Genomic DNA, 274385 nt, shown 5'->3' on the forward strand with positions numbered 1-274385 from the left:
CAAGAATAAAAGCAGGATGTTTCCTTTCTGTTCGTAATAAAGCGCTCGTGAATCGGTCCGGCGTCTCACCTGTCTTGGTTGAGGATGAGGAGCAGAGTGTCAGCCAGTAAAACCACCGGTGGGGTGGTCCTAATCCAGCCGAAATGTTTTTGGGTCAGCTGCGAGCTCCCTTCACCCCCATACGCCTTTCAACTCACTTCTGATAATCACAGGGCTAACGAGAATCCGCGCGTTTAATCTAACTTACACTTAATGTTTGATGATAAACAGGTTTTCAGAATTCAGATACTCCTTGGGAGCTCCTGGATGGTTCAGAGCAGAAATGGAGAAAACGCAGATGATGGCACAATTTCTATCTGAACGATGAAGCGTTATTTCAAAACGCAAACAGGGATGCGGGTGCCTCCGAGCCCTCCCGCTCCAAAATAACAAAAGCTGCTTCGGTGAATTAGAACCATTTTCTCCTTATGGCACTTCAAAAACGGGGAGCGCTGAATCTTAACATTGCGAAAGTGCTTCATCCCCGGAGCCTCTTTCTTTTATCAACGATGGGGTGATGCTGATATTATTATTTTTTTTCATTAGTAAGATCGCAAAGAAACAAAAAGTGCAAAATAAGCTCGTCCCGGAGCAGAGGCTCGGGATAGTGCTAGACACGATGATGCCAGGATGAGCTGGATTAAGACATTTTAATTTTTATATTAATATCGCCAACTTAAGTAGAACAATATCATAACTAAGTTGTCCGACTGCGCTTATATATTAAAAGAAACAGGAAGCTAAACAGCAAAAGTGAAATATTGGCAACTTTTACTAAAACTGGGCCTTATTTTCAGCTTAATTACGGCACCAGGGGAGAATTTACAAGCCCGGCCTCGGCAATACGAGGTAGTGGAGAAAATATGCAATTTTAACGCCTGAATTCTGGATCTAACCGAATTTTTCCAGGTGATTTTTCAAAATGAACCCGTGGCTCGTTCTTGACGAGCTGTGATGCGCCTGGCCGGTTAACGAGATTGCCCACGGGCTCGGGGGCCGGCGAGCCGCGTGCCGGGGACGGTGGGTTTCCTCACGGTGGTTTTTAACCATTTTCAAGGCTTGTTGCAATTTTGAACGTTCAGCTGGAAAGCGGCGGGTTCTGCTTCGCCCGGAGCGTTCGGGCGACAACCCCCAGCGGGTTTCTGCTCCCGTCCCGTCACGTTTGCTCGGCGGCTACTAAAAATTACTGGGATAATTCGAGGTTTTAGCGGGACGCGAGGTGTTTCAGGAGCCGCCTTTTCCCTCCGAAAGCGCTTTGGAGCCTTTGTTACAAATAACTCCTGGAAGTGCTGCAGGCGGAGGAGATTCGAAGCAGCGATTAATTCATCGCTAAGTTTAAGTTTAACTTCATCACCGAGCTTTCCGTGGATATTTGGCCCTTTTTAGAGCCACCTTTTCCCCTCTCACGGACGCGGTGGCCTTTTTCCAGGGCGGGAAGCAGCGGGAGGAACCGGGGCTGCGCTGAGGCGGGGTGCTGAGCCCCAGGCACGGCCCCGATGGCTTACCTGCCTCCTCAGCCCCGGCGGGGGCCCGCTCCCGCGGCGGGGCCAGTGACCGGAGCCCCCCCCCCCCCCCCCAAAGCCGCCGGCCCCGCCGAGGCCTGGCCGCCTCCGGGCGCTACTTCCGCCTAGCAACGGAACGCGGTTGCTAGGGCGAACCCGCCGCCGCGGCGTCCCGGAAGCGATTACGTGCAGCGCGGGCGCGCTGCTACCATAGGGCGGTGCTCGTCTAGGGGCGGGGCGAAGGGATGAGTGTTTCCGGGTTAGGGCCCTCCCCGTCGAGAGCGGCGGAGGGAGGAGCCGCGGCGGGGCGCGGGGAGAGCAGCGGCGGGGCTCGGCCCAGCCCAGCCCGGCTCAGCCCGGCCCAGCCCAGCCCGCCCGGGGAGCCCAGCGCCGCCGGAGCAAGGTACGGGTGCGGGGGGAGCGGCGGGGTCGCCGTCGCTGCGGAGTCTGGGCGGCGGCGGCGGTGGAGGCGGTCGCTTGGCTCCTCGGCGCGGCCCGGCCGCCTTCCCGGGGCCGCGCCTCCCGCGTTAGCGGAGGGGACTCGGCGGGGCTCGCCGCTTCAAGCCTTCCCCGGTGCGGGGAGGAGGAGAGGCCGCGGTTCTGTCGGTGGGAACGGGGGTTCCAGCAGGGCGGAGGAACCGTGTGCGGCCGGACCGGCCGTTCCCGGCGGCGGGGGAGGGCAGGGGCCGGGGGCCGCGGGGGTTTCTTTAAAATGGCCCGAGGGACCCCTGAGGGGGCCCGGCTGCCGGCCGAGCTGAGCTCCGGGAGGCGCCTGGGGATGGGGTGGGTGGGTGTGTGGGGGGGGGATCCCACCTCCCCCCGGGGCGGGGGTGAGGAGAACCGGCCCGGTGAGGGGTGCAGTGACCCCGCACCGCCTCCGTCACCGGCGGCTTTCTCGTGTGCGTGGCGTCCGTCCTTCCCTAATCGATCGCAAAGGTGGGATTTGGAAGGGGGCGGGTATCGACAAGCGTCTCTCGTGGGCTGCGGTTCTGTCCTGAGTGGGGAGCGCGGGGCAGGGCTCCTGCCGAGGGGCTCGCAGGTGGCTCGGGGGCTCCTTCTAAACCCCGTCGCGCTCCAGGGGAACAAAGCCGCGCGTAACCGTGAGCGTACGTACAACTTCTGCGCGTGAACAAGTTGTACGTTACCCCCCCGCATCTGGGAAACTCGTATATAGGCGCTGTCCGGCGCGGTACGGAACTCCGAGGGTTGGGGTTTGTTGTCTTGTCCGAATTGCTCGTGGGATTGTCGTCTTGCCAGTGCGTTTCGCTGCTGGCGACCGTCCTCTTCGGCCTTCCTCAGCAGTGACTGAAGCGTCCTGTCCCGAGTCCGAGCTCACGGACCTGTTAATACCTGCTGCCTGCTGTGTCCTGACTTCGCGTGAGGTTTTTCCACCTTCCCCCTCGCTCGTTATCGGGCTGACAGTGGCCTGGTTGGAGTCACACTGTCATGGGTGTGATCTCAGACTTGATTTTTTTTTTTTTTATCAGTGACCTAATGCATATGTGTAACCAGCTTACGCTGCCACTCCCCAAGTTCTTCAGGACTTGCCTTTTCCTTCTCTCCGCTCCCCAGCTCCTGGCTGTGATTTACCTAAATAAATCATCTTTTCTATGTCCCTGGTTTAACGCCACGTTGGTAACTTGGTCTCTGCCAACCTGCTGGGAGAGGACGATGAGTGAACTGAGAAGCGTGAGCTTTGTTCCCGTTGAGAAGCTCTTATCAAATATTACTAGCGCTTTCCCGCTGATGCATTCCAAAAAATACAAAGAGCGCCTTTGAGTTATGAGTTTGGAGAGAATGCTTTCTTCGGGCTGCAAAAGCCGCGAAGGATTCCTCGCTACCCGCCAGTTGTTGAAGTTTTGGAAGCATTGCCTATGTGGTGAAATGTCACTGACAGGAAAATTTGGGTTTTATTACGTTGCTGTTCTAGAGGGATGCACAGAGTGGTGTTTTCCACGTGAAGCTGGGCTGACACAAGAGCTCTTTGAGTCAGGGATGAGCTGGAGATGCTGCCAGTGATAAATATCAGCAAGAGTTCTTGTACGGGGAAGGTGACCACTGGCAAGGTGTGACCAGATAAGAAAGGAATTGAAATATCATGGTGTGTAGGGGAAAAAAAAAAATGCTTAGTGATAAAACCTGATGTAGTTAGAAAGCATGGAGGATCGTGGTGAGAAATGGTCAGGAAAATCTTTGTTTTCCATATTGAAGTTCCGGCTGCCAGTGTAGTGGTACCCCAGTACAGATGATATTGCGACCTTTTGGCAAAAATATTGCTGACTCCAATGAAACTTTAAACTATCCGCTTGATAAAATCGGTGCTTTACACTTACTCCTTGCATAAGTACCTAAACTTTGTTTAGATACAAGTATTTCTTCAAGCATTGCCTGTCCTGAAGTTGCTTTTTCTGGACTCAGCAAAGTGGCCGGCTGGTGCCTTTTTTATTTTTTAAGAGCTGTTGGGCTGCGAGGAAGAGGCGCAGCTCTCCGCTTTACTCTGCAAGTCTATTTTCAACTACCGGCCTAAAGTCCTTTCCAGTTTAGGCCAATTTGGGCTTCTTGCTGTGTTTTTCACGTGGAAAGCTCTTCTATTATCCTCTGGCCACGATGGTTGGAAACTTGCACCAGATTCTCACATTAAATTTCTTTGCGGCTGGTACGTACCTATCTGTGTTTGCGCCAGTGTCGCCTCTTGTGAAAACGGCTTCGGTGCTTTCAGAAAGCACTCAACTCTTGGCTTCTTATTTTCAAACCACGCACACCAACCTTGCGGTTGCTCTTTTCCAGGTTCTCTGTCGATCTCTTCTCTGCACGTGTTTGCTTAAAGCTAATCCCTGAACGTCCCTGACTGGAGCAGGGCACGGAATGGCAGGGGAGGTCTTTCTGGGATGCAGTGCGGTGCCGCAGGTAACTTCTTTGTGCCGCTGTCCTTCACGGCTGAATCAGTTTGGTGGCTCGTGGGTCGCAGTGACAAGCTAATACCTTGTGTGTGTCTCTTTTTTTCTTGGATTAAAGAGCTTTCCAGTTCATACTACCATGTCTTGCAATGTCTGAAGTGGTTCAGTCCATCTATGTTACTCTTCTGGGGGAGTTTTTATGCTGTTCCAAGTCTCTGTTCGACAACAAGATGACTTTGGATGTTGAAGTCGCTGATGGAAAATACTCAGGTGGGGTAGATCAAGCAGGCAGGTTCAGAGAGCTCAATTGTGAGAGGAGTTGCTACCTGGGTGAGACTGTAAGTGCAACGTAGTCCGCAGCCACTTGCTGCCTTCCTTACACCAAGGTTGCCTCCTTTTTTGTGTGGGTTTTTTTTTTTTTTAAACTAATTTTCAGTTCTTCTGAAGCAATTGGCTGCTGCTTGTATTCAGGTTAACAGATTAAATCCTCTATAATGCCTTAAAAAGTGCATTCCTGTTGAGACTGGATTCCTGGTGAGACCAGGAATCCATCTGGCCCAGTATCCTGCTCACTAGTAACCAGTAGGAGCTGCCTGGGGAGGGGAGCACACAAATACAGCAGATCTATTCTGGGGAAATTTTGCTTTATTTTTCTCTTTCCAGCAGTTTAGGATGGCCCTGAGCCAGGTTTTTGAATTTAATAACCTTCACACTTCTCTGCCACGGATTTGTCCTCTCGCTTTGAACCATCTTGATATTCACTACCTTACACAAAGCTGGACACTGTCTAGGCTACTTGTTACGTGTCTACGCATGAGGAAGAGACAGAAAACAAGAACTGGGGGTGTCCAAAAAACCCTGGCAAGAAACAAATTCAGAACAAATTACTTCTTCGCTTTCTCCGTGACATTCATGATTTTAGGAAACTACTTTTTCCGTTCCTGGTGGTCTTTTGGCTGGGCTGAATTGTCCTCGTCTGTTTAGACTTCCCTTTCCACGTCTCTTCTCCTTGCTGCTCGTGTTGTTGCCAGCTCTGCTCCAGCCTCTTTGAGACAGGGACGGCAGGAGGGGCGGCACAAGCGACCGGGGGGGGGGGGTTGGCAGAGGTGCTGAGCAGATCTGCAGGTGATATTTATGGTGCGGATGCCTCTTTAGAAAACACCGTGTTTTGTTCTACATTATTGTCTGTGTAATTGCAGACGTTCTGCTTGTTCGTTAGTGATCAAAAAACCACCGAGCTACATTTTTTGTGGAATACTCTGCTGTAGCCCTGGTGTCCTGTTCCCCAGTGTTGGCTTGAGTTCAGTCTGTCATATTTTTTTTTTTAAGCTGAAGTTAGGGTGGTTGTTCCTGATGTGCTGCGCTTTGAATTGTATCACCCACTCGTATCACGAGATTTTACTGCAATTCCTTGGAGTCATTGCTCTTATTTACTGATCATGTTGAATTATTCAGAGTAGCAAATGTTGTCATCTTAGTGCTGCCTCCTCTCACACGGCTTGATATAGTTGAGCAGAACAGAATCCTTTGGCGAGTCCCCTCCACTACAAAACTGGTGATGCCTTTCTTCCCCCTTATCTTTTTTTTTTTTTTAACCAGTTATTTATGTATGTGAGGGATTTTCCCTTTTATCCTTTAGAGTTTTGCTCTCCAAAGAGCTTTGAAGGATCTTGTCAGATAGTATGCTTGGGGTTTTCGTTTTCAATGAAGTATATCGGCTGCCTTTTCCTTGTTCATGTGCTCTGTCTCCTGGAAAAGAAAAAAAGACAGACAACAACCTCCAACTGACTCCTGAGACATGACTTCATTTTATAAAATATAATTAGCCCTGCGTCCATTTAGTCCGTTCTTTAGGACAACTCTGATTTGCCCGACGTGGCTGCCTGGTTTGTGATCGCTCAGATGTCTCTGAATCGCTCTGTGAAAGCTGGTGCGAGTGTCTTTCAGGTGCCTTGGTGCAGCTTTAACCAAGAAATTACGCAGGGAACTTCCCCATCCTCCTCCTGGGTGACTTTGTATGTCAAGTGAGGTGGTTGTTGCTGTCGCCTCGTCTTCTGAGTAGTCCTTTGCTGCCTGAAGCCTTATTTGCTTGGCTTGCTTTACTGGGGTCAAGCAGGGAGAGCAGAGATTGCCAAGCTTAGCACGTTGGGTGTAAAACACAATTTTAACTTTTGGGAGACATTGTCTCATAATTATTAATTCAGTAGTAAATCATGGGACTTCTTTCCTGGGTTTTTTTGTTGTTGTTGGTTTTGTTTGTGTTTGTTTTGGTTTTTTTTTTTAAAATTATAAAACCTTGCTAATTTTTATTTAGTTTCCCTCTTGAACATTTAGCCTTGCTGTACTGGTCGGATTGGCTTCTGTTACTTCTACGGCATGGTCAGGACTTACACCAATACTGCAGCTGCTGTTCAAGGTGAAGGCAGGAATTACAGCTTCCCTCATCCGCTGCTGGAGAGAAGTCGCTTTATGCTATTTAAGAACTTAGTCTTGGCACTATATATTGACCAGACACTTGCACAGTTTACGCGGAGACATTTGAAGTCTCTACGTTATGCCGTGTTTCCTGCCTGTACAACCCTCTGGTGACAGCGTGACAGCTGCTATCGCTGCTTGGGTGGCTGAGACTATATTTTTTCAGTTTAAAGGTGGAATTTTGATTTACAGAGTGTTTCTTGCTGACGCAGTCAACTTTGATTGCTCAAATGGTGGTGGATGCTAAAAGCTGAGATCCTCTAAAAGCTTGCTTAGTCCTCGTATACTTTGAACGTCCCATTGACTCGTCTGCCCACCACTGTGTCTTGAATGAGACCGCTACATCCATATTATCACTTTAAAAACAGACTTTTGAGTTTGTCTATCTTCTAGACTTCCAGCACTTGTGTAGAAACGCACTTGTGCCTTGATTTTTTTTTTGTCTTTCCATCTTATTTTACTTGTATTGATTTTTCTTTTTTTTCTGGCTTCTGATTTTTACATGCCTAATTCTTGTTCCATCTGTAGGGGGTTTTGAGGAAGTGAAGTTCTTATGAATCAGTTTTTCCCCAAAGAAGATGTGTCATCCTCAGATACATGCTCTTCTGTATCTGCTGGCTTTCTCTGCTCTTCTTCTGAAGTGTCAGAGGAGTCTTCGATCTTGATTGCAAGTGCCAGTGTCCGGGTGCTATTTTGGCTAATTCAGTCCTTGTTCTTGTACAGGCTTCCAGTTGTCCAAAGATCTTCTAAATTCCTAATGAATCCAAGTCTGAGTGTGGGAGCAATTCTTTGAGATGCTGTCACGCAATTCTTGGTCATTGCCTTCCTATTCTCAGCCTGAATTTCGCCTCCAGAAACTTCCCTCCGTCATGTGCTAGCCGTAGCTTTGCAGACCACAGGCAGTGGCTCCTTCCCTGTGTTATTTCATGGCGTGTTCCTGCACAAACTGAAGTCACTGAAGATATACTTTTGGAGTCCTGCGAAGTTCCTGGTTTTGATGAAATTACGGCAGTGGTCACCGTGGCCTGCAGAGAGATAAGATGACTGAAGGCTTCGGTCTACAGTGGCTGAAATGCCAGCATGGAAAGCACGGTGTGCAGGATGCAAAGGAATCGCCTTGAAGGAGGTGATGCTCCCCCTCTACTCGCTCTGGTGAGACCCTACCTGGAGTACTGTGTCCAGCTCTGGGGTCCTCAGTGCAAGAAAGACATGGACCTGTTGGAGCAAGTCCAGAGGAGGCCACAAAGTGATCAGAGGGCTGGAGCACCTCTGCTATGAAGACAGGCTGAGAGAGTTGGGGCTGTTCAACCTGGACAAAAGAGAAGGCTCCAGGGAGAAGTTATTGTGGCCTTTCAATATACAAAGGGGGCTTATGAGAGAGAGAGAGAGAGAGGAGATGTTTTATCAGGGCCTGCAGTGACAGGAGAAGCAGCAATGGTTTCAAACTGAAAGACAGGAGTTTTAGATTGGAAATAAGAACTTTTTATGATGAGAATGGTGAGGCCCTGGCTCCCTGGCAGTGTTCAAGGCCAGGTTGGATGGGGCTTTGGGCAACCTGGGCTAGTGGAGGGTGTCCCATGGCAGGGGTTGGGACTAGATGGTCTTCAAGATCCCTTCCAATCCAAGCCAGCCTGTGATTCTACGGAGACTTGTTGTGCCTCCTTGATCACTGTATGCCATACTAAATCCCCCTAGACCTTTTTTTTTTTTTTTTTTTTTTCCCCCCCAGATAGAGAGTGGAGGTTTTTTAACTCCTTGCTAAAATACCTGTCTGATTTCTGGTTCATCAGGCACTACCTACCTTTTAAAAGAAGACCACTTGTTTCTAGAAGTTGGCAAAACCAACGAGACTCAATCGGTGTGAGATTACCACCATTTTCTCCTGGCTTTTCATACGTTATTCCTTCCCGTAAGATCTATTTAGAGCAGCTCATCTTCCAAAATGGATAGGTGTCTCTTACCTGTCTGAATCTTCTGTTTTGGTTTGCTCATCTGTGAGCAAATCTCTTCTGGATAATAACTTAATAGTCTGAAGGGTTGACAGCAACTTCTACCCTGAAGATTAGCCTGACAGTTTCTGCTGTGTGGAAGACAATTGAGTAGCTTGGATCTGCTACTCCTAGCATTTAACGCAGGAATTGGGGGTATTCGGTGGTGAGGTGGGAGAACTGTTTTCCTGTCTGCTATCCTCATCCTTTTTTTTTATTATTATTATGGTGATGATTATATTATGACATTCCTTTAGGCTGGGAAAATTGCGGCTGTTTACAAAGAAGTGAAAGGGGTTTTTTTGCAGACCTGCATCTGCCGTCGTTTTTTTTCTGAAGCTGTCGCGTTTCCGTAAATGAGCCGGCCATATTGCGCATGGTACGTTAGGGGAGGCCGCGTCATTTATTAAATATCCTGAGTAGCTGCTGTCCTATGTACATGTTTTAAAGTCTGTTGATAAAGCTTGGTGACTTCATGCAGTTTGTGATGATGCTAAGAAAACTCTGGAATACCTGCTTTCTATAGAGCTACCCCACAAGGAATCGCTGTACTTTAGCGCTGAAGCCGGGTTAGTTAAGTTGTAGGAGAAACCTGCTTGAGCTCTGTGAGGCCAATCAGGCTGAAGTATGTGTTTCTTGAAGCTATTTATTTGACGTTGCAAAATACGATCACTTCCATCTTAGCGATTTGCTATGCAGCTCAGTTCATAACTTATCTAATGTAGCAGAAAATCTTCTGTGCTTAGGAGGTTGACATCTGCATTTTAGGTTTTTTTTCTTAAATACCTATCTTTGTTACACCCGTAATTAGGGTAGCATCTTGTTTGTAGAAATAACAAAGCGAACTCGGTGTTGCTTTGCTAGCTGCTGCATGTTTGCTCCTGAGTTGTAAATCAGAGGGCAGATTCAGATGCGGTCGTTTTTCTTCCTCCACGTTAATGGGGAGCACGCTACAGGAAAAAATGACTTGAAGGAAATCTGTCTGCATCTGTCTAGTCTTCCTCATAGCAAGGAGGGGTGTATCAATTGAGTTGTTACTACTCTTGGATAAAATTCTTTAGGTGGGTTTCTGAAGTGTAGCAATCTCGAGCGTCTTGGAACGAAAGCTGGAAGACCCAGTAAGTCCTTGTGACTCAAAATTCCTTGTACACCTGACTTCTGCTTATTTAGATTTATTAAAACTAAATAAGAAGTCGTCCCCTAAAATACGGCTTATAATATTGTTCCATTGGCAGAGCCAATTCTGGCAAGTGTAATGAAACAAATTCAGCTTTTATGAAGTTTGGTACAAGTTTCTTATTTGTAAATGCTGTAGCAACCCTGGTTTTGGCTAGTCTTGTCTGTCCTTAGGTACATTGTAACTGTCTTCCTTTGTAACGTGCAAGGCTGGTTTCTACAGCTTGTTTTTATTTCCTGGATCTTAAAAGAACAAGTTTCAATGAACAAAAGAAACTTAAGAACCTGTACCATCTTATTTTAATGAAGCAGAGACCACGTACTTTGTAGTTATCTCTTCTCAAGTCCAAGTTAGACTTCAAAGGCTTCACCTTTATGAAGACTCACGAAGACTCGTTCTTGCTGTCGCTTTTTGGCAGGGCTGTAGTAGCAGGTAACGCCACGCTGGTTTGTACTGGGAGGGAGGGATTGGGGCGACATATGCGTTAAGTAACTTCTTAGATGGAAATAAACCCTTCCACAATACGTGCCATGTGTGCGTCCACCAGGTAGCGAGGTTTTTCCCCACCCTGACCGATGTTTGCTCCCTGGTTGCAGTCCTGCTTTGCTAGCCACGGACTACCTCAGCTGGCTTAGCATCGGTGCCAGGTTAGATGGTTTAGAGGTCCTCAGATTCTCTGGATGATCATCCTGCAGCTGAGATCAGGCCTGCAGCCACCTTGGCATCCGATACTGCTTCCCAGCTGTCCTCTGTTTGGAAAGGTTTTGACAGGTTTCTAATTCTGAAAAAGTTCTGTGCAGTGTTGGCAGCGCTCAGGCTTCAGTTTTACTGGTGATAGATGCAACACCAGTGGTGGTAAATCATACTTAGGCTGTGCTCCGCTTCTGCGGGAAGAATCTTTCTGCTGAAATTTATGTTATTTGGTGGTTAAGATCCAGAACTGGTATTAGGCTCCAAACCAATACGCAGTCCTTTGTTTTTGTCTAGATTTACTGGATACAGCACTGGTACTCGGTGTTTTTTATCATTTCTAAATGTTAGTAGTTACTGCGCGTGCCAGAGTGCCTTCACTCGTCAAGATCTATGATGGGGAGCGTGGTGTTTTGGAACCACTTGTTCTGTTCTTTCTGGTCGCCACAGAAAACTGAGCGTTTCGACATTAAGGAAACAACGTGATTGAAGACAGGGGTTTGGGGGTAACTTGTCGGCCGCTGTGGCGATGGCTCGGGGTTTTGGCTGGCAGCGTGTAGGCTGGGGGACTCGGAGGTCTCAGGGTCCTCCCGGCTGGGGATGCCGCAGGGGCAGGTTTGGGCATAAGAGCAGCTACGTGTGGGGTGACCGTCAGATGTTCAGGCCTGTTACCGTCTGTTCGCAGAGACTGGAGGGGATGGAGTGAGACTGTGGTGTCTGGCTGGGCCGTATATACTCAACATTTAGTGCAAGAAACCTTGTGCTCATTTGGACTTGGCGCAGTCATCTCGGTAATCCTAGTTTTGTTTGTGTGATTGAGTTAATACTCCTGTTTGGGTTTCTTGCACCAAAATAGGTTCTTCAGGGTCTCTGAAGCAGGGCTGAGGCAGATAATGTGGATATTCCTCAGTGCTGTCTTGAGACCAAATTAACTTTTCTTTTTTTCCCCCATGGGTAGCTTCTGTTGAATGCTTGCTGCAATCCTCGATGTCAAACCTCAGTTGAGCACTGTGTTCCTTCTGTGGGCTCGTGCCTGATACCAATCCTCAGACCCAACACAGCTGAAGAATCTGAGTCAGCATGTCTTTTTGGCTTGGAAAACTATTAAATGTTTGACAAAGCTGTTCTCTGTGACACCTTTTGGTAAACCGGGGCTTGTCTTCACAAACTGTTCAATCAGTCTCTAACATTTACAAAAGCTTGGAATAATCCCCGTGTTCTCGTTGATCCGCTCTTCTATAGCGTGTTAGAACTGTACCGCGAGGCGTGTCAGAGTAGGAAATGTGCTTGCTAAGGAGGTGTTCTAAAATACACTTGTGCTGAAACCCCATCTGTTAAGTCTTCCTGAGCTCCTCTCTTACCGACTCAAACGTTGAACGTAGTAATCGTTTACACCGCTTGAGCAAACCACCCTTAAAACAGGAGCGCGGTGTCCTGATGCTAGTTCTGTGTGGTATTCAAATACATCTCCTCTTTGATGAGTTGATATCGGGCTCCCCATTAATAGCTTTGAGATCATTTGCAATTAAATGGAGTCAAGTCTTCCAAGGGCTTTACCCTTGGACCGGTGCTCAACACCAGTATCCAAGCTTGCCCTAACTAATAGATTTGCCTGAGGCACAGGTGGCTAAATTTAGTCTTCTAGCAAGCTAGGTACGACCTTGTGCTACAAAGACTTCTTCTATTTGTGTCTATATCAAAACGTAAAGGCTGCTTTTCTATGGTGGGCAGAGCTTTGGGGCTCGGTGATGTCAAAGAACTTTTTGTGCTGGATCACCGGCTGATGCTTCCAGTATCGCTGTTGGCAGTGATTAACTCCGTACCTGAATGCAGTTCACAAGGTCTACAGGTGATCTACTGGTACAAAGCGATCCTCACTGGTGGGTAGTGAGGCTTCAAAGAAGACAGATGCGACTTGGTGGGTAGGGCAGATTACTTGGTAGTGAATGTTTCAAATTGACAGCTACGCTGAAGATTGAAAGCGGAAGTTGAATCAAAGTGACTTCATACAGATGCAATTTCCTAACTCTGTGAATGGTAATGTTTGCCCTTGAGGTAAGGTTCAGTTTATCCGTACGAAATAGCACTTCACCCCAGCTTTTTGGGGGAAGTTTTTAGAGCGTGTGAGATGGTGCACAGAGGTGGACGGTTCTGGCATCTGCTTTATTGTGTGGGTTTGCCTCCTCGTGTGAAGTGAGACTTATTCTCCATGTTCAACTTCAGCAGCTTTTCGTTAAGGCTGCTTCTAATTAAATACATAATTCATCCTATGAGTGTAACGAAGATGCCTTCAATGTGTAATTAGGTTTCTGGAGATCATCTGCCATCCTCGAAAAACACCAAACTTCTCTGAAGTTGGTAGCGCGCTGCCAGCTGAATGGGAAAAGTTGTCGCTGGGAAGTCAAACAGGAATTTCAAGTGTCTGCCACGCTTGCTGATGTTTAAGAGCGCAGTGAGTGGTGTGGGGTTTTTTTTGGCTTGTGAAAGAAACTCTTTGCAGGTGAGTGGGCAAAGCCCTTATTGTTTGGTATGGGCATGGCTTGGGACCGTCAGGATTTATCTCCCTGGCATTGACTCGGTTATTGTTGGCACACGGGTCTCTTGCTTATTACAGGTAGTACACATTGTTTTGTTTTTGTGGACGGCTGAAATATTAATCTGATTAATGACTAGGGTCGTTGAGTAATATGCTGAGTGAATTTCAATAGGCGAGCGTGTGACTACCTCTATTGCGTTGTGCGTTTCTGGTCATTGCGTCTTCAGCAGAGTTGGAAAACATACAGAGAAGGGCGGTTGAGTTGAAGGCAGTGGAGCAGCTGCCTGTCCTGGGGAGTCTAAAATGTCTGAGACTCTTAGGATTGGAAGCATTTCTGTAAAAAGCCGGCAACAAACTTCTGGATCTTGTTGTTCTAGGAGTTTGTGGAAGCTGATGGTTTAGATGCGTTCAAAAAGTGGTTAGACAAACCCGTGGTCAGCAGGTCCATAAAATGAATGCTGATAGGACTGGGCAGGTGTGCCCATGCTAACATCTGTAATCCAGCTGTTGTGGATGCTGGAGCAGACTGCAGAAGCTTACCGCTCCCTGTAACATCTGCCATCATCGCGGGTGAGACAGAATAGCAGGAGGGCATTTCTCATCTCAATTATTTCAACTTTATGACCCCCCCCCGCTTTTTCAGAGTATTGGGGCAGGCTGGGGAGGCAATATTTCTGAAGGGCTCTGGAAGGTGGCTTACAGATATTTACTGGAAGGAGCATCTCAGTGTTTCTCAGCATGCTGTACATACAGGTCTCCCAGGTTGTACATACTCAAAGGAGACTCGCTGTACAACGTACTGCGGCTTACGTGTAAAAGCCTTTCAGGGTGGGATAGGTAGAAACGGAAACTAGGCAGATAAAAAAAATTAGAAATAAAGGATGAAGAAAGTAATTGAACATGAAGTTCTTGGTCCCTTTAAAAGGGAAAAAAATTTTAAAATTCCACCTTTTTTATGCAGAAAGTTGGAGGAGGTGTTCATAATGCTTCTCTTCAGCTTTTCTAGCGTGGGATGGTGACCAGCAAGCAGCCGGGCGTTCCTTTGCAGGCGGCGATCGGCTGATAGCCCAGAACTGGGCAGGCACAATGACGAGTGAAGCAGGCACATATTAATGTCCTGCTCTGTGTCATACTAATTACATGAAGTGTATATAGTGATGATTGCAACACTTACCGGTGCTGTTTTGATTGTGTTCGTGTCATGGCTGACCAACTGCGGATTGCTTTTTTAGTTTCTTAGCTTGCTGATCCGTGCCTGCTAAAAATTGGAAACTGGACTACTAAGCCAGCAGTCTTTTTAGCACTGTTGAGGAGCTGTTCGTGTAGTTTTGTACCTAAACGTGAAACTTGGTGTTTCGATGCCTTGCTTAGTATTGAAACATCCTGTTGTGGAGTGTTAAAAGCTTGTAAGGCTGTGGTGGTAACTGCTGTGCCCAAAAGGGGAGGTTTTGGTCCTGCCTTTCCCATGTACTGCTGCTGGTGCTTGTCAAACCTGTTCCGGAGCTGGCCTGACTCTCTAACCTGGCACAAAGCTCTCCAGGTATTGTTGGGTTGGTTTTCTCCTGTTGCTATAATGAGTTAAACTTGTTCACGAGTGGGTCTGATAAGCACCGGCAGGAATTCCTGCTGGGGGTTACTGCAGCTCTTTGGTTGCTCTATCTTACAGAGAACACGCTTGGGTTTTCCTTCAAAGATCTTTTTCATCCTGGTGCAAGTTTCAGACTGCAAGCATCTTCCCAACTTTTGAGGCACACGTGGATTGTTGGTCTCCCCTAAATGGGGTTCACATGTGGAGGAGAACCACCAGGAGAGAGAGCTTCTTTGCAGATTCTGGTTAAAGCCTACAAAAACTCTTGAGGAGCAGCACAGGCCTCGATGAATGGAGATGAGAGGGGTTTTTTGGAAAATGCCACCTCTTCTCTTCAGAGGGCTGGTGGTGTCATCCGAGGATGTTGCAAGCTTTCTGACCCTGTCGGGTGGGGAAAAAGGTTCTTAAATACCTGCATTTGGGTTACTAACTTGTGCTTAAGCTTGAGGAGGAGTATCAGCTGAGCAGGCTAGTCTAAAGAGCATTAAATTAAGAGTCTGTTAATGATTTAGTAAACCGATGTAGCAAGTGGGGAATGTCGAGCAGATTATGTTTGCTGTGAAGGCCAGGAGACGTGAGTGCTCTCTAACAGAGCTTGGTTACCCTTTTCTTCAAAAGCCTATGAAGAACTGAAGAAACTGATCTTCAGATGTGAATCAAAGGGATCTTGCAAGAAAACTCCTTGGACTAGATGGGATTTTTAAAATTTTTTTTTAAAGTGTTATTGCGTGATCCAGGCTGGGATTGCAACCTGGGAGCGTGAATTTGACTGTCTCTAACAAGACAAATGCCATTTGGGGCTTCTTTTAGACTTGACTTAGGAGGGGTGTACCTCTCCTCCCAGAGGGACTGGGAGTGGAAATGTTCCTTGTGCAGATGCTAGAAGAATATCAGCTGTGACTCACGTAGCCCATAAACGGATCCTTGAAAAGGAAGAAAAAAATAATCCAAAATATGAGCAAAGTGCACCGTGATGATAGCAATATGCAGGCGTGATCCAGGTACTGTGTGTTTTGGAGTAAGGTGTAAGGTGAACGAGAGCTGTGTGGAGGCACTGAAGAGATGGCAATCAGTGTTCCTTAAAGCTTCTTTTTGGTAAGGTAGTGAGAGTTCAAAATCCCCCTTTTAAATATTTATCATAACTCAATGTTTAATCAAGGTGGATGCTCTGTTTCAGTCCTCTCTGAACTTGTGGCACCCAGACGGTTACCCGGTGCTGTTTCGTTGGTACCCTCTGCTCTCGTTTCGGGGGAAGCCAAAGGCGAAGCTCTCTTTCTTCGCTCTGCCGTACAAAAGAGTAAAAAGCAGCTGTTTCATGTTAAGATGTGTGCTTGTTTTTTCCCAGAGCCACACTCTATCTTTCTTCCAGGCTACTGTTCCTTGCACAGTATCTGCAGCTGTTGGGGGGTGCGGGAGGAAAGGTTAAATCATCTGGAAGTGAAAAGGAAAATACTCCTTGGGTGGGCTTTCCCAGTTTGAGTTTCAAGCTTTGGAGGCTGTATCAAACAGGTCAGGGTTTCAGGAGTGGAGGCTAGCATCGAAAGGATAATTTCTTTTTTTTTTTTTTTTTTTATGCTGAGGGTGGTGAGGCCCTGGCACAGGTTGCCCAGAGAAGCTGTGGCTGCCCCTGGCTCCCTGGCAGTGTTCAAGGCCAGGTTGGATGGGGCTTTGGGCAACCTGGGCCAGTGGAGGGTGTCCCTGCCCATGGCAGGGGGTGGGACTAGATGGGCTTTGAGGTCCCTTCCCACCCAAACCCTTCCATGAATATAGTTACCTTTTGTGAGCATCCTCGGCGGGACTGTAAATTTTCTCGTGCTCAGCCTGAGATGTCATTGAACCACGTCATAGCAAATGATTGCTCACTGCTGGAAACAGGTAGTCTAGCTTCATGTTGGTAATGTCTCACTAAGTATAGGCAGTGAAAACTTTTTATATAAAGAATTTTAGTTTAGAATAAGCAGGACTCTGTTCCAGATGAGTCAAAAGATTGAAAGAATTTCATTTCATGACATTCATGTGTTGCGAGTAGACCCTATCTGAAGTTGCCCACGTGTTTTCTCTAAATTTTGTAGTCTCCTTGTCTTACTTGAGGCACTATTCTGTTCCCTTTCATCACAAAGACCACTGTTATCAGTTTTGAAGTCTTCAATATTTTGCTGTTAACAAAACATAGGCTACCTGTTATGCATTAGAAGTACATGCAGCTTTCAGCGGCTTGCTGGGAATGTCAAACCTTCACACACACAGAGATTGCAGCTAGGCATGCTGCTAAATAACTCAGTTTTGTTTGCTGTTCTGCTTTTGTAAAGGCAAAATTGAGATCTAGACCTGCCTGCAGTATTCCCTTGCTACGTTTGAAATGTGTGGGCTACTCATGAGTTAAGGGAATTGAGAGATATCAAGTGGTTTTTGCAAGCAGCAGTATTTTTATTTTTTTTTTTACCTAGGTGTCAGACGATAAATACTGTTCTGAGCAGTGCCCAAGTACAGTGCCAGAATAAAAGCTGACTCTCTCTTTCTCCAGTTGAGCAGAATGAATGTAGATGTCAGCGTTGCGGTGTATTCAGGAAGGAATTTGCAAATTACTGAGTCCAAGCAGGAGCTTTGCTTCAAGTGCAATTGTTGAGGCATTCAGCTTTCTGCCCAGCTCTTTACCAGGTGCTGAACATATTTGGTTTTGGCAAAAAGACAGCAAAATCTACCCAACAAGGTATGGCTTTCCCCATTTAACGCTGCTACTTTCTATGTTTTGAGGGCAGGCAGCCCTGACGTGTAGTTTGGGTTCTGTCTGCTTCACTGCTGCTCTGCTGTCCACTAGACAAAGGTTTTAAAATTTACTGATAATTGACAGATAATACTGCTTATTTATTCACAGCTAGTTGGCACATAATGCTTATTTAGTCTATGCAATCAAAGTTAGTCTCTTACTCTTGGCCTTCTGACAAGAAGTGGTTATTTATGTCTAGCTAATATTAAAGGGTCAGCAGTGGGTTAGGTCAGGTCAACAAAATCAGTGGTGGATGTGGGAGGAGGATCGACTACTTCTGCTGTGAGACTTGGGGAGGATCAGATGGAGCTAACAGGAGGTGGGCTCAGAAGAAGCAGGAGGACGTTGTGAATAGTAGACTTGTTGAACTAGCCAAGGGCTGTTGTGGCTACGAAAAGTTTGGGCAAGTTTGGAGAGAAACTGGATGAGCTCATGAAGAGGCTGCAGAGAGTGTTCCTGAAGGCCTGGAAATAAAAACCAATGGAGGTGGAAGAGTGCATGGAGAAGTTATGTTTGCTTACCCTCTTCTTTCCCTCTCTCAGGCATCTGCTTATGGCTGCTGTTTCAAGCTGGAGGTGAAGCTAGGTGGGCTGTATTCTTTGGTTCACCTCTGGTTCAGCTGTTAGTGGTTTCTGGTGAGCAACCAGAGCAGTATATGGGTGGAGGTGCAGGTGATACGTTCTAGCTGCTCTTGTCTGACTGAAGCTGAAGACGGGGACTCACCCCCTCCTCTTACTTTCATGCAACGTGCAGCTTAAATTTGCTGGACTTTCTGAGTTGTCATCCTGATACTTTCATTATCCCCTGAAGAGCTGTTCCTTATGTGTTGGCAGAACAGGAGAGGGATGTTTTGTGCTACAAACTCATCTATTCACCGATTTTTTTTTTTTTTTTTTAACCATTAGGCAGACTTTTCTTTGGGAGTTTGTTTGAGGTGAGGATTTAATACATAAAAATGCTCTGCTGGGTTTCCTTTTTCTAGATGAGGCTTTTGAATGATAATATATTTGTCTTGGAACAGAAATACATTTAAAGGTTTATGCCAAAACTGTCTGACAGTGATGAGATCTCCTGAAAAGACTTTCCTGCACACGAGAAATGGTCCAGAGACACCTTATTTTTTCATATGGGTGTGGAACGCTTTGGTTGAAAATCTACTCACCCGAACGTTTGTTGATCCAGGTCTGATGGGTCCCTTCTTCAAATAAGGCACTTGTTTCTGGACAGCTACACATTCTGTTTGCTGCTAAGCAAAGTTCTCACTGTTGGAGCTCCATGCGAGTGCTGGAGCATTTTGTTTGCTCTTGAGGTTTTGTTTCATCATCTAATGCCATCAGGAGCTCTCTTACCTCTTTTGCCATGCTGGACAACGTGAAGACTTTGGAGTAGGACAGTGTCCATTAGGTTGGAATTTTAATATCGTTTCCATGCTTTAATTTGGTAACACTATAAATGCCTCAAGCTTAAAGATGACAAGTTTTTTTTAAGTATTACCCAGAGTTTTGTGCTGCTAACTGGTAATAAAATAATAATGAGCCGAAGTACAAAAGATCCAAAAACTGTCTGTGTACCAGCTTCCCAAGAGAGCTAATAAGGAATGGGTTTGTAGAGTCATCTTCCCTGCTGCGGCAGAAGCAATGTCCTCCTCCGGGAGCCAAAAAGTGTCTGTGGTATACCCCGAACTTTCAAGCGCTGTGCCTCGGAAATCTTGTGTCTCGGTTTAGGCTGGCACAGATTAGCCCGGCCTCCGGAGGAGATGAAAGACCTGGTTGTGTACTCTAAGGTAGCAAATATCATCTCTTCACAAGCTGCCCTCAGGGACGTTAGTTTTTGCTCTGAAACTGAAACAAGCTTCTCATCTGCTCCTTGCTTTGAAAAGTAGTGGGGAAAAACATCTAGTGAGGCTTAAAGCTTCTGGTGTAGTCTTGTTCTCTCTCTCTCTGACAGCTGGAAGAGGTTTTGGGCGTCTGTGGGGCTTCTCCAGCCAATGTGATGGTGTTTTTCTGAATATTGCAGCCGTCGAGGGCTGAACAGAAGCGCTGCTTGTTGGCAGTGTGCTGAGAAGAGGCGGCTTTGCCAAGGTTATGTCACGCGATGCAGAGGAGCGTGTCCGGAATACAGGTGCATGGGACCCAACCGTGCCCAGCTCCACGCCCCCAAATGCTTCGTATCCTTCTGGTTTTGGCATTCTGTAAAATACATAACTCTCCTTCCTGAAGCGAGTTGTCTGATAGGAAGCAGAGGATTCTTTAGAATCAAAGGATTCTGCGTTATGTCTGCATGGTCGTACAAAGCCGAGGTCTATTGAGTTCAAGCTGAGATACACATCTCCAAGCTAAAGGCCTAGCTAGCACCATCAAGATGTCACAGGAAATGGGTTTGGTGTCTGGAGGTATTAATTAAACACAAAAAAAAAAGTTTAATTATCTGTCAAAAGCTAGAAAGGGTCTTTCTTGCTATTTGTGGTTTTGGACTATCTCTTTCATTGTCATTCTTCCTTCCATGGCAGCTCTTGCAGCCTCCTTAGTCTTCCTTTCAAGAAGGGATGTGGTCCCCTGGACAAGGAGTAATGGCTGTAAGCTGAAGGAGGGGAGATTGAGATGAGATCTGAGGAAGAAATTCTTCCCTGTGAGGGTGCTGAGGCCCTGGCCAGGTTGCCCAGAGAAGCTGTGGCTGCCCCTGGCTCCCTGGCAGCGTTCAAGGCCAGGTTGGATGGGGCTTTGGGCAACCTGGGCTAGTGGAGGGTGTCCCTGCCCATGGCAGGGGGTTTGGAACTAGATGGGCTTTGAGGTCCCTTCCAACCCAAACCACTCAATGATCCTGCATAATGTTAGGCTTTGGGCAGTGAGGCCTTCTTGAAAAGGAAAGACTGGAGCTCGTTACCATGATCAACTAGTGCTCCAACTGGGTTGTCCACATATTCTTGCTTGTTAACCATTGCTTTTTCTTGCTGCAGGAGGTAGCTTTCATTATCATGCCACACTTGCAGCTAAACAAGGTTCCTGTCTTCTGGGCCGGGTTTAACATGTGCTGTAGTCACGAGCTGAATCCTCTCGTTACTCTGGGGTCCATCGTGCTGTGATTTGCTTGAGCCATCTTGCTACCGGGTGGGATTTCTGGGTGAGCCCAGCACCACCGGTGTACGGCCAGGGAAAGGATGGAAAATGAGCTCTGCCTTTTGAACCTCTGGTGCTCTCAGAATGCTGGAGTCCCATCCACGTGAACATGGGAAGAGTTGTGTTTGCTGTGCTGCAGGTCGAAAGATCTCTCCGTAAATGTTTTGTATGAGGTGAGGATGGGGTTTTTTTTCACCTGGCCTTGCCAGTAGGAAGTAGCAGAAGCTGACCAGCACGGCGGATTTTCTCACGCTACACTTTGACTCCTCCCTAACGCTCCTGTTGTCTCATTCCTCGAGCAGAACGTGAACAATACCTAACCCCTGGTTCAAACCTGAACCTTAGGATTGCATGAGATGATTTATTTACTTTTATTCCTGAAGTAAATCCTTGTACCATGGAGTGGGTTATAAACAGACTCTTCCATTTAGCTTCCTTGTTTGGAGATGCCACCTCTAGCCGGAGGTTGGTATTTATGTAAAGAAACTGAGGCGCTTTCTGGCCGATAAACCCAATTTTGGAATTTTTATGCACAACTTTTGTTTTTCCTTCTAAGTTTAACTGGGGTGCGTTCAACGCGGCAAAAGAGCAAGCTTCACCGGGTTAAAGGGTGTTCAGCATTTAAATATGTGGACAGCCATGTTAATGAGATACTCCTATTCCTTGCCCAAGAGTGCTTTCAGGGTTGCGATGTCAAGTAACTAAATAAAGCTGCAATCCTTCTTTGAGAATATAGGTGCTTGCATTTTCTTTTTCTTGTAGGGTTTTATTTGGTACAAGTTTGGCTGGTTCTTCCTTGCTGCAGCCTTTGACCCGGTCAAATAACTTGCAGCAACTTTAGTCTCAAGTAGAACAAAAGCTTGCCTTAAATGCTTTGCAATAAATTTAATATTTGGGGATACATTCAACTACCTCACACCTTTTCATTTTAGAGGAATGGGTGTCACTCCCCGCTTGTACACTGAAGCTGTGGAGCGGCGGTGTGTGTTCCTCACCCCGGTGGTTGGCTTCATTCAGGAGCTGGTGCTGGATAATTGTAGATGAGGATTAATTAAGACAGCTGTTGTGAGCTCGTGGAGGCTTTTGAAGTCTCTTACAATGCCATTGAGCAATCCTCGTAGCTTCTTGAGGACAGAAATCATGAACGACATTGGAAAAGCACGTATATGACTTGGGCTGGCCTGACAACAAGTTTATGAAAGTACAGGGCAGAGGTAGACCAAATTCCTGCGCACTTCAGTCAAAGCGGCGTCTCTTGGCAGCGCAGCGATGGTGACTTCAGTCTACCTTGGGCTTGATGTTGGAGAAAGCAAAAAAGTTCTCTGGTACAGGGTTTCCTTCTGCTGTGTGTGGTCAGGGCAGAGTGACCATTGTTTTCCCCTCGTGCGCCTACAGAACAAGCAGTTTGAGAGGTTAGCATGGACCCTTGAACTTCTACCACTGCTGTAATAGTTAAGAAAATAAGGATAAAAGTGTTAGCATAGGTGTAGGCTTTGAGTGCCCGTGAGGCACTGGGGAGCCTGGTTGCTTATACCCTGTATGGGAGTCTAACGTGGTATTTCAGTGTGTCGGAAGAACTTGTCTTCTAGATGATGCTCAAAGCTGCTCAGAACTTAAAGTTGCTTTTTTAAAAATTTTAATTTTTATTAGAAGAATCCATGTGTTTTCTTTGGAAGGAAGTTAAATGCCCAAGTCGTGAATGCGGAACAGTGCGTCTCTGGAAAACTCTACCCAGTGTGACCAGAAATGGTTTCATTTTGGTTTGACCTTCAGTTCCCTGTTACAGCGCGTTCCCTCTCAGAAATTGGTGTTTGGGCCCTGTTCTGCCCTATGGCTATATGCTCTGGAGGGTGTTATTTATGATGAAAAAGGCACAAACAAAAAAAAAAAGCCTCGTGCTTCGCTCTGACCAGAGAGCCTGGAGCATCGCAGGAGGTGGAGCCAGCCTAGGGATGCTGCGTCACAGGAGTCCAGGTTCGGGAACCTGTTTCCCAAGGTGGGGAAATGGAGTTTACCAAAAAACAAAACCCAAAATTACTGAAGAGCAAGAAACATCTATATTTTAAGAAAATGCTGTCATCTTCTGAACTAAAATTCATGTTACTGCACTGAAAGCTATTAGTTTGCCCTGACGTGGGGTAAGGAGAAATACTAGATTTTCCTGTAAGAAATGGTGTTTGGCTCTGTTTCATCCACGGTATTTTTTTTTTTTTTTCCCTTTTCTTCCTTAGCAGAATAAAGCAAGATTGGAAGTTGCTTGTATGAACTGTTGCATTAAGACTTTCTAAAAATGCCCTTTCTTCTTTTCCAGATTGACTACAGATATGACTGGCTGGCTGCTCTGCTGCTCCTGTGCCCCAGCACTTGCTACCCTGTGATTTCAGATAACAAACGTAAGAAGTGAGTTACCAAACGTGTGGTGAGTGTCATGTGGCTTGATATTCTGGAGCATCTTAGCATAGAATTCAAATATTCCTTCCTAAAAGAACCAAAAATAACCATATACAAGGGAAGACACTATAAAATCCAGTAACTTATAACCAGGGTATGTGAAATATCTGTCAAGCCTGTGGAAGGATGCTTAGAGACCCCAATGCAAGTTGTTCAATTCTTATTCCTTGTTTCCATTTTAATTTTTTTTTTTTCCCTCTCAATTTTGTCAGCATTTTTCACCTGAGGTAACTTCTCTGGGAACTTGCATCCCTGATTTACTCTCCCTGGCTTTATTTTTAGAAACGTATGCGTTGAGCTGAGAAGTAGGTAGCTGCAGTGCTCCTTGTCAGAGATGAATGTCTCCAACAAGGAAACTGGGTAGGATTAAAGTCAGGGAGAGTCCAAAGTCTTTAGTGGTGAACTGAAGCTTCTCCAGAAATGCTTTGTTACCAGGAGGAGAGTTGATGTGCCCTGTATTTAAGCATTTGTTCCAGTGTGACAAGTGAAATATGGGCTAGGTTGCCTGTTCTATTACAGCTGGCCTCTGAAACGAGCAGAAAACTCAAAACTGAAGGTGTTGGGGAAATTTTCCCCTCCAGAACAGAGAAATTGAAGGGAATAACGTTTGTAGGTGAGTGACTGACTCCGGTGTGGAGAGATACCTTAATTTCATGAAATGGGCAATAGTGATGAAAGTAAACAAAAAAGCAAGTGTTTTGATTTGATAAGTGATGACCAGTGAAAGCCTCTGCTTGGCAGGAGGGGGGTGTCTTGGGTGCAGGAGTGAAACTGGCACTAGATTTCCCTTTCTGGACTTGTGAAGAAACGTATCTATGGCCCCAAACTGCATTTCTGCTCAAACATAAGCCAGCGCAGGCTAAGTGATACTGATGAAGTAGTTGGGGCATTTAGTTTAGGAACAAAATTGTGTATCATCCTTTGGGAATACTGTTTCTACTTTTGGACAAAATGATGTGACAAAACAAATTCTTTCTGAATTGTAATTTCCTTTTTGCATTTTGTATGTAGAAAGCTTAATGAGCTCTTGCCTTTTGGTAATTTCAGCTGAGGGGGGGAGAGTAGATGGATGGACAACGGTTTCAAGCTTTCAGTAGTTTCCAGCCTGGAGGAAAAATCTGTTTTCAATTTTACTTGATATTGTATCTCAAATTAGTTTGCAGCTTCATCCCCTAAAACCGATTTATTTTTTTTTTGGTGCCAGTAGTAGGAGTGCCATTAATTGTTTGAGAAGTCTTTAGTTTGAGCAATTCCGACTGGTGCAGTACAGTGCTTTTAATATCTCCGCATGAGTCCAACAGAAATTGTAGTCATCTGACTGTGCTTCATTTTATATTGTTTCGTCTTAAAGATAAAGCCCCTGAAGTCTAAAGCTTTGTTGATGTGATGTGGTGGAGGGTTTCTTTTGTGACTTGAAGCCTTTGGCTTGTTTTTCTTCATCCTGCCCGTACGACATCTGGGATCTTGGGAATGTTTGGGTTTTTTTAATCAGATCAACCTGTTTCTGTGGGGTTTGGGATTGTAGCGTGTTTTTTCACTTGGGCAAAGCTTCTATCTGGCTCACTATGTCTAATTTGTTCCCCCTCTCATTTTCTGTTTGGCCACTTACACCCGAGGATGTGGATTCTTAGCAGACTCCTAGGCAGCATGAATGCTAAACGATACAACGAGGAGACCCATCCTGTCTTTTTTTTTTTTTTTGATACAGTAGCAGTTGATAATGCATTACTGAAATTCTTTACCAATTCCAAGACACTGAAAAGCGCCGCTGCCTCAGCCGTGGATCTTGCTCCCAAGCTGCCTATGCTGGTATCCCGTTCCTGCCTGCTTTTATCTTTATGTGTATTTAATATTTAAAGAAACTCTGTTTTTCCCATTTCGTGACTTCTGCTTGCCCATACTCCTCTAAGCTAGCACCCCGACTCACGTCATTACTTGTTCAAGGAACATTTGTGTCTTCATCAGTGTGTTCCCCGCGTCAGGATCCCCGAGCCAAAGTGCGCTGGCCTGATTTCTTCCCAGCTCCGGTGAAACCAGTGCCAGGTGCTTCTACTCCTGCCTTTGTGCTGCGGAATCAGGCGGTGTCCGTGCGAGTGAGGAGTTAGCTCTGGACTCTGCCATGTCGTTCTCCGGCGTGCTTGGTGAACCACATCCAGGTTGAAGAATCTGGCTTTAGGAGCAGATTTTTTTCCTGGGTAGCATAAATGAACAGTGGTTAAATGGTTAAATTCCTGTCTTACGCAGTTGCTCACGTGTTACATCTCCACTGCGCTCACTAAGTGGTGCATTGGAGTGGCTTTCTGCATAGTAGTAGATAGAGTACATAGCGGTATTGTGGTAGACCTGGGCCAATGGTGGCTTGCACAGGAGAACACTGTGCTAAGGGATTGGGGTTGACTGCAGAGTGGACTTCTCCAGGCAGTGCTGGAGGAAGCTAGCTGGAACCAAAGTCTCAGAACCTATGATGTCAAAAAGAGGGAGACAGCAGTGAAAGCTGTAGGTGCCTCCACTGTTCTTTGGCCACGTATTGAGAGCGGTCCTGATGATGTGTGGTAGCTAAAATATCCTTCTGTATGTGAAGCTTTCTGGTTGTATTAGTCATCCATCAGGCTTCTGGATTATTTAAGTGCTGAAGCTCTCCTCAAAGAACAGCAATATCTATTTGTAGAAAGGCACATAATGTGAAGTGCAATTCCAGTATATTAGAGCTATGCTGCTTGAGATGTTCTTAGGAATGCTGCTTCTCCTTTGTGGGACTTCGTGATCTCTAAAGCCTGTATCAAAAAATCTGTAATCTTATAAGGCTTCTAGTTGGGCTTAGGGACTCGAATGGTGATGCCACTAGAGCTCCTTCTCAACTTTCTCCACAAAATCGCTCCTCCTGTTCAGTGCAGCGTAGCTTCAGCTGTTGGGTGTTGGTCTCCAAACACTGATAAACCCGGAGGAAAAGAGGACAGTGTCTGAAAAGGCGCTCTGTAGCCTTTTCTGTAGGAAAATATTCTTTCCCTAGGCATGGGGAGCCCCTAACTCAAATAGTTAATGCCTGAAACCATCTTCTCTAACTCTTCAGCTTGTAGTGACTTGATGTAAGTCTGAAAACGCCTAGAGCTGAACTGGCCCACTTTTGAAGCTGTAAGTCATCTGTCTCTGCTGTTTACAGAAAATCTTCAGGACAGCTGCTAGCTAGAAGGTTAATTACACTACAGCATGATAATATTCTCGTAAACTTAGAGAAAACTCGAATCTTCATGACTTTTGTAACGCGTACGGCTTCACTCCATCGTATTCTAACCTGAGAATTAAACGTGGGGTTTCATGTAATGTTTGAAATTCATAGACTGGCAAAACACTTGTTCTTGCTTATGCAGTCTGGCTTTTATGTAACTCATTATTTTTGCTCAAATGTTGCAGATAGTCTGTTTCCTCTAGCAACAGCCACCAGATGTTTAGCTGAACAAGACTTAATTCTTTAACGTTGACCTGTAAGAAATGTGTGAAGGCGAACACGGGGGTGGAACAATTGTATGTCAGCACGATTTCCATTTCCTTGCTAAAAACCCAGTGTAAGCCTTGCGGTTTCATTCGAGCAACGATGGATCCTTATTTTTTGTGGTACGCTATGAGGCCTTTTCCATGGTTTTTTATGTTTCTATAAATGTCCTGTTGGGGGGGGGGGGGGGGATGGGATCAAGCTGTCTTACAAGAATTAGCGTTACTTGGGCAATTAGCACTGTATGGGCTAAGTCTATCTGGCGACTGTGCCACCGTGCCGATCCTGATGTGCATTCTGGTTGTCAGCTAGGCTTCTTACCTACCTGTAGGTCTTCTGCCATCAACTCTTGTGCTTTGCTCGATGGACTCTTATTCCATATTTCTGTGGGAAACCGACTCCTGTCTCGTTTTTTCAGCTGGATGAAAAGAGTGCGCTGATGTTTTACTGGGCGACACGGGGTGAGTAGTCCTGATGGTGACTGCTAGAAGGTCCACGCAGCTCTTGTCTCCAAAACATCCCCATTCTAGGGCTTCAAGTAGCACTGTCTTTCCAAGACCGCTCTGCGTGGAAGAAGACTGTACAGGGACTCTTCTGCTGGGGGTGAATGATCTGATACCTGGATTTTTGGGTCTGTTTTCTCCTCTGGGTCTGCAGAGACTAGATAAATCAAAGCAGAGCTGTGTTGTTTCCCTTCCCCACAAGGATATCTTGCTCCAGATCCCGTTGTGTTTCCCCTTGTTGTGCAGTTTGGAGAGGAAGGTGTGTGTACTGGACAGCCAAGCTGGCCATAACGGTGGTCTCCTGGCTGGACCTTCAGCCACTCCCTGAACAGTGTGGTTGGTGCAGGTACGATGCACCTCTTAAGAATCTAAATGCATGAAAAGCTGCATAGAAAACCTTCAAGGATAAATTTATTGGTTCTTAACTGGGGGGTACTGGTGACAGGTCCATACCTGAGAAGTATTGATTGGGTGGAGAAGTGTGACTCTGCGAATGGCTTCAAGATTTCAGGGGTTAAAGTATCTGCTGGTTTGGGTTAGAGATGCTTCTGCTAGAAATAGTACTTACCTGGTGCTTCAGGACACGGTGTGGACGCTCCAGTCTTCACCATTAGGGATTTTGGTACATGTTGGCCTTTGTTTTGGTGCTTTTCCAGAAGCTCTAGATGCCTTCCCACAAAACTTTGGCATTGCTTAAGCAGGAGGTAACTTGCATGTCCTTTCCTTCTAGTAAGATGTGAGATTGGTACTCGAAGTAGTACCTCAAACTCCTTTCCCTTGTGCTGCTTGCATTAGGCTTGTGTTTTCGGTAATTCTCAAAACTAGTGTGTGGGGATCCTTACAGGAAGACCTTGCTGATGTGAGCTCACGAGCCACGTGCTCGCTGGCCACTAGCTGAAGTTTTACTGCATTTACTGGCTGTTGTCATCCTTGCACAAATTGCATTTGTTTCTCCTTTAAGTACATGCTAGATAATTCCTTTTCAGAATGCTACCGAATTATTTTGCTTACTAAATATCTGCCAGTTTTGAAATTCAGCATTTGCTATCCTTTTTTCTCCTGGTGGGATGGGGGAGGGAGGCCGTGCTACATCCCAGTGTCACAAAAAACGTGTGAAGGTGGAAGATGTGGCTGCAGTTTCAGGGAAAGCTGCTGCTACTGCAGTTAACACAAATGAAAGCCTTTATGTTCTTGGCATTCTGCTCTTATACAGGATATGAAAAGAGCTACTGAAAATTACCACACAACAGGGGAAGCAGAACTCCTCGAGTACGTGCATTTATTTTTGAGATGTTAGAAGAATCAGAAATGTCCAATTGTCCGCAATTTCCTTAACTGTCTGTTTAATGGAACAACAGCATGTGACAACCTGCTGCTGCTGAAAAGGATGATACCATCTACCCGTACCTTTCCTTGGGCTGTCTCTGAGGCTTTTTTTTAACCTCTCGGTAGGGATTCAGCTCGGGAACCCGACGTGCAGTTCTGGAGTTGGCTTGCTGAGAGGTCAAATGAGTGCCGGAGCTAGTGAAATGGAGAGACTTGAGTGTGTTTGATGGACGGAGGAGCAGGAAGATACTCTTTAGGGTAGGTAGACGTTAAACAGGATAACCCATCTGATGTGTATGCACCAGGCATGGCTGTTCTGGTAACCTAGGGGCTACTTGACTCTTCTAACCAGCTCATCTCTGTCTCCTTCATTCCCCAGGAGACACCTAAAGCCAGGCTTTGATTCCCACTCCCTTGTACCTAGGACATGGGCATCGTAGAAAGCTGGGAAAGGGAAGGTCAGAATGAGGTGCATGGGCGTAGGGAGGTGGTGGTACGCTCGGGCACTGTTCTTCCTGACCCGTCTCTGGGGTTAAGAGGTATAAATGTCTCCTTCCTACCCAGCACCAGGCTTGGGAGTACTGGGATGCGGTGCCTCCCATTGCTTGTCTGTCCTGCAGCACCCCAGTGTGCTGCTGGTACCGTTCGTGAAGCCGTCTTGTACCTTACGGGCAGGGCGTTGCCCTGTAGTTGAAGAGCCGTGACCCTGACCCATGGCTGCCGACTCTGGGAAGCTCCTTTGGGCTGGAGTTGCCTCGTCTTAATGCTTAATTTCAGTTTTTAGCCTGTCTCAGCCTGGCCGCTAAGGCTGCTGTAGTCTAGACTAATCATGGTCTGTTAGATCCCTGGGGATGGGGTGGAGGAGTCTGAACCTCTCTGTGATGTGGAAGCAGCGTTTCAGGCTTGTGGGGTGCTGTAGAGGACTTGTGGAGCTGTTTGGGGATTCACCTGAAGGTTGCCACTAGGAAGAGCGTGGAAAGCGGATAGAAAATGTAACTGGGATAAACCGACGGCTGAGAAAGGTTTGCTTGCTGTTTACTTCCCTCGGGTCCTGAGAAATCTGGAGGTAAATGCTTAATTATTTCACTTCTAAGGTTTCAGAGGTTTTTCTCATCACCTTGAACCCTCTTTCTGTGCTTCAGCGCTTGCGGTTGATTGAATATTAAACGTGTCACCGTGTATCTGAGCCACTATAAGATCAAAACCAGAAGCAGAGTACATATGGAGCTTTGACTCGCACCCAAACTCTGTGGTTGTGCTGTCGTAAATAGATCTGTGAAAGCTGTTTTCGAGCGGTGCATGGATGCTTAGTCTCACTGATTTGCTTTCCTGGAAAAAAAAAAACCTACCAGCAGGAAAACTACAGCTTATTAATTGATACGATATGTATCCGATCACCACATAGATCAGGTATAAGCTGTTTGCTTATATGTGTACATGAATTGGAAAAATTGTCGTACAGTACAACTGACCTTTCCTTAAAACGACCAAAACCCCACTGCTAACGTGTACCTACTGCGGTAATCCAGGGAATAATTCCCGTAAAAGGCTGTAAAATCTTTTTTATTTTCTCAGCATGCGAGCGTGTAAGAGAGGTCAGAGGATGTGCAGGCATTGTCCCCTATATGTGGTGGCATTTCAGGGGAAACCAAGAGTCTGAGCAGTAATTAAGCTAACTCCGATGCGGTTGAATTGGTGATGAAGGGCCCCGCTAACGAGCACTGGTTTGCTGGCTGCGGTAACCAAGCTGTGCTCAGATAAACTGCTCCTGGAAGTGGCATCTTTTATTTCCTTTCAGAAATCCGTTGGTGTGAGAGGTCTCAGGTTGTATTCTGCTGCATTGGCATGTGTGCCCCGTGAAAGAAGAGCAGATAAGCTTTAGATAAGGGCGGCCAGCTTCCTAGCCAGCTGACAGGTAATGGTAAGCGATTTCTACAGGCAAATCCATGGTTGTTATCATCTCTTCCTCAAGCAGCAGCGGAGGTTTGCAGCGTTGTAGTAAATCACTTTAGAGAGTGCAGGGAATGCAGCGAGATCCCTGGGGAGGTTGTGGCGGCTGTTGGGCGTCTGACTGGTACTTTATAGACGTGGTCAAGCAATGGTCCATCACAAACAAGGGTTTGACTGTATTTAGGTAGGCTGTCCCTGTTCCCGTGTGCAGCTTCACCTTGTCCTGAGACACATCCTGCAGAGGGATAATGGCCAGACCACCATGGTTGAGAGTTTATTTTCCTTTTTAATGAGGAGTCTTCAGATGCTGGGAAGTCCAATTTTTAGCATTTCCTTTAAAAGGCAGGAGATGTCAGTCCTCAGTGTCCTTCTCTCCTAAACTTTCTTTAGCTGAATGAAAATCAAATCTGTACGGTTTCCATGACAAAACAATATTCAACAAGTTCTTGTTCTCTCTTATATCAATGGAAATGTCATTTAAAAAAGACCTTTCTGATGTAGATGTCTAAGTTGGAATGTGGAGTTTCACTTTTTCTGGGATGCTGGTTTTGGGGACATAGTGCTGGTCCTGTGAACAAGGACACTGGTTAACCTCAAACGAGCTCTGAAGGCTGCAGGTTCAAAGAGAAGATGAGACGCCTCCCTCGACGCAAGCTGGAGAGCACTGTTCTGCGAGCTGCGGGTACCAGAAGGCTACACAGATTCAAGAAGCAGGACAAGTTCATTCAAGTGGGGAAAATCAGTCCAGCATCATTGCATTGATATCACTGCAGGTTGTGAAATGGTCTTCAAGGCTTTACCTCCGATACAGAGCACTGATGAGTATTTCCCGTGCGCCTGTGGTCTTGGCTAGATGTTGCTACCGGCCACCTAAGATGGGATATTGTGCCAAATGCGCCCTTTGTGCGTCTCGGTGTGCTCCCTCATGTTCTGATTGCACCTGCGCTTTCATGGCATGAATTTCTTCTGAAAAATCTGAAATGTCCTTGTGCCACCTGCCGGTTTTCACAATCTGACTGAGAAAACTAAGCTGGAAATAGCATAAATTTTTCTTTCGCGTGTGGTGATTCAAAGGGATGTTTTGTAGCTGATTACAGAGCCATTTTCAGGTTCCAAACCACAAAAGGTGACTTTTGAAGAGTGCCTGATGTACAGGCCAATACCGGGCGTTGTATATTGATGCGACTGAGAGGTGCTGTCTTTCCTTGTGGGAGAACTGTCTTGTAGGCTGAGGAATTCAGCTTGGGTTTTTTCCGCTTTCTCAAGGTTATATTGTTTGCATGAAAGGGGAACAGGCACGGTAATGAACCAATTCATCTTGAAAAATATAGTTTTAAGATAGTACCTGTAGTTGAGGGAGGCAGGATTCCAGAATGTGTTCTTAGAGGCTCGGCTTCTATTGAAGTGAAGGTTTGGTGGTGGGGAAGGACTTGGATGGGAGGTTGGTGCCTTTCAGAGGACAGAAAGACGCTTGGGAGCCTAAGTACTCTGTGTTTTCCTGCCGTTAGGAGGTTAAGTCTCTGCACAGGACAAAAAAAAACCCCAAACTTGCTTCTTGTTTTAATCATGATATTAAAACTAATAGGGTGGATTAAGGTGTCGTGTCTCTGCTCAACAAGATTGGTGCTTGTGAAACAAATGTTAAAGCTCAACGTGAAGAAATCTGCCAGCCGTGACTAGTCCAAGGCCGTGTGTTGCAGGGCAAAGGGATGTTATCAGGATGTGCTTTCCTTGGCTACAAATTTCTGCGAGTACCTGTGGTGCATCTCTACTTCATTTTAAAAGATAAACTTAAGTCTTAATTCTAGATGAGTGTGAAAGGGTGGAACAAATAGCTTTTTCCTCCAACTTCAGGAACCGAAGACTTCCTCTGATCATCGCTCCTTGCTTACTGTATATTTCTTTGCTGGGCGTTGGCTTCAGTTTCTCCCCGTTGCTAATCCAGGGGAAGCCAAAAGGTGTCTTCTACTCTCTGTGCACCCAGCTCATCTGAGTTGCCTTAATCTTATCACAGGGATTTGGTTTGGTTCTTGAGAAATCTTTAGGCTTCTCTCTGCATTGTTGCTAATTTTTAAAGTCATTTTAGGATGGGAAATACAGTAACACGGAGCTTCTTCTGTTTCCCTGCTTCCTTAAACCTAAATTTATATACTTGCTAGCCAGCTTCAGTTTGAAATATCTGCCAAATGCTCACTCTCACTTACTTGTTGAATAGCAAGCAAGCTTATATGGTTACCAGTGTGTTTATTTTATATATGAAGAGGATGGTACTGTGTGCTTTGGGAGGGAGGTTGTACCCATCAGGACACCTCAGCTGAGACACGAACACGTGAGCTTTGCCCCAGTGCCTCTGAAATGCTGCTTCTGTAACGGAGGTGGTAAATGACTTTGAGAGCAGCTTAGGAAACGGGGTTTCAGTGTTTGGATAATCCGGTATCTAATAAGACCCAAGGTGTGAAGCTTTTGTTGTGGACAGGGATGAGCGACTCCTTTCCCGTGTGCATTCCTTTGTGCTACGCTGCATCACTGAGCTTGTGCTTTATTATTTTCCTCGGTGAGGGATCACATGTGGATCGCTCTCCTCTGGCTTTATCATAATAGCTGGAGAAATTTAAGGTCTTTGAATTCTTTGTCAAATAGGATTGAAACCCATGAATGGGTTAGCAGCTTGCAAAACAGGGATACCAGCAGTACTAAAGCCAACACGTTAAGTCAGATTCCTTGAGGAATGGAGCAAAATATTTCTTTTTGTTAACCGCAAGACCTTACTCTTGTTCATACTAGGTGGTATTTATAGTTTTAATGGTATGTGCCTTGCCTTTCCTTCCTAATAGATTGCCAGACCGCAAGTGGGTGGAAGACTTGTTTGTTTTGGCACAATATTCGCTTTACATAGGCATGTCTCAAGTTTACAGCAAACAGAGGAGCCAGGCCGTGAACTGCGCAAAGTTCTTAATCCGAGGGAAAGGAGAGAAGTAGGAAAAGTTATCGTGTAAAACTACCTCTCAGAAACCGAAACATCTCTTCAGCTTATTTCCCTTGCTAGCTTGCATACCGTTTCCTTAAGCTGACATTGCTCCATCAAATGTGACGTGAGTTTGAACGCTTGTGTCATTGCTGCTTGTTCCTGCCGCTTGCAGTCGTTGCTCGAAACCGATCGTGCCGTGGGTTGGACGCCCTCGTTTTGGGTGTTGAATAACTTCAGTGGTGAATCCTTTTCTGGCACTGGGGAGTTCAAATCTGAATGGAAGTAACCAAAATGGCAAGATGACCTGACAAAAAGGTGGCCAAGGTATTCACTTACTACCTAAGTACTGTTTCCTGACCTGAGAAATAAGCATCGGGTGGTGGGACGGTGCCGAGATGCAGATAAAGGGTTATCGGTAGCAGCGGCAGAGATTGGCATGAATTAAATCCACCGCCATGACCTTAGCACAGCGGCGTCACTGAACGCATCTGGCTTTGATAACGGAAATAAATGCGCTGCAGAAGTTGGATATCGCTTTGGAACTATTGTTTGCGGCTGAAAAATGGGGCCGCTTCATGTGCGCAGGGTCACCAAGTGGCCCCACTGCGGGTCTGAGCTCTTGGTGGTGGGATGCCAAGAACTGCGTTCAGGCTGCCTTTTTGTGGAGGCAGAGGACGATCTGGTTTTGCTTGGTACGCAGAATTTTGTGGATTGCCAGGTAGCAATTGTTGGCATTAACACCCCTTTGCATCTTGGGCACGTTCTCCATCCCGCGGCGCGAAGGCAGGGTGACGTCGGGCCACACGTGTTTGCGAACCTGCGTTCAGGGTAAAGAGTGTGAACGAGGAAAGGGCGGAGATGTCTCATAACCGGGCTGATCCTTTGCAAATTTAAATTTGCCCAATTACTGTGTACTTAAGGGGAGAAATTTGATGAGCTTGATGGTGTGTGAAGGCAGATGCTGTCGGCTGGATGGGTACAGCCAAAAGAAACCTCCAGAGCTTATCTCAAGACTGTCCCTGTGAGAAACCGGGGAGTATTTGTTGCCATCTCTTACGCTGCTCGTGCCACCCCGGCACGTCCCAGCGCGTTGGATGGTTTTACGTGGGATGCCAGCGTGGAGAGGCTACCTCTCCTGATGTTGCTCTACCCGACGTAGCGCATGGACTTCATCTCGGCAAGCAGCGCGGGTGATTTTTACAAAGAAGCTGCATCTTGTGAAGCACAGGTAGAAAAATGATGGGTGCGGGACAGTGCTTGCTAATAAATCTGGAAGAAGCTGAAACACCCATCCAGCACGTGAAGACTTTTGAGGTACTGTCAACTTGCTACCTTCGGATTTGAGAAACAAAACCGCACAAACCCAACCAACACCAAAAACCTTCAAGTATTACAATTTTTTAAAGCGACGTAGCTTGCTCTCTGGAGTATCGATGGCTTCCGCTTGGCTTTCCGCTGCAGGCTGGTGATACGGGCTACTTCCTCGCCATATTGAGGAAATAACTCGGCACAAACATTTACTTTCCGTGAACAAATGCAACTGGCTAGCTGTGTATCCTGGGATTATTATTGTGCCTAATTGCTCTGCCGAGGAAGTGCAGGTTTTTATGGAGCTCGCGCTGTTTGCGTGGGTGTAGCCTATCTCGCCACTTGCGGGCACAGAACGAAACCCGTAACCAAGCCTGTACCTTGCACCGGGGAGGAGGCAGTTCATAGCTGCCAGCAAAAGGAGCGACCTTTGCTTTGTTTAAAAATAAATAAATCAAATTAAATTAAAGGCAAGAGGCGGGATAATTTCACAAAACTCTCACAGAGCTCCTAAGCATCTTTCTGCCCTCCTGCAAGGGGGCTGAACTTCTCCAGCGGGTATTTTGCTTGGTCTGGATGTAATTCTTGGCATCTTTCAGTCGCATAGGCTATCCAGATCAATCTCTTCTGACAGCTGAACTGTTTCATAAGGATACGCAGTTCGGAGCTCTGAAAAAAAGGGAATCTTAAATCTCAGAGAGAAGGGAAAAGATTGATTTTTATGTGCCGTAAGGATGCTACACTGTAGGATAGGTGGGGTTTTTTGGGGCTGTAGCACGGCTGCAGTGCCGACTTCATGGAGTTTTTTTTAATCCCATAATGTGAAGGGAAGACAAATTGCTGCAGCAGGTTTCAGGCTTTGAGTGTAAGAGTGCCTTAAATATTAAGCTCTGTCAGTTTTTAGCTGAAGTGAGCTATACCGGTAAAACCCTTACCCTACTCAAAATAGAGGGGTAGGAGGGAGTGAGGCGACAGCAGGGAATTGGGGTGCTGGCAGCTGCTGCCCCTTCTTGGTAGCAGCTTTCATATTTGTTTGCTTAGGCTGAAGCAATGTGTTTATTAAGCCCAAACGAGCAGGATTTATTACTCAGGAGTCTTGGTTCTTACCTTTTCAACTACCTTTTCCTCTTTAACCTCTGCACGTGGTTGCAAGGTTTGTCACCCCTGCTTGACAGCAATTTGCCTCCAAGTAAGCAGCATGTTACAGCTGGGGGAGATTTCTCTCGGCGTATAGGTCTCAGGTACATAGTTTCCTCTTCGAGACATAGTTTAGTTGCAAGCAAAATATGTAGGTAATGTCAGTTGAATTCCTGCCAAACGTCTAATTATATGAAGTGACAGCATGGTCTGATCCTCTGTCCCGTGACTGCCAGAAAAGTCAGTATCTTCAAGGAAGGAGGAGGTGAAGTCCAGGCGATAAAATGGAAAGACCTATACGTTAAATCATTAAGTATCAAGTTTTCTGTGTTTCCACTTAATACGCTGCTTGTCTCTCCTTTTGGCATCACCATTACCATTTTATTTTTTTTAAGAGACGCTGATATTACAGCTCACTATCTCTTACACCGCTGTGTTTTTATTAGCCGGCTCTTATGAGGAGTTTCTGGTGATGAGCAACCTGGAGACAGGGGCCAAGTCAAGTCTGTTGGGCAATGGCGAGAGCCTGTGGGATGGAGTCACGCGGACTTGGCAGGGTTGTCCGCTTCCCTGTTTTCTATGGGGCTTTGTCTGCCAGTCCAGGTCTTAAAGTTTAGCTACACAGGCTGCACAGAGTATACTTCGGACTTTTACCCACCTAAATTGTCGTTTTGGGTCACATCCCCTTATAGGATTCTCTTTTCGTCCTCTTTTCGTACGAGGCCGTGCAGTGGTAAAAAATAACTTCTTCAGTTTGTGATGCTGAATGTTGCCCCACAGTAGGACGTGAAAGCACGTGGTCTCTCTAACAGCCAAGCTTGCTTTGGCTGATTGCTGGTATTCATCCCTGGAGGACATACCTAGGCTGGGATGAATCTTGCCTGATTTATGGTGTGTGTAGGTGCTCAGTGCGTAAATCCTTGCACTGAATTAGATGCTTGCGTGAAGCTCCCTTTCTGAAAGCACCTATTTTTGATGGACCTTCATAACTTCATTCCTTGCGTGTGGAAGTGGTATTTTCTCTGAGGCTTTGCTGCTTTATATAGTGGACACTTGGACACCGGGTGTGCCATTACAGTCCCTGGAGAGGGACCGTTTATCAGGGAGCGTAGTGATAGGACAAGGAGTAATGGGTTTAAACTAAAAGAGGGGAGATTGAGATGAGATCTGAGGAAGAAATTCTTCCCTGTGAGGGTGGTGAGGCACTGGCACAGATTGCCCAGAGAGGTTGTGGAGTGCCCATCCCTGGCAGTGTTCAAGGCCAGGTTGGATGGGGCTTTGGGCCACCTGGGCTAATGGAAGGTGACCATGGCACCCCCTATGGCAAGGGGTTTCGAACTAGAAGGACTTTGAGGTCACTTCCAACCCAAACCATTCTGTGATTTAGGGCTCAGTGCTGTGAGAGGTCAGACTAGTTTTTCTCTGTTTCTTGAGCCATCGTGCTCAGCAGCATCGACGTGATGTTTTGCACCGACAAGACACACACATGTTCTCTTCCCTTTCTAGCAGTCTTTTGATCTCTGCAGCTACGTACTGGACATTGTATTACCTGCGTGCTGATTAATGCCAAGCAGAGGGTGGACCGCTGCTTCAGACCGCTAGCAAGCATCATCCCACCTCTCTACTTAACCTGGTTTCAGAGGCTGAGATTCTGACTGAGGAGGGGTTTCAGAAACTCTTTTTAGGAGCTGATATGAGCCTTGGCAGAGGTTCGGTGTCCTCTGATCCGAGGTAACCAAGAAACAGTTCTGCTTGTTTGTCCTCAGCTTTTTGAGGCCCTCTGGGTATCGGTGGGACAGAGGAGAGGCAACCTGTTCCCACCAGGCAGTCCCAAGCTGACTCTGGGGACCTGCAGCTCCCCTCTCAAATTGGGGTACAGAGAGCCTACAGCTGAACCCCACTTCATTACTGTTTTGTAATGACACTGGTTTTATTGATACTGGGTGGCACTCGACACGAATGTGTTCTTCCACAGGGGAAACAGGAACCTGACGAGTACTTGTGTTCGTCTTGATGCACGGCCAATTCAACCCTTTGAATTAGTCAGGGCTGCCCGTCGGCTCGAGCTGGGTTGTGCTAACGTAGCTTCTACCCACCCCGTGCTATCAAGGGGTCTTCAGTTTTCTTTGACCCTGTCCGTTCAAGTTCACGAGGACTTTTATCTTCTAGCAAGAGGCTTTTCCCCCGCCCCACACACGTGCACCGTGGAAGCTGTGTTGGCTCTGAACTTGATACTTGCATTCCTTTCTGAAAGTATGGTTTGGATAGTGCAAAGGGTTTTTTTTTCTTTGTGTTTAACCGCCAGATTTGTCAGTCTTTTCAAGCTCTCCGAGCCTGTCTGCAATTCATCCTCCAGGTTTCTTTTCCTTGCCAGGCGGTGCGCGGATAAAACAGTCCTAGACTATTGAGGGGCATCTGTGTTAAATTATGCTATAAATCTGCAAAAGTGGATCACTGGCAGCAACATCAAGCCACGGTGGTGATCTTGTCGAGGACTTTGCTCATCGTTGTTACCAGTAACTGCACGCTACATCTATCAACCACCATGGGAGCACCTGAACCTGCCTGATGTGGGTTATTCCTTGAAGTTGCACGTGGCCGTGTAGTCGCACGTGGCCGTTCTTTGGTAGGCTTTGCCCCTTTCTTCTTCAAATCCATTGCCTGAAAGGAATGATGGTGGTAGGTATATTTGAGGCTCTCTTTTTGCTGTTAAGCAACCTGGTATTTTAAGGTGAAAAAAATACAGGTACGCATAATGCCTGCATGTCAGAGAAGAGAACGCCTGCAGGGTTCTCATCCTGCCCTGGGTCTGTTGCAGACCCTTTGCTACTGCCAGGATTTTTTTTTCTCATTTCCTTTGTAGCATCCTCATAAATATCTATTTCTGCTGGAACTTGATCTTACGTGGCCTTTACACAGCCTGTTTTGCAAGCAGAGATGATATCCTAAACCTCACGCTTTTTGCCAGTCTTTGAGAAGCCTTTCAAAGGCTGGATTTTAAAGTTGGGGTCAGTTCTTGTGATCTCAAGAGGTAGATCTCAAAAACTTTGTCGATGTGACGGTTCCCTCGCGGGGCGGGGGCCGCAGGACTCCCGGGGCCGCTGAGGATGCAGCGTTGGGGCTGGTGGTGTGCAGACAGCTGTGTGTGGGCCGAACACCTGCGTCGTTCGGAGGTGCTTGCTGCTGACAAACGGGGATTTGGCACTCTGTCAGGCTTTTGTGCGGAGGGAAGTCTGTCTGACTTCTGCAGCAAACCTCAGAAGACAGAGGGGAGTTGATCTGGCAGTTGCTTTTCAGTCTTTTCTTTTCTCTTCCCAGCATAAAAAAAAAATTAAAATATGCAGAGCTCAAGTTTCAGTAGGGGATTTTTTTTTTCCGTTTTATTTAAGCATTCAACTGCTTGTTTAGGTGTTCCAACATAATGCAACTCTTTGTAAAGAGCACTAACCCTCTTTTTCTGGCAGATTATGGTCTGTAGTGCCTTGTTAAACATAGAGGAATATGTATACATGGTGGCTGGCATATGTTTAGCTTGAACTCGAGTGGGGAAGAGAAGTCAATGAATCTAGCTTGCATTGCACAAACCACTTCCCTGAAAAATGGTCTGTTCTTTGTTTTGACTCTCTTGTGTGGAAGAACTAAATTACTAACTGAATTACTTTTTCTCTCCCTAGCATTCTTGGCTTTCATGCTGTGCTTGTGTAGAGGGTATTGAGAACAAAGTTCAGGAATGAACTTATGGAATGGGTGCTTGGATCGCTCCTGGTGAAACGAGCAACCGAGACTCATTTGGACAAGTAACTTGACAACGCATTTAGTGGAGGATTATACAATTAATGTGCTTTAGCACATTCACAAGGTCTTCGAGGAACAGACTTCGTGGAAGGTCACTTTGCTAGGGTGGAAAATCGTATGAATTCGTTTGGGTTCATCCCTTTCTGTAAAAACTGGGTAATTGTAGGATGTCAACTTGACGGTCCGGTGCATTCATGAGTAACAAATGAGTGTAGCGATCCGTAGTTGTCCATCCCTCTCCCAAGCAATTTAGACTTAAATACTGTTTGTGTGCCTCATCTCGTAAGGCATTTTTTCCGCCTGTGAAGCGCTGAACAAAACTAACTGCACAAGCAGAAGATTAAATTGTTGGGTCAAATGATTCAACCGAAGCAACTCGTAATGTTTAAAAGGCATCTGTAACCTTCAAGGTTGGAAAGAATCTCCCAAGTGTGGCACATCTGACGTGATGTCCACCTGCTTGCCGTAGTCTGCAGCCAGTTTTGTTGATGCTGCTACCAGCTTTAAACTGTGACAGCGAATTTTGACCTACTTTTTCAGTTTTTCTGTTGTTTTGCACAACATTGAGGACAACTGAAACCAGGGCAGTCTAGTGCTGTTTGGGAAAGCACAGGTAAATGCTGACCTCCTCTGTGTGGAGGTACTACTGGGATACAGGCTGGTAGTTGAAATACATTCCCATAATAGGAGGCTTATTGGGGGAGTATCTCCTAGGAGAAGACCCTCTAGGTAACCAGAAAGCTCTTGAGCGGGAGAGAAAAAGGCAAAATAAAAGTATATTTTTCATGACTGAGTGGAGATAGCCAAGCACCAGAGCAGGATCCTCTTCCAGGTCAGACCACGATGGGATATTTGGCTATCTGTTGATTTTTCCCCTTAGGAACAGGGCAGATCTCGTAACTCTTTTTTATTTTCTTGTTACTAGAACAGCGGCTTTGCCAGAAGTGAGTAATGGGGTGGCTTTGGGAAAAGAAATTGTTGTTGGGGCCGGTTGGAAGGTAGCATTGGGCAGAAGCAGGACAAGAAGGGGGAATGTCGTGGAAGGGAAGAGATGAGGCGGTGGGATGAGAAGGCATGAAGGGACCTGAAGCCAGCGAAGACGGGTGTCCATGTAGAAGAGAGCAAAGCTGTAAGTGATAAGTTTACTAATCCTGTTTTAATACAGGAAGAGCATTGACGCCTAGGAAGCTGTTAATATATGCAGTGAAGCAGAGGACACAAAGCCAGCTTGTTCCTCTAAACTTAAGGGTGTAAACTAATAAAATGAGTTGACAGATGCTGAGAACGTGAGCGAACACATCATATAAGTCCTCATTTCAAAATATTCCTCGTTACCTGCATCCTGGCTGCTATACCTTTTCCAGAGGGTGAATCATCTGTCCCAGTCTGCGGCAAAGTGAGCAAAGTTTTCTACTCCTGAAGGCTCTATTTTTTACACAGAATGAGGGTGGAAGCTGGTGATCTCATATCTGTATGTTTAACATGTCAGTTGAGAGCCCTGGAGGATTTTATAGTCTTTGAAATCATGTGGGAAGTAGCAGATTTTGTGTGGAGAGCACTTCCCAGATCAAGAGACTTACCAAAAATATTACACGGTTGGGTGGGGTGGTGTGGTGGGCATTGGAAAACCCAGTGAGAAGGCACATGCCTTGCCCTAAAGCAGCGATCTTGGAGTTGCTTTGAGAAATTGAGTTCCTGTTTCTGGAGAGAGCGGGATGAGATCACCCATCCCAACAGAAAATGGGCCTTTCTTGAAGGTCTCCTCTTAGAAGGAGGGAAAAAGCTGTAGGGCTGAACTACTTCTGCTTGTTAAGGTGGCTGTCCGCACAACAGGCAGTTGCAGTTTGATTTCTAGCACGTTTTGACTCGTTCGTGAATCAAACACACGCACAGACCTGGGTCAGGGCTGCTTGATTTGATTTGAAGAAGGGGGGGGATTCATTTGCCACTTCAGTTTGGACAGATTTTCTGAAATTGTGCCACAAAACAAGACTTTGACAGCTCTTGTTCTTATCTTGGAAGGGTCTCCAGAGTATCTCAAGTAGGTCAAAGACATTTTCAGTGCAAGGGAAGCGAGCTTTTCCTTTGAAGGGTAGGAATAAGGATTGCTTTGGCTTCTTCACACCCGTCTCTTGTGTGCGTTGTCCTTTGCTGCTGCTGCTTTCAAACTTAAGGACTTCACCGAGAAAACTGGACGTCTGTGAGCAACGTCTCTGTGCCGTAACGAGTGTTCAGCAAGCGATAAACCTTCTTTCATGCTAAACTGTGCTACGGATCACAACGCCAACGGTGGCTGCCTTCAGCACGGCCTGGAAGCTGGTTTTGTAGCTCTAACACTGCGGTTTTATTGATGGAGGTGAGGTCGAGGTTCAGATCTCAGGTCCTAAGTGTTTTGAAGTGTGTAGGGTACAAGGTTGGTTGGGTTTTTTTTATTTAGCTAACTGTGCTTTAAGTAATTTCCTTTCAAGCCATGTATCTTTCATTAAATAACTGTTCCCGTGTCTCCAGCTATATTGTAGTGAAATGAATACTGGAATTGGACTGAGTCACCATTAGGGAAATAATCTTCATGCAGCTTTGTTTAAATGCAAGTAACTTTCAGGAGCGATCTTGCTGAGTGGGTGGAAAGGTAGGAAGGAAAATCGTTATGAAAAAGTTTGAATCGTAGCAGGAAATAGTCCTGGCGTTCTGAGTAGTCTTTAAATATTAATGCGACTGACTTCAAATTACAGTCTAGTCTTGATTTTTCTGCCGCCACTCGTCCAAAGCCAAGCGCTTTGTTAGTCCTCAAAAGCCATATTTGATGCCGTATTTCCCACAGTCGTTTTTAGTAGCTAGTAGCAGTAATGAAAGATCTTTGTGCGATTCGGTGTACCAACAGCTGGGATCTGCTCCTAGCGTTGGCCGTAATGAAGAGGTTATCAAACGCTTGGTTGGCTCATTCATTGCTGATCTGAATTTCTGTTTGCAGGAGGCTTTCAGCTGAGAGAGGGGAAGTTTAGCGTTCGCAGACTGTCAAGCGTGACCTTTCCATCCTTCTCCCCGGGGAGACCTTATACAGATGGGAAACGGAGGAAGGATGGAGGCGTAGTAGCTTATAACCATTAACATCTTATTTCACTAGCCAGAAAATGTGTGGTGGAGCTCTGTACTTCATCTGCCTGAGAAGAATGGAGTTGCTTGTCCCACCTGAGATGGTGTTAAGTGTCAAACCAAGCAGTATATTTCTGATCCCGGATCTGAAACTTGGCGTACGGGGCTTGAGCCGAGTTCATACTGTAGTCTGGAGGAGGAAGAAGCTGTGTCGAGGCTCAGGAGGGCTTGTGCTCACAAGAGGCTTGAGCAGCCCTTAGAGGGATGATGTGTGATGGAGCACCACCTGCCCTGCATTGCTGAAGATCGAGGCCAAGTCATATCAACCGTTTGAAACCTGTTAAATTGTGCGCCTTTACTTTTCGGTGGCTTTCAGCCCCGTTTTATCATAGCTGGTAAAACGCTTTTCTACGAGGATGCTGTCTTGTGCCAGCAGGTAGCCAAACAACTTTGAAAAGATCCTCACCTAGGTGTCAGGTTCTGCTGCAAAACAACCTCACAGGCTGGATCCATCTGCTCCACAGGTCGAACGCTGGTAGTGCTTCATGGCAGAAGGAAGGTTAAACAGCTTCTGGCATCACACAGGAAAACATTGCGCGTTCTTAAACAGCTTGTCTCTTCCCAGCCTGCTCACGTTCATCAGAGTTGTTTAGAAACCCTTTCTGGTGGCTTTACTTTGTATTGACTTTTCTTAGGCTGTCTACTGGTCGTGTAACTGTTAGCTGTATGAGCGAGAAAAAAATATATCTGCAACTTTATCAAAATTGTATCATTCCTCCTTCCTGTGCTGGAATCAGTCCCCGTCATGCAGATTTTGCCTCTTTCTTTCGGGGTTTCTAGCCCCTCTTCCACGTGGTCCTTCCTGGTAGCATCTCCTCTGCCTACAGAGCCGCGCTGCCTTTTGTGTCTCGCCCGATGCTGCACGTTGTTTTTTCCAAGAGTAACCTGGGCAGGGTTTGTGCTCTTGCCAGAGACTTCTTTCAGTGACCCTTTTGTGAGGTCTGTAGCTGTTGCCCATGGATTATCCGACCTTGATGAAAACAATGCCTTTGGTCTCCAGGGGAAACAAATCCTCCTCTCTGGCTTTGGTGGCATCAAATGTGTTTTCCAAAGTGCTACTTTTTTTTTATTCATAGAATTCCTGTTCTGCTCATCTTAGTGATCCAGCCCTAGAAGTATTCCATCGTCATCCTCACATTTGATTTCTGTTTGGCAAGAAACTTCCTTAGTTTCAGTGACTGTCCTTTTTTTTTTTTTTTATATTGTTTGTTTTGAAGCAAGTCTCTCCTCCCAGGACAGGTTGGGGTGGGGTCCAATCAAAGTGCGTTTCTGATATCTGATAGAGCATCGTCATTGCTTCTGCAAGCTGGTTTCACAAAACAAACACAACTGTGCTTGCGTCTACGCAAACGGCTCTGAGAAGCAGCGCTTGCTCACCCCCTCAGAATGAACGCTGCAACTGAAAGTGTGTTGGGATGTCTAGGATGCAAAACCAGTTCATCCTGTTTACCTGTAACGGGTGCTTCCTGCCTATCCATATTCAGCTTTAAGTATTAAATTTTAATTAATTTGAGGTACAAGTAAAGCTTGGTAATGTGAAATACTGAATTTCTTATATGTGAACATCTCCAACTCTTCTGTCTCTAGCTAGACCAGCGGTGCTTAATCATGAATGGCGTGTCACACGTTACTTACTACCGCGTTGGGAGCTTGACGCCGCAGCTTCTGGGTCGTGTGTGGATGTTGCTTTACACTATTATTAGGTCCTTTTCAGTGTGGTGAAGGTCTTCCTACCACACTGTGAGGGGACCAGCATCCCTCCTATGGAATCCGTTTAGGGTCCTGCAAACTCCCTGGCTGATACGGAAGCCTCCAATAATATAGGAACAGAAGTGGTGGAAAGGAATTGCAAAGTGGTGTTGAAGTTGTGCGTTCTTTGTATTTAATCTTTGGGGGTTTTTGTTGGGTTTTTTTGCAGAGTTATTTTAAAAAAAATAAGATTTAGGGAGGAAGCTCAAGCTGGGGAGAACTGTGCCCTCTTTTGCGCAAACGTACAGGACTGCAAATGGAAACGGATAGAAAAGGTCAGAGTTGTGTTAAAGACTAGTTCAATATTCAGAAACTGGAATTTCCAACTGGTAGCTGCCTGCATTTTCTGGATCGAGTGTGAATGTCTTCTGCCTTGTATACAGATGCCTTAGATCAAACCAAAAGCTTCCAGAAATAAAAATATAGCGCAGTTAAAGGCTGGGGAAAGCATGCTTGTATTTTAAAACAGCTAATGCTTTTGTTCCGTGCCACTGGTTTCTGGATGGGCGGTCATTCTTGTCTTTTGGATAACTGGAAGTAGGTAGACTAGCTTCATCTTACGAAACGAACTGAAGAAACCCTTGCTAAATCCTCTACAAATGTATTGCTACAGGAGGACTGAGCCAGCTGCCTTAGTAATTTTTGAACCCTTGTAAATATGGTTGTGTTTCTGGGCATACCTGATAGCGTTTGATTGCCGATGTCCTTCCACAATGACTCTTGTTTAGGTGGCTTCGTTTAGCACTTCTCTGCTGGCTTTGGAGGCGTTTGCTAACTTCCTTGCAAACACTGAAACGTCAGCTGTAGGCATCTCTGCGGAAGTAGGACGCAAACCTTATTTCTAAAATTACTCAGGCACTCTTCCATTCTCATCTGGGATATCGTGAGCGCAAGGATGTCTCCTCTATCTTCCCTGGACTCCGCTTGCGGAGAAGGACCTCCTGGGTCATATCTTTTCAGGCTTGTCCATGGGCACAGAGGAACCACTTGGCCTGCATGGGCTGAGAAGAATCTATTTCTTGTCCTCTTTTGACAGAGTTAGCAGACTGATGCTCATGAGATGCACCAGTGCGCTGTCTGGAGTAGTCCAGAGCTGTCTGGTCATGGTGGTGACAAGTTTGGACACGCGGAAGGAAGGTGTAATTAGGTTTCTCTGGGAGAACTGTTGGGCTTTTGTTTGCCGATCATGAATGCAGGCTGCTGGAGAAGATCTTGGCCCTTGAGTCCCTCATCCGCTTCCGTTAAAACGTCTGTTTTTCCAAACCCTCATCTTTTTTTGGTGATGAAATTGTGAAAGATGAACATGTTAATAACGTGAACTCTACATTGATACAGCTTTCAGGAAACTTCCCGCTTTTTTTAAATAATAAATCTTGCTTTGGTTACTAATTTTGATCATCTCTCTAAGATGATAGTTTCAATTAGCAAATATATCTGAGGTCAACTTTAAAAAATGTAAAATAAGTAGAATTTGACTTTTCAGTGTGGTAGATGCATGCAGCTTCCAAAGTGCTTCAATGTTTTCTTCTCTTGGCACCTTTCATTTGCCACTTTCTATTTTTTGTCTGGCTTTTGTGTAATACTTTATAAATGTATGAAGTGAGAAGAAAACAAACTTTACACTTCACAGTTGTTTTAAAGATGGGATGCGATCTCCTTGCAGTTTCCACCTGACGTGCTGGTGTGATTGAAATTCCTTTTGTTAGTATGTGCGGCGTGAGTCCCGATAACTCCGATAGCAAGTGGTGGATGGGCAGCGTCTGTCTCTTCATGGTGTCAGGGCTTTTTATCAGAAAATTGTTAAGAAAATGGTAAAGTTCCCGTATAGCTGCTAATTTCCTCGAGGCCGGGAAAGTTCTGGACGTCGGCCCTGTTGTACATTTCTTGCTCGGTATTTTAAAATAACGATTTTTATTTCATGTATCCTTTTTCTTTTTTCCCTAGGTAAGAAACCGTAAAGCAACCTGCCTTTATTGAGTTCTCCAGAACATAATCGACCCCTTGGTACATTATCAAGATGCATTAGGAAACTGGATACGGTGCCAGAAGAACTCCATGCGTTTCCATGACTCTCTTGAACCCTGACTCAGATACTTTTGGATATATATTTCTATTTTAAGGAGAAGAGTGCGTACTCCGATTCCTTTCTGCCAGCTTGCTGGCAGACATATTTCATTAAGATCATGGACCATCCTAATAGGGAAAAGGATGAAAGGCAGCGGACGACAAAAGGAATGCCGGGAAGGAGCGGGCATGGTTCTCGACCAAGCTCATCAGCATCTTCTGGCGTTCTTATGGTGGGACCCAACTTCAGAGTGGGGAAGAAGATTGGGTGTGGGAACTTTGGAGAACTCAGACTAGGTAAGAAGTAACCGTTTGTGGCCTGCGTTATGCAGATTAGCATTTCACCACTGGAATATAAATACATAAAAAAACTTACCCTGGTTTGAGAAATGCATGTGCTTGACTCGTTTCCCGAGTGTAGAGCTGCCTTACCCAAAGTTTCTGACTCAGATGTAACTGTTAGCATTATTTTTATTTGCATAAAGTCAAAGTGAATACGCTGGAGAGGCCAAAGATGCAAATTTTGAACAATCCCAACAACGAAAACTGTTCTCAGCGCTGAATGTCTTGCCTAAGGTGGAAAAAAAGAAATCATCTGGATTGCTAAGTCTTGCTCTCAATTTCTTGTTCATAAGCTGAGACTCTTTCCCAGCACTTGGCCACATCTTCTCTATTCCACATCCCTCAGTGCCCTAGTTTCAGCCCCATCACCCACTCCATGATCTCTCCCACGTGTTCGACTCTGGTGAAGAGCGGTGCATGCCGACTGGCCATCTGGCTACTGCCTCTCAGCCGCTGAACCGGCTGAAAAATCCCTGATTTTTTGTGGTCCGTTGGTCTTCCAACCACATGTCTTGCAGCTGGTTGCCCGAACAGATGGCTACACTAATGCATCGTTTGTTTAGGGTGACTTAAGAGCCCAATGCGCTGCAGCGCAGCGCATTGGGCTCTTAAGTCACCCTAAACAAACGATGGTTGTATTTCAAATGAGATGGGGGAAGCAGCCGTCGTTTTTAATTACGTGCTCCTGAGCTCCCAGTACGTGGGTTTGGGGTAGTTGACGTAGATCGGAAGCGACAGCTTGACCGTACCTTCGCACGATTGCATTTCTCTTCTGGATGAGTTAGATTGCTGTGCTAATGAACTCGAGGGTGCTGAAGACAAGTTGGCTGACATAAATACTATTTTCCCCAAACTTGATACGTATTTCGAATTGAAATTAAAATCATTTGTGCGTCAGGCAACGATAAATAAATCGATCCGGGAAATTGCTTCAGGTAACCAAAGGGTTATAACGCATAACTACTGAGAGCATCTTTGTAGATTCCTGCTCAGAATCTATGTAATCTTAGATTAATCTATGTAATCTTTCATTCTAAGGTTTGGTTATCGCATCTCTGTGATGCGCCACTTCAGAGTGTGAATTCACCGGCTTGCTTACCATCTCAGCAAATGGGTAGTTTTGGTTTCAGCGTTACATCAGAGAAGTTTTTATTGATTTGCAGGAGCAGAGATAATGCTCCAAAGGTGGTGAGAAACCAAGGGCAGGGACAAAATCTCCCGCCTCTGTGAACATGAGCGTAATTGGCAGCTGAAGATGAGTTTGAATCCTTACAATAACATAACATGAGTAGCTGCATTGCGTTTTCAAAGGCCCGCCACCCCCAACAGCGAATGTGACGTTAGCAGGATCCCCGTGGAGACGTTGAGTTGCTTTGTAATCCAAACTCTGCTTCAAGGTTCCACAGCTGTGGTGGATCCCTCCAGGTAAATGGCTCTTGATTCGACTGGTGCCCAAGTGCTGATCCTGTTTCCGTGGTTGTTCTTCACATTTCTCAAAATTTTAGCGGTATCGCGTTTCTGACTGATGTTTCATGGCACGGAGATTTCACTTCTGAAAAAAGTTGGATTACAGAGATATTTAGTTTTAAGTAAGGAAAAAGCAACACCTGTTAATTGTGTGGCTCTTTGTGGGGTTTTTTGTACACTGGTAAATGTTTTTCTAACACTGGTTAACTAAGCACGCAGTATTTGGGCGATGGGCCGTAAGTACTGATAAGAGCAATTAGGTGTAAGGTCCTTACAGCAGCCGTATTATTGTTACGTTTTGCCAGTCACTATAGCTTTAAGAACTCCTGTTTGCTCAAATATCAGATATTTCTGTTGCACAGATGTGATGCTAATTATCACTGAATTGTGCTGAGGGCAAGGAGAAGCAGCACGTCTGAAATATGAGCAAACAAGTCTCCGATAACAGTTTTGTCCTGCAAAGACGAATGGCGCGCTGCCTGCTTTTTGCCTTTTTCAACGTGGTTTCAGAGAAGTTGAGCATCAGTGAATGCTTTTAGTAACGCAGGAAGAACAAAGTCACGCACTGATAAACAAGGGGGAAAATATATTTTTCCAATTCCCCAAAGAATTTCTCTATTTTCAGGTGTCGTGTTTTCACTCCAAGCTGTTCTTGTATCGCGCTCCAGCACCGGACAGAGGATTGATTGTTCAGGGAGGAGATGGCTTGTACGTACGGAAGCTGTTTTCTGGAATACCGAGCTTGCTGCTTAGGGTTGATCTTTCTTGCTGCAAGTACAGATAGCCCCGGGGATATTATTTAATTTTTTTTTTGAAGCACGTGGGAGCGGCGCTGTTGGCTTCCAGCCGGCAGACGAGCTGAAATGGAAGATGAACGCAAAACTCGGTGTCTGACCCAGAGTAATAAGATGAAAGCGGGGTTGACTGCTCTTTCTTCGGACAGGCTGCAGATTTGGTGGTCTGTTAAGAGCTTCGGCTTCCAAAGAAACTCAACCTACTAGCAGGGGTGCGGCGCCAGCAAAGAGCGGGGGGGGGGGGGGTCTTGCTTGCCGTCCCTTGTGCGCTTACGGGGTTTCATTGCCTTTCGTGCAACGCCGAGCTCTGTCCTGCAGCTCCCGGTTGTCTGCCAGGTTAATTCTCGTGCTGGCTTGGGAGCTGGACCACGCCTGAAGTTTTACAGCGTGACTTGTGCCGTTACGAGGTCCTGCACCTCCACCTCAAGCCGATACGAGAACCAGCATTACGTAAAACAGCATGAGAAGAGGCTCACCGGGCTGTAAAATCGTGTGATGTCAGTAGGTGCTCGCCGCTCAGGAAAAACGGGATTTAACCTGTTAAATCTAGTGCCGTGACAAGCCGTGGCTGTAAACTTCACCATAGAAAAGGTATCACCAGCTGAGCCTACGAACCACCTCCTTATGTCGACTCACAGACTTACCCAGTGGGTATTTCTTGTATTTACCTGAAATCCCGAACTGAGAGACGTGTTAGGGATAAATAAGCTTCTTCAAATGCCTCATTTTTTCCCCAGTGTTTGGCACCCTTATTTAGCAAAGCATTAAATAGGTACTAATGTAAAATTATTCTGGTTTCTGTAGGTTAGAGAGGTTTCTAAAATAAGCATTAAGTTCAGGACAGACCAGGAGCTTCTTTTAATGCAGAGCTGTAGACTGGAGACCAAATCTCTTTGCTCTAATGCAAACATTATCTGGCATTTTCAAAACTGTGCTTTCAATTATCATTTAAAAATGACGATTAATGCAGTTTTTCTCTCTCTTTGGAGGGGGGAAAAAAGATATTAGGTGAGCTAGATCCTGTATGTTGCTCGTATCCTCCCTTGACAGGCTACGGCACCAAGGGGATTTTTGGAGGCTGTTTTCATGTGCTACTCAAAGAAATTGCATAGTGTCCAAAAGTCAGATGTCGACATGATTCAGGCACGTATCTAACGAAGATTTCACGCATCTCGGCAGCAAGCCCCAAACTAGAAGAAAAACTGCTTACTCGTACGTTGCCAAGTCAGAGCAGGTCCATCACATCTGGGAAGGTGCCCCCCAAAAGCAAGAACCACCCAGCTGACTCCTAGGCTGCAGTTTGAAGCCAGGAGCTCTGCTTTAAAAGAAATGAAGGGAAAAAAAAAAAGTTAGAAGGAAGAGTTTAAGCATTTTTGATTCGTGTTGTTCATGAGAGGTTTGTGCTTGTGGCTCTCAACTTTGACGTGTGGGCATGGTGCACGAGAGAGATGGATGGGTTTGGGCTCCTCTACTGGTCTACAATCTGTCCGTGTGTTCAGTACATCTTAACTGCCAGGGCTTGAGAAAGCCTTTCTGTTAGGTTTCCCACGTGAACACTGGTGACTTAATGCATCACTTTAGAATATGTAGTTCATAATTGTCAGTGGAACTACCCAAAACTGAGGTATGGACTTAATCGCTGCTCCATCAAAAGCTTTGCCTGAACTTGAAAGGCTTTTGTTAGCACAGTTATATCATCTCAGCTGTATTACAGATCTTTTGTCTGACTAAGATAAGACGAAGCTTCTATTCATGGCTTATTTTACTGCGCGGATTCACTTTCTCCTGCGAGCAGTACTGCCTTGACTCTTCCATTTTAGTGCCAGTGCTGCCTTGTAGAAGGAGGAAGAAACTGTTACACCTTGGGACAGTGTGATAACAAACTGAGGGGTAGGTGTCAGTCCGGAGCAAGCCAACGGAGAGATTTTTGGGGATTTGCTTTGCCATGGAAGCTGGAAGAGCAAGCATCTCATGCTGTGGCTTTAGGAGGGGTTTGAGGTTCAGTAGGTGGACTCCTTTGCACGCTCTTATGTCCAGAGTCTCCTCATAGCACGTGCTCTGAAGGGGTTAACTGGAGAATGCATCGGTGCATTTACTTTTGGCTGCTGACCTGATACCTCAGACTAGTGTTTTGCCGATCCCAGCTTTACCAAAATTGTCTTCTATCTAGTCTTCAGCCTTATGAACCAGACCATAATAGGCTGGATTATGGCTCCACATGCACGGAGGGTGCTAGCAATGTCCTCCTCTGCCTTTGAAAGAGCTTGGAAGAGCACTGTTACCCCAATATCATTATCCTATGTCCGTGGGAGAGCGCAAGCATTGCTAGAGAGTCCGTAGGTCATGACTCCCTGGATGGAGTTATGCCCCTGCACATTGAGCACCAAAGCTGCCTGGAAATGGTGCATCTCCAAGACCATGGTGGAGGTCGTGGGATCTGCAGGGGGATGGCGTTCCCATGGCTCTCTCCTTGCGGTTTTTTGCTGGTTAAAGCATCTAACTTTCTCACGTATTTGGGCTGGACCTTCCCTTAGCTCAGTGTCCTCAAACTGAGCATCTTGAAAGGAGTTCAGTCCCTATGGGGAGGGGAGGAGGAAGTGTTGGTGGGCGAGCTACAGCTGGAGCTGCTGACATGACTCATTTGCTGGTAGCTAATACAGAGCAGATAATTTAGGTGTATTTAGGTTGCCTTCTCTTAATGTCCTTGGGTGTTCTTCCCCCACCAGCTGTCGGATAGCATGAGGCTGGAGCCCTTATCGGTCTCAAAGGGTGAAGCAGTTTATCCTGCCACCTGCTCTTCCGCTGATTTGGCCTTCTACCTCCTTCAGTGCTTTGGAGCCACTTTCCAATGTCTGAGTGTTCCTGATGCGACTGCAGAACTTCCTTTCTACCCTTCGTTTCCAGCCTTGACTTTAATAGCTTTTAATAAAAGATCTAAAGAAAGAGATTCAAACAACCCTGCGTTGCAAGGGTTAACGCTGGAGCTCCGCTCACGCATCTGATGGCATAAACCACTTTCTCTAAGGATATTTCGCCTCACATTTAAATGCCTGCCCTGTGTTAAACCGCATTGCCAGCTACTGGTGCAGGTTGAAGCTTTCCATAAGATTTTTGACGTCCTTATGGCTGTGCCTGGTCCGAAATTTGGAGGTCAGAATTGGCCTGAGCAATATAGTGGGGAAGGTATCAAAACAAGTTAAATGCAGAAAATATGAAGCTCTTACAATGTAAAATAAATTTCCTCTGATATTTCAGGATTTAAAGATGACTGTTTGTCTTCTCTCGTGTTCATAATGTCTTTAATTTTATTAAGTCTTCCCATGCTGTTGTATCGTGCCTGCATGCGAAGGAGGATGTGGCGTGGTTTTTAATTGTCATGTAGATACGCTAGAGCTGCTCGAACCTGCTCTGAAGTGTGTCACTCCCCGTCCTGGACTTTCTCAATAGTTTGTCTGTTTTAAGCATCAACATCTGTTACAGGAATTGGAAAGTAAACGTGTAACAGAGCCAGGCAAAGCTGGTGCTGCGAATAAGCACTGATAACTGCCAGTGGAGATTGCTACTGAATTTTGGAGCTACACCATCACTCGATGAAAGCGTGACTTGTGCTGTAGTGGTGCTAGCAGTGATGAGCAATGGAGGTCAACGCTTCCCTGTATAAAACCACGGAGAGCTTTGTGTGGTGGAAGCTGCCTTCCTCAAAGGATGTGGCAGCATTGGAGGAGGTCAGAAGGGTAGCAGAGATGTCAGGATGATGGGACAGATCATGGAATCCCAGACTGGTTTGGGTGGGAAGGGACCTCAAAGCCCATCTAGTTCCAACCCCCCTGCCATGGGCAGGGACACCCTCCACTAGCCCAGCTTGCCCAAAGCCCCATCCAACCTGGCCTTGAACACTGCCAGGGAGCCAGGGGCAGCCACAGCTTCTCTGGGCAAGCTGTGCCAGGGCCTCACCACCCTCACAGGGAAGAATTTCTGCCTCAGATCTAATCAGTATCTCCCCTCTTCCAGTTCAAAGCATTCCCCCTTGTCCTGTCACTCCCTGCCCTTGTCACCAGTCCCTCTCCAGCTTTCCTGTAGCCCCTTTAGTTACTGGAAGGTGCTCTAAGGTCTCCCTGAAGCCTTCTCTTCTCCAGGCTTGAACAACCCCAACTCTCTCAGCCTGGCTCCAGAGCAGAGGTGCTCCAGCCCTCGGATCATCTCCGTGGCCTCCTCTGGACTGGCTCCACCAGCTCCATCTCCTTCTTGTCCTGGGGACTCCAGAGCTGGACGCAGTACTGCAGGGGGGTCTCACCAGAGCAGAGCAGAGGGGCAGAATCCCCTCCCTCGATCTGCTGCTAGGGATCCAGCCCAGGCCACGGTTGGCTTTCTGGGCTGCAAGTGCACGCTGCCAGCTCATGTTGAGCTTCACAAACTCAACAAGGTACAAGGACTGCCTGAGCATCCTTCCCCAGTGACGTCTCTTCCAGGAGAGTTTGCTGTCAGTTGTGAGCAGCATGGAGAAGGTGAAGGGCACATGATTGCTCAAATTTCCTAGCAGAGGAACTGGAGGATGTTGAATGATATGATAACTGGCAGCGTCAGAACACGCAGTGAGATGCTCCTTGACACAAGTAGCTGTGCATCTCTGCCACGGATCGTGAAGGAGGCCGAGGGCTTGGTTCAAACACCAGACAGGTTCCTGGAGGAAAAATTCACCTCCAGCTGCAGAACACACGGGGACCAACCCCGGCTCAGAGCCGTGGAGCCGCGATGTACTGGCGTGCTTGCCTGGTTGTACTCGTCCTAGGCTCTTGCCCTTCGTGCTTGCCAGAGCTAGTATCAGGCTAGACACTGCTCTGTGTTTTGGGGTCCAGAGAATGGGGTTTGTTCTTTTAGCGTTATTTTTTTAACATCATTGGTACCATATTGCAGCTCAGAGTTATTGGCCTTATTAGATTACAAGGATTGCCTTTGTGCCGCTGGCATACAGAAGGCGTTTCATACACCCTGCCTGCCTGTCCGTAGAGGAAGAAATACAAGCTGTGTGTTGGTACAAAGGTTATTTTCATATGCCTGCGCAGTAGTTGCTTTGATATGTAGCGCGATTAAGCCAGTGAAACTCCCTATAGATCATAGGATAAAATTGTTCAGTGTCCAGCAGATTAAAGGTATTTCTGAAAGAAACGATGTTCTGACACTTCGTTTTTTGGCGTGATGCGGATAATCAAACCTAATGCGTCGGGGATACCTCCTCAAACACTTGCGTCGAACGTAAGTGCTGCTATAAAACATGGTTACCTTATGCTGAACGGAAGATAGCGTTTGCCTGCCCTGGTGAGCTGCTGCAGCTTGTTATTTTGAAGTTTATACTTTGTAAAAGGCATGAACTTCAACGGGAAATCGAGAAAAGACAGCTCTTCTGCGTTGTCTCTCCAGCTGCAAGTGTTGAACGTGGAACTAAAAGACTTTCTTCTTTTTCCTTTACAGGTAAAAATCTCTACACCAATGAATATGTAGCGATCAAACTGGTAAGTAGAAGATTCAGATGTTCTTAAACAATTTGTACTTAATGTTAAGCATTCAGACAAAAAGCAACCTTCTCGCTTTGGGCTTAATGCTGCTCTTACCCTCAGCTAGAATGACTTATTTAGCTAAGGTAAATTCTTGAGAACACTAAAAAAAAACTAGGAAGGAACCCATCCCTTTCACCTGCTGAACATTTTTGGTACTTACATGGTCTGTACCTGTCTTACACCACTGAGAGCCTTGTCCCTCTTTCCAGGCTGGCTGCCAGGTCCCAGTGACGGGCACCGATTGCGTGTTTGCCACCTCTTCCCACTCCCTGGGCTGAGTTTTTGTTCAGGACTCCATCAGGTCTCCAGACCCTTACCTCTCTCTGGATGGACTGTTGTCAGAGCGTTTGGTTAGGCGTGTGGCACTGTGCAGCCTGCTCCTCCGTGGTTTTGGAGTCGAGAGGCAGGAAACGGGGTGTTTGAATGGTTAAAATTCCCTTGGGGAAAGAATAGCACAGCTCGGTCTGGTCTGCAGCTGAGAGACTGCAGATGCAACAGGCAAAACAAGATCCAGTGCAGCAAAGGTCGGTCTTTCCTCTAGCTGATTTGGATGGCCAAGGATATAGAGCCACAGCATTTTCAGGATGATTTTCTCCTTTTACGTCATAGGATGGTAAAAATGAATCAAATTGGCTTACCAAAGCGTTGCAGGAGTTGCATTAGAAAACCCGAGACCCGACAGTAGTGAACTTCAGAACTTGTGCAAGCAGCTTTGTTCACAGCTCTCTTCTCAGCCAGTATCACCAGCCTCAGCACCAGTTATCGGGTTATTTTCTGCCCTGCAGTCGATATAGCCCTCCCCAGGTGCACGCAAGGACAGCGAGTGGTCCAAGTAAAAAGTCTTTTCCTGAAGAGCTTCAGGGCACGAAGGAACTGTGGTCAGCGGTGGTTCGGAGTCTAGGCGATAATGGAACTCTCGAATTTGTAGCTCCTCCAGATTTATAAAATCATAGCCCCGTAGTTTTTTATGCCTTAACTTCTCCTATCTATAAACAAAAACTTTCATTAGTCTCTTGGAGCTTTCAAATTTGATGTGTTTGCCTGATGTGCTCTTTTCTCACCCGTGTGCTCTTTAATCACAGAGCCAAACCCTAGAATCTGAAGTTAAAGTTGTAACGCTAATTTAATATTAGCAACAAACACACCTGCTTGCCCAACCGATGTTGTCTGGCAAAATGACGGGAGTCATTCAGATCACAGAAGATCAGGATGGGCTCGGTGCGTTAATTCTGATCACATTTAAGTGCCACAGATCTTACATCTCTATCGTTCTCTTTATATGATGTACAGTAGATGAAAAATAATTAGGGCTTTGCAGGAGGGACGTGTTTTCAAGCCTGTTGGCAAATGTCAGAAGATACTCTCTAAAATAAATATATAAATGCCTGCAGCGGAGCTTAGGATGTCCTTGATACGGCTCCGCATCGGGAAGGAGGGCTGGTGCTTGCTTTTTAGGCAGCTCGCTTTTTAGGCAGATCCGACAACAGAAAATGCGCTGTGTACGCAGACAAGGTGTTTTATTGAATCAATAATGCTTCTCATTTGCTCTTGTTTTCAAAGATAATCTCACAAAGTTATAGGATTGGAAGGCGTAAGGAAGTGATAATACAGGAAAAAACACAGCTGTATTAGTCCAAAGGGTGCTTGTTTCTCTCAAAACAGTGCCTGCAGTGACACCTCCCAGAAACCTGAGACCTTTCCATACCCCTCTGGCAGAGCTCAATGGCATTACCTTTATTGCTACCTTCATCTTACCTTTTTTTTTAACTTTTTTTTTTCCCCCCCGGCAGCATTCTTTCTCTTTTTTCCCCCAAAATATCTGAGCGTTAAAGCAGTTACTCCTCAACCCCCTCAGGTTTTATTTGCCCTGTTGTGATTCATCCTTAAAAATCTCCGGTCCTTCGCGTTTGAAGGACTGGAATTGCCATCCGGTGGCCATCCAGGCATCCGCATACCTGCTCCGTTCCTGAGGAGATTAATGAGGGAACGGTAGAAGAAACGGGGTGTTTTTTGGCCTCTTAATCTTAGACTGTATTCCCCAGGAGTAAAAATTACTCAGCGCCCTCACAAGCAAATACGCTTCTCTTACGTGTGTACTTAACTGTCATTTTCTTTATCCTTCCAATAATTTGCGGACTAGTGGTAGAGTAGCTGCATTCAGTGTACTTGAGGACAACATTTTCTCTTTTATCTGTGTCATCAGACCAAGTCAAAACCCTGCTCCAAGTCTTTCTAGCTGTGTGAGATCATCTTCCGCAACTACAACCCTGCTGCCTCGGCTATTCGTGCCTCCTGTCGTGATGTTAAAGCTGGAAAACTAGAGAATTGCGTGACAGATGCCAAAGAGCTGATCAGAAAGTGCTGTGAAATTCAGTGCTAATGTCTCACGGTTTCTCTTTGGGGGTGAGGATTGTGCTGCATCTTGGAAAACTGCTGGCGGTGGAAAATACTGCCTGTCTTCTGACTTGCGTGCTGTCACCATACAGCTCCTCGTCCTGCTCTTCAGCTGAACGTTATTCAGTTGAGGGCATCTAGTTCACGGAGGAGCTTGTCTTCTGAAATACCTTAGCTGTATTTACTGGTTTAGCCTTCTGAGAGTTTTTAATGCCGAGTTGTACGTAGTAGGAATTTTTTCCCTGCCTGAAACCAGCCCGTTGCCGTACCACGCGCCTCGCCCGCGCCCTCTCGTAGCGATCGCGATGCCTGCTGGTTTGAGCTGTGGATTTTGTACGTTAGGCAGTAGCAATTCCGTTATTTTCCACTACAAACGCAACATCTGCCAGCCTCCTTAAGCCCTTGGCCTGCAGGACAACCGTCTGTTCTGGTATGATCTTCTCGGAGGCTGCCACGACTCTGCAAGCGTCCAGAGCTCAGGCTCCAGCAGCTCCTGATGCAGAAGTGGCTTGGGCTTAACGTTCCCTGATTTTTGTCACGAGCACCCTCACGTCCTCAGACATCAAGCCTTCTTACCTCTAGCCAAATAGTTTATTTGGATAAAGAAACAATTTACTGAACAGGCCAAGTTCCTGTTGCCCTGAATCCCTTTTGCTGTGCAGGTGTCTATAGACTCTCCCTCAAGCCACCATTGACAATTATCTTCATTTAAATACAACTTAGGTAACAAACCTGGCTTTGCGTTGCTTTATATTTGCCTTCAGTACAGGTTCAGTTTTGCCTTCGGAATGTTTTTCACCGTTGCTTTCTAAGTGATTGGTCATATTTAACTTCTGAAGCTTTTTGAGAAGCAACCAGGAGCGTTTTTCCCCTCTTGCTGGCAAACGGAGGGGGTGACTTGAGCGGGTGTTGACCAGCTTGGCTGGAAGTCGAATTACCTGAATTCCTGTACAAAAATCGTTCTTCCGACTCAAAAAGAAGTCTTTAATGTGGAGTTCACGCCAACCGTAGACATTAGTCTTACAGTACAGACCAGAGGTGAAACAAGATAAAGTGGATCAGCTAAAGCCTTGGTGTCCTCTCGTGCAGACAGAAGAGTTATTCCACCATATCGAAGACGTCTGTGTCTAAGACGATCTTGCTGTGACTCATAGGAGCCGATGTGAAACACGACTTTTTTGGTGTTGGTCTTAGGGGACTCCTTTATAGGCAAACTTCTAGCTGATGAACTCATCAAATAGAGAATTATTTAGCAGGTTTTTGAAATTCAGACTGATTTTGGTGCTGTGCTGTGGATTTTAACGCCGTTTTGAGCGTGGAGTGTTTCTTTTGTCAAAAGCGAGGAAATAAGCAAACAAAAATTGAGGCCAGTATGAACTTCCATTTCAAAAATGTCTGGGCAGTAGGTGAATCCACGTTACTGCCTGTCCCAAGTGCATAGTTTTATTGAAAATGTAATTACTCAAGTCTCTTAATCCTCTCCATGTTAACTTTATATTTTTAGAAGCTTTGTAATCTTGCATGTTAACGCCTTTATGGATCATAGGCATTAAGTTTTGTGCGTAAAGTGCAGATGAGTAACAGTTGAGAAATGTAACGTTTCGGGTGCATTGCAGACTTATCCTTTTTTTAATTTTTTTTTTATTCTGTGTATAAAAATAGAATATTCTTGAGTGCTTTGAGATGGTTGACTGGCACCTGCTACTGAAGGGGAAGACTACCTCTTCTGTGTTTCCACCAGATACCTGGCTGCACTGTAGTGCTCGTTGCAAGCAAGACTGCAGGTTTATACAACTGTGGTCTGACTTAAAACACAGATATATGACTCAATATTTTTCAAAAATACAGGCCAGTGACCAACAAAAATACTGTGGGCAACCACAGTCCACAAAGCGAACTCGGGACTTGATCTTTTGCAGCTTTGACTTTCTTCCAACCAACGTCCAGGGTCATTCTTCAAGGACCAGGAGTTTTGTGGAACGATTCTTGAATTTCACTGCCATGAATTGGTATTTAAATGAGGAAGTTATTTCTCCTCTGGCGTGCATGTTGCAAGTCTTTTTGTTCTCTGCTTATTTAAGTGACGTCTGTTGTTAGACTTTCAGTCTAGGCTGTTTTTATCTTGAACAGTCACAGAACTTCAAGCAGAGGATATAACTCTTTTCGGTCAAACTGATTTTAACCAACTTTTTTTTTTTCCTGTTTTAGGAACCAATAAAATCGCGTGCGCCACAGCTTCATTTAGAATACAGGTTTTATAAACAACTTGGAAGTGCAGGTAAGTAAACCTGCCTTAAGCTTATAGAAAGTTTGTGATTTCGTTGTTAAGTCAAGTGTTGCCATCATATTTGTTGTGTAACTCTGACTTGAACTTACTGATCTGGGCAAATTCTTTTAGCCTCACACGAGTTTTGGAAGAGATTTGGTCAGAATAACATCATAGTGATACTGGGTAATTATAGGGACCTGGAAACTCTCGTTAGTAAACTGACTGCTGAGTCAGCGAGGATCGACTGACACGGGAATTACCCATGTAAGTGTCTTTGTAAAACATAGGAACCTTTGATGGGAGGGAAAGTTATTTATGTATAGAATGATGGATTTCAAAAAGGTGACATAAAGCCTTAAAATCTAGGAAACTGTGTAAGAAGCCTAGAGCTTTTCTAAGAAAAACCTGAAACACTGTTTTCGTGAATATTTACTACGTCCTAAGAGTGTCCAAAAGCCCACGGGCTTGGTATCCTCTGTGCGACAGGAGTCTACAGCAAGTGTATCAGGATAAGCCAAAGGTGGTTTTTATTAATTTTTTTATTTTTTCTGGCAAGCTGTCTGATTTTCTTAATGTAGGACTTGAGCTTGTGTCTAATAGTGCTTGGGTTTTCCTTCTGTGAATTTTTGGTTGCTTGTTAAACCTATAGAGACTTTTAGCATCGGCCGTTTCCCACAACAAGGATTTCCACAGCCTCGACTACCCACTGCATGAGGATGTCTCTCCGAAGCAAAGATTTTCTCTTTGCTTCATCTCTTTGCCTTGGTCATATATTGACCTCAAGTTTTGGAAAGTTTCCTACATTACTGTCTTTTTTTTTTTTTTTACGCTTTCTTCTGATTTTATTTTTCCTGTTTTTTCCTGGATGGACCTAACTTCCACTTGCAGAGGATGCGCTCTCGTATTACCAAAATACTGATTTGAACAGAATGAAAGATATATCTACTCTGAACTCATAATATGCGGTACCTGAGCAGCGGTCCTGCATTTTTCCTTTTTGCTTGTTCCAACAATTTTTCTAATAATTTTCCTTAATTTCGTGTGGCGCATCCTCTGGAGACTGGGTGCTATTGCACTCTACGTTTTGTGGCTTCTTTGCTCCTTCTAGGGCGCAAAATCTGGGATGCGGGAGCCAATTAAGTTGCCCCTATTGGAAACACCAAAGTATTGTTGTTGGGTTGTTTGGTTTTTTTTTAGAGAGGACTTGTCCGCTGAAATAAGGTGCTCGTTTCTCTGTGCTTTGTATTCTGGCGGTAGCATCCTACCGCACACAAACCTGTTAGGTTAACGTTGTCGCTTAATTCCAGTTACCTGTGCTTTTGAGATTTAGGGCATTGCTGCTGAAGCCTTTGTAGTAAATAAATCAAATGTAGGTTCACAGAATAAGTGAGACGCTTAATTCTGCTCTTCTCTCCTTTACCTGAGTTTTGTTGACGCTTGCCATCTCTCCGATACCCCGGCACATGTGTCTCATGACACGCAAATGAATCCCAATCTACTTTTTCTACACCTCTTGGCTTTCTACCACTCTTTAAAGATGTTCTTGAGGAATTTTAAAACTGATCAAATGTTGGGGGCTTGGCTTTACTTTGGTTAGATTAAATATTTTTAATGGGTTTTCTCCTGTTCCTAATGAATCTAAACTTTTCATCCTACAATGCGTAACCGACGCAGAGCATTTCTGCCCAGTCTGATGCTGTGCACGCTAATGGAAGTATTTCTGAGTGTGCTGCCATCAGCCATGGAGATCTTGCCTTTCAGATCTCTCTTCCCTTCATTCTAGGGGGGGGCTGACTGTCATCTCAAGCCTTTTTGCCAGTGTTTGTCAAGAGACTCTTGAGAAGCCTCACAAACAACGTGACTTTTATTTCTGTCTCTCTGTGGTCCCACGAGCATTGCAAACCCAGCTCTGATAATCTGTTAAATGCCATTAGGAGCTCTTGTGCTACAGTTTTGCTAAAACAACTGGAAATAGGCCAGGAGCTCGGGTGGAGGATGTGAGCCACGTCTCTGGTCTCTCCATGAAACTTGGAAGCGGAACAAAATAAATTTTGGTGGAGTCAGACTGCCAGGACCAGGGAGCCTTAACTTGGTGTCTGCGCGCCACGCTGAGAATTAGGGGAAGACCGTCTGTCTGTAAAAACAGATTGGTGCTAAATATGTGACGACTTTGGGGAAAAGATGGGTCTGTTCTCAGTGATGTTGTTAATGCCAGGCTCCTCCTAATGGTCCTTGCTTAAAAACTTCAACTGCTCAAACAGCCAGCCTTGAACTTCCAGTAAGCAGGACTGGTTACTTGAAATTATCGTAGACTCATCAAATGAAGACTAGAAGTGTCCAAACCCATGGTGCGTATGACTCGGACGAGAACAACGGTAGCTTTGCCTGTGACATGCTGTTCAATAAATTAGCCAATTAATCTTGCCAAATAACGTGGCTGACTGCGAACCTCCCACCGTTAGCCTAAAAAGTAATACTATTAAAAGCATTGCTGTAACGCCGCAGTAGCAGCGTGGTCCTCTTGTTAGTGCAACCGCTGCGTTCAACTGCCTGTACAACCAGATGGTCTCAGCGAGCAGCATCTCTATGAGAAGTCAAAATCATCATCACCTGCAGCATTTGGAGAAAAATGTTCTTTTTTCCTAATGAGAAGAATTTTAATGGTGATTTCCTTTTTTTCTGGATGTTCAGAATAAATGTTTTTAAGGTGTATTATTCTTGGATACTAATCATAAGAAAACTTAGCTTGGAAGGGACCAACCTACTTGGCCATGGATCAAGTAGGAACTGTCTTGTAGATAGGTTTGTGTGTGTCGAAAAAAATGTTTCATCTCTAATATGTGACTGAATGCGTCCACGTGAAGTTGGGACTGGCCTGGAGGGAAGCGTTTTGTGGCAGTCAGCCTTCCAAGAGAATGGTCTTGGGTGCTAAAGACCGCAGAAAACTTGACCATGACTTGCTTGCAACGTACCAGATTGAGAAGCGCAACTCAGGAGCTTAAAGGTTTTGTGCATGAAACCCCCTGCAGAAGTCCAAGCAGTGTTAAGGAGGGATGAAGTGCTCAATCACACTGGTAGGACAAGTGCTACTTTTGGAGAGAAATTTGCAACCAGACTTGGGAGTCTGGTCCTGCAGTATATCGCACAGAATACTTTTTGGGCGCTTTTGCCCCAAAATTTTAGAACAATTCTACAGTTCAATGCCCAAAGGATTTATGTCGCTATCGGTTACCTGCTTCACTTGTTGCCATCATCAAAAACTAGTGAAATTAGTCTTTTTTTTTTTTTTTTTTTTTTCAAAGCTATTCAGTCTAGTTCTGTGTTTTCCTTGGTGTAGTTAACCAGAATAGGAAGCAGCCCAATAATCCATGGCTCTGTCAGAAGTTAACTCCTGGGATGAGCTTCCATGTGAGATGTTTCCACGTGAGCAGAGGAAGCGGCATGGTTGTGTGATAGCTGCCTCTTCCTTTCGCAGCTACTCTGTGGCTTCCTGTGCCACATGCTCCATCAGCATCGATGTTTAAAGACTTTCTGACAGGGCACCGAAGTTGCATCTCTTACGTCCCATCAGCACCAGCTTCTTCAGATCTTCAGATCAGATTCAGCTGAAGATCACTAGTCAGCTTGGATTAACTGAGTAGAAGGCCAGATTTCTTGTGTCTCATACATCTGAAGACGTATTTCACACTAGATTAAGATGTACTGGAGCAGTGAAAAGTTTGATAAAGGGATCTGAACCGTGTGAATGTAGCTCTTTTTGGTGCTTCTCAGAATAGCTCAATACCGGTGGATATATCAAACGGATTCAGAAGTAGCTAACAGAGATGGTCCTGGGCCAGAAGAACCAGCTATCAGGTGTCCCTGATGCGCTTCTGCAGGTAATTGATGCTGTCTTTGATGTTTCGATGCCTCCCTGTAGTAAGAGAAACTAATAGCTCCCCTATAATGTCCTTGCCCCTCTAAATGGGGGGGTGTTTGCTCATAGAAAGGGGTTTTCATGATTCTTCCCAGAACTTTTCTACACCCCCCCCAATAGAAGAGGCGAGGGCCTGCTGCACAGTGACCATCTGCTGGTTTCTTCTGTCTCCCTGTGGAATTAAATATGTAATAACCTAAAATAGTTTATGACTCCTTTGCCTTAACGTAGGCAATGAAACAAAAAAAGGAAACCGCAGGCACGGAGTCAAAGACCTGATGGTCAGTCCATAGGGCGTCTCGGGAAAGGACGAGAATTCCTGTAGGTTTTAGATAGTCGGGATACGATCCGCTTGCTGACCAAGATAACTGGAATAGTTTTAACAATCTCTGTGCAAACTAGTTGTGTTGCTCTGTCGTCAGTCCTATACGATGCAGATGTCATACTGAACTGTTTCATGGTTCCTCTTTGTCATGAAGTCCACGTGAGCGTGCACAAACATCCTGACGTAGAAGATTCATCCTGGCCTGGGCTGTCCCCAGGATCTCGCTTTACTGGTGGTGGCACGGTCAGTCCTGAATTTTTTTTTTCTTGCTGGGTAGTACCTACCTGGGTATGAACACAAGTAGCACAGCTATCCACAAGAAGTCCAAGTGTGATGGGTATTGCCCAAAATTAGGCTCTTGCCCTATGAACCTCTTTGAGGACTGGCTACTCCAGGTGTTCCTCTCCTCCTCTTCAGTGCTGGTTCCTCTGCTTGCTGGGCTTTGCCTTGCTCTGAGGGTTCGTACGGCTGCTTAAATCTGCTGCTTCTGTACCTCAGGAACAAGAGGATCTCCCCCTCCGACTTGACTGGATTCTCTTACGTCTCCTGGGGCTGCCAGAAGCAATTCAAGTCTTCAGCGTGTTTCCAGTGTTGGATCAGACACTTCAGCATGTCGTTTGTGTCCCCTGTACTCGAAGTTTGTGGAGAAAAGGCTTGGCTTCTTATCATTCACAAAAAATAGTCAAGGCCGTACAGCTTGCAGGATGGTGAGCGGAGGAGCTCCGTCCCCGCCGCAGGCTGACGTTTGAGTGTCTGGTTCCCCCTTTGGCTTGAGCCGCTCTTTCCCGTGCGTAATGTGGACATACAGGAGGACGTGGCCACGATTTTATCTCTGCCCGTCCCATCCTTTGGATTTTTGGCTTCAATCTGCCACGGCTCCTCCACGTCCTTTTGCGCACGCTGGTTATTTCCAGGCAGCTGGGTTGAGTTGTGCTGCAGGAGGATGGCTGGGTGCTGCAGGTACCTGCCTGCGCAGCCGTAAAGCTGATGCCTCTCCTCATCCAGCTGCTGTTGGATCCAAGGGAGCTCCTGCATCCATGTCTGCAGAGCCTCCCAACGGACACGGACGCCAAATCCTGAGACTTTTAAGATGACCTTTGCCTGAAAGTTTTGGGTTTGTTTTTTTTTTCCTCTCCAGCTGTGCTGGTTGGAGGGGAAAAAACCCTTACCTCTTTCTATACGCTTTGCTGAGAAGTTGTCTGCTGCGTCGATGTATACTTGCAAAGCTTTAACTTATTTTTTTTTTTCCCCAAAGTATGTTTCACCCCTAAACTCTGAGCCTTTTCTCGAGGCCAGGGAGCCCACTGCTGCATGACCGTTACTGTATCGCTCTGAGCCCAGTTCCTCTCTCTCAGGATGTGACCACGGCTGAAAAACATCTCCACACAGTCAGGAAGCTGCTCTTTAATCCTGCGCTTCCACACAAATAAATAATTCACTGTGGTCCTGGGAAGTACTGACTTTCTAGCAGTGACCAGTAGATGTACAGGAATGAATTTTTTTTTGTTGTTTTGTTTTGTTTTGTTACTGCATTTCAAAGCGTCTCTGGCATCTCTCCCCTGTGGTTGTTAACGCCGTACGTAATGCCTTCCCCGTAAGCTCTGCCTTCGGAAGGTAAAATGGAGTAGTGCTTATTTTCAGGTTTCTTTTGGCTGCGTTGAGCTGACGATCGAGTTCCCCCATAGTGACAGCTTCTGCCTGTGCACAGAGTGTGAAGAAGTCATGCATTTTTGATTCAGTAGTAGCTTCTTTTTATATCAGCTGGGTGATGAGCCACACCTTCCCCCCCCTCCTCACAATCCCACCTTGGCACACGTGATTCACAGCGCTCCGGTGTCAACGCGCGTTGAGTTTCGTGCGATAGCTCTGCAGCCAGCGCTTATCCCCGGGGCAGGGAGGTGACGTTGGCAAGTGGATGTCAAACGTAATGAGCCTCTACGGCGTCATGGTGGAAAGCGGGAGAGGAGTCTGATACAGTGGAGGATCTCAGGAAACCGAGAAGATCTCTGCTCGCCCCAGCCCACGCGATAGATGAGTCACAGCCTACGAGCAGAATATACGGACTCAGGGGAGGGGTATGTCGTTACATATAGAATATCGACGGATTCTGTGGTTTTGTTTTAATTCTTGCTCTGTAAACAAGTTCACCTCTAATGAAGTATGGAGTCTGTGTGTTTACTCTTGGACCTCTTTCTGTCGCACAACTCGCTGGAGTGAAGCAGTCTGTTTACTTGTCAGGAAGTAGGACCAAGGAAAACGAAGGCGGTATAAATAACCGAGCCTTTTACATAGTCTAGTCAATATTTGCATATATATATTTTTTCAATGTAGCTGAGCTGTCTGCTACTCCATACTGCGTATTAAGGTAGCTTTTCGGGATTGCCCACGGTGAGCATGTTTTTCTCATTCCGTGTTGCTTTACTCATGACCTGCTGCACGCTTTGTACGTACCCGTGTCCTTTATGAAGAAATTCTTTCCGTGCCTGTTGCACAATGCTGTCGCTCACGTAGCAATTAGGTAGGGGTCATTTCGGTAAGACTTGTTATACGGATGGATGTAAACAAGTCACCGTGGTGGTGCGTGCTGCCGCTACCAGCTTTTCACGGGGAACTCCCTACGCGCAACGCTTTTCCCCAAGGGAGCTGGAGTAACTCCAGGCCACGTAAGTGAGGGCTAATGCAAGATGTCTACACCCTTGTTTAATTAAGGAGAGTGAACATACGCATTAGCTGTTGCCACGGTGGTTTTTATCTTCAGAAATCCCACTCGTGTTTGCCACCTCGATGGAAACGTTGCCGTGGCTGGGAGTGGAGCCGGCAGAAGATCACCCCGCAGTAAGGTGCTGGTTTGGGGCACGAGAGCGCCGCTGGGTGGGGATTGCCCCTCTGCACCCCGACGGGGGTTTGCGCTGGCGTGGAGCGACACGTGGCCGTGGCCTGAAGCGCGTTTGTGTCCTGCTTCGTTGTACGGAAAGGTTTGTTCATAGCTGTCACGCTGCAACGCTCTGGATGAGCACCGCGGCCTCCTCCTTTGAAATATTTGGAAATATTTTAGAATCGAAGGGTCTGGTCACTATAAGTATTTAATAAGTCACTTATTAATCTGTGCAAAATGATACAAAACTGACGTCCGTTTGCATGGAAAGCAACTCGCGCCTTTAGGTCACATCTTGCGTTTAATCATTTCCCTACTTCCGATCCCTGCGATAATCCCTAAGGCTCGTTTTAAGCTCTTGGGTTAATTTTCTAACAGCGAGGAAAAATTCTTCTCCCTTCATTCTCAAATCTTGCAAAGAGACGTGCCACCAGTGATAGGCTTGAGATGCCTCAGCAGGGAAACGTGGTTTCGTTCATCCGAAAATGGCCTTTTTAAACAAAAAGTGCAACACACGTGGAGGTCCCTCACGCTTAGCTGCACCCTTAAAGCCGTGATCAGCTGCTTCATTATAAAGCCTGGGTAATCTAACGAACTTTCGAACTCGAGGGATCTCTGACTTCAGAGCTTTTGAATTGCAAAATAAAATGTAGGGGAGTGCTGTAACACGCCCAGTTAAAGCCTGCCTGCTCGCAAAGCTGGCTTGCTGTTCATCTCTGGGGGATAATATTTTGCTATCTAAAAATACTTTTTTTTTTTTAATGTGGCAGGTCCCTCGTTAGGAAGGGCTTCCTGAACATGCACATTTCAGCGTCTCTTTTAACATCAGAAGTTTTGACTTCCTTGGGCTAAATTTAGGCTTCGTCAACTGGAAGCTATCAGATGCTTTTAAAGCAAGGCCATTAATATTTGAATATGAGATTAGGGCAGTTTCCTTTTTATATTTCAAAACCTCCTCGTACATCTCTTACTCTTCCGGTATTCACTGCAGTCATCACAAATCAAAATCCACCGACATCGGGCAGCGTGTGGAGGGGAACGGCAGGATGCTGGGAAGCTGAAAGATACCTTTCCCGCAGATGCTTTTCCTTGAAGCCTGACATGCGCCGCAACGGCGGTCGTAAATCGGTAGCAGTCGGACGCATTTGAGCCATCCCAGATGCCTGGGTGGGTGGTTCTGGTAGACGGCAGTGTCCGCTACGGGTGGGTCGTGTGATGTGCCGCTTGGTCCAGCTGCTGTGAGGATCCAGCTGGGCTTGAGGAGAGGGTGGGCCGTTTAATCATGAAGGTCTCTGTGCTGCTGCTGGTGCTTTCTAGCTGAAGCGTCTCGTGCTTGCTAGCAGCTTGTTGCACCCGGGACTTTGGGTGCCTGAGCCGTTTGAGGAAATGAAAATACTCGATGTTTGAAGATAACCTTTGGAATTCAGATTTGGGATGTGTAAGTTGAATGGAAAACCCAGTTTGACAATTAGGACCACGATAATTAATAAGGATGCAGCAAGCGCTTAGCCCTGCTGTTCTGCTTTCCTTGCCCTTCTGTGAAAATTTTTCAAGCCGTTGGGATGCTGCACTTACAGCTCTAGACCTCAACTAGTTTTTAAGATTAGTTTTCTGGAGGGCTGATGTGTCTGGCATTGAGTACTGCCTGGATTCAAACAAAGCCGATTCCGTTTTGGAAGGTGGCTGCCTGATTTAGTGGGAATCCTTTCGTGTGTTCGTGCTTCCTCAGCGCAGAAGCATCCTAGGCATGCTGAAGGTTTTTAAGGTGCTCCTCACCTTAAAGAGAGAAACACTTGAGGTGTGCCAGGGAGGTTTGATGCAAGTGAAGTTCTGGTACGTAGGGCTGCCCGCCTCCCAGACCAGCTATTAAATGGGTTTGGGGTTTGCATTTCTGAGCTGTGCCCTGCCTGCTATTCAGAAACCTCCTCCCGTCTCTGAAAGATAAGCCGCAGACTCTGCCCCTGAATCTGTAATGGATCCAGCTATGCCAGAAGAACTTTTCAGCAAGCTCTGCCCTGGGTGGAGACTTGCAGTTTTGTAATAATTTTTCTGTCTGAAAGTGGCAGTTTTTCCTTCAAAACTCCATTCCTACCTGCTTGTGCTCAGCTATCTTAAGGTGAACCAAAGAGATGATATCTGGAGGTAGTATCTTATTTAGCACCTCTGAACTTCTGTTTTGCAGGAGGTTCTCCTGTGATAAGGGAGTGGGAGGCTTTCCGTCAGGCTGGAAGGACCATGTAGGGCAACGCTTTCCTACTAATCTGAAAAATCCCTTTTTCCCCTCAAAAACTACAATGTCTGATACCATTGGCTGCTTTATCCGGCTAAATTGGACCAGTCCGATCTGTCATCCAAGACCCAAATGCTGTTGGATCGGTGACCAATACCGCCTGTACATGCCAGTTTTGCCTTACGTTGCTGCGCCATCCTGGCTGGAACGACTCCCGGCCACCGCACAGAGACGTGGGTTGCAGCTGAGCTGTAATTCAAGCTGTCAGATTCCCTCTGCGTTATCATCGCAGCCGTTACACCTTATTTTGCAGCTGGCCGGCACGCCGTAAGCTTGAAGTACCAACTTAACTCGTGCTATAGATTTTTGGCGTGTGGATGGGGAGGAAGTAGGGAGCCGGTAAAAGCTCTGCCTCCAGCCGACAGTCTCCAGTGGAGATGAGCTGATGATGAGGGGCCACCGGGGACTCGGTGTGATCAAATCAAAAAGTTTCTCTGGACAGCAGAGGAGCGATTCAGCAGAAGTCTTTTATTATTGCTGCTTTCTTAGCATTTTTCATCTTCCAAGAAGTAGCCTGTTCCTTGGCACTGCTTCTGGAGTTAAATTTGTCTGCTGCTGAGCACTCTCTTCCCACCAAGAAGTTCTGTTGTTGGTTTTAAGCATCCTGTAGATTATACCTGTAATGTAAGTAATATGCATAACTTGTTCTCAAGGGAAAAACAATGCAATCACAGAGCATACCCTTATTCATCTCAACATCTCTGTTACCTGGTTAAAATGAAGAAGCCCAAACCTGCGACTTAATTCCTTTCAGCAGGTAGAGCTGACCCAACGCAAGAACTGCACAGCCCAGGAAAACTGAACAGGAAACAATTTCTCTTTGGCATTAACCAGCAGAACCGAGTTGGCCATCACAGATGTGATCTGGCTTTGCACCGACCGGCAAAACTCACCCGGCGCGGTGACCTGGGCCACGTCGTTCTTGCTAGATCCATCACACAGGAGCCACCATCCCAGCTGCGAAGGCTGCCGATAGCGCCTGGCTGGTGGGACAGCGTGGAGCCGATGTCCGGAGCGACGTACGCCTTCAAACCGTGAAGCCGAGCTTGGAGGTAGAAAAGCATCCTGGGTTTGCGATGTGGCTGTAGTTTAATTACACGAGAGCTTTTTGGGCAAATCCCGTTGCCTGCAGTAGGCTGCTGTAACCCTTCGCTTAACCCTCAAGAAGTTGAAAAGCTGCAGCACCACAACTTCTCCCACCTTTCAGCAAAAACACGGGCTCTGCCGAGTGCACAAATAAACCCAGAAAGCGAAGCAGGAATGCTTTTGAAACCTTTTGCTATTTTCTTCTACCCCATCCCTGTATCACTGGTGCATGAGAAAAGGAAGATAATTAAGCTGGAACTTCTTGGGATGGGTTAAAATAACTCTTCTAAAAATTTCCCAGATTTTGAAAGTCTTCCTGCAGCTTAGCCTTTCCAGCTAGGGCTGATTCTCCTCCCAATCTTTTTTGATTCTTACGAATACGAATGTGGACGTCCTCTTGGTACCCTCTCTGAAACAGCTTCTTTCTTTGTGTATGTGAGTTGTTGTTTAATAGAATCTAGCTGTGATATCAGGAAACCAGCTTGTACAACTCAAGGAAAATTGAAATGCCACCCCGTTTTAATAACACAACGATCGTGAAAATTGTTTTTCTGCAACTGAAGTAAAAATCACATTGTTTGGATTTTTACCAGCAGCAAGAACAAATATGTTCTTCCTTCTGTCCTTCCCATCTCTGTTTTTCTTCTGTTCCTTTTCCCGTACCTTTTTTTTTTTTTTTGATAGCTTCAAATACTAACGAGCTACTCAAAACACAGCAGGGATTCGATACATCCTGCATATCCTGAGAAGATGCACAAACTATGCTGGGTTTCTGGAGTGAAGCTGGAGTCTTGGAGTCTGCGTGGAAGCCATGCTTTACTTGCAAACTCGTTGGGAGATAAGCGTAGCTCTGTCTACTCATGGCTTGTACACAACTATTGGACCGTTGTGCGCCGAGCGTCATCTCTTCCCATAAAACACTCGGCCTTCTCTGCGGTCATCAGGGGAGAAGGTATCGATCCAACTTGTGACGTTCTCCTGTGCTTCGTATCCAAATACCTCTTGGGTTCAGAGGGCGCCTCTTCCACGTCCAAGGGCAAGGGAAACTCCTTGCTCTGCCTCTCCTCCCTCTCGGCAGCGGCTCTGCACCCTTCTCGCCCGCTGACGGGCTTAAGCGGAAAGTCCTGCCGCAGCTACTCCTGCTGGGCAGCAACGCTGGAGCGTTTAGCATTTGCTAGAAGGGAGATGATTCATTGCCCAAGCGAAGCAGGAAAAAGATGTTGTGAAAAGCTGGCAGCGGAGAGCCGAGTGTCTGGCAGCAGTTGGAGCAAACAGAGCAGGAGGATGTTCGGGGGGAGCGTGAATAAGAGGAGCTCATAATGACGCTGTAAAAGGGCTGCTGAGATGCCATCTGGAGTAGGGCGAGCAGTTACGGAGAAAATATCTGGAATAAATGGGGCTGGGAGGAGAGAAAACCAATGCAACGGCCAGTCGAGGTTTGAGGCGGCGGCTGCTGTGGCAGCCCTCTGTGCTGCTTTCCTTGCTGGGCTTTGGGCAAGGGAGAGGAGCGGCTGGGACTGGTTTTTGCTAAGTTGATGCTCTGCTGAGTGCCCCTTCTCCCAGAGGAGCCAAAGCCGGCGCTGAGCCAGCTGTGTCCCGGGCAGCACGGCGGGGAAGCAGGGAGGAGGCGGTGAGATGCTGACAGATGCTCTGGACCGGTTCAGTTGCTCTTCACCCTGTTCAGATAAATGAGAGAGAACTAAAAGTTCTCAAACCAGAGTACCAGAGCTCTCGGGAGAGCAAGGAAATTATCCAGGAGCTTTACAGTCATAAGCCAGGCTGAAAACACTCGTGATTCCCAAACAGGTTGATCATCTCCGTGATCATCAGTGGTGGGAAGGGAGCTGCCGCAGCGCCTGCCAGCTCTGACTGCGCTCGCCCCCGAGTCACAGCGCTGCTCTACATTGATGTTTTTGTGTGTCTCTGTGTTGGAGCAGCTTACTATTTTTAGCTTGTTTCCCTAATCTGATGCTAGTTCAAGATTTGTAAAGTCTCGGAGCGATTGGCGAGATTGTGGCAGACCCTGTGCCATCACCCCCTGCTCTACCTGCAACGCATCTGCCAGTGAGTTGGTGGGAGTCAGAAATTGCATTTTCTGCTCATTTTCCTTTGCGTCTCAACTGCTGGGTGTTTTCTTATAACGAACAAGAGAAAAAAATCACCCCAAATCTCTGTCCTTCCCCAAACTCCTCCAGTTACAGTTGAAGGTGAAGGGCTGTACCGAAAAGCTTTTGCAGTCCTGCTTTGAAATAAGACGTCTCTGAAACGTATGCAATCAAATATTTGAAAGACCTTTAGGCTAACCTTATTCCGGGTAACAAACCTATCTGAACTTTTCTCCCCTCTTTCTAGTTTTGAAGCAGATTGTTCAGAAACCTGAAGCTTAGAATGAGACTTTGTAATTCCGCCTCACAGACGTAACCCATTAACCAATGCATTTGGGTAGATTGAAATCCACTGTCACGGGGTGTGTTTTAAGAGGTTAAAAGATGAGATCTCGACCCAGCCAACACCGATAGCGAAGCTTCATTTTCAGCCTGGATTTTATTCCGATTTGAAAATTAAGAGAAGGGTAGATCCTCATTAGCGTAATCAGCTTAAATGGGTTGACTACTCTACAGCAATTTGTTTAATTTGTTTGGAAGATGTTTAATTTTAGCTATAGACGTTCAGCTCTCGCACAGTTGCTATTTATGCTGTTTATCGTGTAATTTTGTGTTCTGTGATTTGTAAAAATAAACTTTCTGCTCTGAATGAGAATTTTGTGACAATCTACGTCCCATTCATCAGTGCCGCTTCAAAATCGCGCAGAACCTTTTGTGCACCAATGCCGCTGTCGTGTCCCTGCATCCATTTCTATGAAGGATAGTTCTCGCTGCTCACGTAGAGTGTGTTTTTTGCATCGAGCATCAGCCGTTCGTTTGATGTGGGATTGCTTCTGCCTCCCTCTGTCTTTGGGTATCGAATTCGGGGTTCCTCAGGAGTGTCTCCCCTCTGCAATAGAGCTTGACTTTGAAGCCTGCATGAAGAGAGGTTATGGAATTCTTCTGTAACTCTTCTTGAAATTGAAGACGTCAGCTTCTCTTTATTTGGCCTCACCACGTCTATAGGCAGTGGAAACCAATGTCCCACGGGAGCAAAAAAAAAAAAAAAATAATTGGTGATTCAGAAGCTACCGGTATCGTTCACTTTTCACAAGTTGCGTTTGCCTCCTGGTGATTTGATGTACAGGGACTTGGCTTTTGTGACTCCACTGATGTAGGCGCTGTGTTTAGCTTCCTGCACTTGCTACCTCATCTCTTCTTGGGTGTATTTTGGGCTGCTCGCCATTGCACAAGGTTTATTCATAGCCTCTCATGATGCTCATATACAGGGCATCGGTACGTATTCTCTGCCGCAGCAGATGGTTTCCGCTTTCCGTGCCTTCCACGTGGGGCAGATGCTGCAAAATCAGATTTCCCTTGGGCATAACCTTTGATTGGCATCTCTGCCAGTCGCCATTTCACAACCGGTCCTGGAAATGGCTTTGGACTGTCCGTATGACTTGTACATCTGATGCCTGGACTAACGCGGCTTGTTGGAGTGTGCTGGATGTCTGACGAGTTGTTAGGGCCGTTAGTAGTCGTGCTGTAAAGCATGTGGCAGCAAGACAGCACAACTTGAATTGCTCCAGGATGCTTGATCTTGCGATGGAAATTTGCTGAAAGATGTAGTTCCCTGGTGTTAATCCGGTTGGTCCTGCCGTTTGTTACCGCTCCCGTCCTTGTGTTCGAGCTCAAGCAAACGCCAAACTTTATTGTGGGGTTGATCCGACTTATTCCTCATCCGTGTGAGCACAGGGAGGGGCGGTGGGACAAGCAAGGACGGGATGGTCCCTTTTGGTGGTAGCCCACAGGAGCAGTTAGAGTTTTAGCATCTCGGGAAACCCGAGGCCGGAGTTGTGAAGCTGCACAGGAGCACAGTGCGAGCAAAGTCTGAGTTCTCAGCCTTGCCGTCTGCATTTGCTCTCGTTCCAGCCACAATGCTTTAATCTCTAAAATGCTGTGCTAGATTTTTGCTGTGCTCAGCTTGAATTTTTTCCAAGACACCGCGCTGCTGAAATAGCAGAATTTGCCTGTGGATTCCAGTGCAGTGATCAGTCTGTGTTTATTGGGGTGATAAACTTTCCACAAGAGCAAAGGGTGAAAGGGGGCTTTTACATACAGTCAAGCCAAATCACTCAGCAGCAAGACTGAAGCCATTAAGCAAACTCAGATGATTTCTGCTTGCAGCAGCATCCGCTGTAATAAGCTCCTTTTTCTCCAAAGGAGAACCTGTATGTGTCGTGCGTGGTTTTTCTTCCCTTAACGTGTTGTTCTTTTTTAATGCCACGGAGCAGTTCCTTGTTTAGATGTTATTTCCTACGTTAATTCTGTACAGCTGATCATGGTTTGTATTTCAAGTGTTGAGTCGTACCTTTGAATCCTCAAGAGGAGACCTCTGCTCTGCCCGTGGCTTTGAATCCAGAACTGCTCGTCCAGGACAGATAGCTTCACATCACCGTGGCTTGCTTTGACCTTTTCAGTCCTCTGCCGACACAAGTGCTTGCCATTAAAAACCTCAAGTTCGACTGCCCAGACAAAAGATAGTTTTTCCTCAACCGATCTCTTTTGTTGGCAACGTCCTTCTCAAGTATTTACAGATCTACTGGCGATATTTGTGGAGTTCCTGTGGTTCACCATGGCAATGGACTCGGTGGGACCAGGACACGTTGCTTGTTGCTGAAATAGAGCCAAGCTACATCCCGAATTATGCAGATGGGCTGTGATTAAATAAAATTTTATGCAGTTTTTCTTAGGCTGCCCCTTTTCACTGTTCATAAGAAGAACGGGTCCAGAGATGCCTGTATCTCAAGTTTGCAGAGGAGCACCCTGAAATCATCTAGCCTCATCCTCCTGCTTGGATCCTGCAGGCATCAAGCCTTACCATTTGCATCAAGCTTACAACTTCTCTTTTGAGCTTCCCCTTCCTAAAACGATGTTGACTTGTGTTTGAGTGGGCTGAGGGTGCATTACCCTGTGTCCCTCATAACTTTATTTCAGTAACCAGCGTGGAGCTGAGGAGCCCTGGCTTGGGCTGAGAGGCTCCGAAGGGTCTTGGATGTGTGAGTGATGCAGCCTGGGTCTGCAAATGAGATATATGTTCCAGCATTTTTATTCTAGCAAAGCCAAGAGGTAAGCTCCTGACTGCAGAGCTGGCAGCATTGCTGCTGAAAACCCTCAGAGAAAAATCGAACCCTAAAAATATGCCTGAAATTAATAATGTCTTCTGTAGGCTGGCACTTAGGATGCTTTTTTTTTTAATGTTCTTTGCTACAGCTTCACCTTGCGGGAGCTCCCACCTAGAGCAAAGCCTTGCTGAGGTTTAAAGCTCATGGGATTACTCTTGGCTCGTAAGGCTTTGAGTGGGTAAAGCTAACTCAAGGGGCTAGGACCCCAAAGAGCGCTAAATAGTTGCGTTGCTTCCTTTCCAACGTGAAATGCCCATCTTTTGAGTCTCGCTGCAATTTATCTTCCTGGTTCTTACGTCCAGTAGGAATTTAATTTTAATTGCGGTGCTCTCTCTTTACCAAGGAAGGCTGTAAATTTACTCCTTTCCCCTTGCTCTGGGAATGGGATTCTTCGCCTTCCTTAAGAGCCTTTCTGCAATTTTATTCTCCTGTATACCTTAATTAGCACACTCCTAATCCGAGTGGTTTCCTTCCTGATTTGCACTTTTCAAGACTGTTATCCTGATGTAGAAATTGTGGTAGAAGTACTCACTGTATCTAGAATTTATAAGGGTCTCAGTTTTAAACTTTCCATAGAATATTCTGTTGTTCTCTTCTATTATTCTTTTAAAAGTAGAGACGATGATCTTGGTATTAGAGATCACGTCAGCAGCTCACTGTGAGTTACTTCAAGAGATACTGCAATTATTCAAGCCTTCAGCACTAAGCCGATGCCATTAAATTACCATTCGTGTTGGTTTGGCGGTACTTGAAAATGTTTTGGAGCTGCCTGGGTCACATCCCATCATTGTTTGGTTTTCTGAATTGCTTCGGCATCAAACCATCCTGTTTTCTTAGAGGACTTAATTGCTGTTAACACTTCCTAAAACATGGAGCTCTGTTAGGAGCAGTAGCTTCCCAAGACCAGGTTGGGTAAATGTTTTACATAAGACGTAAAACTCCAGTTAGACTGGGAATTCCTGCAATATCCTGTAATATCTCATTAATGCGTCCTGATGACTGATACCTAATATGATTCCCCAAGCATGTGAGTTAACGAGATTAAAACCATCCTCTGGTAATCTTTGTCAAGCTGCATTTTGTTCTTTTTGAGTAATACACGGGAGCATAAGTTCTGTAACATTTAAGCTTCAGTAATCTCAGCGCCGCATTTATTGTATTGTTGGCAAGTTGATGAGTGCCGTTGGGCAGATTAGCGAGGCTTTCCTAAATCTGTAGTAGGACATAAAGTTATTATGTTGCTCACACACTCCAGCCTTAGCGTTTCCTTGTTCTTCTGCCTTGACCTGTGCTGAGCTAGGCTGCCTGAGCACGCCACGGAGCCTATACAAAACCATGCAGTTACACAAGCAATTTAATTCTGGTGCCTGATAATTAGTGAAGTTTTTTGCTATTTTTAATATTGATCTTTTCTGTAAATATAGGGAGGTGCGTGCATTTACTTAAAACATGCCATGAAATTTATAATCACTATGCTTTCAGGTCCCACGCTATATAATCTACGGACCTCTGTGCGACTTTGTGGAAAAAGGCCACGTACGTGGTAGTGCTCCCCATGCTGAGCCATTACACTGAATAGCAGGACGTCGTACCTTTGCATATGCAAGCAAAGACGTTGTTTTGGCATAGGACAAAACCCCGTGTTTCAAAACAGAAACCCTTCTATTGTGTTTTGGAACTATGAGATGCAGGCTGGAAATACTTTTTTTTTTTTTTTTTAAAAAAGTGTTACGCAGCTTGACGCTGATGCCGGGATGCTGAGCGCCTGTGCTAGATGCTGATTAGAAACATTTGCAGTAAGCCCTGTGCTGAATTCCTCCCCATATGGGCCGGTCTGATTTTTCTTTTTGACTAAAAGGCAATTCAAAGAGTGCTGTGCAGCTCAGTTCAGACACCAAGGCTGGGTTGGGTTTTTTTTCCCCCGTTTCTGGTGCCTTTCAGAAAGCTAATCCATGCAAAAAGCCACTGTCAGCCGAGTATAAATATTGCACACTCTTGCTGAGAAATCCGTTGGTGAGCTGTTAGGTGGGAAGGGTCGGCTCTGACTCCTACCAGTTGGGTGTCGAGTTTGGTGTGCGACTTAGCAAAATGGTTTGCACATATGCTTAATGACTATGACTGCTTATTTTTACATGGTGATGGTTCAAAATTTAAATCTTTGCTCTTTTTTTAATTTTTTTTTTTTCCTTTCTTATGAGCATAATAAGAGTAAACTTTGTGTAAGGTTGTGCTGAAAAACAACAGCTACGTATTATCTTGGTTGAAAAAGCAGCCCTTTTTTTGGACGATAGCCCCTCATTTTCTGCAAGGGCTATCATCTTCCTAACTGCTCAGACGAGTGCCAGCCCACATTTGAGGTTGTACCCTGCCTGGTGTTTAGTGCAACGTAAGGAACTCCGTGTCTTGTTCCATAAGTCCAAGCGTTTAAGCTGCCAAAGCTAGACGCTTTCATGTGGTCGTGTTATTGCTTTGAAATCCATTTGTCTATTCAAGGGTGTAGCTGAGCAAAGCCTGCACTGATTTGGCCTTCGGTTCATTCACAGTGCGTGCTGAAACTTATTTGCTTGCTGGGCAAGATCAAACAGAAAGGACACTTGAGAAGTAAAAATAAAGGCTCTGCCCAGCGAAAGATTTACACCCAGGAGGAAGGGTATTAACGTTGTCCCGTTGACTGATTTCAATTCTTTTCATATTCTTCCAGCTGAAGGGCTTCCCCAGGTGTATTACTTTGGACCGTGTGGAAAGTACAACGCCATGGTACTAGAGCTGCTTGGTCCTAGCTTGGAAGATTTATTTGACCTCTGTGATAGGACGTTCACTCTGAAGACGGTATTAATGATAGCCATCCAGCTGGTGAGTAACAGCGGGCAGGGCTCTGCCCGGCAGCCTCCATGATGCCGAACTGGTGTTTGCGTCAGTTCTGGGCTAGCTGGAGGATGGGGTTGGTACGGTGTGAGGTTCAGGGGTGTCTGTAGGTTGGAGAGAGAATCTCCTTCCCTTGTAGAATCACAGAATAGTTTGGGTTGGAAGGGACTTTCAGAGACCTAGTCCCACCCCCTGCCATGGGCAGGGACACCCTCCACTAGCCCAGGTTGCCCAAAGCCCCATCCAACCTGGCCTTGAACACTGCCAGGGAGCCAGGGGCAGCCACAGCTTCTCTGGGCACCCTGTGCCAGGGCCTCAGCACCCTCACAGGGAAGAATTTCTTCCTTACCTCCAATCTAAACTTACCCTCTTTCCATTTCAGAACATTACCCCTTGGCCTGTCCCTACAGACCTCGGTAAAAAGTCTCTCTCCATCTTTCTTACAAAAGAAGGTTTCTCAGGTTTGAGAAAAACTCCTGCTTATGAAGGGAAGGTCAAATTATGCTTATGAGCAAACTTGCTTCTTGCGTAGCAGAACCAGTGAAGCTGGATTCCTACGGACTCGCGTCCTGTGTCCCCTACACGCCCCTGCCCCGGTATCTACCCCAGCTCCCTCCCTCTGTTTGGACATCCCCCAGAACATCTCATTTCCTACCCGCTCCCCAGGACACAGGGAGCACAGCACCCTCCCACGCTCCTACCAGTTTTACTAGTTTGGTGCTATTGGGCCACTCATAGACTGAAACCTCTCAGAGCGATGGGAGCTGAGCTCTCCTTAGCCAAAATACCAGCATTCAAGGTCTCTGCCTTGGTCAAATTTGGTCAAAACTGGTCAATTGGTTTAAATGACTAACAGCTAGAAACTGATAGATGTACGAGCAGCGTTGCAGAACCCCTAAACGCGGTGAGTGAACTTCCACAAGTCGGTAGAGCCAGTCAGTTATCTTTTCAGTTTGGCTTTCCGGTTTTCAACCTGTGGTCTGCAGGTGCTCAAGTGGCACAGCAGAGGTGGGACTGAACATTAACGTTAACAGATCTGCAGATAGAAGTGTTGAAGGAAAGAGAAGACGGTAAGGAGTGAGGAACACAATCCTTTCTAAATAAACTAAAGATTGCTACAGCAGAATCTCAGATGGAAAACTGAGGTCACAGATGTAGAAGTTTGAACAGCGTCTGCCTGGTATGGGATTTATGAAGTTGTCCTCCTACAGCTGACTTGTCTAGTGTCGTTGGCCTTGAGCATTCCTTCATCAGTGGAAAACCAGTTTATAGTATTGTTTTTGATTAAATCAATTGGCAACAGATGGCAAAGCCTTGGATATAGCTTGTGTGATCTTTTGGTTGTAAAGACGTAAAATGTAAAGATATAAATTTGTTCCCACGTGACTGCTGGGGAAATGAAGTTTGTCGCAGCAGTGTCTGTCTGCCTGTTGCCACGCCCTGGGGTTGCCGATTAGCTCTGTGCTTGGATGGTCATCGTTGCCTGATCTTGTGACCTCAACCAGCCTCATCTAGACACTGGTACCAGTTTGAAAAACAGATGCTTAGGGTGATACCGAAAGCAGTCGCAAATGGAGGAGTTGATGTTCTCCAAAAGGAGCAGCTCCGTTTTCCACAGGGAGATGTTTTTGGACCTTTCCAGTCTTCTCAGGAAGATTACGTGAGTTACCAGCTTGGAGCATTTAAGGAGACAGATTTAGCATCTTCAGGTGTGCCCCACCTTCCCTGGGAGGTTTCCTGGGAGAAGGACTCACTTGTCCCTCAGACGTGTTTTCTGAAGGGGTGGGCACTTACTGCTTGACTGGAATGAAAACCCTTTGCTCCAGCCACGAGGCTTTGGAGGAAATTGTCTTGGATTTGTCTTAGTTCCTACACTAAGTCATAATTTACGTTTTGCTCTTGCTTTTGACCAGCCAAGCCTGCTTAAGCTGCTGTAATTCTAACTGCAGGTGTGAGGAGACACAAGATTTCACTGCCAGAACCCAGTGCATTGCACAAACAGTGTTTCTCTCCTCCGATGCTTGACACACCTGTTAACGAAGCCTAATATTCAGGGAAACTTCCAAAAATGTGAATGACCCGGTGCCACCCAGACAGCAGAGAGGAGCACCCTGCCCTGGTGTAGGGAGTGAGGGACAAAGCACGTTGCGGAAAACTGCTTCTCTGGTTTGGTTCTCACCAAACTGTCATCAAATTGTATTTTTTTTTAAGCCCAGGAAGATCACCCAAAGGTAAAGCAGCACTACTTGTCTGGGAGGCCCCTATGCAGCATGAAGCTTGGGGAGCTCCTGGGAGATGACCCCAATGCTGGGAGTCACCTTTGCATTGCCTCTCCTACCTTGGGCTTGATCCTCTCTGGAGGGGGAGGAGGGAAACGTCTGCCATGGATGTCTTTGCACTCTGGATGCAGTGTGATGGCACTCATCTCCTTTTTTCTGTGTCTGTTGGTCAATTTTTAACCAGAGGCATCCCTGAAAGATGTTCTTTAGTAAGCATACGTGCTTGGCTGGTCTTACTTAGCTTGACAGGTAGCAGCTTCTCAGGACTAGTTGGACTCTAACTCTACAGATGTTAGGAGAAAGAGAAGTCTTCTAGGAGAAACAAATATATCGTCATTGTTTTAAGGAGTGTCACTTGTGATTATGGGAGAATTTAACCATGGTTTTACATCAAGAAGACTCTCCTGGCTGAGGGAGATAGAGACTGGACGATAATGAGTCTTCAAGGAAGAAGGAGAACACATTTTGGAGTCTTTTCAGATGAGGTCACACAGTAGGAAGGTCTGCCTCGGCAGGGGGATGAGCCACGCAGCCCTCAGGTTTGTCACCAGGCTTGCACGTTCTTCTGGTAAGCGTGCGTTGCGTTCAGAGCTGTGGCAGCAGCTTGGGTCGAATCAGAAGTGCTCTTACTCCAGTGCACTTTTTCATACTTCTCAGTGAAAACCTGTGTTGAAGGGGTTTTTTTCCTCTGTTTTTTTTCCTCTGTTTTCCTTCCCCAGTGGGAGTTTTCCAGCTCTGTTACTCCTGTAACTCATTCATCTCCAATGCTTCACGTTGCTCTGCTAAGAGCATCAAACTGCAACTGCTTCCTCCGTCCTCCGCGTGCAGCTGAACAGATCGAGTGGCCGACATTCCTGAACGAAGCAAAGCTTGGCAATTAAAAATGTGTTCACTAATGTCAGTCCCTAACGCCCATAAGTCAGAAGTCATCTTAGGGCTTTGCGGAACTGACTCGGTGTTTAGGCTGAAGGAGAACGCTTTTTATTCTGGCTTCAATTTTTCACTCTTAGCCAGGTCCAACATATGTGATGCTCATTGACAGCTCAGTTTTGTCAGGAGTAAATGTTGTTTTCACCCTTCAAAGACAAGGCCCATCATGTCAGACCCTGTGCAAATACTTCTGGCTGCGAAGTGGACCAAGTCATGGTGAAAAGTGTTTTTGACTTGACACCAAAACAGCTTTTAAACAGGAGGAATTTATAATCTCTGCTGATCTGATGATCTATATTCAAGCAGGTGATGTGTGGAAGACGGGCTCAGAATTATCAGGAGGGCCTAGAGATGGGATTGCCGTCAAGATCAGATCCGTAAGAGTTACCCTTTTGGAGAAAGAAGGTTTGTTACACTTGCTTCCTTGACAGGACAAAGGAAAATAAAAGCATAGGTTTCTTTGGCATTGGTCAAATGTCACAAATATCCTCTAATTTCTCAGCTGCACCGCAGGGGTCCCGCTGTGTGTCAGGGGACACTCTCCCTCCCAGGGGTTTCTCCAACTTCCGAAATGGAGATTTGTGGATTTGAAGATAGACTTGGCCAGCCACGGCCATGGAAATCCTGTTTAATTTGCAAGCAGAGTCTCCCGTCCACCCTTGGTGTTCCTGTGCCCTATGATAAAATGCTGTCGTCAGTTCTTATTACAGTTAAAATAACAGAGCAGATACCGCTTTGCAGTCACGTTTTCCAGTGTAAAAGCAATTCCAACAGTTAGTCCCAACTCCTTGCAGTGGTTTCTCTGTCCGTAGAAGAATTAACGCACGGACGTTAGAGCCCAGAGTTGAAACACAAAGGAGTGGGCACCATTTCTCTGAATCCAGCACATTTCTGGAGTGGAAACTCCACTTCTCCTCCTCTTCAGTTCTGTGATGGGTTTGAGTCAGGCCGCGGTCGTGCTGCACCAGCACTGCTCATTTCTTCTTGGGCAGCAAGCCTGGAAAGGCATTGCAACCCAGATAGTCCTCAGCTCCCCATCGCTAGCAGCCACTAGCAGGGTGAGGGTCTTGTCAGGGTGAATAAAGCATGGAGGCTACTCCGGGAAACACCTTTCTGACTTGGAGAGCGTCTTTCAGCCGTCATTGGCTTTGCGCAGCTCTCCGGCAGCACATCATGAAGCATCCAAGCAGGTGGAAGTAAAAAAAAAAAAAAAAAAAAAAAAAAAAGGAATGTGAAAGACCCAACAGCATCTCTGTGTGTGTGGTGGAAGCAGAAAAGGCAGGTAGATAAGTATCTCTAAGTGCTGCTGGAGCGTATCGGTTCATCTGACATCTCAACTGTCCGGGCTGTTGTCCCGGCCAACGCGACTTGCTGTGAGGTTTTAAGGAACAAAAAAATTACGGTTTTTTTTCGGGTTGTGTAATTGCTGTTGGCCATTTCAACAGCTGAGCTTCTCTGGTAGCAGAGACAAATCAAATGAGCCGGTCAGGCTTTGTTTGAAAGCTTCTTATGTATGGAGAGGCGAGGAAACACTTTGTTCCAGTTTTAAGGGTTGCATCTTAATTTGAATTGCCTCCTGACATACCTTTTTGTCTTCCAACCTGCTGCTGTGTCCTGTAGGTGATTCAAAGCGTGAAGAGTGGCTGAAGTGCAGAGCATCTGTTCTGTTCTGCATCATCCTGTAATTGATTAGAAATAATGGCTGTTAGCTGTGAAACCCATTTTCGCAGCGCATTGAAATAAATCACTACTTAGAGGGGAACGGCAACACGTGCTGTTGCTTTCTTTGAAGAGCCGTTGAGCAAGTCCTGTTTTTTTAAGACTGAATCACTTGCAGTCAATTTTTTTCCTGTCTACTGCCCTCTCTGTAAACCATTTTTTATTTTATAAGGAGTGCTGCCCCCTCCTGCCTGTTACTTCTTTCCAACTGGTGGAAATACAGCAGATTTTCCTTAAAAATAGTATCAGCTGGGGGATCAGCTGGCTCGGTGGCATACGCTCCAGCCTGCCCTGCGTGGGAGATACGGAGCTGTCCTGCCAGTAACGACCCAGTGCAGAATCACTGGGCAACCAGTGACGCCCCGCAGGGAGCTCCCTGGGGGGTGACCAGCCGGTGGTTCTCACCTTAGATGTTCCCCAAATCTGATGTCATTGCGCCGTGAGGTCCACCGCAGCGGTGCAGCAGTGACCTCTGCGGACTGACGCTCGTTAGTGCAAAATTTGGAGTTTGCGAGAGCTTTGTGATGGTTTTGTAGTGTCGCAAGCCTGCGTGCAGATGAGAAGATTCAAATGGCCTTTCCAAAGAAGCGTCTTGCTTTAAAAAAGCCACCGTGCATGCAGGGCAGTCATGGACCAAGACAGCCATAGGTGGGAATTCATGTGTTTTCATTTAAAACCTATTTTAAAAAAAAAAAAAATATTAAAAGGTAATAAATTAAATGTTGTGAATTATTTCCAGTTGGAATCATCTAATAAGTTAGGAACTCAAAGGAGAACTGCTCGGCGACCTATTTGAACTTCACCTGCGATATGTTTAGTTTCAAAAGCAATATTAACGATGAGCATCTGACTAAGGCGCGTTGTTAGAAAGAAGAAATGGCCCTTCATCGCCTTGGCAGTGGCTCTTTTCCCTTCCCTTCTTGGTCATACTGCCAGAGCAAAGTTAGTCAAAAGCTGAAAAACATTCCAGCTATTTCTAGTTGACAACCGATGAGATTAATTATTATTTTTAGTCAGCGTTGAGGATCGTAAGGCTTCTGCCTGCCCAAAAATCCCCCTCCATGAAGAATCTGGCATGTCTAAGACAACGTATGGGTTGAGGGAGGAAGGTGGTGAGACACAGAGCAACAAGGGCAGGCTGTGGGCAAGGGAAGAGCTCTTGGTAACCGGTTTAGTATGTTTAAAATCAATACAAAAAGGCTGCTGCAATTCCCCGTGGAATCCTTCCAAGAGCTGTCCCCCCGGTGGTAACGTTTCAGAAACAGCCTTTGCAGTTTCTGCGGGAATAAAGTCAGGGAGCACAGTAGCTGGAAAAAGGAGGGGATGACAAATTCCTCTTCCAGCTCAGCATCGGAGGACGTGACCCAGCTCCGATCGTAACTTCTGCCTCGGTTCGCTCCATCTGTTGTTGGGTTTCTCGTAGAGTAGCTGAAATCTGAGATAGCACCGAGCAGAGGCTTAGAGATGGGCTAGCAAAATCTCGCTGCTTCATTAGCCGGGAGAGCGTGGTAGCTGGTCTGCTCGCAAATAACTTTTGCCTCGTCGTTTTGCAGATATCTCGAATGGAGTACGTGCATTCGAAGAACCTCATCTACCGAGATGTCAAGCCAGAAAACTTCCTTATTGGCCGGCAAGGCAATAAGAAAGAGCACGTCATTCACATCATAGACTTTGGATTGGCGAAGGAGTACATTGACCCGGAAACCAAAAAACACATACCTTACAGGGAACACAAGAGCTTAACTGGAACGGCGAGATACATGTCCATCAACACTCATCTTGGCAAAGGTCTGTGTGGTTGGTGGGAGCTTGCCGTGCCGAGCCATGTAGACCTCCGATGGTAGCTTGGCTTACGGCTCTCTCGTACCCTTCGAGCTGTTTGTAAACCTCTCGACGCCGTGACGCTGTTTACAGTTGCGAGGCTTTTCTTTCCCCCCCTCCTTTGAGGAACTGAGACAGCTGAAATGTTGGAAGCCTCGTAATTATAGTTTTTATTAGGAACTAAATAACCGGTAGCAACCCTGCACTGTTAAAAGGCACGTAGGCGGGTAGTAATTGCCGCATTAAATAATGACCAAATAGATTTTTATAGCATGGCTCTGTACTGGTACCTTCCAGTTTCAGGTGTTAGAGTTGGATGTTCCCTGACCTAATAATTGGTTGGAGAAAATGAATGATTTAACTAATTTTAAACCTGGCTTTCATCTCCTCTCCTCACTGCCTTCTTTCATACCAGAAGATTACATTTCTGTGGCTGAAAGGCAAAAAACCTTATTAAATGTTTATATTCGCTTAAACTCATATGAGCGGTAAGATAATGGAATATTCTTTGAGTAGCCTCCCAGCTATGAGATCGAGGCGTTGCTGGCTTTCGCGTCTCTTGGAGAGCTCGCTCTTTTTGGGGAGTGAGGAACGCTGAGCCCAACTTTTAATTTTGGAAAACCTGGTGAAGAGTCAGAAAGGGATGAAGGGATGAGAAGCCGCAGAGGGAGCAGGCTCGGGAACTGCTGGTGCCGGGGATGCGCTCTGTGGGTGGAAGTGGAAAGAAGATCCGCTTGCGTTTGAAGTGTGCCACGTGCCGCCTTTAGGACCCTTTTCCCTGCAGGTTTTGCAGCTCTCGCCGCAGCTCCCGTGGGGGAAGAGGTGGTTCTGGGTGGGGGTGTTTGAGGAGGGAAAGGCTGGCTGCCAGCTGTGCGGGGGCCTGTCTCTGCCCAGAAGGGTTTTGTAGGGCTGATGCTTTGCTGGTGAGGCCAGCCCAGGCGCAGTCCGTCCCTTCGCATTTCAGGACGGAGCAAAGTGAAGGAGTCTGATTGCAATTTTTCTGAAAGACGAGCGCGCTCAATCATCTTCCCAAGACGTTCATCTGCATCGTTGCACCGAATTATCCAGAACATCCTCTTTTCTTTCCTTTTTACAGCTGTATCAGGTTAACCTGCAGGAACTGTCATCTCAATTTCCTTCTGCTGAGTGTTCTCACCCCCAGCATCTTTTGAGGGTTAAATTTGCTGCTGCTTTTGAAGGAGAGTCATGCTGGGTGAAGCACTGCCTTTCTCTCTTCTTGCAGATGATGCAGCATCAGGGGCAGCTCGCGCGCGGTTTGTCGTGGCGTGTGGGCTGCATGACTAGGTCCGCTCCGGATTGCGGCTTCGGAGCAGGTTATCTGCCTGCAGGTGGAGATTTGGACGAGAGGAGGTTGCATCAAATTGGTCTGTGAGCTCGGCGTGAACCCAAGTCTGCATGATGCAGCCCAGCACAGCGGCAGTCCCGTGCTGTTGCGCTTCAGATTTGTTGTTCTGTCTTGAATCCTCCCTTGGGATTTTTTGATACATTTTGGTAGATTATTTTAAGGATGCTTTTTCCTTTGGCTTGAGGCCCCCTTCCCCCCACCCAGTTATAACATCTGCATGGCAACAGCAGCAAGCGTTTCACAAGGAAAAGCAGTGCTAGGAGGAGCTATTTTTGATCTGCTCTGATGTGATGAGCTGCAGAAGGAATTGGGAAAGGGTTGGCACTGTGCGACATGGTAGTTCCCCGCAGCTTGCAAGCGTCCCCTGCCTGCTCCTGTGTAGTTCAGAGGAAACAACATAATCCAGCACCACCATTGCATTTGCACCGTCGGTGCTGGCAGTCCAGAGGAGAGCTGGGGAACTGCTTTATTCCTCTGCGATTAATACTTTCACCTCTTATCCATTCTACCTAAGGCTGGGCAGTATGTCTCACAGTTCCTGTGTTAACTCATGCCTTTTAGCTGCTCTTTTCTTTAGGTATTTTATGGGTTTTTGTAACAGGTTCTAGGTATTTTTGCACGAGGTCTGAGCTACAGACAGCAAGTGAACTTCCCTGTGATAACTTTATCTCAGAAATAGGTGTGGCTACTGATCAGATCTCAGATCCATTTCTGCAGCTGCAGCAATAATTTGCCATCTCTTCTGTTCTAGAGCAAAGTCGTCGAGATGACTTGGAAGCCCTCGGCCATATGTTTATGTATTTCCTCCGAGGCAGTCTGCCCTGGCAAGGATTGAAGGTAGGTTTGAGCTTTAGGTTTTGCCCTTTGAAACTTTGTCTGGTCTCTGCCCAAATGAGAATCTGATGTGGGAAACATTTGCAAAATCCAGCCAGAAACGCCGTCCTCTCCTTTGTGTCCTTGAAGTCTAACAACAAGGCGTTAGCTTTACCTACAGGAAAGATTTTTAGATAGAAATATGTTACCTGTCACTTCAAGTTATCATTAGCTTGGGTGAATTGGTACGAGTCTGGAGAGAAGATTAAGCAGAGGCAGATGAGCGGCTGGGACAGGGACGGCAGTGGGAGAGCCACTGAGCTGTTGGAGCAGCTTTGCTGTAACGTGAAGCTGCCCCGAGCTGGAGTGTGACTGGAACAGAGCGGTTGTTTATGAAATTCCAGTCAGAGCACACAGTCCCGCAGCTGCATCTGTGAAACGTGTTTATAACGGGAGCAGTTTGATGGTTTTAGACATGCAGATGGACTTCGGCTTGAAAAAACCAGGGTTTTGGCAGAAGTATTGAGCTTGGCTTCCCTCCAGAGACACTGGACGCTCAGTGCTTAGAAGTTTATGAAATGTCATGTACAATGTGGAGGGCTGCAAGCAATTGAGTTACAGCAACTGCAGCTAACATCTGCCAGCTGAATTAACTAGTAGTAAGTCGTTTGCTGGCTCTGAAGCTGTTGGTAGTTGCATCTTCACTTCTCCATCACTTTCCTGATGATTAAGCTACTGTATTCAGCTTTGGAATTGCAGGGAGTGAAGGGATCGAATTCGATCAGGTTAGGAGAAGGTTTATTAATGAAGACAATAACTCCTGTTAGAAAAAGGAGACCAGCTTTTGGCTTTGCAAGCTGCTCAGCAGAGTGCTGCTATGGTCAGTGGCAGTGTCTTGCGTGATAGACCTCGTTGAGCTGCTTTGTCACCGTCTACGCAGAGTTAGTCTCAGCTTAGCCTTATCAGACATGTGCCAGAAATGTTGGCGACAACTCATAAAAGCAAAGAAAAGGTTTTTCAAACGTTAAAGTGATTGTGAAAGAAATCAGTGCCTCTCCGACCTTAAGTTCGCACCTCTGTGTGTGTTATTCTATTACATATTTTGTTTCTGGCTTAGCTGAACTCATCTGCTTTAAATTAATCCTGTAAATTACCCTGAAATAATTCCAGGTTTAGACAAGATTCTACAAAATTTCCTCAGTTTGGAGTTGAACTTGATAAGAATTAGTTGACTGCTCTTGAAGTCCTGCTCCAGAACAAACATTGTCTCCTTAGCTTGATCTAGAATATGGCATCTTCACTCTTCTAGGTTTCTTCAGCTTAGGCTTTTGGTCTATACTGTCAGTGCTAAAGTCTTGAGAGAACATCTTACGATGCTAATTATGCTGCTGGCAGGTCTAACTGGCGTATTTTGAAATGGAGGCAATAAAACCCGTTCTTAGGGTGCCGACTGGAGCAGAGTTCTCTGCTTCAAGAGGGATTTAGGTGGGAAATCTACCTGAAAATTGTTTCATTTTTCCTGATGACCAGCTGTTTAATCAGTGCTGTCTAAGTGACAGACACTTAGGGGGTGAAAAGGAGGGGCAGCATGGGAGTAGCATGGGATTTGGGAGAAGTGTGACTGATGTAAACTAGTTACCTGTGTGGTGGCATTCTATCGTACACGGTAAAACCCAAATTGCCGTTGCAATTTATCTACTTCTACAGTTATTTATGAAGGCATCTTGGTTGACGATGGCTCTAAGCCTAGGACCAGGATACTGATCTGCAATCATAGTACATGCAGCTTTGTTTTCCTGTCCCTTGAAAGCTTCCCTAGACGGTCCTCAGAACTGGGCTGGTAAGAAATTAGCCTTGTAAGACACTAACAAGTGTCCTTCCTTTCAAGTACTCAAGATGTTTTGAACACGTCCCTGATATTCTTTGCCAATAGCGTGTAAAATGTATAGTGAGAGTTACAACAGGTTAAGACAGTATTCCCACTATTGTAGTTTAGGATGCACTTCAGTTACATCTTCTGATACCACCCAGAACTGGTATTAAATACCTTGTTTTGCTTCCCATACAGCATGTCGCTTATCACATGGTTGAACTGTTTCTCCACAACTGTTTTGTCTTTGTGCGCTACAGGCTGACACCTTAAAAGAGAGGTATCAGAAGATTGGGGACACAAAGAGAAACACTCCGGTTGAAGTTCTCTGTGAGAACTTTCCAGGTAAAGCCCTGATGGGACCATTTGAGAGCAGATGGACATACCTTCTTAAATATGATGTTCTGAGCTCCTCTGGCAGAAAGTATTTGGATGATGTGTATCCATTGTGTTGTTCCTCAAGCTGGCAGACAACTGGAGCTGCCACTAGAAGTCAGCGGGGCCTAAGAGCTTGTGGCTGTGGGTTAAAATGAGCATAACTCTTCTCATCAAGGAGGCTGCACAATGCTCCTCACATTCCTGCGTAGCTTCTTGGCTTCCTTCCAAAAGGGGGCCTTGTTATTTTCCCTCTCCCAAGTGACCATGTTGGATCTACTGAGTTAACTCTTTTCCAAATAGAAAGTTTTACAGGTGTTAAAATTGTAGGTGGCCAGCTTAGAAGATGGGATGATGTGTCTGTCATTGAATTCCACCTTCTGACAACAGTTTTAAGGAAAGCTTATTAAAGATGTGCTTCTACCTAAGCCCTACACCTGTTCTCCGGTTAAACAAAAGGCTGCCTTGGAGCTAGGGGAGCAGAGCATGAAGTTAAAGTCTTCTCCAGGCATCCTGTGACCCTCACAGAGTGGTTTTGGTGTTTTGTCCAGGAAGCGGGAATCCTGATGCCAGGGAGAGCACCCAGGTCTCCATGACCAGCCCCATTCCTGTAGGAGCCGTTGTGTCACATGGCTCTTTCCCAGTGTGAGGAGCAGCAAGCCTGGAAGGGGATCGTTCACTCAAGTCATGCTGACTCCCCTGGTGTATGTGCATCCAAAATCCACCCAGTTCCAAGTAGAACAGCTTCGGGTTGGCTGTTCCCATCTTTTTCCCCAATATTCCTTCCTCAGAGCTCAGTCACACCTGCAGGTCTAGGCTGAAGCAAGATGAGAGAACTTATTTCTATTCCTTGCTCGCCTGAAACCTGTTGGTCTTCCAGCTTTCAGAGATACTAGCAGGAAGAGGGGATTACCTTTCTTCTTCTTTTTTCCCTCTTTCACCTCCATGTGACATGTAAGCTGCAAGCCACAGGCAGAGTTCGGTATCGATAAGCGATGCTGTTCTTATTTTTGTTAGCTAAAGGCAAAAACCATGCTGGCGTATCAGTCGTACCGCAGTGCACAGACTCGCGCCTTGCGCTGAGCTCTGCTCAAACGTCCTGCCTTGGCTTAGGCACGAGCCGAGGGAGAGCTGGGAAGGGCCAGGACGTGAGTTACCAGGGCTTGGTTCTCTGTGCGTGCAAAGTATGACCCAGATGCAGGAAAGCAATTAATTAGCTTAACACCAAACACTGTTCCTTGTGCACCAGGTAAATTAATGTTGGACCGTCCCCTTCAAAGTCTTGTTTTGAAAATTCAAGGCTATGACTGATGTAATGACGTTGGGCAGCCAGACCCTAGTTGTTGCTGGAGCTCGGAGGTGCCACAGGGTGCCCACCAACATCTCCTGCTTTCCTTCCCCAGATGAAGTTGCTGTGGCCGTTTAAAATGTCTGTGTGAGCAGACGTACACGTGAGCATCCTGATGGCAGGTGCAGTGAGTTGGCATTTATTGTACAGCACGTTTTAGTGTTTGGTTTTATACAAATGTATAGAATAAAACTAACTGCAGAACTCAGATTTGAGGTGGAGCAGCAGCTCTCCAGAGCAGACGTAGGGCTTCCAGCTTTGCTTGAGAAATGTTGGAATTGATTTGCGTTGTGGACTATTACTAAAACTACTACTTTTATAGGAAAAGCCAGAGGTAGCACCGGCAGCCCAGACAATTTTCTCACAGTGTGATGCTCAATGCTAAAACACAGACCTTGGTTTATAACAACTCATTCAGAAGATTCAGAATAAAAGCAGACTATTATTAGACTTTGTGCAGGGCAAGAGGGCTCTGGAAAGCAGACTTAGATTCATCTGGCAATAAAAGATTGTTGAGTAGGTCACTGAGGTTGAAGATTCGTTGGATATCCTCAGCTTCTGTCAGTCCGCATGGCTCAGCTGAACTTAGCGGAGCCTGGACAACTCGCGTCACTGGTGATCTGGCCCTCAGCCCAACTTTAAGCACCAACTTTGAGCCTAGTGCCATGGGAAAGGCCTGGTTGGAGTTAATTGAAAAGCGTATTTCCAGTGCTTGTGTCGGCTCTGAGAGGCTTGTAAGTGACAGAGCTCACGTGTGAGCAGAACTGACGCTGCTGCTTTTTTCCCCTTTTCCAACAGAGGAGATGGCCACATACCTCCGTTATGTTCGGCGATTAGACTTCTTTGAGAGACCAGACTACGATTATTTACGAACCATCTTCACAGAGCTGTTTGAAAAGAAAGGCTACACCTTTGACTACGCCTATGACTGGGTCGGCAGGCCAATTGTAAGTTGTCCTTGCCTTCCAGGTGCTGCTTCCAAGCCACCTGGTTCTTTGCTCCTAATAATCCCAATTAATACCAGTGAGCTCAGGATCAAATAATTCACTTCTGTTCTCTAGCTAACGTGGACTCAATGTAGTGAGATGTCCTGACATCGTGTTCAGGGGGGTCTTGCAGTGCCTTGACGTTTCCCTAAGGGGGCAGAAGTCCCCTTCCCACCTCTTTGGGCTTGCCCTGGCGGGGCATTCAAACCTGATTTTTCCTCTTGTGGCAGTGGGTATGACTAGACTTAATTTCCTCTAGCTTAGCATGGGATTTGACACCAGTATCTAAAGACATCCATCTTAAAGCAGAAGAACGTACTTGCTACCTCAGCATTGAATGATGGAAGACCTCTATAATGGTCAAGTTCTCATTGAGAAATACGGGAGATCTAGGCAGCCCTCTGATGGATGCTCAGTGAATAATTAACAGCAAACCAGTTCTGAGCTCAAAAGATCTTGGGGCTTACCCTACTCCGAAGGCTGAACCAGGTCTTTATAGCTCATGGCAAGGGAATTTGGGAGAAATCAAGCTCCATTTAGCAGTTCCGTGACACTAGATGGACCATAACCGTGATCTCGTTGCAATCGTATCTATTGTCAAAAGCCATTTATACTCAAGATGACCTTGGCCAAAAGATGCGTCATGGAGAAATGGGATAGAAAAGTCTAAAGCTCTTCCGCTGGCTGCCTGTCTGATTCGTGTCTGTGGTGCAGCCTGTCGCTTGTGTTTTGTGTCGTTCTGCCGATAGCCTTCTTGCTAATGGCCGCTCACCACACACTGGCAATGGCAAAGGCATCTGTAAATTAATTGTCACTGGTGCCAGATCAAATGTCTGCAGTGCTGAACTTGATACCGTTGCCGGTGATTTACCATCCCAGCTATATTTAGCATTACCAGTGTTTACTGTGCCCAAAACAGTTCATCTTCCTAAGAAATCATTCCCTTTGTGAATCATGGTTTTTCTCCTCATTTTTGTTTAATTACAAAGGCAATTGATAAAAAGCTCCTTGTAAGACAAGCATGCTATTGCTGACAACTGCAGTGGTTGCTATGGAGATTTTGATGTTGTGAGCAGGGATTATGACTTTGGTGAGAACGGAGCAGATGAAGCTTTAATTTTAACACGTCCTGTTTCTATGCAAGCGTGATTTTTAAAAGTGGCAAGACGATGAGATGAGGAAAACAAGTCTGTATATTTCCAGTTGTTATAATCCTGTGTGAGACACATTAGGTGCGATCTGACACCGATACAGATAGGTACCTAACTATATCTTTTTAATTATTTTTATACAAGATGTTTGGTGCTGGTGTCCAGCATCAAATCACATGTCCATCAAATCACGGGGATTTTATAGCCCTGGCTTTAATTTTCCTTGGTTATTGTCAGTACCTTTGGGCAGTGTTTTGATGTTTTCCTGCTTCTACCCGATGGGAGCCAGCCTGACAAGTTAGGTTTGTGCATGCATGCGTTGAGAGCGAGAGCAGCATCTTCAGAATTGGCTTCATCCTAACAAACACCTTGTTTTCCAGCCTACTCCAGTAGGATCTGTTCACGTAGATTCTGGGACGTCCGCAGTAACGAGAGACAGCCACGTCCATAGGGATCGACCATCGCAGCAGGCCCTTCGCAATCAGGTGCGTTGCTCACAACTGCTTCGGCAGTGCCACATCGTTTGGCACCTCTCTGAATTCCTCTCGGACCGGAGAAGCAGAAGCCGTATGCTATGCCATTAGAGGTGGCTGGGGACAATTCTTGCCTTGGTCATGGCAAGCACGATTCCTGCTTAATTTAGAGATTGTGATTTGAACAGAATTTTGTCAAAGCAACAGGTTGCCAAAACACTGTATCGGCCAGTGGAATTCCTCAGGATCGTGAACCAAGTGGAGTACATTTTGGAATGAGGCATTTTTCTGTAGTTTGTGGGTAAGCTGTTTAAGTCAGCTATCCAGCCTGGTCAGACTACCTGACCTACCCGGCCAACCATGATGTTCTGGGTGCTTTTACTCACAGCACACGGACCGTGGAGTAGGCCACCAGTTGTGGCAATGACAGCCTTCCCCCTCTTCCCGTGGACTGTGTGGCTGCGATAAGGATGCGTGTGTCCCATGTACACGCAATATATCCCTCTGGGGGTGTCCAGTTCACGGCGCGGGCGTTGCAGAGCAGAAAGGACTGCCAGGGTAGGGTCCCTTGGGGAGGCTGGGCATTGTGGTCCGGATGAACTGCCAGTTTCTGAATTTCCCCATTTTTTTCCTTTCTAGTTGTAATATTTTCTTGGTGTTGAGAGTTTGGATTTTCTATATTAACAGAACTGATCAGAAGTTCAGTAGATCTCCAACTGCCGGCTCCTAGCTAGAGCTGTTGGTGCTCTTACTTCCCAGTGAGTGCTTCTGGGCTCGCTCTGCTCCTCTAACCGCTGTGTGCCGTTCTAGCTCCTTTGTCTGCCGGCTCTGCTCCCACTCAGCTCGCACGAGCTGGGGTTCGCGGGTGCAGAATCGAGTGTGAGATGTAATAACCTGTCTGGGCTCAGCTTTCCTCGTTCCATGCAGCTGGGCTCTGAATGGTAGAGCCGCTAATGTAGACTAGAATACATCTAAAGCTACAATCAGGATGAATATCCCTCGTTAGAAGCGTTGCTTGTAGGAAGCTGGATTGTTTGAAGCACGTGTGCAGTACTGTATTTATGCATGCTGATTAGTGCGGACTGGTTTGTGAGTACTAGTGAAATAATCTGCTTTAATATATTGCCTGATTAATGCATTAACCTCCCTTTTTTGGGTGGCAGTCTCTAGTTGTCCGCTTTGACAACACCGTGTACATACAAAGCATCTTGTTTTCTTTAACAGACAAAGACACCTGGCTTCATTTTCAAGCATGTTAGTTCACAAATTATAGTAGGTAGCCCAAAGAAATCTGTCCTATTGCCAAAATATTATGCAGGGAGCCTTCAGTCCTTGTTCTTCTGAGCCTATCAGATAGTCGTGATGCTGTATTGCATGGCAGCTTTTGTAATTTTTTTTTTTTTTACCTAACCATTACTTAGGATGCTGAATAATTTAATATTCCCAATATGCAGAGAAAATCAGTTTCTTCTCGCCAAAACATGAACAACTCCCTTCCAAGGGATGTTCCTTTTAAGTGCTGAGAAAACAATTGTTTAAAGGAAAAAGTAGGAAAAAAGAAATGTCTAGAGCAGTGAATTGGAGGCATGGGTTTGGGTCAAGTTGACTGCCTTGATCTCCAGGTTTAATTGCCTTATTTTTTTTGTTCCCAGGTATAACAACTACAGATTCTCTTTTATAATATTTGGTTTCCCAGTAAAGAGGCTGATGAGACAGTGATCTCCCTTTTGTAGCCTTTTCCTCTAGAAGTGAAGATACTTACCTATCAAAGATGGGTGAGCCCTGCCCCCTCTGTCTTTAGGTGCCAGTCTTGTCTTGCAATTTGGTAGCTGGTAGGAAGGTGATGAGTGTTAACGGGAACTTGATGCTCTCAGATTTCACGGGCAACGCTTCCTCAGTGTCACTGCTTGAGTTGCATTTTGGGCGGCTCAGCTCAAGCCTACTTCAAAACCAGTTTATCACATACTTGGCTGTAGAGCTAAAAGAGAAAAGTCTGGCTCTTGTGGCTACTAGAGCCTTTCCTAGAAAGTGCTTCAGAAGGGTGCTTCTCCTAGGAGAAGGGCTAGCCAAGCAACCTGATGGCACAGTGCTTTGGAAGAAGCAGCGCTCAAGATCTGTCTTCTACTAGCTTTTAAAAACTTGCATTTAAATTCTCCAGTTGTTCATAATCTTGTGACTTGCAGCCAGGAAAAAAATATTCCAAGGGAAGTGCTTCTCCTTTGAAGTACCAGCAGCGTCTCAGGCTGACCGGAAGAACATGTAATAAGAAGATGTAATAGGACAAGTCTGGACAAGGCCACCTCTAGGGAAACGGTACCTATGAACTGGACTCAGTGCCTGCTTGGAAGGAGGCATGGCACTGTGGGTCACTCCAGGAGGGAGTCAGAGGTCACGTGCAAAAGGAACGATAGCAAATGTTTTATGAGATACCAGCAGACTTTTTTTTTTATTCTCCTCCTTTTTGCAGTTGCTCCTAGTTGAAGTGACAATTTGCTAGTTAGCATTGAAGTTTATTCAAAGGTTTTTGGAGTCTTTCTCCTGTGTGAAGCTCCTTGTGGTCTTTTTTTTTTTTTTTTGTCTTTTTTTTTTTTTTTACAGTGGCACTGAGCCCTGTGGCTTCTCTCTTGCTCAAACCAGGGCTTGGGCTCATCATCCGTGGCTACAGGGTGCTACACCGAGTAGTACTGGGGAAAGGCACGGCCTGCGCACCTCTCTTTAGTTAGCTCCTTCAGCTTCACTGCTGATAACCTGGTGTTTATTTGCTTGAGCCTCTTGTTTCCTGGCCAGGTCCATGGTGTCTCTGTTCAGCATCCCTCCTGCCAGGTGCGTCTGCGCTGGGGGACTCTGCTGCTCTGCCCTCTCTTCTTTCAAACTTGTGCTTCAGCTTTGAAACATTTGCTTATTTTTTTTTTATACGGCGTTCAGGGAGACGCCTTTTAAATGTGTCCCGTCGGTCTCTTCAGGCTTGACTACGTCCTCTGCTGTTGGCCTGAGGCCAAGTCAGATCTACCTGTTTGTCGTACGCTTCCCGGTCTTAGGAAGCGTTCCTCCAGCTGGTCGGTTGGGTTTAGGCGTGCTGAGATCCCCCTGGGTCTTAGGTGGATGCTGGATGTGTTTGTCATCAAAGCTGGGCAACCTGCAAGAAGCTTCATATACAAGTGCAAAGTGGTTCTTCTAATAAAACAAACAAAATTCTAGTAATTTAATTGCCTAAAGTTTGCATCCGTTGGGGATAAAGAAGAAACTGTTAGCAAAGGTTTCTTATCTACTTTTCTGCAGAAAACCAAAAAGCCACCAACCCTCTCTCCAGTCAAGCAGGTGTGGTGGATGTTTCCTTCTGCACTGTACAGGTGAATCAGTGTGTGGAACTGGCTTTTGGTTAAATAAAACGTGGCTTTGTTTTATGTTGCAAATTTGAGTTAAAAAAATGTGTATTTTAGGGAGGTCGAGCTTATGTATGCAATCTTGCTGCCACGCCAAGCGCTCTGGTGTGTGTGACCTGACAGATGTAGTTGAACATACTGTCAGCGTGTTTATTTCTACGCTGAAACCCATGGAAATGAAGCCGTGTAAAGAAATAACTTCCTGAATAGACCTGAGCTTTCTCTTTGTTTAGCAGCTAGAGGAGAAGAAATCCACTCCTGCAGTGGATTACTGCAGACACCGCTGACGTAAAGTATGAGGTGCACTTGGTGAAGAGACATTTTAGCCCAGCTAAAAGTTTAAATGCCTTGCTTTTTGCAAAGAAACTAACTCACTAACAAACACCCTTTTATTTCTTCCCCTAATTCACCTTTTGCCCTCTCTTCTGTTTCTCTCGTGCTTCCGAACTTGTGAGCAGGCGTCATCGGATCGCCGAGGGGAGTGGGAGATCCAGCCAAGCCGGCAGACGAATACCTCGTATTTGACATCTCACTTGGCTGCAGATCGGCACGGAGGATCAGTACAGGTACTTCTTCCTCTTGATGCGTACAGCTTGCATGTGAGAATTTGTGTTAAATCCTCTGAATTCTCCTCAAATTGCAGTAACATCGTGGTCAGGAGAGCGATTTCACGGGCCGGTTTGTTCCTGTCCTGTATGTAACGGACAAGACGTGGTTTTGTGGGACGCAAGCTGCGATGGCCAACATCGTTGCTGTTACCACTTCAAGGAAGCTCTTCCTCCGAGACCTATTTTGAACTGAGATTTGTCAAACTGAACACAGAAAGGAGTGTATATTAACAGGTCTGGTCTATAAAGCACCCACCCCTCTATCCCCACCTTGGGGATGCTCTTAAGTAGTAAGAGGCAGCTGAAATAAGATCTTTTGCATATAAATCCCATAAATGTTAGGAAAATAGTTGAGCTGTTCCAGTTTGGGCTCGATAGGTGAGGTTCTGGTCGAATTCCTGCTGATTAATGGAAATCTAGGAGCGTCAGACTGGAGAAATTCACAGGGGATGGCTGGTGCGAGTAGGCTGTGCAGCCGCTTCTCCCTCCCAACGGAGGGGAGACAGGCTGAACCATTGCTCTAGTTGCAGGGTGTGGTGACCCTGCTCAGTGCATTTGCGTTTCAGTTTCGGATCCAGTGGCAGGCCGGCACAAATATAAGGCTGTAAGATGGCTGGATGTGCTCAAGAGAAAATGCAAGAGTCATTCAAGCAAACAAGAACTGTCCGATATTGCTGGCGAGGTGAACTCTTTGGCAGAGGTTTGCCTGGGAGAGCTGGCTCTAGTGTCAGACACAACACGTTGACAATTGGCTCTGGCGAAATGGGGATTAGTGCCTGGAGTGGGACAGAGCTGAGCTGAGGAGACGGGACATGCAGGTTGCTGCTAGGCAAAATGCTTAGGTTGAAATTTTTACTTATTCTTGATACTTGGATGGATTTGATGATTTTTTTGGCTTGATTAGCTACATTCCTTTTGTCATTTAAAGGTATTTTACTGAGTAGCAGAGAAATTGAAAGATAAGGAGGAACTAATGTGTATATAGCTCTGAGCTCAGACGTGAGCAGACAGTAAGCTGGAGAAGTGTTTAAAGCCAGGTTAGATGGGGATTTGAGCAACCTGATCTAGTGAAAGACATCCCTGCCCACCACAGGGGTGTTGCACTAGATGATCTGTAAAGGTCCCTTTCCAGCCCAAACCATTCTGTGAATTCAGCTCTCAGGCAGTACAGAACGCATGCTTTTATTGGTATTATTTTACACAAGGGGAATAGTTTCCTTGCGCAAAGGCAGCATGAGCGGTGTCTCCCCGTGGACAGAGTAGTTACAGCAATAAGGCAGTCCTAGTCTGAGTTTAACTGGGACAGTTGCCTGCCTGAGCAGTTTACAAGCCCGTATGTGCCACAGTAGGCATTAAAAGTCTACTTACCTGCAGCCAAGAACGGGAAATCTGCTGCTGCGCATGGCTGCTGGGCTGCAGATGCTTAAATCTCAACAGATGCCCCAGCTCATGATGAACCCTTGGGAGGACGGTAGCTTCAAGCAGCCGTTTCCTTTAAGGCAACGGTTGAATTTGCCACATCAAAATGAAGTGGCAGCACGTAAAAAAGAGGAAAATCAGAGCCTTTTGTAAAATGAAATTCAACATAGTAGCTGGAAAAAGTGTGGGAAGATCACTGGGAATAGCACAATTAAGTGCTAGCGTTTTGCAAAGTTGTGTGGGAAGTGCGAGGGTCTGGAGAACCTGGGTGGGCCTACAGCGTGATGTGTCTGGGAAGGGGGGTGTGAAGAGAACCCAAGGGGTTGTCACTCGAGGAGAGCTCTCAAAACCACGAGACAAGTCCTGACCTGTCTTGGCAGAGACCGGCCATGGGACTTGATCTGCAGAAGCAGCACTTGCTGGTAGAACTTCAGTATTTGAAACATGGATAGATGCACTTAATAGTGCAGGGACGTCTGCCTCGGTGGCTTTCTTCCCTTCACCTCTGGTGGTTAGGTCATTCAGAGCCACCAAGAATACTGGGTAGCATCTTGACCCACCCCCTCCACGGGAGATACCTCCTTTTACCTTGTAGAAAGGCAAAGAGGTGGTGCAGGAGGGGAACCATGCATCATTACAGCTCTGGACCTAGGAGCAGCTCCAGGTGTTCACAGCAACACGCAGGAGCCTGTCCTACCTTCCAGATGACTGCGGAAGGGCCGGCAGAACTTCAGTCCCATACAGTTGTTGTGGCAATAGAGCAACGATGAATTATCCAGAAAATTATGTGCTCTCCTGGCGAATGCAGAGCTGCTGGTAGCTGGGTATCTGAACAGTCATCCTTATAACGGAAATGCTGAAGTAAGCCATAATGTCAGCTGTGAAGCAAAAAGAGATAGAGACCGTATCAACAGCTTTCGGGTGAGGACGTAATTCCAGAAACTGGCTGTGTAAGGAGTGAAACTCTGGTGGCTCTGGAGTGACTTCTTCCCACGGTACTGGCGTGGGAACAGGACTGAGTCACTCGCCTGTAAAAGTCAGGAGAAAACAATCAACATAATACAGTTCGTGTGTGTGTATAGGGCTGTCAGTCTTCGCACTAGTGCCTACGCCTCCCAAAGCAGCTATGCCTCCCAAGGACACAAGACCTGTGCTGGGCACAGGAGTGTGAATTAGTGAACACAGAGGCAGTCCCCTGCCTGCTGTTCTGCTTGGGATGATGTTCAGCTTGTCTCTCCAAACCAGGCACATGATTCAAAGGCATCCAAGGAATCCCACAGCCTGATAAGAGGGTGCAAAGAGGCAGGAGCAAACAGAAGTTACTCCCTAGATTTCCCATTCCCACAGCAGCCCTTGTCCAGGAGGGTGGAAACGCATCATGCGCAAGGGGGCTTTGTTAACGCCGCGTTCGTTTGTGTTTCAGGTGGTTAGCTCGACCAATGGGGAGCTGAACGTGGACGACCCGACGGGGGCACACTCCAACGCGCCGATAACAGCGCAGGCGGAGGTGGAGGTGGTGGAGGAAGCTAAGTACGTTTGCTTTACAAACAGGCTTTCCACTGGTGTGGTCATTAATCCTCCTCCTGGGAAACCAAGTGGGGATGTTTACCCGTGGTGAAGTACTCGATGCTCGTGTCCCGTGCCCTTTTCCTTGCATATTGCTGCTTTTGTGCATGGTGCCGTCAGTGCTGCTGCTGCTTCTTTTTTTACACTTGTCATGGCTGGAGAACGTAACTCTTACTCAGAGCATGTACTGCAAGATAGACAGTAGCACAAATACCAAAATAATGTGAATTGATTTCAGGAATCCCGGTGAGCGTCCCCTATTTCAAAAGGAGAACACGCTGTACTCTCGTGCTGAGAGTGTAGGAGTAGCTTGAGCACAGCTCGGTGAAGAGATTGTTGGTCTGAAAGTTAACACTTTATTTCTGGCTGCAGGAAGTGGATGTCAGGTATCCAGAACGGTCCTAAAGTCACTCTTGCAGGGACGGGTAGTTCTCTCTGTGAATTCTCTTAGTCCAGCCCAATGGAAGCTGAGTGAGAGAAACCAGAAGCAGCCCTCCTGCTTTTTGGGAAGAGTGTGCTCCCTCTGAGCTGGCCTGTCCTCCGTAGCTTGTGGTCAAGAGTGAGAACTGATGTACAAAGTTGCTGCTTTGACCATTTTGGCCTCCTTTGTACACGTGCTGCATCTGGCACCATCATGTCACCTTTTGCATGATCCTCAAGACGATCCCTTCTCGCTGCCTCTGAACCAAACCAGGACCTAGCAGGTCACAGTGTAATCCTGATGCTTCCCGTGCAAGGGGCTGCCTTCGAACTGGTCGGTGCTGTGACGTTGCCTGGTTATAATTTGACTGGATGACACTGGTGTCGCTTGTCCCACGTTGTTTGTCTCAGCCTTTGTGGGAACCTCTGTTAGGAACGGCTTGAGGGAGGGCGAAGATGAAAACTGGCAGACGTGAGAACGGGTGTGTTGGAAAAGGCCCCTAGGTGTGCATCAGTCTGAAGCCAGTGCTGGTTGTCCTGAAGGTCTTTTGCTGTCTATTCCTCTGTCCCTCGGGAAGCGCTTTTGCGTGATCTTGCTCGCTGGTAGCTGTCCTGGGCGTGATCCTGGCAGCGATGTGCCTGAGCAACAGGTACATTTTCTCCTCCCAGCCAAAGGAGCGAGCCTCGGTTTTGGTGCAGGCTCCTCATCAAGTACAGCGGGGTGGGGGAGATCTTGAGGCGCAACTTGCAATATTCCTCTTAGATATGGGTAGTGTGGCCTGCAGAGACCACCAGTTTGGCGTCACAGGCTCTGTCGTGGTCAGACTGAAGTGGGTCTCTCCCAGGCATGTGGCTTGGGGTTGCTCCTAGGATGGGGCAGACTGCCACCTTGAACAGTTCTCGATACAACCACCCAATGCAAGGAAGAGCCAGCTTTTAAGACGGATCCACCTTCAGCCTGTGTTTCTGCAGCACCTTCTTCAGCGAGGCCAGGGCCCAGACTCCGCACCTGTGTACAGGGGAGATGCCAAGACAGGTGAACAGGAGCGTACAAGAGCCGTGCTGCCCAAGCCGTGTCTCGCAACGCATGGAACTGTTCTGTCCCTCTCCAGCCCTTGCGTGTGTAGTCCCAAACTGGTTTTGGACGTGCTGGGAAGCAGAGAGCAGAGCACGGGCTGCTTTGCACTGACAGGTTTGGGGCATCTTGTCATTCCCAAGCGTAGTCTGCTTCGTTCCTCTTGCCACAGGGAGAGCTGGCTTCGCCTTCCCTTGCATCTGTGATAATAAATCCCCTCAGTTATATGAGGAGGACAAAGGACTTTTGGATTGTGCTCTGCAGTAAAGTGGGGCAGAAAGAGCTAGAAGGAGCTGGAGCCGGGGCTCTGTGTTTCGAGACGAGATGCAATAGCAGAAGGGTCTTTCCCTGGCACTCCTGGCAGGCAGAGGAGCTGTGCAAATGCTTCTCCTTTGGGGTACGCTGGATATGATAAGCTCCTGATCCCGGCCATGGGTTTTGCTGAAGGGCAGGTTCCAGGTGTAGATCCATGACCTGGCCCTTCTGCCACTGGACAAGAGCAGATTCCTCTCCTGGTGGCCCAGATCCCCCTTCTCGTGGGGCCAGTGCCTTCATGGAGAACAGGGGGTGTTTTTCGGAGGCCTCGAGACCCTGGAAAACGTGGCAGTTCTCAGTCGTGCCATGGCAAGGGCAGAGGTGGTATGAGGGCTGGGGGCGGGCGGCGGGCAGGCATGGTGTGTGTCTGCCAGTCTGCACTGCATGTTTGCATGGCTGCAGTGACATGCTTTCATCCCACCTCTGTGAACTAATTGCTCTTTCTTCCTTTCTGTGTTTTTTCTCTACACTCTCTGTAGCTGCCTGAAAATGCTCAACTTGTGGTGAGTCCCTCTCTCCAGTCCACATGCAAGGGGGAGCGGACCAGACTAGACTGGGGTTGGCAAAATCAAACCGACCAAACCCTAAAAAGGCACAAAGTCAAAGCCAACCCAGAGCTGTTTTGGTTTTAGGACCGTGCTGAGGACCACATGCAATATTGGGGAGGGTGTGGGCTATGTCTGAGCAGCCGCATTAGGCTGAGCAATTTGGCTGATCTCTGAACTGATATACACAAAAGATAGATTTTAATCCTTTTCTATTTGGCTTACCATCTCCCCCAAACTGTTACGTCCGTGGGCAGATGATGTCTAATGGAGTTGGGCAGAGTCGGGACCAGGCTGGCCGAGCATCTCGCAGGAATTCCTCACGCAGACAAGGGGAAAACCCTGCGCTGGGTATCGAGGGGAGGGGGCCAGTCGCTTCCTCAGAGAGTTTCCTGTGAAGAAGCACAGGTCAGGGCCTGTATCGTTAGAGAAGATGGAAAGACATGACCACGGAGTCCTCGCTTAGTGAGAGAGCCCCTGCTTGGAGAGGGTGGGTGGGAGATGGCTCCTTTCCAAAAACCCTGCAGCTGCCAGCCAAGCATGCAGGTGACCTGGCTTCTCCAGGAGAGAAGGTGCAGAGGGGTTGGGATTAGCACTGGTCCAAGCCCAGCTCAGGCATATGTATGGTTTTATCAGGGTTTAGAAGCTGCAGCTGTAGTCCCAGTCTCAAGGTGTCCCATGGAGGTGTTCCCTCCCTCCCTTGCCCCTCGGGGAATCCACGTACCCAGTAAGCAGAAGACCAGGCGGAGACTTGGGTGAGGAGTTTGTAGGTCCCAGGGAGGGCTGATGGGTGGGAATCGCTATGGGGCGAGGTGACAAGGCCTGTGTGCAGCGAGGAATGTCCTTGCTGGATGGGAGACTGACCGCCTCTGCCCTGCTCTCCATAGGCATTGCCTCCAATACCTCTGGCATCTCTGGCTTCTCTGTATGTCGTAGTCTGGGGCTGTTCTCTTGGGCATTGTCTGCATGCAGAGAGATCACGTTTTGTAATTGTCAGCCTGCCTTATTCTTTTATTTTGGTGTTTTGCCTCTGCCTGTCTGAACTGTCAGGACTTCCTTTCCTGAACCCTTCCCTGGACCTCTGAGTAACAGCCTAAAAAGACAGTCACAAGGAAAAAACAGCCAGAAGTCAGTCAGCTCCCTTTGTTCGGTGCCCAAGGAAACGAGCGCTGCTCAGCCCTCTTCTTCCCTTACCCACTGCATGCTAAATCATAACTCATGCATTTTCCATCCTCTCTCCCCGTAACGTTCTCCCCCTTACTCACCATTGCCCAAGTCACGAAGGAAGGTGGCTGCTGTGGGAGAGAAATACTGCGACAGGTTAGAGCAGGAGAAGGTGGCAGATGGCCTGGGACAATAAAATGCAAGACCAGTCCTGGGTTGGGGGGGGTTAAAAGTGCCAGCCACATGCAGGAGCCTGGGTTGGGTGATGGCAAAGCTTCAGACTGCACGCTGCAAATGTCAGGCTAGGCGTGTAGTGATGGAGTCGTCACAGGTTGCTCTAAGCCCATGTTCCTGCAAGGAAAAGTGCTTTGCGTTTTCTCTCGTCTCACCTCCAAACTGGGCCTGTTTAGGAACTTAAAGACAAATCGTGGGCGTTAAACTTCCCCTGGCCATTAGTCCATGCAGGCCAGAGGAATGTGTGGTGGGAGGTGGCCCTCCTCTTGCTGTGGCTGTTGGAGCTCTCCATGTTGTAGGGGGTTTTGGTCTCCCCAGCAGATGATCTGTGCTGGCAGGTTTGGCTCACAGGGCGGGGGCGGTCACCCATCGCCTTTGCACCCCGTAGTAAGGCTTGTGCATCTGGGGGCAAGCACCTTCTGGGGTGCGAGTGAGAACTAATCAGTTCCTCCAGCTCTGAGAGGACAGAAGTGGTAATGCCGACATTTTAGAGCCACGAAGGACCTAACGGAAAATAATTTGGAGAAGTTGTTAGCATGTTTTTGAACACTTTTTGGTCTGGCTGATGGTAAAACATGCTTGTAGGAAAAAATGGTCTTTGCATACTCACATCTGCTCTTGCTGCTTAGCCAGGCATCCCTTCCACCAGCCTGAAAAAGTAGCTTTTCAGCGTCACCCAGGCTTCTCTGGAGATGGCTGTAATGGCAGAAGGAGAAAGACATGAGGAGGAGAAGCAGCAGAACTCGCACAGAACAAACACCTCTCTTCTGTGCAGAGGATTCCTGATAGTGGGCTGAGGACAGAAAGGTAGATACGCCTTAAATGCCAAGTAATGCTGTAGGAAGCCAGCAGGACTAGAAAACCTGGGTGATTGCTTTCAGTGTATCCCACAAGTGAAACCGCCACTCTTCACGGTTCAGCTGCGATGGGCGTTTTTCTCCCCACCTCAGCCTCCACTATCCATCCTTCTTGCTTCCCCTAATCCCTGGGCGCTATGCACCTCCCTCGCATCGGATGGGGGAAGAAGCAGGGGTTCTGCTTACCGGCACTGAATGATTTATCCAAGGTGCTCTGGTTATCGTGAAAGGTTCAGTAAAGAAACCTGGTCCCTGAGCCGAGGTCTCTTTGGAACTTGTCTTTTTAGCAAACGGTGGTGAAAACCGTGTGTCTTGTAGCTGGGAAGAGCAGCCAGGGCTCACTCGTCCCAGTCCACTTCCTCTGGGGTTCAGACAGAGGGAGTGGAGCATCTGGATCCTTGTTTTACTGCTTTCCCAGATGGCTCCTTGTGTTCCTGCCCCAGTCGAGGCGCTCAGGAGCTGCGCCCTGCTGTCGCCCACAGCCTTTTGGGAGGTGGGATCCCCCTGCCCAGTGTGTGGCTAACTTGCCTTTGCTGGTCTACCAGTCCAGGCTGGTGGTGTCAACCATCCACCAGCATCTGCCGGCCTTGCCGACTATCCTGCGGGACAGCAGGTCTGTCTGGGCCACGGGCCGGGCGCGCGGAGGTGCTGTTGCATGTGGCTGAGCGGAGGGAAGCCCGGGGTGGTGGGGGACCTTCCCAGGGTGCCGTGTGTGGGGCTAACTTGCCTTGTCCTTTGTGCTCCAGGTGCTGCTGCTTCTTTAAGAGGAAACGGAAGAAGACGGCTCAGCGTCATAAGTGACCGGTGCCTCCTGGGCCTTGCAGGAACCACCACGCCTGCAGCTCCTGCCCTGTCTCACTGGAAGGGGCTTCTCTTTAGGGGGGAGGAGGAGGCATAGGAGGAAGAGAGGAAAAAAAAAAAAAAGTGACATTTTAAACCAAAAAGAGAAGAAAACGTTCCAAAACAAACCACTCTGGGGTGGATCTGCTGAATGGTCTCCCTCGTTCACTCCAAGCCTGAAGCTCCTCTCGGGACCAGGACTGTGGCTGGCTCAGGTCTTGGTCACCCTGGGAGGGGGGCTGGCTGGCTGACCCTCCTTCCCGTTGTTTACGGCGAAGGCATCGTTCACGCAAACCTGAGGACTGTGCTTAGTTCCTGCTCACTTTCCTCCCCTCCCTCCCCTGCGCTCTCTGCTCCTCCGTCCTCCTCCCTCCTTAATTAAGTGAAGAAATACCGTAGGCTTGATTGGCTGTCGAGAGGGCAGGAGGACGTGGTGCGGGCAGGAGAGTTGTGCGGGAGAAGGGCCTGACTGCTGCAGCAGTGAGAGACAGGTTCCCTTTTCGGCTCCTTGGGAACAGTTACACTGTAATGTGCAAGCTGTGAGAAATTTGCAATCTACTGTTCCAGTTAGATTTTTTTTTTTCCGGCTCCCTTGACACCTCCTTCCTCTGACGGTAACAGAGCAATGTGGATTGTTTTAAAGAAGCTGACGTCGTTGCACTTTTTATTATTTTTAGCATTTACAGATGCACATTGTATCTGTGGATCTCTGCGTGGCCACGTGGTGCCAGCGCAGACATACATTCAGCTGGGAAGACGGTGGGGTGCAAAGAATGCCCTCGAGTGGGGATGTCGATGACATCCACACAACCCTCATGCCAGTCTGGGGTTCCCAACACCCGCCTTGGGCCATGCGCTGAGGAAAGCATACTTGAATTTTCAATCACCCTTTCTAGCTGCCGGTGAATGTCCCTACCATGGTTTCCTACACCGTGCCTGACCCAACCGGCCGGGAGACGTAAGGCTGTAGCCCAGCATTGGCAGGAAGGAGCAGCATCAGCTTTGCTGGGCTGGAGGATTTTGTGCTGGCTTAAGAGGTAGATCTGGATTAAGGTAACTGGGAGACAGCCATTTCCCAAAGCATAGGCGTTTCTCGGTGTGGGCAACCGGGCAGCCTTCTCAAATCCCTCCGGTAGGGTGGTTGTGAACACGTACCTTCTGTGAGAAAACGTTAGCAGGAGCAAAGCTTCCCTGGCAGGGAGAGGATACTTCACTGCCTTAACACTGATTTCATCTCCAGATGGTCAGATAGGTTTGACTGGAATAGCCTTCACGTCCTCTCTGCGAGCGTGGGTCTGGGGCACGTGGGACACCATCCCACCCCACAGGAGAAGCCACGGTTCTCATGCACCGCTTTTGAGCCAAACCAATAGCTAGCAAAGGGCTTGGGGCGCTTTGCACATGTGTAGAAAGCAAACAAAAAAAAAAATCTTGCATCCTGCTGCAGCATTTTCAAACTTGGAGGATGCCGAGGCTGCCCAGGGGTTACCATAGATGTGGCAGGCCTGTGGGAGAACTTGAGCAGCTTTTGGGGAGGTTGTGAATAGGTTCCTTGTACTTTGTCTTTCCACGTGTGACACCTGACCAGGCTGGGACTGTTCACTTGAGGGACTTTGCTTGTCATAAACTTCGGCCTGGCTCACCCCCGAAATCCCGGAGAGCATGAAGGGAGGAGAGACTAGATCTCATTATCTTTTTTTTTTTTTAATGATGATCTGCGTAGCTTGGAGTTTGTGGAGTGGCGCTTCCGGGAGGTTCGGTTCCCCTGGCTGAGCAGGAGCAGGCTTAGAGGGCAGGAGATCATCTTGGGCAGGGAGCTTCTGGGCTTGCTCTTCATGCGTCCCTAAAGTAGGCAGATGCTGGTGTGGTGTCAGGGCAGAAAAGCCTCGCTTCCTTGCTGGGATCCCCGTAGGGCATCTCTTCGCCATCCTCCGCTGCGTTCTCTCCATGCCTTATCCCGACGAGCGCGGCTTGGAGGCACAGAGCTCTTTGCTCGCGCGCCCACCAGGAGATGCGTGCACCCCCCCCTTCTCATTCTGCAAAGCGCTTTCCTTCCAGGGCAGGAAGGGGACCACTCACCTCCCGCAGGCGCATGCCGGGGCGCTTCACCCTCTCGTCCCCTCCTGCCAGAGGGAGGACGGGGACCGTGGCCATGTTCCACTCTTCTCTTTCTGAACTCCTCCGCTGCCAGTGGCTCCCAGAAGCCCAGTGTCTCTGGCACAGGCATTCCCCTCTCTGCTGTAGGAAACCATGGTTTGGCGTCTTGGGAGGGGGGCAAAGGGGCACGGGCGCTCCCCAGGGAGCGGTTCTGCCCACTGCAGATGGAGCCGGGCCCTGAGACACTTCTGTTGCTGCCCTCCCAAGCCCCACTAAGTGCCTGTCACCAGAACTCGATTCCTTCTGCATCTCCTGCCGTGTTTGGTCATTCCTCGCTGCCTCCAGTCAAGGAGCAGCTTGTAGTTGCAGCATATGTAAGTGTTTGCAGGGTGAGGGAGGGCGGGGGGGGAAAAGGGGCCATCTCAACAGTTTTTGTTCTTAAATGTTTTTTTTTTGTTTTTTTTGTTTTGTTTTTTAAAGTGAATGTATTTGATTGTTTAGAAACTTTCCTGACCTTGTTTTTAAGTGGGTTGGTTTGAAAGGTATTTCACGGTGACCCACTACCGCTTCTCTCTGGAGATACGATGTTCTTTTAATCCTACGATGATGTGTTTGTAGGGGAGGACTGTCCCCCCACGGCATGCTGGTAATGCTCACTTGTACCAAGCCCTCTTGCACTATAATCGTACGTTGGACTCTTCAAAGGGGCAAAGATGTGGGGTGGCTTTTTTTTAAAAAAAAAAAAAAAAGGAAAATAAAGCAGGTTAACAGCAAGTTCTGTGTTTGAGGAAACCACTGTCCCCAGGGAGCTCGGAGGTGACTAGGAGACACAAGCCAGACTGAGCCAACCATGCTGTGGTAGGAAGCAGGGCATTAAGCCGACCTGGGCAGACTCTCCTCCTCAGAAGTCGTTAGCAGCCGGGAGACCCCAGGGGCGCGAGGAGAGGGCTCTCGGGCCCGCGCAGCGGGGTGGCACCTGGCGCTGTGCTGGCCTCCCCGATGTAGCTCTCCCACAGTGTGGCCCGCCAACGTTGCGATGCAGTCTTCTGAGGTATCAAGTGAGATGATTATTATTTTTTTTTCAATAAAACATTGCACTGCTGCATTGTTCTCCATGAATAGACGTATTTATTACCTCTTCCTGACAACATCGCTTGTATTTTCTTTTCCTTTGCTTTTGTTGGACACTCTCGGTAGCCCCCCTCTCCTGTGAGAAGCTCTGAGCCCTCCTTGAAGGGGACGATGCACGGTGTGGGATCTTACGGGACCTTCTCAACACTCCATGCTTTTCCAGCCATGGATGGTTCGGCCCCACAGAGCTTGGCCAAGGCACGGTGGCAGTGATTTCTCTTCTCCCTGTGCCTGCACATTCCCACTTCAAGCATCGTGGGTAGCAGAATGGCCAAACCATTGGTTACTTGGAGCACAAAGATGTGAACTACTCCAAAACGTGCTGTCCTGTGGTCCCCGTGTCTCTGGAATAGCATCTACAGCCACTGCCGTAGGCATCAAGCGTGCCTTCCCCAAGTGGAAGGGCACACCGAGGGCCCCAGTCGAATTCCTCTGCACACACCATGCTGGCAGCCGTGCCTGCGGAGGAAGGTGGCAATGACCCAGGCCCTCAAGTGCCGCCTTCCTCTGCGCCTGTCCGCTTACCTGGCTCTTGCGTAGAAAGGAGCAGCACTGTGCTGCTTCTGTGGAATCAGCTGCCAGGATCATAAAGCTTTCCAGTGTGCAAATAGGCGCTGCTTATTTATTCTCAGTAGAGGAAAACGCATTAAAGGAGATGCCACCTATTTGCCAAATGTAGCATCTTTTAAAAGCAGCTTTCACTGTATCAAGACAGGGAGAGCAGCTGCAGTGAGACTCCCACCCTTAAGAAACTGCTTCACGCTGGGATCTGGGCTGGGACGCTTTTTCTCCTTCCGTTTCCCAGCCTTAAATGTAGTATTTTTAGCATGAACTTTCATTTCCTGTTCCCAAAAATCAATCTTGGGATACTCGTGCTCTGAGAAAGACGACAAACCTCAACCTTTCATTCCCTGGCCCCTGGAAAGGTGCATCTCCACCAGGCAGTTCCTTTAAAAGTTTGTCTGCTAGGCACCTAACACTGATCCAGATGTATTTGAGTAGACATTTTAAAAAAAAATGTAATTCCCACGTATTCAACTAACTCCAGTATTTGTGAACGACTCTGCTAAGCTAAACAGCAGTACCTCCAATGCTGCAAACACTTCTGTGTGCTTCTAGCCAGGCCAGATCTGGTGTTTAAGAGAAAATTTGGGCCTCTCTGATGAACACCGTTCTCTCTCACTCCCTTCTTTAGCTTTATCACACAGCCTTGTCCGCTCTTCAGTCTTGCCCAGGGAAGAACAGAGAGGGGCAAGTCCCAGCAGCCCCTCTCCGCACTGTACCCTCACAGGGGTACAGGACAAGGCTCCATCTTCGCAGGAGGAGGCTGCAGCAAGGGGAAGCCGCGTCCTCCCGCTGCCGGACCCGGAGCAGCGAAAGGTCCTGGGGGAGCCGAGTTGTCATTTATGGTGTCCGTTTAACGTCCCCCCCTCAATGCCTGGCGGGGGGGGGGGGGACGCGGTCGTCGCCGGTTTTACTGTCGAGGACGCGAACCTCAGCCGCCGCCTCAGCGATTCCTCCCGCCGCCGGCGCGCGCCCCCTCAACGCCCCCTCAACGCCCCAACGGCCGGAGCGCGTGCCCGCCCCTCACAGACCGCCGGCCGCGCCCATTGGCCGGCACCGCCCCGCCTCCTCCTCCTCCCCCGCGGCTGCCAATCAGCTCGCTTCCACGCTTCTGATTGGCCGCGCCGCGGCTGCCGAGCTGGGGGCAACGTGGCAGCCGCCCGGCGTTTCGCGCCGGCGCCGCCCCCGCCCCCGCCCGGCCGGAAGGTGCCGTGTCCCGTCGCGGTCGTCCCGTCCCGTCCCCCCCCCCTTTCCCCGCGGCCGTTGGTCGCGTCCGGGTGGCTGGAACGGGCGGGCGGGGAGCGCGGCGCGTACCACTGCGCGGCGGGGGCGGGGGGGTACGGCGGGCGGGGCCGGATGCAGGCGGTGCGGCGGGCGCTGTGGCCGGGCTGCGAGCGGCGGAGGATGAAGGTGCTGGTGGCGGCGGCGGCGCTGGGCGCTGCCCTTCTGCTTCTGCTGCCCGCCGCTTCGCGGGCCGACGAGCGCAAGAAGGGACCCAAGGTCACCGCCAAGGTCGGAGGGGAGAGCCCGGCGGGGAAGGGCTGTGCGGGCCCGGCTGGGGCGGGGGAGGCCTGAGGGGAGGGGGGAGCTGAGGTGAGGAAGGCCCGGCTCGGGTGGGGAGGGCCCGGGGTGAAGGAGGCCCGGCTGAGGTGAGGGAGGCCCGGGGTGAAGGAGGCCCAGCTGGGGTGAGGGAGGCCCGGGGTGAGGAAGGCCTGGCTGGGGAGGTGAGTCAGACGGGGGGGGGGGTGTTGGCTCTGCTGACGCCGCCCCCCAACCTATCTCTGCGTCCCCCAAGGTGTTTTTCGACCTGCGGATCGGTGAGGAGGATGTGGGCCGCGTCGTCATTGGACTCTTTGGCAAGACGGTGCCTAAGACGGTGGAGAACTTTGTGGCGTTGGCCACCGGAGAGGTGAGGGGCCAGCGGCTGCTTGGCTGGGCCTCGCCCGGTGCCCTGGGACGCTCCTGCTTGGCACCCCAGGGCAGAGCTGGACAGAGGGAGCTCTAATCCATCCCTTTGCCTCACTCCGTTTTCTCCCTCCTCACCCCCAGAAAGGATTTGGCTTCAAGGGCAGCAAGTTCCACCGTGTGATCAAAGACTTCATGATCCAGGGAGGGGACTTCACCCGTGGAGATGGCACTGGAGGTAATTTGGCCCACACCAGCCCAAGGATCCACCAGATGTCTTGAAGTGGCCACACTCCCAACCCACTGCCTGGCTACCCCGGGCACCAGTGTGGAGCTGGAGCTTGGTGCCACAGTGGGAACGTGTGGGCATGCAGCTCAGAGACCTGGGCCTCGAAACAGAGCTTGGTGCTGGGGGAGGGATGGGCGCGGTGAGGTTTGGCTGGCTGGTACCTGGACGTTACCCATGTAACTGTGCCCTCTGCCCTGGGGGGACCTGGAGCTCCTCACCAAGAAAACTTTCTTCTGCAGCAGCTGGTGCCTCTGCTGGGCACCCTGGCTGCCAGGACACATTTAATCCGGTAGGAGCAGAGTCCAAACCTTCCACCAGCACTTAGCAAACATTGGTAAAGTTGATGGTATCAGCATTTGGGCTTTTAAGCGCTTATCAGGCCTTTTTTTTCCACCCCACTTAGGAAAAAGTATCTATGGGGACCGCTTCCCCGACGAGAACTTCAAGCTGAAGCACTACGGCCCTGGCTGGGTGAGCATGGCCAACGCCGGCAAGGACACCAACGGTTCCCAGTTCTTCATCACCACAGTGAAGACGCCGTGGCTGGACGGCAAGCACGTGGTGTTTGGCAAAGTGCTGGAGGGCATGGTAAGGGGGTGATGGGTGCTGAGGGGGTGACCCGATTCCCAGGGGGAGAGCGGGACCGGGGCTGAGCGCTGTGGAGAATGGGCTGGGAGGTGCCTTCTGGGATGGGGATTGCGCTGAGCTGGTTCTGCCCTTGCCCAGCGTTGCCCCGCTCTCACCTCTCTGCTTTTCCCCAGGACGTGGTGAGGAAGGTGGAGAACACTAAGACAGACAGCCGGGACAAACCTCTGAAGGACGTCACTATTGCTGACTGCGGCACCATCGAGGTGGAGAAGCCATTCGCCATCGCCAAAGAGTAATCCACCTTCCCGGCTCCGTGACACGGCACGGGGCCCTGCGCTCCGCGGGGAACCCGGCCACCAAGGGCTGCATTCCTGGGGCTGCACTGCTCCCCATCCCCGCGTTTCCGTGTCGTCCCGGGGTGGGTGAGCAGCAGCAGCAGAGCCGCTGTGCCCCGCTGCCCGGCCTCCCCCTTCACCCTGCTGCCTTCCAGCGGGCAGGACGGGGCGCTGGCTTCTCTTCCCATCACTTTTGTAAGAAGCACATGCACCAATAAATGTGACCAATGTGTTTTTTAAAGGGTGGCCTCTTTTCTGCTCTCACAGGGGTGCCGATCGCTTCGCATCCCTCCACCCTCCAACCCCTTCCTTTCGCCTTTCATCAAGCTGAGAGCGGCGCCGCGCTTGGCCCTGGATTTCCTTTGCAGAATTAGAGAGCGCGATGATCTTTTGCCAATCAAACCCAAGTGATTTATTGCACCGAAGCCCGGAGGCTGAGGGGTTTTCCAGCACAATCTAGGGCCCAAAGGCTCCTTCCGCAACCCCGAACCCTCAGGGCAGAAGGCAGAGCTCCTGTTCTCCCAGCAAAGGCACTTTGGAGGGTGGTTGGGAGAGCAGCTGCAGCTCCTGCTGCACCCCTTGCCTCCTCTCACATGCTTTTCCTGCCCCATCCCAGCGGGGAGGAGATGTTTTTACCACAGGGATCCTTCCCGCTGCCCTCACCGCTGCGGCACTGGGTGCTGGTGGGGTGCTCAGGACCCCAGTGGGCTGGGGGCTCGGGGCACTGCGTGGCAGGGGGTGCAGTGCAGCGGGAGGTAGAGGCCCTGCAGCACCCCGCTGAGCACGGTGTTGGGGAGCAGCTCTGCAAGGAAAGGGGGGAGCTGGAGCAGCTTTGTTTCTCTCCCAGGCCCCGTTAAAGGAAAAAAACCCACGTTTTTCAGGGGCCCAAAAGAGCCTTTTCCCTTGGAGGTTTTTGGGGACCAGCTCTCACGGTCTCACTCCTTACCGCTGCCTGGTGGTCGCACGTAGGGGTCGGTGCAGAAGCCGATGACGGGGCGCTGGGAGGGCAGGCGGCTGGCGCTGCCATGGGAGAGGGGACGTCAGCACCCGGTGAAGGGTCCTGCTTTCACCCTGGGTGACCCAGCCACGCGCCAGCACCTTGCCTGTCCCCAACCCGGTGTCTTGGAGTGCTTAACACGGGAGAGGGGGACGATCCCGGCAGAGACTGCTGGTGCTGTCCACCGCTCATCTACTCACGGGGGGCTGCTGGCCTTGGGGTCCTGCTGGCAATGCCGCACCTTCAGGAAGTCCAGCACGTCCTGGGGAAGCTCCTCGTTGTGGTACAGGACACCCTGCCGTGCACCCGGAGGGGGTCAGCACCCCAAACACCCCCCCCCCCCCAAAAAGCCACCACCGGCCGGCACCTTACCTGGATATAAAGCTCCAGGCCCTGTCGACGCTGCTCCAGCACTTTGGGCATCCAGTTGGGGACACGGCGTGGGGGGAAGTCGGGGACCTTGCAGGTCTTCTTGATCTAGGATAGAGCATGGAGGGACACCATGGCAGCACGGACCGTGGAGGAGGAGGAGGAGGAGGCTGGTCCTCCCTGCTCTGGGGAGTTGATGTCCCTTCCCCGTGTGCCCCCTCCCACCGTGTCGGGGGGTCTCACCCGCTTGTGCAGTGCCTGGAACTCGCTGTAGCGCTTCACCACCGTGTGCCGCCGGCCATTGCAGAGCACCTCCACCCTGAACACCTGTGCCATGGGTCAGCAGCCTTCATCCTCGGCCTCATCTTCATCATCCTCCCAGGGGAGGGCAGGGGTCACCAAGCCCCTACCTGACCCCTAAGCTGATGGGGGGGGGGAGGGCGTGATGGGAGCAGGCAGGACCCCGGGAGCAGATGAGACCCTCCGCAGAGGGGGAGGCAGAGACCTCCAATCCCTGGGACAAGTGGGCACATTCCCCACCCCTCCCCGGAGCAGATGGGACACTGGGGAGCAGGCAGGATCTCATCTCCAACCCCTGGAGCATGTGTGGCCACCCCAGTGGGCACTTTGGGACATACCTCACACACACACCCCCCCCCACCCCCCACCCCCAAAGCAGGGACCCCCTGGGGCATGTGGGGACCCCACCAGGCGACTGAAGCCTCCAACCCCTGGGGCAGATGGAGCCAATGGCACCCTCCCCCTTCCCACACCGGGGCAGTGGGGACCTGCTGGGGACATCCGCAGCCCCCCGGCCTGGGGAGAGAGGAACCCCCAGCCCCCACCCCCACCCCCCCCCCCCGGGCACGTGGGGACACGGACACACATCCTGGGTGCTCAGGGAGGTCGGGGGGGGGGGGGGGGACGCGGGGGGGACGGACAGGAGCCCAGGGTATGATGGGGATTCCCCCCCCCCCCAGCTCCCGGGGCTAATGGGGATCCCCCCAGGCCAGGGACAGACATCACACCACCCCCTCCCCCCGGCCAGGCAGCGATCCCCTCCCGAACCATGTGGGGACCTTCTGGGATGGGGTGGAGGGGCACTCCAGCCGCTGGGGCAGATGGAGACCTTCTCCCCTCCCCTCCCTTGGGGCAGATGGGACCCCCCAGGAGCATGCAGGACCACTGGGATCTATCCCAGGTTGGGGGGGGCCATGCAGAGACCTTCAACCCCCGGGGCAGGTGGGGATACCCCCAGAGCAGACAGAGACACCCCCCCCGGGGACAACCAGGAGTCTCCACCCATGCCCGAGGCAGACAGGACCCTCCACCCTCCCCTGCAGTTAGAGGGGACCCTGGTGCCGGGGTCCTCCCCTCTTCCGAGAGCAGAAGGTGCCCCCAGCAGGGACCCGGGGCAGGCAGAGACCTCCGTCTCTTAGGGCGGGTGAGGACCCCCCCACACCCCCAGGGACACTTGGGGACCTCCAGGCTCTGGAACAAAGGGAGACACGCTCCCTCCCGGGCAGGTGGGGACCTCCTGGGTTAGTCATGGAACTCCACCCTCCCCAAGCAGACAGGGACCTCCACCCCATGGGGCAGGTGGAGACCTTCTCCCCTCCCTTGGGGCAGATGAGACCCCTGGGAGCTGGCAGGACCCGTGGGTCGGGGGGGGGGGGGGCAGGCAGAACCCCCCCCCCAATTGCTGGGGCAGGTAGAGGCACCTCCGGGCAGGCAGGGACCCCCGGGGACAGGCAGGGATCTCCAACCCCTTGGGAAAAGTGGGACCACCATCACCCCCTCCCCAGGGCAGGCAGGGACCATCGTCCCCCGGAGGAGATGGTGGCACCCTGGGGCGGGCAGGAGCCAGGGGACAGACAGGACCCTCCCCCCCCCGGAGCCAGAGGGGACCCCCGGGACAAGGACACCCCCCCCTTTCAGGGGACACACTCCAGCAGGGACCCAGAGCAGGCAAAGACCTCCACCCCCTGAGGCATGTGGGGGGACCCCCCCCTGGGGGGCACTTGGGGACCTCCAACCCTTGGTGCAGAGGGCGACAACCACCCCCCACCCCCGGGGCATGTGGGGACCCCCGGGGGAACTTGGGCACCTCAAATCTCCAGGGCAGGTGGGGGGAACCCGGGACAGACAGGGACCCCCCCCCCCCCACGGGCCAGAGGAGGACCCCCCGGACCAGGGACAAGGTAGAGGATCTGTGTGTGTCCCCCCCCAGCAGGGACCCCTGGGGACAACCGGGGACCTCCAACCCCCGCGGGCAGAAGGACCCAACCCCCATCCACCCTCCCCGGGGCAGGTGGGGGGGGGGGGGGGCGGACGGGGGCCCCCTGGGGGCAGCCAAACCTCCCCCCCCCATCATCCTCCGGACACCCCCCCCTCCCGGCCGCCCCTCACCGTGTGCGCCTTGTCGGGGCTGCGCGCCGCCGCCTGGGGCTCCGCCGCCGGGATGGAGACGGCGATCATGGCCCGCTGCCCCCGCTGCCGCCGCTGCCCGGAGCCGCCGGGGGTGGAGGGGGGGGGAGCGGGGGCGGCCGCGGGGTTTTGCGCCTCCGTAACCTCCCGCAAAGCTCCGGGCCCGGGGTCAGCACCGCTCCGGGCCGGCCACGGGACGTGGGCACCCACGGGGTGTGTGGGGGGGTGTGTGACACAGGGAACCCCACAACCAGCCCAAGGGAAGGTCCTGCAACCCCAAGCTCCAAATCTAGCACGCTTCGGGGGTTTTTTGGGTTTTGTTTTTTTTTTTTGGAGCCTAGAGGTACCGCAGGGATCCGGCTCTACAGGGACAAGGGGAAAGGAAAGTGGGAAGTCAGCACAAACTGCCTTTTCTTTTTTTTTTTTTTAAGGCAGAAGGGGTATCGGTTTTGATTAAATCCACAGCTGGGGTCCAGGACAGGGGTGAAGGAGCAAGAGCTACCCCTTGGCCGCAGGGGAAAGGAGCATCACAGCCCCCAAAGGCTCCTCACCGGCTTCTGGTTGGGGGTGGGGGGGGGGCAGTTCCCCCCGCAAACCCCAGGGAGCGGGACCACTACAGATCCCCGCTGAGCTCAGATCCTAAAAACAGCTTGCGCCGCGAGCGAGGCAGAAAGCCAAAGCTTAATCAGGAGCCAGGACAGGTGGCCGGGGCAGCACCCAAGGTCACCCCGTCCCCGTCCCAGTCACAACTGGGCAGGGAGGCTCCGCTGCCTCCCTCGGCATCTGCAGGATGCGGCCGTTACCCCTCCCCGCCCCAGCCCACGAACAGCCAAGAGCCTGTTTGCCCTGATAGAAGTTTTATTACAGAATTTTAATGGCACTGCAGGAGTAAGATAGTCGTTAGAGCCCTAAAACCCAGCCTGAAAAATATACATTTTACATATAACGTTAACCCCCTACCGCAGGTCTGGTCTTAAAGCAAGAAACTAGTTTCTCTTCAGTAAGAAAATATATGTTGCTAAATGAAAAATATACAGTTAGAAGAGTTACTGGCTTGCAAGCTGCTTGTCTGGGGGTTAAACCTCTACCAGCTCCAGAGTGTGTAACTAGGGTTCTTTCACATGTAAAAGAGGAAGAGGTATAGTGTATATATATAAAAAAAAAAAAAAGGCAAAATTCAGGTATGCTCGTTTGCTTGGTCCAATTAAGAAATGGCCTTGGCTTCGGGTAGGAACGCTTCCCAGTACTTCACCAGCTGCGGAGAGAAGAGAGGGAGAGAGTCAGGAGCCCACCGCAGGAGCTTTGCCAGCGCCGTTCAAGCCCAGAGCGAGCCAAGAAGCATTTTAGGGAAGGCAAAAGCCCCTCTGCAGGGCACAGCCCCCCCCCCCCCCAAAAAAAAGGCATCGAGGGGGATGGAACACTTAAATTTTGTCTTGCTCCAGCCCATGGGGGTTTATCCTTCCCCAGAGGTGGGGCACAGGACGCACCCAGGGTGGGGGTTCACACTTGAGCTCGCACTGCTGAGCTTCGAGGGGTGAAACCACGGCAGGGGCCGGGGCTGCTCACCTGTTGCTGAGAGTTTAATAACGTCTCAAGGTATTTAGTGACGTGGTTTCTGAAGTCCTTGGATTTCTCTTTCTGCAAGAGACGGGTGCAGGAGTGAGTACAAGGCTGAACGAACCATTGAAACCCTCCAGCTTATTTTGGAGGGGGGGGGGAAGGAAAAACAAAAAACAACCCCACCAGGATTTTCCTGTTCCTCCTGGGGCCCCACAAAAACCAGCAGGAGATGCCGAGGATGAAACTCGCCTCCGGCCGCAGCGCGGTGGGCAGGCTCAGAGGATCTTTGCCCACCCCCCCCCAGTTTAATGGACACCCTTCTCTGCGTAGAAGCCCCCTCTTAGCCAGACGACATCAGCTCTGCCCGCGGCAGCGATGCCCCAGCTCACACGCATCCGGATACACAAATATTGCCAGCCGCCGTACTTGGAGTGGGGTCAGGAGCCCAGGCGACCCTTGGCTAGCCCAGGCTGGTGCTCCCAGCCAAGGCACATCAAGGCCAACCAAGTGGAGGGTTGCACGCCGAGGGCTGCGCCAAACATACCTCAAACCGTATCACTTCCTTGCGGATGACAGCAGAAATCCGTTCAAAGTCTCTTTCGTATTGCGTCACACGAGTCTCCCACTGCAGAGAGAGGAAGCGCGCTGTTTCCAGGGCAGGGGAGGTGAAGAAGTTCTCGCTCCCCTCCGTAAACTGTTTCGTAGCCACAACTGTTCACGTGAGAGGCGCTGCCGGAACAAAGCCCAGTATTTCTGGTCCTCACCACCACGGTGAGCTGCAGCCCCTGCTTGCTGCAAGCTCAGCAAAGAAGCAACGGGAGGTGGGACCGCAAGCAGCCCCTCCTGCAGCTTCCTCACGGTGCCCTTGGAGCAAGCTTGGCAATAGATGCCTGTCCCTTCATCTCAAAAGGTCCCCTTCGCACTGCTGGGGGGAAGGAGCCCAGCAGAGAGCCTGGCACCCCTCGTTCCCTACCTCCGAGATCTCCTCTTTGGCCTGCTGCAGCTTGTCGGGTTTGTTGGCCCAGAGCAGCCTGGCCTCCATCTCCCTCTTCTTCTGCAGCATGGTCTGGGCATCCTGCCACCGCTGCCAGGTCTTCATGCGCTGGTCAAAGGCTCCCTGAAAGGAAGGAGCAGAGACTGAGCTCTGCTCTGCCACCACACCGGGAGCTGCAAGGAGCTCTGCTGACAGTGACAACCACGCCTGTGGGGACATCAGCTAACGACAGAGCCGCTTCATTATCGAGGTCCTGGACCCACCTCAGTGTAGCCAAAGCTGAACCAGAACATGGATTTGCTCTACTAGTGATGTTGCACCTGGACTCCTTCAACCAGCTCGTGCTCCAGGAGCAGCTTTGAGGCCTCCCTCCGTATGGGGCTGCCCACCTGCTCGAGGGTTTGGCAGGAGAAAAAGCCCCAGCTACATGTGGTTCAGCACAACCCGGACAGGCCCGAGGCCACCTACCGCACTGGCAGCGCCTCAATCACGATGTCTAACCTGTCCCCAAGCTCTGCTGCCGGCCCGTTTCAGTCCTGCCATGCAGAGTGGCCAGTTCAAGCAGCTACCCTTGCCCATCCCACACTGGATCTCCACCACGAGCTCCCACCAAGCTAAGCGCCCGCAGCTCCTGCCGACCGCACGGCATGCTCCTACGCCAGCTCGCAGGCGTCCGTCAGGAGGCCAGATGATTTTAGCAGGCCTGCAAATCACCAGCCCAAGCAAGGAAGACCCATGAGACTTCTGAACGTGTCCAGCCAGATCGTGGGGAAGAGCTAGAAAAGCAGAAAGCAGTGTTTGATAGCCCGGTCAGAGCAGCCAAGAGACGGGTAAAGTCCAAGGAAACACTTAGGGCTCCTTACCAGAACATCCCAGATCAGTCTTATCACCTCCAGCACTATCAGAGATCGTGGTCCTGCTCTGGAGCACCCACCACACCTCCCAGTACAGACTGGCAGACCAAGGAGGCTCGTGCCTACTCACTAAGTTGCGTTCTGGCCCCTGTAGCCTCCGGAAGCAACTGCTCAGAGACAGGACAAGTTTGGGGCTGGAAGGAGTCAGCCCACCAGACTCACTCGGGACTGGTTTCTTTCAGCCTCCAGCAAGGAGGCCCGCGCACCGAAGCGGGCTGTGTGGACCTGAAGACTCAAGGTCTTCCCCAGTAGGCGCTCGGCAGATCTATTTGCAACACCTCGATCACCGTCTACCAACTCACGGGCTCCGCAGTAGCCGCAGCCTTCATCTCTGGAAGGGTTGAGGCCACCTACGAGCCATGAACTTTCTCCGCATCCCCTGTGGAGAACAGCAGCACAGCCAGGCCTCGCCTACCCCGCTTTTCCAACCTAACCACTCCAACGCGTGCACAACTGGAGAAGCAGCAAGTTTGCCATCTGCCTGGAGAGCTCGGAGGAATGCCGTGCCCCGTGCTTGAATTTAGAAGACTAGCTGCCTCCTGGCACACCTAAGCCTAAGATCAGTACTAGGACCAGCAGCACGACTTAGAGCTTGCCCCAAAGGGGTGCTTACCCTTACAACCGAGAAGAGGCGGATGTAGTCTCCCAGGAGCTCGGCCAGGAGGAAGAAGTCATTGTTAGCCTGTTCCTGGTGCAGCTGTTCAATCTTCTCTTCCACCTCAGCCAGCTGGGACAGTGCCCGGGACAGGGCCGTGTTGTCCTCCGAGCTTCCCAGCATGGCCAGACTCTTTGCAAACTGGGCCGTGTTCAACGCTAGTTCTAGTGAACGGAATAAGAAAGTCAACCGATGGGTCTTGCTACAGCGGGTGTTCTGCAAGTAAAGCCCCAGCCTAGAGTTCAGCCCAAGGAGCTGCTTTTTTTTTTTTTTTTTTGTAGCCCCAGGAGACATCAGCTGGAAGAACCAGCACCGTCTCGGTCAGAGCTGGCAGCTTCTGCAACGCGGCGGGAGGAAGGCTAGGCAACTCCGGCCAGGGAAGAGAAGGGAAGCAACGGAGTGGGAGGACAGGCCCAGGTTTGCAGAAGTCAGCCAAAACATGCAGAAGAAGAAGAACATCCCCGCTCCCCACCAGAAGACAGCCTGGAATTAGTAATAAGATCATCTCAGGTTTGCTACGGCAGCCTTCATCCAGTAGGCCAACGGTTCGCTTCAACACCGTCATCCTAAACTCGTAGGGCTGGACAGAAGCGGTGGGATTAACTGTTTTACTTCTGTCTCCCATGATGAAGAGACCAAAAGTCCTTTACAGTAAGGAAGCACCGTCATATCTCCTCCAAGGTGCCTCCTAGGACAGCCGTGCACCGGCGACCTCCGGTCAGGCACCGCGCAAGGTTTAACCGTTACGGGCCAAGCTACAGAGCAAGCAGCACCAAGCTCGTTACCTTTCCTGTGGTTCACTAGCGTTTCGACAACAGCGTGTAACTTCCGTAGCCGCTGGTCCTCGCACTCCACCTCCTGCAGCTTCTCCTCGAACCACTGAAACGGGTAAAGCCAGAGCTGATTCCCGCAGACGGCGTCGCTGCGGGGCTGCGGAGCTTTCCTTGCAGCTCGCAACCAAAGCTTGAGCCGGGGAGAGCGCGCAGCTCCAGAGCGAGGACGAGGACAACCCAGAGGCGTCCAAATACTTACTATGTCCGATTCGTTCATCTTGATGGTCATTTTACTGACGGCATCCGTAGCTTTGTTGAACATCTTCAGTATTCCTGCTCCGCTCAGGGTCTGGGTGCCTACTGCTCTGGGTAGCTATAAAGAAATAGAAAAATTTGCTTTGCCAGGGGATAAAAGCAGCTCGGCGAGCAGCCACCGCGGCGGCATCGTTCTCCCACGTGGTGCCCTGACAGCACGTATTCTGCTCGCGGCTACTGCAAAGGATTAGCCGGGCACCGCCCGAGCAGAGGCATAGCCCGTATGGTATTTTAAATAAGGAGACCAGAGTGGTTTTCAAACAAAGGAGGAGTTTCTAAACCTCACGCTGTGTCCGTATCTGCCTGTTCTGCTTGGCCAAGGTAACGCAGATCTGAGAGAACCAGCCAGGCTACTTGAGTGGACAGTGAGGTGAGCTGAGAACTGGGTGGAGAGGAACCACGTGAAGTTCAACAAGGGCAAGCGTAGGATCCTGCACCCAGGAAGGAATAACCCCAGGCACCAGTACAGGTCAGGGGGTTGACCTGCTGGGAAGCAGCGCTGTGGAGAAGGACCTGGGAGTCCTGGTGGACAAGAAGCTCTCCATGACCAGCAATGTGCCCTCGTGGCCAAGAGCACCAATGGTGTCCTGGGGTACATTAAGAAGAGCGTGGCCAGCAGGTCGAGGGAGGTTCTCCTCCCCCTCTGCTCTGCCCTGGTGAGGCCACATCTGGAGTTCTGTGTCCAGTTCTGGGCTCCCCAGTTCAAGACAGACTGGGAACTACTGGAGGGAGTCCAGCGGAGGGCTGCGAGGCTGATGAGGGCACTGGAGCATCTCTCCAATGAGGAAAGGCTGAGAGAGCTGGGGCTGTTCGGTCTGGAGAAGAGAAGACTGAGAGGGGATCTGATCAACACTTATCGATATCTAAAGGGTGGATGTCTAGAGGAAGGGGCCAGACTCTTCTCAGTGGTGCCCAGTGACAGGACAAGGGGCAACGGGCACAAACTGGAACACAGGAAGTTCCATCTCAACATGAAGAAAAACTTCTTCACTTTGGGGGTGACCGAGCACTGGGACAGGCTGCCCAGAGAGGTTGTGGAGTCTCCTTCTCTGGAGAGATTCAAAACCTGCCTGGAGGCCATCCTGTGCAACCTGCTCTGGGTGATCCTGCTCTAGCAGGGGGGTTGGACTAGATGATCTCCAGAGGTCCCTTCCAACCCCTGTCAATCTGTGAATCCCTGAACCGAGGGCTGCCCAAGCTGCCATACGTCGTGCAGGCACGCAGAAGTGCTTTGGAGCATCTCTCCAAAACCCAGCAGCAGTTTGCACAGCTGGGGGACACTACAGCAGAGCAGTGCCTTGACGTTGGGAAATGCTCCACACCAGCCACAACTATTTTCCGGACAGAGCTGCATCAACTCAGCAGCAAGGTGAGGCATTTCCATGATGTCTGCTCCTACGTCAGAGCCTTCCAGCACAGCATTAGCGCTGGAATCATTCGGACTAGGCTTTCTCCAGGGCTCAGCCTCTTTAACAATGACTTCTCCACATCAGGCGTGCTGCTGGGGATGGTCACGCTCTCCTTGGAGGAGTGGGGACCACATCGGCCAGCTCTCCCTTAAAACGTGAGCGTGAGGCCAAGCCAGCATGGGACCCCACTCACCTCCGAACAGCAGGCTACACTCCTGTCATGGATTTCAGACAACGAACACCACCCACGCTCTCAAGGCGTGCCCCACCATGATGTAAGCAAGCTAGGTCAGAGCTCGTTACGAGCGTATAGCGCTTAGACAAGCGGTGACACACAGAAGAGAGTCCTGTTCTTGTCGTGACTGCTTAAGAGCTCTTACAGGGTTCTGCTGCTTCTCGCTGAGCTTTGAAGCATCGTGACTCGTTAACTGTTGCGTACCGTTTCCTTCTGCATCCCAAGGTACTTGTAGCTACGTCATTCCACCCTACTGACCTCCTCCTTTTCCAAGAACTCCCTGACGTCTGGGTCCTGCAGCATCGTTGGATGGCTGACCACTCTCCGTAGGTACCTGCGGAGAGGAACGCGCCAAGAGTTACTTCGGTTGTAGCAAACCGGGCTCCGAGCCATCACAGCGAGCTGCAAAACTCTTGTTATTTACTCTGAAACGACACTTTGGTAGCTAGAAGTCATTCACCCCCCAAGAATTCGACCTCCCTGTGGGCCCTAGTGAGACCAGCCTGCAAGACCAGACCTGCCAGACCTTTGATTAATACTTGCTATAGCAAGAAAGTTACTTGACAGGCCACGTAATCAAGATTTAGCGTTACATCTTCAACAACGATGCTTTTAACAGGTCTTTCAGAAGCTGAAGCTGGAGGGGAGGGGGGGGTCAGCATCCCGGTGCTCCAACAGTCAACACAGGTGGCAGAGCACAGTCAGGGTGCAGGTTAGACAGAGATCGAGTTGTTTCTCACCTGCTCTGCACTGTTTGTACAATTACTTAACGTCCATATTCCTGGGCTCCTGAGACAGATCAGTTTTCTCCCTGCCTTGTCAGTGGAGTTGGGCCAGATTTGGACCAAACACCAGGAGATTATTTTACAGAGTCAAAGCGACTCCCTGCAGTTGCTACTCTTCGGCGGCAAACCTAGAAGCAGACGGCTTTTCTCACGTAGGGAGGAGAGCGCAGCCAGTCTGACCTCTCAGAGGTGCCTTGCTTGGTTCAGGCACGAGGGGATAGCTGTCGGGGTCTGTACCTCTCTAGAGCAGCCCGTCTTTTTTCTAGGAACTCTGCAGAGGAGGAATCTTCTTTCCCAACTTTCACTTTGGTCATTCCTAGCACAGAAGGAAGACGTAATTAGCGAGCTGCTTCAAAACTCCACACGCAGGGTAGCGCGGTCTGTTACAAAGTACAGACTGTCGGTCAGGGTGATGGTAGAGGAGAGGCATTTTACAAGAGGAATTAGACCTTGCATCAGCAAGAGTTACTCGGAAATTTAAAATCTGCTTACGCCTAACATCTAATAGAAGTCGACGTATAGAAAAGACGCAGAGGCAAAACTGGAAGGGTTACAGGTCTGGACTCAAGTGAACAGCAATTCAGTGACAGCGCAGAGGATGAGGTTTCACTCTACATCAAGCAGATGTGGAGGCATCTGCGAACTCAAACAAGGCCTTTAAGCCCAGAGCTCCGAGTACAGAACCCAAAGTTTTGTCCGTGCCACAGAACCCAGATTATTTTTCCACACCTGCTTCCCATGGCTGCTCCGCAGCTTCCCTCTCAGCTCTGGGACTGCCGGCAGTCCCGTCCTTTGGGCACAAAGCTCCTCATCAGAAGGACCAGCTCTAGCGCTCTGCACCTTCACCACTCACCTATGAGACTCTTCTCGGGCGGCGGAGGAACGATGAACCCATTTTGGGCATGCTTCTCCGACAGCTTCTCATAGAGACCCAGAAAGTCGCTGAACCTCCTTTTCACCGAAAACTGCTTGCTCCTGAACATCGGCATGCTCGTCTGGGGGAAGAGACGAGACTCGGATCAGGCTCACCCAGGACAGCTTGCCCCCGCACGCGCGGCCTTGCTAGCGCTATGTGCTGTCACTTCTGGGGATGAAGGCGGACGGCTCGAGCTCCGCAAGGCAAGGGGAATGGACAGAGCAAGCTTCGACCTCGGTTTTCAGCAATTTACCTCCTAACAGCTCTCCTTGGATCAAGCAGCGGTACTAACGCCGCTGAATAACAGAGCAGCTGTTACTGCGGCCGCAGGCTGCTCGGTAAGCTCTGCCCGTGGCCTAATCCCGTCATCCCTGCTCCCCATGGGAACAGGGACCGCCGTGAGGTCACGCTTCATCACCTTAAGACCGCAAGGACCATCAGTGGCTTTTGACTGCGTTTGCAGAGCGGGACTGGAAGGTAACGAGTCCCCTAACCCCCTTCACACACCATCAGCTTCAGACCACAGGACGCCTTGTAGCCCAGCAGCGGCTGTGCAGCCAGCTAGGAACAACTTTTTGCAGAGCTCAGAGCAGCACCCCAAAGCTCCAAGCAGGGCAGCAGCCACAGAAGGGCGCGATTTCTTGCGACTAGCCCCGGAGAGCAGGTCCTGACATGAAATTGGCTACAGCAGCAGCTCTTCAGCAAGAGCAGAGCTCAGGTCAGCTTAATCTGATGCTACTATCGGCACAAAAACATTAGTAACAGCCCCAATGTTTGAGCTCTCCCTAACGGACGTCATTCCTGCCGCTCACTCCAACGCTGAGCGCTGGTATCGGCCAGGCACTGCACAGAGGTAACTGGCTGGAGAGAAGAAAAAAAAAAAAAGACACAGCCTCTTTTCAAACAGGTTCAAAAATCTGTTTCTCGGCTAGGCTCATCCTTTGATCTGCAGGAGTGGATAACAACTCCCGAATCCACGTAACAAGGCATTCAGACCTCCTGTCTATTTAGGTCACCGTCGGCTTGGCTAAGGAAAGACAGTCGAGCTGTGGAAAAATAAAAGCACCCCATCTCAGGAGCGATGGGTTAGACGTACCTGTGTTGACACTTTGTAGGCTACATACGCGTTCATGCCATCCCCTACGGAAAATAGAAACAAGGCATTAGCGGAAAGTGCCGATCTCGTGATGCTACCACCCGAACGCAAAGCGCGAGGCTCCTGCAGTCTCCTGGCCTTTGCCTGCCTCAGTGGTTCCGATCTTTGACCTGACGGAGCCCCGAATCTTCGCACAGAACCACAGGCAGCATCTCACTGCGGGACCCCGGACCCTCGCCCGCTCAGCGTTTCCCCGACCTGACTGCTTATCCTTCCTTTTACTTCCTAAGGCAGCCAACGCGGACAATCAGGCGCTTGTTACACCGACGGCATTTGGGCTGACTCCACGCATCTGCTCAGCAACGCAACAATTCGGCGGCTGTGCAGCACATGAAACGGTCTATTCAGGGGACGCAAGTCAGACGGCCCCTGGCTGCGTGTGGTTGGATTCTGAAACATCGCAGGCAGTTTTCTCCAGCTAACACAGAAACCCCCTTGTTTGGCAGAGGAAGGGTTTACCTGGCGGTTCAACTGGAGGGCATCCTCAGAGGTCTGATGCCACCCTTGACATACCTCTGATTTACAAATCGGCGCATCTCCCAGCTCCGAGATCACGAGCCACGGAGTGAGAACAAGCTGCCGCGCGTGAGGCTGCTCTGCCGGCTGGGATCAGATGTCACCTTGGGTTCCCTGCACCCCAGGGACCGCCACGTAGCTGGTCAAGGTCCCCTCACCCCCACTTTCAACAGAGGAAAACCCTCTCGCTTCTCAATTTGAAGCCAGAGCTGCTGTGCTTGCCAGGGACTGTGCCAAAACATGGAATAATACACTTAGTTTTAGGTTAAGGCAGTTTTGCCTCCTCCCTGCTGCCTATACACAGGACAGTACCGCCTGGAGGTCAGGTCAAGTTGGTCACCGCGGTTCCGGACACCAAGCTGTGCTACTTGCAAGCGTCATGTTTCACCCTCCCAAAAAACCCGCTCCTGGCTCCCTGCCTTTGAGGTCCCCGGCTTTCCAAAACCTGCTTCTGCCTCGCTCGTTTGCAACCTATAGGCATTTTGCTTTGCGTAGCTTCGTTTCTTCTAGACGTTGGAAAAAGTCTTGGAGAAGTTACCCTGGGATCAGGTTTGCGCTTTGTGGAGACAGCTCGAAAGCCGGAGCTGCGGAGGCGATAGCTGCATTCGGTCCTACTGCCAAGCCTAGCTGCGCTTCACTGTGCGCCACGACAGGGTATTGACTCACCAACTTTCTCTGGGTCGCTCACTCCTACAGTCAGCTCAAATTTGTCCTCTTGTTCCTCTTCTTCCAGCTGTTTGGAGTAAGCGCACAAGGACAACAAGTTCAAACTAGAAAGCCAGGCTTCAAACCACCCCAAACCACGAAGTCCCGTACAGCATGGTGAGCTTGTCACGCTGCCGAGCCATCTCTGGCACTTCAGTCCAGCTAAGGCCGTTCTTTAAAGCCCTCCAGCTTCTCGCTTGTGTCCAGGCTACGTGCTCCAAGGATCCCAAACCGGATTTGTCTTTACAACACTGCTATCCGCACGCTCCGAGGTACAAACCGCTCAGCCCCGAGGTGAAACTCCGCAGAGTCCAGCCTCAGCTCTGCACAAGATAGTTCCTGTTGGGTTCTTTTACATCATGATTTTGGTTCTCATCTGAAACCATGCAAGGTATTGAATCTGCGCAGAAGCTAAGTTGCTCTGTGTAGGCACAGGAGGATGGAGAGCCAGGATAGCCACAGGCAGACCCAGTCTGAACGGGTCTTTCCATCGTACCCTGCTTTGCCCAAGGCACCGGGCGGCTATACCAGCAGCGCCGCTTCAAACAGACCACGGAGGCTTCAGGCTCGCTCAGCAAGCGTCGCAGTGCCTCGTTAGTGGAACGGCGTTAAAGGACTGGGCGAAGCAGAGCTGAGACTGGCCTCAAACGGCCTTTGGTTTATGACCTGAAGGTGACAGCTTATCGGTTTGCTGATCGGCTCAGCATCCTGGCCTAGCTCTGCATCGCTCCTTCGCTTCAGCCAGCCTGAAGCCAACCTGAGACGCTACTCCTGACGGCACTGCAGAGTCAGTCCTCACGAGCTCAGCGTGCTTGGGGCAGAAAAGGAGCACTTTTCTCTCCAAAATAGTTTCAAGTCTCTCTACAGGAGAAAAGCCAGATTTAGACTAAGTACCACCTGATTAACCGGGCTTGGCAGCCAGACTACAAGCTCCACTTAAGGACTTTGCGCTCTCACGTCACCCAGGCGACTGTTTCTTTTAAAACCACGCACGAGAGCGGTTATGCCACTCGCCCCATCTGCAGCAACACAGCGCGCTAGAGCTCTGAGTCAGAGCTCAGGCCCTCAGGACCAGACCGGCCGCTCGTTATTTCAGCTTTGGAATCAGGCTGCACCACCGCACGAGCAAAAATGCCGTCAGGCTGACCCGTACCCCGATCAGTCCCAGACCGACGGCCTGAGATACAAGCCAGGGCATCTGATATGCCAATTACATTAATTATATCATTTAAGATGCATGTTTTTAACTAAGTAAACAGACAGGCTCCTGCCAATTACAGTCCAAAACCAGCAGGGCAAGTTGGAAAGCTCAGAGCGATTCTCACCTCCTCATAGCTCTTTGAAGGGTTTCGAGAAGAAGAGCTTGCAGCTACTTCTAACGAGGGGGCAGGATTGGACGCTTTGGCCAGTTCCTTCCTCTGGTTGTTTTGCGTGCTGTCTAGAGACAACTCTACAGTGGCATCTGTCAAGAGAAGTTTGCAAGGGTCAGCTTCTCTGCTTTGGGTTTCTGGAAAGGTAATTTCAATATTGTCTGAGAGGTTCGTGGGATGTGGGGAGCAACAATAGTCTGAATTAGCAAAAGAAAAAAAAAATCCGTAGGGAGGACACCCGCGAGCACTGGGAAGAGCACGACTTAATGCATCTTCACTGCGGTAAGAGCATTTGATCAATCCTGCTGGAGAACATTAATCCAATGAACTTACTCTAGAAGGAGGCAAGCGTCACCTCCTTGCTGCGTGCTAGAGGAGCCGTGCACTAGAACAGCTAAAGCCGAGCTGGATTTTTACACGGCACGTAGGCCAGCCTGGAAGGCAGGCTCCTTCCCAGTACGCTTCTTCACCCAGAGGAAGTAAAAAAACCTTCCATCTGCTAGCAGATGCCTCCAGAACTGATTCTCAGATGCCTCTGCCAGAAGCGTCCCACCATGCCGGAAGGTCTGACCCTCCTCGTTTTCCCCTGCTGAGAGGTGTTACATTTCCCACTCCTTGGGAACGGCCGTGTCTCGACTGGAGATGCTTCCTCCAGCGGCATGAAGGGAGGAGATGGTAGAGAACAAAAGTCTTTTAACTCTGGGAAGACACTCACCGCCTTACAGTTTAAGGCAACAAAACTAGAGGAGTAAACTCCATTTTAAAGCCTCTTCAGCTTCCAGACAATTAATCCCGCCGCACAATTATGCTACAGACCTGGAGGAGGCTACTCCGACCTTCCCAAAAACACCACCAGAGCTTAGTGTTTCCAGAGCAGGCTGGAACATGAGTTTGAGATAAGGACCTGGGATAGTCCAGAAATATCCATGACCTGCACAGCACGCTTAAAAGCGGATCGCTCCAGGCTTAGAGTTCAGAAAGTCCCAGTAAACATCCTGTAGATACAGACTCACCTGCAAACAAGTCCTGATCATCTTGCTCTACACGAACCCCATTCTCTTTGGAGGTGCTGCTCGCAGGGAGAAAAGATTCCCTTTTCGGTGTCGTGGGCTTGCTCTGCAAGAGAATTAAAAGCACATAAACAAGAGGTCATTTAGGCTGAGGAACGGAGGCTGGAGGACCAAATAGCTCCAATTTCTAGCCACTGCCACGCAGGTTCACTGTGAGAAATCCCTGGCCAGAGGACACAACAGACCACGTCCCTTCCACCCACCCTCGAGCATTAGATCTCTGCCAGCAAAGCCGTACCCAGGCATCTGAGCCGTCACGTGAAACTTCAGAGCCAGTTTCGACCCTGATTTTTAGCAGAAGGGGAACAGCTAGCGGGTCCCTGGGACGTGCCGGCCCACAGGCCAAGCGCCACAGCCCCAGTCCCAGTGTCGGGAGCAGTAGGCGGTCAAGTACACCCAAGCGCTCCTGTTCACAACACCCAACGCACACCCGGCCACACCATTTCCAGGTTGCATGCCAGCACTAACGCTGCGTCAAGGCGGGCGGGCAGCACTAGGGAACCTCGCGCGCTTAATCGGAGCGAGCCGAGCACGCTGCCGACAGGAGATCCCTTGGGAAAGCCAGGCTGTCGCTGCTGGCGGCGGAGACCGGAGGCGATGTGCTCGCCCAAAGGCGAGACGCCGGGGACTGCAGGAGCCTTGTCAGCAGCTGAACTTGTGCTAGCAGTTCAACCGCTACCACGAGGCGAGCTGCCCTTCCCCGGGGGGCTGGTTAGGGCCCGTGCGAAGGCAGCCAGGCCGCGCTTTTACGCAGCATCTCACTTTCACTGCCAAGCGGTGCCAGAGGAGCTCAGAGACTCCACTGCCCCGGCGCTGCTGGGAGTCGGCTTCATGGAGCCGCACCGTCCCCTCCTACAACGCTCCTCAAGGCAGAGACAAGGCTGCCACGGCTGGACTAAAGCCGGGCACAGCTCTCGGTGTTTGGCAAAGTCTCGCATACCACGCTTTGCGACCCAAAGCTCGTGCTCCCCACGTACGGCTCGGCCAGGACAAGCCGGCCCCGAGCCCCAGGGCTAGGCGTTACAATACAGCTGATCCCGCCACAGCAAACAGCCCCTACGGCACGCAGCTTCACCGGGGGACCGTCCCAGCCACCGGGAACAGGCTTGGGGACAAGGTGAAAGCCCACCCGAGTGTTTGTACGCCAACCAGTCCACCATGCCGGACGGGAGAGCTATTTCTGCATTCCTGCTGCAGGCAGGCGCTACCAGCATCACAAATCGTTCCTCATTTTGCAGGCAGAGAAGCAAGTACAAGTTATTCCAAGTAGGATCAGACAGCAAGCACTATTCTTTAACGTCTCAGCAGAGAACAGAACAAGTCTTTGACGGTCAGTAAATGGAGCACTATTAGCCGCGACTCCGAACCGACAGGCTCCTTGGTGCTTTCTTCAGCAAGGAAACGTCATCGGCTCCCACCGCTCCCGAAGGAGGAAAGCGGTGCTGAGGCAGCTCCTCTTTGAGGCGGGCCCGAGTCTTTGGGCACATAAAACATCAGCATCGTCCGATGGCGAGTTCTCCTGCATTTTAGGATGTTTTCCTGAAGGGGAAAAGCTGCCAGCTTGGATCACAACAGTTATAGGCATGAGCTACGTTTGCTAGTGACGGTGAGCGGGGAGCAGACACACCCACGCCAAACATCGCAGCCAGACCCACCCCAGGGTCCTGCAGACTGGCACCCAAACCAACAAGAGTGCAACCACCACAGGGACCTCCTCCAGCCAGCAGCCAAGCCAACAAGAGGGCTGCTCCCACCAGTGACTGACGCGAGGGACGTTTGTAGCAGGTTTCATTCAGATCTTCTGCTTCTGCAGGAGCTCTTCAAGCTGGTAAAGAAGCCCCACTCTACATGGACAAGGTAAGGTGGGCTCTGAAGTTTCCACAATGAGAGTCCCAGCTCTCAAAACACAGAAAGGAGCTATCTGCTTTCCTACCACGGATCAGCTTCTCAGTTTGCTTTAAATTTAGTTTCTAAGAGTATGAAAGTACCACGCCCTGTTCCTACTTCTCCATCTGCTACTACAACCCGTGACACAGCCCCCGCCATCTCAGAGCCCTGATTTAGCAAACCCCGACCATCACGCGCGCGGGCAGAAGCTCCTCAGGTGCAAATCTGGCGCTCACCAGGGGGAAACAGACCTCGCGTCAGAAGAGCTGGCAAATCGAGGGGCGTCCCTAGGGAGGTCCTAGAGAGGACCGTGATCACGCAGCGATCCAACCTTCGTCAACGGACGGGTGAAGTCCAGCTCTGCTTATATTTGTGTCTGATCCAAACGCTTCTTTGCTGGCCACTGCATGAGGCTAAGCGCTGTCAAAGCACCTGAACGGCGGCAGCCGGGTGGTTCTGCCTCACCAGCCCGACTCCCAGAAAGTGTTTTGCTAAAGCTCAAGGGCAGACAGACAAACAAAGCCACCGGGTTGCACAGAAGAGCCAAATATTAGTTACGACAGTTGCTTCAACAACAGTAAGAGCCTGATAAGCTGCTTTAGCTTAACAGATTCTGGTTTTAGTGAAGGGATGCTTTATTTGCATGAAAGCCCGTGGCAGTTGGCACTTGTTTTGGGAGGCTGCCTCTACCACAAAGCAACAAGCCACCTGCTAAATCTTCCAGTTCTTCAAAGAAGAAAGGGCCTGAGAAGTTCAAGACCACCACCGTGCCCTGGTGCCAGCCAGAGGTACCAGCATCTTCCTCTTGCAAGGCCAGGGTCGCACTTTCCCCGTGTTATTTTCAAAACATATGACTCTGCCGCTCCGTTATGCCCAGACCAACGTTGAGAATTTCATCCTCACAAGCTCACGCCGGGCAGAACCTACCCACATCTCCCCAACTCTGCCTTGTTCCCAGCAGAAGACAACCTGGTCAGGAGCTTCATCAGAAGCAGGGCAGAGACAGCTCCAGCTCTGTGCTGGTGGCAGGAGAAGCTTGGCCAGGCCAGCTCCGTTCCCAGCAGCAGGCAGGTTCGCACGTTCACAGCCGTGATCTCCTGCTCGAGGCCTCCTTGTGCACAAGCCCAGGGAAAACATCAGGGCTGGGAAACTGCAGACAGGAGAAGGTTCCTGGAGAGCGTTCTGCCAGAGACACCAACTCCTCCTGGGCTGCCGGCAGCAGGCTGGAAAAAGCCTGGGTGAGGCAGGCAGAGGCCATGATGTCAGCCCTCGCGAGGGACAACGGGACCAGCCTCAGCTTCCAGAGCTTAGGAAATCAACCCTAGCTCCTGCAGCATTCAAGCAGCCGGCCCGCCGGAAGAACCGGCTTCTGCAGCCCCTCTAGCAAAGATCCTCGCTCGGTGCGGATGCTGAGCCCAGGAATGTGAGGCCAGCGGCTGGCTGGGGAGGGATTCAGCCTGGGAAAGCACCAGCCAGTGGTTTAACTCCCCCTCCTGTCTCCTGGTCACTGTCTGGAGCAAACAACGGTACAGCTGGCCAAAGCTGGCACGAGTTAACACCAACAGCCTTCAACAACCAGGGATTCACGCACAGGAGACTATTAGAACCAAGAAAAGGTGCTGAAACCCTTCACGCCTCCACCTTCAGCAGGCAATTTGTGCGGCACCACAGTGACCTGGCTTGCTGAACAAGTACCAGCAAACCTTCCTAGAGCCTCCTGCAGCCAACTGTGCCAATACAAGGCAAGGGAGGTCACCAAGGCGTCAGCGAGCCTCCTCCCCGTGAGCTGGGGACATCTGATTCCTCCCCTGCACGGAGGGGTTCATCCCCGAGCCCAAGAGAAGGCAGCAAGCACCACGTCAGCCACACCAGCACCTTCTGGGCGTTGATGGGACAAAAGTCGATGCCAGGGGAAGGAAGACGGGGCCTTTTCCCTTCAAGTCTCACAAGCTGCACAGCAAAGATGCCGAGCTGTGGCCGCCACCAGGTTTCAAACCAGCGAGGCGGCCCGCTCGCCGGTTACTCTGACCCTGATCCAGGGAGGGGGGTATCGAGCAGCAGGCGGCTGCCCCCGTACCCGAGCCACGCAGGGACATCTTGACACTGACGGGCTCCTTCGAGACGCTTTGGGGTCTGCAAGAAATGACAGGTTACAGCCCCGGGGAAACAGAGACCAGCCTGGCACGAGACATTTCGCTGTCCCGCAGACAAGGGAGCTGCCTGCGGCCCCCTGACACCCACCTGGCCCCCACCCTCCACAGCCACCCGAGGCGCTTGAGGTGCTCCCAAGGGAGGAAGGAGATGCCAGGCTCCCTTCAGGGACAACCGCCCAGCGACATCGCCCCCCCCCCTTTTATTTTAGGAGGTTTTGGGGGGGTTTCCTCTCTTTTTTTAACCAAACCCGGAGGATATCACACTGCTGCCTGCAGGCACCGGGCTGCCCCTCAGAGAAGGGCCCACCCGCAGGCACCGCCGGGCCCAGCAGCTCCTCTCTCACAGCCGCCCCGGGCCGGGCCTGCTCCCCCCCCCCCCGCCCCGCTCCGCCCCCGGCCCGCACTCACGGTGCCGGTGAAGATGTCCTCGCCCTCCGTGTCACTGTCGGCCGCCCCCGGCGCATCGCTGTCGCCGCCGTGGGGGTCGGGGAAGGGCGGGGGGAGGCGCTCGGCGGGGGAGGGGGAGCGGGAGCCGCAGGCGCCGCCTGACGCCATGTCCGCGCTGCCGCCGCTTCCGCCTGCGACAGCCGCGCCGGAAACCGCTGCCGCCACCTTAACCCGCCGGGGCGGGGCCGGAGGAGCGAACGGCTTTTTGATTGGATAATGCCGCCGCCCGCCCCTCCCTCCTCTCGCCAGGGAGAGCCAATGAGCGCAACGGTTTTCCTCCGCTAACAGGCGTCTCTCCGTCCCCATGGAAACAGCCACGAGCAGGGCGGGAGGCCTGCCGGGATGTACCATTACGCCGGCGGAGGGGGAGCGTGTGTTCCCCCCCCCTCCTCCGGGGGGCAGTGGGCGAGCTCAGGCCTGAGGGGAGGGCGGGTGTGCGGGCTGCGGCCCTCAGCGCCCCGGCAGGGATGGCCGTGGTCCCCTCAGCAACCCAACGGAGATGGCTGTGGTCCTCTCAGTGATCCAACCGGCCATGACCCTCTCAACAGGGTGACCCAGGTGGCCATGGCCCCCTCAATGCACCAACCAAGATGGCCATGGTCCCCTCAGCAACCCAACGGAGATGGCTGTGGTCCCCTCAGTGCCCCAGCAGGGATGGATGTGGTCCCGTCAATGTCCTAACCAGCCATGGTCCTCTCAGTGTCCTGCCCAGGATGGCCGTGGTCCCTTCAATGCCCCAGCCAGCCATGGTCCCCTCAACAACCCAAAGGAGATGGCTGTGGTCTTCTCAGTGATCCAACCAGCCTCAACAGCGCAACCAAGATGGTCATGGTCCCCTCAATGCACTAACCAAGATGATCATGGTCCCATCAATGCCCTGACTGACACGGCCACAGTGCCCTCCACTGAGACGGCCACCAACCCCTCGATGCCTTGATTTAGACAACATGGTGCCTTTGATATCCCGACCAAGATGGCCACAGACCCTCCATGCCCCAGCCAAGATGGCTGTGATCCCTTCAATGCTCTTACCATGACAGCTACTCTCTCTTGAGCACCCAAACAGAGGTGGCCCCCTCAGTTCCCTCACCATCTCAACCCGGGATGGCTGCCATCCCCTCCACACCCTCATCGGGATGGCTACCTCTTCAGCTCAAGGGTTTTTGGGAGGAGCCCAAAAGAGGCAACGCTGCTGTAAACCACCTTGATCCTTCCTTCTCCTCACCTTTGATTCCTCCCCAAACAGCCCGTAATAAGTCTTGTGCAAGCCCAAAACGCTCTTCCCTGCATCCCAGGATGAGCCCCGTACCCTGATGACATCGCAGGATGAGTCCCTACCCCCCAAGATATCCCAGGATGAGCCCCGTACCCTGATGATATCCCAGGATGAGCCCAATGACAGTGACTCCCCTTGCTCCAGCTGCTCCCTCATGGTGATGGGTGACCACCACCCCATGGAACTGGTGGCTCTTTCAGGACAGTGCCAGGAGGACCTGGGCAGGGCAGTAGGTAAAGCAGAGCCAGGTGAGACGCTCTGGGCTTTCATCAGCTTTGGGCTAAGGGAGAAGATCCTGATAAACCAGATGGGGTCCCTGACCTGCCGGACACCCTTCAGCTGAATTAATTCCCCAGGTGGTGCCTCAGGGAGAGGGTCTCTTTCTCCAGGTGGGAAGCACCAAGGGGAGCTGCTGGGCAGTGTGGGTCTCTCATTGTAGGAGAGTAGCCAGAAGAGGTGGATTTTCCTTCTTTTGTCTCAGCTGTTTCCTGCAAGGAAGCAGCAAAGTCCAGTAGAGAGATCCAACCCTTCTGTGTTGGAGCATTTGGTTTCATACGTGATTGCAACCGTGTCACACTTTCTTCCTTCATCCACGCTGGCTCTCAGGAGAGGAACGCTTGCACTAGGTCAGCACTCTGCTCCGTTGCAAACCAAAAACATAACACGGCTTATCCTTATCTTGAAGGACTCTCTGGTGTCCTCCTCTCTTCCTACAAATCAGCAAGCAGCTGCTAGTTCCCTTCTGTCTGGAATCGTCTCTAGGGTTTGTAGTGGCAAGGTCCGTCCTTTTGTTTGCAGGTGGGTCACCACGCAGGTCTCCTCCTAGATTGCCTCGGTGGGTTTGAAACTGTGGGTTTCACCCTGATGACAACCTACCAGCGTCACTCTTTTGAAGTGGATGGCTATGGATGAACATAGCTGTCTCAAAGAACAACTTTTCAACAATAAAGTGCGAGGAGCAAGCGGAGAAGGCTTTGAACCTGCTTTTGGCAAACCTGATTTTGAGGACAGAGGAAAGGCTGAGGCTGTAGGACACCATGAGGAGGAGGAAAGGCATCAGGATGACACAAAAGCAGCTGCCAGAATGATCTGGAGCTCCTTCCAGCTGGACCTTGCACTCTTTTAGATGGTTGACAGCCTACACCTCTATCATGAAGGGCAGGAGGCCCCCTCCCCCCGAGGTCCTGCATCGCATCTGCAGTACCTCTTGTCTCTGTACAGTTGTTTTCAGGCATCTCAGTTGCTCCTCCAAAGTCTGTTTCAGAAGCTGAGATGTGAGCGGTCTCCATAAGCCATGGAGATAAATCCCACTCAGCCATACGGTCACATCCGTAGGGTTAGGGGAAATACCACCACGTACCTGGAAGCCAGGCAGGAGCCACAAAGATTTCTACAGCGAGACCAGGCGTTACACCAAAGCACGTCCTCAGCCATAGATGCAAAACCGAGGGACAGCTTTAGGTAGCCATGGTCAGTTAAAGTGGCTCAAGCTGCTCCAAGGTACTTCATCATGACCCTGCCTTTGGACTAGCCTCTGAGAGCTCAGCAGAGAGAAGAGGTGCTTTATACCCACCCATGTATGTTTAAGATCACCCACATCCTCCCCATGTGCACCCAGACGTCCCCTCCTGCGTGGGAGGATCCTTCTTTTCCCCTCAGGGCAAGCTCTGACCTCACCCTCACCCCCCCTTTTCTGGCCCATTCCTCTCCCTGGGGGCTCAACTCCCCTCTATCCCCAGCCACATGGGTCCTCTGATCCCATCCGCTCCCTTCCGAGCACGCTGCCTTCTCCTCCATCCCCTTTATCCTCCTTTTGGGTCCTCTGTGCATCCCTCCCTGCTTTTCTTTCCCCTTTACTGCTCGCTCGGATCCCCAGGGGATCTCCATGCCCAGGCGATGCCTCTGGGACCCCTGTGCTCACAGCAGAAGCTGCCCGTGGGAGCCAGAGGAGCTCGTTAATCACCTTTTTATTTTATTTCAAGTGCTGTACACAAAGTCACTCACCCCCAGGTGCTCCCAGCGCCCCTGTGCAGACCCCACCTCGACACCCGCCGTGATCCAGCGCTCACCGCTGCTGGGTGCGAGGCAAAAATAAGTTACCCGCCTCCCCGTGCTGTGCTCCTGGGCACCGGGACAGGTCGGCATCAGCCATCGAGCGCCGGCTCTGCCAGTGCCCGGTTCACCCGAAGTGCCCCGCACCAGGGTAAGTGTTTGCTTCAAAACTCAAAGTCACAGCATCGGGCCCTGCCCATTCCCGGCACCGCTGGCCCCGGCTCCCTGGGCTCAGCATGGCATGGCAGCCTCCGACGGCAGCGGGGAGCACCTGCGGGGAAAAAGGATGAGGTCAGAACATCAGGTTGTCACGCTCGGGCTGCCGGCAGCTGCCTGGAGCGTGCCTGCCCAACCACCCCAGAGCTGCCGGTTATGTTGCTGGGGGTGATTCCCCTTGGCTTTCCACCCCCCACGGGGATGCATCATCAAGGTCTCATGAACCTGATGCAAACGCAAAACCCAGCACCAGCCGTCGTGGTCCCGGGATCGCTAAAAACAGGAGCAAAGCTGCAAGGATCAGCTCAGCCCATGGAGGTTTGAAAATGTGTCCAAGGGGGTGCCCAAGGGGACAGAAGCAGTGAGCCCCCAACGCTGCCCGCTGCATCTGAGGGAGCCCTGGCAGAAGCAGGGACCTGTGCCAGGCTGTACTCACTCCATCTTGGCTTCCAGGTGGTGGATGGTCTGCTTGTCCAGGTAGCGGCAGAAGAGCGAGAGAAGGTTGCTGGGCAAGAAGAGAGGCTCCACCAGCAAGGCCTTGGGCACCTGTGACAGCTCCCGGGCAACCAGGAACACCGTGTCTGTCCTGGGGGCATCAATGCAGGGGGTTGAGCGCCCAACCAGCCAGTGACCCCAACCCCATCGTTTCCACGGCCCCTCACCACGTCTCGAAGTCCCCACCACATGGCTCCAGCGGTGCGTCAGAGGACAGCAGCCTCTCACCGTGGCTCAGCAGGGAGTAGAGCAAGGAGATCCCAAACTGCGGGGAAGCACCAGGAGGAACGTCACAGCTGGGTGGTGACAGTGACACCCTGGGGACGCCACACGGCTCTGCCCTCCTCAGTGCCACCTACCTGGTTCTTCAAGGCCATGGCGAGGGGGAGCTCAGGGGACTCGGACAGAGGCCTGGTCATCTCCTGCAGGACCTCGATGAGTTTGCTGAAGGTCATCCCGCCCACCACCTCGTTCAGCGGGCTGTAGAGCAGGGGGAGAGACTGGGCAGGGCAGAGGGGAGAGCAGGGATCTGAGACCCTTTGACACATCACAGCTGCAGCCTCATCCCTGAGCCCCACATCCCAACTCCTGGGGGGCCAACGCAAGGGCCAACGCTGTACCACCCCCCACCCCCCCAAGAGGAGATTGCCACCAGGACTGCTTTAACCCGTCCTCCCTATGGAAGGAAAGAGGCTCCTGTCTCATGGCAACCCCACCAGCTGCCTGGCCATGCTGGGACCCAGCAAGATGGGCCCCTTCCCTCTGTGTTGCCCAGGGTGCTGTGCGCCGCCCCCCCCCCCCCCCCCCAGCAAGAGCAATGGGGGAAAGAGGCAGCCCGGGATGCCCCTGCCCTGGCTGGAGGTGCTCGCCTCATCCAACATGTCCTTCTTCATGAGGAAGGGCAGGTGGTGTGTGACGGTCAGCAGGATCTTCTCCGCTTGCTCCTGGGTCAGGTGGGGCAGCAGCCGGGCCGTGAGTTTCTTGCCCTTCCGCACACACAGGAGTTGCAGGAATTCATCCTCTGCCTCCCTGGGGACGAAGGCTCCATTGGCACAGATCCCGAGGGACCTGTAGCATCTCTGTCCATCCAGAGGGACCAGCAGCAGCTCCAGTGGAGGAGGAGGCTCATGGGCAGGGTCAGCACAGGCCATGGTGACACACAGAGGACAGGATCCAACCCTTGCTGTCACCCAGAACTACTCATCCATGACCACCTGAGCCCAGCGAGGACCAGGACATGCCACCCGCCCCCCTCTCCCCACAGCCACAAACTCACTCTTCACTGCTGCAAGCCCTGATTTTCAAGGCTTGGTAGATACGCTCCACTTCTTGGTTCTTCTGCTCTTGACAGCATGGCTGCTGCTGCTCCTCCGGAGCCAGGGACATCTTCCGCTGCATCTCCTCCACTTCCAGCAATTGCAGGAACAGCTGAAGAAACCACATGGGGTAAGGGGGCAGCTTGGAGCATCCTCCGCCTGCCAGTTATCCTCAGGACTTCTCCCCAGGCAGATGTCCCCTCGCAGAGCTCCTCGGATAAAACCAAGCGCCTGCATCATCCCGCCCTGCCCCAAATCATGGCTCACTCACCTTCTCGATCCTGTGCAGTGCCCGAAGCCGGTGGCTCCCCGCAGCCTTCAGGAGGGGAGAAAGGAAGGCAGAACAATTACAGCCAGCACCAGACACCGCCGCCGGCAGAGCGCTGGGCCAGCTGCTCCCTGGGGATCAGAGGCGGCTTCAGGATACAGAGCAATCCCACAGGGAGGCCACGGCCAGCTCCAACTGCCTAGAGCCCCATCCCACCCCTCAGCAGAGGACAAGCTGCCACCACCGAGGCAGCACCCGTTCCAACTGTGCGCGCCCCATCCCGTGGCTTGGGGCAGCACCCAGAGCCAGGACAGCACCCATGCTCGGTCACAGCAGCTCCTAAAGCTCCTGCTTAAGCTGCTCCAGGGCCTGGGAGAAGCTTGGAGCGGCGTTCCCAGGCATCCAAGGCACCCACCAGCCTGGCTCACCCTCACCTACCTCCTCCACGAGGGCATGGTGCACAGCATCAATGGCCCGGCGAGGGCTGTAGCAGGTGGACACCGCGACCTGGCCCAGCGAGCCTGCGATGCGCACCACTGGAGGAGAGATGGGATATGGTGAGACCACATCCCGCAACTCCTCACCCGGCTCCCCGCCACCCACCCCAGCCCCTCACCGGAGTCATACGTCTCCACTTTCTGGATGAATGGTGTGACCAGCTTGGGGGGCTCCTGCTTGTTGCGTCCACCGAGCAGCTCCTCCTCTGCCTGTTTGCGCTCCAGCCGGTGGTAGTACGTCTGTAACAACAGGCATAGTCGGGAGGGGAGGCACCATGAGCCTTGGCACCCTCTGGCTCCCAAAGAGATGAAGTTCCAGCCCTGAGGAGCAGAATAAGCCACTGGTGCTGCTGGCAGGAGCTCACCTGGTAGTAGTAGTCATCATCCATGTTCTCACTCTGCAGCTGGATCATCTCCACCTTGACAACCCAGTCCTTCTCCTTGGAGACCATCAGCCCAGCATAAGGGTCCACTTTAGGAGACCACATCTTCTTGGGGGAGATGCTGGCACAGGAGAAGATCACAGCCTGCTGTGACTGCCCAGAGCCCCACTACTACTTCACAGCTCCCCGGGAACCCCCTTACCTCTGCACCTGCCCGCCTTGCTGCTGCCGCTGGGTCAGGATCCGCTGGTGCTGGGGGTGCAGCTGGGTCATATGGCTGGGCGTGCTGCAAAGGAGACCACAGACAGGAGTCAGGGGGCTCAGCACCCACACTAGAGCCGTCCCCAGAGGGGGGAAACCCCCCCAGCTGCTTTATGAGGCTCCTCCAGTCCCACCCATGCACCCTGCTTGCCATCCTGCTACCTGAGGTTCAGCTGGCCGCTGGCTGACGGACTGAAGAAGAGTGCGGGGTCCAAAGAGGGAGACATGGGACCAAAGTGCATGGCGAGAGGTCGTGGCGGGCTGCTGATGTTGGGCGACATGGGCCGGAAAGGGGTCGGAGATGCATACCCTGCAGTCTGGGGAGGGAGTGAGAAGCGATCAGGTGTCTGAGCCTTTCCCTCCAAGGGTCCTGGAGGGCTCTGCCAGCTCCATGCTGCCTTCTGGCTCCCACCCTTGCAGGAGTCACCCTCTCCCTGCACGGAGGGGACATGTGGGACACCACGGCAAGGTGATACCCCTCGGGATCCTGCCACTACGAGCTGAGCAAGGCAAGGGGACCCAGGCATCACCAAGGATTGCGTGCCCCAGGTTTATCACCAGTGCTGCAGCATGACACCAAGCACAACACCATGTCCGGTGTAGATCCCATGGGGACATTGGGACAAATAGATTTATAAAGCAACGGCTACGCTGGTGGCTCCTCTTTCCCTGTCAGCAAGACGCCGGAGATGGGCGCTAAGGATTAGACAGAGCTGTAAAGCCTGCCTTGGGCACAGCAGAGCTTTGGGGAGGCACTGTCCCTGTCCCCTGCTGCTCCAGGCCCACCTCAGAGGGGACATGGCGGTGGCTCACAGCCCACTGAGTTACCTGGTTGGAAGCGAAGAGCGGAGAGGGTCTGCGAGCCGGCGTGAAGGGCCGAGGGGAGCACGGGGAACGAGGCATCAGAGGCGACTGCTGCAGGGCAGGAGATGGGAGGTGTTGCTGAGACAAGGCTGTCCTTGAGGCTGCACCTCTGGGGTGGGGAGGGCAGAGAAAGAGGGGATGCAAGAGCCCCCTGAAACCTGTTACCTGCCGGAGAAAGCGCTGGGGAAAGGACTTGGAGGACATCAGTCTGAAGTCGGGGCGCTTGAGTCGGGGAGAGCCCCCGTAGCCCCTCTGCACAGGGGAGCCAAGAAAGTCAAGGGCCACGTTGGTGGATGGTGGGGGCCTCTCCAGGACCTGGAGGATGGCTTTATCCTGCAGGGAGGAGGCAGCAGGAGATGGGAACGGGGCCCAGCTGGGATCAATTTAGCTCCCCCAGCATCAGGCAGCTCACCAAAGCTTTTGGTCACTGCTCAGCTGCCATCCTGCCTGCATGCAACAGCAGGGGACCTACGAGGACACCTGGCATGGGGGTCCCAGTCCCCCCAAACTCAAACCCAGGCTCTGCTTAGGGTGGGCACCTCCGCCCACAGCCTTGGCACCCAAGAGACACGTCCGTGCACCGCCAGACCTGTGACGAGGCTTTGGAGGTTCCGTGGTCACCCCAAATCATCTGTATGACCCTTAGCTCAGGGTACTGGGGAGCCCTTGGCTGGTCCCCAAGGGCCTGGCGGGGGGTACCCACCTCCAGCACGTGGTGGGGCGGGATGCTGCCGGGGCAGGAGCCCCACACCGCGGGATCCATTGCCAGCTGGAAGATGGGGAGATGGTCAGCAAAGGGAAGGAGGACAGGAGGAGAGGGGCAGGGGACGCCACAGAGGCTGCTCAGCCCCATCACTAGATGGGGGGGGGTACATTTTTACCGTATCCTCTTTGCCAAACTCTGCCCAGCAAGCACCAATCCTGCTATCCAGCACCGCCGAGTCTTGGCTCTGCGGGCAAAGAGGTACAGGCACACACTCAGCCCCGGCACAGGACCCTCAGGCAAGGACCAAACCACCAGGTGGGTCCCCTCCCTCCCCGCTCACACATCACCTCCAGCGTGGGTTTGCTCTGCACGGCCTTCATCACCGCTGGGTCTCCCAGGTCATTGGTCTCCTCGCAAGGCTCCTGGTCTTCCTCATGTTCTTCAGCCCCCAGGTCCTCCTCCTCTTCCTCCAACTCGGAGCTGACCTGCTCGACCTCTGGCTCCATCCCACCTTCCTCCTGGGGCTCTCCCAGTTCCTCCGGCTGGTCAGCTGCTCCGGGCCCCAGTTCCTCCCCGGCCTCGGTCTCCTCTGCCACCGCTTCGGCCAGCTCAGGGCTCGTCTCAGGAGGCATCAGGGCTTTGGTGACATCCTCCTCGGTGGAGTCTCGGTCTTGGAGGGGAGAAGGAGAGCACGTCAGGGTGGGTGAGAGCCTGGGCAGTGCCCACCAGGGTCTCTGCTCCCAACCCAACTCCTCATCCGGCAGGAGGACACCTTCCTCACCCCCCACCTCCATCCTCCTCACCCCACTGGGTGCTGGCTGATCTCCCCGACCCTGAGATCTTACCTAACCCAAAAGTCATCTCATTGTACAGGTCGAGCTCTTCATCTTCCTCGGCCATCTCCTCCAGCAGAGGCGCATCTTCCACCAGCAGGTAGTCCTCAAGGATCTGGAGTCAAAAGCAGCAGGGTCCTTGCTAAGGGAGACAGGTAGGGGAGGGGTAACCCTAACCTGCCCCCCTCAAGTGCGGGGCACCCAGCCTCCCCCCTAAACCACCGGCAGTGCCAGGCAGCCCCCAGGGCTCCGCAGCTGGAAAGGGAAAGGCGTGAGCCACCGGCACTGCCAGCAAGGGCAGGACCCGCTCGTTCAGTGCGGGAGCCCATCGAAGCCTGCCGGCACCAGGGCTGTGGCCACCCAGAGGCGACGGTGGCCAGCGCAGGAACAGCACCAGCGTGGCTAGCGCTGGCGGACACCATTAGGCTTCAGAGTGAACGCCTCGCTACCAGAGCACGAACGGCACCCGACCACAAGGCAGGGAAAAACACCCCACCAGCACCTCCGGGGCACTGTCTTCTCCGGTACCGACCGCTCCGGGGAGAGCCAGCACCGGGAGAGGCGGCCCCGGGGGAGCCGGCACGGAGGGGGAGGGGGGCGTGACCGGGGCAGCGGGACAGGAGGCGGCCCCGGGGCCGGGAGCAGCGTGCCAGGGCGGAGCAGGGCGGGCACTCACAACCGGCTCGCCGCCCTCCGCCATGCCGCGGCACCGCCCGCCCGCCACCCTCTACGGGGCCGGGCTGCCCCCGCCGCCGCCTTTTACGGACCGCCGCCGCCGCTCCGGCGGCACCGCGCCGTTGCGCATGCGTCTGCCGTACAGCATGGCGGCGCCCAGCTGCGTCCTGCGCCGTCCTTTCGCTCCGCCCCCTCGGCTAGGCCCCGCCCACGAGGCCGGGACCACCGGCGGTGCGCGGAGCAGGGACAGGGATGGAGATGAGGTTTAATGACCTCACCGCGAAAGGGGGTGTAAAACTGCAAACACCTGCGTCTTTCGGGGTACAGAAAACCCCAGCCCGGCTTTTTCCATTGCTCTCATCGTTCCCTGCCAGTGATGGCGTTTTCCAAACCTGTACCCCTCTGAGCCATCACGGAAAACCAGCGGGATGTGGTCAGTCTGGCTGGAAGCTCACCTCGGAGAATTATGGCAGTAGATATGAAAGCACAGGGGAGCAAAACTAAGGCGAAGACACTGTAAATCTCTGTGTCCTGCAAAGCACAGCAGGCTGCCCTCATCCCCCTGAATGCTGGGAGTGGCTCAGTTGTGTCAGACCTCACCCACTCCCCAAATATTTCTGCTAATAAAAGCAGAAGCACCTTAAAAGAGGAAGATTTGGCTGTTTGAACCAAATCGGCGCAACCTTTTAGAAACATCACGTGGGAGAAACTCATGGTTCACCTTATCTTTACAGGGAAAATCTGCCAGGTGTTGCTGCTTACAGCAGAGTCATCTCCAGGGACTCCCATCCCAATAGGGAGAGCCTGGATGTCAGCATGGAGAAAGGATCCGTGCCCTGTAATCGGCTATTTGTGTAATTAATCCTCCCTGAGCCAAGGGGATTGCTCACCTGGGCAGAGATGGACCAGCCTGCAGGTCAGCAGTGACACCCCCCCCACCCCACCCCGCCATGCCAGCTCAGCCACCGACACAGCAGTCGGTGTTTATTTCTGCCAAAGCCCTGAGATCCCTGATAAAGCTCCGGTGGCAGCTGCGTCCCCTTATCTCACAGCAAAAACACTCAATAGCAGCTGTGTGGCCGCCGGCACTGGGCAGCCAGCAAACCGAGCAAGAGCTCGGCTCAGAGCTGGTCCAGTGGGGGTTGATAACAAGTATTTGCAGGTTTTAATTTGCTCAGTCTCTACTGATTTACCTGCTGCCTTTGGGTGGGGGATGTTCTCCATGGGTGCTTTATTGATTTTTATCAAAGATAGGTCTTTAAATGGCATATTTTCAGGTGGCAAGTCTTAAAGGGGCTCAGAGTTAGAGGAGCTCCATGATACTGCTGTTCTCTTCCTGCTAGTAGTGGCTTTCTTTTCCAACTTTTTAATCCTTATGCAGCAAGATGGAGGACAATATACATCTGCTTCCTGGTCTAAAACAATGACTCTAAAGAGAGGCAGTACCTGATCTGTCAGACCACAAGCAGACAAACTCCCAGGTGTATAAAATATCTGTGCTCTTTAATACTGGTTCATTTTCCTTTTTTTAAACCTTGGTTTTCTTCATGCTGCTATTCAAAGCTGCTGTACTTCTCTCAGCAGTGCCTGTAGTGTTATAAAGCCACTTGGAGGCGTACCTAGCCTAGCTGGGCTACGGTGATCATAGTTTTTCTGGAGGCGGCACCAGAAAACTTGTCTCTTTGACCTCTGGGTTCTTCTATTTGATGTCAGGGAGCCCGTGCTGCGCTTGAATCGCAGCGTCAATCCACCCCGCAGCTGCCAGACCAAGACGCTGATGCACAGGCTTCGGAAGAAAGCAAGTTGAGGTTCAGCAAGGAAGGCGGCCAGGCTGTGACAGCATCGGCTGTTGGTCTAATGCCAGCCCTGGCTGCAAAATCCTCCACGAGAGGTGTTTTTTACCTCCCTTTTGGTGAGAGGCAGGAGCCAGGTGAGCACCTTGTGGCCACTGCTCCATGACCTGCTCTCAGTGAGGGTTCCTGACCACAGGCACCCCACTCAAGGCCGGGGGAAGCGGCAGCTGGGACCCGGTACCATTTCACACCTTTGATGCCTCCATCCCTGAGGTGAAGGCCAAGAGCAGAGCAAGCCCCGGGGCAGGAAAGACCTGGGGTACGGCCACAGCAGCAGCCCCACTCGCTGCCGGGGTAGCTCTGGCTGGTGTGGCACCGGGCAGAGCCGCGGCCGGGCACCAGGGCGGCTCCGGACCCGCCAAAGCCCCGGGCGGTGCCTCAGACCCGAAGCGAAAGCGAAAGCGAAAGCGATGCTATCACGCGGGCGGGCTCGCCTAACCTCTCAGTTCCCTCTCTGCCTGGAGACTGATGATGCGCAAGGCTGTCCTGTAATGCGATTGGCCGGGCGCGACAGAGGTTATAAAAGGCGGCGGTGAGCCGGCACAGACTAATCTGTGAGGGAAGTGGAGCGGAGCGGCGGGCCGCTATGGAGCTGGCGCTGAAGGTGGGAGTCCTGGTGCTGATCGCGCTGGTCGGCCTGGGAAAGGCGGATGGTGAGTGCCCGGGGCGGTGGAGGGAGGGGCGGGAGGTGCTGAGGGGTTCGGTACCGGTTACTGGCGGGGGTGGGGGGGCGGCTGTGATGGTCCTGATACCGGTACGGTTTGGGGGGAAGGAGGGGGCAGGTGCTGTGAGGGGCTCGGTGCTGGGGGGGGGGGGGCGGGCGGTGAGGGCCCTGTTACCGGTGTGAACCGGGGGGGGAGGTCCTGTGAGGGTACCCGTTACCATGCTCGGGTGGGTGGGTGGGCACCGACTTCTCCAAGGTGTGCCTGCTTTAGCCCTCCTTCTCACTACCCCCTTACCCCCCTCTCCAGAGGCACCAAAGGTGGAGGTGTACTCCCGCACGCAAGCCGTAGAGGGAGAGGAAAACACCCTCAACTGCTTCGTGAGTGGTTTCCACCCTCCGAAGATTGACATCACCCTCCTCAAGAACGGGGAGCCCATGAGCAACGTGAACTACGCAGACATGTCCTTCAACAGCAAGTGGCACTTCCAGCGCCTGGTATACGCGCCGTTCACTCCCAAGAAGGGTGATGTCTATGTTTGCAAGGTGGCCCATTCCACCTTCACGGAGCCACAGTCCTTCCGATGGGGTACGATGTGCCGCCTTCTTCAAGCTTTGCTGCTGTTCACGTGCAGAAGGCAGTGCTTGTTAATTTATATCTACGGTGTCTCTGTTCCCCTTCTCACGAAACAGGGTGCTATAATGGGGTGGATTTTGAAGGTCTTGTGTTATTGGTGGAAAATTAACTTGGTTTTGGCTGGGCTGCTGAAAAGGCTCTGTATGCATACCCACGAAAGAGTTCGTTAGTAGCAGACAGGGAAGACTTGCCTTGGTATTATCTGTAGGTTTTTGGTTATGCTGTGTCTGATGACCCTTAGCAAGCGCTCTGACCTCTTTCTAGGTGAACTTGCCTAGAAAAAGATGAGTCATGCATTGATTTTTGGCTTTATATTTGGTGAATATAAAGAAGGATATAGCGGTACAGACTGATCGTGGTGACCCAGCCTGCTGCAGCAAGCAGCCAGCCAAGCAAGGGCAGCTCTCCGGTTACTGCACTGAGGCTGTTTCCAGCAGGGGTGGGCTTGTGGTGATGGGTGAGAGGGGGTGCTATTTGCCCCGAAGCCTGACACTCTCCCCTTCTTTCTTGCAGATGCAGACTTCTAAGCTGTGTCTGGGATGATCACGGTGAGTTAAACACTGATGCTCCATGCTGTGCTGATAAGGGGAATGTGGACTGCTTCATGTACGAGGAAGTCTGTAGCTTGCAAGAGTTGAGGAACAAAAGCAACCACCCCCCAAAAAATATAGCGTTGCTGCTGATTGGGAGCAGGGCTGTTCCCATACCCTTTCTAACCACTATTTTGGCCAGTTCTCAGCCATACCTGGCCTACAAGAGTCTCCTTTCCTCAAAAGAAGGAGCCCCTTGGAACAAAACTTCCCCACGTGTCTGCCAGATATCATTCAGAGTTGTCACAGGTCCTCTAGCGCTCCTCCATACCCTGTGGTGCTATCCTCTGTCTGGTGAGGAGGAAGTTGCCATACTTGGAAAGCCCCGTGACTTGGCAGGAGGCAGGCCCGTTAACTCTGTGGCAAGCAGGGTGTTGGCTCGGTAATGTGATATTTATGAGGCGCAAATCATTGTCTTGCTGCCAGACCGGAAGCAGTCTTGGTTCACTGGTGTCTCATAGTCCGAGTGCTCCAGGTTCTTCAAGCTATCTGGGCCTAACAGATCTGGATTTAGCAATCGGGTAAATACTACCTTAACCCTTGGCAGGGAAAAGAAAACTAAAGATGTGTGGTCTAGCTGACATAGTTGCAATACATACCCTGGTAGAGGCTGGATAATTATTAACTGCGCCCAGGACAAGCCTTGGCAAGACCTCACTTGAAATGCTCTCCACATTGGACCAGAAAAATATTATTGATGGCTTTTAGACAGACAGAATCATGAGTCAAATGAACTTTGTAAACCAGAAAAACTCTCCTGGGCACTTCTTGGGAAGATCTAGATGGATCCGAGTCCTCTACCTGTCGCTGCCTAATGCTGTTGTCCCTCTAAAGCTCTCCAGACCTTTCTTGCCGTAGAGCAGTAAATGCTAGGAGCGATGCTGGGCTTCCAGGGACAAGAGAAAACAGAGGTCAGTTGACCATCTTTCTAGTGGGGGACAACAGAAGAAGATATGCTCTTAAATTTGCAGAAGAAAGGCTGAGGGGTGATATTGGGGGCTGGTGAAAGGTTCAAGAGATCCCCCAGAGCCAGAAATGGTTGGATTGGAAGGATGTTTAGAAGGGATGCCGTAAGTGCTGAAGGCTTGCTTCAAACTGCTGCTTGAGACGAGATGCTGAGGTGAAGGGACCTGTGATTTGATACAGTACAGACATTTCTGGGTAACAGCTCTGGAAAATTAGATATGGCCACTCTTCTGGTTTGTGTGGACTGCGGTGGCTTTGGTGGGATGTCAGTGTGAAGGTCACCGATGGTGAAGGATGCCAAGCTTGGTTGGAGGTGGGACATTGGTGACTTCGCTAGAGTCTGGGACCAAGGATTTACTGAGCTGTGATGGAGAAGTTGAGAGCAGGATAAAGGGAGAATATCTGTGCAGCTGGTGCTTGGGGTGGATGGAGAGCAAGGATCATTTTGGCAGAGGATTGCTTGTTGAACCCCCACCAAGGAGGGGATGGAAAAGCAGTTTCTGCAGGATTTTTAACTAAATATAATTGGAAGATGGGTCTGTCTGTCTGTCTGCAGCTGGGACTCTGCAGTCAGAGTTCCCTTGTGGAAAACACTTTTTTTTGTTTTCTTTCCTAAAATAATTACAGTTGAATGTGCGAACAGATTAACTGATGTCAATCTCCTCTCCCCCATGCAGGTCTGAAGAATTCTGCCTTGCAAGTCAAAATCTTCTTGAGCTTCTGTCCTTTTTATTCACATTAGTAGGCATGGTGATGTTGGGTTGGTTGGACTTGATGATCTTAAAGGTCTTTTCCAACTTTAATGATTCTATGATTCTATTCTTTGATCTCACTTGTGAATATGATGAACAAAGGCAATAGTCATAGAGTTCATTCTCTATAACGCTTATCGTTAGAATATAATTTCACAAAGAAATATGCGAGCTAGGCTTTTTTTTTGAGCACATAGCTGTAAATGTCCATGTTACTGATTAAAAAGTAATTTTAGCTCTTCAGTGCTCTGAATTGTAATGGATTTTTATCTTAATAAAATTGGAGGACTTTGGTGTGGTCCTTAAAATGTTTCTTCACAGTCATATGACAACCTGAGCTGATTTCATGGGCTCCAATGGCCACTGGGTTGTGCGTGGGGCAGCACTGTGCTCAGCTGCACTTTTTTATCCTGCTGAGATGGCGCAGGAACACTTTTCCATCAAAAAAAAAAAAAAAAAAAGGTTTAACTGGTTTATGTGGGTGTCTGTCTGGCCACAGGCTCCTGTGTGACTCTGAAGGGAAGGCACAAGGTTTAAAAAAAAGGGGACAAAGTGACCTTGGGGACACTTGGGCAGGATGTGGTGCCCACTTCAAGGGGGAGAACTCCAGCTGGTGCTTCTTGGGGGTGCGTGGTGTAAAGCTGGGACGAGGGGAAACAGACATGCGTGTCAGTGACTTTAATTTCTGGTTTTCTCTTCCGCAAGTAGCTGACTCCACAGAAAAGCCACGTTGGGGGCTGGTCGTCTACTCGGTAGAATCCATCAGCCTGCTTTTATTTAATGAAGAAATCAGTATGATTACTTGATGAGCGTTGGATCAAGGAGGATCTAATCAGTGTGGGTCTCGTATATGTGAACAAGGATTCCTGGCAACCCAGTGGGTGTGATCTATCGCACGTCTCTTCTTGGCTATATTAGGATTTGCTGTGACTGCTGTCGCAGAACACACACTTCACATTTTGAGGGAACTTGGCTCATTTCATAGCTTTTTTCCATTATAACCATGTTTTCTATTAAGGATTAGGAAAACCCAAACTGCTGCAGTTCCAACACCCAGGTCGGAGATTGCTGGGGTGAAGGGACTGGATCCCTTTCTGCTCATCTGAGGAGTGTTCAAACCAGGAGAGCTGGTGATGCCATGCCCGGGCAGTCATGCAAAACACTCATCACCCAGAGTGGGACGGTGGGACTCGCCAGAACCACCACATGGTTCAGCCTGCAACGCCAGCCACACTATGGAGAGCAGCCAAGGACCGTGCCAGCCCCTACATTGGTCCTTCTGTGGTAGAAGATGGTTTGGGAGGGAGGAAAGGGTTTGGGTTCCTCCTCCAGAGACCCCAGCAGAGCAGCGCAGCCTCCTGTGAGAGCCCGAGGTGGCTTGAGTCACAGACAGACCATGTCCTGGCTTCCTCCTCTTCCACCAAAGTGCCTGCCACCACCTCAGCTTCACCATTACTATCCTCAAGAGTATCAGAGAGTAATGGCTGGGTGCATCACAGCAACAGGAAAACCTCGTCCTAATTAGGATATGAGTAGAGTCCACTGCAGAAACTGAAGACACTGTGGCACAGGCAACATGAGACAACCACGTCTCCAAAGGAAACTTACAGCAATATCTCCCCACACCAGCGAAGTTGTTGTACTGATGGCATCTGTTGGGTTTTTGTGGTCTTTCTTAGGAAATGTTTTGATGGCGTATTCAAAAATCCCCCCCTCTGGGGGAGAATGATGCATGCAAGTCCCAGACAATGGCTAGTTTTGATTAACATCTGAATTTTGGGACCATATCTAGAAAAAAAACACCTCTGTTTTATCAGGGATCCTTGGGGTCCAGTTTGGTGGGGTCCAAAGGTACCCAGGGTGTAGCTGCACTGCTGCTGCTGGCTTTTCAGCAAAAGTTCCCAGGAGATGGAGTTGATGAGGGCAAATTTAAAGCATGAAACAAAATAATATATATATTGTATAAATACAAGCAATTTTGCTGCGAGCAAACTATTTCCTGAGTCAGCCAAATAGTAGCGGTTTTAGGAAATCAACTTCTAGGAGAACAAGTTAGGAAAACTTTTTTGAAGACCAACTTCTTCAACGTCACATCTCTTTGGACTTCTTAAAGCTTTTTAAAATGCCTGCATGGTAGGGAGAAAAGCTGAAGGAATGGGGTGCAAGAGGAGGGGAGAATCTTTCAAGACATACGGCTGAATGCAGATGCCCTCTGAGAAAAGTGGAACCAAGCGAGAAATGTTGCGGCACGCCCAGTCGCAGCTCTACCACCACAGCTCCAGCTCTGTGGGAATCGATGGACCACACCAGCAGTTTGCGATCTGCTCCCTCTCTGGCAAGAAAACCACAGTGTGTTTTTGCAAAACTGTTCATGCAGTCTCTGCATGAGGAAGGGTTCACAGCCTTGACCGCTTGGGGCATGTTCAGCTTTGCTTAGGTATGTGCACTAGGACATCTTTCTCCTGGGACATGCAGAAAATCTGAGCATGGAGGAGACTAGGTTGAGCCCTCACGTGGCTGTATCTCACCTGTGTGTCCTGCTGGGCTGGACTTGTCCCATTTGGTGATCACAAACTGCCTGGGAGGATGGTTTGTTCCCTCCGCAGCACAAAGCACGTGCTGTCTGAAGGGGATGGCATCTGGCGGGCAGCTCCGGGCTCCGATCCAGCAAACGGTATGGGAAGAGGCAAAATCCATACAAGGAGATGCTGTCATCTTCTCACTACCTCCTCTTTTGCCCCCACCTAGAGAGAACATGAATACAGAACATCTTCAGGGGAACTCGTTCCCCCCATGGGACAGAGGGAAGGAGTCAGGATCGGGCAGTGAAGGAGGCTACAGTGTGAAGGCTTTTTTGCCTCACCTTTTTGCAGAAGCCGGAAAAGATTCAGATGGCGCAGGGTGATGGCAGGAGCGGAGAGGATGGAGGCCGTCGGACGCTGCTTGGCTCTGCCACTGCCTTCTCCTGGGCAAGTCAGCCACAGATGCTGTGTCCTCCATGCCCTCAGCTTGTCACATTACACAAGTAATGGGGTTACACATGTTGATCAGAGCTGTGGAGGGTTTCCAGAGGAGGTTGAGCATTAACATGCCCCAGCCACCAGTGTTCAAATCCATGGCGCAGCCGGGACAGCGCCACTCTTGGCCCAGCTGCCATTTTGGGGCACTCAGCCGAACGCAAACAGGCACGGGGAGGTGGCAGCGGGGTCCGGGAGCCCTCATGAAGGGCAGTTTGCAACCTGTATGGCTTCACTTGCCTGAACGATTCGGGGCGGGGCAGGAGACAGCCCTGGAAATGGCCGCCGTCCCCCGAGGCACCGTGCTTCTCCTCAGCGCCCACCGCCCCTCAGGTTCCCGCCGCCGCCCCTCAATATCTTCCCGCCGCCGCTGCCCCTCAGAGCCCATCGTCGTGTCGTGGCCCGCCCCCCCGTCCCCGCTGCTCACCGCCCCCGCTCCTCACCGTCCTCCGCCCCTCAGGTTCCCGCCGCCCCTCAGCGTCCTCCCGTCGCCACCGCGCCTCAGGGCTCCTCCTCCCGCCGCCGCTGCCGCCGCTTCCCGCTACGATGTTTCGGGGCCACCGCGCCTGGTTCTCACAGAGCGTCAGCCCGGGCCCCCGGGAGCTGTGGGGTGAGGTGTCTCGGCGGCGCTCCGGGGATGAGCCACGGAGGGGCACGGAGCTGACACATGCCCTCGGTGGGGCTGAGCAGTGGGGGCACCGGCCTCTCAGCCCACAGTGGGGCAGAGCAATGGCGGCACTGCCCCCTCACCCCTCGGTGGGTCAGAGCAATGGCGGCACAGCCCCATCACCCCTCAGTGGGGCAGAGCAATGGTGGCACTGCCCTGTCACCCCTCACCCCTCAGTGGGGCAGAGCAATGGCAGCACTGCCCCATCACCCCTTAGTGGAGCAGAGCAGGGCTGAGCCCCTCACAGCAGGGCAGAACATAGGTTTGGCAGGTCCCCCCCAATGCCGGGGAAGACCAGGGTGCCCCCACACAGAGGAAAAGTCCAGAAGAGTCCTCAAACGGGGCAGTGGGAGACCCATCCATCTACCTCCTCATCCCTCTCTTACCTCTGCAGCGGCTGGCGGCGGGGTGCTCACCCACCAGCGGGATGCCGACTACCTCTTCAGCAGTGATGCTGCCCACCCGGACACCCGCAGGTTGGCTGTCTACCCCCATGTCACCCCCATGTCAGCAGCACCCTCCATCTGCTTGCACAGATGCCCATGGCCCCGTTTCACGGTCATGATGAGCCCTCTCCATGCGATGGCTGTGGAGAATGAAAGATCAGCGAAGGTTTTAATGTATTTAAAGTATTTAATGGATGCCAACATCCTTTAAAAGTGCCTGGTACAGGTCTGCCGGGGTTTTACTGCTTAGTGGAGTCTGAGAACTCACACCCGTGCTAAACCATAGCTAGACAAAACAGAAAATGTCTGTGGAAACCATCCACGTGTTAGGCTGGCTTAACTCCGATGTAAATTAAACTAATTGTGCTGGTTTTCTGGCTACCTTTGAATTGATCTACTGGAAAATTCAAGGTCTAAAATAGAGGCAACACCATCCCCAAGGAAGGAACCAGGTACTAAAAAGCCAGTGTGGGCTAACTTCGAAAGCAAGCATGGGGGTAAAACTGGCTGGAAAAGGGCTGAATTGCTATTTTCCTTCTGCTTGCTTAATATAAAAAAAAATCAGAGAGCTCAAGAACATTTGTACAAATATGAGGAAAGGCTAACCAGTGTCTTCCTCCAGTTAGTGACTATGTATATTCAATATCATGTAAATATATTGATGTGAAAGGGAATGGCAATGTTTTCTCGCAGTGCTCTGCAGCAGGCTTCGCTAGGCTGGACTAAGCGGCTCCTTTTAACACATGATTGCTTAAAACTGGCTTAGATTTTTGAAATCCTTCAGCTATGTGTTCCAGCTTCGGGAGGGAAATCCCGAGAAACCAGAGTAACAACCTTCCTTCCGTCACAGCATCCTGCCGGACTGGGTTGTTTCCCCACACGAATATATATATAGTTATATATATTCAATGCATATATTCTGATTACTTATTTGAAAAATTTAATCATTATCCATACCCTTAAACCTGACAAACAATATTTACTTCCTCTCTAAGGAGCACGGTGAGTGCTTGAGCATCCTCCACCCACCCTTCCTCGCTCAGGGATTGTGCCGTGAGCCTGAGCAGGGCCAGTGGGGTTAAGAATAAATAAATAAAAATCACATTTTTTCCCCCCTCCCTGATGAACCGGTCTCATCTCAAGAGCAGGTTTTGCAGTGGTGTCATTTAGTCCCTAAAAATACGTGTTTACCTGGTTCCCGGTGTCCTTCCTCCAGGCTGCTCTCAGGAGGTGCCAGCAGCCAGGACTGTAACAGGACATTGCTGGTAGAGTGTCATAGTTAGAAAATTACAGAAAATTAGGTGCTTTTGGCAAAAATGTCGGAGCAGGTCAGTTTTAATGACAATATCCCTTCAAACTTTTTGTGGTTTGGGTTTTTGCAGGCTTACCTTTGGAATCCAGCTGTCTTTTTCTCTTCCAGAATACACGAGAGCCTCGATTACTTGGAGGGCAGAGCTACAGTCTTTCACTCCCGTTACCTCTCTGTGTGGGGGAGCACCGACGTGGGAGCAAAGCCGTCAGTGGTTCTGGGCCACTTTGTCCTGCCACCTGCCTGCCTGCAAGAAGGTTGAGGGGGAGAAAAAAAAAAAAAAAAAATCAGGGTTTGGATCCCCTGGGGGTTCCCCTGTGACCAAAGTATTTTGGGGGTGCAAAGAAGAACCTCCAGGTACTTCTGCTCTACGTGGAGGGAATTTCCTTCTACTGGGAGTGATTCTTCTTCCCTGGAGGCAGAGGATACTCTATCTATATTTTCCACCTATTATATTCTCCATCTATTATCATAGAATCCCAGACTGGTTTGGGTTGGAAGGGACCTCACAGCCCATCTAGTTCCACCCCCCTGCTATGGGCAGGGACACCCTCCACTAGCCCAGGTTGCCCAAAGCCCCATCCAACCTGGCCTTGAACACTGCCAGGGAGCCAGGGGCAGCCACAGCTTCTCTGGGCAAGCTGTGCCAGCGCCTCACCACCCTCACAGGGAAGAATTTCTTCCTCAGATCTAATCTAAATCTACCCTCTTTTAGTTTAAACCCCTTCCCCCTTGCCCTGTCACTCCCTTGTAAGCATTCCCTCTCCACCTTTCCTGTAGCTCCTTCAGGGACTGGAAGGGGCTCTAAGGTCTCCCCGGAGCCTTCTCTTCTCCAGGCTGAACAATCCCAACTCTCTCAGCCTGGCTCCAGAGCAGAGGTGCTCCAGCTCTCTAAGCATCTTTGTGGCCTCCTCTGGACTGGCTCCAACAGCTCCATGTCTGTCTTGTACCAGGGACCCCTTAGCTGGACGCAGTACTGCAGGGGGGTCTCACCAGAGTGGAGTAGAGGGGCAGAATCCCCTCCCTCGACCTGCTGGTCACGCTGCTTTTGATGCAGCCCAGGCCACGGTTGGCTTTCTGGGCTGCAAGCGCACACTGCTGGCTCATGTTGAGCTTCTCATTAATGAACACCCCCAAGTCCTTCTCCTCGGGGCTGCTCTCAATCCATTCTCTGCCCAGCCTGGAGTTGTGCTTGGGATTGCCCTGACCCACACGCAGGACCTTGTGCTTGCCCTTGTGGAATTTCATGCGGTTCGCACGGGCCCACCTCTCCAGCCTGTCAAGGTCCCTCTGGATGGCATCCCTTCCCTCCAGCGTGTCGACCGCGCCACACAGCTTGGTGTCGTCAGCAAACTTGCTGACGGTGCACTTGATCCCACTGTCCATGTCACCGACAAAGATGTTAAATAATACTGGTCCCAGTACAGACCCCTGAGGGACACCACTCCTCCCTGGTTTCCACCCGGACGTCAAACCGTTATATTGCATCAGCGAGCAGTGCTGTGCAGCGAGGTCCTGCCGGGGCTGCCGAGTGCATTTGCTAGCACCCGCAAGAGGCAGGGGCTTGCACGAGCAGTGACTTCCGCACAGTCTTGTTATCTGATACTCTCACAGTCATTTATTTTTTTGTTCATGGCAGAAATCAGAAGGAAAATCGGTCGTTTTATTTGGGAGCAGGTGGATGATTCACTTGCAGAACAGGTAAGATGAGAAATAGCTACTACAGGAGGTGTAGCTTAAAAAAAATAGCGTTTGTATGAACCACAGGGACCCTGGTTGACATCCCAGACCCTCGACCCAAATACGGGATCAAATCTTCTTGTCCTCACGTGTCCCTCTCAGCCCGACATCCCAGGGGACGCAGCACCAGACTGAGCGCAGGATTTTCTCCCTCACCCAGACACCCAGTTTCCCTGGCACGTCCTTCCAGGGCTGCCGATCGCCACGGTCTGAGCTCAGCCCTGTCATGCAGCATTTTCCTTCCCCGGGTAGCTCCGAGACACACTGCCCGCTCTCTTCTTGAAGCAACTTCTCAGTACTTTTGAAGCAAAAGCGTGATTAGATTCAAAACTTTATTCTAAATTATGCTTGAAATCACAAGTCCTAAAAATACCACTCTCTTGGACCACGTCCCTACTATTTTGCGGGGTACCCAGGGCACAATTTTAACTGTGTTGATACTCACAGCCCAAGGAAAATCTGACGGACGAACTGGAGGCGGCGAGAAAAGCCTGTGAGGAAGAAGCGGAGGAGGATATGCTAGACCTGGCCGAAAGGTATTTTCCTGCCCTCGGCGGTAGGATTTGGATGTGCCCCCCACATTTCAAGAGATCCCCAGTGTATAGGAGGTAACGCACAGATTCTTTCCCCCCGCCAACGCAGCAGTGAAGAAGAAACAAGCTCCAGAGCTCCTGCCCAGGGCAAATTTCCATACCATGCCCTCCAGGAATACCCGATGAATAACATGGTGACAGGTAAAGTTCAGCATCGGTAGATTTTTTAGGAGTGGAAAATATGCCTGAAAATGGAAAATATGCCTGAAAACAACTGCGGATGAAGCAGGGATCCCCTCCGCATGCTCCTCGCTTCCTCCTCCTACTTAGAGCAGCGGAAACGCTGAGGGTGTGACAGGAATCGCTCCCTTCCCCTCCATGCTTTGCGTTTTCCACCGTCCCAGTTTGAGAACAGGACAGCTCCCCCAGCAGGACCTCATGCTTTCCCTTCGTAGGCTACGCCTCTGCTCGTGACATGAAGAAATATGACGGAGAGCTCCGCGATTTTATTCCCGGCACCTCGGGCTACAAGGTGTATTGGATTCAGAACGAAATTAACATTTACTCTGATGTGAAGACTAAAATGAAGAGAAAATTGTAAGTAACAGGTGGCTGTTTGCATAAAAAACTTACAAATAGCTGTCAGAGAGCTATTGGTTGTGTTTTGAAATCCAATCCCGTAGTTAGAAGCTGAGAGGCCTCCTCACTTGCTCTTCTACAGATCAATGGTTATTTTACCCATCGGTCTGCGTTCTCCCTGTGTTCTAGTTAAATAGCGAAGAAATTGGTGCGGTATCGAGCTGCAAATTCTGAGTTAAATCTCTGCGGTATATGGGGGAATTTATAAATTAGCACTGCTTGGCTTGTCCTGACTGCAGCTCAGCATGTTTGATGTATATTTAAATACCTGGCTACACTTACTGTAAACATTTTCTTCAAGTAAGTATTTAAAAAGAAATTCCACAGCAAACTTAAATATAGACATTTCTCCCCAAACCACAAATCCTTTGTCTTTTTATTTGTACAGAGGGATTCAGGATGTGGCTGCGAGGTAATTTTCCTGGGAGGGACACACAGAAGCGTCCTCGCAGGGAGAAGTCGCCCCGCGGCACAGCAGCACCCGCGCGTGGTACACGCACACCGGTGGGACCCAGCGCCGTCGTGGGGCTGGCAGGACAGGCAAGGGCTGGCCCGGGATCTCACACGGGGAGCTCCGTGGGTTTGCAGAGGTTTTGAGCGCAGGGCTCCAGACCTCCCCTAAGCAAAACCCACCGGAGCTGGTCACGCAAGGCGCGGGGGAAAAGTCAGGGACCCTCGCCCAGCCGGGGTGCCAGGAGCGCTGCCTGCCCTTGCCAGGGCACCCTGCCCGCAGGTCAGGGTCTCCTCTGCCTCCAAAGAGCCTCTGCATAGCAGGGTGGTTTTGGGGGGCAGCAGTGAGCCCCAGAACTCTTCCCATCCTTGCCGCACCCTGGGGAAACTGTTGTATGGAGCATCTCGCTGGGGGCAGGACAGCACAAACTGCACCAGGGCCCGGCTCCACAGGAGCTTCCACCCAATACAGCGCTCTGCTCAGCCCCATTCACTCCCCTCATACAACAAACAGCAGCGACAAGACTTTTTCATTTCAGCACTTAAAAGTGACCAGCGCAGTTATAAAAAGCAAATTTTATTCTGGCACAGTATGACCCCCGTGCTGTCTGCTCGGAAGAGGCACAGGCAAACCCCACCCCGGAGGCGCTAAGAGACTCTGGCAAGCTCTGAGGAGCCACCACAGTTGTCCTCTCCTGGCGGCGTACCACAGGACAGCCTGTAAAATAACAACTTTGCGCCTCGCACCCCAAACAGCCAGGAAAGAACCCAAAAAGATGCTAGAAAACACAAAGGTGTTGAGTCCTCCTCACCTTCCGAAGCCTTGGACACCTGTATTTGGGACGCGGCACCCCAAGGAACCAGCCCTCCCTCCTCATCCCTGGGGACGCGGGCTTCCAAAGACCAGGCAGGCTGAGATGTTTTCCCTACTTTTATTGGAAAAGTGACATACAGCGACTGACTCAGAGCGCTCCTCGGGGCGTTTTGAAGTTCATCCCCACCGTGGGCTGCGTCACCTGCAGGTTGGACAGGCTGCCGAAGTCCTGGAAAACAACACGGGATGGGGAGATCGGTTACAGCGCGCTGCCTGCCATCTGCAGAAGTGCCCAGAGCGTCGAAGCCTTCAGCCAACACATCAAGCCCCTCAGGGCAGCGGGATTGCCGCTGGGGACGTGTCACCGGCCTGGCAGGGGGACAGCTGGGGACACTCACCAGGAGCTTCAGCATTTCCTTGGTGTCCGGGTCCACTTCGATGATCTCCTGGTCGAGGGCAGAAACCTGGGGATGGAAGAGAGATAGATGCAGTTTGATGAGGCCCCGCAGCCACGTCCCTGCTGCCACCAGGGTGTCCGCACGCGCCCACTCCAGTCCCATCCCACCGCAAACAAGATCTTGCTGCCTGTCGTGGGGAAGGACTCCGTCAACGGAATGAGCCAGGAGGACCCCGATGGAGTCCAGCTCTCCTGCCAAAATGCTGTGAGAGGCCACCTGGTGGCAGAGAGACCCCGCACAGGGAGAAGAGCCAGCGTCAGGTCCACAACTTCACCAGACCTGGTGGTCACCACTGACACACTCATCCTGTGCCATGAGCCCCCGAGGCCAGAGCCCGACCACCGTGGTGCCAGACAGCAATGCCAACTGACTGCCTGGGCTGTCCCACCCCAGCACCTGAAGTCTCCTGCCCTGTAAGCCCAGAGCAACCTCCTCCAACCCTCTCTGGACCCCAAACCTTGATCTCCGTGTGCCTCCTCCCCCAAGAGGCTTCGTCACACTAGTATTTTTGTAAGAAACTGAATAACGCAGGTTCGGCCAACGCTGCATCAACAGCTACAGCACGGATGCTCCTTCCCTGCTCGGGGTCCCTCCAGGGGGGACCTCTCCCACCAGCACCACCTCATCCTGCCTTCAAAACTTAGCTGGAAGGTTACTACATAAAACACACGGACAACGGCCTCAGCTGGTTCCTCCAGGCCTCTGACACCTGCTGTGCATGTCAGCACTGTGCTGACACCTAAAATCTGGGGCGTTGAAGCATCTGTGAGAGGATATGCACGGAGCCGACGCTGTTTCATGCATCATCTCTAGCTGTTAGGAGTGAGGGAGTCAAACCGAGCCCTGGTCTCTTGCGGAGAGAAGCGTCACCTTGCTTTGGGCTACGAAACCAAGGTGGAAAAGCGGCAAGGGCATTCCTGAGGCAGATCTCCATGTGGAGAGAGGGGGACAGCACCAGCCCTCCTTACTGCACTGCCAAGGCTCCCATGACATCCTACCATCACACCTGTTCTTCCCACATCATCGCTAAAATGATCTTCCATGTAACCAAACCCCAGCACTGATGATTTAGGAGAGCTGAGATAACAGATCCAAGTGGTTCTGGAACACGGGAAACGCTTTTGGAGCTCCTCTCCTTGCGCTATCAGCGACCAGCTCATGGGTGAGACCTCAAGCCCTCGCGAATGCAGGTTGAAGACAAGACAGGGTTTCACCAATTCCCTCTTCAGCGACATCTGCTGTACAGCAAGTTTTAGGCTGCTCTGAAATATCTTCCTGCACCCCATGAAGTTGTCAGGTTTTTTTTTTTTCCCCTCATTTTGTCCAGAAAATCAAGGAGGGACACACAGGAAGTCAGCTGCTCCTCCCAGCCCAGTCAGCGGTTTTGGAGGCAGCGTGCCGAGATGAGGCCGAAATCTGCCTCAGCCCTCCTTGACCCAACCCCTCCTCAGCTCCTCCTGTCTTAAAGAAATTTGGAGGAGACGCCTTGAGGCAGGACAGACAGATGCCAAAGCAGACACTCAAGCGCAGCCAGGGCCTCACCTCGGGAACGTAGTTATCCCTCCTCTCCCTCTCCTCTTCCTGCAGTTTGATGGAGATGCCTCGGACGGGGCCCCTCTGAATACGCTTCATCAGGTGCGTGACATACCTGCGGGACACACAGGACCCTCCAGGACTTCCTGATGCTCCCGGAGCTCACGTCTCCCAAAATTGCAGCAGGCTGAGGAGACGGACCTCCCGCCGGTGACCCCGGCGCTGTCCCACCACCGATGTCCCACCGCCAGCCCCGGTGACGTCCCACCGCCTCCAAGCCACGTCAGGGACGGCAAAGTGTCCGACAGCAACAGGGTTTGGGAGGGAAGGGACGGACCCCCCCAAACACGGGAAAGCTTTCGGCGTTCCTCTCCCTGCACTATCGATGACCAGGCCACGGGCGAGACCGCGATCACTTTCGAATGCAGGTTGCGGTAATTCCCACCCGTGTCCAAACACCACGCACCCAACCGCCTGCCCCCCCCCCCCGGGACAACCCCCCCCGCCTCACCCCGCGATCTTGTTACGCAGCTTCTTGCTGGGGATGATGGCGATCTCCTCGCACACCCGCTTGTTGGTGTGGAAGTCGTTCCCCAGGCGGGTGTAGTACTTCTCGATGATCACCCGGGCGGCCTTCTTCACCGTCTTCGTTCGGACGCGTCCCTGGGCGGGTTGGAGGCGAAGGAAACACCGGTCAGGCCCCGCCGGAGCCCCGCGGCCCCTCAGCGACAAGTCTCACCCCAGCCCCGCTCCCCAAGCCCGCCCGCTCCCCGCCCCGCTCTTCCCCGCTCCCCAGAGCCGCTCGGCGCCCCGGGCGGAGCGGTCCCGGCGGCGGATGGCGGCGGATGGCGGCGGCGGACACGATCGGGACCCACCATGTTGGCGGCGGCCGCGGAAAGAGAGCAAAGGATGCCGGGAGGCGCGCGGGGCCGCCGGGAACCCGCGGCGCCCCCAGCGCCCTCTCGCGGCTCGGAGGACGCATGAAGGGGCGGAGGGACGGGACTCGGCTTGAGGGGCGGGGCTCCGAGGGGGCTCGGCTTGAGGGGCGGGGCTCCGAGGGGGCTCGGCTTGAGGGGCGGGGCTCCCAGCGCTCCCCCGGGTCCCAGCGCCGGCCGCAGGGAGCGGGCTGGGCGCCCCAGGGGCCGGATCCAGCGCTGGTCCCGGAGGCCTCAGCACCGCTCTGCACCCCCCCTGGGCTGCAGCAGCCCCCGTGCAGCCAAGGAAATAATTTTGGGGAGCACCAGCTGGTGCCAGAGGAGCAGGCAGAGCCTTCACAAACTCACAGCGCCCCAGAGGAGGGGTCCAGCCCCATGGGAGCATCACCCAGCCCCATGAGATGACGGTGGGGGGGGAACAGAGGCAAGAACAAGGGCAGGAGGAAGGAACCAAAGCTCCCCCTGTCCCCTCACTGCAGTGGGGGCAGACAGGACCCCTGGAGCCCATCACCCCTGTGGAACACCCCCCAGCAGGGTGTCACCCCCTCCCACACAACCTCATTAACTCACTGCTGTGAACATTTGAGCTTTAATTGGCATCTAAACCCACATCTCCAGCAGGGTCACCTATAGCATCCATACATTCCCCCCACCATGCCAGCATGAGGCTCAGCTTCTCCCAGCTATTTCAAAACCCAGAGCTGAGGATAAGAGACACCACCAGCCCTCCAGATTGTGGAGATCTCGCACGAAGCACACAAGCAAGGACCACAGGAGATTTTTTTTTTTTTTTTGCTGCAACGTGTTTATTATGTGCCAAAAACTACACCACAGCTTACTCCACGCGTCTGTAGGAGAGTGCAGTCTTGCCTGCATATACTACAATGAGGTAGAGACTTCACACACAGCTTCACGAAACCCCACAAAGAGCAGCTGGGATATGCAACAATGCAACATCAGCTCAGCAGGAGAGAAAAAAAAAAAAGAGGGAGAAATTATGACACTGGTTCTTTGGCACACAGCTTCCGATAGAGGGGAAAGTAAAAAAAAAAACAAACAGAAAATAATTAAAGTTCTCAAATCCCAGCAGCAGCATTTCAGTCGACTGCACCATTACTCCATACGTTTCATAAAGGAAAAGGAAAAGTACTTGTCCCCTCTAAGAGAAAGGGCTCCTATGAACCTTCATCTGTCCACCGAAACGCAGCCCTTTTTTAGCTAGTTACAAAAGAAAAGTAAGTCCTGTGACTTTGTGTGATTAAAAACCTCTATCAACCCCCCTTAAGTGCAACTTAAAAAAGTGCAACAAACTATTTAAAACTATATACAGCAGCTCAGAGATCGTTTATCCGGTCCAGTTTCAAATCCAAAAAAAAAAAAAAAGCCCGTCCTGTTCTGTTGCAAACCCCTCGATTTACAACTTTCCACCAGCAGCCCCCAGACACAAATTGCAATAATGTTAAAAGCTGCCAGGAAAGAAAAAAATCTCTCGTTTCAAACGACTTAAAAACTGTTTAAGAGTGTAAAAAGGAACTGGTAAAAACCCTCGAGCGTAAAATATGAAATATGATTTTGGTTTAAATGAAGAGCAAAGTCTCCTTGTTGTTACAGTAAAAAACGCCAGCTGAACATTCAGTTTATGCCGTTCAGATGGGGGTTAAATGAATGGAAAGGCACTGTATGGCAACTGCAAAAAAATGGAGCCAATGAGACCTGCATTATTACCATCAGTATTGCAAGGAATGTAAAAAAGCGCCTTTAATAAATAAAAAACCTAGGTGAAGGCATCTGCATAAACACCTTCTCAACACGTGGCCCTTTTTTTTTTTTGCTTCTCGTCAGCAAACTAGGAACCAAAGTCTGGGAACTGCAGAATCACTTGAGGGGCGCTCCCCCCCCTCAAAAAACCCCCCAAACAAAACCCGACAAAATTCACTGTGCATTAGTGCAGAAACAAAAAGACCAGCAAGTGCAAACGTGAATGTAGATTTTTTTTTTCCCCATTAGTCCTCAGGAAGCGCGTTCCCAGCCTGGGTCTGGCACCAGCAGGCACGCTCGTGCGCTCTCCACTTGGCAGGTTAACAAAAGGACTTTCTCCTGCGCCTGCGGCGGCCTCCGAACCTCGGCAGCCTCTTTAGCTGGAGTCTCTGTTCTTCTGGTTGCGCATCAGCGGGCGGTGGTGACGCAGGACCTCCATGGAGTGCTGCCAGTGCCAGCAGGAGCGACAGAAGTACTTGAAGCAGATCTGCGGGGAGAGCAGAGGGGCGACGCCATGAGGCGATGCCGTGGGGCTGGGGTTTCGAGGCAAACGGACTGCGGGGGAAGCGGCAACCCTCCCCTCCCTGGTTTCGCAGCCCACGCCAGCACAGCGGGTCTTCCAAGCAGAGGGAGGGAATTCCAGAAATGCTGCTGGAGGGCGTGTTGTGCCAAGCCCTTTTAAGTAGGTTTGGAAATCAGGACCGGGGCGCTGGCTGGCAGCAGCCAGCCGGGGGCACTTGCAGACAGGGGCTGCGACACCTCTGCCCAACACCCAGGCAGGGACAGGGCAGCAGCCGGGCTCTGGCAGCACTTGCTGCGCTCCCGCTGCCATCAGAGCGGAGCATGCTGCTGCTCATCTCCCACGTAGACTCCACAGGAAGCCACGGGACCCTGGCAAGCTCTTTTGCCTGCAGCAAGTGGAGGTCAGAGTCCCTGGAGTGACCACACTCCAACTCCCAGACTGTCACGGCTTGCAGAGCAGCAGCCTCCCCTTGGGGTCAGCCCGCAGTGTGCCCTGGCACAGCACCGGCCGCAGCATCCCTGGCTCAAGGCAGAGTGGAAAGCTGCCTTCGCCTCCCAATGAGGGCTGCATCTCCTCCAAAATAAGGGCCCACCCGCGGCTCTTGCACGAACACTTCATCCTCCCCCCTCGGCAGGGGACAACAGGCATCCTCAGACACTAGAGCCTGCTCCTCCTTGAGGAAACTCCCCCCAAGTGGGGCAGCCAGGAGCTGAGCACAGCAGCAGGGTAAAGCCTTACCTGGTCTCTGCAGAAGAAAGGGCCAGGCTGGGCGCTGCAGACTTGGCACATTGAATCCTCCAGGTAGGGGTCGATCTGAACCTGCATGAGAACCAGGCAGTGGGCATGAAGCAGTGCTGGGAGCCCCAGTGGCACTGACCCGCTGCCCTGGGTACCCCAAATCCAGCACCACAGGGATACAGGACAGGTACACAGTTCATGGTGCTCCAAGCAGCACCAGCTATCGCAGATTCAACTCCCCAGGCTGCCCCATCAGCTCCACTCACCTTTTTAGTAAACTTGGTAGTTTTGATTTCCACAAACGCAGCGGTCACTGCCTTCAGATAGCTGCGCTGGTTGTTAAAGGTGACACGGCCAGATCCTGGAACAAACCAGACCACAAGTGTGAGACTGACCTGGCACCTACGGCAGGAACCAGGGGAGGCTGAGAGGGAGCTGCTGCCAGCACCATCCCCTCCCCGGCACAGTTCAGCAACCGGCAGGGAAGCAGCTTTTGCAGGGAGACACCGTCTAAGGCCTCCTGGCTCTGCCTGCCTCCTTCCCCAGGCAGTAACAAAAGCACAGCAGGCAGCTGGGAGCAGAAAGGCTTTTGACACCTCCAGGCTGGTTAAGACATGAGCTTACAGGTGGCAGCGCTCCCACGAGGAGCAGCAGCAGCCAGGCAGAGGGAGGGAGGCTGCCGGGGCACTGCTGAGGGCAGCACAGCAGCAGGCTCCATGCCTGCACCTGAAATAAGCTGGTGCAGAGACAGCTCAGCAGCTTTTATTTTGAGCCTCCCACTCATCCCAGAGCCTTGCATTTTACAGCTTCATTGCCAGTCAGCAGCATTCCTGCACCACTTGTTCCCAGCCAAGTTTTGTTCAGCTCCAGGAAAACATCTCTCTGCTCACCTACGAGTTTTTCCTCAGTGTAAAGGGAGCTTTGGCTGTTACAAAATTGTCCTGGGTGCTGGCAGATCACTAAAGCTCAGCTCACCCCTGACAGCCACAGTGCCAAGCATTACCCAGAACCCATCTACTCTCCTGCAGCATCACAAAGGACACAGGCTGGAGGGCCTGGAGCTGGTTCAGGGTTACACTGCATACAGGGGGATCCTCCTCCTTCTAAGAGGGAGAACTCCATCTCCTAGTGGGATCCCCAAAAGCTCTCTGGGCCTTCTCTGTTGAGATCAGCTGATCTGGGTCAAAGGCAGCTTCTTGTAAGAGCAGCCAGACACCAATTTATCACAGTACACGCCTCCAGCAGGATCACCCTCTACCCAAGGTGATTCAGCACAAGGCAGGTTACACACAGTCATCTTCCCTTGAGGGGCCTTCTGCCAAGCCAGGGGCAGCAGTCAAGCAAGCCTGGGGCAGCGTCTCAGAAGAGGAGGTGCTTCCCTCAACACTGAACAAGATTAGGGTACAGTTTAGTTACTAAAACTGAGTTCATATTGCTGCAACTCTAAGACAAAGGCTGGAAGTGCCAGTCTGCTGCTAGCAGCCAGAGATCTTGCCTGCTGGAGGGAGCAACCTGAGTTCTGCATGACGCCACAGGAAGTTTTAAGGTCATTCTCTAGGACCTCAGTGTCAACACAGGGCAGGTTGCTGTGTCAGACTTTATCCATGGTCATAAAGGAACTAAAAATTTGCTTAAAGTCTCATACTTCATTCCCAGCCCCCCCTCGGGACTGTCTCCCCAAAACCACTTTGGTGGTAAAGCACTGCAGCACCACAGGCATGTCCTAACCACGGCCTTGGGCACCAAGCCTTGACCAAAAGAGCCTGAACACTGTCCAAGGACAGCGACGAGCAGCAGACAGCTCTGCATTACCAAACTCTGACACTGTTCCTGCCTGGCAACTCACAGGAGATTCAGAACTTGCTGCAGCCTGAGCCCAGAAAGCTGCTCCTCCTCACACTCAAGCTGTAGGAGGGTTTTTCCACACAGACCAGTAAGCTCAGTGTTGCCCCTTGGCCCATAAGGCCACCAGGGAAGTACACAGGACATGTTGATATGTTTCAGCTCCTGTGACAGGGCTGCCTCAACAGGGCATGGGGACACGCTCTTCTGCTCTCTGGGGCTGCGCCTGTGACCTGCCCCTCTCAAACACACACATCCCTCTCTGGGAGGTGAGATCTCAGAGGCTTCATCCTTTCCACCTGCAAGAGCATAGTGGGTCTATCTGACCAGTGGTCATGGTTCAGGGCAGCAGCTTGAACCACAGGCAGCAGACTTGCTGCCAGCAGCAGTTTGTGGTTTCAGCCCCATCAGAGGAGGGGAGTGCTGTCCAAGAGTCACGCTCATCCCCAGTGCCTCTCACCCCTGAGCTGAGGTGGACACGGCACCCCCCAGCAGACCCAGTCAGGAGACTCAGGGAACCTCCACTTGTGGCACCGGCTGCCTTGGAAGCCCAAAGCAACAGCACCCTGAAGGGAATCCAAGGACAGTGGGGACAGGACACTGCCCACAGGTGATGGTTCAACCAAGCTGCCCACAGCCCTGCTCTGTTCCTGCTGCCTCTCCAGCAGGAAGGTTCAACAGCCAGTGGGTTCAAGCTTGCCCTGAGAGGCAGCAGGAACCAGGGCAAGAGCCACAGCCATCTCTACACTCCGAGGATGGAAGAACAGCTAAAGCAGCATCTAACAGCCATTAACAGCTGGCTGGTCATGCACAGCCCTGAACAAGGGCAGGAAACCCTTCAGCAATGCCTAAAGAGATGTTAAAAACCTCATGCTGCTCTGGAATGATCTAGGACCTTCCAGTTCCCAGGCACATCAGCTCTGCCAGTGCTCCCCCCAAGGCTCATCTTATCTCCCCACAGCTGGGACACAAGGAGCTTCACCTGTGGGAGAGGCTGGCTGGACATCTGCTCCCAAAGCAGGCAGAGCCTGGCACCCTGGGCAGTCCTCCCCATTTTGGGACCAGAGAGCACTGCTGCAGCCACCTCGGAGTGTGCTGTGGGTGACTGCTTATCCCAGCAGGATCATCGCTTACCAATGGGATACTTGTGCTTGTCCGTGTCGATGCCAGCATAGACCACCCCTCCAAACAGGTCGTACATGACGGCTGCCAGGGCCTCTGCGTTCAGCATCCCATGCAGGGCCCCCACGAACACCGTCTTGCTGGGATCAAGCCGCTGCGATGGACTGCGCACAAAGTTGCTGTCTGCCAGCACCCACGGGATCACCTGCACCTGAAATCACACACAAGCACATCGGTCAGCCAAAAAAAAAAAAGCCATAGGCTGTGCTGCTCCTCAGTGCCCTCAGCTGACAGAAGCCATCCCAGATCCTCAGACTTTACTCCCAACTTGCAAATGCCATTTTGTTATTGCTGCTCAGGGTCCACATCCAGGGCATCGCAGCTCTGGGAGCTCCAGCCTTGCTCCAGACACCTCTAGAGAGCCCACAGGGCCATTCAAGGAACAAAAAACAACCGCCACACCGCTCTGCTTCCAGCCAAACTGGAATCCAAAACACTGGTCCCTCAGGGCTGGCAGCCAGAAAACAATCCATGCATGAGTAGATTTTACTTACTGCCTGCACCTATGTTTACAGGTCTGTCAGATGCCTCCCTGCACAGGAGCCTGCTGTTGGAGGAGATCAATGAAACAATCTACCCACTGCCAATTTCGACAGGAGCTTCCATCTGCTAGACAGCCGATATAGTGCTCCAAAGAGAAGAAACTTCTGCCAGAGCTAAATCATCAAGCATGAAAGCACTGCCAATAGCCAGACACCGGGAGAGCTGTCTGGAGTGCAATTAGTTTGTCTAGGTAAGAGCCGAATCTGAACCCTAACTGCACAAACTCACACAGTAGTACCTGATCAATAGCTACAGTCCCCCCTTTACCAGAAGGACAACCTGAGCCACCTCTGGCAGCCTCAGGACCTCCACCTCCGGAGCACAGGTCAGCCAGCCAAGGCTGTGCTGGGGAGCAGCTGCAGTTACAGCTGTGGATCCAAAATATCTGCCTGCAGTGAGCATGAAAGCCATTAGACCTCGTCTGCTTGCAGAATGAATAAGCACTAGAGGGATCAAAGTCTGTCTCTGCAAGCAGAGGTGCGCTGAACAAAACATGAAACTGCAAAATCCCTGTTCCTGCGCTCCTTTCCAGGTAACTGAAGCTGCTCAGCTTCACAAAGCCGGGGTCTGCCACAGATCCAGGAGCTCCAGGTCACAATTCCCAACACAAGCTGTTGTGAAGGACACAAACACCAAACTGACCCCTCCCTCCTTGCCTGTGTCCAGCCCTACTGCAGGAACACACCAATTAAAGACAGCCAAGAGCCAGTTTGACTTCTGCTGCTCTGCTTTAGCCCTGCTTTCCTGGAGCAGAGCAACACTGTGCACCCTCCCCTTGTCTCCGAGGAGCTCATCACCATCCCCTGCTATCATCTGTAGGGCTACTCTCATGGGTCTGCTCACCTCTTTGCAGCGCATCCTGCGGCTGGACATCTTGAAGTAATACTCACTGAGCCCATCAGGGCTCAGCAGGTCCTGGGAGCATGCCTGGAGCAGAGCACGCACAGATTTCTCTGACTCAAACACCAGGTAGACATATCCTTTGGAGGTGAAGGGAAAGAAACAGTTGTTAGAAGTGTAGTGGAGGAGAAACAGATCATCCCGTTTACAGACACCTTCAAAAAAAAAAGTCACTCAAATGCCACCCAAAGTATCTGCACTGCATCTCCCTTGCTGTCCCCAACCCCTTCTAGGGGAGGGCAGCGATTTGCAGCACCTGCCCCAGATGAGATCCACAGAGCCTGGCCGAGCTGGGAAAGAGCCCAAACTCAGCACAGCACAAGTTGCCCACATCCGGTGCCATTTGGGCCACTGTTCCCCACGCACAAAGCCACTTCTAGACATGACAAGTGGGCACCACCAGTCTGGCTGTGGTACGGCCTGCAGGAAAACAGACTTTGCTTCACATTTAGGATGTCTTGGCCCAGAAATATAAGTTGAGGGCTTTGAAGTCACTTCCACCAGTGCAGCACTCTACCTTGCATCGCTCTGGTGACTGAACCATTAGGCACCACTGAGCCTACAAGCTAGTTGCTCCTTACCCCGTAACTCACTATACTGTTTACACATCAGCCCAGCTACTTCAGACAGGATCGTGCCCCAGGGGCTGCTCAGCTCACCAGTCCCCGCAGCCTGCCAGCTTGCTGCGGACGCACACCTGGGTTCACCACACACAAGGGTGCGCACGCTTTGGGGACTAGCGGCTATCACAAGCCCACGTGGGGCTCCAGAAGCACCAAACAAGGTCTCCCCCCACCCCACGCTTCCGACCAGCCCTGCTAGGGATGGGTGGGGACGCAGTTTCAAGGTGACAGTGCTCTGCAGCCCTGGTGCTGACCCAAGTGAGAGCGGGACATTTACCCTAGGGTGCTCTGTACCATCCAGTCACCAGCATGCAGCCGTACCATCCCAGCATCCGTGCTGTAACATAGCATGGGAAAAAAGTAACCCTACCGTGTCGCTATTACCTTTAGGCATATTACCTTTGGGAGGGCAGCGTGGGTGTTTGCCATCCTTACCAGGCCACTCCACACTCAGTGAGCCAAAAACACGGAAGGTGTTGATGAGTCCAGCTACAGACAGAAGGAGAGAAGTCAGCATCCTCCCCAAAAAGCTCCATTCTACACCCTCCTGATGTCAAAACGCAAGGCCTCAGTGCAGGGTGGCCTGCTCACCTTCCGTAATGTCCCACGGGACTCCTCCCAGGAACACTTTACAGGAGTAGACGGGGTTCTTGTAGTTTCGGGGAGGCAGCTGCCCACTCCAGGTGCAGGTTGCTTCATTCACAGCTGGGACAAGCAGAAGCAACACTCAGTACAGGACCATTGTACTTCTCACTCTCCCATAGGTCTCCTAGCAAATGCCCATATTCCATAACTACAGGTTCAGAAGAGCTGCAGCAGCAACAGGCAGCTGCCCATACATCCTGCCTGGTTTTCTGCCAGTGGGTAGACCCCAGAGCCAGGCTTGTGCATGGAGAAATTTCTGATCTGCTGCAAACTCATGTCCAGCCATGTTATCTGCACAGAGGCCACCTGTGTGCCCTCCCAGAAGCCCAGGACCATCACTGCACACTGAAGCCTGCTGAGACCCACCATCCAACTTACCTGCTGCTTGCCTATGAAGTCTGGCTTCTCTTTCGATACTGAAGGGGTCTTCTGGAGAGTCCAGGAGATCCCAGGAAGGCCACACAGATGCTCCAGGCCATCTTTTTGATGCACTGGCTGGAGAGGAAGTGACTGCAGCCAGGGCAGCTTGATCTTGATCCAGTCGGGATCCCACTCCCATCTTTAGGGGGTCTCTTGACACCCCACTGAGGGGCAGGAAGGGCAGAGGCGGGGAGATGCGAAGGCTTGACTGCAAGAGAAAGTCCACATTAAAACCCAGCTTTCAAGTAGGAGCATGTAATATCAGAGGTCATGCATCACCCTGGGCCCTGCCCTCACCCACAGCAGGAGAAGGGACTCTCAGTGATCTCCTGTTCTCCTGAGACCCTCAGAGGTCTGGCAGATGCAGGAAAGCAGCCACCTCACCTGTCCCAGCAGCCTGACGGGACCACAGTTTCCCTGGGGAAGGACCTGCCCCTGCAGCCATTTCCCACTGAACCCATGCCAAGTTATCAGCAGCAGGGATAATTAAGCAGGAAGCACCTTGCAGACCACAAAGCCAACAGCTACCCCCTACCTGCACAGCCTCAAGGACAGCTTCCACCCCCAGGGAGCACCAACCACCCCAGGAAAAGCCTCATGTTCTGCTTTGGGCCCTGCCTGCAGCAGGCAGGGCTTGTCAGCAGCACCCACAAGCTCTGCAGGCAGCCAGCTGGCGCTCTCGCCCACCGCAGACCAGCTCCCAGGTCTGCCTGACCAGGGTGTGGGCTCAGCTGGCTGCAGACCCAACCATTCACAGGTTTAACACGCCTCTCCCAGAGTGGAAGGAGTAAAATCACAGATTAATAAAACAGCAGGGATGTGAGACACTGTGCAGCTTAGCACCAGCCGCTCTGCGGATCCAGCTGCACACTGCTGCGGCACAGCCGCCCACACCAAGGCCGTGCCAGGGAAGACCTGACCTTCATGAACAAGGCTAGTGCAAAAAGCCCTGCTGCCCCGCACTGCCTGCCATCATCAGTGCCTGGGGTGCTGCAGCCACTTACAGCGCCCCTGCTTGAGATCCTGATTCTCCAGGGTGGATCATAGGAAAATCAACTCTACATCAAGCCAACTGTGTCCTTCGCACCCACCCCAACATGGGGGTCAAGGCCACAGCAGAGCCAGGAGCAACTCAGACTTGGCTTTAGCCTCGGGTCTTAAGGATGAGCCACGCAGCAGTGCCCGCAGAGCGGGCTGGAGCCAGGTTGTCCTGCTGGCACCCAGAGCTGCCGCTCATGCTGCGATACAGACCCAGCAGCACGGACTGGGTCAGCAAGACAGACACTTGCCTCGCTCGCTGGCTTCCAAATTTAGCTATGCTTTAGGGAACAGGAGCAGGCTAGACCCAGTTTGCTCTAGAAGAAAACAGCCCTGAGACGGAGAAGTGCAGTCAGCAAACAGGAAGGACAATGAAAGGCAGGGAGAGGAGCTCCTGAGAAGGCCAAGCTGGAGCCTGGAGGCAGCTGTGCTGATGAACCACCTCCCTGCTGGGATCAGGGCACAGACACCCTCCTGTCACACACCAGCTCAAGCACTCAGACCCCTCTGGGAGCCACTTTTACTCATTAGGGCTGCAAGCACAAAGTCAAAAGGCCAAAATATTATTTAGAATTAAAAACAGGATACTGCTAGTCTGTGCTGAAGGAGGACTGCATGAGCAGCCCTTCTTCCCGACCCGGGGCTACAGGAGAACCTCACTGTGTCTGTGTGGGCATCACAGATCCTTTCAGTGGTTCCCTCCGTTCCCAAGCAGGCAGGGCTGCAGCTTGTAGCCCCCCACAGCTCTCCTGTACTCCCCAGAAACACAGCAAGACACCAGGAACCACAGAGTGGGTGCAAGACCCAAACTTACAATCAAGTCTGAAAGGTGGTCGGAGCCAGAGCTGAACCCACTGGTGTCTGAGTCCGAGGGGCTGCTGGAACGGGAGTCCAGGAGGGAGCGGGAGTCCAGACGGGAGTTCCTCAGCGTCGATGTGGAAAACTTTTCTGACAGGTCCGAACCAATGGGGTCTAGAGGCAGGAAACCCAGAGGGGGCTTTCCCAGGACGTTCCCAAGAGGGTTACTCAGCATGCTGAGAACTGCAACAGAGAAAGAGCCTGTCAGTGCTGCAGCATGACGCACCTCCTTCCCTCCTGGCTCTCATGGCAGAGGCCCAGGAGGATACTGGGCTCCCATCAGCCTATGAATGGCTTGTCCAGGAGGGGGCATGTCTTGCAGGTACCAAACCTCCACACAGCTCTGGAAAGGTTGCACGCTCTTTGCCATCAGCTGCAGCATGGTGCTGCACAGCTGGAGTCAACAGCAGCAGCCTGGTGTGGCCAACAAACACAAGGGTGGGCTACTCTCCCAAGGCTGAGATCAGCCAGGGGATCTCACTGCACCTGAGAGCAGAATTAGAGACCTTATGTCCTGGTTATGGGTCTCATACAGGTGCTCCAGACAGGCCCCTCTGCCCAGGAACACCGGCACTTGCTGCTTGCACTGGAGCAAGCTGAGACCTGGGGGTGGGGGGAGCTACCCACACAGTTTTAGCAATGGGGGCACAGACTGGGCCCATGGCCAGTGTTCACTGCACACACCGATGGCCAGGCTGAGGAGAGCGAGGCCTGGCCCATTAGCAGGCATTTGCAGGCTCAGAGGTGGGACACCGCACACATCAGCCCCAACAGGAGCTGGCTACGGGCAGCCAGCAACGTGCCAGTCTGGCCTGCTGACAAAGGAGACGCTTCGCAGTCAGTGGCGAGCACCGTCCCTGGTACGCGTTCACAACAAGCCTGTCTGGTCAGGCCTTTGCCCGAGAGCTGACAGACGAGTACGCGCCAGACTGCTTCCCTCGCACAGCAGCGGGTTTTCCTCCCACTGAGAACCGAAGCAAGCAAATTCCTCCCTACAAACAGAGCTGCCCTCCTGAGCAGAGCACCAGGCCGCCAAGGGGTCACGAAAGGCCTGTCCTACTCCGTGGGTCAGCAGTGGGGGCCAGCTGCCACCCAGGAGAGGGAACACAGGGCAGGCTCAGCCACGCAGGATCCCACGGGGGCACGACACCAGCCAGCTCTATTCAAAAGGAGCAAGTCTCAGCAAGCTGAATGTGTCCCCAAACCAAATGAAAAGAGCAAAGCATTCAGAAATGGTTTTAATTATTCAGAGGCTGCAAAACAAGGCAGCTTGCCCTGAAGCTTTCAGTTTTCAGCAAAGCAAGTTTGAGACCCACTTGATATCCTCCAGCCTCACCTGATCACAAACCAGCTAGGATCACAAGGTTTAACCCAGATTTTCAGTAGCTCTTGTGCAGAAGAGGATTAATACAAAATGCTGCCCAAACCAGGTGAGTAAAAAACCACCATCGTGCTCGAGTGCACTACAGTGACACCAGTACCAACTCAGTGCCAGAGAAAGCTGCTGAGCATGCCCAAAACGAGATGCTGGGATATACCTGTCCCAAGCTGCGTTATCTGGTGGCATACCTACTGGGGAGCTAGCACCTCTAGCCTCACACTACAGGGAAAAGCCTCACACCACCAACAGAAACCCAGCTACAGCACAGGACTACAAACTCGCCTCTGACCGCACTTGGAAAGGGACCTCCTGCCCTTTGAATATTTGTTTGTCTCTCCCCAACAACAGCATCTGTGCTTACACCCAACCCTGCAGCCACAGAAAAACCTTGCGGGCCCAGTGGTACTTACCCCAGGCAGAGCTCGAGGAGCAGAAGCCCTGCTAGCTGCAGCAGGTAGCGAGGGAAAAGCTGCCACAGACAGCTCGAGCCGGGGAGGAGACTGCTCCCTCCTAGTCACAGCACAGAGCAGGGCAGAGCATCTCCCAGCCCAGGCAAGCCGCACTACGCTGGTTTGCCGACTTCTCTGAAGCCACGTGATGTGTTTAAAAATACAGCCAGTGTATTGTTCAAGGGAGACAGCTGAATTTGTTAAACAGGCTCAAAAATCTGATTAGTCACTAAACAGTACAAGAGTCAAAGCAAAGCAGCTGATCCCATGCCCCAAGCCTCACTGCCGACAAACACATCAGTGCTGACACCCTCCTCTTCCTCAGCCATCAAGCACAGTGGGTTTATAATGCCAGGCGAGCAGCCTTGTGCTGACCCTGCACAGTGTTCTAAGAGACCTGGAGCAGCAAACAGCATGCAGATTGTTAGCAGGCAGTGCTGTCCTGCACCTCATCTCCTGGTTATCAGAGATGCAGGACCAGAACTCCATTTGGGATGCACCAGCAAGGGTTCAGGGGCTCATCAGGCACCCCCAAAGAGATTACAGGGTCCAACTGCTCTGCCCCATTTATTTGACCCTCATTTCTGCCACCACTCTGGCTTGCTACAGCCACTGCTTACACATTTTCTCCCAGGACTGCTTAGCTCTCTTCACTGCAGCTAGAAAACCAGTAAGGCCAGTATGAGTGCATTCAGGTAGCAGGATTACTGGCCTTTAAAGGGACCTACCGACCGGGCATCTGGAGTTTCAGCACCAAGCAAAATCCTGCCGGCTACAACTGACCCACTCCTAACCTCATGTCCTGGAAGCACTGACGTCCTGCTGTTAATGCAGATAGATTTCATCCACTCTAGAAGCTTTGACAGGTCTGCACAGGCAACGCTCGGTTACATGCTCTGCAGGCTACACCGAGCTCATGGGAGACCCCACATCAGCCCACTGGGTCTCACTCAGCTTCGCTTGGTACCTACAGCCTCTCACAAGGGACACCGGGAGGAAAAGCCATGAGCCACGCTTGGCATTTCCTCCTTTACACTCACTTAGCGATCAGGTTGTGTCCCCTGAAGCCAGCCTTTGCAGGTAGCCTAGGAAACATCAGCGTAAGAGACCAGATCTTATTTCTCATCCCTCCCCCAACCCAAATGCATCCTGCTCTGACCCACTGAATCCCCTCCTGGGGGATGGGGCACAAGAGCCTGACAAAGGCTGCCCACCTAAAAAGCTCTCAAATCATTGGGGCCACTCAATAAACTACAGTTCTTCCAGGGAACTCCTAGGCCTTGTCTCCCCTCCCAAGCAGACAGCTTGCAGAAGAAAAAAAAAACCATTTCCAAAGCACATGCAAGATGCATCAGCAATTTCCGGTGTCAAGAGCATCCCTGAAGATCCTGAAGTGAAGCAGCAAATATCAGGTAACTACTCAGACTAAGAAAAAAAAAATTAAGTGCAAACAGCTAAGTATTTTTCACACCTATAGGGGAAATTTTAACTGAAGGGTCAATGCAATTCGCATTCATCAGCTCATGCACAGCAGCCCTGCTGTCCAGAGCACAGCAGTTTGCAGAGAGCTTCTGGAACTTTTCATGCCTCCACTCAGTGCTACAAGAGAGGCACACACCAACGCTCCTTTGCAGGGGACAGCAAAAACGGTAGCTTTTAATAGAAACTCAGCCCTGACTTTTGACTCACTGCTGCAGCTTTAATGACTGGATTCAGAGCCAGCATGCTCCATCTTCGAGCACGTCAGCCAAACACTGACAGATTTAAGAGCTCTGTGGAGCAGTCTCGATACCAGCATGGCACATTTCCAGTTCGCGAGCGCTCAGGTTGCTCTCTAGAGAACAAGCATTTTACGAACCACTCCCTCTCCTTAGTTGAGCTTTCCCTAGTAAATGTTATCAGGACAGTGCTGTGGCAATACATCTTCTTAATTCCTGCATCATCCTGGGGCCCTTAAAGATACCAAAGGGAGCACACACAAACATCTTGGACCCATCACTCAGAAGGATGACTAGTTTCTACTCTATGCCAACTCTGTCCTGTAGACCCCAAATTATCTTTTAAATCCAGTTACCAGCTACTGAGCTACCACGTTTAGTGTAAACTTACCCAAATCTCAGACAGATCACTCCAGCAGCACAGGCTGAAATTCACAGCACGCACCTTGGGAAAGGCACCCCAACAGCAAGATGCCCAACCCAACCAGCCTCAGAACAGCTTTTATTCTTCCATGTGCTGGTCAGACTTGCAATTTAAGATTTTCAGCACCTGCCCAGGACCTCGAAGCATATGGCTTTCTTCCTTGCATACTATAATTTACAGCCATTTAAGAATTAGACCTTCCCAGTAGCTTTGGCCAAGCCCATTTTATAAGAGGTGGATGTAAAGATGAGCCCTAAGGAGTCAGGCTTACCAATGCTGGCAGCTCAGGGAAGGGCTCTGGATAAATAAACCACCTTACCACTATGCCGATGACAAATGACGCTTTAATGCCTTGAATAAGACCTTAAGATAAGAAAAGCACTACACACAGAGCATCCACTGAATTTATTCCTGACAGCTAGAGCTGACAAGAAGCTCTGCCACCATTAAGCTGTCCTCTGAACAAGTACTTCTGCTTTAGCTTGGGTCTGCAGGAGACCACCCAGCAGAAGCAGCCAACAACACGTTAGCAGAGCAGTGCTTATGTTCTTTACTCCTTGGTACATCGCTTTTAGTCAAGTTACCTGGAAACTGAGTCTTGCCCAGAGCAAAAAAACCTCTCTCACCTTACAGCTGTTCAGGTCCTTCTGCTCAACATCTTTCCCCACACCATAAGAACATCAGTGGAAGCTTCTCCATAAAGGAAAACACCATTTGCCAAAGGGCAACGCACATCGCTCAGCCTCTTCACAAGCCTGAAGGCACATGTAACCACATGCACACACACAAGAAACTCCTGTTGACTGGAACAGCATGCCAGGCCCCAGATTCTTACATTACCAGCAACGTCTGGCACCTGCATGCTTAATGTGCAGGCAGTTTGACACCGCATTTGGCAGCGGCACCAAGTGCTAGATGAGCACATGCATGCACTTTTGGAAGTCATGCTCTGACTATACATACACTTGAGCCTTTGAAAGCTCACTGCAGGGCTGGAGAAAGGCTATTTAGAAGGTACCAGGACTTGCACGAGCAGGTCTACAGTGCCAAGCCCTTCACTGGGTCACCTTTGCTGGCTGGTATCATCAAGGTTAGACAGAGGGACATTTCAGTCTCCTGAGATGAGATACCAGAAGTTTGTCTGCTGGGAGATTACTCAGCATGGGAGGGATGGCAAACCGTCAAGACCTCCCCTTCATCCAACTACTACTTACACTGAAAGTCCGCCCTTCTGCCCTGATCTCCTTGCAGAGGCAGGAGCAAAGGGATCAATAGGAAAGCTCTTACCAAGAGAGGCAGGGCAGAAGAGATAGGTTTCAGTGCCACCACACTTCTGCTTCCACTCAGAGACACCTGCCGTGCCCAGAGGCTGCAGAGCTGTATGCACATTTGGGGCATGGTGGCGGAGGAGGGAAGCAGCGTGACCAAGGCCCTGGAGACTGAACACAGTGCAGTTTCTTTTGTCATTTGGCAAATAAGCTTGTAAAGAAAAAAAGGCGGATGTCCCAAACAATAGCCTGCTGCAGTTCCAGAAAAACAGCTTGTCTGCAGTTTTTACCGCCCAGCCAGACTCTACCCTGGTGGGGTGGGAGCAGGCTGAATGTTTTAGTCAGCCAAAAAGCAGCACCTCCTACAGACACTAAGCAACTCCATGGCAAGAGAAACATTTGCATGTCTGAAAGGCAAACAGGCACCTTAACCACCTCCTACAGCTACAGTTAACATCTCTGTAGTTACGGCAGCGACGCAGCCAGACAGGCTGCCAGAGTGAGTTTTCCCCCTCCACCACACGTGAGCACAAAGCTGCTTATAACATGACCTGCTCACCACACAGGAAGGGGTGATCAATACTTCAGACTAATCTTAAGTGAAGTTTTAGCATTTCATGCCTGCAGCCATGGGACCTTGCACTGCCTGCAAGGAGCCAGCATGGGGACACCAACTGAACCAAGCCCAGCAGAAGCTGCAGCACATGGTACAGGAACAGGCTTTGCTTGGCACAGGGAAGGCAGACACTGGATTCGCCCCATCGATTCACTCCTTAACAGGGAGCTACAGGGAACAGCCAGGCTCTTACAGGTGCACAAAGAAACAGGGAAAAGCTGCAGCAAGAAATGCTGATGGCAAAATAATTTCTTCCTCTTAAGTGGAGCAGTCATGGGACAGGACCTAGAGAGGTGGAGTAGATCTCCATCCTCAGGCTCTCAGAGCTCATCTGAGCAGCAGGCTGGATGCCTTGAGAGGTCCCATCCAGCTCAAATCCTCTCAATTTGATTATAATCCCACTGGGGAAAGAAGTCACTGCTGTTATGAGAAAAGCCACCTGAAGGCAGATGCACGCACCCTCCCTGCAGCTGTACATTGCAACAGAAGCCTCCATCATCTTGAACCAACTGCCAATATTGAAGAAAAGCAGCTCCCAGAACTGCAGATGTGATCAAACCAGCAGTAGCCACCGCCTAAATAGGAACTACAGCACAGCCCTTTGTTTCTGAACTACAAAAGGAGAACCTCTGCCCTGACAGATTCTTCATTTGGGGCGAAGAAGAACTGAGGATATTTGAGCAGCTATTTCTGGTTTGTTAAGAAGGGGGCAGGGGAATAAAAAAAGGCAGCATGATCCCACAGCTGAACCACAGAATTAGAGTCAGGACACCTGAGGTCTATTCTTGGTTCTGGCACCAATGTGGTAAGTCACTTCCCCAGCATGCCCTGAAAAATGGAAACAGCAGCAGAACTCTGAACACAGAGAAGTTTATTGCATTAGCATTTGAGAACACAGGTCCTCCTCCTGCGCCAAGAGAGTGGGACCCGGCTGACAAGCCTCGCTGCTTCTTGAGGCAGGGAATTTACCACTGTGTTTCTGGGAAGGGAAAACAGAGGCCCAAGGTAAATATAAAATCAGTAAAGACAGCTAAAACACAATTCAGGATTAGAAGCGCGCAGGTAATTGCATTCACTAAACAGACTGCCACAACTGCGTTTGTCTTTAAGAGATCAGAACATTGCAATACAGTGGGGTTTAACATGTATCAGTCCCAGAGAGATTTAAAAGCCAACATATTCAGGTCAAATTCTGTACAACAAGCTTCAGCTTCGCAAGCCTCAAGAACAAACACTTCTATATTTAAGTACCAAACTCCTCTCAATTATCTGCTGCAGCATCCAGGGTGCAAACTCTACAGCATGTGTTATTTTACATGCTAACAAGGATGAGTGACTCATTTTCACTGCTCAGCCGCATCACAGTTTGCGGGGTGTCGAGTCTATCAGGATACCACCTTCAGGAGAAGGTATGTTTGTTAGAGAGGGAGCAGGCTGTTGGCCATACCCCTTTTGGGAAAGGAAGACAGGCTTTAGTCCCAAATGCAATCTTATTTGAGAAATGGCACACAGGCATCACATTAAGGCATTTGGCTGGCATAAAGCCACATATTTCACTGCTAGACTGGCATGCCCAGCACCACCAGCTATGCCTGCAGGCTCCCAGTTACCTTCATCTCACAGCTTTAGGGGTTTGCTTCACTCTTCCTTCCCTCTACATTCTCAGAGATAGAACAAGCCAGAGGGGCAAGGAAGGAAGCCGGGCATTTCTCCGTGGCTGTCTCAAACGGATGGCAGCCGCTGCTGTGTCTGAGAACAGCCTCCAAGCTGGCAGTAGCACAGACATCACCTGTGATTCAGCTGTTTTGCCAGCACCTAAGGGACCATGGCACAAGGCAAGCGAGCCTGGAGATGTGGACACAAGGTGCTGAGACAGAAGATGCAACGCTGGCTGGAGATGCCCTGCCCTCAGCCCACACCATCTGGGAGGCTGGTAATTCAGCCCCACAGTGGCACCGATGGTGTCTGTGCGGTGACAGCTCAAGGACCATGGCACCTTTTGGAAGCAGATCACTTCAGAGCCAGCTCAGTGGAGGTGCCTGTTTAAACAGGCCTTGTTCTGGGAACACTGAGGCAGAACATGAATTAGTTTCTACAGCCCCCTTTTGGGCTATGTTACTTGTGCCACCCTCCAACAGCTTTCCTATCCTGCTTTGAGCAGGAGGCTGGACTAGATAACCTCAAGAGGTCACTTCCAACCTGAATTACACTACCACTCTAAAACAACACTCTGTCAAGAGCCCTGCAGAGGGGTTAGGGCACCGCAGAGGGTCCAAGACACCCTCTTACAGCAGGCCCACATGCAATCATCACACAAGAAGTCAGCTAGAGGGATTTCAGCTGTACGAACAGGTCAGTCTACTGGGTCACTGGCCTTGCCCTTAGTGTCACCGCAATGACGGGTCATCCTGCAGCACCGCACTACACAGCCCAGGCACAACGCAGCACCAGGGACAAACCCAAGCCTAAGGTGGGAGCAGATGCTGAACTCTGGGCCAGTCCCACCAGAGCTGGGGAAGGGGAGGAACAGGCATCACTCCCACCTCCTGCTACAGGCAGCCCCAGCACACTCGGAGAGCAGCTCCAAAAGCCACGTGGAAGTCCGGGCAGTTCCCCTACTCAGCTCCAAGTGGAAGTACGCAGACCTGCGTGCGCTGTGGAGTTTGTAATGAAGGCACTGAGCCAAAAACACATTCAGGGCTTCTTCTAGAGAGCTACCATATTACCACTGATGAAGCTGCAGCAGACAAAACCTTTCATGTCTGCTCTGCCCAGCAAGCAAACATCCCATCTGCTGCTTAGACATCTAGCAGGGCAAGGGTTGGAGGAAAACCTACTTACCCCATGTCTCACCTGACTGGCACAATTTTGGGGATGAATCTTACCCCAGGCCAGAGCTTGCATGCACCTAAAACACCCTGCTGATATTGTATCGAGGGAAAAAACCTAAGCTACTAGTTGCCTGGGGCAGCTCAGAGCCATGAAACAGCAGCTCCAATGCTCTCCTCAGAAGAGAACAGGCTTGTTAAGGCTTGCTTCAGGAGCTAGCTGAGAGGCAGACACTCCAGGCTACAACTTGAGTCAAAAAACTCCATGAACCTGATGTATTTGTACCCATCAGCATCACCAGGCAGCGAAGCACCAGTAAGCATGTCTATGATGGGTGGAGATCTGCCAGTGCTGGAACATTTTGGTCACAGCATCTCCAACAGCTTTGAGCAGGACCAAATGCTTGAGAAGTCTGCACCTTCCTTGCACCCACACTCATCCCCCATTACCTCCAGAGAGCACACAGGCAGCAGCAACAGCCCCTCAGGGTTGCTCCAGACACAGCAATATCCTTCCCCTGACAGAAGATGTTTTGGGTGGTACATGCCTGCTCCCACAAATTGTCTCCAGCACAAGACTGGAGGCTGTCCTGACCCACTTCAGTTCTAGCTGGATGCAAGCAGAGATGCTGATTAGGTTCCTGTTCCAGTTACTCATCTATTCACATCTTCTATTTTACAGCATCGGTGCAAATAAAAATAAATCTGTTTAGGAGAAGCTGCTCAAATGGAAGCTTTAAGAGGTGGATTAAGAGCAACTTCCATTAGAAACCAATTGCGAGTTTTGATACTTGTTTTACTTATTTGATACATATTTTATTCTATTAAGGACCAAATATTGCTTCCTCACAAGCAGTCTGCAGCTATTAAGTGCTCCTTGCTTTCTACTCCACAGCACAGCTGGCTCTGGCCAGGGGCTGAGAAATCAGCCAGAGTGTGAGCAGCCCTTACTCAAACATGCTCAAGACACAAGGGCCCATTAAGCATCCACACGAAGTGCATCCTCAGAAAAGCTCTACAGGAGCTAAGATGGCATAGGGCAAGCTTTTAGTAACACCATCTCAGGTACTCCTGAAGGAGTACATGCAGGAGGCCACGTGAGTGAAGCCAGCTCCCAGCTTTGTTACCTTACAGCATTATTATAATTAACCTCCACATACAAGGCACCACCACCATGTTCATGTTTCCACTACTGAGCCCTCAACAGTAGGCAGGCTGCTCCAGAAGGACCAGGGCTTAACACACAGCTACCAGGAAACCCTGCCTTCATTTCAAGGCAAAGGACACTGAGAACATGGGATTCAGGATCCCCAGCACCACCAAGTCTTTGGTTCCCTGCTTGCCCGAATTGGGTGCAGCTCTGAGGCCAGGAAGAGGTGGTCTTGTCTCCTTGCTCCAGCACAGCCATACCATCAGCAGTACGAAGGAACCTTTGACTGAGTTTTCTAGGCAGGCTTAGGCTTAAATCTGAGCGAGGCTACCGCTGAAGTCCATGAACTGAGCCTCACTCAGGGTGAAGTGCTCCCTCCCTGGACCTGTAACTTCCCTTTCACTACAGAGCAGAAAAAAATCCTTCTTGGAAACTGGTAACAACCTAGAGTTATCCAGATGGTGAGCTCTCCTCTATCAGAATGAGCCTCTGAAACTTTCCTCCAGCACAAGGAAGATTTTCATGCAGAAGGGCACAAGGGAGAACACTATGGAGTGGGCACCTGGCATCACACTGCAGCACAGGTTAGCCTAGCAGCAAATTAAACAGCCAGGGAGAACAGATATCCAAGGGACCCTCACCCAAATCCTCTGCCCCTCTAAGGTCTTCCTTAAGCTCTGCAGCTAAACACTCAAAACAACTACTCAAGGCAGGCCAGAAATTGCTGTGTTGTACTTATTAGCAACAGCCACCCCCAAACTGATTAGCTACTCTCACTTGTGGGTTCTCAGGTGCCTGCCACCACATACACAGCACTTCCTGAAGAATTCTGGCTAGGAGTCCATGACAACAACCATGCTTCCTTCTGTGCAACAGGTCTTTTCTTTCATCCTTCAGAGACAGGGTTTTGCCTTGAAGACTTCAGGGTGATTCATAGTCAGAGGTCTCAGCTATCTGCCAGGCAATGCACAACGGATTGCCTGCAGTTCTAGCCTAGCAGATTTTAAGCAACTACAGATAACCAGCATGTTCAAGCTTATTGCAGAAAGAAGTTGCTGTGCTCTGGGAAGCAGGAGAACCAAGGGCTAGAAAGATCCAGCAGCACTTCCCTGCCACAGGCTATTTCCCCAGCACCAGAGCAACTGGAGCAGTAACCTTGCAGGCGAGAGAATGAGACAGCAGCAGCCACCCCAGACAGCGCAAGGACGAGGCTGGAGCTGCAGCCTCAAGATTAGATCCAAGACAAAGCTCAAATCTGTTGCTGCACCAGCAGCTTTAGGGTCACACAACAAGCAGAGAGGCAGATAGAGCAAGGTGGTTCAGCTGACATGGCAGGAAGAGCTCAGGCTGGGCTCACCTAGAGCATCCTCCCTAGAAGAGCTGATCCTTCTGAAAATGCCCTTGCAGGTTAGCATCGCAAACTTAGTATTAACAGACTGGTTTTAGGATGATTTCCCAGTGGGCAAGTCTGCCTGTCCCACATAGGGTTAGCCTCAGCCTCCCAATGTAGGGCAGGGCAGACCAGCCAGACCAAGCAGCTGGCACACAGGCTAAAAACCAGCCAGGGACACCCAAAATCTGCACACAGATCTACTTGTGTACTGCTGTCACCCATTCTCCAGGCAAAAATTGGATCGAGACCCCATTTGCTTGTGCTCCTTGAGGAATAGGGCAGGGAAGGTAAAGGATATCATCAAGGGCAGTCCCATCTCACTGCCTCTTAACCCCTTCTTGCCTCTGCAGAGTGATGAGCTTGAAGGTCTTAAAAGCATCTGCCTACTATGAGGCTACTTTAAAGGGGAAATGCTGCCTCAAGAAATACAGCTGGGGATGGTAGGACTGGAAGTGTTTGAGACCGGTTTCCTGCAAAAGCCCCTCCCTGTGCCACAGAGCAAGTTCCTGGGACTTGCTGAAGTATTTCCAGCCTGAGAGATCTAGTGGCAGCAGTAGGTTTAAGATGCCTTTCCTGCCATGAGACAGCAGTTCAATCCTACAGCCAATAAATGCAGGCAGCTCGAGCCTGCAGCAGCTGCTGCCTCCTGGAGAGGCTCTCTCCAGACACCAGCTTCAGGGACTGGCAGCGCATCTGGCACACTCTCAAGGGCTAAGCACACATCCTCAGTGCATTACAGTGCTGGACCCAGAAGGAAAACTCATTACAAATAACTTTGGGTGCAAGGGGTTCAGCAGCCATTTGGGAAGGGGGACGTAGGCAAGACTGGAGATTACAAACCAGCCCTACTGCTCTCTGGCCTCCTCCAGCACAGCCCCAGCCAGCAGCAGGCACCTGATCCCACTGCACCAAGCTGCATGGTGACACCACCCTGGGAGCACAAGGTGACACCAGAAGGGTTTGCAGCCAAAGGTCCTTCCCAGGCTGAGAGCGCTCCATGCTGGCACAGACTATGCAGACAGGAGAGGAGGTCCCAGTTCATCAGTACTCAAGCACGGGCACTGCAGGGGACCACATCAGCAATATTTTTAGTCTGATTGTTAGGGTTTGGTTGGTTTGTTTTGGTTTTTTTTTAAAAAATTTCCACCCTTCCTGCCACCTCCCCATGGGTCTGCACAGCTGAGTCACTGCTGGAACCTTCCAAACGCTTGGGCACCAACAGCACAACAGCTCTGCTTGGCAGCACCATCCCTTCCCAGCCCCTAGAGACAGCCCAGCACTGACGCAGCCTCCCCTGCTCTCAGGACACCCTGAGACCCCAGCGCTGGGCATCAGTGGTACCTGGACACAGTAGCATCCTTTCCACGTCCTCCCTTTTTCCATTACAGCATAGCTAGGCCACCTGGAAGCATTGGCATCTGCCACCAACTCGGATCTGTACGGCTTTCAGACACAGGAACACTCCTCTGCCACCCAGAGAGGAGTTTTATGCAGTCTTTCAGAAGATGCTCCTGAACCACAACATCTCCCCTCCCAAGGAGCTCCACATTACCACTCCAGGGCCCTTACAAGGGAGAAACAGATGAGGCTATGCAGATGCAGGATGTGTGGGCAGGCTGAAGCAGGTCAACAGCTGTGCACAGATATAAGCCTTTCACTTCTCCAGCCAGCATTCACCATCCCCATCAGCTCTCGGAGCAGGACAGTAACAGCAGCCCAGGCCAAGGAGCACTCCTGCCCTACCTGGGAAGGTGGGACTGAGAGGGAGAATGCGGTCTCAGGACCACAATACCCCCAGCTATACAGCCCTAGGCCCTGTGCACAGCCTCTGCAGGCCAGAGGCTCCTCTGCAGAAGCAGCACAGCTGCATTTGGGCTGGTTTTATGCCCAAATGCCCCCTCATGTACTGAGGGGACTACCAGGAGTGAGAAGTGAGAAACAGGCCTCTCCAGACAGCACTGGGTACTGTCTTCCAGCAGCTAAGTTGTAACAAACATCCACTGGGTGCAGATCGAGCCGAGGGCAGCGCCTGGGGTTAGATCCTTTCTACTGCTCTTCCCAGGCCTCTGTGGCAGGCAGGAGCTCCAGCACGATGCACTGCAGTCAGCGGGGGCACCTGACACCAGATACAGCCCCTGCTAGCAGGAGGTCACCAGAGCACCTTCAAATCCTCTCCAAACATCTCCCTCCCGAAACCAGAAGCCCCATCACCCTTGACAGCAAACTCCTTTCACCACAGTCCACTCAGCCCCACCACACAACCTGCAAGGTGCAAAGCATGCCACAGGCTTGTGCAAGCGCTGCTCGCCTGCCTGCCAGAGCGCTGCAGAGATGTTCATGCCTCTGCCAAGACAGCCTGGCAGGAAGCCGGCCAAGAGAGTGCTGGAGAATGGCTACAGCGGATCAGGTGGGGCTGGGACATCCGCACAGAGCAGCTGCCTCGGTGTGCGACAGCCTTCGCTCTGCAGTGCCATTGTGCACTGAGCCCCAGGCGTTGTGGTCGTCAGCAGCAGCAGAACTGTTCAGCATGGATGTTGCCTGCTTTAAGTGTGCTCTTTACATCAAAGATCCTATAACATAGGTTCAGTGCCCCATAGTCTGCTAACAACCATAAGGGGCTCAGTGCACAGCTCTAAGGCACACGTCCAGCCCACTGTACACTAATAACTTTCATTTCTCCATCCTCCTTCAAGGTTTTGACTGGTAAATGAAAGAGGACAGATACCAAGTGCATGTTATTCCCTGGTTCATTAGGGGAAGCCTATAGGGCCACGTGCTGGAGCAGAGCAAGGCTTAATAAAGCTACCACAGCCTGACTACAAGTAGACCCCAAGTGCCTGTGCTAGGGCCCACACGCAAGCCTGCATGCTAAGTCTTGTGAAAATTAGATGTAGAAACTTGAGTGAGCTGTGCTGATGCAGCTGTTGTTTCAATCTCTACCACCCCACAAGTGATTTTTGTTTTACAACCCATACAGCAACATTCAAGGCTGCATCCCAGAAGCTTATGCTATCCTGAGGGCAGCATCCCCTGGACAGAGGTGGTCAACAGCACCCCCTTGCTCCCCCAAACATCTACATGGGCAAATCACGCTGTCCAGGCCACCCCAGAAGCTATCTACAACTCCTGTCAGCACCAACTTTACGCCTGGGGCCTCCTGTGTCACCCAAGTCTGCGCAGAGATGCACTACCCTTTTAACAAAGCAGCAGCGTGCTGCTATAAAAGGGATGAGTTTCTGTAGCAACCAGGCTGAACTTGTACAAACTCTGCCAAAGCACTAGATCTTTCCATGGACTGATACTTGAATGAACACACCACCATTTGTGAAATTGTTTTTTACAGCCCTTAAAGGCTGTGAAATGAACTCTTCCCTCTGTTTTACACCCCTGCTCCGTCACCAGGCCGAGGAGATGCATTAAGTTTGAGCACACAGCATCCTTTTCTCCTCCTGTGATTTTACAGAGAAGGGCTGGTACCTCTGGAAGAGTTAACTGAACCCTGCATCACTCTGGAGGGGAAGCACCCTGCACCCCAAAAACTCCCCATCTGATCCCAGCTGCAAAACCAGACTGGAAAGAATCGAGGGGGAAGGGCAAGCCAGCCAGCAGTGCATGGCTGCAAGCCCACACCCTGCCGATCACGTAGGTTTGCGCCGGACCAAAAGAGTTAAAAGCAAGAAGCCATTCCACTGCATCTCCTCCAGCCCACTGCTAGGAGCAAGACCGCTATTTCTAGTTGAACATGGGAGTGGAGAAGGATCCCTCCAAGTCTTCTGCCCAGCCCGCGAGCTGCCAGCTGAAGTTGTTAGTCAGGTGCTGGCTGCGCCTACCACGCCCCACAGGCAGAGTTGGGCAGGCAACACTGCCATAGCACAGGAGCAAGTGGTGCTGCCTGGACTTTTGCAGTTGGGCAGGGGGGTGTCCCTCCGCAAGCATGCGCACCCCTGCCTGCAGAGCTACCTGCCACCGGGGATTTTCTCAGGCTGCCGGAGCGAAGTTCATCCTCACTCCCACCCAGCATGTTCAGCCTCCTGACACCACACCCCCCACCCACTCCCTCTAAACACAGCAAGAGGATTTCTCCTCTTCGCTCAGCGAGGTTATTCCTCCACCAGCCTTACAGCAACAAGCAAAACATAAGCCTGGGCACTTCTTGTCTGCAGTGAACTGACAGCAGAGCAGAGGGGGCTGTGGCACAGCCAGCCACAGCCTCCTGAACTCAACCACCACATTACACAAGCACTACGGGTCGAGAAGCCCCTGCTGGTAACTACCAGCACCCCATTACACAAGCAAATTGCTCTGGGTTAGCTTTAAAATGGCTAAAAATAAGAGGAATCCAACAACTGTTGCTGCATGTGTCAGCAGACTCACCGGACTGTGTGCTGGTTTGTGCTGCAGCGTCAGAGTCCTGGGTGCTCCAGGGTCTGTCCCACCCTGTCAGGTTGAGGGACTGCAGGCCAAGGCACAGATCGTTGGTGTCTGGGAGGCCACGGGAAGACTCTTGCGTGGACGTAGGGAAAAGCATCCTGCTTGCCACTGCTTCTTCAGAGTCCTGGAAGTCTGCTCAGATTGAGAACAAACAGAAGCTTGAGAGTTCAGGGCTGCTTTTTTCTTTTTAAAGAAGGAGTTTTCTGAAGCATTAAGCCCCAAGCCAGGTCTTGTGCCGCTCTGAAGCCACGGCTTCTGCAACTAGCAGTTGCACCCCAAAAGGGAGGGCTACCATATGTCCAGAAACCAGCCCCCCACCCCCCTCAGCCCCTCCACCTTCCTATCCCGTCTGCATTACTGACTGGGTCAGCATGTGACCAGGCTGCTGATGCTTACTGTGCTGACAGTGACGTCACTCAGCCATGCAAGAGAACTGCATCAGCTCTTACAAAATAAAGGTAAGAAGAAAGGATAAGATTTCCCCCGAAAGACAAGACGGCAGGCAGGAGGAGAGAGGTGCAGCTCCAGTAAATCGAGGGAGGCAGGCAGCACAAAAGCAGGTCTCCACAATACGGCACGGCAGATGACAGGCTCGAGGCAGCAATCCCCCCAGCAACGATGATAGCAGCAGCAGCGACAGAGCAGACAGTTAGTTTTAGTGCTACCCAGCTCTCCTGTCCCCGCCTCCCTCCACCCACAAAACCCAAAAACACTTTAGTCCTGGACAGACTCCAGCTGCTGGCTCCAATTCAGAGCCCAATGCAAAGCTTCACAATTCTGCTAGCATAATCTATTTGGTTCAACTTGGCCACTGTGCCTCACTGACTCTGCATTGTTTACCACTGAGTAACAAGGATAACCTTCAACACCCCCCCCACCACTACCCAGAGAGAAGCCCATTATCCTGGGTCCAGTCTGAGCGGGCACATCACACTGGTACAGAGAAGAGAGGATCGGACAGAGCACAGGACACATTTCACATCAGGAATTTTTCATGGCCTGTTTACCTCCCGCCTGCCTGGTCCCCCCCCTTTTTCCCAGCCCTCCCCTCCCCTGCAGGGTGTTCACAAGCCTACGGTACTGGAGACGCCAGATTCTTGCCTCGGTTTAAGCCTGTGCCAACAGCCTAAGGAAACGCAGCAGGTTCATAGTCTGAGAATTCCAGTTTAATGCGGGGATCTGGGGGCTGATGAAACCACAAGATGCTCAGCTGTGTTACCCGAAATCTGAGTCAGAGGGCATTTATAAGCCAGCTACCAAGCAGCAGCAGCTGTCTCCTCCTCCTCCCCCTGCCCCCACACTCTCCCACTGTGCCATCAGATGTACACCTCGCACACACCACTCCCGGCTCTTCAACGGGGCGCTGCAGTGACTCCAGCCTGTCACGTTATCCCTCACGTGCAACCCCAGCCATCCCAGACAGTGTTCCTGGCCTCCTTTTCCACACCCATGGCCACATCCCATGGCCACTCACTTGCCCAGGACCTAGCAAAGCCCAGGCAAGGCCCCACCATCAGTGGGTACCCCACGAGACACAGGCCACTGCCACCACCAGAGATGGGACCTTCACCCCATGGCAATTTGGGGAGCGCCAACATTCCCAGATCACAGCAAGGGAGCTGAAACACTGCAGTTGGGATGAGACCATCGAAAACTGTACCTCCTGGCAGCGTGCTTGCCTTACCCCTTCCAAGCTGCAGCCTCCTCCATAGCACTTCACCAGGATAGCATCCACCAGAATTTTTTTCCTACTCCCCTAGTAGTACTAGTACAAGCTGTAGTGCCAATTCAGTCACATGACTATCAAGCACCTGTAACAGCATCAAATATTCCTCCAAAAGCACCACGCTGCATCTTCAGCATGGTATTTCACCGCATTAATCCTTCAGTCTAGTTTTCAGATTGCTTGTTTTTGGGCAGGCCCTAAAAACATTTATAATGCAGCCATAGGGAGGAGAGGATAAGGCACATTGCTCAGACAACTCAGTTCCCACAGCAACCATAACTTGCCCATATGAATATGTAACATTTCTGCATTTATGAAAATGCACAAGCGCTCTGCTCTAGCCCAGATCCCTGGCAGTAGGAGACTACCTTCCCTCTGGGGACTACGATCTTGCTAGGTTTTATGCCATCTTTAACATTAAATCCCACCAAGCTTCATCTTCTGAGAAGCATGGACACAAATATAGATATTGTCTATCGACAGACAGCAGAATTCAAATCCCACCCAGAGCCCTCCTCCAACATCTTGGATGAAACCCACCATTCAAAAAACACAGTAAAGAGGGAACAAATTCATCAGTGTCAGGAAGCACTCACTCCACAGCATCCAGTCATTTTCCCTAGCCATCTAATTTTTCAGGAAATAAGTTGTTTTGTTTAATTGAACCCAATCAGATTCAAGTTCAAGAAATCTGTTTCCCCTCTGATGACTTCAGTCTACATTAAAGACAAGCTCCCTGCAATTCAGCTATGGGTATAACTGCTGAAGCACAGAGCAGAATTTGCTTAGATAACCAGCATTTCTTGATTAGACCTTCTCATCTGAAGCAAACAGCCACCAGAAGCTTGCTTCCCCTTTAATGCTCCCAGCCACACTGAAAGATGGATATGGGTCATCAAGGAAAAACACCAACTTAAATAGAATTTAAAGGGATTTCTGGAGAGATTTCTGGAGATTGCCTGGAAATTTGTTACAGGGCAATCAATTGTTGATGGTAGACAAAACTAGTAGGATACCAGGGCAGGAAGAATTAATTTCCTATAGAAATCCAGTCTAAAGAGTCACAACCTCAAGTTATTCAAAAGTAAACATCTACCAAATACTAAATAATTTCACTTCATAACCTGACACAGCAACCCAGCCCAACCCAGCCCAAATGCTTCACTGCAGACTTTTCCAAGCGCCAAGAACCAGCGTGAGTCTTTCCAACCTGGATTTTTCCCTGGAGTCGCCACTAGCAGCCAACCATCCTGGCAGAGGGAGCCGTGCTGCGCTGGGCTTGTGCCCGAGCATCTGGGAGAGACCGTGCTCCCTTCTCCCGAGCCGGTTAGGTTTGGTTTCAACAACATCGTGAGAAGCTAGTCCTTAGTAAAAGGCTCCCATGCAGGTCTCTGAGTATGCAGCTCTCCTGGATGACGTCCTCCTGTCTGTCCGGGAGATCCCTGGAGCCAAGGTGCACCGCAGCACAAGCTGGACAACTTTCCACACCACCGCCTGGATGGAAAGCTGCATTTTTCAGACTTCAAATGTTAGCATCACATTTGAGACATTTCAAAGGCTTCTGAAAGGCAGCATCTCCATGTAGTTCAGCTCTTAACCTGAAGTTAAACCCTACCAGCCCAGACAGCTTACAAAAGCTGCAGCCCCAGCCACTTGTCCCCACCCCAGTGCTCCCTCTCCACTTAGACCAGTTTAGGCAGATGAGTTTCCACACAGGAAGCTGGGCTGGGGAGCCGATCTGGTTAAAACCAAACCACCGGGAGTTAGTTTTTAAGCCTGGCTCATTCCCCTGATCTGGTATGCAGTGTGGCTGCACCAAGCAGGCATTTGAAACAGGAAAACATTTAGAAAATTACAGCCTAAGCCTGTGCAGAGAGGACAAGCAGGGACTGGTACCAGGAGCTGTGACCCACAGGCAGTTTGCAGCAGGCGGGTTAAGGCAGCATGGGGCGAGCCGAGTGAGAATCGGTCCCTGTCCTGTAGCAGCAGCATCTCTCTGGGCCATCAGACTTTGTCTTGAAAGGTAACGCTTCATTCAAGCACAAAGACTTTCAGATGTTTGAGCCTTCCAGACCTAGGTCACTTGCAGGACCAGCTAAAAATCCAGCAAATGGGTTTTAGCTTGAAAACTGAGAAAATCCAGAGAAAGAAGACAGAATTGTTAAGCAAACATGAACCACACAAGCTAGATCCCACTCCCACTGCCCCTGCAGCCATGAAGAGGTCTCCTTTTCCTCCCACATGCTAATTTCTAGCAGAACCCAAGTACAGCGGAAGCCCCTCCACAAACAAGACCCCTGAATGCACAGAGCAGAGGAAGAATAAGCACAACTCAGCTGTAAGTTCTGTCCATTGACAAAACCAGACACAGCTCTGTGTGCAGCTACCTTGTGGGCTACAGCTCTGACCAAGGCTGAACTTCCAAACCAAAGCTAGAGAAGCAAGAGGCAAGGTATCTCTGCAGCCTTTAGATCACAAATGGGAAGGCAGCTCACAGCACGAGCACTGTTTTGCCTTCCACACCTCCTTACACCACCAGTTTTAATGGCTAGAAATTGCATCCCTGAAATTAAGCTTCTCAAGTATGTTTTGCACTTCACACAAGACAAACATCTCAAGTGAAAGCTTTCAGGGGATGAGCCAATTGTATTCCTAAGGTACACTGAAGATCATCAGGGGCTTAGGAAAGCTCTTGTTAGGCATAAACCTACTAGTTACAAGAGGTTTCTTATACACAACTAAGCATCTTCCCTATAATCTGAAAAATTCCTCAAGTGGAGACATTTGCTGCTGCACGACCTGTTTCACAGCCAGATGAAGGAGTCTGCCTTACTCCCATAACCACAAACACTTGAACAGCCGGCAAACACCACGAAAAGGGCACTGCAACTAGCCTTGCTGCTCTACCTGCTTCTTCCAAGAGAAACAGTGAGAGACTGCCACAGGATTACAGCACCAGAACCTGAACAACAGAGCACATTACATCAGGAAACCTGCTGGACCTTCAGCAACACTGTCCGGTTTGCAACCACTGCAGAGCACGGCAGCTCTAAGCCAAGTCCCTGCTTTCTGCAGAACGCCCATTGTTATCTGCTTCCATTTGCTGATCTGATGAAGAAACCCATTTACTAGAGCTACTTTCCAGTACAGGAAAGCGTTGCACCCATGTAAGCAAAGACCTGTTAACATGACACTTGAAATACAAAGGTCAAAACCAAAGGCAGTAGGTGGGCACTTCTTCTAGGGCACACAGGTGTTGAATTTCACTATTCTGGATGTGTGTACCAGGCATAGAGCATTTATTTGGGGGAAACAGAGTGGTTTTCAGCTGCCTGCTCCAGGTGAGCTGCTAACAGCCTTGCTCTGCCTCAGGCATCCTGTAACCCCAGATAATCCAGGCAAGAAAACTACATTTTGTGTCTCTGCATCTATATTTTGTCTCCCTGCATCCAAGACCACACACATCAGGTCAGCTGCATCCAGCGCTGTCCGGCATGTTTCCTCACGGCTGCAGGGCAGTGAAGAACAAATGAATTTACACTATAGTACCAGAGAGGACCTTTTGGGCAGCTAAACAAGTGATAGGTCATTAATTGACTGCAATTGAGAGCAAACAGGAAGCAGATTTAGTCATCAGCTAGTCTGGGTTTGCATTTGTCCTTCAGGTTCCCTTAAATAAAGCAGCCACTGAGAATCATTAGGACCTGATGGGCCACAACTAACAGCCTTTACACTGAACTTGGCACCTTAAGCCACTCCCATCCACAGGAAGTCATTAAAGCATCTCTCATCTCTTCACACAATGGACTGTCAACTTATAGCAAAATAATGGCTGCTTTGTCTCAGTTAAATGAGCAGAGATTAATGAAAGCTAAATCAATGCTGCTGGGACATTTGGGGTACCTACAATCCTTTTAAATCCATTTGTTTTAAGCCAGCATCACTTTTAGTTCAAGCCAGTCAGCCAGGTGAGTAAAATGGGCATGCAAAGGCTGAAGAGGGAGCTTTACTCCCTGTTCTACTTAAGCTGGAAGTTGTGCCTACAAAACAGGCTGACGATTTCAAAAGCCAGACTAGGTTTTTTTTAAACCAGATCTGGTAGCAGCACCTTCCACCCAGCTAAGCCTAGCTTTAAAAAAGCCTGACAAACAAACCACCTGCTGCCTTAAACTGGCTTTGCTCACATTCTTATTCAGACTAGTGATGAATGTGCAGATCAGCTTTAAATTTGGGTGAGGAGAACCACATTCCCTGTGAAGCAGTTGCTCAAGGACAGGCTGTACTCCAGCAGCACTGGCAGGAGATGTTGACTCCTGTCTCTATCAAGGCCACATTCCTTCTCCCATCTCCAACACCACACCAAAAGCCACTTAAAGTTATGTCTGCACTATACACGGCCTTGCCAAGGAGGGGTTTTTTTTGCCTTTTTTTGGGGAGAACTGAATCAGCCTGAAAGGCAGGTGTTTTGAAACACCACACAATCCTGTCCCAGAAGCTACCAGACAGGTTCTACAATTACAGCTTGCACTGCACTGCGCCCTTCGGTTCGGGCTAGTGACCTAAGCCTAGGCTTGGGGAACTCCTGGAGCAAGCACCCATGAAGCACCACGGTGGTGGTCAGGCTGGGCCTGACGACTCAGATCATTTTGACAAGGCAACTAAGTTCACCAAGGATTATCATTAACTGCAAACTGATCTTTATAGAGATTTAACATTAGGTATGGCAAGCTAAATCTCCAGTGGCAGTCCCTTCTGCTACACAGCTCTGCCCAGATCTGGACAACTCTCCAACTGTGGTAGATCCGGGACTGCTGAATAAGCTCGTTCTCTCACATTGCTGGGACTGCTGCTGTACTGATCTCTTCTCAGCACCGCCTTGCTGCACACCTCATCGCACCAAGTAAGGTGTCTCCACACGTGTCTCCCCAATAGCATTAGTGAAAGGTCATGAACTTCTGCTGTCCCTTCTCCACCACGTGTAATCCTCTTAATGCTGAAAGGGGCTTCTTACACACAAGTCCAATCCAGGATAAATTTAGTTTGACCTGAGGAAGACAACTGAAAAGCTTGAGGGACCATGAATAAAGTGAAGTATTTCCCCTGCTGGAATAGAATTTCTTCCCCAAGCTCCCCAACAAAAGAGCTTAAGTTGTAAAAAGACAGTCCTTTCACCTGTTATAGCTACTACATCAAGGGTGGATCTCCAGGCTCATTAAGACCACCCAAGCTACAAGTTTAATGACAGTAGAGCCTAACTACAATACACAAGTTGTTCCTGCACAGAGACTCATGAATTCAGTTTAACACAAGTGACAATACACCACATGAGATCAAGGGTGTCTGCTCTGTTGGTCAGCTATCCAGAAGCCAGGCTCTCCAAAGGCAAGACACTGAACCTGCAGAGCATTGTCTTGTTCAAAGGCAGAGCAAACAGCTCTGACAGCCTGCTTCAGGCTCTAAACCACCTCCCCTGTGCAGGGGGGGCAGTTATATGCTAAAATTCAGAATATAATGCAGAAATCGGCTGGCTCAGTCTTACAGCCATCGGGTATGAATTTCTACAAGAGACTACCACAACTGATGCCAGGGTCCAAGCACCAAAGCATCACCCCATTTTCAGATCACAGCTGTCCTAGGATTTGTGTCCTTGCTGACAGTGCCAACTTTTTAATGGAGAAGATGCTCATTAGCAACACATTAAACAAGGGAAGCAGCTCATGCACTTTACTGATCCAGACACAGAAGGAAGCTTGCAGAACTACTGCATTCAGGCCCTTGTTATCTACCAAGAGGTCCTGACTCCGACACTAACAAAACAAGGCTGGGGCTGCAAGTAGACTAATAACTCTGAACTGCCAATGCCCTGGCAGATGCTGACTCAGCCACATATTTACAGCTGATAACTGCTGGCCAGGCTAGGGTAGCTCAGGCTGTACTCCATTATCAGTCTCCTGCACAGCCCAGAGGCACCTTCTAAAAAAAAAAAATCACATTTCCATTAGCCTAAAGGGTGAGGATAGCCACTTTCTAGTCCCAGCTCAGTGCCCAGCATCCTTTGGGAAGCAAGCAAGCCTCTTTCCACCACAAGCATTTGTGTCACTGCACAAGGGATTTGATACAAGCTAAAAGCCTCCTGTCAGGTTACCCAGTGCTGAGCAGGGCCCCCACACTGCACAAACGGCTGTGCCAGCACGTACTTGTGAGTCTGGCTTCGACTGCTACATCAGGAACAAGAAAAGTTGCACAGGATGTCCCAAAATGCACAACTTTGGTTGCCCTGCAGCAGAAGTAACTTTTGCTAGAGGAAGCCTCCCTTTTTTACATGAAAGTCCCACCATACTTGTCCTACAAGAGGTCTTCCACAGAAGTTACTCAATGATAGCCTGAAACACAAGCACAGTTTCCAATCCAGGCACCACCTCTCAGCAGCTCCACACCAAACCCTCTGCTCCAGACATCCATAAATACCACAGTAACTAACAGACCAAGCAGAGATGTCAGCAGGAAAGCAAGCAGGTTCATACCCCAGTCCCTCAGAGAAGAGCTTTAGAAGTCTAGAAGACAATACTGCAAATTAAAATTGATGTGTCAGCTCTAAGCCCAGAACTAAACCCAAGAACTAACCCACAACTTCACAGGATCAATCTGGTCTAGCGGGCAAGGGACAGTTCCCGTTATTAACCAGGTTAACTTTGGCAAGTAAGCTGAAACTTAATTAGGAAGCATTCCCATTTCAAATTTTAAATGGGCTACAAAGGGCTACAGCTAAGATTTCAACAAGGCAGCCAGAAACAACTCTTTCATGAACTCATTGTAAGGAGATCAAGGAAAATACTCAGGTTTATTCCTCCTTTATGCTTCCAGTGCATCAAGATCAGATACAACACTGACTACCACTGTGCCAAGGGACAACAAACATCTAAACAGCTCAGTACAACAGGAAATCTCTAAAAGTGCACCACTAACCACAGCACTGACCTGAATTAGTTAATATTCACTATGCAACTGCTCAGGAGTAGCCAGCATATCCTCCAATACCGTTCTACTAGGCATGTTTCAAGCAATGCTGGCTATAGATCCGTACCGCCAAACAAGCAATTCACTTCCTCTGGTATTTCTGCAGCGCCAGCACAGGATCACATGGCCAGATCAGCCCCTGGTCCACAGTGCTAAGCCCTTCAAATACCCGGGAGATTAAGCTGCACTGGAAGTCATCTAGTAGCAGTCATTTCCCTAGTCCAGAACAAAGTTGCACTGACCAAGCATCAAACAGACCCACAGGATGCCCAGATACCCATTTGCAGCTTTTACACCCATTTGCTTAAAACTCATCAGCTTATCCATGAGCATAAGACAACCCTGTCTCCAAGCAACTGCAATGAAAGCTTCTCCGCCTACAGCAGCCTGCAAGGTCACCAGCTGGTGAGGTTTCTCCCTTTACTTCCCACTTTGTTTTGGGACAAGTCCAAAGGGTCAGTTTGTTTCCAATAATGGCCAAAGTGTTTATTGACCCTATAATTCAGAGGCTGGAGAAGCAACAGCAATCTCTTTCAAGTGCCCAAATCCTTGGCAGAAGCACCAATGCACAGAAGTGCACTGGCAAGAGGAACATCAGACACCAGGCAGGTACATTTACTGGCAGATCTTGCCTACTGTAAAGGGACAAAAGCACGTCCTTCACTTATATAAAAATAAGATTGGACCCAACACTCTTTGCTTTGGCATGCAGCCTTCTGTTTTGAGGCAGATCAAGTGCAAGACAGCAGAATATGCCCACTCCCCTCAGCCTGCAGGAAGCAAGACTTGCAGCATTGATTTCATAATCCCAAGCTTGCTTTGCAGGAAAGTTTTCTCCTACATGTACTGCTTCAGTGTGCCCTTACATACACAGTTAACTGACCTGTAGCAAACACGGTTATTCAAAATTCTTTTGCATTTTTAATGTATGCAGCAGATCAACCATACTAGCAGATTAATCCTGCTTCCAGGAGAGGCAGACTGTAAGGAGTCTGCTGGAACTATCTATGCCAGAAGTTGGCAGGTCAGGCAGCAAGAGCTCACATCCTGCCCACACAATGATCCACAGCATGACAGGGAGCATAAGCTAGGCTTCCCAGGCACCTCCACGCTGCTGGGGAATACTCAGGCTATCCATTTCAGGCACACACTGAGGATTACCACTACCACCACAGGTTCACTAGGTCCCACCAAGCAACTCCCCACTTCTGACAGCCCTGGATCCTCAAGCTTGCCTCAAACCCAGCTTAACACTTCACCTGGCAGGATGTCACGTTTGCTTTTTGTGACAGGTGTGGTGCAGACTCCACTGAAATCCAAAGAGTTGTCCAACATGGCATTTATTCGGCGGAATATATCTGCATTGCTGCAAGTGGAAAGTGCAGGGGCATCTGGGCTATCCCAGCAGTCTTTTATGCTCCTCCCAGTATCTTCTTTCTGGTAAGAAAAGAACAAGTATTAGTGTCAAACAGGCTAGTACTCACCACCCGGCTTTCAACACATTGCGGAAAGTCTGGATTGCCTCCAACACTCATATTAGCTTTAGCTCCAGGTCTTAGCAACACTCAAGTACAATTCTTGGCATTAAAGAAACAGTTAAGCGAATGGGTCAGCAATTTGTCAGCACAGCACATCAGACCAGGACCACCCTAGTCACAAACAGGTACCAGCTCACCATGGGGAAGATGAACTCTAGACCAAGAGCCACAGCACCCAAACCAGTGTGGTTGCTAACACAAGACCCCTGCTGCTTTTCTCCACTTTAGCGATGTGCTGGAGATCTGGTTAACAGAGGCATGCACCTTCTCCCCAGAATCAGCCTCCTGACACTGGGGATGCTCATGGTTAAGGCAGCTACCACGAGAAATCACAGTAGCTCCTCCTGTGCACAGCAGAAGAGAGCAAGGCTCACTCTACTACCCATATTTGGCAGCTCTGAACAACATCTTGGAGTGGCTCAAGTCAACAGCCATGCAACTGCTTAAAAAAACCAGGCTTGTGGAAAAAAACATGACTTCCCAGCTAATCAAACATAGCCCCAGATCCTAAGGTTTTCCCTTGGCAAGGCAGAGAAAAATCCTGATCTTCTCTTTAGGTAGCAGCTCCTGACAACAAAGAAAGGTTACCCCCAAACCAGCTCTGCTTCAACATGACCCTCCACAGGTACTGATCCACCAGCATCATCAAGGTTTTGAGACCATCCTACACAAGCCTCAGCTCTTGTAAATCTTCCTCTGCATAAAAAAAAAATCAAACCCCTCCTGCTTCCTGGTGCCAGTCCAGAGAACCAGCAAGAGCAGCTGCTTCCCCCAGCACTGCTCAAAGCCACTTTCATATCTGGGCTTGTTTCAGTGCAGCTGCACAACATTCAAGCCTCTGCCAATCTAGAAGCTGCTAAACTTCATCTCTAACCAGCATTTTTGGACCAAGGTCAGGTCTTCCCGCCACCCAAAAGCCACTGCAGCACAACTCTGCTCCTGAACATGCTGAGCAAACGGTATTGCTATCAATTAGGGCCCACATTAAAGAGAAGAGCAGGAAGGCACAACCTCACCAGACTTGGCCTCCAGAGCAGAATCCTTGCCATTAAGCAAATCGAGTTAGAGCCAGATTCAAAGAACTGAATTGCAGCAAGGCTGGTGAACAAGCCCCTGCTACTCCAAGACACACAAAAGCCTATAGCTCTAAATTAGGCCATTTGTACTTGTCAAGGAGACATTTAATACATCTACCTTTTGGATGCATTCCTGCAAGAGTTTTGGGCCTGACTTCCCTCACATTTCTCCCCCTGCTTTACCCACTAGCGAGCCTGAAGCACCAAGCTGGTTTTACTTTCAAATCATCTCTTACTGATCCTTTCAGCATGCAGCCTGTGGCAGAAGGCAGGTGTAAACTGAATTTCACATGGACACAGGAACTTTAGCCCAGCCCAAGCACAGGACTTGCATCTCCCCTTCCAACCCCGTCATTATCAGCAGTTTTACTGCCATAACACATGATCTGATAGTTTTCTCCACACACCTCAGCCCCCCCCCCCCCCCATTTAGCTAAAAAGCAAAGTAAACCCCGTCCTGGAAGCAGCAAGAATAAGATACTGAATTGTCAACTCACACCATGCCTCCAGGCAGGACCTGAACAATTGATTCAGGATTTCAGCCCGTTTAAGGCTATTAACATCCATTCAGCACTTGGGAGTCCAGGATCTTTGTCTATTGAAAGGCTCGGCCCACCCCCAGATAAGGTCCTGGGACTCTGCAGGAGCATTTACAAGCCAAGAGTAAAACAAGTAGGGCTGAAAGCAGGCTTCAGGCAAAGAGGAAACAGGCAGAGCAAGCTTTAAGTCATCTTTATAAAAAGCAGCCGAGGAGTACAGAAGCTCAATTTAAGAGAGTATTGCCAGTCATCTTTAATAAAAAGAAGTGCCGCATCAGGCTGCTTTGGCACAAGTGTGAAACTCCATAGTCTACTCCTGTTGCTGCTAAAGAACCACTTACAGCAGGAGGCGAATCTTTTCCCTAAGAGCCTGTGCTAGCAAGACAAAAATAAACCCGAGCGGCAAACCAAATGCCTGACCCGTTCCTGTTCATTTAGCATTTGATGCTTCCCACAACTGGCAGCACCAGTCCTGCTACAAACAAGAACAGAAAACAGCAAGAGTACAGCCAAGCATTTCCACAAAAAATTCCTTCCACTACAGAGCTTTTGACCTTAAGACTGTCAAGGATATCCCAGAAATATTGCAAGCTTCCTGGATGCAAGAGCTGGCATCCAACCCCTTGTAGTTGGGGTGTCTCTAAGTGGCTCATGTCTCTATACCTTCCCCTGGTAAAGCTCACCCTCCTACCTAAAGCCCTAAAAGAGAGATACTCCTGCAGAGCTCTTCTCAAAGGTCAAAGCACACAGGACCCAAACCATTCAGCAATCTGGATAGTTAGCAAACATGTAACTGGAGAATATGCCCATATCCTTTAGTCTCCAAGTTAATAACAAAGCACAGGGAAATATCATGCCTGAGGCTGCGTCATACAGAACCTGCTCTACTCTTGCATCCCCAAGCCAAGACAAGCAAAGGAGCACTCTTGAGCCCAGCTAGGATTAGCTTTCAATACTCCATCTTGAAGGATTTTGCAATAGTTAAACACATGCTGCCTGTTCAGGCTTCTCTGGAAGTCCTCCGCACAGTGGCAGCTACAGCTACAGCCCAGGCTCAGAGCTGGTGATCCCCCTCTGCTTTCTCCTCCTGGTGGATCCTCCTTCTTCCACAGGCCCCAGTAGTGACCTGGCACATCATGTGTAACCAGTGACCCAACAACAGCCGTTCTCTGCTGGTCCCGCCTGCTACAACAAACGATCCCAATCTAGGAGAGGGGACACCATTTTATCAGTGCAGCCAGTGGAGGAACAAGTGAAGACAGAAGTGTCATCCAGCTGACAGGTCATTTAAAGTCATTAGGAGTCAAACACAGCTTCCTGACACCTGGTAAGACATTCAGTCTCCATTTAAGAGCCAAGAGATTCTAGGGATGCTCTTAGATCAGAAAGAAGCAAGAAAGGCAATCCAGTTCCCTGCAATAGGCACAGAGTGCCATGGAGCAAACTATTTAGAGGCTTTGGGTTAAAGCTTTGTGGCAGATCTGGAACACAAACCCAGGAAGCATCACACACAGACACAGCGAGATGAATCTCAGACAGGAGTACAGTCCATCGTATCCTGGCTCAGGTAAACCCTTAGCCAAGAGCCTGCGTCCAAGCATGAAGATGCATCCCCAGGATGCTCTGAGGTCTCAAGGAGGGCACACAGCCTCCAAACAAAACACGCTGGAGCGCAAAAGGAAGCGCTAGGCTTAATTTGCAATAGGGAGGAAGAGTTTCTACTCCCTCAGAGTAACAGAAAGACAACCGACAAGCCTTACCACCATGGCAGAGAGCTCTTGTTTGCTGGCTCTGCATCAAGAAGCGGGCTACTGAAGCACAGCAGCTGCAGGTCTCTGGGGTTCACATCTCGTAAGCCCCAAGCAAACCCCATGGCTGCAGCCTGTGGTTTACCTGCAGGAGGTCCCACTCCAAAGACCCACGGGAAACAAACCTGCAGCAGCTCAGTCAGGGGAACAACACATGCCTGTGCAGCAAAAGCCACTAAAGATGTCCACGGTAAGTGGAAATGAAGGCACCTGCATAGCCCTGAGGCAGACATACCTGTAGCAAACCTACAGATAATGAAATCCCAGGGCTAGGCAGAACCTAAAGCATCACAACAGCTCTGGCACAGGATTAGGGTATTCTAATCCTTAGGGAAGTCATTAAGCACAGCTCAGCTGCCAGTACGGCTAAGATGTGCATTAGCTCCTGGGGACACTCTGAAGCAGACAAGGCTTGTCCACCTCAGCTACAATGCAGCCTTTGCTTTTTACATCTTTTGTAGAAATCCCACCAGGGCAGCACCATGCCAATGCCTGAAGGGGTTCTCAGAGCTCTAGCTCCAGCCAAGAGGGCCTTGAATCCCAAGACAAAATTTAAGATGCTGTTAAAATAGTGTCAGTCTCAACATAATCAAGCCAAGATGGCTCCATACTTCGATCAAAAGCAACTCTAAGTCATTTTTTCCCTGGTATATTTTGCTTTCCAAACTGAAGTCAGCTACACAGACAAAAAGCATAATATTGGTGTAACTGTTCCTACCAAACAACACCACTAACAAAGCAACAAGCTCGCTCACCCAACTCTTTCCAAATAGGGTTAGGCTTGACTGTGTCAGCTCTCTCACCATCAGCAAGGCTGAGCTTACGCAGCTCTCCCAGGGTTTACTTTGTGTGGAAAGGGTGTTGAACACACCTGGCTGTAACAAAGACTGGAAGGGATTTTGATGATATTATTTTACAGGGGAGCATTGACTTCAGAACACCACCAATTTTGCCAAAACTCCTGTTTTTAAAGAAGCTTCCCTATCAAGGCACCTACTTTTTGGAACAAAACATTTTGAAGCTATTATCAAGCAGCTTTGGAAACAAGCTGTATCACAGCTACCTGTTTCAGCACATTACCAATGCAGAATAATGTTTTAATTGGTTTAGAGACTGTTCCAGTCAAGATAAACTTCAGCAAAGCAACAGGATCCTGAAACTCCTCACAAGACACAGCTCCCATCCTTTGCACAGCTCCAGCTGCCAGCACACATAGTTAACCTATCACCAAAGCAGCCACAACGAGTGTTAATTGGTTTTAGCTGGGGAATACTGAAGGGCAAAAAATAAACAACTTGTTTTTCCAGAAGACTCTCACTTGCCTCTGCCCATACAGCACAGAGGTTAGGGACTAAGTCTCCTGGGGTCACCAAAAGAAGGCAGTTTTGCTACAATGGAGCTTGCAGTTGCCAGGATTAAGAGTAAAATAACTTTGCACACTGAAAAGGACAAAATTTAGAAGCACTGAGAACTACCACTTGCTACCAAGCAAGTCCATGGATTCCCACTCAACCCAAAACACACCCCTCCATCATGAACCAGATCTCACCACCTCCACTGATCTCCACCCCCCCACCCCCCCACCCGGTAACCTGGGATGAGCACAACCATAGGCACCGCTTGCTGGTTGCACTGGGACCACTGGGTTTCCTCCAGTAATGGCTTCATCCCTGAAGGCAGGACCGGTCGGTTGATGGATTGCCTGAGGTGAAGCTCCACCAGAGCCCCTTGTTCTCTTGGGCGGGGGGGGGGGGGTGTCAGCAGGCCTCAGGACTTCACTCAGCAGCGGGGTCCGGCCTCGGGGGGGGAGCCCGAGCGGGGGCTTAGCCCCCGCTCGGGCTCCCCCCCCGAAGCCGGACCCCACCGGTCCGCTGAGGGAAGGAGGAATCCCATCCCTACTCCTCCGCCACACACGGAAAAAAAGGCGGGAAATCACCTCAGCGCCGCTCTCTCTCCCTCCCTCCCCCCTTCTCCCCCCCCCACCTACCGCCGCCAACGTGTGAAACCACGTGACGCGGGCGGCCTTAAAGGGGCCGCCTCTCTCCTCCCTCTCTGAGGCACCGGCAGCACGTGTCCCACCCGCTTCCCACCCCCCCTCCCTCCCTCCCTTCTTCCCCTCACCGGCGGGAAGGCCATGGGCGGCACTGCAAAACGGGCGGACCAACCCCCCACCACCACCACCCTCGGAGATAAAGGGAAGCGACGGGAACGGGCAGACCTGCCCGCCCCGCCGGCTTTTATGGGCCGCCGCCCCGCCGGTGGTGGGCGGTGGGGGGCTGGGGGGGGGGGGGACGGACGGACGCTGAGGGGAGAGGAGGGGCCGATGCGCATGCGCGTTGCGCCCGCCGCGTGGCGCATTCCCCCCCCCAATTACTCCTCCCCTATCCCGGCATGCACCGCGCGGGGTGTCGAGGGCGCGGTGGTTCCCGCGTTGAGGCGGTGTTTCTTCGTCTCCTCACGACGCCCGGTAGCGGCTTGAGCCTCCCCGGAGCTGCCTCAGCGCGGGTGTCTCTTCACACGTAGGTCGTGGTGCTCGCTGTGCTCCGTGTGAGGGCGATGGGACATCCAAGGGGTTAAATCAGCCCCCCCCCCCCCCCCCCAAGGGGAATGGGGTGGCGGCGGCGGCGGCATTGCCAGCTCTGGGTTACAGCTGCGGCGACAGCACCCCAGGTCGTTGTGGAAATGGGGTTTTCCCTGTGGGAGAAAATGCTTGAGGCCCAACGGTTGGTGGTGCTGTGGATCTGGCTGGCGTTTTGTCACCGTAAAAAAAAATAAAGTTATCCTGTCTCCTACCTACGCGCTGGAAAAAGCAGAAAGCCCCTCACCCTTTTTGCAGCTGCAGAAGGGGTCGGACTTGAGGTGATTCGGGGTTCAGGCCTTCCCGTGCGTCCTTTGCTCATCCTCTCCCTCCAGTGCTGGGCCTGGGTCGCTGCTGGGCTGCAGCTTTGGAAAGGGAGAGCCAGGGCTCTCTTAAATCCCACCCAACCCTTGCTGGGAGGAGAGATCTTGATAAAGAGTCAAATTTCCTTTTTTTTTCTCCCCCCTAGTTTGGAGATGAAAAGCTTCCTGGAGCCAGCCCCAGGAATCCCTCCAGTGACACTGCAGAATAGACCCAGCCCTGACGTAGCAGGTATTTCTGCTGTCAAATCACGAGCAATTCTGCTTTGAATAAATAGCTGGAAACCTCCCAGGACTCCTCAGATCCCTGGTCGGGATTGAACGCCTCCTGCCCTCTGCTGAGCCCCAGGGGGGTTTACCCTGACCCTGTGTGTCCGTGCTGGGTTTTCTCCAAGAGCCAGCAGCCGCTGGATTCAAGCAGTGTCACCCCCAGGGAACTTGCGTGTCCCCAGTTGCCTAAGGGATGGCTGGTCCTCTGATGTCTCTTGGGTCTGCCCCAGGGAGGCTGGGGGCAGTTTGGGGCTGATCTGGCCGCTGTGCACACAGAGCAGAGGAGGGGAAGGGAGCAGGTTTGCGAACAGCTTTATTGGGAGATCTTGGCTGTAATAAATAGGGGTTACACTGGGAGATGGTGGTGAGGGGCCAGAGGCTGGAGGCACGCCGTGCTCCCATGGGGGCTGGAGCTGCCACTGCCCTGTGTATGTCCGCCCCATCCTGCTCCTTCCTCCCAGCGGCAAAGCCGGCCTGGGGGTTGCTGCCTGCCGCCCCTCTGGGGATCGGGGGAATAACCTGGCAGAAATTGGGGCAGGGAGCGTTTTGGCGAGTGGTATGGGGCAGAGGTGGGTGGGAGGGCAGGGCTGTTGGTGCGGCGGGGCCTGGCTGTCACTGTGCCAGGGACTGGATGATATCCTTCACCAGCATGGTGCCGATAACCATCTTCTCGCTGTTTACGGTCAGCTGAGCTGCGGCGCCTTCCCGTCGCTCCAGGGTGATGAGCACCAGGCTTCCGCTGGTCACTGTCTTGGCTGCGAACCTGCCCACCAGCGAACACAGGGCATCAAGGCAAGCTGTCCCCCTGTCACCCTCCCGTCACCCTCCCGTCCCCCAGGATGCTCCACTGGGGACCGGGGAGGCATCCACCATCTGTGTGGGTTCATGCAGGCCCCTTTTTCTAAAGGAAGCCCCGAGTGTCCCCACTGTGATTCGGGTGGGACCAGAGAGGTGACAGTGCCTGCCTGGTCCCGGTGTGGAGGTCCGGCTACCTGTACTCGTTGTCAGCACCACAGGGCACACGGCCCACGTTGGCAGCCAAGGTCACTTGCTGGACGATGGCATGGTCGCTCCGGCATTTCTCAGGCAGCGTCAGCTTCTCTGTGATCTCGCTCATGCCCGTCAGCTTCCCTGGAGCGGGCAGCAGAGGCACCTGCCCGACTCTGGCCACGCACACAGTGGCCATGTCCCTGCTGAGCCCCGTTCTGCTGTCCTGAAACCAACCCCCTCCAGCCCCCTGAATCCAAGTCCCCCATGACATCCCAAACTGGCTGCCCTGCTTGCTCCTCTCCAGCCCAGCAGAGACAGATTTGGGAAAATCCGTCTTCCACAATCCTTCCCAGGCTCATCCCCACGGTGGCAGCAGCCACGTTCCTGAGGACGGGCTCCTCCAGTCACCAGCAGTGATGGGGCTGAGTGCTGCAGGGCATGGAGCACCCAATGCTCAGCGCAGACCCCCATCTGTGGGGCCAGGGCAGGGATGCTGCTGCTCCAGGAGCACAGGGATGTGGGGCGAGGGTGTCCCCGCCACTCACTGGACACAGTGCTGGGAGCGCTGGGGGGGCACAAGCCCTCCACACTGTGCAGGGACCCCGTGGGGCCACCCTGGTGCCAGGGTGGTCACCCCAACCCACAGGCCGTGGGGTGCAGGAGAGGGATGAGGGGGGCAGAGCTAGTCTAGGGGCCTGCCAAGCGGCCACTTACCCTCGCCCGGCCGCGCGAGGTGCTCTAAGGCCACGGCAAGGGCGGCAGAGGGGACAAAATGGGGGGTGAGCATTGGCACTGGGGCAGTGGGTGCCCGTGCACTGCCCTGTCCCTGTCCCCATCCCCCACTCACCCTGCTCCTTCTTGAACTCATTCTCGCTCATGAAGACAGGGGCCATGAGCTCCCCCACAGGCGGCTGGATGGAGACGTAGAAGTGGCGTGTGTGGGTGCTGGGGAGACAGGCGGGTGAGGGGGGCACATGCTCAAAATGTCCCTCCCCAGTGTCCCGCTTCCCGTCCCTGCCCTGGGTAGGGGGTGGCTGGAGGGAAACTGAGGCACAAAAGGCCTTGGGAATAGGGGGAATCCATCAGGCTGGACATGGGGCTGCTGCCACCTCCTTGTCCCCTGTAGGGAGCCCAGTGCCTTTCCTGCTGTTCCCTGACCACCCCATGCCCATCCCAGTGTCCTCCCTCCCCTGGAAGGACCTTGGTGCCCATCCTGATGTCCCCGATCCCCCAGAGGGACCCTGCCCCACTGTCCTCTGCGGCACCCCGTGCACTCTCCTGCCGTCTTCTGTTCCCTGGAAGGATGTTGGTGCCTGTCCTGCTGTTCCCTGGGGTACCCCATGCCCTGTCCAGCTGTCACCTGTCCCTTGCTGCTCCATGTCCCCTGGAGGAATATTGGTGCCCATCCCACTTTCCCCATCCCTTGGAGCACCTGTGCCCTGCCCGGCTGTCCCATTCCTGGAGCACCCCACGCTGCCCCCATCCCCTGGGACACCCATCCTGTCCTGCCTGGTGCCAAGCGCTCACCACAGCTGGAAGTTGGCCGCCTGAGTGGAGTCGCAGAAGTCAATGCCCATCACCACGCTGGCCGTGTCCCCAGGCGCCAGGCACTCTGAAACCACAGGGCTGCTACCGCATCCCCTGTCCCCATACCCCCGCAGCATCGCGGCCATGCCATGCCATGCCATGCCATGCCATACCGATCTCGGGGAACTCCTGGATCCGCATGCCAGAGAGTGGCTTGGGCTCACTGACCCGCAGGCTCTTCACCTCGGCGTCAGTGTTGTTGGAGATCTGGATCTGGACGGCCACCATGTGGGGGTCCCCTGGGAAGGGGCGGCGGCTGAAGCAGTACTCAACTGAGAGTCCCTCGCCTGCCATGCGATGCAGCAGTTCGTAGGTTCTCACTGTGCTGAATGCCGGGCTCAGCATCTGTGAGCGACCGAGGGACTGGTGTGAGCTGCCAGCCCCCTCCCTGCAGCCCCTGCGGGTGGCAGGTATCCCAGGAGCCCCCCAGGAAGGACATTGGGGATACTTACAGCAGGTGCCAGGGATGTGTCAGTGAGCGTGAGGCCCTCCAGGTCAGTCACCAGGCTGGTGGAGACAATGCTGCTGGAGGGGATGGGCTGGGGAGGAGGAGGGGTGACTGCAGGGTGTGGGGGGAGGAAAGGGTTAATGGAGCTCTGATGAGCCACTGCCCCATGGGGACAGTCTCAGCAGCATAGCCCTGTGGGGACAGCCCTGGTGGGACACCCACATGGGGACAATCCTACAGGCATAGCCCCATGGGGACAGCCACACCAGCACAGTCACCTGTCCCACAACCATCCTCTGGAGAAAAGGACTGCTCACCCCACCAGTTCCCCTCCCACTCAGCAGCCCTCAAAAGGACCTGCAGGACCCTGACCCCACAGGGGTGGGTGCCTGTGCCTCAGTTTCTCCAGCACCACTGCGACAGCCATGCTGCATGCCCCAGGCAGCCACTCACAGTCATCCAGGTCAAGCAGGGAGATCTCCTTGGGGCCGGCCCTGCTGCTGGGGGGCTGCGAGGGGGCACAGAGATGGGACAGGGGTGAATGGGGAGGTCTGGGGGTCCTTGCACTGCCCCTCAGCCCAGCCCGGCCCTCACCGCCTTCCTCCGCTTGGCCTCTGCCTCAGAGCCAGAGTCGGAGCCTGAGGAGCTGCTCTCGGAGGCGCTGGCCTCCTCTGATGAGGTGTCAGCATGGCCCTTCCTCCCCTGCTGTGCCTTCTTCTTCCTGGCCTTCTTCGCCCCCTCCTCCTCCTCCTCTTCCTCGCTGGGGCTGCAGGGAGAGCCTGGCTCAGGGGGACTGGGGCAGGGGTTCAGCCAGGGGCACCCCGCCTTCCCAGGGGATACCTGCCAGGGTCTGCTTTCCGGGACCCTTCCTTCTCCTTCCTCTTTGGCCTCTTCTCCTCCTCCTCCTTGTCCTCTGACTGCTCCCCACTGCCTTCCTCCTCCTCTTCCTCCTCCTCCTCTTCCTCGCTGCCAGAGCTGGAGCTGCTGGAGCTGCTGGAGCTGCCGCTCTCCTCGCTGACGGACTCAGGCTCTGCGGGGGACACGGCTCAGCCCTACTACTGTATTCCCCACATCCCTGCAGCTCCCTGCTGCGTCCCACTGCATTCCCCCGTCCTCCCACTGCATCCCACTGTGCCCCCCCACCCGCTGCTGCCTCCCCACTGCATCCTGCTGCTCCCCTGCATCCCTTCACTGCATCCTCCCACTGCATCCTCCCACTGCATCCCTATGTCCTTCTGATGCATATCTGTGCCCCTCCACTGCATCTCACTGCATCTCCAGATCCTCCTACTGCTTCTCCACTGCATCCCCACATCCACTGCCTCCCTCTGCATCCTGCTGCATCCCTGTGTCTTCCCACTGCATCCTGCTGCATCCCCGCATCCCTCCACTGCATCTCCACTGCACCTCCGCATCCTCCCACTGCACCCCACTGTGTCCCCACAGCCCCCCGCCACATCCCTGCTTCCCCCCACCGCATCCCAGCATCCCCCTGCCACATCCCTCTGTGTCCCCTGCCCTGTCCCCACCACGATGGGATGTCCCCACTGCTGTGTCCCCTGCCCCATGCCCTACCATGGTGGCACCTGCCTGATGTCCCTGCCACAGTGACCCCTGCCCGATGCCCTGCCGTGCCACCGGGTCCTCACCACTGTCTGCCGACTCTGTGGGCCCCGACTCTCCCTCTGAGTCGGAGTAGAAAGGTTTCTCCACCTTCTCCTTCCTCTTCTCCCGGCTGGTGCACTTGGTCCACTCGGGAACCTGCTGGCACAGGGTTGATGGAGCAGAGCCATCGCCCTTGGGTGGGGGGCCCAAACAGCTGCCCTTGTCCCCAAGCGAGTGTGTGGGCACCAGAGAGGGGACATGGGGCAGCTGAGCAGCACCTGAGCACCTTCTGGGGCTCTTCCAAGACCTCGAGGTGATGCCCCCACCTCAGCCTCCCCATGCACCCCAGCACCCCAGGGTGCTCCACGCACCTCCACGTTCCTCACAGAGGGGTCGGGGGCCTCGTCTGGCCAGTCAGGCAGCTCCTGGTAGCCCACAGCCTTAGCATTGAGCAGGTGGGACAGGGAACCCAGCTGGAAATGGTCCCGATCTACAGCGGGACAAGAGGTGGCAGCAGCTCGGGGACAGCCATGCAGCACTGTGGTGACAGCTCATGCTGTGTCGCCATGCCCTGTGACTGGGGGTGGGTACCTTTGAAGGAGGACTCCAAGATGGGAGCAGGTTTTTGGGCCAGGAAGAGCTTCTTGGCGTACTTGTTGAGGGCTCCGCTCTTCTCGGTGGGCACGATAAGCTGGCGGATGAAGCGAGCCCGGTCGCGGATGTCATAATTCTGATCATACTTGGCCAAGTTGAGGACGTACTGGGTCAGCAGCTTGCTCTGTGCCAGGGGACACGCTCAGGCCCAGCCTCTCCCTCCCCAGTGGGGAAACTGAGGCATGCCGTGGGGCCACATCCCTGGTACCTGCTTGGAGTTGGTCAGGTAGAGCTTAGCTGCCAGGTTGATGACCTGCAGCTTGACGATGTCCTCCTCATTGGTGAAGGACTTGGCCATCTTACGCAGCACATCGGGCGCTATCTTGGGCACGTGCTCACAGTACTCGCCGATGAGCCACAAGATGCTGGCCCGCGCCATCGGCACCTGCAAAATGCCCCTGGGCACATGGCACCGCTGCCACTCCCCCGATCCTGGGGGCCATGCAACGCCCCAACCCACCTGGATGTTGTCAGTGAGCTTGGCCATGTGCTTGATGATCTCGCTGTGCTGGGCCGGCTGCATCTGCAGCAGCTTTTTGATGACCACCACGGATTCGGCCACCACTAGCTCTGCAGCAGAGACCCAGCCTCAGCAGGGTCCTGCCCCGAGACCGATGGAGCCCCCATTTCATCCCCACCATGTGTACTCACCATCCCGGTTGGAGAGGAGCTGGACCAGGCCGTTGAGGCAGGTGTCCCGCACCTTCCCGATGTTCGTAGCACAGCGCCCAATGGCTTGGATGGTGGCCGCCACGAAGTCCTTGTCCATGCTGCGGATGTAGGTCTGTGCAGGCATGGTGGGGACACACGACATGTCACCCACATGCCAGGGCCGGGCATCCCCCCAATGTGGTCAACACACATTGGGGCTCTTCGGAGCCACCCATGGGGTTGGCATGGCCTCAGTCCACTCCTCCTGGTGGGAGTCTCCTCTGTCCCCTCCATGGTGGTGTTTTGACACCCAGAGCCATGCCAGGGTGGCACCCTGGTGGCCTCAGTATGGCCATGGCATACCTGGAACTCCCGCAGGATGGTGGAAATGTTGGTCTCATTGGCCAGGTTGGTGAGGACCTCCAGCTGCAGGAAAGAGGAAGAGATGGCCAGCATGGGGACATGCTGCCAGGGCATGGGGTCCTTGCCATCCTCCCGTCCCCAGGGCATGGTGGACAGCTGCCCCACAGGGAAGGACTCCATGAAGCCCCAAAGCCACCAGTGACAGGTTCTGCCAGGTGTTTGCAACTCACCTTGAGGATCTTGATCTGCGTGGGGTCTGTGGAGCGGATGTAGAAGCTCTTGAGGTAGGGTTCAAACATCCCCTGCATGCAGAGCCAGCAGCGTTAGTGCCATCCCTGTTCTCCCCTCGCCGAGGCCACCTGCAGGCAGCTGGCCCTGGTGACCCTGCAGGCTAGCCCTCATTCCACTCCAGAGTCAACAGGGCCAACTCCTCCCACACCGAGTCGGAGACTCACCCGCCGTTTGATGGACATGGTGGCCACGTTCTGCAGCACGACATACTGCACCTCGCTGTGGGAACAAAGAGGGGACCACCATCAGTGGGGCAGGGCTGGACCCCCTCAGCAAGTCCCTGTGAAGATGGGGCAGGACCCACTACCCAGCTGGTGCCACCACGATGCTGCCACCTCATGTCTGGGCTGGGCCAGGCCAAAAAGTCCTCTTTTTTGGTTTTGGCAATTTGCCCCAACCCAACATCCCTGCAGGGATGGGCTTTTTGGGGGTCACTCCCAGGGTCTTGGGGACTCCCTAGGGATCCGACCAACTGGGGTGGTGGGGTAGGGGACCACCGCAACCCGGGTGCCACAGACCTGTGACTCCGCAGGAGTCGCACCAGCGCCTTGGCAATGACGCCAACCTCCGCCTTGGGTGCTAGGTGGAAGTAGAGCTGTGCCACGGCCATCACCACCTGCAGGGACACAACCAAGCATCACCCGGTGGGCACAAGGACACTCCGAGGGATGGCTGTGTCCCCCAGAGTCCCACCCGGCAGCACCTGGAGGAAGCCTGACCCTAAGGATGCCCATCCCTGGGTCTCCATCAAGCACCCCTGTGACTCCTTGGCCAGTGGGGACATCGTGAGCCCAGGCTGAGGGACACCACCGGTGGCCTTGGGGGATAGACAGGGCTGGAGTAGGGGGCTCACTGCGGCATTGCGGCTCTGCAGCAGGGGCTTGGTGTTGCGCAGGAGCAGGCGGTGGTCAGGGTCCATGACGTAGGGCTTGCGCTTGGCCAACGAGGCTGCTTCTGCCTTGGTGTCCTTGGCGTCCTCCTCCTCGGAGCCGTAGAAAGCTTTCTCGGTGCTCTCTTCCAGCAAGGACTCCTGCTGGTAGGTGGGACACCTTGCACCCCCCTAACAGCACCCCCCCTTCACCCCACCTCCCCGAGGGGTCCCAGGGCACCCCAAGGCTCCCGGGGCACCCCGTGGCTCCTGCACTCACATTCTGGTTGGGGCTGAGGAACTGGGTGCGTGCATAGCGGGTCAGCATGTTGATGATGACCACCTGCCCCCACTCCTCCACGTCGATGAGTAGGTTGCAGAGCTTGCGGTAGTTCTTGTGGATGAGGTCGATGCGCTCTGGGCAGACCTCCTCGAATGCCATCACCACGCTGCCGGCCACCAGCTGTGGAAGAAAAGCCCAGGGTGAGTGACTGGGGTGGTGGCATCTTCATCATGATGCTGGCTTGATGGGGATGGTGGCATCCTTGTGAGGATGCTTGATCAGTGGGCCCAGTGGCACCCACACGAGGAAGCTGGGTTGGCAGGGATGGCTGTATCTCTATGAAGATGCCAGCTCGGTGGGGACAGAGGATGCTGGTTGGGTGAGGATGGTGTCTTCCTCATGGGGATGCCGGATCAGTGGAGATGGTGGGATCCCCACAAGGATGTTGGCCCCAGCTGTGCAGGGATGGCTGCATTCCCACGAGAATGCCAGTTTGGTGGAGACGTCTGCATCCCCGTGAGGATGCTGGCTCAGTGGGGACAGCAACATCACTGCAAGGATGCCCACTCTGCATGCATGGCTGCATCCTCATGAGGACAGCAATTTGATGGGGACATCTGCATTCCCATGACCATGCTGTGTCAGCGGGGATGGTGACATCCCCAGATTTAAAGGCAGGGGAGATGCGGCACCCCGCTCACCGTGGTCTTGTCTGCCAGCAGCTTCTCGATCACTTCAATGAGCTGGTCCTTCTGGTCTGAGTCGAGGCTGCAAGGGAAGAGCAGCGCAGGTGCAGCCAGATCAAACTCCCCCCCATTCCTGCCTGTCCGTGCCTGCACCAAGCAGCTGTGAACCCCAGCACCAGACCCTTATTTGTACCCTTAAAATTTAGCAGCTGACCCCTCATTACCTGTACAGCTTGGGGATGGCGTGGGCGGCCGTCTTGCGCACATATGGGGACATGTCTGAGGCGGCCTCCTTGATGGCCAACATCATGATGGGCACGATGATGGGCACGCGGATGCTGGAGAGGACCCGCAAGGCGCTGGCGCGGATTAGCTGGTTGGGGTCCTGTGGGAACATGCGGGGGGCTGCAGCGTTGCAGTGGGGGGGCTCGTTGTTCCCCTGACCCCTCCCTGGGTCCCAACACCAGCTCACCTTGAGTCCTCGCTGGAAGGTGGAGATGGAGAGCAAGGCCAGGTCCTGCTGCTCCTCTGCGTAGCGCACCAGGTAGACATACACCAGCTTCTTCACCTGTGGGGTGAAAGTGGTGGGGCCACCTCAGAGCTCCCCAAAACCCAGCCCATCCCCAAAACCCTCCTGCAGGAGAGGCACCTGACCCTGGAGACACCCATGGGTGCTACCGGGGCCACCCAAGACCTTCCTCACCTCAATGTTCTTGCAGGCAACATTTTTCACCACAGCTGGGAAGAGGTCAGAGGCGTTTTTTCCCCGGGCAATCATCTAAGGGGTAAAGGAGCAGTGTGATGTGCGTTGGCCACCACAGCACAGCACGGCACGGCTCGCTTGGCACCAGCAGTGGTCCCCGCTGGTGGCAGTAACACCCACCGCCACGATCCTCTTCATGGCCTCCAGCTTGAGCGAATCCTTGTTGCTATCGAGCATCTCCTTGAGGTCATCATGCCTGCACCATGCCAGGGAAAAAAAATTCCCATTTGCTATTTTTAGCCTAAAAATGTCTTTTGTTTTTTCGCTCCCAGCCTGCCATCAGGCTGGCAACCCAACCCTTTGCCATGCAATATTTATGGGGACAGGAGTTGGGTTACAGCCAGGTGAAAGAGGAGCCGGAGGGACCGGTGTGGTGCTGGCACCCAGCTCTGTCCCCATCCCAGGCACTGGGATGAGGACCCCATCCCAGCCTGGCTGTGATTGTCACCCCGGGATGTCCCCAGATCACTTCCCAGGGAACAGGTGCCCATCACCCGCTCCATCCCGGCCACCAGCCCAGCTTGGCTGGGTGTGCCTTGTCCCTCCCGGGCACGGTGACATGGATGCACCAGTGCGCCCCGACACAGATCCCTCCCCTAGTCCCCTCCCTGGGCTGGGAAAATGCCACCACCGTCCCCTCTTATAAGGCTGGTTGTCACCACAGACCCCTCTTCTAATGGACATCCATCCCCACCAAACCATGGGGGACCTGCAAGGCTGCATCCACGCACGGCAGCTGGGGGTGGCACCCATGGGGTGATGCTCAGCCAGAGCCATCATTGCTGGAGGGCCCCAGGGGGCTCCTTGGGGGGGTCTTACCGCGACAGTGGCCCGGTGCTGGTGGCCACCACAGGCTCAGGGCCGGCAAGTGGCCGCAGCTCATCGGCTCGCAGGGCGCTGTAGCAGGCGGGTTGTCTGGCCTCGGTGGCCAGCACCGGGCTTGTCACCTCCTCAGCCGTGTCACCGCCTACCGGTGGTTTTGGCTGCCCGGCCGACCCTGCTGGTAGCTGCCGCAGCAGCTTCTGCACTGGCGGCAGGGACAGCATGGCTTCAGCTGGTGCTGGAGGCCCTGGGGACGGTGGCAGGGCTGTGGCCCCGCTCCTCCTCCCGGCACCACTGGCTGAAACCTGATGCTGTTGTTGGGGTTGGGTTGCAGCTGTGATCCTGACACCCTTCCCGGTGGATGAGGCCACCCCAGGGTGTCACATGCCAAGTGACACCCATCCTGGGGCTTGGTGACATTACACAGAGCTCCTTCCCCAGGTGCTTTGAATGGCTCAGTCCTGGCCAGGGATGCACCCCACCTGGGTGGGGTGGCATGATGGGACACCTGCAGGTGTCCCACCTGGATGATGAGGTGGCACCTGTGGGGCATTTCTCTTGCCCCATGCACCATGCATGTCTCATGGTGACGGTGACAGATCTGGTGTGGCCACAAGGGGACGGGCTCCGGGGAAGGGCAGCACGCAGGTGACGGGGACACCGCCATACTGTGGGGACACTGCCAGCGGGCAGGGGTGTGGGACACTACCAGATTGGGGGACACTGCCAGTGGGTCAGGACTGGGGTGTCACTGCCAGGCTGGGGGACACTATTAGGTGGTAATGGATGGGGGGACACTGCCAGACTGGGGGACACTGCCAATGGATCAGGACTGGGGGGACACTGTCACACTGGGGGACACAGCCAGGGGTAGGGAGCATGACGGTGCCAGACAGGGGTACACTGCTGGGGCATCAGGGATGGGGGACACTGCCAGAGTGGTGACGCTGCCAGCAGGTCAGGGTGGTGGACACATCCAGAGTGGGGGACACTGCCAGTGGATCAGGGCTGGGGGGGGACACTGCCAGAGTGGGGGACACTGCCAGGTTCCCACAGCTCCAGGGACCCCCCCCACCTTCCCCTGCATCCCTGTCCCCTTCTGCAGCAGCCTGCCCCACACACCGGTGACATTTCTCAGCCCCCCCCCCCCCACTGGGGACCTCAGCGGGGGGGGTGCTGTCACCCGGGGAACCCCGTGAGAGCCGCAGGAACCAGCAGAGCCTGGGGGGGAACACACCACACCGTGCCTGGGATGCCCCCAGCCCAGGGGTGGGGGGTGCAGTGGGTGTCCCCACGCATTCCCTCCCCCTCCCCATCAGCTCCAAAACCCCGTGGTTTTCCCCCGAAACCTTCCCCGGCCTTTGCAAACTGCAGTGGCGGCGGCGTGACCGCGTACCCCGTCGCAATCCTCATCTCCGTCCTCACCCCCATCCCCGTCCCCATCCTCATCCCCATCCTCACCCCCATCCCCATCCCCACCCCGCGGACCGTGGCCGCCCCCCAGTCGAGTACCACGTCCCCGGTGGGGATGGCGACCAAGGCCCGTGGCGGCGGCCACCCGGCCGGGCTCGGCCGTTGTCCCCTGTCTGTCCCCCCCTCCCCGGGGCGTCCCCACCTCTTGTAGTCGGAGGAGAAGATGCCACCGCTGGCGGGGTCGTGGCCGTACTCGGGCTCCCCCAGGCTGGAGGAGCCCCCCTTCTCCTCCCCATAGGCCGGGCTGGCCGCCATGGCGGCGGGATGCGGTCGGGATGCGGCCGGTTGGGATGCTGGGACTGATGTCAGCGTCAGGCGGGGGGGGGGGCACACACGACACCGCCCTAAGGCTCCCCACACTTCCCACCCTCTGGGGATGCTCGGTTTCAGGGGGGCATCGCCCAGGAGGCTCAGCCCCTCCCTAAATTGGGATGGGGGGGATAGGGAAGGGGCCTTTGCACCCCCAAAAGTGGTCCCCAGCCCTGCACCCACACACACCTGCGCAGGTTTGGTGCCAGTCAGCGGCAAAATGGGCGTAATTTGGAATGGTAGTAGTGTTTGGGACGTGATTATATAGTATATATCATATAGCTCATTTATGATACATCATAATAGATCATATGATTATACATAATAATATAATTTAATTAATAAAACAAAACAAAACATAACATGATATAATATAATATAATCAGTGGTGTATTTTGATAGACTATAGACAATAGGCTATGAACCATAGACCATAGGCTATGAATATAAAATAGAATTAATATAATCTGCAATATAATGTATTATAACAGATAACATATATAACATATAATATATAATATATAATATATAACATATAACATAAAGCATATAATACAGAATGTATAATGCATTATGGATGATGTATAATATCGTATGATGTAATATCAAATATATAGTATATAATTAATATAATCTGTAATATATTATGATGTAATATAATGTAATATATGTAATCTATGGGATATAGAATGCACTATATAATATGTAATATATACTATAAAATGATTACTATAGAATGTATTATGTATGAAATCAGAATAGAATAGATATATTATATTATATTATATTTATTATATTATGTTAAATTGGAACTAGCAGGGCTCACTGACAGAGCTTTAAACTAGGCTCGAAGGGGGAGGGGGATAACATCAGACTTGCCTGCGACAAGTTGTGGGACGCCGTACCCAGGTTGGAGGGACGGGGTGCTGGCGAGGACCCTCAGCCTATTGCTCAGAGACGTGCTGGACACACTGCAGCCAGCTTGAAGCCTAGAGGAGACGAGCCAGGGGCTCCTGAGGCAGCGGGAACCAACAGGGAAACACGGGGAACATACGTCAAAGGAATTCCAGCCGCTGCAGCCACTCAGTCAACCCACTGGGACCCAACTGGAATGCCTCTATGCAAATGCACGTAGCACAGGGAACAAACAAGAGGAGTTGGAGACGTGCGCACGCCTGTAGGGCTATGACTTTTCTGGCGTTACGGAGACATGGTGGGATGGCTCCTATGACTGGAGTGTTGGGATGGAAGGATACAGGCTCTTTAGGAAGGACAGGCAGGGCAGATGAGGAAGGGGTGCATGGAGCTCCCCCGGGGATGGATGAGGAGCCGACCGAGAGCTTATGGGTCAGGATTAAAGGGAGCGCAGGGGCAGGGGACATCATAGCGGGGGTCTGCTACAGACCACCTGACCAGGGAGACCGAGCGGATGAGGTTCTCTACAGGCAGATAGGAGCAGCCTCACGTTCACAAGCCCTGGTCCTCATGGGGGACATCAATCACCCCGATATCTGTTGGAGGGACAACACAGCAGGGCACAAGCAATCCAGGAAGTTACCTGAGATATGGAGAAGGCCCAGGTACTCAACAACTTTTTCCCTCAGTCTTCACCGGCAAGTGCTCAAGCCACACCGCTCAAGTCGCAGAAGGCAAAGTCAGGGACTGGGAGAATGAAGAACAACCCGCTGTAGGAGAAGATCAGTTTTGAGAAAATCTAAGGAACCTGGAGGTTCACAAGTCCATGGGACCTGATGAGATGCATCCATGTGTCCTGAGGGAATTGGCAGATGAAGTGGCCAAGCCTCTCTCCATCGTATTTGAGAAGTCGTGGCAGTCCGGTGAAGTTCCCGCTGACTGGAAAAGGGGAAACATAACCCCCATTTTTAAGAAGGGAAAAAAGGAAGACCCAGGGCTCTACAGGCCGGTCAGTCTCACCTCTGTGCCTGGCAAGATCATGGAGCAGATCCTCCTGGCAACTATGCTCAGGCACATGGACAGTAAGGAGGTGACTGGTGACAGCCAACATGGCTTCACTAAGGGCAAATCGTGCCTGTCAAATTTGGTGGCCTTCTATGATGGGGTTACAGCTTTGATGGACAAGGGAAGAGAGACAGATGTCATCTACCTGGACTTGTGCAAGGGAGGTCTGTACTAGTCTGTACTACCACACTCGAGTGCACTCTCAGCAAGTTTGCTGATGACACCAAGCTGTGTGGGTGGTCAACGCGCTGGAGGGAAGGGATGCCATCCAGAGGGACCTTGACAGGCTGGAGAGGTGGGCCTGTGCGAACCGCATGAAATTCCACAAGGCCAAGTGCAAGGTCCTGCACGGGGGTCAGGGCAATCCCAATCACAACTCCAGGCTGGGCGGAGAATGGATTGAGAGCAGCCCTGAGGAGAAGGACCTGGGGGTATTGATTGACGAGAAGCTCAACACGAGCCGGCAGTGTCTGCTCGATGCCCAGAAAGCCAACCATGTCCTGGGCTGCATCACCAGCAGCGTGACCATCAGGTGGAGGGAGGGGATTCTGCCCCTCTACTCTGCTCTGGTGAGACCCCCCTGCAGTACTGCGTCCAGCTCTGGAGTCCCCAGGACAAGAAGGACATGGAGCTGTTGGAGCGAGTCCAGAGGAGGGCCACAAAGAAAATCCGAAGGCTGGAGCACCTCTCCTAGGTGCTAAGAGAGTCTGAGAGTGTTGGGGTTGTTCAGCCTGGAGATGAGAAGGCTCCGGGGAGACCTCAGAGCACCTTCCAGTCCCTAAAGGAGCTACAGGAAAGGTGGAGAGGGGATGCTTACAAGGGAGTGACAGGGCAAGGGGGAAGGGGTTTAAACTAAAAGAGGGTAGATTTAGCTTAGATATTAGGAAGAAATTCTGCCCTGTGAGGGTGGTGAGGCCCTGGCACAGGTTGCCCAGAGAAACTGTGGCCGCCTCTGGCTCCCTGGCAGTGTTCCAGGCCAGGTTGGATGGGGCTTTGGGCAACCTGGGCTAGTGGAGGGTGTCCCAGCCCATGGCGGGGGCTTGGAACTAGATGGGCTTTGAGGTCCCTTCCAGCACACACCAGTCTGTGATACTCTGGTTCTATGATATATATAATATATTGCAATATATACAATATATTGTATATATAAATATATCATATATTATTGGAGGCTCCTTGATAATGACAGAGGGTGACAGCTCCCACATCATCGGCCCCACGCCCTGCCAAGGCCTTCACTGACCCCTGGCACAAAGATTCAAGTTTCATGTGGCTCTGGAACTGACCCCCAGCACACACCACCCCTGGGAGACGGGGCTTGGGATAGGCTGGTGGCTGTCCCTTGGGCCGCCTTCAGGGCAAGAGGCCTTTTGGCACCAACAGGTGTTTTGGCACCAGCCCAGTGGCCACCGGCTATTGGTATATCATGGCCACAGGGCCATTCAGGACCTCTTTGGGGTCACCCAAAGGGTTTGTTGATGAAATGTCACACCAGGCTGGATTTATCCCCCTGGGACGGGCCCCACAGTGCTGGGACAGGATGGGCTCAGTGCCACGGTGGGGCCGGTCGGTGTGGTCTGGGCACATTCCTGGGCACCGGCAGAACCATGTGCGGGTGCCAAGAGCCACCGCGGTACTCACCAGGGCAGGTTGAGGTCCTGCCCCGCGGCCACGGTTGGAGCAGCAGCTGCTTGGGGACTGCGGTGGAGCGAGGGGACCTCAGAGGTGTCCCCAAGGTGAGGGAGCTGGGCACGGCACGAGTGCTGGGGCTGGCACGGTGCCCGAGGCCATGGCTTGGGTTTTGGCAGGGCGACGTGGCACCACAACCAGTTGGGGACAGAGAGGTCCCTGAGGTGGGGCTGGGCATGGACCCGTGTCCCCAGCTCTCTGGACATCATGCTTTCACCTTGCAGATGAACCTCCTCGCCCAGGTAACGGGGGACCCGATGGGGAGGGCACCCACACCCAGGCAGTTCCCGCCTCTGCCGTGGCCCCCAGTGCCCACAGACCCCATGGCTGGGACCTGCCTGGTGCTGAGTCTGGGAGTGCAGGGGTGACGGGGTCCTGGGAGGATGTTGTGGTTTTTCAGGGGTGGGTGCCAGCAGGGGATGGGTGCCATCAAATTCCCAGGCTCGCTCTATCTCCTCCCCCCATAGGTGAGCACCCTGGTGCAGACCCTGCAAGCCTGGGATGGGCCATTCCTCCAGCCCCGGCGCTGGCTGGGCTCCTGGGTGCGACAGGTTTGGGGGTGCTGGCACAGGGACCCCGGCCAGGGGCTCGGGCAGGGGGATGGCAGCAGTCCGGGCAGGGGCTGAGCCATGACACTGGTGCCCTTGGTCCCACCTCCCTGAGGCCACCGGTGCTGACGCCGGGTCTTTGTCCCTCCAGGTGAGCAGCTCCAGGCAGGTAAGTGCCAGCACCCCACCCCACCCGTCTCAGCCCTGGCACAGCAGGGCCAAATCCGGCGCGCCCTGCCTTTTCCTCAGCACCCATGGGTGCTCAGCACCTAGAGGAGACGGCCCCTTCTCGGAGGGTTTCCCCAACCATGGAGACCCAAGCTGTGCCCAAGCCACTGGGGATGGGGGATGAGCCAGTGGGTCAGCGATGCTGCCGCTGTCCCCAGGGCACCGGTGGCCCTGAAACATGGACGGGTCCCCAGACAGTGGCCGGGGCGGTGAGCACAGCAGCGTTCTTCCTCTGCGAGGAGATGCTGGGCCAGCACTTTGATGAGGTCCCCGATGGGGTGGCCGAGCCCCAGCCTGGGGACCTCTTCCTATTCCCGCTGGCCTCGGGGGGCCCTGGCTGGTGGGGTGCCCACGTCGGTGTCTACTGTGGTGACGGGGAGATCATCCACCTGGAAGGTGAGCCCCAGGAGGTGGTCACGGTGTGGGGACATTCCCATGGAAGGGAAATGAGGTACAGCATCCCCTCCGTCCTGCAGGCAGCTCGGGGACGTCCCCATCAGGGATTGTGGCCAAGCACGGCAAGAGCCACCTCCTGCGGACGCGGGGTCCAGCAAAGGTGCTGCGGAGGAAGGGAGGGCTGGATGCAGCCGCCCTGCAGCAGCGGATCCGGGCAGCCATGGACCAGGTGGTGGAGTACGACGCTGTCACCTGCAACTGTGTCCACTTCGCCCTCGCCCTGCTGGGACTGGGTCAGCTCACCACCACCATGGTGGGTGCCACCATCCCAGGGGACCCCAACACTCGGTCTGGCCAGGCATCACCACAGCCTGTCTTCTCTCCCAGGTGTCCCCAGCGCTGCAGTGATGGAGGCGGCGATGCACCCAGGGGACACGTGGGGCCAGAGCATCCTTCCCAGGGGACCGGCCTTGTGCCGACGGCTTTGCTATCTCTCTTGCACAACAGTAAATGTTTGCATGGAGAGCCTGTGCCGACCCAGTGTGATTTTTTTCGGCTTTCACTTTTGCTTCCACTTTCCCAGAAGCTGCCGGTCAGCCCGCCCTTGCTGCCTCCCTCAAAGGCAGTGGCCCCTCTTTTCTCCCTCTGGCCTCCTCAGGCAAACAAAAGCCTCTTTCGTTGCCAGCATTTGATTTCCAGCATCAAAATAAAGAAGTCCCTGGGCTGCTGGGGTGAAAACTGGCCAAACGGATGGACTAGGTCTGGCTGGAGGCCAGTCACCACTGATGTACCCCACGGGTCAATACTGGGTCCAGTCCTGGTCAACATCTTCATTACTGGTCCAGTTGACGGGGCAGAGCATAGCCTCAGCGAGTTTGCTGAGGTACCAAGTTGGGAGGGGTGGCTGATGCTCCAGAGGGTCGTGCTGGCAGCCAGAGGGACCTGGACAAGCTGGAGAAATGGGCCAACAGGAACCTCATGAAGTCCCCAACAGGGGAAGGTGCAAAGTCCTGCCCCTGGGGAGGAACAAGCCCAGGCACCAGGATTCACTGGGGGTGGGGGGTGACCAGCTGGAAAGCAGCTTGGCAGAAAAGGCCCTGTGGGTCCTGGTTGACACCGGGTTGACCATGAACCATCTCTTGGGGCACAGCAAAGGCCAACAGCATCCTGGGCTGCATTAGGAGGAACGCTGTTAGAAGGTCGAGGGTGGTGATTTTTTCCCCTCTGCTCAGCACTGGCGAGGCCACCCCTGGAGGGTTGGGTCCTGTGCTGGGCTCTCCAGTCCAAGAGAGACATGGACATACTGGAGAGAGACCAACAAAGGCCACCAAGGGTCTGGAGCATCTCATGTATGAAGAGAAGCTGAGAAAACTGGGGCTATTCAACCCGCAGAAGAAAAGGCTCAGGGAGATTTTATCAGCGTGTATCAACGCCTGTTGGGGGGAGAAAAGGAGATGGAGCCAGGGTGTTCTTGGTGGTGCCCAGTGCCAGGACCAGAGGCAGTGGGCATGGATGGAAACACAGGAGGTTCCCTCTGAACTTCAGAAAAGTGTTTTTTCACTATGAGGGTGACCAACCCCTGGCACAGGTCACCCAGGGATGTTCTGGAGCCTCCATCCCTGGTGGTATTCAAAAGTCGTCCGGACATGGTCCTGGGCAAGGAGCTCTAGGTTGAGGTTGGACCAGATGACCTCCAGAAGTGCCTCCAACCTCAACTCTCCCATGATCCTGTGAAAATATTCCTCCATGAGGATTATTTAGAGCTGCTTCAGGTCTCTCGCTGGGCTTTCTTTCAGGGACTCTCACAGTTCCCACACTCATGTGAGAGTTTCTGGGAGGCTTCGCTCCCACCAGAGGGGAAGTTTGATTCCCCAGCAAGCAGAAAACGTCCCCGTGGCTTCTAAGGGGAAGGGAGCAAAACCAAGAAGGCGGGTGCCTGATCAGGCTGGGGCTGGAGGAAGGTCTCTTGGAGGCTGGTGGGAGGTCACTGCATGACACTGCCCTCGATGGGCCAAGGTCAATTGTATGAGGTTTAACAGGCCAAGTGCCGGGTCCTGCACTTGGGTCACAACAACCCCAGACATTGCCACAGGCTTGGGGAAGAGTGACTGGAAAGCTGCCCGGTGGAAAAGGCTGCGGGATGCTGGTTGACAGCCGACTGAACATGAGCCAGCAGTGTGCCAGGTGGCCAAGCAGGCCAACAGCATCCTGGCTTGTATCAGGAATAGCGTGGCCAGCAGGACCAGGGCAGTGATTGTCTCCCTCGAGGCCGCACCTCGAGTGCTGCGTTCAGTTTTAGGCCCCTCAGTACAAGAAGGACATTGAGGTGCTGCGGCATGTCCAGAGAAGAGCAATGAAGTGGTGAAGGGTCTGGAGCACAAGTCTGATGCGGAGCACCCAAAGGAACTGGGGTTCCTGGAGAAGAGCCTGGAGAAGGGGAGTCTGAGGGGAGACCTGATTGCTCTCTGCAACTACCTGAAAGGAGGTTGCAGTGAGGTGGGGGTCGGTCTCTTCTCCCAAGTAACTGGTGATAGGACAAAAGGAAATGGCCTCAAGTTGTGCTAGGGGAGGTTTAGATTGGATATTAGGAAAAATGTCTTCACCAAAAGAGTGGTCAGGCATTGGAACAGGCTGCCCAGAGAGGTGGTGGAGTCACCATCCCTGGAGGTGTTCAAAAAAGGTGTGGACATGGCACTTCGGGACATGGTTTACTAGGCATGGTGGTGTTGAGTTGATGGTAGGACTTGATGATCTTAGAAGTCTTTTCCAAGTTTAATGATTCTGTGATTCTATGACTGTGGCGTCTGGGAAGGGCAGAGTCCCTGGGAGGGCTGGCCGGGGATTCCCCAAAGAAGACTGGTGTCTCCAGAAGGTTTGGGGTCTCTGGGAGGGCTTCAGGGTACCCAGGAAGGCTGTGGTGTTTCCAGGAGGGCTGGAGTCCCCAAACACCACCGGGGTCTCCAGGAGAGCAGCAGGGTTCCTAAGGAGGTCTGAGAGCCAAGCAGGGCTGGGATCCCCAGGAGGGCTGTGGGGTCCCTGGGAGGGAGGGGTCCCCAGGTGGGATGGGGTTCCCAGGGAGCTGGGGTCCCTGGGAGGGCTTTGGGGTCCTGAGAAGGGCTGTGTCCCCAGGAGGGATGGGGTTCCCAGAAGGGCTGTTGGGGTCCCCAGGAGGGTTGGGATCCTCAGAGGGGGCTGGTGTTTCCAGAAGGGCTACGGTCCCCAGAAACGACTGGGGACCTCAGGAGGGCTGGGGCGTCTAGGAGGGTGCAGAGTCCCCGGGAAGCTTGGGGATCCGCAAGAGGGCAACGCTGGCAGGGGACCCATCTGCAGGGGGCAGGAAGGGCAGGGCAGGGGGTCGGGGCACCATGTCCCCCTTTTGGGGCGACCTGCAGGTCACCCACCCCGCTGTTGCAGAGGAGCAGCCACGTTGTGTGAGGGGTGGGGACCATCGCATCCCCCTGAAGGCGATCCCTCCGCTGACCCACAGAGGAGACTCAGCGTTGCCCATGCACCCCAACACGTCATCACAGGGAAGGTGTGTGGAGTGTGTGTGCGCGCGCGCATGCGTTTGCTTTCTGCTTGCCAGTGCTCAATTGCCGTGCGCTAATTAAAAGCTGTAAAAAAATTGTCCATGTGAGCTGTGCCTGTTTACCCCCGCTGCCTCACTCCTGTGTGAGGGGTGACAGAGCTGCCTGGTGGAGCCAAGCTCTGCTCTCCCTGAGACAGAAACAGGGACAGCCACCAGACAAAACCCGAGGCCAAGGGGACCCTGTACCCTCCCCCTGCCCAGCAGGAGGCGGTCGCTTAAAAGGAAGGAGGGAGCGGAGGCAGGTCCATGCTGCGCGTGGCAGGCGAACCTTCTCCTCCTCGCCCGCCTCGCCTTCCCAAGTGCCTCTGTACAAGAGCTACGAGGCTCTGGCTGTGGAAGGTCGCTCAAAGGAGGACATGGACGACAGTCGAGCTACACCAGAGGTAGCAGCACGTCTCTGAGCAATAGGCTGAGGGCCCTCGCCAGCACCCCGTCCCTCCAACCTGGGTACGGCATCCCACAACTTGTCGCAGGCAAGTCTGATGTTATCCCCCTCCCCCTTCGAACCTAGTTTAAAGATCTGTCAATGAGCCCTGCTAGCTCCTGGGCAAAGACCCTTCTTCCCCATTGAGAGAGGCGATTCCCATCAGAGTTCATCAAGCCTGGTGCCACATAGGCCATCCCACGGTCAAAAACCCCAAAGGCGCGGCGGTGACACCAGCCACGAAGCCATGCGCTTATGGACTGCGGCCGCCTGTTGCTCCCAACATCACCGCCCGCAACTGGAAGGAGGGAGGAAACTATTACCTGTGCTCCAGATCCCCTCAGTGACCGTCCCAAGAGCCTGAAGTCCCTTTTGACCGCTTTTGCATTGGATGTCGCAACTTCGTCCCCACCCACATGGAGGAGCAGCAGTGGGCAGTAGTCAGAGGGCCGTACCAGGCCGGGGAGTTTCCTCGTCATGTCCTTGACACGGGCCCTGTGGAGGCAGCAGACGTCTCTGAGAGGAGGGCCTGCCCTGCGTGTCGGGCCCTCTGAGTCCCTCCGAAGGGAGTCCCTACAACTATAACCCATGGGGTCTTCTTCATGGGGATGGTCACAGCAGGGGGTGCGGGCCTTTTGGGTCTAGGTGCTACCTCTGGTGTAGCTCAACTGTCGTCCATGTTGAATCAAAAAAATTCACTCAATAGCCAATGTGACTATGAAGCAGGTATCCTTTATTGCAGCGCTGGGAGTCGCACTGGGATATTTCCACGACCGTGCGTCTCGACGAGAAACAAATTGTACGTGATTCATATTACAAAAGAGTTACATATTCATTAGGTTTCTGATAAATCTAATACATATTCATTATTATTCAGGGGACTCATGAATATATGCTAATGTCCTGATACGCCTGCACAGTTTCTTCCTCAGGTGGTCGTCAGGGGTCGTCCTCCTCAAATCTTCCTCTTTCTCCTCTTCTTCAGTGTACACAGTTGGGCGACCTCTTCTTCATTATCTCCGTTTTGCAAGCTCAGCAACTTGTTATCCGTCCTGCCCAGATAGTCCCAGGCTTCTTGGCATATTGGGCCCCCTTTATCATGATGCTTCAAACTTTGTGTCTTTTTCTAAGTCATACCCAAGGACCGTTCCCTAATTTATGGCTTCTCTTATCCTGTTTCTACATTCCAGCTATTTTACTAATTGTTTTCTTTCGTACTGGAGCATGAGACAGGCGAAGCCTGAGTTTGTAGGGCCTGATTCAAGTGTTGCCAAGTTACATATTCTGTTTTAAAATTGTTCTACGCTAATTAGTTTCCCTTATTCAGTCTTCTTCTTTGAGGGACCTTCCACAGCCAGAGCCTCGTAGCTCTTGTACAGAGGCACTTGGGAAGGCGAGGCGGGCGAGGAGGAGAAGGTTCGCCTGCCACGCACAGCATGGACCTGCCTCCACTCCCTCCTTCCTTTTAAGCGACCGCCTTCTGCCAGGCAGAGGGAGGGTACAGGGTCCCCTTGGCCTCGGGTTTTGTCTGGTGGCTGTCCCTGTTTCTGTCTCAGGGAGAGCAGAGCTTGGCTCCACCAGGCAGCTCTGTCACCCCTCACACAGGAGTGAGGCAGCGGGGGTAAACAGGCACAGCTCACATGGACAATTTTTTTACAGCTTTTAATTAGCGCACATGGCAAATAAGTAGAAAGCAAGGACACACACACTCAGACACACTCACCCCACCTTCCCTGTGATGACGCGTAGGCGTGCGCGTGTTGATGCTGAGTCTCCTCTGTGGGTCGGCGGAGGGATCGCCCTCAGGGGGATGCGATAGTCCCCACCCCTCACACAACGTGGCTGCTCCTCTGCAACAGCGGGGTGGGTGACCTGCAGGTCGCCCCAAAAGGGGGACATGGTGCCCCGACCCCCTGCCCTGCCCTTCCTGCCCCCTGCAGATGGGTCCCCTGCCAGCGCTGCCCTCTTGCGGATCCCCAAGCTTCCCGGGGACTCTGCACCCTCCTAGACGCCCCAGCCCTCCTGAGGTCCCCAGTCGTTTCTGGGGACCGTAGCCCTTCTGGAAACACCAGCCCCCTCTGAGGATCCCAACCCTCCTGGGGACCCCAACAGCCCTTCTGGGAACCCCATCCCTCCTGGGGACACAGCCCTTCTCAGGACCCCAAAGCCCTCCCAGGGACCCCAGCTCCCTGGGAACCCCATCCCACCTGGGGACCCCTCCCTCCCAGGGACCCCACAGCCCTCCTGGGGATCCCAGCCCTGCTTGGCTCTCAGAACTCCTTAGGAACCCTGCTGCTCTCCTGGAGACCCCGGTGGTGTTTGGGGACTCCAGCCCTCCTGGAAACACCACAGCCTTCCTGGGTACCCTGAAGCCCTCCCAGAGACCCCAAACCTTCTGGAGACACCAGTCTTCTTTGGGGAATCCCCGGCCAGCCCTCCCAGGGACTCTGCCCTTCCCAGACGCCACAGTCATAGAATCACAGAATCATTAAACTTGGAAAAGACTTCTAAGATCATCAAGTCCTACCATCAACTCAACACCACCATGCCTAGTAAACCATGTCCCGAAGTGCCATGTCCACACCTTTTTTGAACACCTCCAGGGATGGTGACTCCACCACCTCTCTGGGCAGCCTGTTCCAATGCCTGACCACTCTTTTGGTGAAGACATTTTTCCTAATCTCCAATCTAAACCTCCCCTAGCACAACTTGAGGCCATTTCCTTTTGTCCTATCACCAGTTACTTGGGAGAAGAGACCGACCCCCACCTCACTGCAACCTCCTTTCAGGTAGTTGCAGAGAGCAATCAGGTCTCCCCTCAGACTCCCCTTCTCCAGGCTCTTCTCCAGGAACCCCAGTTCCTTTGGGTGCTCCGCATCAGACTTGTGCTCCAGACCCTTCACCACTTCATTGCTCTTCTCTGGACATGCCACAGCACCTCGATGTCCTTCTTGTACTGAGGGGCCTAAAACTGAACGCAGCACTCGAGGTGTGGCCTCGAGGGAGACAATCACTGCCCTGGTCCTGCTGGCCACGCTATTCCTGATACAAGCCAGGATGCTGTTGGCCTGCTTGGCCACCTGGGCACACTGCTGGCTCATGTTCAGTCGGCTGTCAACCAGCATCCCGCAGCCTTTTCCACCGGGCAGCTTTCCAGTCACTCTTCCCCAAGCCTGTGGCAATGTCTGGGGTTGTTGTGACCCAAGTGCAGGACCCGGCACTTGGCCTGTTAAACCTCATACAATTGACCTTGGCCCATCGAGGGCAGTGTCATGCAGTGACCTCCCACCAGCCTCCAAGAGACCTTCCTCCAGCCCCAGCCTGATCAGGCACCCGCCTTCTTGGTTTTGCTCCCTTCCCCTTAGAAGCCACGGGGACGTTTTCTGCTTGCTGGGGAATCAAACTTCCCCTCTGGTGGGAGCGAAGCCTCCCAGAAACTCTCACATGAGTGTGGGAACTGTGAGAGTCCCTGAAAGAAAGCCCAGCGAGAGACCTGAAGCAGCTCTAAATAATCCTCATGGAGGAATATTTTCACAGGATCACGGGAGAGTTGAGGTTGGAGGCACTTCTGGAGGTCATCTGGTCCAACCTCAACCTAGAGCTCCTTGCCCAGGACCATGTCCGGACGACTTTTGAATACCACCAGGGATGGAGGCTCCAGAACATCCCTGGGTGACCTGTGCCAGGGGTTGGTCACCCTCATAGTGAAAAAACACTTTTCTGAAGTTCAGAGGGAACCCCCTGTGTTTCCATCCATGCCCATTGCCTCTGGTCCTGGCACTGGGCACCACCAAGAACACCCTGGCTCCATCTCCTTTTCTCCCCCCAACAGGCGTTGATACACGCTGATAAAATCTCCCTGAGCCTTTTCTTCTCCAGGCTGAATAGCCCCAGCTCTTTCAGCTTCTCTTCATACATGAGATGCTCCAGACCCTTGGTGGCCTTTGTTGGTCTCTCTCCAGTATGTCCATGTCTCTCTTGGACTGGAGAGCCCAGCACAGGACCCAACCCTCCAGGGGTGGCCTCGCCAGTGCTGAGCAGAGGGGAAAAAATCACCGCCCTCGACCTTCTAACAGCGTTCCTCCTAATGCAGCCCAGGATGCTGTTGGCCTTTGCTGTGCCCCAAGAGATGGTTCATGGTCAACCCGGTGTCAACCAGGACCCACAGGGCCTTTTCTGCCAAGCTGCTTTCCAGCTGGTCACCCCCCACCCCCAGTGAATCCTGGTGCCTGGGCTTGTTCCTCCCCAGGGGCAGGATTTTGCACCTTCCCCTTGGGTGCCAGCAGGGGATGGGTGCCATCAAGGTCCCAGGCTCGCTCTATCTCCTCCCCCCACAGGTGAGCACCCTGGGGCAGACCCTGCAAGCCTGGGATGGGCCATTCCTCCAGCCCTGGTGCTGGCTGGGCTCCTGGGTGCGACAGGTTTGGGGTGCTGGCACAGGGACCCCGGCCAGGGGCTTGGGCAGGGGGATGGCAGCAGTCCGGGCAGGGGCTGAGCCATGACACTGGTGCCCTTGGTCCCACCTCCCTGAGGCCACCGGTGCTGACGCCGGGTCTTTGTCCCTCCAGGTGAGCAGCTCCAGGCAGGTAAGTGCCAGCACCCCACCCCACCCGTCTCAGCCCTGGCACAGCAGGGCCAAACCCGGCACGCCCTGCCTTTTCCTCAGCACCCATGGGTGCTCAGCACCTAGAGGAGACGGCCCCTTCTCGGAGGGTGTCCCCAACCATGGAGACCCAAGCTGTGCCCAAGCCACCGGAGATGGGGGATGAGCCAGTGGGTCAGCGATGCTGCCGCTGTCCCCAGGGCACCGGTGGCCCTGAAACATGGATGGGTCCCCAGACAGTGGCCGGGGCAGTGAGCACAGCAGGGTGGGTGCCACCATGCCAGGGGACCCCAACACCCGCTGAACCGAGTGTCACCACAGCCCATCTTCTCTCCCAGGTGTCCCCAGCGCTGCAGTGATGGAGGCAGTGAGGCACCCAGGGGACACGCGGGGCTGGAACATCCTTTCCCGGTGCACCAACCTTGCACCGATGGTTTTGCTCTCCCTGTTACATAACAACAAATGTTTGCACGGAGACCCTGCGCCGTCCCGGTGTGATTTGTGCTGCTTTCACTTTTGATTTCCCTTTCCCAGAAGCTGCCGGTCAGACCTCCCATTCCTGCCTCCCTCAAAGGCAGTGGCCCCTCTTTTCTCCCTGCAGCAGCCCGGTTCTGTCCCCGGCTCCGTCCCAGAGAAAAAAATCAATAACTGGAGTGGTAGCGCGGTAAGGATGATCCCATCTTTGTACCCCGTTGCAGGCAGCTGTTTGCGTCACCGTTGCAGGGTGACAGGGAGGGGGAGGATGAAGGGGGCTTGTCCCAGGACGCCTCCAGCTCAGAGAAGTTGGGAAGGACGAGTGACTTTTGCCTGAGCCAAGCCCTTGTGCCTGGCAGGAGCCATCACGGGCAGGGTGTGATGGCAGGGTGGGACACTGCCCTCTCTGCATGGGCAGCACGGCACGAGCATGGCGCTGACGCCCCGTTTCTGTTCCTCTCTCCTTGCAGATGTCAAGCAGCTTTGTAAGTAGGAGATTGGTGAGAGCTTCACCAGCAGCGTGGGGGGTTCGGGGGGGCATTTTGGGTGTGTGATGGGGCTGGTTGTGCCACCTCCTCACCTTCCCTCCCTGGCGTGGTTGGCAGAGGGATTATAAGAAGATCAAGTTTGTGCTGTGTGGGGACAAGGAGTTCTTTGAGGAGGTGTCAGAGAGCAATTTGCAGCCTGGGGATATCGTGCTCGTCCCCTGTCTAAGCACAACTGGTGTCAACAGGAACAGCTTCCAACATGCAGCCGTGTACTGTGGGGACGGAGAGGTCATACATTTCCAGGGTAAGCCCCCGACCAACTGCTCCCGCTTGGGATGTGGCGGTGGCCAAAATGCGGTTGGCAGTGCAGTGGCTGGGCCAGGGCAATGGGCGGCTCTCGTTTTCCAGGCACGAGCCGTTTCTGGAGTACGGGTCTGATCAGCAAGGAAGGCTTTGAAGCCATGAAAAAGGAGAGGGGGAAATGCCAGATTCTACGGAAAAAAGGTGGGATCAACCTCAATGACTTCCGTTGTAAAGTCAGGGAGGCGATGAAAAGCGAAGCCAACTATAGCTTGCTCAGAAACAACTGCATCCACTTTGCCCTCTACCTCCTGGACATGGCGGAATTCTACATGAAACTGGTGAGCATGGAGCTGGGTGTCACCACGGGTGTGGTGGGACAGGTCCTGCACCCACAGCCAGCCCTGCCTTTGCATCCAGACCCGATTCCCCCTGGGGCTGGCCCGTGGGTGGTGGGGACAGCAGGGGAGACAGCGGAGGGGACAGCCAAGCCCCCTGCACATGGACAGCTTTCTCTTGCAGGTGGAAATCCAAAATGAAGATGACAGCTGCAGCAGTAGGGACGTGAGTATCCCCAGTGTCATCCCTTCCGTGCAGGGTCCCCGGGAGGACTGTGGGGTCTGGGAAGGGCTGGGTCACCAGTGTGGCTGGGGTCCCCAGTGAGGGCTGGGTTTCCCTGGAAGAAGGAGTGTGGGGTCTGGGAAGGGCAGGGTCCCTGGGAGGTCCGTGTATTCCCCAAAGAAGACTGGTGTCTCCAGGAACTTTGGGGTCTCTGGGAGGGCTTCGGGGTCCCCAGGAAGGCTGTGGGGTGTCCAGGAGGGCTGGGGTCCTCAAAGACAACCGGGGTCTCCAGGGGAGCTACGAGGTCTTTAAGGAGGTCTGAGATCCAAGCAGGGCAGGGATCCCCAGGAGGGCACGAGCACGGCGCTGACACTCCATTTCTGTTTCTTTCTCCTTGCAGATGTTGACCAGTGTTGTAAGTACGAGCTTGGCGAGATCTTTGCTGGCAGTGTGGGGGGCTTGGGGGGCATTTAGGGGGTGATGGGGTTGGTTGTGCCACCTCCTCACCTTCCCTCCCTGACGTGGTTGGCAGAGGGAGTGTAAGATGATGAAGTTTGTGCTGTCTGGGGACAAGGAGTTCTTTGAGGAGGTGTTGGAGAGCAATTTGCAGCCTGGGGACATCGTGCTTTTCCCCCATCTCAACGTGCCTGCTATCATCAGCAGCATCTTCAAACATGCAGCCGTGTACTGTGGGGACGGAGAGGTCATCCACTTCCAGAGTAAGCGCCTGACCCCCTGCTTCCATTTGGGATGTGGCGGTGCCCAAAATGCAGCCGGCAGTGTGGTGGCTGGGGCAGGGCGATGGGAGGCTCTCGTTTTCCAGGCACGGCCCTTTTCTGGAATAGGGGTCGGATCAGCAAGGAAGGCTTCAACGTCATGAAAAAGGAGAGGGGGCAATGCCGGATCCTCCGGAAAAAAGGTGGGATCAATGTCAATGACTTCCGTTGTAAAGTGAGGAATGCGATGAACGGTGAAGCCAACTATGACTTGTACACAAACAACTGCATCCACTTTGCCCTCTACCTCCTGGACATGGCAGAATTCTACATGCCACTGGTGAGCATGGAGGAGTTCTGAGAGCCAAGCAGGGCTGGGATCCCCAGGAGGGCTGTGGAGTCCCTGGGAGGGAGAGGTCCCCAGGAGGAATGGGGTCCCAAAGGGGGCAGGGGTCCCTGGGAGGGCTGTGGGGTCCTGAGCAGGGCTGTGTCCCAGGAGGGATGGGGTTCCCAGGAGGCTGTTGGGGTCCCCAGGAGGGTTGGTGTCCTGAAGGAGGGCTGGGGTCCATCAGAGGGCTGCAGGTTCTGGGATGGATGGGGTCCCCATGAGGGTTGGGGTCCCCAGAGGGTGCTGGTGTCTCTAGAAGGGCTACAATCCCCAAAAGGGACTGGGGACCTCAGGAGGGCTGGTTTTTCTGGGAGGGTGCAGGGTCCCCAAGAGGCGTGGGGGTCCAAAAGAGGTCTGTGCTGGCAGGGCACCCATCTGCAGGGGGCAGGAAGGGCAGGGCAGGGGGTCAGGGCACCATGTCCCCCTTTTGGGGCCACCTGCAGCCCACCCACACCACCGTTGCAGGGGAGCAGCCACGTTGTGTGAGGGGTGGGGTCTGCCGCGTCCCCTTGAGGATGATCCCTCCGCCGACCCACAGAGGAGCCTCAGCATCACCCCGCGCACCCCAACGCATCATCACAGGGAAGGGGGGGGGATTAGGTGGGGGTGTGTGTGCTTGCTTTCTGCTTGCCAGTGCTTAATTGCTGTGCACTAATTAAAAGCTTTAAAATTTTTTTCCATGTGAGCTGTGTCTGTTTTCCCCCACTGCCTCACTCCTGTGGTGTTTCTAATTTATATTCTGGGCTATAGAATATAAAATATAGAATATAGACTAGAATATAATTAATATAATCTGCAATATAATATAATGTATTACAACAGATAACATACATAACCGTTGTGGTTTTACCCCAGCCAGCAGCTGAGCCCCATGCAGCCACTCGCTCACTCCCCCCTCCATCGAGACGAGGGAGGAATTGGAAGAATGAAAGTGAGAAAACTCATGGGTTGAGATAATTATAGTTTAATAGGTAAAGCAAAAGCCGCGCGCACAACCAAAGCAAGAGCACGGATTCATTCCCCACTTCCCATGGCAGGCAGGTGTTCAGCCATCTCCAGGAAAGCCGGGCCCCATCACACATAACGGTGACTTGGGAAGACAAACACCATCACTCTGAATGCCGCCCCCACCTCCCAACCTTCAACAGTGCTGGGACAGGACGGGCTTGGTGCCACGGTGGGACCGGTTGGTGTGGTCTGGGCACATTCCCGGGCACCGGCGGAGGCATATGCGGGTTCCAAGGGCTACTGTGGTGCTCACCAGGGCAGGCTGAGGTCCTCCCCCGTGGCCATGGTTGAAGCAGCAGCTGCTTGGGGAGCTCGGTGGAGCGAGGGGACCTTGGAGGTGTCCCCAAGGTGAGGGACCTGGGCACTGCACGAGTGCCAGGGCTGGCACGGTGCCTGAGGCCGTGGCTTGGGTTTTGGCAGGGCTACGTGGCACCACAACCATTTGGGGACAGAGAGGTCCCCGAGGTGGGGCTGGGCATGGACCCGTGTCTCCAGCTCTCTGGACATCATGCTTTCACCTTGCAGATGAACCTCCTCGCCCAGGTAACGGGGGACCCGATGGGGAGGGCACCCACACCCAGGCAGTTCCCCCCCTCTGCCATGGCCCCCGTGCCCACAGACCCCCATGGCTGAGACCTGCCTGGTACCAACTCTGTGAGCGCAGGGGTGACAAGGTCCTGGGGGGATGTTGTGGTTTTTTTAGGGGTGGGTGTGAGCAAGGGTAGGTGCTGGCAAGGTCTCTTGCTGGGCTTTCTTTCAGGGACTCTCACAGTTCCCACACTCATGTGAGAGTTTCTGGGAGGCTTCGCTCCCACCAGAGGGGAAGTTTGATTCCCCAGCAAGCAGAAAACGTCCCCGTGGCTTCTAAGGGGAAGGGAGCAAAACCAAGAAGGCGGGTGCCTGATCAGGCTGGGGCTGGAGGAAGGTCTCTTGGAGGCTGGTGGGAGGTCACTGCATGACACTGCCCTCGATGGGCCAAGGTCAATTGTATGAGGTTTAACAGGCCAAGTGCCGGGTCCTGCACTTGGGTCACAACAACCCCAGACATTGCCACAGGCTTGGGGAAGAGTGACTGGAAAGCTGCCCGGTGGAAAAGGCTGCGGGATGCTGGTTGACAGCCGACTGAACATGAGCCAGCAGTGTGCCCAGGTGGCCAAGCAGGCCAACAGCATCCTGGCTTGTATCAGGAATAGCGTGGCCAGCAGGACCAGGGCAGTGATTGTCTCCCTCGAGGCCGCACCTCGAGTGCTGCGTTCAGTTTTAGGCCCCTCAGTACAAGAAGGACATCGAGGTGCTGCGGCATGTCCAGAGAAGAGCAATGAAGTGGTGAAGGGTCTGGAGCACAAGTCTGATGCGGAGCACCCAAAGGAACTGGGGTTCCTGGAGAAGAGCCTGGAGAAGGGGAGTCTGAGGGGAGACCTGATTGCTCTCTGCAACTACCTGAAAGGAGGTTGCAGTGAGGTGGGGGTCGGTCTCTTCTCCCAAGTAACTGGTGATAGGACAAAAGGAAATGGCCTCAAGTTGTGCTAGGGGAGGTTTAGATTGGAGATTAGGAAAAATGTCTTCACCAAAAGAGTGGTCAGGCATTGGAACAGGCTGCCCAGAGAGGTGGTGGAGTCACCATCCCTGGAGGTGTTCAAAAAAGGTGTGGACATGGCACTTCGGGACATGGTTTACTAGGCATGGTGGTGTTGGGTTGATGGTAGGACTTGATGATCTTAGAAGTCTTTTCCAAGTTTAATGATTCTATGATTCTATGACTGTGGCGTCTGGGAAGAGCAGGGTCCTTGGAAGGGCTGGGGAAGCCACGAAGCCATGCATTTATGGACTGCGTCCGCTTCTTGCTCCCAACATCACCGCCCGCAACTGGAAGGAGGGAGGAAACTATTACCTGTGCTCCAGATCCCCTCAGTGACCGTCCCAAGAGCCTGAAGTCCCTTTTGACCGCTTTTGCATTATATGTTGCGACTTCATCCCCACCCACATGGAGGAGCAGCAGTGGGCAGTAGTCAGAGGGCCGTACCAGGCCGGGGAGTTTCCTCGTCATGTCCTTGACATGGGCCCCGTGGAGGCAGCAGACGTCTCTGAGAGGAGGGCCTGCCCTGCGTGTCGGGCCCTCTGTGCCCCTCCGAAGGGAGTCCCTACAACTATAACCCATGGGGTCTTCTTCATGGGGATGGTCACAGCAGGGGGTGCGGGCCTTTTGGGTCTAGGTGCTACCTCTGGTGTAGCTCGACTGTCGTCCATGTCCTCCTTTGAGGGGCCTTCCACAGCCAGAGCCTCGTAGCTCTTGTACAGAGGCACTTGGGAAGGCGAGGCGGGCGAAGAGGAGAAGGTTCGCCTGCCACACGCAGCGTGGACCTGCCTCCGCTCCCTCCTTCCTTTTAAGCGACCGCCTCCTGCTGGGCAGGGAGAGGGTACAGGCTCCCCTTGGTCTTGGGTCGAGATAAGGACAGGGAGAGATCACTCACTAATTATCATCAGGAGCAAAACAGACTGAACTTAGAGAGGGAATTCATCTAATTTATTACTAGGCAAAACAGAGTAGAGGAATGAGAAATAAAATCAACTCTTAAAACACTTCCCCCCACCCCTCCCATCTTCCCGGGCTCAACCTCACTCCCGGCTTCAACCTTCCCCCCCCTCAGTGGCACAGGGGGATGGGGAATGGGGGTTACGGTCAGTTCAGCACATGGTGTTTCTGCCGCTTCTTCATCCTCAGGGGGAGGACTCCTCTCATCGTTCCCCTGCTCCAACATGGAGTCCCTCTCACAGGAGACAGTCCTTTACAAACTTCTCCAACGTGAGTCTCTCCCACGGGGTGCACACCTTCAGGAGCAAACTGCTCCAGCGTGGATCCCCCACAGGGTCACAAGTCCTGCCAGCAAACCTGCCCTGGCGTGGGCTCCTCTCTCCATGGGTCCACAGGTCCTGCCAGGAGCTTGCTCCAGCATGGGCTTCCCATGGGCCACAGCCTCCTTCAGGTGCCTCCACCTGCTCCGGCGTGGGGTCCTCCACGGGCTGCAGGTGGACTCTCTGCACCCCCTCATCCTTCCTCCATGGGCTGCAGGGGACAGCCTGCCTCACCATGGTCTTCACCACGGGCTGCAGGGGGATCTCTGCTCTGGTGCCTGGAGCTCCTCCTCCCCCTCCATCTGCACTGACCTTGGTGTCTGCAGAGTTTCTTACATCTTCTCACTCCTCTCTCCGGCTGCAAAAGCTCTCTCTCTAAGTGTTTTTCTTCTTCTTAAATATGTTATCACAGAGGCGCTGATTGGCTTGGCCTTGGCCAGCGGCGGGTCCGTCTTGGAGCCTGCGGGCATTGGCTCTGTCAGACACAGGGGGAGCTTCTAGCAGCTTCTCACAGAAGCCACTCCTGTAGCCCCCCCGCTACCAAAACCCTGCCACGCAAACCCAACACAACTTCTTCGCGTAGCTCTGCCACCAGGCTGAGCAGAGCGTCCACCTGGTTGCACCTGACGCAGCCATTCTCACTGCTGCCCTGCGCTATCCGTGACAGGCTCTGGCACTCCCTGCAGCCCGAGGGCTGGGTGGCTCCATGGTTTTGTGGCAGCTCTGTCTGGGTTGCCACATCCCTTCTGGCTTTATATATATTACATATATATCATATCTATTCCATTCTAATTTCATACATAATACATTCTACAGTATACATTTTATAGTAGATAAAAAATATATACAATGTTATATTACATTGCAGACTATATTAATTACATTCTATACTATATTCTATATTTCATATTCTATAGCTTATGGTCCATAGCCTATAGTCTATAGTCTATCATATTACAGATTATATTATATTACAGATCATATTATATATATTAGTGTACTGTATGTAGTATATTACACGTATGTATGTGTATACATATATTTATATTATATACATATATTCAAGCATGTATACATATATGTATATTTATGTATGTATGGTATGTAGTATATTATGTAGTATATACGATGTATTATATATGGATATGATATATTATGTATTGTATTAAATTATATTATTTATTATTATTATAGATAGTATTTTTATAAATTTACTTCACCGGTCACTGTTGATATTGGCAGCTATTTCAGTTATTGCGATTTCTCACAGCTAACAAGCCCCAACCGGCTGCTGCCAGTCGGGCAGCTCTCTTATCCCCTCACACAGGAGTGAGGCAGCGGGGGAAACATTTCAGGTGGACAAATTTTTTAAAGTTTTTAATTACTGCATGGCAATTGAGAACCAGCAAGCAGAAAGCAAGGACACACACCCACCCCCACACACCCCTTCCCTGTGATGATGCGTTGGGGTGCGCGGGGCGATGCTGAGGCTCCTCTGTGGGTTGGCGGAGGGATCATCCTCAGGGGGATGCGGCAGACCCCACCCCTCACACAACGTGGCTGCTCCCCTGCAACGGTGGTGTGGGTGGGCTGCAGGTGGCCCCAAAAGGGGGACATGGTGCCCTGACCCCCTGCCCTGCCATGTGGATTACCGCCCCATGTGGATGGGTCCCCCGCCAGCGCTGCCCTTGGGGACCCCCAAGCCTCCCGGGAATCCTGCACCCTCCCACAGACCCCAGCCCTCCTGAGGTTCCCAGTCTCTTTTGGGAACATAGCCCTTCTAGAGACACCAGCCCCCTCTGGGCACCCCAACCCTCCTGAGGATGCGGCCCTGCTCGGGACCCCACAGCTCTCCCAGGGACCGCAGTCCTCTGGGAACCCCATCCCACCTGGGGACACAGCCCTGATGGGGAGCCCACAGCCCTCCTGGGGATCCCAGCCCTGCTTGGCTCTCAGACCTCCTTAGGGACCCTGCAGCTCTCCTGGAGACCCCGGTGGTGTTTGGGGACTCCAGCCCTCCTGGAAACACCACAGCCTTCCTGGGTACCCTGAAGCCCTCCCAGAGACCCCAAACCTTCTGGAGACACCAGTCTTTGGGGAATCCCCGGCCAGCCCTCCCAGGGACCCTGCCCTTCCCAGACCCCACAGTCCTCCCAGGGGAACCGAGCCATGGTAGGGGACCCCAGCCCCACTGGTGACCCAGCCCTCCTCGGGACGCCACACTCCTCCCAGGGACCCTGCTGGGAAGGGATGACACTGGGGATACTCATGCCCCCACTGCTGCCGCTGTCATCTTCATTTTGGATTTCCACCTGAAAGAGAAAGCTGTCCATGTGCAGAGGACATGAATAGCCCCAGTTTTCTCAGCTTCTCTTCATACATGAGATGCTCCAGACCCTTGGTGGCCTTCGTTGGTCTCTCTCCAGTATGTCCATGTCTCTCTTGGACTGGAGAGCCCAGCACAGGACCCAACCCTCCAGGGGTGGCCTCGCCAGTGCTGAGCAGAGGGAAAAAAATCACCACCCTCGACCTTCTGGCAATGTTCCTCCTAATGCAGCTCTGGATGCTGTTGGCCTTCACTGTGCCCCAAGAGCACATTGATGGTTCATGGTCAACCTGGTGTCCCCCAGAACCCCCAGGGCCTTTTCTGCCAAGCTGCTTTCCAGCTGGTCACCCCACCGCCCCCAGCGTGTCCTGGTGCCTGGGTTTGCTCCTCCCCAGGGGCAGGACTTTGCACCTTCCCCTTGTTGGGGACTTCATGAGGTTCCTGTTGGCCCATTTCTCCAGCTTGTCCAGGTCCCTCTGGCTGCCAGCACGACCCTCTGGAGCATCAGCCACCCCTCCCAACTTGGTACCTCAGCAAACTCGCTGAGGCTACGCTCTGCCCCGTCAACTGGACCAGTAACGAAGATGTTGACCAGGACTGGACCCAGTATTGACCCGTGGGGGTACATCAGTGGTGACTGGCCTCCAGCCGGACCTAGTCCAGCCGTTTGGCCAGTTTTCACCCCAGCGACCGAGGGAGTTATTTATAGGGGGGGTTAGAACTAGATGATCTTTAAAGTCCCTTCCAACCCAAACCATTCTATGAATCTATGATTTTGATGCTGGAAATCAAATGCTGGCAACGAAAGAGGCTTTTGTTTGTCTGAGGAGGCCAGAGGGAGAAAAGAGGGGCCACTGCCTTTGAGGGAGGCAGCACGGGGGGGCTGACCGGCAGCTTTTGGGAAAAGGAAAGCAAAAGTGAAACCAGCACAACTCACACCGGGTTGGCACAGGTGCTCTGTGCAAACATTTACTGTTGTGCAAGAGGGAGAGCAAAGCTGTTGGTGCAAGGTCCCCTGGGGAAGGATGTTCCGGCCCTGTGTGTCCAGCGGGCGCATCGCCGCCTCCATCACTGCAGCGCTGGGGACACCTGGGAGAGAAGACAGGCTGTGGTGATGCCTGGCCAGACCGAGTGTTGGGGTCCCCTGGGATGGTGGCACCCACCATGGTGGTGGTGAGCTGACCCAGTCCCAGCAGGGCGAGGGCGAAGTGGACACAGTTGCATGTGACAGCGTCGTACTCCACCACCTGGTCCATGGCTGCCCGGATCCGCTGCTGCAGGGCGGCCGCATCCAGACTTCCTTTCTTCCGCAGCACCTTTGCTGGACCCCGCGTCCGCAGGAGGTGGCTCTTGCCGTGCTTGGCCACGATCCCTGATGGGGACGTCCCCGAGCTGCCTGCAGGACGGAGATGATGCTGTACCCCATTTCCCTTCCAGGGGAATGTCCCCACACCGTGACCACCTCCTGGGGCTCACCTTCCAGGTGGATGATCTCCCCATCACCACAGTAGACGCTGGCATGGCCTTCCCACCAGTCAGGGCACCCCGAGGCCAGCGGGAAGAGGAAGAGGTCCCCAGGCTGGGGCTCGGCCACCCCATCGGGGACCTCATCGAAGTGCTGGCCCAGCATCTCCTTGCAGAGGAAGAACGCTGCTGTGCTCATCGCCCCGGCCACTGTCTGGGGACCCGTCCATGTTTCAGGGCCACCAGTGCCCTGGGGACAGCGGCAGCATCGCTGACCCACTGGCTCATCCCCCATCCCCGGTGGCTTGGGCACAGCTTGGGTCTCCATGGTTGGGGAAACCCTCCGAGAAGGGGCCATCTCCTCTAGGTGCTGAGCACCCATGGGTGCTGAGGAAAAGGTAGGGCGTGCCGGGTTTGGCCCTGCTGTGCCAGGGCTGAGACGGGTGGGGTGCTGGCACTTACCTGCCTGGAGCTGCTCACCTGGAGGGACAAAGACCCGGCGTCAGCACTGGTGGCCTCAGGGAGGTGGGACCAAGGGCACCAGTGTCATGGCTCAGCCCCTGCCCGGACTGCTGCCATCCCCCTGCCCGAGCCCCTGGCCAGGGTCCCTGTGCCAGCGCCAGTAATCCAGGGATCCTGCACCCTCCCAGATACCCCAGCTCTCCTGAGGTCCCCAGTCCCTTTTGGGGACCATAGCCCTTCTAGAGACACCAGCCCCTTCTGGGCACCCTATCACTCCTGGGGACCCCTCCATCCCAGGGATCCCACAGCCCTCCTGGGGATCCCAGCCCTGCTTGGATCTCAGACCTCCTTAGGGATCCTGCAGCTCTCCTGGAGACGCTGGTCATGTCTGGAGACTCCAGCCCTCCTGGAGAACCCACAGCCTTCCTGGGGACCCCGAAGCCCTCCCAGAGACCCCAAAGTTCCTGGAGACACCAGTCTTCTTTGGGGAATACACGGACCTCCCAGGGACCCTGCCCTTCCCAGACCCCACAGTCCTCCCGGGGACCCTGCACGGAAGGGATGACACTGAGGATACTCACGGCCCCACTGCTGCCGCTGTCATCTTCATTTTGGATTTCCACCTGCAAGAGAAAGCTGTCCATGTGCAGGGGGCTTGGCTGTCCCCTCCGCTGTCTCCCCTGCTGTCCCCACCACCCATGGGCCAGCCCCAGGGGGAATCGGGTCTGGATGCAAAGGCAGGGCTGGCTGTGGGTGCAGAACCTGTCCCACCACACCTGTGACACCCAGCTCCAGGCTCACCCGTTCCTTGTAGAATTTCACCATGTCCAGGAGGTAGAGGGCAAAGTGGATGCAGTTGTTTATGCACACATTATAGTTGGCTTTGCTGTTCATCAACTCCTTGATTTTAGAATTGAAGTCACTGAGGCTGATCCCACCTTTTTTCCGTAGAATCTGGCATTTCCCCCTCTCCTGTATCATGGCTTCGAAGCCTTCCTTGCTGATCCGACCACTTTTCCCAGAAGAGGTCGAGGTTGTGTCTGGAAAACAGAAGGCACCCATTGCTCTGGCCCAGCCACCACAGCGCTGTCCGCATTTTGGCCACCGCCACATCCCAAGCGGGAGCAGGGGGTCAGGCGCTTACTCTGGAAATGTATGACCTCTCCGTCCCCACAGTACACGGCTGCATGCTGGAAGAGTTTCCTGATGATGCCAGTCTTGTTGAGACAGGGGACGAGCACGATGTCCCCAGGCTGCACATTGCTCTCTGACACCTCCTCAAAGAACTCCTTGTCCCCAGACAGCACAAACTTGATGATCTCATACACCCTCTGCCAACCACGCCAGGGAGGGAAGGTGAGGAGGCGGCACAACCAGCCCCATCACACACCCAAAATGCCCCCCCGAACCCCCCATGCTGCTGGTGAATCTCTCACCAATCTCCTACTTACGTCGCTGCTCGACATCTGCAAGGAGAGAGGAACAGAAACGGGGCGTCAGCGCCATGCTCGTGCCGTGCTGCCCATGCAGAGAGGGCAGTGTCCCACCCTGCCATCACACCCTGCCCGTGATGGCTCCTGCCAGGCACAAGGGCTTGGCTCAGGCAAAAGTCACTCGTCCTTCCCAACTTCTCTGAGCTGGAGGCGTCCTGGGACAAGCCCCCTTCATCCTCCCCCTCCCTGTCACCCTGCAATGGCGACGCAAACAGCTGCCTGCAACGGGGTGTGAAGATGGGATCATCCTTACCGTGCTGCTGCTGCTGCTCAGCATTGTCTTCTCTGGGACGGAGCCGGGGACAGAACCGGGCTGCTGCAGGGAGAAAAGAGGGGCCACTGCCTTTGAGGGAGGCAGGAATGGGAGGTCTGACCGGCAGCTTCTGGGCAAGGAGCTTCTGGGAAAGGGAAATCAAAAGTGAAAGTAGCACAAATCACACCGGGACGGCGCAGGGTCTCCGTGCAAACATTGACTGTTATGTAACAGGGAGAGCAAAACCATCGGTGCAAGGTCGGTGCACCGGGAAAGGATGTTCCAGCCCTGCGTGTCCCCTGGGTGCCTCACTGCCTCCATCACTGCAGCGCTGGGGACACCAGGGAGAGAAGACAGGCTGTGGTCTGTAGCACCCACCCCAGCCACCATGGGTGTGAGCATGCGGGGTGCTAGCATGGAGGGGATGCCAGCAGGGGTGGGTGCCAGCAGGGGATGGGTGCCATCAAGGTCCCAGGCTCGCTCTATCCCCTCTCCCCACAGGTGAGCACCCTGGGGCAGACCCCACAAGCCCAGGACAGGCCATTCCTGCAGCCCCGGCGCTGGCTGGGCTCCTGGGTGCGACAGGTTTGGGGGTGCTGGCACAGGGACCCCGGCCAGGGGCTCGGGCAGGGGGATGGCAGCAGTCCGGGCAGGGGCTGAGCCATGACACTGGTGCCCTTGGTCCCACCTCCCTGAGGCCGCCGGTGCTGACGCCGGGTCTTTGTCCCTCCAGGTGAGCAGCTCCAGGCAGGTAAGTGCCAGCACCCCACTCAGCACCTAAAGGAGACGGCCCCTTCTCGGAGGGTTTCCCCAACCATGGAGACCCAAGCTGTGCCCAAGCCACCGGGGATGGGGGATGAGCCAGTGGGTCAGCGATGCTGCCGGTGGCCCTGAAACATGGACGGGTCCCCAGACAGTGGCCGGGGCGGCGAGCACAGCAGCGTTCTTTCCCTGTGAGGAGCTGCTGGGTCAGCACTTTGACATGGTCCCCGATGGGGTGGCCGAGCCCCAGCCTGGGGACCTCTTCCCACTGACCTCAGGGGGCTCTGGCTGGTGTGGTGCCCAGGCCGGCATCTAGTATGGTGACGTGGAGATCATCCACCTGGAAGGTGAGCCCCAGGAGATGGTCATGACATGGGGTCAGGTGCCAGGACCAGAGGCAATGGGCATGGATGGAAACACAGGGGGTTCCCTCTGAACTTCAGAAAAGTGTTTTTTCACTATGAGGGTGACCAACCCCTGGCACAGGTCACCCAGGGATGTTCTGGAGCCTCCATCCCTGGTGGTATTCAAAAGTCGTCCGGACATGGTCCTGGGCAAGGAGCTCTAGGTTGAGGTTGGACCAGATGACCTCCAGAAGTGCCTCCAACCTCAACTCTCCCGTGATCCTGTGAAAATATTCCTCCATGAGGATTATTTAGAGCTGCTTCAGGTCTCTCGCTGGGCTTTCTTTCAGGGACTCTCACAGTTCCCACACTCATGTGAGAGTTTCTGGGAGGCTTCGCTCCCACCAGAGGGGAAGTTTGATTCCCCAGCAAGCAGAAAACGTCCCCGTGGCTTCCAAGGGGAAGGGAGCAAAACCAAGAAGGCAAGTGGTGGGAGGTCCTTGGATGACATGCAATTTTGGGAATGTCCTTCAGGTCCTCTTTACTCAGGACTGTTTCCAGGGTCATCTCTGTTTGTTCCCAATCTTAACATTTCAGCTAATTAACCCCAGCTTTATGAAGTGGCAATTTCCAGGATTTTGTGCTGTTTCTAGGTTTTGTCAGACTTTCTCTGCCTTCCACATGAGGAAGGATGTGATGTCAGGTTTGGATGTGGAGCCTGCTGACCCACCCATCCTCTCTGCATTTCGCACAGCCCTTGGTAGAGGCATGAGCAGCCCGGTTCAGCCACCTGCTCCGTCCCAGAGAAGACAATGCTGAGCAGCAGCAGCAGCACGGTAAGGATGATCCCATCTTTGTACCCCGTTGCAGGCAGCTGTTTGCGTCGCCGTTGCAAGGTGACAGGGAGGGGGAGGATGAAGGGGGCTTGTCCCAGGACGCCTCCAGCTCAGAGAAGTTGGGAAGGACGAGTGACTTTTGCCTGAGCCAAGCCCTTGTGCCTGGCAGGAGCCATCACGGGCAGGGTGTGATGGCAGGGTGGGACACTGCCCTCTCTGCATGGGCAGCACGGCACGAGCATGGCGCTGACGCCCCGTTTCTGTTCCTCTCTCCTTGCAGATGTCAAGCAGCGACGCAAGTATGAGATTGGCGAGAGCTTCACCAGCAGCATGGGGGGTTCAGGGGGGCATTTTGGGTGTGTGATGGGGCTGGTTGTGCCGCCTCCTCACCTTCCCTCCCTGGCGTGGTTGGCAGAGGGTGTATGAGATCATCAAGTTTGTGCTGTCTGGGGACAAGGAGTTCTTTGAGGAGGTGTCAGAGAGCAATGTGCAGCCTGGGGACATCGTGCTCGTCCCCTGTCTAAGCACACCTGGCATCAACAGTAACATCTTCCAGCATGCAGCCGTGTACTGTGGGGACGGAGAGGTCATACATTTCCAGAGTAAGCGCCCGACCCCCTGCTCCCGCTTGGGATGTGGCGGTGGTGGCCAAAATGAGGAATGTAGTGCGGTGGTTGGGCCAGGGCGATGGGCGGCTCTCGTTTTCCAGGCAGAAGCCTTTCCTGGAGAACGGCCTTCTTCAGGAAAAGTGGTCTGATCAGCAAGGAAGGCTTTGATGCCATGAAAAAGGAGAGGGGGAAATGCCGGATTCTACGGAAAAAAGGCGGGATCAACCTCAATGACTTCCATTGTAAAGTCAGGAAGGCGATGTGCAGCGAAGCCAACTATAGCTTGCTCAGAAACAACTGCATCCACTTTGCCCTCTACCTCCTGGACATGGCGGAATTCTACATGAAACTGGTGAGCACGGAGCTGGGTGTCACCACGGGTGTGGTGGGACAGGTCCTGCACCCACAGCCAGCCCTGCCTTTGCATCCAGACCCGATTCCCCCTGGGGCTGACCCGTGGGTGGTGGGGACAGCAGGGGAGACAGCGGAGGGGACAGCCAAGCCCCCTGCACATGGACAGCTTTCTCTTGCAGGTGGAAATCCAAAATGAAGATGACAGCTGCAGCTGTTGGGCCGTGAGTATCGTCAGTGTCATCCCTTCCGTGCAGGGTCCCCGGGAGGACTGTGGGGTCTGGGAAGGGCTGGGTCACCAGTGTGGCTGGGGTCCCCAGTGAGGGCTGGGTTCCCCTGGGAGGAGGCGTGTGGGGTCTGGGAAGGGCAGGGTCCCTGGGAGGGCCGGCTGTGTATTCCCCAAAGAAGACTGGTATCTGCAGGAGCTTTGGCATCTCTGGGAGGGCTTTGGGGTCCCCAGGAAGGCTGTGGTGTCTCTGGGAGGAGGGCTGGAGTCCCCAAACATGACCGGTGTCTCCAGGAGAACTACAGGGTCCCTAAGGAAGTCTGAGACTCAAGCAGGGCTGGGATCCCCAGGAGGGTTGTTGAGGGCTGTGGCGTCCCTGGCACGGTTGGGGTCCTGAGGGAGGGACTGGACCAGCTTGCCACTGCCACGGTGGGTGCAAGCACCTCAGGGGACCCCGATGCCCACTCCAGGCAAGCATCACCACAGCCCGTCTTCTCTCCCAGGTGTCCCGAGCACTGCAGTGATGGAGGCGGCGATGCATCTGGGGGACACACAGGGCCGGAACATCCTTCCCCAAGGGACCTTGCACCAACAGCTTTGCTCTCCCTCTTGCACAACAGTAAATGTTTGCACAGAGCACCTGTGCCAACCCGGTGTGAGTTGTGCTGGTTTCACTTTTGCTTTCCTTTTCCCAAAAGCTGCCGGTCAGCCCCCCCGTGCTGCCTCCCTCAAAGGCAGTGGCCCCTCTTTTCTCCCTCTGGCCTCCTCAGACAAACAAAAGCCTCTTTCGTTGCCAGCATTTGATTTCCAGCATCAAAATCATAGAATCATAGAATGGTTTGGGTTGGAAGGGACTTTAAAGATCATCTAGTTCTAACCCCCCCTATAAATAACTCCCTCAGTCGCTGGGGTGAAAACTGGCCAAACGGCTGGACTAGGTCCGGCTGGAGGCCAGTCACCACTGATGTACCCCCACGGGTCAATACTGGGTCCAGTCCTGGTCAACATCTTCGTTACTGGTCCAGTTGACGGGGCAGAGCGTAGCCTCAGCGAGTTTGCTGAGGTACCAAGTTGGGAGGGGTGGCTGATGCTCCAGAGGGTCGTGCTGGCAGCCAGAGGGACCTGGACAAGCTGGAGAAATGGGCCAACAGGAACCTCATGAAGTCCCCAACAAGGGGAAGGTGCAAAGTCCTGCCCCTGGGGAGGAGCAAACCCAGGCACCAGGACACGCTGGGGGCGGTGGGGTGACCAGCTGGAAAGCAGCTTGGCAGAAAAGGCCCTGGGGGTTCTGGGGGACACCAGGTTGACCATGAACCATCAATGTGCTCTTGGGGCACAGTGAAGGCCAATAGCATCCTGAGCTTCATTAGGAGGAACATTGCCAGAAGGTCGAGGGTGGTGATTTTTTTCCCTCTGCTCAGCACTGGCGAGGCCACCCCTGGAGGGTTGGGTCCTGTGCTGGGCTCTCCAGTCCAAGAGAGACATGGACATACTGGAGAGAGACCAACGAAGGCCACTAAGGGTCTGGAGCATCTCATGTATGAAGAGAAGCTGAGAAAACTGGGGCTATTCAACCCGCAGAAGAAAAGGCTCAGGGGGATCCTATCAGCGTGTACCAACACCTGTTGGGGGGAGTAAAGGAGATGGAGCCAGGGTGTTCTTGGTGGTGCCCAGTGCCAGGACCAGAGGCAATGGGCATGGATGGAAACACAGGAGGTTCCCTCTGAACCAGGGATGTTCTGGAGCCTCCATCTTTGGCGGTGTTCAAAAGTCACCTGGGCTGGGGTTCTGAGGAGAGCTGTGGGGTTCCCAGGAGGTTTGGGGTGCTGAAAGAGGGCTGGGGTCCCTCAGAAGGCTGCAGGGTGTGGGATGGATGGGGTCTCCAAGCGGGCAGCGCTGGCGGGGGACCCATCCGCATGGGGCGGGAAGGGCAGGGCAGGGGTTTGAGGCCCCATGCCCACCTTTCGGGGCCGCCTGTAGCCCACCCACCCCACCGTTGCAGAGGAGCAGCCACGTTGTGTGAGGGGTGGGGACCACCATGTCCCCCTGAGGATGATCCCTCTCCTGATCCACAGAGGAGCCTCAGCATCACCCCGTGCACCCCAACGCGTCGTCACAGTAGTTACTGTGCGTTAATTGGATGCACGTAATAATAATGAGAATAATGATAATAATAATAAACAGCAACAGCAATATATTTTTTATGTATAATAATATTATATATAATGCCCAGGAACAGCGGCAGTCCCCGACAACTGTAGCGGAACAGATAAGAGACTTGGGAACAGGAAATAAGTTTAAGCCCGGAAAGGGAAGGGCTGTGGTTTGTGGTGTCTTGGGAGCCACACTGATAGCTGCCCAGAAGGACAAATACATTGCCAAACAAGCTGAGCGGGAGGCAAATGAATCCTACCAGGAGCTGGTTGGAAAACTACAGGCAGAATTGGAAAAGTAACAGCTGCAACGGCAGCTAGCTGAAAAGTCATTAGCGGACGAGAAAAGAATCACGGAAAACTTGAAGGGCAGCCTGCGAGATGCTTTTGTGAGGGAAAGAGAGCTGAAGTTGCAGCTCCCTGGGGACCTTGAGAGCGAACCAGGATTGTCTAGCTTATGGAAAGAAGCGACCTCGTCGCGAGGGAGGTTGCCCCTCACTATCCGTGGGAGGAGCTGGGGGCGGTGACAGAACCTGACCCTACTCCCGAGCTCCGGCCACTTATTAGAAGTGAAGTCGTGTATGACGGCGAGGATGCAAACCCGCTGTTACTACTAAAGAGGTACTTTATACCGTTACTGCATTGGCAAAACTGCAGGAACAAATACAGTAGGCAGGCTAAGGAAACTGAAACCCAATATGTATGGAGGGTCTCCCTGACAGGTGGAGACAGAATAAGGCTTTTGGAGGAAGAGGCTCAGGGAATTTGGGTTCCCAGTGTATTTTTGACTGTAGAGGACAAGCGGGAACCTTGGTCTCTTGGGGTGGAGGGTTAGAGCCCTTGGAGAGAGGAGATCCCATTGCCATCCCCACCCCTGGCGTAAGCCAGCTTACAGAGAGTCCACAGAAGGTGGCTTGCCTCCAGCTGATGCGATAGGCGCCCAGTTCCCTGCCAACCTTCCCCGATGCTGTTGTTTGCCAATCCCGACAGGATGACTCCCTTGATTAGAGCGTTACCCGACTCACTGAAGATTGATCCTGTGCAAATCCAAGACTGACTAAGAGCCACTGCAGCCATGGGACCTCAGGGCGGGCCGGGTCTTATCTGGGGGGAAATTGCACGGGAATTGATCAGTTATGGCCAGTGTGTGGGGTATGTGGGGAAGGAGGGGAAGGCACAAGCGGCGGCCTGGAGGGCTGAGACAGAGGAGAAAACGCTCCACCCCCGAGATAGAAGTTTGGGGGGCGGGGGCCTCAAGAAATCGGTTGTGGAAGGACGGCCTAGATAAAGGTATTCCCCGAGAATTAATGGACGGCCTACCCCTCCCCAGTGTGCCGCTGCTGGTAAAAATGTGGAAACCAATAGATAGATAGATGGATAGATAGATAGATAGATAGATAGATAGATAGAGGCCGGGAAAGGAGAGCGTCCCCACGGCCCCTGTACCTCAGAGATCGGCCACTCCCATGGCTCCCGTGGGGGGGCCCACCGGCCCTCCAGGGTTGGGAAACTCCTTGTGCCGTCCCCAGCGAGTGAGCCGGGGGACGGCCGGCGGGTGTGTTTTAGAAGGCTGACTGAAAACGAGCAGGGGGACCTACTGGTAACCTTCCCCTGGGCCCTTTTAAGACCCCCGGCCACTTTTCCGGTGGACACAGGGGCCCAAACGTCTGCTTTAAATGCCAATACCGCAGGCCGGAGTGGGCCTGAGCACTATCAGAAATCACCCCCGAGCGGGGAGTTAAACCCTACCAATACGTTGGTGATAAAATGGGGTGGGTGGGGGGCGGGGAGGAGGGGGTGTCTGATGCCACTGCAGTGGGACAAACCCAAAAGAAAGTAATTACCCACCTGGAAAGTTGAGAACTTCAGGTTTGGGCAGAAAAGGTGCAGCTCCCCTCCCTGAGGGGAAGTTCTTAGGCATATGGTGGAAAGGAGGAGCGGTGTGCATTCCCTCCGAAACTTTGGCTACCTTAGAACAGATAAAGATCCCAGGAAACAAAAAGGAGCTGCAACATACCCTAGGCCTGCTGGTATTCTGCTGGAGGAAGCATATTCTGGCTTTTTCTATCATAGCTCGTCCCCTGTACGATTTAACACACACATGGGCTCCCTAGGATTGGACCCCTAGTCATGAGAAAGCCCTAAAATTGCTAATTTTTGAAGCAGGGGCATATCAAGCTTTGTGCCCAATACACCCAACAGATCAGCTCCAAGTCGAATGGGGTTTTGCAGTTCCTGGGGCGTCTATACGCACGTGGCAGCATGGAACGGAGGGTCTGACCCGCCCTGTTGGGTTTCACTCATGCAGATGCAGAAAAGCAATACTCGGTCGTTATTATCCATGGGATCCTCTGTTTGATCCATTGGCAAAACCTGATTTCTGTGAAGCAAACTATTCTACTCGATGGCACCCAGAATGCTGTCTCCTACTCCCGAATAAGACCCATATAACCTCTCGAGATAGAGGTAATTGGATGTGGGCTTGGTCAGGGAACAAAGTGGGACGAGTTTTTATAGCGCCTAAGTTTGATCCACCTGTCAGGGAAGTTGAGACCCCCCTTTTTAATTGTTCTAAGACAATCACTTGTGATTCAGGACCGGGAGATCCTCCCGAAACTTGGTTTATCGATAGTCTCAGAACCCTAATTCGAGATATGTGTACGTGCTGGGGATATCCTTCAAAGGGATGGTGAAATAGGGACAAAACTTGTAACCTCACTCTTCCCGGTGGTGACAATCTTACTAGAAAAAAACAGCATGGAGTACCCTTTACTCATTATCCCTTACAAGGGATAGTTCCGCTAAGTTTTAAGGATTGTTATAACTTTTGCCAAGGTGCTCTCTTTTGTAGTTCCACTGAGCTTTGAGTAAATTTGTGATTTGTTTGAACCTCTCAAGTAATTGTCGTTACTCCTGATTACCGTGCAGCGAAGGCCTTGGCAGGGCTTGGGGCAGGTGACGTGGGAGCTGTCACACTCTGTCATCAGGTGACCTCCACGGCATCATTTATCATGATCCTCCAATAAACAAGAGCTAATTATAGCTGAAACTAGAGCCTGGCCTGGACACAGCTCAGCGCTGGGTGCCCACGTTAACTCTTCCCAGCCAGCTCCAGTCCCACAGCCCTCTTGTACCCTCCCAGACCTTTGTGTCTTCTCCTGGTCCCTGTTGTACCCTCCTGGGCACAGTGACATGGATGCACCAGTGCGCCCCGACACAGATCCCTCCCCTAGTCCCCTCCCTGGGCTGGGAAAATGCCACCACTGTCCCCTCTTATAAGGCTGGTTGTCACCACTGACCCCTCTTCTAATGGATATCCATCCCCACCAAACCATGGGGGACCTGCAAGGCTGCATCCACGCACGGCAGCTGGGGGTGGCACCCATGGGGTGATGCTTGGCCGGAGCCATCATTGCTGGAGGGTCCCAGGAGATTCCTGGGGGGGGGGTCTTACCGTGGCAGTAGCCCGGTGCTGGTGGCCACCATGGGCTCAGGGCCGGCAAGTGGTCGCAACTCGTCAGTTCAGAGGGTGCTGTAGCAGGCGGGTTGTCTGGCCTCTGTGGCCAGCACTGGGCTGTCCCGTCCCACTCGGTGGGTAAGGTTGTCCCTTGTAGGAGATAATGAGTAAAGGGTATTCCGCACCATTCTTGTTTACTAAAATTATCACTTTTGGGAAAAGTGATGTTACAAGCTTGGGCCAGGGCATGATGTGCCAAGGTAGGCAAATGCCGATATCCTTGGGGCAAACGAGTAAAGGTATATTGTATACCTTCCATGTGAATGCAAATCTATCTCGGTCGCCTTCCCGTAGAGTCTGCTGCTGCTTGTGCCTTCCCCTCCTTCCCCACATACCCCACACAGGCCATAACTGATCAATTCCCATGCAATTTCCCCCCAGGTAAGACCCGGCCCGCCCTGAGGTCCCATGGCTGCAGTGGCTCTTGGATTTGCATAGCATCAATCTTCAGTGAGTCGGGTAACCCTCTAATCAAGGGAGTCAGGTCAAGGTCTCCATGGTTGGGGAAACCCTCCAAGAAGGGGCCATCTCCTCTAGGTGCTGAGCACCCATGGGTGCTGAGGAAAAGGCAGGGCATGCCGGATTTGGCCCTGCTGTGCCAGGGCTGAGACGGGTGGGGTGGGGTGCTGGCACTTACCTGCCTGGAGCTGCTCACCTGGAGGGACAAAGACCCGGCGTCAGCACCGGTGGCCTCAGGGAGGTGGGACCAAGGGCACCAGTGTCATGGCTCAGCCCCTGCCCGGACTGCTGCCATCCCCCTGCCCGAGCCCCTGGCCGGGGTCCCTGTGCCAGCACCCCCAAACCTGTCGCACCCAGGAGCCCAGCCAGCGCTGGGGCTGGAGGAATGGCCCATCCCAGGCTTGTGGGGTCTGCCCCAGGGTGCTCACCTGTGGGGACAGGGGATAGAGCGAGCCTGGGACCTTGATGGCACCCATCCGCTGCTGGAACCCACCCCTGAAAAACCACAACATCCTCCCAGGACCCCGTCACCCCTGCACTCCCAGACTCAGCACCAGGCAGGTCCCAGCCATGGGGTCTGTGGGCACTGGGGGCCATGGCAGAGGGGGGGAACTGCCTGGGTGTGGGTTCCCTCCCCATCCGGTCCCCTGTTACCTGGGCGAGGAGGTTCATCTGCAAGGTGAAAGCATGATGTCCAGAGAGCTGGGGACACGGGACCATGCCCAGCCCCACCTCGGGGACCTCTCTGTCCCCAAATGGTTGTGGTGCCACGTCGCCCTGCCAAAACCCAAGCCATGGCCTCGGGCACCGTGCCAGCCCCAGCACTCGTGCCGTGCCCAGCTCCCTCACCTTGGGGACACCTCAGAGGTCCCCTCACTCCACCGCAGTCCCCAAGCAGCTGCTGCTCCAACCATGGCCGTGGGGCAGGACCTCAACCCACCCCCGTGAGCACCACGGCGGCTCTTGGCACCCGCACATGGTTCTGCCGGTGCCCAGGAATGTGCCTGGACCACACCGACCGGCCCCACCGTGGCACTGAGCCCATCCTGTCCCAGCACCGTGGGGCCTGTCCCAGGAGGACAAATCCAGCCTGGTGTGACATTTCATCAACAAACCCCTTGGGTGACCCCAAAGGGGTCCTGAAATGGCCCTGTGGCCACGATGGACCCATAGGCGGTGGCCACTGGGCTGGTGCCAAAACACCTGTTGGTGCCAAAAGGCCTCGCCCTGAAGGCGGCCCAAGGGACAGCCACCAGCCTATCCCAAGCCCCGTGTCCCCGGGGCGGTGCGTGCCGGGGGTCAGTTCCAGAGCCACATGAAACTTGAATCCTTGTGCTGGGGGTCAGCGAAGGCCTCGGCAGGGCGTGGGGGCCGGTGATGTGGGAGCTGTCACACTCTGTCATCAGGAGACCTCCACAGCATCATTTATCAAGGGGTATCTAATAATGTATTATAGAATATATTTTTATATATATTATATACATTGTAATATATTATATTTATGATTGTCCTGGTTTAGCTGAGAGAGAGCTAATTTTCTTCACTGCAGCTAATATAGGGTTGTGTTTTGGATTTGTGTTGATAATATAGAGATATTTTTTGTTACAGAGAGATGTTTTTGTTGTTGCTGAGCACTGCTGACACAGAACCAAGGTCTTTTCTGCTTCTCGTACCGCCCCGCAAGCAGGATGGCTGGAGTTCCACAAGGAGTTGGGAGGGGATACAGCCAGGACAGCTGACCCCAGTGACCAAAGGGATATTCCATACACTGTGATGTCATGCTCAGTTTATAAGGAGCTTGGGGAAGGGGAAGAATGGGGGGGCGGGGGCAGCATTCGGAGTGATGGTGTTTGTCTTCGTAATCACTGTTATGTGTGAGGGAGCCCAGCTTTCCTGGAGATGGCTGAACACCTGCCTGCCATGGGAAGTGGGGAATGAATCCCTGCTCTTGCTTTGGTTGTGCGCGCGGCTTTTGCTTTACCTATTAAACTATAATTATCTCAACCCATGAGTTTTCTCACTTTCATTCTTCCAATTCCTCCCTCGTCTCGATGGAGGGGGGAGTGAGCGAGTGGCTGCGTGGGGCTCAGCTGCTGGCTGGGGTAAAACCACAACGGTTATGTATGTTATCTGTTGTAATAAATTACATTATATTGCAGATTATATTAATTATATTCTAGTCTATATTCTATATTTTATATTCTATAGCCCAGAATATAAATTAGAAACACCACAGGAGTGAGGCAGTGGGGGAAAACAGACACAGCTCACATGGAAAAAAATTTTAAAGCTTTTAATTAGCGCACAGCAATTAAGCACTGGCAAGCAGAAAGCAAGCGCCCCCACCTACCCCCCCCCCTTCCCTGTGATGATGCGTTGGGGTGCGCGGGGTGATGCTGAGGCTCCTCTGTGGGTCGGCAGAGGGATCATCCTCAAGGGGACGCGGCGGACCCCACCCCTCACACAACGTGGCTGCTCCTCTGCAACAGCGGGGTGGGTGGGCTGCAGGTGGCCCCAAAAGGGGGACATGGTGCCCTGACCCCCTGCCCTGCCCTTCCTGCCCCCTGCAGATGGGTGCCCTGCCAGCACGGCCCTCTTCGGGACCCCCACGCCTCTTGGGGACTCTGCACCCTCCCAGAAAAACCAGCCCTCCTGAGGTCCCCAGTCCCTTTTGGGGATTGTAGCCCTTCTAGAGACACCAGCCCCCTCTGGGCACCCCAACCCTCATGGGGACCCCATCCATCCCAGAACCTGCAGCCCTCTAAGACACCCCAACCCTCCTGAGGACAAACCCCGGCTCAGGACCCAACAGCCCTCGCAGGGACCCCAGCCCCCTGTGAATCTCATCCCTCCTGGGGACCCCTCCCTCCCAGAGACACCACAGCCCTCCTGGGGATCCCAGCCCTGCTTGGGTCTCAGACCTCCTTAGGGATCCTGCAGCTCTCCTGGAGACACCGGTCGTGTCTAGAGACCCCAGCCCTCCTGGAGACCCCACAGCCTTCCTGGGGACCCCAAAGCCCTCCCAGAGACTCCAAACCTTCTGGAGACACCAGTCTTCTTTGGGGAATCCCCAGCCAGCCCTCCCAGGGACCCAGCCCTTCCCAGACCCCACACTCCTCCAGGGGACCCTGCACGGAAGGGATGACACTGACGATACTCACGGCCCAACAGCTGCCGCTGTCATCTTCATTTTGGACTTCCACCTGCAAGAGAAAGCTGTCCATGTGCAGGGGGCTTGGCTGTCCTCTCCGCTGTCTCCCCTGCTGTCCCCACCACCCACGGGCCAGCCCCAGGGGGAATCGGGTCTGGATGCAAAGGCAGGGCTGGCTGTGGGTGCAGGACCTGTCCCACCACACCCGTGGTGACACCCAGCTCCGTGCTCACCAGTTTCATGTAGAATTCCGCCATGTCCAGGAGGTAGAGGGCAAAGTGGATGCAGTTGTTTTTGCACAAGTCATAGTAGGCTTCACCGTTCATCGCCTTCCTGACTTTACAACGGAAGTCATTGAGGTTGATCCCGCCTTTTTTCCGTAGAATCCGGCATTTCCCCCTCTCCTTTTTCATGGCTTCAAAGCCTTCCTTGCTGATCAGACCACTTTTCCCGAAGAAGGCCGTTCCTGGATAACAAGAGCCGGCCATCGCCCTGGCCCAGCCACCACACTGCCGGCTGCATTTTGGCCACTGCCACATCCCGAAAGGGAGCAGGGGGTCAGGTGCTTACTCTGGAAATGTATGACCTCTCCGTCCCCGCAGTACACGGCTGCATGTTGGAAGATGATGTTGTTGACGCCAGAGATGTTGATAAAGGGGAAAAGCACAATATCTCCAGGCTGCAAATTGCTCTCCGACACCTCCTCAAAGATCTTCTTGTCCCCAAACAGCAAATACTCCCTCTGCCAACCACACCAGGGAGGGAAGGTGAGGAGGTGGCACAACCAGCCCCATCACCCCCTAAATGCCACCCGAGCCTCCCATGCTGCCAGCAAAGCTCTTGCCAATCCCCTACTTACAACACTGGTCAACATCTGCAAGGAGAAAGAAACAGAAACGGGGTGTCAGTGCCGTGCTCGTGCCCTCCTGGGGATCCTGGCCCTGCTTGGGTCTCAGACTTCCTTAGGGACCCTGCAGCTCTCCTGGAGACACCGGCTATGTTTGGGGACTCCAGCCCTCCTTCCAGAGACACCACAGCCTTCCTGGGGACCCCAAAGCCCTCCCAGAGATGCCAAAGCTCCTGCAGATACCAGTCTTCTTTGGGGAATACACAGCCCTCCCAGGGACCCTGCCCTTCCCAGACCCCACACTCCTCCTCCCAGGGGAACCCAGCCCTCACTGGGGACCCCAGCCACACTGGTGACCCAGCCCTTCCCAGACCCCACAGTCCTCCCGGGGACCCTGCACGGAAGGGATGACACTGGGGATACTCACGTCCCTACTGCTGCAGCTGTCATCTTCATTTTGGATTTCCACCTGCAAGAGAAAGCTGTCCATGTGCAGGGGGCTTGGCTGTCCCCTCTGCTGTCTCCCCTGCTGTCCCCACCACCCACGGGTCAGCCCCAGGGGGAATCGGGTCTGGATGCAAAGGCAGGGCTGGCTGTGGGTGCAGGACCTGTCCCACCACACCCGTGGTGACACCCAGCTCCGTGCTCACCAGTTCCATGTAGAATTCCGCCATGTCCAGGAGGTAGAGGGCGAATTCGATGCAGTTGTTTATGGGCAGGTCATGATAGTCTTCGCTGTTCATCGCCTTCCTGACTTTACAACGGAAGTCATTGAGGTTAATCCCGCCTTTTTTCCGGAGAATCTGACATTCCCCCCTCTCCTTTTTCATGGCTTCAAAGCCTTCCTTGCTGATCACACGACTGTTCTCAGAAGAGGTCGTGCCTGGAAAACAGGAGGCACCCATTGCCTTGCCTCAGCCACCACACTGCCGTCCACATTTGGGCCACCGCCTCATCCCAAACGGGAGCAGGGGGTCAGGTGCTTACTCTGGAAGTGTATGACCTCTCCGTCCCCACAGTACACGGCTGCATGCTGGAAGATGTTGGTGATGATGCCAGTCTTGTTGAGACAGGGGACGAGCACGATGTCCCCAGGCTGCACATTGCTCTCTGACACCTCCTCAAAGAACTCCTTGTCCCCACACAGCACAAACTTGATCTTCTTATAATCCCTCTGCCAGCCATGCCAGGGAGGGAAGGTGAGGAGGCGGCACAACCAGCCCCATCACACACCCAAAATGCCCCCCCGAACCCCCCATGCTGCTGGTGAAGCTCTCACCAATCTCGTACTTACGTCGCTGCTTGACATCTGCAAGGAGAGAGGAACAGAAACGGGGCGTCAGCGCCATGCTCGTGCCGTGCTGCCCATGCAGAGAGGGCAGTGTCCCACCCTGCCATCACACCCTGCCCGTGATGGCTCCTGCCAGGCACAAGGGCTTGGCTCAGGCAAAAGTCACTCGTCCTTCCCAACTTCTCTGAGCTGGAGGCGTCCTGGGACAAGCCCCCTTCATCCTCCCCCTCCCTGTCACCCTGCAACGGCGACGCAAACAGCTGCCTGCAACGGGGTGTGAAGATGTGATCATCCTTACCGTGCTGCTGCTGCTGCTCAGCATTGTCTTCTCTGGGACGGAGCCGGGGACAGAACCGGGCTGCTGCAGGGAGAAAAGAGGGGCCACTGCCTTTGAGGGAGGCAGGAATGGGAGGTCTGACCGGCAGCTTCTGGGCAAGGAGCTTCTGGGAAAGGGAAATCAAAAGTGAAAGTAGCACAAATCACACCGGGTCGGCACAGGCTCTCCATGCAAACATTGACTGTTATGTAACAGGGAGAGCAAAACCATCGGTGCAAGGTCGGTGCACCGGGAAAGGATGTTCCAGCCCTGCGTGTCCCCTGGGTGCCTCACTGCCTCCATCACTGCAGCGCTGGGGACACCTGGGAGAGAAGACAGGCTGTGGTCTGTAGCACCCACCCCAGCCACCATGGGTGTGAGCATGCGGGGTGCTAGCATGGAGGGGATGCCAGCAGGGGTGGGTGCCAGCAGGGGATGGGTGCCATCAAGGTCCCAGGCTCGCTCTATCCCCTCTCCCCATAGGTGAGCACCCTGGGGCAGACCCCACAAGCCCAGGACAGGCCATTCCTCCAGCCCCGGCGCTGGCTGGGCTCCTGGGTGCGACAGGTTTGGGGGTGCTGGCACAGGGACCCCGGCCAGGGGCTCGGGCAGGGGGATGGCAGCAGTCCGGGCAGGGGCTGAGCCATGACACTGGTGCCCTTGGTCCCACCTCCCTGAGGCCGCCGGTGCTGACGCCGGGTCTTTGTCCCTCCAGGTGAGCAGCTCCAGGCAGGTAAGTGCCAGCACCCCACCCCACCCGTCTCAGCCCTGGCACAGCAGGGCCAAACCCGGCACACCCTGCCTTTTCCTCAGCACCCATGGGTGCTCAGCACCTAGAGGAGACGGCCCCTTCTCGGAGGGTTTCCCCAACCATGGAGACCCAAGCTGTGCCCAAGCCACCGGGGATGGGGGATGAGCCAGTGGGTCAGCGATGCTGCCGCTGTCCCCAGGGCACTGGTGGCCCTGAAACATGGACGGGTCCCCAGACAGTGGCCGGGGCGGCGAGCACAGCAGCGTTCTTCCTCTGCGAGGAGATGCTGGGCCAGCACTTCGATGAGGTCCCCGATGGGGTGGCCGAGCCCCAGCCTGGGGACCTCTTCCTCTTCCCGCTGGCCTCGGGCTGCCCTGGCTGGTGGGAAGGCCATGCCAGCGTCTACTGTGGTGATGGGGAGATCATCCACCTGGAAGGTGAGCCCCAGGAGGTGGTCACGGTGTGGGGACATTCCCCTGGAAGGGAAATGGGGTACAGCATCATCTCCGTCCTGCAGGCAGCTCGGGGACGTCCCCATCAGGGATCGTGGCCAAGCACGGCAAGAGCCACCTCCTGCGGACGCGGGGTCCAGCAAAGGTGCTGCGGAAGAAAGGAAGTCTGGATGCGGCCGCCCTGCAGCAGCGGATCCGGGCAGCCATGGACCAGGTGGTGGAGTACGACGCTGTCACATGCAACTGTGTCCACTTCGCCCTCGCCCTGCTGGGACTGGGCCAGTTCACTACAGCCACGGTTGGTGCCACCACCTGAGGGGACCCCAACACTCGGTCTGGCCAGGCATCACCACAGCCTGTCTTCTCTCCCAGGTGTCCCCAGCGCTGCAGTGATGGAGGCGGCGATGCATCTGGGGGACACACAGGGCCGGAACATCCTTCCCCAGGGGACCGGCCTTGCACCAACAGCTTTGCTCTCCCTCTTGCACAACAGTAAATGTTTGCACAGAGCACCTGTGCCGACCTGGTGGGACTTGTGCTGGTTTCACTTTTGCTTTCCTTTTCCCAAAAGCTGCCGGTCAGCCCCCCCGTGCTGCCTCCCTCAAAGGCAGTGGCCCCTCTTTTCTCCCTCTGGCCTCCTCAGACAAACAAAAGCCTCTTTCGTTGCCAGCATTTGATTTCCAGCATCAAAATCATAGAATCATAGAATGGTTTGGGTTGGAAGGGACTTTAAAGATCATCTAGTTCTAACCCCCCCTATAAATAACTCCCTCGGTCGCTGGGGTGAAAACTGGCCAAACGGCTGGACTAGGTCCGGCTGGAGGCCAGTCACCACTGATGTACCCCCACAGGTCAATACTGGGTCCAGTCCTGGTCAACATCTTCGTTACTGGTCCAGTTGACGGGGCAGAGCGTAGCCTCAGCGAGTTTGCTGAGGTACCAAGTTGGGAGGGGTGGCTGATGCTCCAGAGGGTCGTGCTGGCAGCCAGAGGGACCTGGACAAGCTGGAGAAATGGGCCAACAGGAACCTCATGAAGTCCCCAACAAGGGGAAGGTGCAAAGTCCTGCCCCTGGGGAGGAGCAAACCCAGGCACCAGGACACGCTGGGGGCGGTGGGGTGACCAGCTGGAAAGCAGCTTGGCAGAAAAGGCCCTGTGGGTTCTGGGCATCACCCCATGGGTGCCACCCCCAGCTGCCGTGCGTGGATGCAGCCTTGCAGGTCCCCCATGGTTTGGTGGGGATGGATGTCCATTAGAAGAGGGGTCAGTGGTGACAACCAGCCTTATAAGAGGGGACAGTGGTGGCATTTTCCCAGCCCAGGGAGGGGACTAGGGGAGGGATCTGTGTCGGGGCGCACTGGTGCATCCATGTCACTGTGCCCAGGAGGGCACAACAGGGACCAGGAGAAGACACAAAGGTCTGGGAGGGTACAAGAGGGCTGTGGGACTGGAGCTGGCTGGGAAGAGTTAACATGGGCACCCAGCGCTGAGCTGTGTCCAGGCCAGGCTCTAGTTTCAGCTATAATTAGCTCTTGTTTATTGGAGGATCATGATAAATGATGCCGTGGAGGTCACCTGATGACAGAGTGTGACAGCTCCCACGTCACCTGCCCCAAGCCCTGCCAAGGCCTTCGCTGCACGGTAATCAGGAGTAACGACAATTACTTGAGAGGTTCAAACAAATCACAAATTTACTCAAAGCTCAGTGGAACTACAAAAGAGAGCACCTTGGCAAAAGTTATAACAATCCTTGAAACTTAGCGGAACTATCCCTTGTAAGGGATAATGAGTAAAGGGTACTCCATGCTGTTTTTTTCTAGTAAGATTGTCACCACCGGGAAGAGTGAGGTTACAAGTTTTGTCCCTATTTCACCATCCCTTTGAAGGATATCCCCAGCACGTACACATATCTCGAATTAGGGTTCTGAGACTATCGATAAACCAAGTTTCGGGAGGATCTCCCGGTCCTGAATCACAAGCGATTGTCTTAGAACAATTAAAAAGGGGGGTCTCAACTTCCCTGACAGGTGGATCAAACTTAGGCGCTATAAAAACTCGTCCCACTTTGTTCCCTGACCAGGCCCACATCCAATTACCTCTATCTCGAGAGGTTATATGGGTCTTATTCGGGAGTAGGAGACAGCATTCTGGGTGCCATCGAGTAGAATAGTTTGCTTCACAGAAATCAGGTTTTGCCAATGGATCAAACAGAGGATCCCATGGATAATAACGACCGAGTATTGCTTTTCTGCATCTGCATGAGTGAAACCCAACAGGGCGGGTCAGACCCTCCGTTCCATGCTGCCACGTGCGTATAGACGCCCCAGGAACTGCAAAACCCCATTCGACTTGGAGCTGATCTGTTGGGTGTATTGGGCACAAAGCTTGATATGCCCCTGCTTCAAAAATTAGCAATTTTAGGGCTTTCTCATGACTAGGGGTCCAATCCTAGGGAGCCCATGTGTGTGTTAAATCGTACAGGGGACGAGCTATGATAGAAAAAGCCAGAATATGCTTCCTCCAGCAGAATACCAGCAGGCCTAGGGTATGTTGCAGCTCCTTTTTGTTTCCTGGGATCTTTATCTGTTCTAAGGTAGCCAAAGTTTCGGAGGGAATGCACACCGCTCCTCCTTTCCACCATATGCCTAAGAACTTCCCCTCAGGGAGGGGAGCTGCACCTTTTCTGCCCAAACCTGAAGTTCTCAACTTTCCAGGTGGGTAATTACTTTCTTTTGGGTTTGTCCCACTGCAGTGGCATCAGACACCCCCTCCTCCCCGCCCCCCCCCCCCCCCCCCCCCCCCCCATTTTATCACCAACGTATTGGTAGGGTTTAACTCCCCGCTCGGGGGTGATTTCTGATAGTGCTCAGGCCCACTCCGGCCTGCGGTATTGGCATTTAAAGCAGACGTTTGGGCCCCTGTGTCTACCGGAAAAGTGGCCGGGGGTCTTAAAAGGGCCCAGGGGAAGGTTACCAGTAGGTCCCCCTGCTCGTTTTCAGTCAGCCTTCTAAAACACACCCGCCGGCCGTCCCCCGGCTCACTCGCTGGGGACGGCACAAGGAGTTTCCCAACCCTGGAGGGCCGGTGGGCCCCCCCACGGGAGCCATGGGAGTGGCCGATCTCTGAGGTACAGGGGCCGTGGGGACGCTCTCCTTTCCCGGCCTCTATCTATCTATCTATCTATCTATCTATCTATCCATCTATCTATCTATTGGTTTCCACATTTTTACCAGCAGCGGCACACTGGGGAGGGGTAGGCCGTCCATTAATTCTCGGGGAATACCTTTATCTAGGCCGTCCTTCCACAACCGATTTCTTGAGGCCCCCGCCCCCCAAACTTCTATCTCGGGGGTGGAGCGTTTTCTCCTCTGTCTCAGCCCTCCAGGCCGCCGCTTGTGCCTTCCCCTCCTTCCCCACATACCCCACACACTGGCCATAACTGATCAATTCCCGTGCAATTTCCCCCCAGATAAGACCCGGCCCGCCCTGAGGTCCCATGGCTGCAGTGGCTCTTAGTCAGTCTTGGATTTGCACAGGATCAATCTTCAGTGAGTCGGGTAACGCTCTAATCAAGGGAGTCATCCTGTCGGGATTGGCAAACAACAGCATCGGGGAAGGTTGGCAGGGAACTGGGCGCCTATCGCATCAGCTGGAGGCAAGCCACCTTCTGTGGACTCTCTGTAAGCTGGCTTACGCCAGGGGTGGGGATGGCAATGGGATCTCCTCTCTCCAAGGGCTCTAACCCTCCACCCCAAGAGACCAAGGTTCCCGCTTGTCCTCTACAGTCAAAAATACACTGGGAACCCAAATTCCCTGAGCCTCTTCCTCCAAAAGCCTTATTCTGTCTCCACCTGTCAGGGAGACCCTCCATACATATTGGGTTTCAGTTTCCTTAGCCTGCCTACTGTATTTGTTCCTGCAGTTTTGCCAATGCAGTAACGGTATAAAGTACCTCTTTAGTAGTAACAGCGGGTTTGCATCCTCGCCGTCATACACGACTTCACTTCTAATAAGTGGCCGGAGCTCGGGAGTAGGGTCAGGTTCTGTCACCGCCCCCAGCTCCTCCCACGGATAGTGAGGGGCAACCTCCCTCGCGACGAGGTCGCTTCTTTCCATAAGCTAGACAATCCTGGTTCGCTCTCAAGGTCCCCAGGGAGCTGCAACTTCAGCTCTCTTTCCCTCACAAAAGCATCTCGCAGGCTGCCCTTCAAGTTTTCCGTGATTCTTTTCTCGTCCGCTAATGACTTTTCAGCTAGCTGCCGTTGCAGCTGTTACTTTTCCAATTCTGCCTGTAGTTTTCCAACCAGCTCCTGGTAGGATTCATTTGCCTCCCGCTCAGCTTGTTTGGCAATGTATTTGTCCTTCTGGGCAGCTATCAGTGTGGCTCCCAAGACACCACAAACCACAGCCCTTCCCTTTCCGGGCTTAAACTTATTTCCTGTTCCCAAGTCTCTTATCTGTTCCGCTACAGTTGTCGGGGACTGCCGCTGTTCCTGGGCATTATATATAATATTATTATACATAAAAAATATATTGCTGTTGCTGTTTATTATTATTATCATTATTCTCATTATTATTACGTGCATCCAATTAACGCACAGTAACTACTGTGACGACGCGTTGGGGTGCACGGGGTGATGCTGAGGCTCCTCTGTGGATCAGGAGAGGGATCATCCTCAGGGGGACATGGTGGTCCCCACCCCTCACACAACGTGGCTGCTCCTCTGCAACGGTGGGGTGGGTGGGCTACAGGCGGCCCTGAAAGGTGGGCATGGGGCCTCAAACCCCTGCCCTGCCCTTCCCGCCCCATGCGGATGGGTCCCCCGCCAGCGCTGCCCGCTTGGAGACCCCATCCATCCCACACCCTGCAGCCTTCTGAGGGACCCCAGCCCTCTTTCAGCACCCCAAACCTCCTGGGAACCCCACAGCTCTCCTCAGAACCCCAGCCCAGGTGACTTTTGAACACCGCCAAAGATGGAGGCTCCAGAACATCCCTGGTTCAGAGGGAACCTCCTGTGTTTCCATCCATGCCCATTGCCTCTGGTCCTGGCACTGGGCACCACCAAGAACACCCTGGCTCCATCTCCTTTACTCCCCCCAACAGGTGTTGGTACACGCTGATAGGATCCCCCTGAGCCTTTTCTTCTGCGGGTTGAATAGCCCCAGTTTTCTCAGCTTCTCTTCATACATGAGATGCTCCAGACCCTTGGTGGCCTTCATTGGTCTCTCTCCAGTATGTCCATGTCTCTCTTGGACTGGAGAGCCCAGCACAGGACCCAACCCTCCAGGGGTGGCCTCGCCAGTGCTGAGCAGAGGGAAAAAAATCACCGCCCTCGACCTTCTGGCAATGTTCCTCCTAATGAAGCTCAGGATGCTGTTGGCCTTCACTGTGCCCCAAGAGCACATTGATGGTTCATGGTCAACCTGGTGTCCCCCAGAACCCACAGGGCCTTTTCTGCCAAGCTGCTTTCCAGCTGGTCACCCCACCGCCCCCAGCGTGTCCTGGTGCCTGGGTTTGCTCCTCCCCAGGGGCAGGACTTTGCACCTTCCCCTTGTTGGGGACTTCATGAGGTTCCTGTTGGCCCATTTCTCCAGCTTGTCCAGGTCCCTCTGGCTGCCAGCACGACCCTCTGGAGCATCAGCCACCCCTCCCAACTTGGTACCTCAGCAAACTCGCTGAGGCTACGCTCTGCCCCGTCAACTGGACCAGTAACGAAGATGTTGACCAGGACTGGACCCAGTATTGACCCGTGGGGGTACATCAGTGGTGACTGGCCTCCAGCCGGACCTAGTCCAGCCGTTTGGCCAGTTTTCACCCCAGCGACCGAGGGAGTTATTTATAGGGGGGGTTAGAACTAGATGATCTTTAAAGTCCCTTCCAACCCAAACCATTCTATGATTCTATGATTTTGATGCTGGAAATCAAATGCTGGCAACGAAAGAGGCTTTTGTTTGTCTGAGGAGGCCAGAGGGAGAAAAGAGGGGCCACTGCCTTTGAGGGAGGCAGCACGGGGGGGCTGACCGGCAGCTTTTGGGAAAAGGAAAGCAAAAGTGAAACCAGCACAAGTCCCACCGGGTCGGCACAGGTGCTCTGTGCAAACATTTACTGTTGTGCAAGAGGGCGAGCAAAGCTGTTGGTGCAAGGTCCCCTGGGGAAGGATGTTCCGGCCCTGTGTGTCCCCCAGATGCATCGCCGCCTCCATCACTGCAGTGCTCGGGACACCTGGGAGAGAAGACGGGCTGTGGTGATGCTTGCCTGGAGTGGGCATCGGGGTCCCCTGAGGTGCTTGCACCCACCGTGGCAGTGGCAAGCTGATCCAGTCCCTCCCTCAGGACCCCAACCGTGCCAGGGACGCCACAGCCCTCAACAACCCTCCTGGGGATCCCAGCCCTGCTTGGGTCTCAGACTTCCTTAGGGACCCTGTAGTTCTCCTGGAGACACCGGCTATGTTTGGGGACTCCAGCCCTCCTCCCAGAGACACCACAGCCTTCCTGGGGACCCCAAAGCCCTCCCAGAGATGCCAAAGCTCCTGCAGACACCAGTCTTCTTTGGGGAATACACAGCCGGCCCTCCCAGGGACCCTGCCCTTCCCAGACCCCACACGCCTCCTCCCAGGGGAACCCAGCCCTCACTGGGGACCCCAGCCACACTGGTGACCCAGCCCTTCCCAGACCCCACAGTCCTCCCGGGGACCCTGCACGGAAGGGATGACACTGACGATACTCACGGCCCAACAGCTGCAGCTGTCATCTTCATTTTGGATTTCCACCTGCAAGAGAAAGCTGTCCATGTGCAGGGGGCTTGGCTGTCCCCTCTGCTGTCTCCCCTGCTGTCCCCACCACCCACAGGTCAGCCCCAGGGGGAATCGGGTCTGGATGCAAAGGCAGGGCTGGCTGTGGGTGCAGGACCTGTCCCACCACACCCGTGGTGACACCCAGCTCCGTGCTCACCAGTTTCATGTAGAATTCCGCCATGTCCAGGAGGTAGAGGGCAAAGTGGATGCAGTTGTTTCTGCGCAAGCTATAGTAGGCTTCACCGTTCATCGCCTTCCTGACTTTACAATGGAAGTCATTGAAGTTGATCCCACCTTTTTTCTGTAGAATCCGGCATTTCCCCCTCTCCTTTTTCATGGCGTTGAAGCCTTCCTTGCTGATCAGACCACTTTTCCCGAAAGGTATCGTTCCTGGAAAACGAGAGCCGCCCATCGCCCTGGCCCAACCACCGCACTACATTCCTCATTTTGGCCACTGCCACATCCCAAATGGGAGCAGGGGGTCGGGCGCTTACTCTGGAAATGTATGACCTCTCCGTCCCCACAGTACACGGCTGCATGTTGGAAGATGTTACTGTTGATGCCAGGTGTGCTTAGAAAGGGAACCAGCACGATGTCCCCAGGCTGCAAATTGCTCTCTGACACCTCCTCAAAGAACTCCTTGTCCCCACACAGCACAAACTTGATCTTATAATCCCTCTGCCAACCACGCCAGGGAGGGAAGGTGAGGAGGCGGCACAACCAGCCCCATCACACACCCAAAATGCCCCCCCGAACCCCCCACGCTGCTGGTGAAGCTCTCACCAATCTCCTACTTACAAAGCTGCTTGACATCTGCAAGGAGAGAGGAACAGAAACGGGGCGTCAGCGCCATGCTCGTGCCGTGCTGCCCATGCAGAGAGGGCAGTGTCCCACCCTGCCATCACACCCTGCCCGTGATGGCTCCTGCCAGGCACAAGGGCTTGGCTCAGGCAAAAGTCACTCGTCCTTCCCAACTTCTCTGAGCTGGAGGCGTTCTGGGACAAGCCCCCTTCATCCTCCCCCTCCCTGTCACCCTGCAACGGCGACGCAAACAGCTGCCTGCAACGGGGTGTGAAGATGGGATCTTCCTTACCGCGCTACCACTCCAGTTATTGATTTTTTTCTCTGGGACGGGGCCGGGGACAGAACCAGGTTGCTGCAGGGAGAAAAGAGGGGCCACTGCCTTTGAGGGAGGCAGGAATGGGAGGTCTGACCGGCAGCTTCTGGGAAAGGGAAATCAAAAGTGAAAGCAGCACAAATCACACCGGGACGGCGCAGGGTCTCCGTGCAAACATTTGTTGTTATGTAACAGGGAGAGCAAAACCATTGGTGCAAGGTCGGTGCACCGGGAAAGGATGTTCCAGCCCCGCGTGTCCCCTGGGTGCCTCACTGCCTCCATCACTGCAGCGCTGGGGACACCTGGGAGAGAAGACAGGCTGTGGTGACACTCGGTTCAGCGGGTGTTGGGGTCCCCTGGCATGGTGGCACCCACCCTGCTGTGCTCACTGCCCCGGCCACTGTGTGGGGACCCGTCCATGTTTCAGGGCCACCGGTGCCCTGGGGACAGCGGCAGCATCGCTGACCCACTGGCTCATCCCCCATCCCCGGTGGCTTGGGCACAGCTTGGGTCTCCATGGTTGGGGAAACCCTCCGAGAAGGGGCCGTCTCCTCTAGGTGCTGAGCACCCATGGGTGCTGAGGAAAAGGCAGGGCGTGCCGGGTTTGGCCCTGCTGTGCCAGGGCTGAGACGGGTGGGGTGCTGGCACTTACCTGCCTGGAGCTGCTCACCTGGAGGGACAAAGACCCGGCGTCAGCACCGGTGGCCTCAGGGAGGTGGGACCAAGGGCACCAGTGTCATGGCTCAGCCCCTGCCCGGACTGCTGCCATCCCCCTGCCCGAGCCCCTGGCCGGGGTCCCCGTGCCAGCACCCCCAAACCTGTCGCACCCAGGAGCCCAGCCAGCGCCGGGGCTGCAGGAATGGCCTGTCCTGGGCTTGTGGGGTCTGCCCCAGGGTGCTCACCTGTGGGGGGGAGGGGATAGAGTGAGTCTGGAACCTTGATGGCCCGTCCTGTCCCAGCACCGTGGGGACAGTCCCAGGAGGACAAATCCAGCCTGGTGTGACATTTCTTCAACAAACCCCTTGGGTGACCCCAAAGAGGTCCTAAAATGGCCCTGGGGCCACGATGTACAAATAGCCGGTGGCCACTGGGCTGGTGCCAAAACGCCTTTGTGTACCAAAACACCTCTTGTCCTGAAGGTGGACCAAGGGACAGCCACCAGCCTGTCCCCAGCCTCGTGTCCCCGGGGCAGTGTGTGACAGGGGTCAGTTCCAGAGTCACATGAAACTTTAATCTTCATGCTGGTGGTCAGCGAATGCCTTGGCAGGGCGTGGGGCTGGTGATGTGGGAGCTGTCACCTTCTGTCATCAGGAGACCTCCATGGCATTGTTTATCAAGGAGCCTCTAATAATATATGATAGAATATATTTATATATACAATATATTGTATATATTGCAATATATTATATATATCATAGAACCATAGTATCACAGACTGGTGTGTGCTGGAAGGGACCTCAAAGCCCATCTAGTTCCAAGCCCCCGCCATGGGCTGGGACACCCTCCACTAGCCCAGGTTGCCCAAAGCCCCATCCAGCCTGGCCTGGAACACTGCCAGGGAGCCAGAGGCGGCCACAGTTTCTCTGGGCAACCTGTGCCAGGGCCTCACCACCCTCACAGGGCAGAATTTCTTCCTAATATCTAAGCTAAATCTACCCTCTTTTAGTTTAAACCCCTTCCCCCTTGCCCTGTCACTCCCTTGTAAGCATTCCCTCTCCACCTTTCCTGTAGCTCCTTTAGGGACTGGAAGGTGCTCTGAGGTCTCCCCGGAGCCTTCTCATCTCCAGGCTGAACAACCCCAACACTCTCAGACTCTCTTAGCACCTAGGAGAGGTGCTCCAGCCTTCGGATTTTCTTTGTGGCCCTCCTCTGGACTCGCTCCAACAGCTCCATGTCCTTCTTGTCCTGGGGACTCCAGAGCTGGACGCAGTACTGCAGGGGGGTCTCACCAGAGCAGAGTAGAGGGGCAGAATCCCCTCCCTCCACCTGATGGTCACGCTGCTGGTGATGCAGCCCAGGACATGGTTGGCTTTCTGGGCATCGAGCAGACACTGCCGGCTCGTGTTGAGCTTCTCGTCAATCAATACCCCCAGGTCCTTCTCCTCAGGGCTGCTCTCAATCCATTCTCCGCCCAGCCTGGAGTTGTGATTGGGATTGCCCTGACCCCCGTGCAGGACCTTGCACTTGGCCTTGTGGAATTTCATGCGGTTCGCACAGGCCCACCTCTCCAGCCTGTCAAGGTCCCTCTGGATGGCATCCCTTCCCTCCAGCGCGTTGACCACCCACACAGCTTGGTGTCATCAGCAAACTTGCTGAGAGTGCACTCGAGTGTGGTAGTACAGACTAGTACAGACCTCCCTTGCACAAGTCCAGGTAGATGACATCTGTCTCTCTTCCCTTGTCCATCAAAGCTGTAACCTCATCATAGAAGGCCACCAAATTTGTCAGGCACGATTTGCCCTTAGTGAAGCCATGTTGGCTGTCACCAGTCACCTCCTTACTGTCCATGTGCCTGAGCATAGTTGCCAGGAGGATCTGCTCCATGATCTTGCCAGGCACAGAGGTGAGACTGACCGGCCTGTAGAGCCCTGGGTCTTCCTTTTTTCCCTTCTTAAAAATGGGGGTTATGTTTCCCCTTTTCCAGTCAGCGGGAACTTCACCGGACTGCCACGACTTCTCAAATACGATGGAGAGAGGCTTGGCCACTTCATCTGCCAGTTCCCTCAGGACACATGGATGCATCTCATCAGGTCCCATGGACTTGTGAACCTCCAGGTTCCTTAGATTTTCTCAAAACTGATCTTCTCCTACAGCGGGTTGTTCTTCATTCTCCCAGTCCCTGACTTTGCCTTCTGCGACTTGAGCGGTATGACTTGAGCACTTGCCGGTGAAGACTGAGGGAAAAAGTTGTTGAGTACCTGGGCCTTCTCCATATCTCAGGTAACTTCCTGGATTGCTTGTGCCCTGCTGTGTTGTCCCTCCAACAGATATCGGGGTGATTGATGTCCCCCATGAGGACCAGGGCTTGTGAACGTGAGGCTGCTCCTATCTGCCTGTAGAGAACCTCATCCGCTCGGTCTCCCTGGTCAGGTGGTCTGTAGCAGACCCCCGCTATGATGTCCCCTGCCCCTGCACTCCCTTTAATCCTGACCCATAAGCTCTCGGTCGGCTCCTCATCCATCCCCGGGGGAGCTCCATGCACCCCTTCCTCATCTGCCCTGCCTGTCCTTCCTAAAGAGCCTGTATCCTTCCATCCCAACACTCCAGTCATAGGAGCCATCCCACCATGTCTCCGTAACGCCAGAAAAGTCATAGCCCTACAGGCGTGCGCACGTCTCCAACTCCTCTTGTTTGTTCCCTGTGCTACGTGCATTTGCATAGAGGCATTCCAGTTGGGTCCCAGTGGGTTGACTGAGTGGCTGCAGCGGCTGGAATTCCTTTGACGTATGTTCCCCGTGTTTCCCTGTTGGTTCCCGCTGCCTCAGGAGCCCCTGGCTCGTCTCCTCTAGGCTTCAAGCTGGCTGCAGTGTGTCCAGCACGTCTCTGAGCAATAGGCTGAGGGCCCTCGCCAGCACCCCGTCCCTCCAACCTGGGTACGGCATCCCACAACTTGTCGCAGGCAAGTCTGATGTTATCCCCCTCCCCCTTCGAGCCTAGTTTAAAGCTCTGTCAGTGAGCCCTGCTAGCTCCTGGGCAAAGACCCTTCTTCCCCATTGAGAGAGGCGATTCCCATCAGAGTTCATCAAGCCTGGTGCCGCATAGGCCATCCCACGGTCAAAAACCCCAAAGGCGTGGCGGTGACACCAGCCACGAAGCCATGCGCTTATGGACTGTGTCCGCCTGTTGCTCCCAACATCACCGCCCGCAACTGGAAGGAGGGAGGAAACTATTACCTGTGCTCCAGATCCCCTCAGTGACCGTCCCAAGAGCCTGAAGTCCCTTTTGACCGCTTTTGCATTATATGTCGCAACTTCGTCCCCACCCACATGGAGGAGCAGCAGTGGGCAGTAGTCAGAGGGCCGTACCAGGCCGGGGAGTTTCCTCGTCATGTCCTTGACATGGGCCCCGTGGAGGCAGCAGACGTCTCTGAGAGGAGGGCCTGCCCTGTGTGTCGGGCCCTCTGTGCCCCTCCGAAGGGAGTCCCTACAACTATAACCCATGGGGTCTTCTTCATGGGGATGGTCACAGCAGGGGGTGCGGGCCTTTTGGGTCTAGGTGCTACCTCTGGTGTAGCTCGCCTGTCGTCCATGTCCTCCTTTGAGGGACCTTCCACAGCCAGAGCCTCGTAGCTCTTGTACAGAGGCACTTGGGAAGGCGAGGTGGGCGAAGAGGAGAAGGTTCGCCTGCCACACACAGCGTGGACCTGCCTCCGCTCCCTCCTTCCTTTTACGCGACCGCCTCCTGCTGGGCAGGGAGAGGGTACAGGGTCCCCTTGGCCTCGGGTTTTGTCTGGTGGCTGTCCGTTTCTGTCTCAGGGAGGGCAGAGCTTGGCTCCACCAGGCAGCTCTGTCACCCCTCACACAGGAGTGAGGCAGCGGGGGTAAACAGGCACAGCTCAGGTGGAAAATTTTTTACAGCTTTTAATTAGCACACGGCAAATAAGCACCAGCAATCAGAAAGCAAGGGGACACACACACACACACACACACACACACTCACACTCTCTCTCTCTCTCTCTCTCTCTCCACCTTCCTTGTGATGAGACATTGGGGTGGGCGCGTCGTTGCTCAGTCTCCTCTGTGGGTTGGCGGAGGGATCATCCTCAGGAGGACATGGTGGCCCCCACCCCTCACACAACGTGGCTGCTCCTCTGCAACAGCGGGGTGGGTGGGCTGCAGGTGGCCCCAAAAGGAGGACATGGTGCCCCGACCCCCTGCCCTGCCCTTCCTGCCTTGTGCAGATGGGTCCCCTGCCAGTGCTGCTCTTGAGGACCCCCAAGCCTCCCGGAGACCGTGCACCCTCCCAGACACCCCAGCCCTCCTGAGGTCCCCAGTCCATTTTGGGCACCGTGGAACTTCCGGATACACCAGCCCCCTCTGGGGAGCCCAACCCTTCTGGGGACCCCATCCATCCCAGACCCTGCAGCTCTCTGATTGTCCTTAGCCCTCCTTCAGGACCCCAACCCTCTTGGGGATGCCACAGCCCTCCTGGGGATCCCAGCCCTGCTTGGGTCTCAGACCTCCTTAGGGATCCTGCAGCTCTCCTGGAGACACCGGCTATGTTTGGGGACTCCAGCCCTCCTTCCAGAGACACCACAGCCTTCCTGGGGACTCCAAAGCCCTCCCAGAGACCCCAAAGCTTCTGTAGACACCAGTCTTCTTTGGGGAATCCCCAGCCGGCCCTCCCAGGGACCCTGCCCTTCCCAGACCCCACACTCTTTCTTCCAGGGGAACCCAGCCCTCACTGGGGACCCCAGCCACACTGGTGACCCAGCCCTTCCCAGACCCCACAGTCCTCCCGGGGACCCTGCACGGAAGGGATGACACTGACGATACTCACGGCCCAACAGCTGCAGCTGTCATCTTCATTTTGGACTTCCACCTGCAAGAGAAAGCTGTCCATGTGCAGGGGGCTTGGCTGTCCCCTCCGCTGTCTCCCCTGCTGTCCCCACCACCCACGGGTCAGCCCCAGGGGGAATCGGGTCTGGATGCAAAGGCAGGGCTGGCTGTGGGTGCAGGACCTGTCCCACCACACCCGTGGTGACACCCAGCTCCGTGCTCACCAGTTTCATGTAGAATTCCGCCATGTCCAGGAGGTAGAGGGCAAAGTGGATGCAGTTGTTTATGTACAAGTCATAGTAGGCTTCGCTGCACATCGCCTTCCTGACTTTACAACGGAAGTCATTGAGGTTGATCCCGCCTTTTTTCCGTAGAATCCGGCATTTCCCCCTCTCCTTTTTCATGGCGTTGAAGCCTTCCTTGCTGATCCGACCACTTTTGTCGGAAGAGGACATGTCTGGAAAACAAGAGCCACCCATTGCCATTGCCCAGACACCACACTGCTGGCTGCATTTTGGCCACCGCCGCATCCCAAATGGGAGCAGGGGGTCAGGCACTTACTCTGGAAATGTATGACCTCTCCGTCCCCACAGTACACGGCTGCATGTTGGAAGATGTTACTGTTGATGCCAGGTGTGCTTAGAAAGGGAACCAGCACGATGTCCCCAGGCTGCAAATTGCTCTCTGACACCTCCTCAAAGAACTCCTTGTCCCCACACAGCACAAACTTGATCTTCTTATAATCCCTCTGCCAACCACGCCAGGGAGGGAAGGTGAGGAGGCGGCACAACCAGCCCCATCACACACCCAAAATGCCCCCCCGAACCCCCCACGCTGCTGGTGAAGCTCTCACCAATCTCCTACTTACAAAGCTGCTCGACATCTGCAAGGAGAGAGGAACAGAAACGGGGCGTCAGCGCCATGCTCGTGCCGTGCTGCCCATGCAGAGAGGGCAGTGTCCCACCCTGCCATCACACCCTGCCCGTGATGGCTCCTGCCAGGCACAAGGGCTTGGCTCAGGCAAAAGTCACTCGTCCTTCCCAACTTCTCTGAGCTGGAGGCGTCCTGGGACAAGCCCCCTTCATCCTCCCCCTCCCTGTCACCCTGCAACGGCGACGCAAACAGCTGCCTGCAACGGGGTGTGAAGATGGGATCTTCCTTACCGCGCTACCACTGCTGCTCAGCATTGTCTTCTCTGGG

General features: G+C 52.4%; 15 protein-coding genes and 1 non-coding gene across 50 annotated transcripts in view; 7 read left to right on the forward strand and 9 right to left on the reverse strand.

Moving 5' to 3' along the window:
* Positions 1-1815: 1815 nt before the first annotated feature.
* Positions 1816-105787, forward strand: CSNK1G1 (casein kinase 1 gamma 1). 9 transcript variants are annotated; one of them, XM_054836895.1, is made up of 15 exons: positions 1816-1944; positions 23087-23194; positions 46550-46966; positions 54742-54782; positions 59430-59499; positions 77953-78104; positions 84598-84832; positions 86983-87068; positions 89175-89259; positions 91436-91584; positions 93155-93259; positions 97089-97196; positions 100081-100187; positions 102513-102536; positions 105580-105787. In XM_054836895.1, exons 3-15 carry the CDS (start codon positions 46789-46791, stop codon positions 105632-105634), a joined length of 1395 nt encoding a protein of 464 aa, XP_054692870.1. In that variant the 5' UTR covers positions 1816-1944; positions 23087-23194; positions 46550-46788; the 3' UTR covers positions 105635-105787. The 9 variants fall into 9 exon arrangements, with proteins under 9 accessions (XP_054692870.1, XP_054692871.1, XP_054692873.1 ...); XM_054836896.1 differs by having other exon boundaries at positions 23087-23175; XM_054836898.1 differs by having other exon boundaries at positions 23087-23168.
* Positions 105788-110792: 5005 nt separating this feature from the next.
* PPIB (peptidylprolyl isomerase B) lies at positions 110793-112823 on the forward strand. Its single transcript, XM_054837437.1, has 5 exons — positions 110793-110977; positions 111261-111374; positions 111515-111608; positions 112063-112247; positions 112421-112823. The coding sequence occupies exons 1-5, from the start codon at positions 110822-110824 to the stop codon at positions 112541-112543; spliced, it is 672 nt and encodes a 223-aa protein (XP_054693412.1). The 5' UTR covers positions 110793-110821; the 3' UTR covers positions 112544-112823.
* A 147-nt stretch (positions 112824-112970) lies between these two features.
* SNX22 (sorting nexin 22) lies at positions 112971-116748 on the reverse strand. 2 transcript variants are annotated; one of them, XM_054837440.1, is made up of 6 exons: positions 116358-116748; positions 114192-114370; positions 113952-114056; positions 113780-113874; positions 113529-113602; positions 112971-113384 (listed from the first exon to the last, which is right to left on the reverse strand). In XM_054837440.1, exons 2-6 carry the CDS (start codon positions 114282-114284, stop codon positions 113275-113277), a joined length of 477 nt encoding a protein of 158 aa, XP_054693415.1. In that variant the 5' UTR covers positions 114285-114370; positions 116358-116748; the 3' UTR covers positions 112971-113274. The 2 variants fall into 2 exon arrangements, with proteins under 2 accessions (XP_054693415.1, XP_054693413.1); XM_054837438.1 differs by having other exon boundaries at positions 114192-114275; positions 116358-116743.
* Positions 116749-117215: 467 nt separating this feature from the next.
* SNX1 (sorting nexin 1) lies at positions 117216-134385 on the reverse strand. Its single transcript, XM_054837002.1, has 15 exons — positions 134197-134385; positions 129692-129794; positions 128634-128770; positions 127270-127336; positions 126028-126071; positions 124869-125010; positions 124253-124331; positions 123489-123564; positions 121531-121644; positions 121284-121377; positions 120457-120662; positions 118909-119052; positions 118480-118560; positions 117942-118013; positions 117216-117630 (listed from the first exon to the last, which is right to left on the reverse strand). The coding sequence occupies exons 1-15, from the start codon at positions 134341-134343 to the stop codon at positions 117580-117582; spliced, it is 1557 nt and encodes a 518-aa protein (XP_054692977.1). The 5' UTR covers positions 134344-134385; the 3' UTR covers positions 117216-117579.
* Positions 134386-137468: 3083 nt separating this feature from the next.
* On the reverse strand, positions 137469-145722 carry PATL2 (PAT1 homolog 2). 4 transcript variants are annotated; one of them, XM_054836765.1, is made up of 19 exons: positions 145271-145722; positions 143415-143517; positions 142917-143239; positions 142745-142813; positions 142453-142632; positions 142029-142196; positions 141828-141914; positions 141162-141316; positions 140941-141024; positions 140721-140859; positions 140475-140595; positions 140297-140394; positions 139862-139906; positions 139551-139702; positions 139144-139303; positions 138634-138774; positions 138442-138539; positions 138216-138365; positions 137469-137834 (listed from the first exon to the last, which is right to left on the reverse strand). In XM_054836765.1, exons 2-19 carry the CDS (start codon positions 143467-143469, stop codon positions 137795-137797), a joined length of 2265 nt encoding a protein of 754 aa, XP_054692740.1. In that variant the 5' UTR covers positions 143470-143517; positions 145271-145722; the 3' UTR covers positions 137469-137794. The 4 variants fall into 4 exon arrangements, with proteins under 4 accessions (XP_054692740.1, XP_054692741.1, XP_054692738.1 ...); XM_054836766.1 differs by lacking the exon at positions 145271-145722 and adding an exon at positions 144079-144188 and having other exon boundaries at positions 142567-142632; XM_054836763.1 differs by lacking the exon at positions 145271-145722 and adding an exon at positions 144079-144188.
* A 709-nt stretch (positions 145723-146431) lies between these two features.
* On the forward strand, positions 146432-149860 carry B2M (beta-2-microglobulin). Its single transcript, XM_054836767.1, has 4 exons — positions 146432-146583; positions 146902-147180; positions 147742-147776; positions 149462-149860. The coding sequence occupies exons 1-3, from the start codon at positions 146517-146519 to the stop codon at positions 147753-147755; spliced, it is 360 nt and encodes a 119-aa protein (XP_054692742.1). The 5' UTR covers positions 146432-146516; the 3' UTR covers positions 147756-147776; positions 149462-149860.
* Positions 149861-153099: 3239 nt separating this feature from the next.
* Positions 153100-158483, forward strand: TERB2 (telomere repeat binding bouquet formation protein 2). Its single transcript, XM_054836769.1, has 7 exons — positions 153100-153163; positions 153615-153696; positions 155087-155232; positions 156615-156676; positions 157157-157251; positions 157361-157449; positions 157704-158483. The coding sequence occupies exons 1-7, from the start codon at positions 153100-153102 to the stop codon at positions 157847-157849; spliced, it is 684 nt and encodes a 227-aa protein (XP_054692744.1). The 3' UTR covers positions 157850-158483.
* A 770-nt stretch (positions 158484-159253) lies between these two features.
* On the reverse strand, positions 159254-162105 carry RPS17 (ribosomal protein S17). The gene is made up of 5 exons (XM_054836768.1): positions 162018-162105; positions 161654-161805; positions 161152-161257; positions 159550-159615; positions 159254-159380 (listed from the first exon to the last, which is right to left on the reverse strand). Exons 1-5 carry the CDS (start codon positions 162018-162020, stop codon positions 159300-159302), a joined length of 408 nt encoding a protein of 135 aa, XP_054692743.1. The 5' UTR covers positions 162021-162105; the 3' UTR covers positions 159254-159299.
* On the reverse strand, positions 161441-161572 carry LOC129211048 (small nucleolar RNA SNORA71). Its single transcript, XR_008578748.1, has one exon. It is a non-coding gene; the product is annotated as a small nucleolar RNA SNORA71 (small nucleolar RNA).
* A 750-nt stretch (positions 162106-162855) lies between the features above and the next one.
* Positions 162856-205424, reverse strand: CPEB1 (cytoplasmic polyadenylation element binding protein 1). Of its 6 annotated transcripts, none has more exons than XM_054837486.1 (12): positions 205335-205424; positions 198808-198985; positions 188749-188937; positions 173104-173330; positions 171210-171459; positions 170778-170891; positions 170622-170675; positions 169507-169643; positions 168073-168271; positions 165363-165457; positions 165097-165177; positions 162856-164322 (listed from the first exon to the last, which is right to left on the reverse strand). In XM_054837486.1, the coding sequence occupies exons 1-12, from the start codon at positions 205407-205409 to the stop codon at positions 164212-164214; spliced, it is 1710 nt and encodes a 569-aa protein (XP_054693461.1). In that variant the 5' UTR covers positions 205410-205424; the 3' UTR covers positions 162856-164211. The 6 variants fall into 6 exon arrangements, with proteins under 6 accessions (XP_054693461.1, XP_054693459.1, XP_054693458.1 ...); XM_054837484.1 differs by having other exon boundaries at positions 170586-170675; XM_054837483.1 differs by having other exon boundaries at positions 170571-170675.
* A 549-nt stretch (positions 205425-205973) lies between these two features.
* AP3B2 (adaptor related protein complex 3 subunit beta 2) lies at positions 205974-217463 on the reverse strand. 5 transcript variants are annotated; one of them, XM_054837364.1, is made up of 27 exons: positions 217304-217463; positions 214987-215062; positions 214807-214881; positions 214576-214671; positions 214328-214488; positions 214119-214185; positions 213415-213597; positions 213120-213296; positions 212785-212882; positions 212431-212485; positions 212206-212277; positions 211976-212038; positions 211613-211745; positions 211422-211531; positions 211170-211346; positions 210899-211085; positions 210679-210797; positions 210352-210463; positions 209543-209732; positions 209297-209468; positions 209156-209210; positions 208707-208813; positions 208368-208599; positions 208195-208279; positions 207515-207612; positions 206670-206808; positions 205974-206440 (listed from the first exon to the last, which is right to left on the reverse strand). In XM_054837364.1, the coding sequence occupies exons 1-27, from the start codon at positions 217414-217416 to the stop codon at positions 206290-206292; spliced, it is 3303 nt and encodes a 1100-aa protein (XP_054693339.1). In that variant the 5' UTR covers positions 217417-217463; the 3' UTR covers positions 205974-206289. The 5 variants fall into 5 exon arrangements, with proteins under 5 accessions (XP_054693339.1, XP_054693338.1, XP_054693337.1 ...); XM_054837363.1 differs by having other exon boundaries at positions 213120-213299; XM_054837362.1 differs by lacking the exon at positions 217304-217463 and adding an exon at positions 215686-216159.
* A 3637-nt stretch (positions 217464-221100) lies between these two features.
* On the forward strand, positions 221101-222791 carry LOC129210753 (uncharacterized). Of its 6 annotated transcripts, none has more exons than XM_054836924.1 (5): positions 221101-221381; positions 221839-221856; positions 222110-222311; positions 222392-222624; positions 222699-222791. In XM_054836924.1, exons 1-5 carry the CDS (start codon positions 221316-221318, stop codon positions 222717-222719), a joined length of 540 nt encoding a protein of 179 aa, XP_054692899.1. In that variant the 5' UTR covers positions 221101-221315; the 3' UTR covers positions 222720-222791. The 6 variants fall into 6 exon arrangements, with proteins under 6 accessions (XP_054692899.1, XP_054692901.1, XP_054692897.1 ...); XM_054836926.1 differs by having other exon boundaries at positions 222155-222311; XM_054836922.1 differs by having other exon boundaries at positions 221839-222311.
* A 7822-nt stretch (positions 222792-230613) lies between these two features.
* Positions 230614-234495, forward strand: LOC129210837 (uncharacterized). Its single transcript, XM_054837138.1, has 10 exons — positions 230614-230661; positions 230893-230910; positions 231872-231886; positions 232007-232193; positions 232298-232530; positions 232712-232753; positions 233151-233165; positions 233283-233469; positions 233574-233806; positions 234320-234495. The coding sequence occupies exons 1-10, from the start codon at positions 230614-230616 to the stop codon at positions 234338-234340; spliced, it is 999 nt and encodes a 332-aa protein (XP_054693113.1). The 3' UTR covers positions 234341-234495.
* Positions 234496-235332: 837 nt separating this feature from the next.
* LOC129210756 (uncharacterized) lies at positions 235333-260304 on the forward strand. 4 transcript variants are annotated; one of them, XM_054836935.1, is made up of 7 exons: positions 246387-246615; positions 246797-246838; positions 247344-247495; positions 259290-259307; positions 259606-259762; positions 259843-260075; positions 260150-260304. In XM_054836935.1, exons 3-7 carry the CDS (start codon positions 247364-247366, stop codon positions 260168-260170), a joined length of 561 nt encoding a protein of 186 aa, XP_054692910.1. In that variant the 5' UTR covers positions 246387-246615; positions 246797-246838; positions 247344-247363; the 3' UTR covers positions 260171-260304. The 4 variants fall into 4 exon arrangements, 3 of the variants coding, with proteins under 3 accessions (XP_054692909.1, XP_054692910.1, XP_054692908.1); XM_054836933.1 differs by having other exon boundaries at positions 259290-259762; XR_008578624.1 differs by lacking the exon at positions 247344-247495 and having other exon boundaries at positions 259290-259762.
* Positions 240980-264106, reverse strand: LOC129210755 (uncharacterized). 4 transcript variants are annotated; one of them, XM_054836931.1, is made up of 14 exons: positions 263729-263907; positions 258557-258701; positions 258262-258276; positions 257955-258141; positions 257618-257850; positions 257395-257436; positions 256980-256994; positions 256691-256862; positions 256354-256586; positions 242549-242590; positions 241968-241985; positions 241518-241674; positions 241205-241437; positions 240980-241130 (listed from the first exon to the last, which is right to left on the reverse strand). In XM_054836931.1, the coding sequence occupies exons 1-14, from the start codon at positions 263890-263892 to the stop codon at positions 241110-241112; spliced, it is 1677 nt and encodes a 558-aa protein (XP_054692906.1). In that variant the 5' UTR covers positions 263893-263907; the 3' UTR covers positions 240980-241109. The 4 variants fall into 4 exon arrangements, with proteins under 4 accessions (XP_054692906.1, XP_054692905.1, XP_054692904.1 ...); XM_054836930.1 differs by having other exon boundaries at positions 241518-241719; XM_054836929.1 differs by having other exon boundaries at positions 241518-241755.
* A 1752-nt stretch (positions 264107-265858) lies between these two features.
* Positions 265859-274385, reverse strand: part of LOC129210757 (uncharacterized) — an 8666-nt gene continuing 139 nt past the window's right edge. The window contains exons 1-6 of one of the 3 annotated variants that reach the window (XM_054836939.1): positions 274349-274385; positions 274054-274068; positions 273747-273933; positions 273410-273642; positions 273187-273228; positions 265859-265999 (exon numbers count right to left, since the gene is read on the reverse strand). The exon at positions 274349-274385 is cut by the window's right edge and continues 136 nt beyond it. In XM_054836939.1, the coding sequence (XP_054692914.1) occupies positions 265979-265999; positions 273187-273228; positions 273410-273642; positions 273747-273933; positions 274054-274068; positions 274349-274372 (522 nt within the window). In that variant the 5' untranslated portion in view covers positions 274373-274385 and the 3' untranslated portion in view covers positions 265859-265978. Of the gene's footprint in view, positions 266000-272259; positions 272520-273186; positions 273229-273409; positions 273643-273746; positions 273934-274053; positions 274069-274348 lie in introns of those variants that run through there. The other 2 variants (XM_054836937.1, XM_054836938.1) reach the window with 2 other exon arrangements.

The sequence above is a fragment of the Grus americana genome, chromosome 10 (genome assembly GCF_028858705.1).
Source record: "Grus americana isolate bGruAme1 chromosome 10, bGruAme1.mat, whole genome shotgun sequence".
In the NCBI taxonomy this organism is placed as follows: domain Eukaryota; kingdom Metazoa; phylum Chordata; class Aves; order Gruiformes; family Gruidae; genus Grus; species Grus americana.

Bases quoted from the DNA above. Each gene is read 5' to 3' on its own strand.
- SNX1 (XM_054837002.1), bottom strand. From the start codon at position 134,343: ATGGCGTCAGGCGGCGCCTGCGGCTCCCGCTCCCCCTCCCCCGCCGAG. The intron at 129,795-134,196 runs GTGAGTGCGGGC...ATTCTCTTGCAG, and splicing joins AGGACATCTTCACCGGCACC to AGCAAGCCCACGACACCGAA. The intron at 124,332-124,868 runs GTGAGTGGTGAA...CTTCTGTGCTAG, and splicing joins GCCCGAGAAGAGTCTCATAG to GAATGACCAAAGTGAAAGTT.
- AP3B2 (XM_054837361.1), bottom strand. From the start codon at position 215,912: ATGCTGTCCCTGCCGCCAGTGCAGAAGCTGCTGCGGCAGCTACCAGCA. The intron at 212,883-213,119 runs GTGAGCCCCCTA...GTGTCCCTGCAG, and splicing joins TGCAGAGCCGCAATGCCGCA to GTGGTGATGGCCGTGGCACA. The intron at 209,211-209,296 runs GTGAGGGCCGGG...GCCCCCTCGCAG, and splicing joins AGGCCAAGCGGAGGAAGGCG to CCCCCCAGCAGCAGGGCCGG.
- SNX22 (XM_054837438.1), bottom strand. From the start codon at position 116,426: ATGATCGCCGTCTCCATCCCGGCGGCGGAGCCCCAGGCGGCGGCGCGC. The intron at 114,057-114,191 runs GTGAGACCCCCC...GCTCTATCCTAG, and splicing joins TCCAGGCACTGCACAAGCGG to ATCAAGAAGACCTGCAAGGT. The intron at 113,603-113,779 runs GTGAGTAGATGA...CTCCCATGGCAG, and splicing joins CCCAAGGCCAGCAGCCCCCC to CGCCAGCCGCCTGCCCTCCC.
- LOC129210753 (XM_054836922.1), top strand. From the start codon at position 221,942: ATGGGTGCTCAGCACCTAGAGGAGACGGCCCCTTCTCGGAGGGTTTCC. The intron at 222,312-222,391 runs GTGAGCCCCAGG...TCCGTCCTGCAG, and splicing joins GGAGATCATCCACCTGGAAG to GCAGCTCGGGGACGTCCCCA. The intron at 222,625-222,698 runs GTGGGTGCCACC...CTTCTCTCCCAG, and splicing joins GTCAGCTCACCACCACCATG to GTGTCCCCAGCGCTGCAGTG.
- LOC129210756 (XM_054836934.1), top strand. From the start codon at position 259,393: ATGGGTGCTCAGCACCTAGAGGAGACGGCCCCTTCTCGGAGGGTTTCC. The intron at 259,763-259,842 runs GTGAGCCCCAGG...TCCGTCCTGCAG, and splicing joins GGAGATCATCCACCTGGAAG to GCAGCTCGGGGACGTCCCCA. The intron at 260,076-260,149 runs GTTGGTGCCACC...CTTCTCTCCCAG, and splicing joins GCCAGTTCACTACAGCCACG to GTGTCCCCAGCGCTGCAGTG.
- LOC129210755 (XM_054836929.1), bottom strand. From the start codon at position 263,892: ATGGAAAGAAGCGACCTCGTCGCGAGGGAGGTTGCCCCTCACTATCCG. The intron at 258,702-263,728 runs GTACTTTATACC...TCCCTTTCCCAG, and splicing joins CCGCTGTTACTACTAAAGAG to AAGCTCCTTGCCCAGAAGCT. The intron at 257,851-257,954 runs GTAAGCACCTGA...CCTGTTTTCCAG, and splicing joins AGAGGTCATACACTTCCAGA to GCACGACCTCTTCTGAGAAC.
- CSNK1G1 (XM_054836895.1), top strand. From the start codon at position 46,789: ATGGACCATCCTAATAGGGAAAAGGATGAAAGGCAGCGGACGACAAAA. The intron at 59,500-77,952 runs GTAAGTAAACCT...ATATTCTTCCAG, and splicing joins TAAACAACTTGGAAGTGCAG to CTGAAGGGCTTCCCCAGGTG. The intron at 84,833-86,982 runs GTCTGTGTGGTT...CTTCTGTTCTAG, and splicing joins CAACACTCATCTTGGCAAAG to AGCAAAGTCGTCGAGATGAC.
- TERB2 (XM_054836769.1), top strand. From the start codon at position 153,100: ATGTTTCGGGGCCACCGCGCCTGGTTCTCACAGAGCGTCAGCCCGGGC. The intron at 157,252-157,360 runs GTATTTTCCTGC...CCAACGCAGCAG, and splicing joins ATGCTAGACCTGGCCGAAAG to TGAAGAAGAAACAAGCTCCA. The intron at 157,450-157,703 runs GTAAAGTTCAGC...TTCCCTTCGTAG, and splicing joins GATGAATAACATGGTGACAG to GCTACGCCTCTGCTCGTGAC.
- PATL2 (XM_054836762.1), bottom strand. From the start codon at position 144,102: ATGGCGGAGGGCGGCGAGCCGGTT. The intron at 142,197-142,566 runs GTGGGTACCCCC...TCCTCCCTGCAG, and splicing joins CGCCCCACCACGTGCTGGAG to GATAAAGCCATCCTCCAGGT. The intron at 141,025-141,161 runs GTAGCAGGATGG...TCTCCTTTGCAG, and splicing joins AGCGGCCAGCTGAACCTCAG to CACGCCCAGCCATATGACCC.
- LOC129210837 (XM_054837138.1), top strand. From the start codon at position 230,614: ATGGGTGCCATCAAGGTCCCAGGCTCGCTCTATCTCCTCCCCCCACAG. The intron at 232,194-232,297 runs GTAAGCCCCCGA...CTCGTTTTCCAG, and splicing joins AGAGGTCATACATTTCCAGG to GCACGAGCCGTTTCTGGAGT. The intron at 233,470-233,573 runs GTAAGCGCCTGA...CTCGTTTTCCAG, and splicing joins AGAGGTCATCCACTTCCAGA to GCACGGCCCTTTTCTGGAAT.
- B2M (XM_054836767.1), top strand. From the start codon at position 146,517: ATGGAGCTGGCGCTGAAGGTGGGAGTCCTGGTGCTGATCGCGCTGGTC. The intron at 146,584-146,901 runs GTGAGTGCCCGG...CCCCCTCTCCAG, and splicing joins CGGCCTGGGAAAGGCGGATG to AGGCACCAAAGGTGGAGGTG.
- PPIB (XM_054837437.1), top strand. From the start codon at position 110,822: ATGCAGGCGGTGCGGCGGGCGCTGTGGCCGGGCTGCGAGCGGCGGAGG. The intron at 111,375-111,514 runs GTGAGGGGCCAG...CCTCACCCCCAG, and splicing joins TGGCGTTGGCCACCGGAGAG to AAAGGATTTGGCTTCAAGGG. The intron at 111,609-112,062 runs GTAATTTGGCCC...CACCCCACTTAG, and splicing joins CCGTGGAGATGGCACTGGAG to GAAAAAGTATCTATGGGGAC.
- CPEB1 (XM_054837483.1), bottom strand. From the start codon at position 205,409: ATGAGCAAAGGACGCACGGGAAGGCCTGAACCCCGAATCACCTCAAGT. The intron at 173,331-188,748 runs GTGAGTCTGCTG...TCTCTGTTGCAG, and splicing joins ACAAACCAGCACACAGTCCG to TTCTCAGCATGCTGAGTAAC. The intron at 165,178-165,362 runs GTGAGTGGAGCT...GTTCTCATGCAG, and splicing joins CTACCAAGTTTACTAAAAAG to GTTCAGATCGACCCCTACCT.
- RPS17 (XM_054836768.1), bottom strand. The intron at 161,258-161,653 runs GTGAGGCGGGGG...TGTGTCCCGCAG, and splicing joins CTGCGTAACAAGATCGCGGG to GTATGTCACGCACCTGATGA. The intron at 159,616-161,151 runs GTGAGGCCCTGG...TTCCATCCCCAG, and splicing joins GGGATAACTACGTTCCCGAG to GTTTCTGCCCTCGACCAGGA.